This window comes from Ammospiza nelsoni, chromosome 9 (genome assembly GCF_027579445.1).
Source record: "Ammospiza nelsoni isolate bAmmNel1 chromosome 9, bAmmNel1.pri, whole genome shotgun sequence".
Taxonomy (NCBI): Eukaryota; Metazoa; Chordata; class Aves; order Passeriformes; family Passerellidae; genus Ammospiza; species Ammospiza nelsoni.
In genome coordinates this window covers 30,962,401-31,243,521 of record NC_080641.1, presented here as the reverse complement: position 1 = coordinate 31,243,521, position 281,121 = coordinate 30,962,401, and the positions used below count along the sequence as shown (strand labels likewise).

Below are 281,121 nucleotides of genomic sequence, written 5' to 3'. Positions count from 1 at the left end.
ACTTGTTTGAGTCTGTATGGTTTGGAAAGTTATCCATAATAAAGCCAGTAAAATACACAATAGCACAAGTTAATGGTTACTCGTGTGCTGTGTACCTTATTATTTCCTTTTATTACATGTAAGTAGGGAAGTATCTCATGTAAGCTTTTCCTAAAGACACAAAGAAAGCTTTCAATGGAATTTATTGCTTGGCAAGTTTCTCATTGTGGTGCTGTAAAAACCCCAACAACTAATATGTATAATAACTGGGGTAAGGCTTTATATATAATAGTAGAAAATTATTACCCTGTGGAATTAATGGAACTGCTGGTTCCAGTTGACTGTCAGACACTTTTTCAATCTAAGCAACAGAATTCAACTAATAAATTACAACAGTCCTTGAAAAATAGCTACAAATCATTTCCCCAGTGAATGCAAACCCCAGTTACCTCTGTGCATGTACTCTGTGTATGCAGGATGCTTTAGGAACAACTGAAATAAGATGACCTTCAGTGGCTGATCAAGCTGGGAGAGAGAAAATTAATTTCAAGTTGACACTGAAACAGCAAAGGCACTTCTCTGCACTCTCCACCAGCTGGGCTGGAAGCCAAGCATTCAGCAGGACTTCAAAGCTTTTAATATAATCAAGCTCAGGCTTTTCATTATATAGAAAACCAAAATGCTTGTTCTGTTCCCATCCTGCTGCAGCACCTCACAAGCTCCAGAGTGATGGTCCTGCCGTGCTCCAGAGGGGCCTTTGCAGGTGATGAGCTGATGAGATGTGCACAAGAATCCCAGGAAAACACCTCTGTGATCACTGAGCCCAACGTGTGGCATTTAATGACAAAACAACAGTGTTGCAATGCCCTCATTCTGATGTGGGGGCACAGGAATGGTCCAGCCCCAAGGCTCAGGTGTGCAGCAGGAACAGCCACAGCCTGCTCAGGGCTCGGATGTGCTCCCAGGGAAAGGACACAGGAAAGGACACTGAGGGCATCATTCTCACATCATCATCTCTGCTTACCTGCACACCCAGCAGCAGGAAAGGCTCCTCTGTTTCTGAGACTGTCCTTTCAACTGGATGCATTTTCTACATGGTAAAAGTCCAAAAAGCCAAATTCCAGAGTGCATTAAGAGCACCGGTTTGATACTGCAATAGCTCTGAGTTACGCAAGCAGCACAAAAAAACCCCAGTGCTTAAAACAACAACCAACTATGTGAAAATAAACAGTGACTGTAAATTGAATTTAAATTGCATAAGAGAAAAAGATTTCAATGGGTTTTGTTATGATCTTGTTAAGACCTACACGATTTTAGCTCAGCTCTCCAGTAATGTATTTGTATTCAATCAGGTCAGTGCAACAGAAGATGAAAAAATAGCCAGCCTATATAATTTAATTCACTGACAGCACAAAGCCATCGGAATATTCCCTCCTGAGATAAGCCCTTCTGAGATCTGCAGAGTTACACTAAAAGCTCCTCTCTGCTTCAATTTCAAAGCAAACTGCAAACTCCCTGGGGTGATTTGGGAAGTCCATGGCCCAGAGTCAGCAGAAGGAGGGCTCCAGCCATAGATTGTCACAGCCTTGCAAGGCTGCCCGTTTCAGCTCCATGGGCTGAAAACCACTCAGCCATGACAGAATTTTTCTTTAAACCATCGAAACTGTACTAAGTCCCAATCTAGCTAAAGGCCTTATAAGACTGAGCTTTCTACTGGATTCCTACTGAGATGAAATTTGCCCATTGCTTTGGCAAAATTATTTCTGTAGTGGTGGTGAAGACAGAAGAAAAGAAAATAATTCTGGGCAAATACAGATTTTCTGGCCAGTGCCAATAACTCTCATTGAAAACCAAGTGACTCAACTTTAAAAGTGCATTTCTGGCCCTGTGTTATACAGATGTTCAATTCACTGAGGACACCAAGAAAAACATGACGCTAATTTTCAAAACTCTTACAAGCTTAGGCATTCTTGATTTCAGAGTTTCTCCCTCCTTTCAGGGCATCTGCAACCCTCCGAGTGTGCCCGTGTGGCAGACACTGGACCAGAACGAGCTGCTGGGCACAAGGACACTACAGAGACCCGGCCTGTGGACGCTGGGCTGGGCCTGGGCTGGGAAGGGAGCACCCTGTGCTGCTTTATTGGAGGATTGGCCCCCTCTCCCCATGGTTTAAGGTTCCCTCCATTTCAGAAGGGCAGCAGGACACGCCCATGTAACCGAGAGAGCCCCGGGGCTGCTCCATCCCTCCCAGCACCCGGATCAGTGTGGTCAGACTGCAGATCCAGGGTTTCAGTCACTCAGGGAAGGCTCCTTTCCCCTACCCCAGCCGTCCATGGGTGGTCAGACCAGCACCCTGGCTGCCTCTCAGGCACTGAGAAGGAAAAGCTGCCTCCAAGGGGGTGTCAGTCTGTCCCAGGAAGGAGCCGCTGTCTCCACTGGTGGACATCAAAATGCAGAATTAATAAACACCTCCCAGCACAGCTCCTGTGATAAGGCAGGCTGTGCCTGTGCAGTATTCCACATCCCTTCCTGAACATCCAGTGCTCCTCTCTGAAACAGAGCATGTCCCCCACAGCAATCTGAGCAAACCTGGACACCACGGGGACCAAATGAAATCCCTGGAGTTTGCCCTGAGCAAGTGACATTGCTGAATTGCAATGGGCTGAGGAACAGATTTTTAAAGGTGTCTGAAAGCCTAAAAACAAACAAAAAAAAAGGACTAAGTGGTTTGGGTTTGTTTGTTTGCTTGTTTGTTTTTAACACAACCGCCCTAAATTGCTTTAATTTCATGTCCAGGATTTTTTTTCCTTCTGAGAAATCCTCTCAGGCCTCTATTTGCATCTTTAGGCATATTCTTCAAATCTGGGCTATACTGCATGAAGAGTTTTCTTTCCTATCTCTTTGATTCTCTTTGAGAATCACACATTTGCCTAAGGAATTCTCTGTGGAGCTGAAATCTGTTAGGATTATAAATACAGGCTGAGCTGGGAACAGGCACTGGAAACTGCCATGAAGCCCATGTACAGAAAACAGTGATTCTAGTCACACAAGATACCTGATACTGTTGGCAGGAAGGCAAAGCTAAACAAATGCAGGTTTACATTTTACTATTTAAAGAATAAAATATTCAACTTGAGTTCCATTAACACCTGTCAGGACTTTGGTACATACTCAAATCCACATTTCTAATTTTACTGCTAAATAATCCCAAACTTGGCAGTTAGAAGGTAAAGTAAAATACCCAGGCTAAACATCTGAAGCAAATTGCAGCTTTCTGGAAGAGCCCTTCTGCTGTATAAATGAAGGTCATATGTATAAATGATTAGAAGCTTAAGGAAATATGTCTTCTGCTTTTCTAAATTGATAACATACATATTGCATTAATATTCCCACATCAATTACTGGACATGTTCCCTGCCGTAAGAAAAATGATTTTTTTTTAAATAATCCTGTAGAATAATATTCTCATACTAGCACAATTAACTCTTGCCAAACAAAGGGAAAAGAGTTTGATTTAATAAACCACATCCTGGAAAAGCAGTGTGTCAGTCCCTGGAGGTGCCATCACCTGGATGCACCCTGGTTTTGGGGGACAGTCTGTAAGATGCAAGAATTTTCCTTCCCCTGATGAAAAAGGGACAGAGGTGACAGGTCCTGGTGGGGATGGGGTGGGAGGCAGCAAACCAAATATTTCAGCTGTGGTATTAAAGTCATAGCAGCTGCACCAATGGCCAACCCAGCAGCTCAGTTTATTTATCAACAGCAAATAAACCAGCAAACGTTGTAGAAGGCTCTTGAAACTCTTGTTTTCTCTCTGGAAGCAGCAGCCCCTCCTTGGCAGTGGGCATGGAGCACGGTGTGACCCCAGCAGGAAGGGGGAGGACCCCAATTCCCAGCTTTCATGAGGGATGGGCTGCCCAGGCCCTGCCTCAGCTCTCCCCAGTGAAGTCACACTGCTGTGCTGACTGTCACCCCTTTGGCTGCCACTAAATCACACCTGCCAGAAAGAACTTAATCCTAAAGCTCATAAAAATACTTCTGAAACAGTTTTTCCCCTTTGAAGTGTAGCAGATCTCACTAAATACCAAGAATTTTCCATAAATGTTCCCAAGCTAAAATACACCTAAAGAGCTCTATAGGGTCACCAATATCACTGTGCTGGATAATGTACCCCATTACACCCTGAGCAGCCACTGCATGTCTGGAAACTCCTCCTTTCCCAAGGGACAGTCTTGGCATGGACACGAGGGAGCCCAGCCCTGGTGCTCTGTGCTGAGGATGGCAGCAGAGTCACCAATTCAGCACAGCTGATGCTGAGCACAGAGAATACAAAAATGCAAACAGAATTTATAATTTCTGACAGATTCATTTCTTTTCTGCTTTTTATTAGCTGACATAAAGTTGGGCTGAGTTTTTTTTTGCCAGAGACAAAAGTCACTGGAACAGAGGAATTATTTCCACTGAAAAATACTCCAGGTAAGTACAAATTATGGTGCCACTTCCCAATTTTGCAAGTTGGTAGCTTCAAATCCCCTGTTTTCTTGTCCAGGTGGATGGAGGGATGTGCAGACTTACAGGAACTGCTTCCCTGCTGAACAGCACCTTCACTGCTCGTTTCCAGCTGACAGTCCTGGACTCTTCCTGATATTTCTTTCTCACAAGAGGGAGCTCTAGCTCTGGCATAACCATATGAAAACGTCCTACCCAGGCCCTGCTGCCTCTGAAAACACCCATCTCTTGTTCAAGGTCAGGCTTGCAGGGCTCCTTTTGCAGTTAAACACCCATCAATGAGCACTTGAAAATCAACATGAATTTCAGTGATGAAGAAAGCTGTCATTTTTAGAAATTTTCAAAGTGAATTTGATGGTTTTGAACAGTGTTAGAAAGAGTGATTGTCTAAAAACTTTTTTCCTCAAAAATCAGACGGGTGTTATGGCCGAGCAATGAAATCTGATCAGTCAGAAGTAATAAAATGGAGTTATAGAACAATAATACCAATAATCCTTATAATGTCCATTTTAGTATTTTTCTAATGCAAAGACCCCGTAGCAAATCCCAGGTAAAATAACATTTTGCACAGTTTACCTGAACCCCTCCCTCTATCCAAGTCCAATCCTGCTTCTCACCCAGACTTATGGGCAGGTCTGTACAGGTCAGCCAAACTGGTGCACCAGAGGATGTTGGCACATCTGGGATTTCTGTGCTGAACTCATTATAAATAATTTTAAGAAGTCCCTTCCCCAACGAGATTCCTGTTAGTAACAACTCTCCCTCTAAGCCCTCCTCCTTCCAGCACAACCCAGGTGGCCCCACGCAGCCGCTGCACAGTTTGGGGGCTTCAAAATAAGTTATTGCCGCACTCAGAGGCAGAGAGTTTATGTCAGGAACACTTCAGCACCCAGAAAACTGCGTTGGTCCGAAATCCGCAGCTGAGACTGCGTGTCCTTGGGCTCCCTCTGCTGCTCCCAGAATGATTTACAGATCCAAGCCCGTGAAGTGCGCTGCCACCACAATGATGTCTCTAGTATCTCCAGAACACAGAAAGGTTCCCCAGGGTGGAACCCAGGAACTCCTCTGGGGCAGGGAGTAGGGAGATGTGCTGGAGGCTCCTACTTTTTAGGGAATCCGATTATGATGGGTCCCAGGCATGACCAGGCAGCAGCGCCAGGGGAAGGTGGCGCAGCCCAAGGCACCGGATCGGGCACTGGCAACGGGACATCCCACGGGAATTGTCAGGCAAAGCACGGACGGGCTGCAAATCCTTTGGATTTATTCCGAACAACGGATCTGCCTTGAAAATATAGCTCTGCTAGGATTTTCTGTGAGCAGCAGCCCAAAGAATGCCGTATTTTCCCGAGCCTGCGGTGAAGGTAAGGGTCGGCTCGGCGATGGCGGAGCCGCGTCCCCGTCCCGCGCTCAGCACCGCACACGAGCCGAGCCGCGCTAATGAAATGCAGCACGGATCTGCGACAGAGTGTGAACAGAAATATAAAAGAGATTAAAAGGCGACTGTGGAAAGCTAGCGTGCTCCTCGCGTAATTAAAACAAGTTGTTCAAAGGCTGCTGCTCGCCTGCCAGCACAGGCTCGGGCAGGTTCGCAGGAGCATCTCTGCCCTGTCCCCAGCACAGCCCCAGGGTCTGCCTCAGTTTCCCTGCGTGTCACACACGGCAACAGGCTCACTCCCGGTTTCAGAAAATTATTTTATATCCCTGGATTAAGGATTTCATATCCATGGATTAAGGATCTAAAATTATCTCACTGCCTTCCTATTCAGCTCGGCTTTGTTTAATTAAGACTATGATTAACTGAGAGAGGGAATACGAATTTGGTGCAGGCTAAAGCATTCTTCAGACAATGACAAAGTCTGCCTTTAAAAATACCCACTTTGTTCACAGTCTGTGGTAAATACAAATGCAACAGTCTATTTAATACAAAATGGTTTTTGAAGTACTATTAGCACAACATAAAAGCTTTAGCCATGCAATACATTCCCACTAATCCTATTTTATTTTTTCTAAACATTATAAGCTATTTCTATGGAACATTCATTATACAATAAATACAGAATATTTCACTGCAGCAATATTTCCCAACTGGCATTTATATTATGCAGTATCAAACACTACAATCAATATAAATACATTTTCCTATATTATGTAAGAAAAACATTCGTTTAAAGGAACTTTTAAAATATTTTTTCTCTTTTTCCCAATAAAATTAATACCCTACTTCCTTTCTCAAATCCATTTTAAATACCCAGCACATTCCATCAGTTACAAGTTAAACATTTGAAAACGACAGAATTCACCATCTCTCTAAACTTAAGAATATAAAAACCACATGTCGACATCTAAATAAAAACTGTCAAATGTTGAACTTTTTGCCAAAGTGGTTCTAGCAGTTATAGAAAATCAAAGTTTATAGAAAAGGGTAGAGCTCGCTTTGGGGGAAAGAAAAAAACAAGGAAGTTCTGCAGCTTGTATTGAGTCACTTTATTCCCCTTCCAATTTGGAATTTTAGGGGAAGGCTCAGCTGGCTGATTGCATGTGATGGAGGAGCTACCTGAATTCCAGTCAGCTCCGAGCTGAAGCTCCGGTGTGTTTTAGCCAGAAAAATTCCCTGGCCAAGAGAGCTTTGTGTGCCTACCCTGGCAGTGTGCAGGGGTACCTGAACTGCCATCCCTGATGGGAGCTGGCTGTCCCAGCCCTGCCTGTGCTCCAAGCACACTCTGATCCACGGAAACTGCCCCAGCAGCTGCAGGCCCAGGTAGGGCTGCAACACGGCCAAGCAAATTGCACCATTGTTTACTTAATGATGCAATGAAAATCAAAGGAAAACTGGCAAATCCAGAGGTGTTATGCTGGGAAATTAATCATTTTCTAATATGCCTGAAGGCACCTCAATTTTTTATTTAGGGATTACATTGGTGAAAACAACTGCTCCCCAGGAGCAATCAGCAAGCCTGCCTGGCCACCTCTGTGGACTTTGTAAGTGGCAGAGCCTGTTGTGCTGGGTCTCCATTTTTTGCTTTTCCAGAGGTAGAAAATCATCTGCAGGGAATATCAACAGAAAAATCTGGCACAGTTCAAGTATCCTTAGAAACACAGCTACCACCTCTCTGCCATTGGAGGCACTGGCCTTTGCTTTTACAGCAAGAAGGAGAAAAGAGGCTGAAATGCCCAGGTAGGAGATGGATTCCAATGCTCTGCTTTCAGCACTAGATTTCTTCACACTAATGTGCATTTTCCCATCTTGCAAGCTGGCTTGGACTTCACTGCACAATGAGGAACAGGAGGCAGCGCCAAGCATTTCCCTTCCAACCACCATCCTGTCACAGCAACACTCAACATTTGCACGGGAATTCAGTATCACAGCAAGGATGGGAAAAAAACTCATCAGGGAACAAATTAGCCTCACTGGAGAAACGTCCCTGGCCCATTCACTGCACCAAAACAACTTTCCCTCTGATCCTCTGCAAACCTGGGCCTCCCATGAAATCCTGTTTCAAAATCAGCCCAGGTGGGACACTGAAGTTCTGATGCTCATGTTTTTCTCTTTAATTGCTTAGCAAAGTTATTGCTTTTCAGAAACTGGTGGAGCAGAGATGAAGAATCTGCCTCAATCTGAGAGAAGTAATTAAAATCATGAATGTACCTTACTGCACATGTGCACTTCTGTATTTATGTTCCTTTTGGTAGCATCTAAAAACTACACCCACCACATGTATCTTAAAATTAAATGCTGTATTATTTCTCCAAAAGAAACCATAATGGTCTTCTGTAAATAATTTTATCTACTGTTCAGCATTTTACAGTCTTGCTATGTTACACTGCAGCATTTATTGTTTTACAAGTGTTAGTGTTCTCTGGTGGGAAATGCTGTAAAAAATAGAAACTGAAATAATTTTTTTCATCTCCTGGATTTATAATAAACATGGGACTCAACAGACAGTTCCTCAAGCTAGAAGCCATTTGGTTTGTGTCAGGGGAAACACTGGGTAATCAGGACAGCCTGCTGCTCTGCACTGGCTAAACTAAAGGAAACACACACAAAGTTAAACCTTTTTGCCTCTATATATGGGATTTTACAGCTAACGCAGCTTAGCAGATTGCCCAGTGCTCCCCAAACCTCCCAGCTGAGCCTTTAGGGATCCTGTCCCAGGAGAACAAGGGCAATGGGCCTGGACAAAAGCAATTCTCATCTCTGGGCACTCGCTCCCAAAGTCTGCAAAGTGTTTGGAAGCCAGTCTGGCCCTGCCCCATCCTGCCCTGGCTGTGCCATGGGATTTGCCAGGACTCTGTGACATCCCTGCCCTTGGCCAGGACAGCCCAGGGTGAACAGCTCACAGCACTGAGCAATCTCCTGGCACAAAATCCCACTCCCAGACTGATGGCACTTGGTCTCATCTCAGCTCAGTGTCAGCTAAATGAGTTTTCACTTTTTCATGCACTTTTAGATTACTTCAGTCCTAGGCTTTTCTCTTCTCTAAAAGCAACAGATACTTAAATTTATGAACTGCGGTTCCTTTCCCTGGTATTTTTGGCATTTCTGTGTGCTGTACACAGTCAGATGGCTTCCCACTGTTATTTCATCTTTTATTTTCTCATTTCCTCTGGGGTTTGGGGGGATTTTTTTTGCCTTTTCCTTGCATTGTGAAGTGACCTACAGGGTCCTAATACTGCCTCACCTTTTAGGCATTTTCTGCCTCTAAGGTGGTGGTGGTTTAAGATGTACATCAGCAGCAAATGTTGCTCTCTGAATTGTTCAGACTCTAAAAAATACCTTTAGTAGAAGCATGAGTTTTGTTATTAGCACTTTTGATGTTCATTGTGCCATTAAACAAAAGTGAAAAACCTCACAGCCCATCTCTGCCAGAGTGAAGGATGCCTGGAGATACCTGGACATCCCACTTGGGGACAGTCATTAACAACCAGAAAAGCACATTTTAATTTTGGAAGGCTTTTTTCCCTACTGGATCTTGCACTGAATGCATTTGGTGAGCCATCTGCCTTGCCTGGGGGCAAGGAACAGCAGACCAGGGGCAGAGGAGGTCTCTGCCCAAACCCAGGGCCCAGCACACGGGGACAAGCAGTGAGGGACAGGGATTTGGGAAGGGAGCCTGAGGCACAGCCCCAAGCTAGGACTCATTTTTTATCTGGGCCTTTGAAAATCATTCCTAGTCACTCTGCTGCCACAGGGGGATACATCCCCCCTCTCCCAGCAGCACATATTTTGTAACATCTCATCAACTTCTTTCTGAAATAGAAACTGTCATTTTTATATGATTTCTCCCAGTATTGTTAATGAATTACCAACACTGATGTGGTATTTTACTAGTCATGGTGCTCATTACTAAAGATTTCAGATCTCATTTTCAACTGCCTGCTTATGTTTATTTAATTAAAAATGTGATTGATTTCAGGGCAATAATTGTTAAAAGTTATTTTCCAATTCACTTTTAGATATTTTGCTAATGAAAACCACATTACATTCATGGTGTGCTCTACAGCCTTTGCTTATCCCAAACAATATACTATATTTACTTCATGTTCATTGTATTTCATCTTCATGTGGCCCCTACCTGAAGCAGAAGTGGCATTTTGGAAAGTTAAAAACTTGTAGTGTGAATAAGTCTCCTTCTTCACAGCAGCAGATTTGTGGGGGTTTTAGTGAGAAATGGGTAACACTGCAGAGACTGCTTTTCCACATAGAATTATTATCAATATAGACAGTAACTATTAACATAATGAATTGCTTCAGATTACCTCATCATGTCTTTAAACAAGCACTTAAAAATAACAGGTAAAGTCAATAACTATTCAAAATATCAAAACTAGCAAATTTTGAATGCTCATCTGAGAAGAGACAGGATTAGCACTGGGGATAATGCAAGAGACAATTAAAGGCAATGCAAGAAAGATGGAGGAAAAAAAGGATTATGGATATGTGGAAGGAAGCCAGGAACTGGTATGTGGGTGTTTATGATGTCTAGCTAACAGCTTTCTTTAATGAATGTATTATTAGACAACATTTATATACAACTTAATAATAGCTGTATGTCAGAAATTATCCTAAAATCAATTGCTTCAGATCTAGCAAATTAATATTAATTTAAGCCCAAAACAGGGATGCAAGAAGGTTCCCAGAGAAGTTGTGGAAAAATAAACAATATTGCTGAAGATATTTTAGTGCTATGATACTGCTGTAAGTTTCTCCCTCCTGGAGAGTCTTTGAAACAGTCAGAAATACAATATGACAGCTTAGAAATGCTGCTGTCAGAACGTGCTCCTTCAAACAGAAACCAAAAGACACAAAGACACCTTAAAAAGGTGACAGATGCCTTTGATACTTGTGTCTGTTTTCACACTGCTTCTCAAACTACCTCAGCAATAATCACTAGACTAAGTAAAGCCTTACAAGTGCTGGAACTGGAAGGTATGGAAACCAAAAGGAAAGGGAAGACAGCTCATGTCCTCTAGGCAGAGCTAAATCCTGGCAGATTAAATTGGAGTGAAAACATCTTGTCAATTAATTAGTGCCTTTATTATTTTAACTGACGCTCTGCAGGCCCTGAAGGTTCGCAGCTTTTAAACACCAGAGCTGAAAAGTGAAGCTCTGCCCTGAAAACCCAGTGGGCAAACTGAGAGGAGAAAATGTGATGTGAGATAAAGCCACATGGGCTGCTGAGCTGAGTGACTGGGGAAGGAAGGGACAGGGCAGCACGGGGAGGGGCTGGAAGGAGCGGGATGTGCCAAGGAGTCCCAGAGGAGCTGCTCATCCTCATCACAGGCAGGGCAGGCTCAAAGCAGCCAGGCTGGGGCAGGAAGGGCGCTGGGAAAGTAATCGGAGCAACTGGGGGGAGCCAGAACGAGCAGAAAGGCAGGATCTGAATGTGAATTGTCCAAAGGTAACAGAATTCACACTGAGCCATACCGGGCATGGCTGGAAGTACAAGAGCCAGTGTAGCAGCAAGAAAGGCACTCCTGCCAAATGGGCACCTGAGGGACCATCGAGAATGGCCCATCCCTGCTTCCCAGCCAGCCTGCAGCAGAGGGCTCTGAGCTAAGGCTAGGGACTGGGGCTTTTAAACTTTCTGTAGACCAAAGCCAAGTTTTCTTCAGTTTATTCAGAATGTGCACAAAATGCACCCAGCTCCATACTGTCACAGATATATTTTATGAAAAATCTTTTTGCTAGGATCCTTTTCTCATGAGAAGCTGAGAGGCCTCAGGAACAAAATGTAAACATTGATTATCTGCTGCTGTGGAATGCAACAGGTGCATCTGTGATTGGTCTCATGTGGTTGTTTCTAATTAATGGCCAATCACAGTCAGCTGGCTCAGACTCTCTGGTCAGTCACAAGATTTTATTATCATTCCTTTCTATTCCTTCCTAGCCTTCTGATAAAATCATTTCTTCTATTCTTTTAGTATAGTTTTAGTATATAATTTTATTTTAATATAATATATATCATAAAATAATAAATCAGCCTTCTGAAACATGGAGTCAAGATTCTCATCTCTTCCCTCCTCCTGGGATCCTTGTGAACACCACCACACATAACCCTCCAGAAAAGAAAAGGTTCTGCAGGCAGCTTTTCAGAATATGACACTCTCCTCCTATGTTTGTGTTGAACTAATTCCCAGTTTGGTGCTGGGGCAATTGAGCTGCTGGAAAGACAATCTTTCTTATAAGAAATACAACCAAAACCATGACCATTTATTTTTCAGCAATTACATCATAAAAGAAAGTAAGAAAGACGAATTTTAATCTTAAGGTCTTGGCCAGCTTGTATTCCTCCTCACCAGAAATTTCAGCAGAAGTGATTCCTCATGGGCTGCTGGATGTGTCAGGAGGGGAGAGCAGCCAGATCCTGGCTGGCAGTGATGCTCCCCTCCCCACGGCTGACGGCAATTTGCCCCACGCTCAGCAGTTCTGGGCCTCTAAAATGAAATGAATCAGCTGCAAAACTGCTTGAATAAACTGGATGCACCAGGTTCAGGGCTGCACAGACACCAGCAGCTCCAGCAGAGTCACCAAGTGATGACAATGCTGGTAACAGGCTGACAACTGAATGGGATGCAAGAGAAAGAGAGGTATCTGAGAGCCAAAGAGAAAATGCAGGGTCTTTGCTGGCACCAGTTCTCCCTGGGATAAGTACTTTGGATGCAGCATTGGTGTTTGGAGCCACTGAAAAGCAGGAACACAACCACAAGCTGCCCCAAATGGCTGCAATGCTGTGAGAAGCTTGGGGGGAAAGGTGGGAAAAGAGACACAGAAGCCTTACTGAGGGAAAAGCCAAAGGGGTGAATCCAAAATGCAGGGAAATGCAGTATCAATTCTCTGCCCAAGGCTGGTTACTATGTGCATGCTGCCACAAGGAGCAAATGAACTTTTTTTGCATTAAAAACAAACTGATGAAGAACCCGAAGGAAGTTCCTTCTTCCCAAAGCAGAGTCCCCAGGACTACATGCAGAACAAAGCCCAGAGTGCTATCCAGGCTGGCCAAGAGCTGCTCTGGCTCTCAGCGTCCTGCTGGGATTTCTGTCTGGTTCCAGTTACCTTCTTCAGTCTTCTGCTGGCTTTGTTCATTTTGCCAATATTTTTAGAGCAAAAGGATGGTGGTGTTGTGACTGTGGCTTAATTGAGTCTTAGATTTGCTCTCAGTGCACACTTCTATAACACAAATAATCATCTATGATAATGATATGCAAATGTCTTGTGGATAATCCATTCCTGGCTCCAGATAAGGTGCAAATCTCCATTTTCAGGCTTCCAGATTTCTTCCCAGTATCTGCTAACACTGAGTGGTGCAATTGTCTCGCCTTCAATAACAGGGGGACAATCTCTAGAAAGCCCACCACTAACTCCACTTTTTATCATCTGAAATGGGCTTTGTTTTCTATTTTGTGGGGTTTTTACCATACCTAAGGGAGGGCTGGGCACATTAAGCAGGATGTACATAAAGGTTGGACTGCACAATGATACAATAAAGTCAGAAGCTCAAAGAAGCTTCAGTACATTCAATATCTGAGCCTGGGCTGGTTCAGTGTCTGGTACAGTTGTTACACAAGCAGACAGCCAAGTGTAAACATGAAGCTGTGAAGTGTCTCACTGCTTGCCAGGTCTTCCCACTATGCACGAGTTTGCATTACAGAACATTTAATGGCAGTGTTTTGACTAGAACCAGCTTTTTCCTTTCAGCCAAGCAGAAAAGTAACAGAGTAATTAAAAAAGTAATGAAAAGTCAATAAAAATTCCTTAAACCAAGGACCCACATTCAGTTGTGATTTCGAAGAGCATATGTCAAGGAAGACTCCTGCTAACTGTCATTTAGCAGGTTGTTAAAAAGTTTCAAAAATGAAATAAAAGTTGATCCAAGTTATGAGGTTTATTCTTTTGTCTGAATTTTTAACTATCTTTTCTATATGGAGCCCAAACAGAAAGCACAGAACACAGTCAAAGTGGTAACCCAGAGAATTTTATGTTATGGCTTACAAAGTTATTTTATGCAAAAAAAGCCATGTTGGCCTCAGTGGAAGAATTTGCACAGGCAGTACACGTAGGTGGCAGAATTCAGGCCCAAAATTTTGGAACATTGCTTACACTGACAGGTAGCTGCTTTGCAGGAAAATCTTCCTAGGAAGTGTGGCTGATATTTCAGTGTGCCAAACTCTGCACTGAAAAGCAGTGAAGAAAGCTCCCTTTCATGGCATCGGGAGGTGCTGAAAAGATGATGGTAATTTAAACCATCATCACAAAATGTATCCAGCCTTATGCAGATAGTCATGTGAATTTACTTCTGCTGTCAAAAGCTTGTTTTCAGAATAAGCCTTGACTTAGGATAGCATGTAAAACAACATTTTAGACTGTAACTTTTAGGCAGCAATCAACGTACTATTCGTCATTTGCAGTCAAAGTCATAGTACATCAAAACATTAATTTAGTCTGGTGTTTCTTTCTTTTATGGGAATTTATAAAATATTATATAGGAGAAACAGCAATCAGGCTTAGGCCAGAATACAAAGGGCTTTTAGGTCCTCTAATGAGTTGTGTAAGAACAGTGTACTACAAAAAGGCCTGCATGTCATACATCTCTCCCTCATTGTAAAACATTGTTCTTAGCTTTTACTACAGTCAAAACAACTTCATCTTTTTAATTTAAAAAAAAAAAAAAAAAAAGGTATCCAATTTCACTGTGTCTGTGCAGGATTAATATGTTCTGAGTTCCTGAAATCACACTGCAACACCAGAGAACTGAAAGAGTCAGGAGTGCAAGAACATGGAAAGGACAGCATGAGCAAAGCCACCCTGGTCTCACTGGTGCCAACTGATGCTTTCTCACACACCACAAAATCTCAAAATAAAATATTATGTAAAAGATACAAACTCTCATCTTTTCTGGAAAAGTCAGCATCATTCCATTTCCTTCCCCCCAGAGTTCCTGGAGAAACATGCTGTGTCCTCACCATAGAGCCCCTGCCTGCTTTCCCCTGCCAGTGCTGAGCACCTCAGAGATGTGGAGCTGACTTTGGCCTTTAGGCATGATTAGAGCACAAAAAGAACACAAAAAGTGCTTTACTCTCACAACACAGCAGAGCTGCCCAGCTCTAGGTAACAAAGACACCTCAGTGTCAAACACTTCATGCTGAAGATGTCTCAGCTATTGGGGATACAGGACAGAGAAATGGCATAAAATAAACAGGATGTGTTTTGAACTGTAAGACTCCAATTCTAGTAACCACCAAATAAAGAGTAATTTCAGGGTTTGGGTTTGCATATGTTCTTAGAAAATGTGCATTTCTGCCCATTTTTTGTTGTGGTTTAAGATTAAGTGATGCATACAGCAGGTCAGCCTGAAGATACCCCCACACCATTCCAGGAAAATGCTATTTCAGTCACTGCAGTGAGCAGCCATTCCTAGCAGGGCTGGCTTCAAACACTGCATACTTGTAACAGGCAAAATCCCACATTAAGAGGTTTAGTCCAGCTATGATTGTCAGAAGCTGTCAATCACAATGGCTGTTTCTCCACCATACAGAGAATTAACAATGAATATCCTTTTTGACATGCTCAATGAGATCTCGGGACACTTTACAAGACTTGGCTCAAAAGTGCCACCTCAAGAAATACAGAATGCCAGCAATGTTGACACTATATGACAAATTATATGTTCCTTCACATACTGTGTCACTCCATTCAGTTTTGTAATTGGCACTGACTGCAGCTGAAATCTGATCCAAAGTATACAGAGTTAACTGGCATTTGTTTTGTCCCTCAGCATTTTCTGTGCTACAGATCTTGGTAAATATTTACTTAACAGGGTGGCATACTAATTTTTCCCATAAAATACACATGTCCATATTAATGATATAATTATTCTTCTTTGTCAGGTGATGGGCTAGCTGTGTACAGCCAACACAGACTGCAAGCAATGCCTATAGAGTACAAGCAAAGACAAATCTATATAATAAAGATTTTTGTACCCTTTGACTTCTGCCCACTTCATTAAAAACACTGAAATTACAGAGGTTAATAGCCAGCCCATACCTGCCCAGCAGAAAGATTTTCAAGGAATCACTGTTCCATGGGGAAACACCATCAGCATTAAATCCAGGGTCACACCAATGAAACTCCTATTTAGTGCCCTGGATATTGGTGTGTAATGGCTCTTGTGAGCCTCTCCCTGTTATTTTATCCAATTCCTACTGAAATAATTTCATATTTTGCCACCCAACAGCATGTTCCCTGGAGTCCCCTGACTTTTTGCAACTGAATTTGTTTTGCTGGCTCCTTGGTGATTAGGGTTCTGTAAACCTTTGTTACATCCATTCCCACCTCTCTGAGTCCCAACCAGCTCAATATCCCCCCAGCATGGAAACAAGGATGGGCAACAAAGTGCTGAAAATTCCCAGGGATGCTGGGGGGAGCTGAAGTCAGGTCTCCATCTCCTCACCCACCCCCATTCCCCTCCCCCAGACAAATCCACATCTGGACACAAATGACTCACTAATCCTATTAGAAAACAGCATTTCAGACCTGTGCTACAGTCCAAGCTCCATCTGCATTCACAGCAATGTAATTCAGGACTGACCCAGATTTAGAATAGATAAAGCAGTGATGTAATGCTAATATGAGCTAAGAATTATATCCTCATATGTATATATATATATATATATATACAAATAAATAAATAAATACAGAAAATATATACATTTCTTGAAGAACATTGCAAACTCCTCCCATAGCCTCTCAGTAGCAAAATCAAAGCATGTGGTTTGCACTTTTCTGGAACATTAAAACACCATTTCCTTCTTTACAGAAGAAATTCAGACTATGGTTGGCTTTATTTTCTCCAGAGCTGCTCAGAGTCATTGTGGAAATTTTCAGAAGTCTTGGAAGCACAGAGTTCTCCCTGGCACACCAAGCAGGCTCAGTGCTCACAAGTTTGTGTTTGGACATTAATTTTAGAACCATTTCCAAGGATTTTTTAACTGGACCTGAGGATGTGCCAAACAAGTGAAACTTATTACAGCCTCAGGCTCCTAGCATGAGAATTATTTGAAAGGAAAAAAATCTGCAGTGGTTTCAATTTACAAAGAACAGAAACAGCCCTTTGGTTTCATTTTGATTGCAGATATTTTCAGGAATTATAATTTATATATATATATATATGTATGTATGAATGAGACCTCTAAATTATGTTTGTCTTGTCAATGCAAGTGTTTCTTAAACATAATTTTCTAAGCTAATGTGTATTTATTTCCTCAACTCTTTCCCATGCAGTTGTTTATTGGTTCACTTTTTGTTGGTGCCAAATGCAGTAACATTTTGGGTATCAGCACACAGAAATGCAGGGATTATCCAGGCTGGATTATGTGACACCCAGCATGTGCATCAAGCCCATTCCAGGACACTTCCAGGACATAAAAGAACAAGTGGAAGATTCCTGAGCTGTGCTGAATGCTCACCTCATTCCTACAGCCACACTACGCCATCGCTATCTTTATTTATTTTTTTTCATCATAATCACTTGGGCCTCTGGGTAATTGGAACAATTAGGGTGATTAATTGCATGTTTGTAATAAAAACAGAAGACCAGGGAGCGTTACATTACAGGCTAAATATTTTCAGAAAACTCTATCAGCTGGTAGACATAACAAATGCGATCAGTTCAATGCAACATGAGGCCGAGCACATTGTGCAAACTGGTTTGCTCTGGAACTCGAATCTCCTCAAAAGAAGCCAAAGTGTTTAAAAAAATAAACGAAGTCAGAGTGCACAGGGGGAAAAGAAATATTGACATGTGAGGCTGCTGTACTTCTAACATAAAGAAACACTGTTTTCCCTTCGGTCCTTTTATTGTCTAAACAGAAAGTGCAAAGCAGGGGGAAAGCGCACAACAAGGCAGAGAGCTCGGGGGAAGGTCAGGAGCTGTGCTTGGAATCAAGGAGTTCCACTGAAAGGAAAACTGGAAAAGCACACAGCAGGGCTCCTACAGGACCAACACATTCCTCACTGGCAGCAAGAGGGCAAACTAACCTGCCACTGCACTCAAACACCAAGGGTTTGGAGAGGGAGGTCAAACCCAACAACAGGAGATACTCCCACTGAAAGTTTCATTTGTTGAATCTTCTCTTACAAATCTGGGCTCTCACCTTCTCCTCAACATGAAAGGCAGCTTCAACCCACGCTTCTTTCTGGATTTCCTTGCAACCAGCTGGTCTCCCAAGACCACTTGAACTAAATGGGGCATGAATGGTTACTTACACACACTTCCCAAAGGAGAAACAAGAGCCAAGAACAGGCATTGCCCACCCCTGCCATGAAAGCTGTGCCAGGGCATGGCAAAATGCCAAATTCCCTGTTGGGGAGGGATCTCCCACAGCAATGCCAGACAGGGCTCAGCTATCACAGTGTTGTTATCATGGCCATCCCCTCCTGCCTGTCTCCTGAGGAAAGTGACCACTGCCACTGCTGTGCAGCTCAGGTGTGCCCTGCAGGAAGGTGCAGGGCTCACAAGCCCTGACAGCTCAGGAGCCACAGCTCTGGCCATCACCTGCAGAGAGATGTGTGTCCCACATTCCAAACCAGTGCTGCACATCAGTGACTCTGCAGGATCTGGACCATGGTGCTCATCAGTTAGGAGTCTTATCTTTGGCTGAGCCTTCACCAGGCTCCTCTGGGAGGTGCACTATCAAATTTCTACATAAATAAAAAGCCAGGTTCTTATACTGCCCACACTCCCACATACCTGCCTGGTTACATGGAGAAAGCGAATAGTGAAAGGTTTTATGTTCCACGTGTATGATTGGAGACTTTGTGCTTTAACACAAGCACAGGGTCACAGGGCAGGAACAAGGTGTTTTCTTTCCAGTCAGCATGAACCTGACATTTATTACATGAGGGTTTTGTTCTAAGAGAACTACATTTTAACTCGGTTCAACAATGCTGGAAAACCTGACAAAATATTGCAGAGTGTTTAATCAGCACGAATGGACAAATGTCCAAAAGTTAAAATAGAAGCATATTGCAGTTTGTTCTTTACACCAGTAGGTCTTTCTTGTTCCAGTCCCTGACAAGCATTTGTGTCTCTGCTTTGGGAAATTTGTCTTTAACATTTCTATTTAGTTGGGAAAAGTCTTTTCAGAGAAATGCCAATGTTTCTTGTGATTAATTATTGAAGAAATTGGCTTTTATTTTCAATTTAACTGTGGAGTTTTTGTCAGGCTCATTAAAGTGCCAAGTGCTCGCTTGTTTAAGAGAATAAGCAACACAAATCTGTAAGAGGAGTGGAGGGCAGTGGAGGAGTGCTGAGCTACACATCATCAGTATTTCTGTACATACCCTTCAGAAAGAGCCTGGATTTTCCATATGTGTTTTCAGATATCATCACATTCAAGTGAAACAAACAAACAAAAAAATGTTCAAAATTAAAGGACTGGCAATCTCAAACAGGTTAAAATCCAAACTTCTGAAGAAATTTTCTTGCATTGTCCCTGGAAGTCTCACTTACTACACAGGGGTAAGGAGAAGGACAGACTAAATACATATATACACACACATATACAGACTACATAGCAAAGCTTTGAATTTCCTTCCTTTAGCTCCAGGTTGTTACTCTTCAACAAAAATAAATTTGTTGCAGATGGGGAGAACCATCCTCCTCCAGCTTAGACCAAACTTTGCATTCAAATATCCAGTTTGTTATGGGGATATTGACTTTGGCTTGCTCACTCCAGAAAAGGCAGAGAAATGCTTAGTCCTTTAATGTTTCAGCACTTAATTCACCAGTTACAGAGAAAAGTGTTCTAAAGGCCATGGAGCTCTGGTTTCATGTAAAACCAAGGTCCAGAAAAATTAATATAATCAGTACAACCAGTTCAGTCAGAACTTCTGCATACATTAGAACTGTTCATGAATATTTGACTAAAATGGTTATCTAAAAATGCAAAGCCATTTCAATTCACTTCTCACTTATTATTATTACCCTACTCCTAACACATTTATATCTTGTAAAATGCTCCTCAGCAAGGAATAGAAAGATAGCTAAAAATTCTGCTTTTCTGACAAGACAGTTTTGTAAGCTGTAAAATATACAGTAGCTCTGTTTAATGGGTAGCATTCTAAAATAGTGAATTAAACTTGCTACTTGATGTTGCTCACACACATGAAAAATTAACCACCTATTGGAAAAGATCTTATTTTCCCAATCGGGACACTAAAACCAGCCTCTCAAACATGAGCTTAATTATGTAAATATACACAGTATCTATTCACACAGATAATATTCCCTGAGGATACATCACTTTGTGGAGAATTTAAAATTAACTTTTGGTGATCCAGAAATTATCATTAGAGAAGATACCAGTCTGGCCTCTTAGTTTTAGTTACAGCTCAGGTTGAACAATTTTATTACCAGTCACTCAAAACTCTGCACATTATCCACTCTAAACAGACTTTGATTATTTTACCTGCTCTGCAACCTGGTCTAGTGGCAGATGTCTCTGCCCATGGCAGGAGGGTTGGACTAGGTGACCTCCTGAAGGTCCCTTCCAACCCAAACCATTGTGAGATTCTGTGGCAAGTGCAGCCCACACAAAGTCAGACACTGCAGACTTCGTCAGTTTGTTGTGTGTTCTCCAAAGAGTCTCACTCCTGCTCCTGCTGAGGAGCTGCCCCTCACCATCCTCATGCACCTGTGGTTTATGCTTTTACAAGGATTCTATTGAAAATGGTAATTCTGCTTTGGAATCTTCCCTACAGAGTAACGCTGCTGGGATATTCCAGCTGAACATTTTCTCTGTCCTTGGCCAGAGATATTTCCAGTTTTGCTTTCAGGATCACACGCTGCTCTTCCCCTAGGGAACAAACATCTGTAAGGTTCTGAGCCTGAATTCTGGTCATAGCTCAATGTTCAGTCTTCCTGGTGTTTTTCTTGCCTCTCACTGCAAATCTCTCCAAAAGGAGCTAAACTCACTGGATGAAACACTGGCCCTCCAACTGCACTAATTTGCTTTGCAAGTTTCTGGTTTCTTCACCAAATTTATTTCTCTCAGCTGTAGCTCTCATTTAGTCAGATGTAAAAGATTTGTATTTGCAAGAAGAAAGTCTTGTGTCTGGTATGGATGCAGTCAGTCTTGTAGAACTGCTGTGCTTGAATGTTTCAGAAGACACAGTGTAGGAAATCACACTTGAAATACATTAAGTTGAGAAGTGAACTGTGGCCAACATTAAATACATTTGTGTGACTGCTACAAGGTCCCCATTGGGTCTTTGTAGGTTCTGAGCCCTATTTACTCTGGTTTCCCCTGCTGGAGATCCCACTACACTGTGATACATTCTAGCTCTGTTTCTGCAAAGATTCTTTCTCATTCTCTCACTCAGCTTTGAAAACAGAATGCCTTTTTCTTGGAAGGGAGGTTCATACTCGAGCAGAAAAATAAATTCAAGCTGCCTTTAATAATAACCTGCTGCTCTCGAGCACTAGCACAAGGGACACCATGCACACCAAGTCTGTACACAGGCTGTGCTTCCACAGGTTTCTATAATTTAAACAGTTCTCAGACATCATTTTTCTGCAAACATTTCAAGTCCAAAAAAGGTTAAGACCATTGGTCTGACAAAACTGGGACAAGAAGAGAATTAACTGCCTGACTTTACTCAGTAGGACTGAGGTCAGGTATTGAACAAAGCCTTCCTGACTCAGCTTCAACTACTACAGCACCCTGCCTCATGAATCACCCACTAAGAGCTAGCTTATTTAACATCTACTTAGAATCTGGATGATTTAAACTCTGTAATAATCACTAATCAATTTGACAAGCTTGAGCCTAGAGGGGGAAAGCCTGAAACTTGGTATAAAAATATCTTTGACCAATTCTTTTCCTACAGTTACACAAAGAAATTAATTTCTTTATATTGCTGTATAAATATATGTAACTCTCATGCAGAGAGGTCCTCAAAAACAGAGACCTGAACTGAGGGTAACACAATCATACTGAAACAAATGGACAGTCCTGAAGGCACAGCACTCTCCTGCTTGCAGTGCCCTTTCTTATAGCCCTGGGTCCTTTCAGCAGGCAGACTGAAAATTGCTTACCCCAGAGGGGAAGTGCCTTCTTGAGCTCCAGTCCTTTCTGTGGCTCCAAGAGCAGTTTGGATTATCTATGTGTGCATGAAACACACATTTCAATTTCACCTCAATTTCTTCAACATACCCCACCTGCATGTTTTCTAGAGAAACTTGCTTACTTGGTTTAAACTTAAGAGTACTTGGTTTAAACTTAGAATAATGGAAAATTCACACCACCCTGTTGGCAATTTGTTCCCCTGGTTAACTCTCCTCCTCTAAAATTTCACTTTTGAACTTGGAAACTGATGCCAACGAGCCAGATTTGTTTAGCCAGTATGAAGCACCGTAAAGACATAAATTGGTCTGAAAGAGTCAGATTTCATTTGACCTTGAATCTTGGACTGTAAGTTCAACATGAATCAGCACAAGTCTCATTAGGGCTCAACATCCATTATAGCTAAATTTAGGTCCAAGGAATCCAAAACCATGAATAACTGTGTTAAATTACTTAAAAAATAAAACCATTCTAGGTTAAGTCTTAAATGTTTCCCTTTCCTATTTTTATGCTACAGATTTGGTGGGTTTTATATTTAGACTTCTCAAATTGAAAGAATAGTCTGAAAGCAGGAACTTTTTGAATGGATGTCAAATATAAAGCTGTATGAAGTATGAGTAATGTGTTTTGGGCTTGTTTTATACTGTGGAAGTCAATGCCATAAATGCCATCCAAAACTTGGGTTTAACTGTAGTTATCATTCATGATCCTGCCACCATCACTGGATTGGCCTGGACACACACCTTCCCTGGAGCACTGTGTGCTCTGCCTCGGTTAACAAACACCAAGTAATGTGTTTTGGGCTTGTGAAAGTCAATGCCACAAATGCCATCCAAAACTTGGGTTTAACTGTAGTCATCATTCATGATCCTGCCATTATCACTGGCTTGGCCTGGGTGCACTGTTTGTGCACCCAGGTTAACAAACACCAAGGGACCACGGGTAAACTTCTCCATGGAAATTTTCCTCTCAGCACCGCCAAGGCTGCAGAATCACGGAATATTCCGAGTTGGAAGGGGCCCACAAGGAGCATGGAGTCCAGTGGGGACTGGCCCAGACAGGGACAGAGCCCAGCCTTGGAGCCGGCAGAGCCGCTCTGAGCAGCGCAGCTCTCACCAGGGCAGGTTGCGAGCGAGCAGCTCCGCCTGAGCACGAAGCCATCGCTGGCCTCTACCCACACTGAGGAAGTCTGCACCATGTCTGGCTACCACCACAGCAAAACTCTACGGGACTCACGAGTGAACCCCCGAGCCTGTACCTGTTTGCCCGGTGGCGTGAAAGGACAGTCCATTGCCGCGGAGCTGAGGCGGGGACACGGGCAGGAGCCGGGGAGGAGCCGTTCCCTCAGGAGGCAGGAGCGCCACGGCCGCTGCCTCGGCAGCGCCCCCTAGCGGAGGGCCGGCCCGACTCCCACTTCGTGAATCGCTGCCAAACTCCAAGGAAACGAATCGGGATTCTGATTTCCCGTCCCCCATTTCAGAGTTCCATTGCAGTACGCCAGGTGTTTTGCGTCGGAAGGTGAAAATTGTTATCCCTCTTGAACTTTTTTTGAGGTTTGGCGCTGATTCATTTGTTGCAGCGGCCATGAAAAGTTCTGATGAGGTGTTTTGAGGGAAAGCAAAGCGCGGCTGAAGGCTGGGACAGCAGGGAAGGTGGCCCGGGCGGGTGTGGGCTCTGCACGGCCCCGCAAAGCTCCGGCACTGAAGTGTCCACCCTCGGCCTTTGTGCCTTTGGAGTGAGGCAGGGGAGAGCTGTAATGCCAGCGCCTTTGTGCCTTCAGAGACAGGCAAGAGGGATCCGTAATGCCAGCGCCTTTGTGCCTTCAGAGACAGGCAGGAGGGATCTGTAATGCCAGCACCCTTGTGCCTTTGGGGACAGGCAGGAGGGATCCGTAATCCCAGTGCCTTTGGGGACAGGAGGGATCCGTAATCCCAGTGCCTTTGTGCCTTTGGGGACAGGCAGGAGGGATCTGTAATCCTGGCTTTGAGGAATATCAGGAAGCCAGGAGCCATTTCACAACGTGAGGCGCTCCATGAGGAAGGGGATGTGGAAAGTCAGCCATCTGCAGGTACACGAAGCTTTTGAATTTGTGGAATTTAAGTGTATATTTACTGTTGGAAGAGCATGAGAAACAGTGGATTTGCACCTTGATCAAAAGAACACATTTCTTAATGAGAAACAGAGCCTTTTGTAAAAAAAAAAAGGGAAGGTTCTCCCAGGGAACTACGTATATGGCTGTTATTTAAACCACATTCTCTGGAAAGAAGAATTTTGTAAAAATAAATGTCTTATATTTGCTGTAGCTTATGTGGCTTGAGCACTTTTGAGTCCCTTGTACCAGTAAGGCTATAAAACCCTGACAGTAATTATTAAATGAAACCAGAAATACCTCCACTGAAGACAGTTGTGTAAAATAAAAATAACAACAAAACAAAACAAAAAAACCTGTGTGGAATCACAGCTAGATCCACAGGGGATCACCATATGTAATCAGCAGCAAAGCAAAGTCACCACTAATGTTGCCTGTCTGAGGAGAAGATCCAAAGAACCAGCAAGAAGAAATGAGACCCATTGTAATTAAAAGTAATGCCAAAATAAATCTGGTTTTTGTGGGCGCTCTTTCAGAATTGTTGAAGCCAAACTTACTTGTGTATGGTAAGATGTACCTGTAAGGATATATGGAAAAGTCAAATGCAGAAGGTGGGTATGTGGATATGGCACTGCCTGGGCATCTGTGGTGGATCTGGAGCTCTCTCTGGGCTGCAGAAAAACAGGCAGGCAGTCCCTCTCTGATTTCAGGAACACTTTCCACAACGTCTCTCTTTACATTTGGATTTCTCCCTTACATCCTGGCAAGCTGAGCAGAGACATAACTCTGTGACTAATGCTAATGTTGTGGTAGTAAAATATTGGGCAAAAAAAAAGGGAAAAGCAGACCCACTTGCCTATGAGAATGATTTAATTAAAGTTTTCACTGTTCTAAAATAGTTATGTTTCACGTTGTAAAGAATTTTTCTGTCATGAAAACTATTTTCTTAAGGGGAAGGAAATTTTTCTTTGCTGCAAGAGGACTTTATTGGTAAGTAATTAAATATTTCTTTGGATTGCAGTTCAAAATTAATTACTCATTAATGTGGAAAAACCAGCTTTAGTCTTGCTGTGGACTGAGGTTTCCAACTGGGTGCATCTAATTCCAAGAAGAAAAAAAAAACAAACCTAGAAGGAGTATTATAATTACTGTCATATGAAAACCTGCTTCAGTCCAGATGTAGAAGCCAATAGTCCAAGAGTGTTAACACTGAGCAGTCTGCTGCAGGGAAATGACAGATGAATCCTACATATGTTTGCAGAATGGACATATTATACCATCCTTCTAAAATCTCTTGGGTTTGTTTTCATTTTTCTAAAGCTCCTACCAGAAAAAAAAAAAAAAAAAAAAAAAGAAGAAGAAAGCAGATCTACAATCTGAGAGGTTTGAGTGTCACAGACATCTCTCCATAAAATCTGGATCCTAAACTTATATACCTAACCAATGCTGTCCACTCTCTCTACCCTCACAAGGAATTCCACTGAAATAACAAAATTAGTTGTGGGAGTAAATGTTAAAGAGCTGCCTCCTAATTCCAGGTTTTCTCCTTCAAGGAACAAACAAGAGCTTGTGGCTCTGTGAGGACCCAGGGACTTGCAGCAAGGACAGAGAACTGACAGAAGTGTCAGGTGTTAGGAATCACACCTGCAGGAGTTCAGCTCAAGGGAGTGAATTCTCAGAAATCTGAAAATAGTGATGATGACAACTGCATGTATTTGCAGATTTCCTGCTGCAACCAGTAGCAGCTTGTATACAGAAAGATTTCAGAAGCAAGAAGAATCCTTTCCTTTTCCTTCACGAATTTTATTAATTCAACCAAAGTCTGTGCCAATTCAGCCTTAATAAAAAACAATAAAATTCTGGGATGATTTAGGCTGGAACAACCTCTGAGTGACTTGTCTAATCCAAATAATTCCATTTCAATCCAAACTGATTTCATTATCCCTAAGTCATTTATTTAAATAAATGGAGTCAGAAGAGATCACAGAGTTTAATTATTGGAAACACTAGTTGGCACTAAGTTTGGAATTAAAATTGCTCACTTTGAAGTCCTTAAGTGCACAGTGTGACAATGCCAGTTGTCAAGGAATGGTTTTTTCCTTGGTTAAAAAGGACAAGCTGAGCACAAAGTGGAAGAATGAAAGCTTGAATTATCCATGTAAGATAGTTCATCCTGTCAGCTGGAGAGTTACCCATTTTCAGTTCTCTTACCAAATCACTTACATCTCTGGGCAGGGATAGGTGCAAGAACTTGGGGACAAGTTTCCTGAAGTGTACAAGTCTGAAATGACACCACACAGAGTTTGGCTGATGACAGGATTAAGTATATTAAACAGGATTGGCCTCACTGTTTTCCTACAGCTGTAAGAACACAGAGACAAGCTGTGCCAAGGGAGATTTAGGTTGGATGTTAGAAAAAAGTTTTTCACTGAAAGAGAGAAGTACTGGAATCATCTGCCTGGGGAGGTGGTGGAGTCACCACCCCTGGGTGTGTTTAACAAAGCCTGGATGTGGCACTGGGTGCCAGGGTTCAGTTGAGATGTTAGGGCAAGGGTTGGACTTGATGATGTTAAAGGTCTCTTCCAACCTGGTCATTCTGTGATTCTGTGAAAATCACTTGACCCTTTACCCCAGTCACCTTCTTTTCCTTCAGGTGTATGAAGTAGCAAGGTTTGGTAATGGTTTTACAGCTGCTCTGCCACACCTGATATGTTCTAAAACTGACTTTAGACTCCCCCTATAATCAACTTTCCATCTTTTCAGTTTAGTTACCTTTCTCTGGCTCTGTCTTAAACTACTTCCCTCTGGAGATGCCCATTTATCTGCAAGGGAGACCCTTGTGGAGTGCCAGACCATCCTTCCAGCAGCCAAGTAAGGGCTTTGGTTCACTTGATGATAGTTCAGAAAGATGGAGGAAAAGGAAAATAAGGAGTTTGACTTGGCAGTCTGGAAGCAGTCACTGGCCCAGTAAAACAGAGAGCAAACAGTGCTGTATGTGCAGTGTATCTACAGTGGCAGTGCATTACAGTCACTGAAATGGGCTGGAATCCACCCTGCTTTGGGATTTAGGGAGTAATACAACACTGAATATGACTTTAGAAAAATATCTGGGAAGAAGCTGGTTCAAGTATTCATCCTGAACATTACTATTTTCTTAAATAATTATGTAATAAAAACCAAACCCTCCATCCACAGAGGAACCTGCTTTGTAGGCACTGCTGGTATTTCTGTTTGTAGATAATTTTATTTTGAAAAGAAAGAGGTATCCAGTGCTTTCCAAGCATACAGAAATTTTGGAACACTCTGGGGAGCAAAGATCCTGTTGTAAATCTAAACTATAACAAGTTGTACATCAGATTCTTTGCTCTACATAAATGAGTTATTCTCGTTTTATCTCATGGCAGTTCTAAATTTGCCACTTTCACTTTTTTGCCAGAACACTGCAGTGCAAAGCATTCCAGCAGATCACCTAGTACATTAAACAAAAGATAAATGTTCAGCTTAGCAGAACTTCTTTCCTTCTTACAAATATCAGAAGTCTGTTTATTTTACTGCTCACTTCTACAGAAGCAGAAAGATGTAAGAAAAAATACTGAGGCCTAAATCTCTCTCCAGACAAGTCTGTTACACAGAGCTGTTCAGGGCAACATGACATTTGGCTAGAAAAATTACATGCAGACACACATCAAACCATAACAACTGTTTAATGCATCTTTTTTAATTATACAAAAGTCTCACCCCAATTATTCCAACATTAACAACTGATCCACTTGATACAAAACCAATTAATGCAGGAAAAAACAGTAGAGGAATAAGCCATTCATTTTTAATTAAAGATTATCACTGACAATCATAGTATGGATGGATTTGACTAATTATTATTGTAACTGGTGTTTTGTCCTGGGCAAATCTCTCCACACCTTGGCTATGCCACAGTGCACTTCCAGTACACACGTGTAAAACTGTCTACAGGAGACTTTACAAACAAACAGCACTGCTCAGTTTCAGCTGTCCTGAGTTAAACAACACTAAATCATGTACAAATCATCAAGGACATTCAAAATGTCAGATGTGAAGCCTGTGTGACAAGAGTGATCCCAATTAACTTGTCCCCAACCTACACAGCAGGTGCCTTAGAGGAGGCAGAAGCAATGTGGAGGCACCAGGCCTTTCAAGACATTCCTGCTGTGTCCTTGCAGACAGCACCCACCTTCCCTGCCCTGCTCAGTCATTCCTAGGCACCAAGTGCATCAGCAACCCAGGCTGTCTTCTCATCCTCTCTCACACAGTCTTCAGGCTCCACATCCCTGAACTCTTCTGTAACATTGAGAACCAGATTTCCTTTGTAGCAAACTGATACAAACAACATCTTTGTGACTACTGTCATGAACATGAAAATGCTGCAGAGTGCACATGGCTCAGAGACCATGGTCTAGGAGCCAGGTAACCTCAGCAGAGGAACAAATTCAGAGTCATAATCATTTATTGCTTTCACTGAAAAACCTTTTAGGAACATGGGCTTTGTAGTGCTTGGGAGGCAGAGCTGTGAGCCTGGTAGCTCCAACATTGATCATAAAGTGAGGCAGGGATTAATCCCCTCCTAGCTGTTGTGACTGCTCAGTGATTAAGTGTCACTCTACCCTCATTAACTAACACTCAGAAATGGAAACACTGCTGCCTGCTCTCAGCTCTTCTCCAGCCCATTTGTTGTGTATAATGTACAGATTGGTCTCTTCTTGTTTATTCTGGGGAAGAAGGAGGTTGGCCACATTCATGAACCACCCCTGAATCCTCACTGTCAGCTTCAGTGGCTAAAATGAAGAATAGAAAAATGTCAGAGTTAAACACAAGCAAAGAAGCAGAAACCCCAAACCCTTTGTTTCAGTTCTTGTTACACCTGAATCAATCACATTTCCACACTTGAAGCTGCACTGGAATAGAAGTATGAGGCAGACACTTCTGCCCACTTACCCACAGTGAACCTATGCCATGCCTTTCTAACACTCCTGTGAATTCTCAAACTGATTCATAATCCATTTTCAAATCCAACTCGGGATTTTTATTTTATCAAGTATTTACTTGGCAATTTGCATTAAAAGCTCCCTCATCTCTTCACAGGCAACCTGAGTTTTAGTTTTCTGTGGCTTGCTCTTTTAGAAAGCCAACCATTTGCAACCAGAGTCTACCATCAGATGCTGCACTGGCTGTTTTACTGGATCTTGTGTTTATTTTGTCAAATCTCTGTAACATGACCAGTCAATACTGCATGAAATTGTGTAACAACATGTCTATACTTCACACCACCCCTGTAAACTGGACTGGCCTCATTAACTCAAACCTTTCTGGAAGCATCTTCTACCCTAGGCTTACTTCAGGTAAGCCTTGGATCCAGTTTTTAATTTTTTGTTTTTATCTGCAATTTCCTTCTGGGCAGAGATCACAGATACTTCTCCTCACCAGCTGTCACCCTGCTAGGGCTTTCTATATTCATCTTCCTGCAACAGTTTTGCCAGAAAGCCCATTTCACCTCAGTTCGGGAGGTTTCTGGAGAAAGGATGTTCCCAAGTTTAACTGCAGGTTTCAGTCAGTTCCATTTTGAAAAAAGAAAAGACATTATGCAATCCTAACACATTGTCATGCATTACACATTACAGCTTTTCTCTTTTTTCAAGCATCTTGAATTCCAGAAAGAATTTATTAGTTTCACTCTTCCCTTTACATCTGCATCTTCTGCTGCCAGGCTATTTTGTGTGACCTCATGCAGAATTATTCCCCCTCACTGGGTTACAATTGCAAATTCCTACATATCCTGGAGCACAAATGCTATGCAGTAGAATTAATTTCTACTTTCTCCACAGCACTAAGGAAACTGGATTGTTCTCTGAGCAACACAATCCATGATGCATTGTTTCCTATGGCACTGTGCCTGGGCTGTGATTTCCCTGGTGTGTGTTAAGGGCTGAGGTCATTAGATGGCATTTTGCTCCCTGGGGGACGCTGCTGCACTGATGTTTCTTCTCCAGTTGCTGTTTTCATCAGGTTTTGGCCAGTACAACTTCTCCCTACCAATGGATTTCCTCTGTTTCCCTCATGCACTACTGTAACTTCACGTTGTCCCCCATGTTTGTGTGCTACTCCCTGTTCCTTCCCTTCCCTCAGAGTCCAACAGAAAAGCTACAGCTCCCTACATGTTCTCTGCCACTGCAGCATCCCCCAGATTTTTGTCCCCTCCAAATCACAAAGCCCATTAATCCTCACACACACTCCCTGATCTGCAGGCTAGCCCTTGTTTTCCTCTCTTCCCCTCAAACTCAAACTTCACCTCCAGTGCACCAGTATCTCCTACACACTGCCTTTATCAGTATCCTACAATAACTGCACATTTCTACAATGTCTGTCCACCCCCATTCTGCCATAATCTCCTTGTTCCCCTTGTCCAGCACATCTCCTGCTCCCCTTCCTTTGGCTTTCCAGCCAGACAAGGAGCAGGGGGGGGTGTGCAAGGGGGGAAGTGTCCCCACTGGCAGGCACTCGGTGGCTGGCCCAGGGACACACCCCAGTCAGGACTGAGTGCAGGGGCACAGCCAGCCCTGCACCACAACGTGGCTGCAAGCAAATGCTTCAGTGGGAGGCATCTGCTTCCCTTGCACATCAGTAGTGTGCAGGCATGTGATCACAACAGATATGCTTGGCTGAAAATAGCTAATGGGTTGGAGAGTTATGAGAGGACTGACATTAACAGAAAATGAGCCTTATGTTGTTGAGAAATTAGGCCAAAAACCCCCAATTTACATTTTGTCCCACATCACCATCACCACCACCATCTTTTCAGCTGAGATCATTCTACTTCTTTCTCCTCCCTCTTGATTTTTCAGTGGGTGATGTAATCGATTTCATAAACAGCTCACTTAATGATTTTTTGTTCTCATGTTCAAGAAGAGAAAGTTGTATTTATTTATCTTCATTTTTAAAAATTTAAAATTAAAAAAAAATTAAAATAAAACTGGCTATTTACACATCCAGTATTAGTGGTTAATTCTCTGAGCAGCTCTACCCTCTTGTGGTCACAGCTTTGCTGCAGCCAAATGAAAAACTTGTTAATATAATCACAAATGTGTTCACATGTAGGCACAGTCCATGAAAGAGACTTAAAATAGAGGAGCATAAAGACTTAAACTATGACAGAAATTTAAAATCCTGTGAGAATCAGAGATTCTGAAGATTCAATCTTTTTTTTCCAGCAATTAAAATCTAGATTTTCATATGAGTAAGAAATTTTGTATTATTTAGTCTAGTGTTAGTCCGCATTATTTTTTAACAATTTGTCTAAACTGAAATACAACCAAATAATTTTTAAGATATGCCCTGCACACTAGCTATGCAGAGAAATATTTTCTTTTTGAGAACATCAAGAGCTCATTTTCTGGAATAGCTCTGAGAGCTGGGACTTTGACATCTGCCTGAGACTGAGGTGCTTGTCAGCTGGAAAGCCCAAGCATGCCAGGCTGCCTCCCCTGGGTCAGCCCTTCCCAGAGCTCTACAGTCTGCCACAGGAGTCAGGACTTCAACCACAGAGGTCAAAACTAGCTGGGATCAGGATTTCCTGGGTTTCCATCTCTGTGGTTAGATATTGAAAGCAGGTCAACAGTGACTCTCTCTTACCATGCACTTCCTTGGTTGTTTCAGCCAGGATGTTCAGTGAAACTGGAGCTGGGATGTAATGAATGCCGGTCAGAAATCCTGGCGGGATGAACGGACGCAGAGGAGTGTAGTATCCTTGAGGGAAATCTCCAGCTCCATCTGGAACCTGGGGACACACATGAAGCAGATCACCTTCCATCTAAAGACTCTCTCCAGGATACACCTGCATTATCAGACCATTTCTGGGGTTTTGTCCATGTGCTGCCATGTCAGTGCACATATTGGCATGTGGAAAGCCTGTGCACAGGATAATATGCTGCAAATGAGAAGCAAGAACTTCTCAAACCATGTCAGAGCAAAACTGAATCTTTTAAGTCACCTGTTCTAGCATCTCATTGCAGTAGTTGGTTTAAACCAGGAGCAGCCATCTTCTTTCTCAGTAACCCCTAAAACGTGACAGGGAGTTTCTATACAAGCATAATAGATTTTTCTTTATTGTCTTGAGGCAGATCACTCTACCTTAACATCAACTGATTAATTGCTCTGAAAGCAGGTCAGATTATTAACATCACTATTTCCTAATGTTTTCTTCAGTGCAATGTATCAAAATGCTATGAAGTAACTGATAAGGAAAAAGACTCTTCATGGTTACTTCACCAGAGAGAAGGCAGCTAAAATAAAGCAGAATTAGCAGAGGTAATTAAAAGCAGGCTACTCACTGATACAGTGGTTGCATTCCCTGGCACATAGCTGCTAGGAATGTGGCGGAATCCTCTCTGAAGTGATATCCCTGGAGGTGATGGGGCTTCCCCACTGCTTGACTCATTGATGGCAAATCCCAGGGAAAATGGGTGGTAGGGATATACCCCAGAACACCCCGGGTACACTTTTGGGATTTCTCTCTCCAGGTATTCTGGGTTGACAGTGTATTCTGGAGGAAAAGCAGGATGAGCTAGGGAACAATGAGAAAAGAACAAATAAAATTATCCATGTAATTTTATGGAGTTGAGCAGAAGTAGCTGCAGGAACTTTTCTGTCTTGTGCACTGTGAAGTTTATCCTTAGTAAAGCACTGGCTACAGAATCTTATTCTTTCAGTACATCAACAAGAGCAAAACAACCTACCTTAACTTTTGACTCAAGTGGTAATTAAAACAAAATTCCAGAGAAATAGCAGAGTTCTAACTTTCTAGCATTCTGATAATGCAGTCTTATCTGTCACTTCTTAGGTTAATTTACAGCACACTCAGTTTTAGGGTCATACACAAACAAATCAGAAGGAGAAATCAGTTACTTCACCTTTTATCTTGCATCTTGAATCTTATACGGCCTCTCTGAAATTTTAGGAAAAAGAGTGGCTATTTTAATGTAAATAGGGTCCTTCTTGTCTGCCCCAGCCTCCGATTGGCAGAGAAGGCAAAGAATTTCCTTTGAAAGGTTTACTTCTGGAGTGCTATAATTTGTGCCTGATCTTTTTTGAAGTTGGTCAGCAGGTTGGAAATGTTAAAGGAAGGACTGACAGACATCTGTATAGCTACTGTCATCTATAAACATACTTTTATTCCAAAACAAAGCTAAAAAGGGTAAGTTATTGAGAGTATTCTCTGGGGACTGAAGATGTCCGAAATAAGTCTTCTCAGAACAACATTTTGTCTTGCAGGCTGCCAACTCTCCAGAGGCTCAGATTCATGACTACTGCCATCAGCAAGAATTTCTGCAACATTCTTATAGTAATAGAACGGAGTTACTATAATAAATTAGACAAGTCACATTGAAGACTCTATTAAAGGAAGCCATTTAAGAGATGACAGAGCACACAACTGCTCCACCTGAGAAGTTTATGCCCTGCTCTTAAGTACCAAATTCACTTTTACATCAAGTCATCCAAACCAAATTTAGTCTTTGCTACAGGTATGAATTAACGCAAAAAGGTCTTGTGCTTTTAGTGGTAGCATGAAATGCTAGCTACAGACATCTGCAGCAGTACCTTACTTATTTACATGCTATCGCTGAACTTTTTAGCTTTTTTTTTTTTGCTGGAATTTTGTGCCTGTGAGTTTAAAAACACTGTGACAGCGCTCAGAGAAATAAGCGGAGCAGATCCAGTTTTGTTGCACTCCCAGATTAATTTTCCTCTCGGTGAAAGCCACTTTGCCTAAGCCTCGAGCTCGCAGGGGGCGGCGAGGCCGCGCACGCCGTTCCCGCGCCGCGCTGGAAGCAAAGGGATGAGGCTGCAGAGCCCACATGGCAGCCCAGCGCCCTCAGGGCAAGGAGAGCGGGACAGAATGCAGGAGCGAGCGGCTCTCCAGACAGCCGGAGCCACAAGTGACGGAGGAAAGCGAACAGAGGGAGATGCTGGGAAAGGCTCTGGACAGGTCCTTACCGTCGTCCCTGAAGGGAGGTGGCGGTGGCGCCCAGCATGCCGTGCCCTTGCCGCCGCTGTCGGGCTGGGCGCCCTTCTTCCTCTCGTGGCCGCAGTGCTCGGGGGCCCCGTCCTCCCGTGCCGCCGCCCCACGGCCCTCGCCCGCCGGAACGGGCTCCGCGCCCGCCCTGGCCGGTGGCTCCGTCTCCTGCTGCCTCAGCGCCTTCTGGGCTGCCATGATCTTCTGGCGCTCGGTGATGAGCGAGCACTTCTCGCACAGGCACAGCTTCCAGCGGCAGTGCCCGGCGTGGCCCTTGACGGGCACCACGAAGCCGTGGTTGCGGCAGCGGGAGCACTTGGGTGCCCGCAGCGCCTTCGCCGTGGCCTCGGCCGCCTCCATGGCACCGCAGCGACCGCCCGGACCCCCCGTCAGGCCCTCCCCTTCCTCTGGGCTTTTATACGGGACAGGGCGGCTGCCCGGCATGTAACAACCCGGGGCGGGGGGCAGGAGAGCCCATGGCAGCGGGTGGGGAGCGCCCTGCGCCCCGCGGCCTCCCTGCCCTGCGCCTGGCACGGCTCCCCCGGGCACCCCCTGCCCGGGCCCTTTGGTGCGGGCGGGAGCCGAGCCCGGCCGTGGGGGCCGAGCCTGCAGGAGCTGCGGGGGGCACGGGCCCCACGGGCCGGTGCCTCGCTCTGTGCCGGTGCTCGTGGGGTGCGGGGTTTGGATGGAACCGGTGTGCACGGACGGGAATGCGCTGTCCCTTACCGTAGTGCCCTAAAAGATAATTTTCCCTTTTGGCACGTTTAACATCTGCCCCCACTTTCATACACCTCATGCATTCGGTTTTAATATGCACTAGACTACGTTTTGTTTCCAATTTGCAGCATGCTTCTCTTGATGAGGAGGAGTGACTGCCTCAGCAGAAAAAGAACACTTTCATCATTCTGTTTTTCAAAAGTAGCTACTAAGATGAAGGTGGAAAGCATATGTCATTCCAAAGACCCGTTTCCTTTTTTCACAATTCCTTATTGTCTGAAAACAAAAGCAGGCTTACAGTTAGAAATACAGGAATGCTCCAGTTCTAGTATTGCTTTGAAAGCACTTGTTATTTGTTACTGCTGGTAGCTGCAAACCCATGGTTTACACAGTAGCCCACTTCAGGAGAAAACTCCCCACTTTGTAACGTAAGGCACTACGCTGCTGAATTTTCTCATCTATACAACAGCTGCTTTAAAATCTTAAGGTGGCTATAGCTTCTATGTTAAAGAGAACACGATAAAAATTAATACCAGGTAGTAGTGAAGCTTTCTACTAAGTTTCAAGAGAACCAGGTAGCATCTATCTGCTTGCTCTGAAACAATTCTAACTGCAATGGAGTTTGTTTCACGAAGCTGGCAGAAGAAACCTTCCCTTGGTGCAAAGAATCCCGGAAAGCCTCTGTGCAGCCTTCAGCACCTTGGGGGGTGAGGCCCCAGCAGAGCAGGCCCGTTAGGGATTTGGCAACGCTGTGGTTTGGCAACAAGTCTTTTTTGCAGTGAGCAGCCAGCCCCTGTGCCCGCCAAAGCTCAGCTGAGATTTCAGCCTTCTCACTTTGCAAAAGACCCAGTAGGATTTTGCGCCTAAGTCCTACAGATTTTCACTAGGATTTTGCCAAGGCCTTGATCTTCCCATACTCATTCTAAATATTGACTCTGTATTACATACAGACACATAAAATATTCCTAATTTTATGCTCTATATTTTTACTCTATGCTCGGGTTGTGCTAATTTAGCTGTAGAATGAAAGAGGATGGATGACACATTTAAAAAAACTGTAATTATATCTTTTCATAGATACCCAATCTGTGTTCCTTTGGATACTTCAGCAGAGGGGGAGAAAGGTAGGCAACATGTATTTTCCTCAGTAATTTTCTATTCTGAGTCACATACTACTATTCTTCAAGACATTTACTCAAATACCCAGAAATGTATCTCTTCTCTTTCTAAAATGGCATACCAGCCATGGGCTGTACCAGTTTCTTCACTAATTAAACCATATCTTTCAAAGTCATGTGGATTTTTCTTTTGAACAACTTTCACCTAAACATTCAAGATTTATTATACTCTCTATATAGTTTGTTTCAAACATAACTAGACTTGCTTTTTGTAGAAAAATGAACATTTTACTTTGCTTGTGAGGTAAATCCTTATTTCTGCAGGCAGTTCAGAGAATTCTGTTACTCCAATCCTGTTATGTTTTTGTCTCTATATTTGAGTTAGCCTAATCACACACTGTAAGAAGACCGTAACAGAGAGAAGATAAAACAATTTCTAAATACATTTTTGGAATGAAGTGTAGACTTGTATTTGGATGCAGCTTCATGTCTATTATAATTTTCTTCTCTGTTCATATTTGAAAGAAAATGAGGCTCAATAAAGACTCTTCAAAACTTAGTTTTCTCTAGCATTTAATATAACATGTGGTGGGAGCAGAACATAAAGTGTGTAAAGAATTGTGTATTAAAGTAGCATTTATAAGAATTATTATCTTGCCAAAATGAAAGGAAGGCAACCTGCTGACTTAATGTTATTGAAATAGATAGCAATAATATCTCTACTCCTTTCCAACTTCTGAATCATATAAAATGTGTGGTTTTGGTGTGCAGTTTTCTTTGTACATGAGACAGTGAGGAAAAGCAATGACTTAGCTTAAAGGGAACAAATCAAAAGACTGTCATAAAAGTGAATAGCAGAAAATTGGGGTTTGGGTTTTTTCCCTCCTCAGACTTTCCAGCTAATATTCATACAAGAAATGTTTTTTGGCAAGAAAATTGTTCTGTCGCAAGAAAATTGTTCTGACATTTCAGAGAGCAACAGCAACTTAATCAAGAAATTTGTTCAGTCTGGGATCTCTATTAATAAATATTTCCACATTTGGTCAAAATACATTTTCTTATACATAAAAAATCAAGAATATCTTTCAAATTTTTAAGATATCACATATGAAGTTAAAATCCTCTATTCAAAAATTACCTTTTAATCTTTGTAGTTTGGAAGTATCCATTATGGACTGTCAGAAGTTATTTTACAAAAATTGATATAGTAGTACTACTATCAGGTCTTCTCCATTATAACTGTGCAGAACTGTGTTTACAGCTCAGCCAGGGCATAATCAACATGTGGAGATATAGCTGAGGAGGCAGAACTGCCCAAGAAGAACTCTCACCTTCACCTTCCCAGAATATCATTTTAAGAAGTAGCGTATTTTTAATCATTTTAAGAAGTAGCATATTTTTAGCATCCTCATAGTTAGAAGCTCCTTGTAAAAAATCTGAAACAGTTTCAGACGTGCTCTGGCTGACCTGCAGTACCAAATCCCCACTTGCTGCTGAGCTCCCAGCAGCACACATCCCTCAGTGCTGCCACAGACCTGCAGGGCTCAGCTCTCTGCTGACAGGCTCACGAGTTTGTCTGATCTTGCCCCAAACAAGCCTACATGACAATGAATAAACTTCTGTACACTGTATTTTCCACTTTTCTAATCAGGGTGAAATTGTACTGTAGTAAACTTTTTTTTTTAATATGAGGCAGAGTGCAGCATAGAAACAGTGCAATATGATTATATTCTAACTACCTTAAAATTTGAAATGGCTGAAATGTGTTTGGGTTAAACCTTTTTTAAATCTGGTTGCAGTTAAGTTCTTTAAATTGAAATAAACAGATATAACTTTTCAATTCTATTTCAGCATCAATTCCTTTATTTTAAAATGTTGTCTTCTGTAGTGCAAGCAGGAATTCCACTGAGGTGTGTGGGGTTTTATTTTTGTTGTAGTATTTAAACCAGTTTTAACCAGAGCACCATTAGATGTTGACTTTCATCTGCTATGTCAAAAAGGTGAAACTCTATGCTGTGATCAGAGAAAATTGGATGGACTTTATACATATTTTCAAGTCTTAAAAATGTATCAAAGTTATATAAGCACTTCTGGTTTCTTTAACAAACACAACTAAAATAAATCTTGAGTAGTTAAAATTGAGTATCTTTTTAACATGTAACAGTTCTTAAATATGAACAGCAGAGACTTTATTATTAACACTGATGTTTGTTTATTGTAACAAGATCTTTATTTAAGAGAAAAGAAATAGTGATTAAACTGGAAGCTCTGTGATCTGGCTATTTCATGAGTTCCAGAAGGGTGGGGTGGACCTGGAGAGAAATGGAAGGAAACCAAGGAAACCAAACACGTAGCAGTTCTTATTCTGCATCAATACACCTCTCATATAAGCAAGAAATAAATGCATTAGGGGGAAAAGAGTGAGACAGACATAAATACACATGCATACACACATGTGGATGCTTTCCCCAAATAAATGATAGAGTATTTAAAGATCCCTATCTAGAAAAAAAATAGATCCATGGTAAAAAACTTCTGTGGGAGATATTCAGTCAGTTTCCAATAAATAAAGACCACTGTATCATCACAGCCTGACTGTTTGCTCATTTTCCATGTCTAAGAAAATAATTATCCCTTCAGAAGAAACCTTTTGTTTCTATAGAAGGTCACCTTTGTAGGCATTAATAGAAAAAAGAGTAACTGAAAACCCAAGGGATAGTCCAATAGTGCTATGGCAGCTGCAGGGGTGCCTTAGTTACAGCACCATTTTACTTCAGCAAGCTCCCAAATTGAGTTTTATACTGGATAGCACTCAGCTTGTCAATCAGTCTTCTGCCTAGAGAAATAAACACATTTCTAATCCACAGTCCTCATTCTCCTTCCCCTCAGCTATACTTCTTGTCATATTATCTTAGACAAAAAGAACAGAAAATCACATTTGAATTCTCCCAAACAGCAAAAAAAAGGATTTCATGCAGAAACAGTCACGCTCTCCACAGTAAGTAGGTGGCCCGTTTAGAGTCATCTTTGCTTAGCACCTATTTTGTGCTGAAATTGTCACATTACCTTGTCAGCAAGCCTAAAGCAATGCTAATGGATGGGTAAGGCAGGAGACAGCTGAAAGACCACTACAAACATCGAGTGTACTTGCTGTGGGCAGGATTCCATTTGTGATTGTCAAACACTGGTACATATCCCACATTTTCTAAATGCATTTCTCCACCTCACATCTGAATTAGATTTCAGAGTATCTGAAGTAACTTAAACAATGCAAAATAAATCAAACCATCTGTTTGCCATAATTTCTTCCTCTTCAGCCTGGACCCTTCACGGATACTTCAGTGAAGCCAATCAAAATGAAATTACCAAATAGTAGTTACTTACCAGTATAGAATGAGAGACTATAATCAAAATGTTTAGCTTGGAGACAGAACAGACAAAGTGGTGATGATTAATCTCTGGCATGCATGCTGAAATTGATTTCTGGTATTCACAGCAATAGAACATTGTCTGGTCTTTGGGGATGATTCTGGGAATTGATAGACTCCCAGTGAGATGATAAAGCTTCTTGCTGGCTCCTTGAACTTGTATGTCAGAGAGAAACTGGTTTGTAGTAGGGAAGAGAATGCAAGCACCAACAGTGATGAATTTGCATTGCTCATTCCAGCCAGGCATGCTGAAGGATGCTGTTTAAGAAGCATTCCTTCTCTTCGTTATTTCCACACAATTTTTCTGTGTATAATGACAGAGTAATCTTTCCAATTTAATATAATATTGTAGATTATATATACAATGAATGTACATATATTGGAGATACATTTTCATAGGAGAGGACTTTTGCAAATATCAACGTAAAAAGTTAAGTTGAAAGGATGCCTGCCTGTCTCCAAACTGAGGGAGTAAAGCTCTTCTCCCCTGACAGACTTATGTTCTTGCTGTGTTAAGACAACTTGCATTTCTCTCCAACATGAAATCTTGTGTGTACCTCAGCTGGCTCTTGGAACTTCAAAGTCCACAGTGTAGAAAGGAAAAAATGGAAAAGGAAATAAAATCAATGCACTGATAGGGCATCATCCTCTTTTCTACCTCCTTGATGCAGCAAATTAAAAAATAAGTCCACTTATTCAACCACTTATTGGTTGAATAAAGAAGTCCACTTATTGCAGTGGGCTGCAAATCACCTGTGGCAGCAGAGATTATGGACGAAGAAGACATGAAAGTAGCAGACAGCTGACCAGCAGCTTTGACAGGTATAATAAGCATGCACAGGTGTGAAGCCATACTAAAGTATTTTCACTGCAGAAACAAGAGGGAAACCAAAGAGGCATATTTCTTTGACATTTCATACTTTGCCAACATGAAATCAGACTATCTTTCATCACAACAAATGAAAATATTTGCAAGATTAGCTATTTTAAAGCATAGAAATAACAGAATCAGACAATAGGTTGTTAGCAGTATTTCCTTTGAATCTAAATCAAACTTGATTTTAAGTCAGGAAAGTCTAGTTTGATCAGCTCCAGAAAACAAATAGAAAAAGACACCAAATCATCTCTTCAATTTCCCTGGAGCTGTAGGACCCAACTGTCACAAAAGGCTTGTGCTGTTGGAAAGATTGACCTCCAGAGCAGTGGCTGCTGCAGGCAGACCCTTTTTGAGATTTTCCTGGGCAGCCTGAGCCCATTCCCCACGGCCACTGCGGCACAGGGAAGGGAAGGGAAGGGAAGGGAAGGGAAGGGAAGGGAAGGGAAGGGAAGGGAAGGGAAGGGAAGGGAAGGGAAGGGAAGGGAAGGGAAGGGAAGGGAAGGGAAGGGAAGGGAAGGGAAGGGAAGGGAAGGGAAGGGAAGGGAAGGGAAGGGAAGGGAAGGGAAGGGAAGGGAAGGGGAAGGGGAAGGGAAGGGAAGGGAAGGGAAGGGAAGGGAAGGGGAAGGGGAAGGGGAAGGGGAAGGGGAAGGGGAAGGGAAGGGAAGGGGAAGGGGAAGGGGAAGGGGAAGGGCTCTGCAGCAGAACGTGTGGCTTTCACCGATGCAGAGCACAGCTGACAGGAACCTCTCAGCCCTCTCCCGTGCATGTGAAATAACAGGAAATACAAGGCCAGCAGTGGTGGGAGGTCACAGTACCTGATGGTTGATGATGAGCAATGATCCTGCTTAATGACCCTAGCTTTGGCAGAATAGTAGCAGATGTCTCTTTCTACATGTGTATTGTCAGCTTTGAAATACCATTCCCACTGAACACACACGCTTTTATTTAAAATTAAATACTGGAGGGTGGAAGTCTTATCAAAATCACACATTTAAGCTGAGGACGGGAGGTGCATTTGTGGCAGGAGGAGTGGTATGCCTGCTTTGTCATGCCAGGGCAATAACCCTGGGTCAGGGAGTGGATTTCATGCACAGTGTCCCAGCTCTATCCTCAGCCTCCACCACCAGTAATGTCCTTATTCCCAAAGCTGAGTTTCCTTTCAAAGCAGTTTGAGCCCATAGATTTCACACTGTAATCAGTTTGCACACAACAGGACTGTTGTCTTAAGGTTTATTAGGATTCCCTTAACATATGATGCCTGCTTTCCCTGGATAATGGATCTGAAAATGTTGATCTGGAACACACAGTTTTTCAATATTATATTAAACTTCCTTTAATATAAGATTTATCTTTCAATATTTAATGGATTGAAAGCACTAACATGAATACATGTAATAAAGTGAATTAATACATTCACATAAAGATGAGTGTTCCTGAATAAAGTGTGTATCTACAAAGTTTATTGAAATTGCATCTTAACAATATTTATATTTTATTTTAGCATTCTTTACCTCATAACTCATACAAAACCAAACAAGTTTGGTATTCTTGAGCACACTGTATTCTTAAATTTGAAGTGTTAATGATAGTGATTCTTATTTGCAGTTGGCAGAAATGTTCACAGAATATTTACTGGAAGGCATCCAAAGGTTTCTTGCCCTTCAATAGAAAATCTATACATGCCTGTACTGTACAAATCTGTACTGCAGTTTAAATTATTAAACAGAGATAGGAGAGAAGATGTAATATATGCATCAATTAGTCACAATATCTATCTTCTACAAAGGTACCAGTTAAGAAAAATAATTAATTTTCTTTAATAAATAAGATGTCATAACTAAAATAAAATATTTGTGTCCCTTCTTAGTTCAGACAAGCCTCAGTCAGTAGACAGATCTTAATCTTCACTTTTCCCAAGTGTTATTTGTTAAATGTTACCCTTTTAGAAACAAATTGTTAAAAAGCAAATAAAAACATCATTATCTGTAGGAAATCTTATCTAAATGAGATTTGTTTGCTGTAAAAAGTAGAGATTACCATGAATATTTGTGTTGAGGTAGTAAATAAAGTGTAATGTGGATCTTTAAGGGAAATAATTAGGTATCCGTCCTCTTAAAATTACATATTTTAGTGTTGATTTATTGGCCACATTATCATGACATTGATCTATCCAGCAGTCTTGTGATTCAAAATGGTGAACTGGTGAATATTATAGATTTTTAAGCCTTGATAATAAGTCTGGGGAAAGAAGATGAACTATCTTCATTATCTCAGTAAGAGAAGCTTTCCCATTTTTACAGCACACTTCCACCTAGCACTCAGACATGGAGAATAAAAATAAATGTTCAGTGTGAGATTCCAGGAATGCCTTGTACAGTTGTATTAATAATTTCATATATCTACTAGCAATACAAAACCTAAAATATTTTAAGATTTTGTTCAGCTTTGCCACAGATGTCTTCAGAGCAGTGATTTACAGGTGGCCTCTGTTCAAGGAATGGATCTGTTCTGTGTTTGGTTTCCAAGTGCAGAGCTCCTGCTGTTGGTTTTTCATACATATATTATATGCTTTTAAATTTCATTCCCTTTCTGTTATTCCAGTTGTTGCAATATCTATTTCTTCCTGGTTTGAGCCTTTAATCCTCTTCTGTGGTAGTAATATCTCTCAGTGTTTGCTTTCTGCAGAATTTCATTAGCATACTTTTTGGTGGCAGTCATTACTGCAAATATTAAATAAGGCAGATTCCAGTATTGATCTTTCAAGAATTACAATGATATCCTCCCCTGAGAAAACAATTCCTCTTCTAGCACAACCAAGGGCTTTTCCTGCTTTAGCATTTTATTCACAACTTTCTTTGCAGAAGCCTCTTTGCAGATAGATCTTATCTGCATCACTTTCTGCTGATTAAACAATGGTTTTAATCAACAGAGATACATTCACTCAACCTTCTTCACCTTTGGTAAACTTAACTTACATTTTGTCCCATTTTCCATTTTTTTTTCTACTCACATGGACGTTTTTCTTAAAGGAAAAACCTTCTAAATTCTTGAATATTGTTGAGGTCACTCTTGTGTCTTCTGGTTATACATTTTTCCCCTTTCTGAAGTCCTGGCTAGAGGTTTGCTTTTCAGCAGTGCTCTGCTACCAGTCAGCAGCTTTATTAAAAATTCTTGCTGCTGGACATGCAATTTAATGTGCCAGTTCTTTCAGAACCCAGGGACAGAGATTATCCTGTCCTTCCAATTTCAGTGCTTTAAGCTCTTTTATACCTCACATATAATATTTTCCATTTCGATATCCACATTTACATTTACATGTTACTTTTTTTGGTAGATAGTTTTATCTTTAATTGCAAAGTCCCTGACAAAGAAATTCTTACTAGAATTAATTTTCATAATAAAGATCCTTTGATAAATTACAGTTCTATGTGAATTATTAGGGCTTTGCCAAAACAAATTAAAACCCCATAGTTTTAGGATTTGTGGGGTTTTTTTACAACCAATTTGATATATAAATTTTACTATGAAAAGAAACAGTTACACATACCTGTATGTTATGCATGTAATAGTTCTGCGGCAATGATGTCACTACTATCAGACCATGCACGATTTAGAATACAAATGCATCTGAAAATAACTTGATTTTTGAAATGGAAATGGCAGAACTCAACAGGTAACACTGCAATTAAATGACTTGCAGGATTAGAGAATTCATTCTGTTGTCAGAGTATTTAATTCAGGAGCCTGCACTGCATCCCTCCAAGCTCCACAGGACAGAGTAAGGTGTTTTGGGAATTACAAAACCTCACAGATGTACAAAGTTTACTTACTCTATACTTAATAACAGGGAAATAAGGAGAAATTGCAAGACTGTGTACCTGACAGAAAAGGTTTTCCAAAAGAAAAAAAGGTTCCGTGTAAACATGGAAGTTGAGCACAGCTTATGTGGAAATTTTAGTCAAAATGCTGGGAAGGGAACTACAAAAGGTGGTTGGCCCCCGCAGATTCAGTCCCTCAAACTCAGTGAGGGCAAGCAGAGCTCCTGCAGTTTGTGTTGCAGCTTTGAGGCCTGGGTGCCCTCACTACTGACTGTTCTTTGTGTCTGCACAATGGAAGCCTGGATGCAACAAATGCAGGAGTTCCATTTGAAGAATGCAGCACTGCAGCAGCAGCAAACTGTGCCTTGATTTCCTTCACAGGGCCCCTTCCTGCCCCACAGTGCGGCCGCCATTTTGATGTGCGAAGGTGCGAGGGCAGAGCGCTCTCCCCTCAAGGCCTTCAGCTGAGCCTCTCTGGCTCTAGGGCTGGTGTGCACTTCAGAGCAAGGCAAGGGACATTTCAATGGCAGTTTTATTGTTCCTGTGCATGTTGGCGTTGCTCAGGGGTCCCTGCACACCTGCCAGCCCAGGTGCCTCAGCAGGACCCTCCCTGTGCCTCAGGAAGGGCTGAGGTGGAAAAAAGAACATGGTCACCTCAGGGGAAAAATGGAGCCCAGCGCTACTGCGGCTGTGTGTGGCACCTGTAGAAGGGAAAAACACCCAGGAAGAGAGGAGGAAATAGAAAAAGAGACACAAAATACGGAGTAGCTAAAGTGGCCTTGCATTCCTTCCACAAAGGAAGCATGAAGCCATCCTTCAAGGAGGTGCTGCGCCAGGGGAAGCACAACATGGCCGCCTGGCGGGAGGAGCCCTGCAACCTGCCAGGGCAGATGGTGCAGGGCAGCAGTGCCCACGAGGAGCAGGCCCACTCTGTGAGGATCCCAGCCCTCAGCAGAAGAAGCCGCCGAGGAAAAGGTTAGTTTGTTAACTGAGGTGTTTCTTTCTGGCATTGTGAGGGTTCTTGGCTGCAGCCACCATTGTGGTGCCTTCTGTTTTTGTAGTACCTGGGCAACAGTACATGGCTGTGGTGGCTCATTTACCACAGCTCAGGGGCAAAAATGAGATGGGGGAGAGGGAACCAGGCTAAAGCTGTGTGGTTACATTCTCTCAAAAAATAAGTCTCCTGAAGCCCTCAGCTCCTCAGCCCATCCTTGAGCAAGGAGATTTCTTCAGCCTCCTTAGCCCTGGCAGAGTTGTTCTGTGCTGTGGTTATAAACTCTTTTGAGGATGAGAGGGCAGGGGCAGGAGGGCAGCAAGGGCTACCAGCCCCTGGCATCACTAGCCCTGCTCAGGAGCCTGGCACCAGCAGCTTTATCCATGGCATTGCCAAGTCTTTTTTGCTGGCCAGGGCTCTCTCTGGTAGAAGCTGATGTGCTGCTGCTCGCAGTCTCTGAAAGCTTGAGACAAAATTTCTCTGAGTGATGGGTGGATCTAGATAAAGAATCCATGGCATGGGTTGCAGGGGAGGTGGGTGCTTGTGCTTTCTCAGCAGAGTGCTGTTTCTAGAAATTCAAACTAAACTAGACAGTTCTGTCAAGAAAATGTTATCAGCTCCTGCTAGATTTTATTCCTTTATGCCAGGCTTTTATGCTTTGTTTCTGTCACAGTGGCAGGTGGAATTTTCATAGGGATAAAAGTGTTCTTGGCAAGGAATAGTTAGCCGAATATTATGGATTAGGTGAGTGTTCCCTGTGCAAGGACAGAGCCAAAGCAAAACTTGTGAGGAGAAAGAAAAAGCTGCAGTGACAACTTTGTCCTGTTGTTGGTTGTATTCTCAGTGACCTGTAAAATCAACAGAGCTTTTAGTGTTTATAATGCATCAGGCATAATAATAAAAAAATTGTACATGTACAATACATTTGGAGGGAATGGAGTTGAAAGCACTGCTTTGCAGCCAGGTCCAAAAGAAGCTGCTGCTCTGTGCATGCAAGGTCTGTGTACACAGCCCTGGACTGCAGAGCACAGCACTTCTGCCCCAGGGGCCCTTGGTTTGCTGGGTTCTTGAGACAGCTGAAAATCGTCTCATTAATGGCATTATTGATAGCAGAGGAAACGTACTCAAATTGCTCTTCAGAGAGGATAAAATACATAATTAAACACATTTCAGAATTCTTTTTAATTATATGGAGTCTATTTTCTTTATCTTTTACTTGAGCTCCTGAACATCTTTGTCTATCTAAGCAGACAATACATTTTTAATTAATAGCCAGTAAAGACCTCAGGATAGAAATAGAATCCTACAAAAAGATTTCTGTTGTGCTTTATTATATGAACAAATCTCCAAAGAAGACTTTTAATGTCCTAGTTTTTCTCTTTGAATATTCTTATTCCTCTGAGCAGAATCCAGTTTGGACAGAGGTTACTGCACGTGATGCCTGGCTGGGTCATTTTGCTGTCAGGTGTAACTGCACTTGCCTGTAGCATTCTTTCTCTTTGTTGAAAAAAATGGAGCATTTTTGACCCCGCACATCCCCTTTTCTCTCTGTTGCCAGCAGGCTGTGTGCAGTGCTAGCACAGCCAGAACATTTCCAGAGATTTTCCTGCAGTGGATTCCTCAGAGCTGATCAGGGCACCCCAGGCTATGGAGCAAAGTTTTGCTGCTGTCCATCCCTTCACTGTTACTGCAGTGATAAATATTCCTTTTGGGGCCACTCTTAATACTGGGAGCTGTGCTCAAGATGGCAGAAGACTGAGGTAATTTGGGCACTTTGCTTTATTTGGGCATTTTGCTGCAATCAAATTAATTTATAAGACCTTCTCTAATCAATGCAAGGTGCCATGTCAGGGAGGTTCAAGTTACATCTCATCCATCCTTTCTCTAGAATAAAGAGACAATAAGATAAATTTGTTTACAGATCTCAGCATGCAGCCACTGCTCTGTCTCGATACAGTTAATTTCATAGAAATTGTTCTTTCTATTTGGAATTTCAGATGTAGTCTATTTCCAAATGCTTGTTTCCAATGTTTGGATTTTCACATGTAGTCTATTTCCAAACACCTTGTTATGGTTCATACAGGTTTAATTTTCCTTAGTCTCTCTGTAATGTTCTGGTATAACTTATTTGATAAAACAATTTAGTTCTTTTTAAAGAGAGCTCACATTAAGCCTGTTTTGATTGATTCCTACTGTGCGTCCCAGCAGCTCTCAGGGAGCTTTATTCATCCCTCCTCTCAGCAGGATTTACCCAGGTTTGTACCGGAGCTCAGGTCTGAAATCTGCGGGATGGTTCCTAACAAAGTCATTCCGCCTTCGGATCAGTAGATGGAGCTCCAAGATAAATCGTTCCAGCCCTGAAGCGTTGCAATCAATTAAACATAACAGCTGTTAAGAGACCACAGTAATTACAAGGCTAAATGATATCCTTAAATAATCACTTGGGATTTATACATCTTATTCCTTAAATCTTATCATACATACATGGAGGTTTGTTAGGGAGAAAAATAAAATTAATTCTGTGCCTCTCTGCCAGATCTCTCTGGTGTCTTTCCAAGTGTTTAGAAGACTGAATGATAGCCAAAGTCATACAGTACTCTTGGCTACAGTGCTTTCTCTTCAGCTGCCTACAGAAATCCATTTTATAGAAACCTGCTTATGATAATGTGCTTTATTTTTAACCCTCTTAAATTCCCTGCATTTTTCCCATATAATATGGACAAGTAGTACTGATTTCTGTGGTTTTCCCACTTTACTGTGTTGGCCCTTAGTATCCCAAATTATAGTCTATAGTTAGTGCTATAATAATTGTTCAAAAATCTGACCCTCTACTTCAGGGTAATTTTTATTGTAATTAAATTGTCTCTGACCTCTACCATTCACATAATACACTAATTGTTCCCAAAGTTCAAATGCATCCCTTCCTGATAACAGAAGAAACATCAACAGTGAGAATTGCCATTTACACTGGGGTATCTATACAGGATGCAGTTGTCCAACAGTATTTTTTTGTGACAGCAGTAAAAGACAAACTGTCAGGGCACCAAAAAAAAAATGGTCTTAAAGTTATTAATTAAATTACTGAGCATATGAAAGGAATGACAATTTTTTAAATGAGAATTTGAGCTTTGGTAAAATAGTTGTAAGAGAGATAGAAACTAATTAGAACATAGCAAGAAGATTACCATGCAGCTTCTTTCCAGGTAAGTGAAATTAGGAAGAGTCAGGAGGCTGTGAGAATGACACAACAACAAATTAAGAATTTACTCTTGTAGAAAACCTGGATTAAGTCTGAGTTAATGTCCTGTTGTTCACGATGTGGGATGGGAAATGCTGCTGGTGCTGTCTCATATTTGGCTCTCTGATAAGCTCAGGCAGTACCAGTGAAGCCAGGGCTACTCTATATTAATTTACTGAGACTCTGTTTGCATCCTCTTAGTTAACTAAACATGTGTTTGCTTCTTCTGACGTGAGAAATCCACAGAGAAGCATTAGCCATATTATATATTAATGTAAAATGAAATGAATAGTGATGTGAGCTAATAGGCTGGGCTTTGAACTTTGGCTGCAATAGGGAAGATTTCTTGCTTTTCTTCCCACTCAGAGGGATGGTAAACTTTAGGCAGGTGATGGGAAGATGCTGGCATCCAGCATTGTAAGGCCAGCAGCAGGAATTGCTGAGATGATGGATCACACACCCTGGGGACCTGTTTCCATCTTCACTTAAATTCCTCCTGGTGATTTTGCCAAGGCTGCACCTCACACTGCAGTTTGCCTTCCTGTTCCCTTGAAGGAATGAAACCCAGCGTGAGAAGAGCAGACTGACAGTGAGAATGATGGGACACAGATTGATTATGAATATTTCTCAGAGAGGTCATCCATTAGAGAGCACAGCTGACAGTGAAAGTTGAGATAATGTTTCTTCCCATGGGAACAATGCCGAGCTGGAGAGGACAGAGCCCCTCGCTGAGCTCCCTGCTCCCCTGCTGCAGGTGCCTGTGCTGCTCTGAGTCTCTGCTGCAAAATGGCAGCGATTTAGGGGATCAGCTCCCCCCTTTCCCCGACCTTGGGCCATGCTGCACATGAGGAGCTGGGCATGAGCTGTGCTTGCTAGAGTTTGAGCTGTGTTTGCTACAGTTTGAGCTATGCTTGCTAGAGTTTTCCAGTGGAAATTTTTCTCTGCGGTTCTGCTGAGTTCACCTGCTGCAACCTCCTTGCAATATTTATGGAAATGTTTGGCTGAGCTTGTGAGGATCTGTAAATCCCCAAGACATCTTCATGCGGGATTTCCATTGATGCCACTTGCAGTTAACTTTCACCAAATCCTTGAATAGCAAAAAAAAAAAAAAAAAAAAAAAAAAAAAAAAAAAAGACCTCAAAGGGGAAGGCTTCAAAAAATTAATTGGGTGGGAAAAGCAAAACACCTTCTGCTGTTTGAAAATTCAATTCCATATAACTGTAACCCTTGGTACTCAGCAGCAACTTTAATCAGAACTGTGGCTGATTTTTTAGCAATGTTTTTTACTGCAGCCCAGCTTTGCTATTAAAACCCATTCTTCTGTTATGCCTTGGAGGAGAGCTGGCTCTGTTGGGAATAACATAAAGCATGTATATTGAATTTCTTTTTTTAAAAAAAGAGGTTAAAATAGCAATAGCAACCTTGTCAAAGAGCATTGGCTGGGGAGCAGCTTGCAGAACCCAGTAGCCTTTGGGCTTGTCTTCAATGGTCCAGTCTCACAGGTGGTCGTCAGCCCTTGGAAATTCTGTCAGTGTTGATTGTTATTTGTTATTTTTAGTTATCAAGTTAAACACTGTAAGTTAGATGAGAGCTAAGAAGCATGGCTTGTCAGTTAAACTGAGATCTGAAATGCATTAATAGTGAAATTTCCATCTTCTAAAACCCTCTGGGATTTTTTGGAAGAAAGGAAAGGACAGATATGAATATGATGAAGTTTAAGCAGAGAAATAAAAGGATTTTGGAAAGAAATTGCTAAGGAACAGAACCTGAATTCTTAAGCCAGCACAGGTGATTTCAACTGCAAACATCCTGATCAGAGCTGGTTCAGCCTCTGTGTATCTGCTGAACAGCATCTTCAGGGAGAAAAGTAGATAGTGAAATGATTTCTATTTAAAACATTTCATAGCTTCAAGTTGAGTCTGGTTGTACAAAGTGGAGAAGGAAGCTGAATAAGAAAGATACCATAAGCTTCACAGGTGAAAAGGCAATATAGAATAAATCAGGAGTGTCTGACATTTCCCTTTACACTTGGCATAAACCAGCAGAGTAGCAAGCTGTCATTATAAGCAGTGCTGTAGGAGAAATTCTCCTGGAAAGACGCTGTTCATTTTTTTCATTGCACCACCTGCCCCAAGGCCAAACCTGTCCAGAATTTTAAACATGCAGTCCCAGGCAAAAGTGTTAAAACCAAGTACAATTTATTTAGCTTTTCTTGAGTAGGAACAGGCTGGAAATAGACACTGAAGTTTCAGGGAACTTGCTGTCACATGTTTGTTAACGTGAGTAAAAAATCCAGTGTTGAGCTAAAATCTAGCAGCAACAGGAGGGAAAAACCAAGGGGAGGAGACCCCTGTGCTACTGAGAGCAGGAAAAAATGACACTATATCCCAAATATCTCCTACATCCTTTCAGCAGGACCCACAGACACTGGATGCTCTCTGGCCAGAAGGGGAGGGAGGCAAAGAGCAGAAGCACAAAACTGCATAACAGAACTGCTCCCTCCTTTGTCTTTCTGCCTGGGAATCCTGGAGCCTTCATTTATCATCTGCAGTACTGAAATCTCTCCCTGCAAAGGTTTCAAGGGAATTAAGGAAGAGCAAAGAAATAAGGAAACAAATCTAGTAACAGAATTCCAGCTCCTCTCATAAATTGCATGCTGGCCTAAGCTTTAGCTGGAATTTCAAGGCAAATGTTAATGGACTGATAAGACTTAGAGGGGTTTTTTTAAAATGGAAATAGCATTGATAATACAGTGAATGGTTCAGGAAATGATCCACTTTAGACTAAAACTTCAAAGATAGAGAGGCAAGGCTCATTTACTGGAGAAACCACCCATGTAAAATAATATGCCTGAAATCTCTCTGACCAAGGAGACAGCTTATTTCAGAGATAGTCATCCAAGACCTCAGCTAGTGCAAATCAGCATAGCTCGACTGATTGAATCCTGTGAAAACATAATTGGGTAGAGTATCCCCTGCACTCCATTTCTTAGAGAGGGGTAAGGACAGGCCCAGTTCTTGTGGTGAAGAGGGCAGAAGCTGTAACAAGGAGTAATCTACAGGAGAGACATAATGAAAGAGAAATAAATTTGTCTGTCCAAGGATTCAAAACAGTTTGGAGCAATAAAAGAATGCAATATAGCTGTTCATTTTTGAAAAAGTGTCATAAAAAGGCTGATCAAAAACTCCATCCAACTTTGCAGTAGAAAAGATTGAGTAAAATGATACCATTTTCAATAGAAAATTGTAGGGGGAAAAAAAGCAAAAGAGCTCAGCTCTCAGTCTGCAGAGTAATTACTGAGAGATACCTACTCAAGCTTTGTCTGTCAGAGATCGTGATAACACTTACAGAGATACAGCCAGACTGTCTCTTTGGCTAGACAGCATTAATATAAACCATATAATTTAGAAACTACCTCTCCAGATTCCATCTCCAGATAGAAATCTGCTAATGAACCATGATTCAGTTATGTTCCTAATCAGGAAAATGTCTTTCAAGCTGTATTCCAACTGGGCAGTGTTTTGCTTCCTACATCCCAAAGACCAATTAAATGCTTTGTATGCAGTTATGCCATAGCTAATGAATGTACTGTACAAATTAACTCAATTTTGGTGAGAAAAATAGCTTATGTTCTGCTCATTTCAGTAAAAAGCCAAAATGCTGGTTTGCAGGACCCCTGTAAAATGGAGTCCTACACTGAAGGGAGCAGGGATTGTAAGTCTGGGTGGCAGCATGACAGTTCATGGGACTGGGCACTGCAGAAATTGGTGCCTAATCTGATTCTGCAGCATGTCAGTCACAGAACAGCAATACCACAGTCTGGGCCCCCACCAGAGATAGACTTGGCCCATTTAACTCAGGTCTGGAAAGGATGAAGTCCTATCAGTAAAACCTGGAAATAGCTGGGAAGTTTAAATTCATCCATTAATAGAAGGCAGGACTTTGTAACCCTCTTCTCTCATCACATGGGTCTGCTCCACTGATTTTTTGCCAAGTCAGAATTCTGCATTAAAATCTTCCCTGCCAGAGTTTAAATTAAATCCTCTCCATCCTGGCAAGGAGAAAATACAGAGGAAATCCCAATGCAAAAATATCCATATAGTTCAGAATCAGGGCAGAATCCAACCTCTGCACCAGACTTCAGACAGTGAACTACTATTTTAATATATAGCTTTTTTTAGGAAGATCATAAAAAACTTTCACAATGCTTCTCTCCTGGTATAATCAGAGAAGCCAATTCACTACAGTCAGAGAAGAGTCATGCTAGCAGCATCTTAATGTTAGGATTTAATTGGCATCAGACCATTTATCATCCATGTTTCTCCCCAAAGATAATTGGGTTTACATATTGGTCCACCAAAGATTGAAACAAAATGTGTTCAAAACACAGAGGGGAAAAAGCTATTTATTTGTGTCCATGAAGGCCTTTTGTTGCCTATTTTGGAGCATCTTATTCTTTAGGCTGTTTCCTGATGGCTTGAATTCTGATTACTTTTCCTCAGGAACTCAGTATGATATTAGTTCCACTGACGTTGTTGACTTTGCTTTCATGTGCAGCGGGTAACGCTGGGGAAAAAGCAGAAAGGATGGAGTCATTATAGATTCTGAAAGAAGTAAAAACAAACACCCACCACAGAACACTTGGAAGAACACAGGAGACCCTGCAGCACAGCTCTGCTGTAACAGCCCACTCATTCCCACAAGCCTTATCTTTATGAGTGGAAAATGTGCTGGCACCAGAGACAAGCTTGTGTGAGAAATGCAGGCTGAGCCTCCAGGTAAAGGTAAGTAAGTCAGTGCTTTCCAACAGAAGAAAAGACAAAAGGAAATGCACAGTGCTGGACTGAAAACCATGACAGATTCCTGTTCCCTCATCTACCCAGTCATGAGGGAGGTGTCACTCTAGGAAAGCATCAGTTTCTGTCCCCATATCCTCAGCCCATATTTGAGTGTTTTCAATCAGCTGTAGAATGGACAAGATTTGCAGTGGTTCTTAGGTGCTACTAGGTAGATTTAAAATTTTTTCCCAGCTTAGGGAAAGGAGATATTTAGGTCCAAGGAAAGTCAGGAAGGATATCTTGAACAGATGGCCCAGATAGTTTGTGGAGTTTCCCTCACTGGAGATACTCCAGAACAGCATGGACACAATCCTGTGCCATGTGCTCTGGAATGACCCTGCTTGAGCAGGAAGGTTGGACCAGATGTCCCACTGTGGTCCCTTCCAACCCGACCCATTCTGTGACTCTGTGACTCTGTGACTTTCCTGTTTGGAGAAGCATGAGACTGGATGTGCTATGAAATGATTTTGAAAATCTCATCCTTGTTTTGTTTAGCTCATGCTGCCAAAACCCTTGTTCTAAACACTGCAGCTCCCAGGCTGGACTCAGAAAATCTAAGTTAATAGAAGTTGATTAGGAAAGGGGCCATCAGGAAATAGAAAGCAGGAACTCCCTCCTATTCTCACACCCCTCTTACCAGATCCATGTGGAGCCTGCCACATATGTACCTACACATCTTCCTAAATGGGAGTTTAAGGCACAAGGAGAGACCTCACCTGGAGATGTTTGGGATTTTGCTCCTTATTATCCCCTATAAGGTGTAGCAAATATGATCTTTTGCAACCATGAACTCAGTGCTGCAACTACTTATTAAAGAACTCTCCTGAGGCATCCAGTGATTTCTTGGCATGAACAGGTTCCTGTCTCTGATAAGGCTTTTTATTTATTTTTTTTTTTTTTTACAAATTGAGGCTGCTTTGTATTGCAAGGGAAAATCTGCTTTTTGTGGTCTCTTCTTCAGCTTGTTACATGGCAGAATGCTTAGACAGAAAGCAAGAGGGAGAAAGGGAGCTCTGGTGCTCAGTGAAGAGGGTGTTGGTGACCTTGATTTTGAGGATTCTCAAAGTATCAATCAGACGAAATGCAAATATTTTACAGCAAAAGTGTGGCATACAAAACAAACCTATCAGTTTGCCAAAGGTGAGCAATCCAGCAGTTATTAGGTAGTTTCCCTATGCAGTGCTAAAAAGCCAAAGCACTACCATTGAAAAAGCAGCCAGGGAAATCAGAGGGAAAACATGCACCCAAATCTGTGCATATTTCAGCTGGTGGCACTGGAATATCTTATTCACAGCACATGCCAGTAATTGCTATTTTACACCTCTCCAAACTACATTAGTGTTTGCATTGAGGCATTTGCACATTGATAGCTTTGCACTGAGGTCCTCTCAAAGCTGTTTCCCCAAAATCTCATTTTGCCAAGGAGGGACCTGCTGAGCTGTGCTGATACACAGCTCTGCACACTCAGATGCTGACATTTGAGTGACCCATTGATGATCTTATTGGCTAAGTGCCATGGGAAGAGATTGAGTGCCCATTTGATAGAACCAGGAGATGAAAACAGGTGTTCAGGCTTTGATCCTTCTGTTTGACAGCTGGACCCGTATCCTTCAAAATCTCTCTATTAAATTGGCATCTCCCAGGGAAGCAAAAAGCCCAGAAAGACAAGGGCAGAACTTCAGATGAGAGGAGAAAACTAAAGCAAAGAATAAAATATTTTGCCTGGATAACAGAGAGATGCAGAATAATTGGATTTGAATTCAGAATGGCACTCTAACTCAGGACTGAATGATCAGGTGTTTTGGGGGTTCTCCATCCCAGCCTGTCAAAAGGGCTGAAGCAGGTGGGGAGGTGCATGCTCATCTCTACCATTGCAGCTGTGAGGGAAAAAACTGAATTTGTGTTGCCTTGCATTTAGAAACCCTCCTTTACCTGGCAGGGCTCCTCTGCTGAAACTAACAGGAATATTTTTATTTCCTCTGAGACACAATTTAAGGCTCCTGCAGTATTAAGAACAGCTGTGCAAAGTAAAAAAGGGAAGGGACTGTACAAAATGAAAGGAAAAGGCAGAGTTAGTGAAAATAAAGCTGAATGGGGCAATAGTGAGGTATATAAAGAAATGCAAGCATGACTCTTGCTAAGGCTGCAATCCAGAGCTTATTAATTTGTACAGATGTTTTCCCTTTTATTTAGTGATCTTTTAAAACCCCATATTGTGGATTAAGATCAATAGAATTTTTTTTACCAGTTTTCCAATGTATAAATCCTACTGGTACATAGAATAGAAATGGAAGATGTAATAGTGTTGATCCCCTCCCAGAGAAGAGGAATGAGCTGCACCATTGTGGAGAGCCCATCAAGGCAATTTGTAATGAGATTTTGTGTGGTGTCAGCAGAGCTGCATATCAGGGAATGGAAGGACAGAGCAAATTATTGAGACAGACAGGCAAAATTTGCTTGAAATAGTAACTATGCAGTTAGAATTTGTTATATGGCAGCTACAGAGGGCTGAAAAAATCTGGTAGAGTACTGATAAATGGCTAAAATGAGGATTTTTTGATGAGCACTATGAGATCCCCCTATCCTCTGCCTTATCCCATGTACAGATCATTCCATCTTCCTGTGAAAGGTCCACAGGGAAAAAAATCCACAGATCCAGAAACTTTCCTGACAAAAGACTCATAAACTTGTGTGGAGAAGCTTTGTAATTTAAGATCATCAGCAAAAACAGGAGATGCTTTCCTACTGTTGCCCAAAACAGTTTCTGTAGAAGGAGCTGTTGAAGAGAAATATTATGCTTAGAGAGCTACTTTTATCAAAGAGGTAGACAGTTCACAGGCAATGTTATTAGTCAATTTTTAGGTTCTTGTGAAAGTAATAAATAGCTTTTAGCTGCAAATGTGCAAGTAGGGGACTTGTGGCAGTCCTCTGCAAAACAAAGCAATAAATACAAAACAAAAAATTTCAATGCTTCAATGTATAGCAGCTCCTAAAGGGTCCTGTCAGAGTGGTCACAGTCAGCCAGGCATTGCAAACACCAGAGCTCCACTCTCACATTTCACGTTTCTCTCTGTGGCACAGAGCAGTCTTGGGGCAGAGCCATCCTGGGGCATCCGTGGCTCTGGCTATGAGAGGAGACATTGAGTGACAGGGAGGCAGTGGCTGCAGAAATCCCCAGCTTGGTTTTCCTCATCCCTTGGGAAATATGCACTCTTACTGTAAGAGTGAACTTGTTGGATCGCAGTTCCTAGCACCAGCCTCTGCTCACCAGCCTTTCTTTAAAATAAAGTAAAAATGACAGGCAGTCAGCCTAGCTCTGTATTAGAAATTAGTACAGCTGAAGAAATCATGTTTTCTGTAAATAAAATTGAAGGACCTTGACTATGGTTTTTGCCACCTAAGCAGCTTGATGTCCTTTATTAAGTTCTTTGTGTAGAAAATAGAGAAAGAGAGAGAAGAATTAAAAAAGCATTCCAGTTGTGATACAATGATAAGCGGAGATATCAGTCCATGAGGAGCAGAACCACAGAGTGCAAAGCTGTGTATGCTACAGTGCAGCTGAAATTACATTATTAAAGAGTAGATTTGGCTTTGTTCTGCACAGCAGAGCCTGAAACAGTAAAAAAATGTATGCAATTATTCTCTATTTTAGGTGAGCATTAAACATTCTAATGTGAATTCTAACAAGCAGTAACCTGTGAAAGAGAGAGATCCTTCAACAGTGTGGGGTCTGGGGAAGAGAGACTAAACAGACAGTTCATAAGTCATGGCAAGGGCATAAGTGGCTTACAGTTCATCCAGCTTTAGATTCAGTGCCCCTCTGCTGATTTCTGGTGTGAGCTTCAAAAAGCTGTGACAGGTGACTCTGAGAAACCTTCTCTAGCTGTCTGTAGTAATTCCTGCTGGAGGTGCCCACAGTTACTCCTCTCTGCCTCACCTGAGAAGGACGAACTCCCAGAGGTGGGAGCGGTCACGGTGCCCTCATGCTTCACGTCCCACGGCTGGCCCCGATGTCAGCAGGAGCTCGATGTGTCACTGACAGTGACACCCCGAGCCACCGGCCCGCCTGGTGTGTGGGGGAGCGGGCTGACCTTGCTTCATCCCGAGGCAGGGGTGATAGTGCTTATCTTCAGTGTGCCCGATACAGATCAGAGACAAGTGGAACATGAACTTACTTCCATTTGGGGAGAAGCCTGGAATTTTTCCTGCTCAGGAGAATCATGTTTAACAAATACAAACTTCTCCATCATATGTGTAACCAGCTGCTGCAAAAACTGCCACGACTTCAGTTCCCAGCAAAAAGAGAAGAGCCTGCTTTTACAGATACAGGCTCGCAAGCACAGGCATTTGTAGGGACTCTGTGCCCCCTCCTGCATTTTGCATCCCATTTTTACTACTTTATTTTGGATTTGGACTGACAGTATTGATGCCTCAAACCTGAGGCATCCACATCACTGGAATGGTCTGGGGACAGCGTGCCTAAGTGCAGTATTTACCTGCAGGACCACCATGTCAGCACAGCATGAAATGTTAGTGCCACAGGAATGCCTTGGAAAGGACTCATCAGTATGCATGCAGTAGCTGCTGAGCACAAATATGTATGAAATTCTGATCATTGGTATTGAAATGGTGATCCTGAATATAAATTAGGACACTTCTAAATGCATCAAATTTAAGTTAAATGAGAGCTAAGTAAATACTGCATTTTAAAATTATAGTTGTCTTCCATTTAAAAAACAAAATCTGATGTTAGTTGGTTCTTCAGATAAGCTAAAGGCCTTTAGGAATGTAAAAACCACATTATTAACAGAGACATTTAAATTTGAAAAATAATTGCCTAGGCATAAGCAAGACTTTAATCATGCATGTGAAGCTTTTAAATCTTTAGATCTTGTTGAGATATGGCAGATAGGTTATAAAAATGCTTATCTATGCAATACGTTTTTGCTCACAGAATAAATTCTCAAGTAAATTGATTATTCTAAACAAATAAAAAACCCAAAACAGAGAGAATTCACTGTATCTTGTTCCAGCTACCACTTGTGAGGGCTTTGTCTTCACAGCTTGCTTGCTATGGCAGCTCTCTGAAAACCATTAAAGATTGGACATTTTCATCTTCCCCCAACATTAAAGAAGAGAGAATTCCCATCATCAGGGATATAGAAAAACCACCATCAATTTTTTCTCAATTCCCTTTGCAGAGGAGCTGAAATGCACTTTCCCTTTGCATTGTCAGCTGCAATCCTGGGAGCAGCTCTTCATACAGTCAACAGAAAACCCTGCATAAGGAAGACACCAGCAACTTTTTTTTTTTTTTTTTGCTTTATGAATCCTGATCTAGCAAACCTCTTTAATTACCTACCTCTGCAACAGAAGTTTTTAATTCAACCAGTGAGAAACACACAGTGTGTTAGTACTGCATATGTTCAAATCACCATGATGTAAATATTTGATAAACTTTCTATTCATCTTAAGCCAGTCTCTGCTTAACATATCAAATAACTGTGGAAAAGGAGAATGCAATGAATAGGAAAAGAAGTAATGGGAAAGGATTTCTAAAATTCAGAAGTGGCTGGGAGTAGAAATTCAGAAGGCAGTCCTTTACTTCTAGAGTATCATCTCAGTCTCTCAAATAAGACAGGTACAAAATCTATCTGTGCAATCGTGCACTATCTTTGTGTATCAGCAAAAGGGGATTTGGGATGACAGCCAAAGATACATAAAAGAGCACTGCCTTCACTCTTCTCCACAGCTCAGAAAAAACTGTCATGTCCAAATTGTGGGTAGACAGTTGCAAGGCATTGAATGCTTGTTTTTAATGATTATATCCATACAATAGATTTCTGAGCCAACCAGAAAAAGAAGCTTTCTTTTGCTGTATTTCACAGTTAAATGCTACAATGAGGGCACTGCTGGAGGTACCAGAATACAAAACACACATTGCTTAGTGTGCAGTACAGGCATGTGGCAGCACACGTGAACACCAAAGAATATCTCAGACCCCAAAGAGTTTGCAGGAAGTCAGAGGAAACACAGAGAAAGTCAGAGGTGACAACAATAATGTGCAGTATAAGAGGAAAGTGGAACCAGTGGAGCATGACAATGCATTCCCTCCCCCTTGTCCCAGGATGGAATATGGAATACAGCTGAAAGCAGAGAGGATTGTCTTCAGCAGATCCAGGGGCTGTATCTGGGATTACAGATAACTACAGCTGGTGGTTTGTTGGTGTTTGTGTTCCCATCCTGAACTTCTGTGGATGCTCACTCAACATCCTCTGTGATTATGGAATGGGGAATCACTGGAAAGCAAAGGTCATTTTTGGAGGATCCCAGCTTGTACACAACCCACAAGGTACAGCAGCAGGTCAACAAACTTTAGCAACAGTATAAAGATTTGAAGTAGCCTCACTTACAGTTCCACCACAAAGACAGTGGCTCTATTTCACAGATCATCTCGTGCCAATGCTTTTTTGGAGACTGAGCTAATACTGCTGCTTGTTAAATCCTGAGAGTCTCAGGTAAAATCTTATTTGAAGTCTGGTTCATGCCAGTAGCAAAAGTCTCTGTCATGAAACTGAATACTTTTAGAAGTTCATTTACACATTATTTGAAAAGGACTTTTATTTGGAAATATCACTATACATAGCAATCTTGATTGAAAGGCAGAGCTACACATAAATATACAGCACAACATCAGGTGAGGCAGGTGTATCAGCTTATGGAAAACTTGCTTTTTGTGCTTTGCAGTGCCCTCAGACCACCTCTAATATCGCACAACTTTTGCAATCACAAAATTTCATTCATTTCAGTGGAGTATCTCTGCTTACACTGATGAAATAAGGAGGAGAATGTAGTGCCATATTTGTCCTGGGAGTCAGGGGAGGATGTCAGGATCACATCACTTGCTGTGGTGGGCATAAAATGAAGATGATATCAAGCCAAAGAAACAGTCTCCAATATCAGTCTGAAACCCAAGGATTTAACAAGCAGAAATTAAAAACCTGTCTTTGATATAAGAATGTACAAGTCAATGACATTAAGTTCTGTTGCTGATTATCTGGTCTTTGTGATAATTAATTTCCCAATATTTCATGGCAAAATATTTCCCCTTCTAGTTGGAGTATGTGATTAGAAGTAAAACCGGGACCCTTTCAAAAGGTGAATTACTTGGAGTGGCTGAAAATCATCCCTCTAAGGGACAAGTACTTACAAGCACAAATCCTACTGAAAATTAGGAGACCTTGCAGACACTTTGTGCTAGCCCTAGGAGGGGATCCAATATGTGTTTTTATGGGCCCTTAATCATGATAATATTTGTACAATTAGTAAGCATTTTTAAGAAGAGAAGGCTTGGAACAAACGAACAACATTTCAGTGGAATGGCATTTCCACCTGCAACTGTCACAGTTAATGTTTTATTGATAAGATGCAGGTCTTGCTGACTACCATACATATCCTTCACTTCATTTCCTTTGCAGGCAGCAAGAATCCATCATTCACATTTTTCTCCTGGCCTACATCTGTCTAAGAGAGTATTCTCAGTATATAGCACTGGAACAATATAATATATTATTAAGTTGATGTTATATGCTTAATCCTGTTGTTTAGGCCCTCTCAGTGGGCAAAAGGGCTTCACAAAATTTTGGAAGTGCATGAACATCTGAGACTCTTGATTTCGGAAAGAAAAACCGCTGATCATCTGCAAAAGCAATCAATTATTTTTCACCTTTCTCTCTTCTCACCAACAGTGCAAAAGTGAAGGTGTGGACACAATGAACAATGATGAAGTTGTCAGAAATGTTCGTGTACAAAGCAAAGTCACACTTCTTTCCAAAGCTGCTAGGATGGAAACCTAAAAACCAGTGACAGAGTGTGTTCAGCATCTCCAGTGAGGCAGTGTCTGTTCACTGACAGCAAACTTCACTCTGTGCAAAGACCTGTGCACTATTTCCACATCCCTTAGGTGCAGTATCGGCCTTCTCAGTGGGAAAAATGAGTTCTTCAGTTCACTTACCTTCATTCTAATTTCTAATTCACTGACTCAACTCACTGGTCACAGTCATCTCTCGTTTCTGTCTGGGCATCAGAACTACTCCTTACTCATATGACACTCCTCTTAACTGAATTCTTTTCACATAATTGTAGAAAATAACTTGTATTTTTGGCAAGAGCATAAAGAGAAGCTTGACTTGAGGTACAACACGGAAAATTGGGAAGGGAAGCCTAAACTGCCCCTGATGGATAACTTGATAAAACTGCACAGAGAGTTTTTGTATGGGTATCTCTGTCACTGTAAAAGAAAACTGACAGTGACAAATGTACAGACTCATATTTTGTTTCTTCTTTAATTAATGTAAATTTTAAAATTAGTAACATGTACTTTAAAAACATATCCCATATCTCACACCTATTTTTGAGAATGTTAAAACAGGAATGAACTTTGTGATGCATGAATTCATCAGCAGAAACAGTTCAGTAGAACAAAGCAATGATTACTACAATGTACAGACATGAAAACTGCCCTGAGGACATCCCTTAAACACAGCATTATAAGGAATGATATTAATTGAGTTTCCCATGTCACTGAATCTCCTGCTACAAAAGTGCCTTCACTCAAAGCAAAGCTGGAAAAATGCCTTCTGGCAGAGTGGAATCCCCCAAGAGCATGGGGATAGATCACACCCAGCCACCGGAGGACAGCAGAGAAACCTGTCTGTGCCTATTCTGGTCACAACTGTTTTCTTGTTAGCCAGCAGCTCCAAAACTCTTGGATGTTTTCATTAGATCTGTTTCCACTGTACATTCTGTCTTTAGTCACATGTGTCATTTCAACTCCATGGTTGAGAAGTAGATCTGGTGTCTCTGCTCGTTGCTTTAGAGTGCAGTTCCTGAGGTCTTGCCTGCTTGTTCTGTTTTCTCCAGTGTTGGCTTCATTCCAGGATGTGTGAGCATGGATGTGTAGGAAGAAAACAAGAGAGCAGATAGGGATGATGAAGAGAATAAACTAACAAGCATTAGCCCTTTCTTTAAATTATTTTCTCAAAAATTCTTAGGTATCTTCTTTTTTTTCATCTTTCATTTTTTCCCAGAGTTTTTATCCTGCTTTACAAGTAGGGAAATCTTATTTTCCCATTCAGAGAGACCATCTGAGGGCACCTTTGCAAACGATAATTAGCTGTCCTTGCTCCTAGATTTCTGTTTGAATCTGTATATTCTGATCTTTGGAAGTTCTAAGAAAGTTTAGTTACAAGTTTTGTTTTTCTGTTGCAGCAGGAACTTACCACAAGTGATATTTTAAAGCGGGTCAGTAAAACTTTGATCTCAAATTTTCAAATCTAGCCTGACATGCAGCACCTTAAAGAGGATCTGATTTACAGACAGTGCAGGCTCAGCACTTTCGAAGGCAAAGTCCCCCTCTTGTCTTTCAAGCTGAATGTTCAAAAACAGAAGCATCCCAAAACATCAGACACATTTTGGAAGTCAAAGTGAATCTTTGCTATGGCATATTTGTTGTCACTGACTGATTTCCTTTTTTCTCTGCTTTTGCAGGGATTAAGATACAGAGATTACAAAGTCTTTCTTGTAGCCCCTGTATGAGCAATAGGAGGCCCTATAAAAAACCTCTCATGTTTATGTTCATTATTTTCAAGAGTTCCAGCTATTTATGTGCCTGTAAATAACCATTTAGCAGCAGTAGGAGTTCTCCATGGAGCAAGTCTGTTCCATTACACTGCAGCACCAGGCTGAAGGATGATGCCTGATCAAGCTGTCATCTGCATCTTTCAGACTTCACACCTGCTTGGAGTCAGGACAGTTTTCCATTCATAGGCTCTGTCCCTTCATCACGCTGGCCAAGGCGATTCTTAATAGTAGCACTGAGCTGCAACAGCAGGTAATTCAGACTTGCACAGAAAGGAGCAGCTTCCACTGATGCAGATGCAGGCAAAACAACACAGTTCTTACACTGAAACCTTTTCACTGCTAATACAGCCCCAAAGACAGAGCCTGACTTCCTGCCATAATATGCATTTATTCATTCCTTTATCACCACAGAGCAAAAGTGGTTTTCACCTGTCACAGAACTCCTGGAACTCGTCTCCCTGTGCCAGTGGCAGAAGGGTTTCTTTGAAAGTCTCACGGGAGAGCCATTTGCATGCAGCACGTCGTGGACATGCTCCAACTGCTGCTGCACCACAGGCATACCAATGCACAGGGCTTATAAAATAGGGTTTGTCGTGGCTAGTCCTTGAGAGGTGGCATATTGGGAAGAGAAAAATAAAGGTATTAAGTGAGACTGTAGCCATTCTCCCCTTAAGAGAAGCGTGTCATCTGCCCGCCATTGGCAGTGTGAGCCAGTGCCAGCTGACAGAGAATATCTGAAGAGACAAGTGGGAGTGTGCATGGACTAAGGGATTGATATGGAGTGACTCCAAAATTTGCACATATAATTTCTAAGGCCCTTTATTCAGGAGGTGCAGATGCACATATCAGGGCATTTATAGCTTGGTTTATGTCTAGTAAATAAAGAAGTGGCAACTGGGCAAAAAAAGAAAAAGGTCTTTTGCGGCAAAGAAAGAACTTGCACAACTGTGTTAGAGGGTCCATACAAATGTAGGGATTAATGGACAGAAAGGCACAGAGTTGAAGAGTGTACTGTACATTTTCAGCATCTTGCTTTTTGGCTATCACAAATCCTGTAGCTGGCAGAAATAGCCAGCAGTGCAATTCATCATTTTCCTGTATGGTAGGCCCTTTGCATTTATCTTCTTTCACTGATGTGATATATAAAACTTGGTGATTTCTGGATATTTTCTAGTCAATAAAATATGTTTACTGTAGTCTCATAGTATGTTTAACTTACAAAAAATTATTAAAAAACACCAAGACCTGACATAACAGTTTAACACAGAATTTCCCAGACAGGAAAAAGAAGAAATGCTAGTGTTCTGAGCACCTATCTAACTGGCATAAACATATTTTGAATCTTTCAAAAGTATTTTTAATATTTTGAATTTTCTATCCCCTGCCTATTTGAGCACTAATTCATGGAATTGCATTGGTGGTTCTGCTATAGAACAAAGACTCCAAGACTGAAAACAAGACACTGTTACCTCTTCATCATAAGAGAAAAGATACACACATTGGTTGAGGCTGGTGCTCTGAGTCAAGAATTTCTTGTACAATGTGCTTCAACTTGGGGGACCAAAAATGGTAGTTTAAAACCCTGTTATCAGGAAGCTTAAATTTGCCATACATGGAGCCACATCCCTACATCAAACAGAGCTACTCAGGCTGGAATTGTTGAATAGCTTCATTGGTGATTCACTGAGGTTATAGAGAACACGATTGTTAAATTTGCAGATTAGCACCAGGATTGAAGGGCTGCAAGCATTTTGGAGGGTAGGCTCAGTATTCAAAGCTATGTTTATAAATTAGAGAAATGAGCAGAAAAAATGTGAAGACAACTTGATAAGAACAAGGAGAGCACAGGCAGGAACCATGGCTGCAGCAGCAGAGCTGAGTGAGAGTTCTGCAGGCAAGAGTGCAGAGAACTTCAGCACATCCTGAACTGCTCTTCAGGCACCAGTGCTGTGCTATTGAGCAAGTAACAAACAGCACTTGAGCTGTCCAGGCTGAAGGAATGAATCAGGCAGGTGAGGTATAAATGCCCCAGGCTTCTCTCTCCTCTGCTGGAATGGTCTGACCCACCTGGCACGTTGCACTTTAGGAACACTTGGATCAATTAATTAGTCCTCAATGATGGTAGCCAGAAGGATCACAGATCTAAAAAATCATGGCTTTGAGGAAAAACTGAATAAATTGAAATGGTCCAAGGATGTCAGGGCTGATGGGGGTGGGGAGGAGAGAAAACAAATTGCCATGGAGTAAAAAGAATCTTCTTTCTCATATCTGTATTCTGTCAGTAGTATTCTGTTATCATTGGACTTCTAAGGAAATATCTCTAGACAGCAGCATTTAGCTTTCTTTGCTTGTCTACAGTATAAAAATATTTACATTAGTTTCCTTACTAAATAGATAGGAGGATGTCAAATAAGTCTCATTTTTCTAGGCCAGTTTGACAGAGAGAATTAATATATTGCTGCTTATTGTTATGCAGTATGGTTTTAAAGTTGAAATTCAGTGAAAATGACTGACTTTGTGGTGGAAATATCAAAGTTGGAATTAGACTTTGTATTTAGCTGCCTGTAGTAAAAGAAGTTTCCCATACTTACTTTCAAGTATCTAACTCAGCCCAGACAGGAAAGTTATGAATGTTGTTGGTATGTGGCCTGTTAGCATTTCACATTTATTTTAATTGTTTATTTTATGGTATTTCTTAGATCATTCTGGAATCCACACCCATTAGGGCATTAGTGATTTTCCTTTTCCTTCTCTTTATCTGATGAACACTGGATTTAGGCCCAGATATATAGAATTGTCTACACAGAGACAGTGCCCTTCATTTACAAACTAGCTGTTAATTTTCAAGGTTATTTGTTAGGGGCATAGCTAACATTTCTAGTTAGGATATTTTATTAAGAGCTGAGTCAAAGTTTTAAGCTTCAGCCAGCTGGATAATACCTTGCAGGGCACCTCCAGTAATTATAGCAATTTTCTTAGAATAACATGCTCTTCCATGAAGTGCATCTGTAATTATTTATCTCATTAATGGGATAATCTGCTTTCATCAGCATGACCATGTGAAAATGCATTTCAACATACAAATACAATGTTAATGCCATGTGTGTGTTTTTATGACTTTTTCAGCTTTTGAAGTATTATTGTGTTTAGAATGGATCTGTGCAGCAAAAATACTAAAATAATTTCCTGTCACTGTCCTAGGACTAGTATGTGTATCACCATTGCAGATGCATCCAGCTTCACTGAACTGCTTTGCCTTGGTATCTTTCATGCTGCATTTACAGAATGGTTATTTTCCCCAATATTCTTTTTAGAAAAATCATTCTTTTCTTATTTTGTTTTGGTCTGATTCTTTCCCTTTGCTAGTTGTTCATTTTATTCACTAACCTAATATTGTTCAAGTACAAAATAATCTAGATCTTGACACTGGACTCAGCCTTCCTGTAGCTCAGTGAGGTTTGGAAATTTTACAGGAGTAATTATTAATTCTTCTATTCCTCCTTGAGAACGTGATCTGGTATTTTCAGGGAATTCAGTGCTGCATAAATTTGCTATTTGTCTAAAGAGAGGCTTATAGTTTCATTGCTAATGATGGAGACATGCACAAAAAGCTGTTTTGAAATATTCAACTCTGAAGTAAATTGCAAATTTCTACTATCAGTAAGTTTGAATGAGTATTGAGTTGGATATTTAGCCAGCCAGCAGCAGAGGAATAATGTTCCCAAAGAGCATTAGAGGTGTTGCTCATCTCCAAGAGCTGCCCCTTAGGGAAGCTCTGAATTTGTATCATGGTGCTTGTCCACTCTGACACCTTTTCAATTTCCCTGTTTCCTCATAACTTTATCCCAGAAAACTGATTCTACTAGAAATACTACAAATCAGTTCCTGTGAGATGTATAAAAACCTGTCCCCAGAAACTCAGGAACAGTGATTGGTATTGGAGATGAGGAAGCTGTGAGGGTGAATTGAAAGGATGTGACATCTCTGTTCTCCACTTCTGCATTATGGCTCCTATTTTCCTTGAGGAAGGAGACAAATGGGGCTCGTTTCCAAGCTAGTGAATATAAAGTTGAAGTAATTGCATCTGCAAATATGTGGTCATGGTTTATATGGTTGAAATAAATGACATTGTGTCTCAGTGCTCAGTGATGCAGAAAACAGAGTTAGAGACAGAAGCATAATTTTTTTTTTTCTTTTTGTCTTCTCCCTGATTAACCAACATGTCACATCTTCCTTTTATCTGAACTCTACCTTACATGATGATAACCAGCTGTGTGTTCATGGGGTGGAATCTGCAGCACAACACCTGTGACACAGACATTTGCAAGGTACTTTAATGGTGCTCCTCCAACATTAAACGTGGTCTGATTTGTTATTCATTTTGTGAAATCCTGAGCATACAGCACATAGAGCAACATATCAATTTGTTGTGCTTTAGCAAACAAACAATGTTTGTAAAAGAGCCAAAACAAATCTGCTGCTTGTCATGTCTTATGGATAGGTTGTTGTCCTAAAAAGTATGGAGCTTTCCATCAGTGTGCTATGTAGAGTTCAACTTAATGCTTTAGTAGTACATTTTACTACCTTTATATCTAATAAATACTTTGTCATGGTACAATTAAGTTACATTTCAAAGAAAATTTAGAATTATAGAATCATAAAATTGCACTTCTGTTTGATTTGTTATTTCACAGGAAAATCATCTTCATTTTCAGGAGCTGTGTTGCTATATTTACTATTGATTCATGGCTGGTTTTTGTGAATACAAGCAACATTTCTCTCAAACTAAATTTGGGTTGATCATGAAATATTACCTTGCTGTCTTATGCACAGGAAGGAGCCTTTAGATGCTTGTGTACTAAGAGCAACCTGTCACAGGGCAAGAGCTGCCTGCTGTAACTCAGACTGGACGGAGCACATCTCTTTTCTCCTCTGGAATGGGGACAGAGCATCCTTGGTGCAGCTTTGTCAGATCTGTGACAGACCAGCTCTTGGTGGAGCTGGTGCCTAGGATGCATTGGAGTATCCTTCCATATTCTGTACAAAGTAAAGGGTCATGGTGTACTGGGTAAGAGAGAAACACACAGACAGCAATAGCTGCAGTGGAAATCTATTCCTCCTTTTTCCTATCCCTTTCCTAAAGACAGCTGCAGAGAATGTAGTCTGGGAGCTCTCAGCACTTCTGCATAATTGTGCACTTAGTAATTATTAAAATTTTGCTCATTTACTGATTTCTAAGGAGCTGGTTCCAGTTCAGCTGTGGATAAGTTATTTTTCCAGCTGCATCTAAATGATAGTTTTCATTTTCAGCACCATGATTAATGATTTCAGAAACAATAAGAAAAAATATAGTTTTCATCAGCATATTTCTAATCCTTGTGAATCTGAAAAGTTTCTGTAAATACCCTAATCTTATCTTTAATTATGTTGGTTATTTGTGTAGGTTTCTTTGTCCTTGTTGATGCCTCACCTGAATGCTGTAAAAAGGCTTCTGGCTGGGTGCCCTGTGTTTAAGTGGCCACTGTCCTAGATTGTCCTGCTCATATGATACTGTTCAAAGGCAACCTGCCTTCAATGCAAATCTGGAGTAATCCCACTACTGTTAATCAAAGCACTCCTGAATGATACCAGTTCAAATGGGAATAGAATATAGTGCTGTGATACAAATCCAAAGCAATCCAATTGAACTCAGCCCTCAAATATTCACCATAGATGTATTATAGAGCTATGGCCATACAAAATCACTTCTCAGTAGTTCATTTCATATGTGTTTGTTTTTATTCCCAGCAAACCTGAAGGGCCATCAAACTGTAAATAAAATTCTTTCCCTCAGAATGTGAAATCTTGAAATATTCAGCTGCAGGCTAAGTCTTACTCCTCAAGCATCATTCCTTTATTTAAAGCTGTTCTCTGCTGCAGACTGTTACTCTGTTGGCAGAAGCACTTCCTGGGGCACTCGGATGAAGGAGACGTGGCTGACAATTTGTCTTCAAAATCCCCTGTTTGCTTGAGGAAGGCTTATTATTAATAGATGCCTTTAGCAGATAGTGAATCTTTTAATTGCCAATTTCCAGTCTGCAGAAATTGCTCATAGCTCACCAGAGCAATAGTCATCATCAGCTTGTAAAGGCCTTTTGTTTGCTCCTGCCATGAACTCAGTGTCATCACACCCATTAATCTGAATAAACTGCATGTTGTTTATCTCCATCATTTCTGTGAGCTGGTGATGAGCCCTGTCAGTCTCACAAACATTAAGATGAAAGGGTTTCCTTGGAAAACCATTGCTGGGACAGGAAAAAACAAAGACAAAAGAATAAAGTGCTGAGGAAAAGAAAGGTAAAAGTTAAACCCTGGGTATTAAATTGAATTGCCTGGATTTGAAAATAAGATTAAATTCTTTTTGGCCAAACTGCTGGCAGGTTGACTTTGAATTGTCTGAAGTGAGTGGGAAAGATGCCTGTCTTCCATGGGAGCAGGATCTCTTGTGGGAATGGGTGTGCATTTTTTACCAGGTAACTTCTGAGTCAATACAGACTGAGCCCTCTCAGCTGGCTGGGTCAATTGATTAAGCTGAGTGCCATATGAGCCCCAGAGCACTCAGTTATCAGACACACGTGACAGGCAGCACAGTGGAGAGAGCCCAAGGTCTAACCCAGACCTGTGTTCATCCTGTGAGCAAACCCAGTGTGAACAATCTTCTGGGGACCCCTCTCCACTCCCACTGAGTGTAACAAGGCTGATCCTGCAGGACCTGCAGCTCCAACTGAGATCTGTTTCATCCAGGAAGGGAATAATGCTTTCATACTTTTGTAGCTAAGTTCAGTGTGCATTTGGAGAGAAATTACAAATTAATAAATTATTATGTTAGACTGCACAAATTATTTTGGCAGGTCACTTTAATAGATTTATTTTTACTGTTACACTGAAGTTTGGAGTGTTTAGTGCTGTTATGGAGCAGCTGTGGTCTCTGTGGAGCAGAGACACTGGTACCCACGTGCTCATCTGAACCTCGTTGCACTGAAGCACATTTTAATGGGTTGAAGCCCCTGGTAGGTGCTGTGGGAGAGCCACCCTGTCCCACTTGTCACCCTGTAAAGTGCAGTGCAGGAAACAGTGGATGTGCAGCACAGAAATCCTCGTCCAGGTTGCTGTGAATATGCAGAGACCCATCTCTAGAAACAGAGAGGGAGAAAAGCTTCTTTCATGTTTATTTTTAAGAACCTGGATAGTGTGGAACACTTGCTAAAGTAGCAATTCTTCGGATTCAGATAAGCTTTCCCCATATATTTCTTATCTCCAGTGGCTGCTGATAATGACTGGCCTTCTCACCTGCAGAGCTGCTCAAGAGTACATTACAATGTCAAGTGCTAAAGGAAATCGGTCACATATTCATGAATGCAAGCTTATGTCCCAATTTCCAGTGAGCAGTTTCATTTGATGTGACAGAAAGCATGCAAATTGGGATATTGGCAGGAGCAGAAAAAGTTTTTTGTGCATAGTGTTACAAAGGAAAGCATCAGTGTCTACATATATTAAAATTAATCTGTTTTTAAGGTAGCAATGCTGTAAGGAACAGCTCTTGCATTCAGTATTTTAAAAGCAGAATTAGGATTACACAACAATTTACAGAGAGGGTTTTCATCCTAATGAAGATGTAATTCCTGAGGGTGACTGTCCCCAAGTGCCATCAGTGGAAAGCCTAACACTCTAAGTCCCAAACAACAAATTAGGTACAATAATGTCTGGTTGTGTGCCTAATGGTAATTAAATGCTGAGGATTCTGAGGCTGCTGATCTCAAACTTTAATTGGTGCTTATTTAAAAAAAAAAGGAACCCAAAATCTGGAGATCAGGCAAATTCAGAAGTTTGGGGTTTTTTTCCTCTTTTCTAAAAGTTTATATAGATCCAAGTGGACATTGTCATTGTTGATGTATTTACAGTTTTGTCTTTGGGTTGTGAGGTCTCTGTATCATAACTGCAGAACATTTGTGCAAAATATTGGCAATAAGGAAATAAGAAGGAGCAGAAATACCAGCAGATTTGGTAACCCCCCTTTTTTATTTTCTCCCTTCCTGCTCTATTTGCTTGGACTCTTCACTTCTTCCTTGAGGCATATTTTCATCTCATGTTGCTGCCTGTGCACATCAATTACACTGGCAGCTCTTACAGAGTAAACCCAGTAACCTGGAGAGTTACCAGTGCAGTAAATGTTTTTTTTTTTTTTTTCCTTTGGCAATGATCAAAACACAGGATGGCTCATGGCTCAGTGTGCCTGATCTCTTGTGTTTAGGGCAGTGCTGCTGGCATGTGTGGTCAGTGTTTCTGTGGTGCTTCTGCTCCTTAGTGCTCACCCTATTCCCAGAGCTTTGCTGAGAGTTCATCTCTTTGTGCCATTGTTTGGCTGCTTTTTAAATGTCCTAATAAATGGTCACTTTAAGCAAATGCTGCTTATGGGTAGAATATCACTGTGATTTCACTGTGGCTTCTGGAGTAGGACTTGTGATGACAAATTTTTTCCTCATCTTGGACTGTCTAGTCAGTGATTCCCTCAAAGAAAGCTTGCTAATGCCACATTCAGACATACTCCATTACATATATATATGTACACACACACACACACACACACACATATATATATGTATGTATGTTGCTCTAATTCCAGACATCTGATAACTGCTTATATCCCAGAGAGACCCTCTGTGCTTATATCCAGAGAGACCCTCTGAGACTGGGACTAAGCTGTGGTCTTATTGAGGAGGAAGGGGAAAAAAGGGCTTGTTCTACTGGCTAGTTTCAAGGTGGAAAAACTGAGGTTTTGTCAGTGTTTAAAAGTGGTAGGAGCTGCAGACAGAATGGAACTTAACCTTTTGATAGCTTATGTTCTGCAGATGGGTATCTTGGAAAAGACTAATCCTGTATTGTAATGCTGGACTGTGTTCCAGATGGAGAGAATAAATTGAGTTGGCAGAAAATATGAGCTGTACTTTGTTTCCATAACTGCATTACTGGCCTGAAATGAAAGGTGGAAGGGCTGGCATGTGGAGACCCAGGCCTCCAGCAATTTGGGGACATCCACATCCCTGCAGTGACTGTTAAAGTCATATGTGCCATGCAGGCAGGGCATGCTGACCTGCAGAGGAAGAGGTTTCCACCTCAGAAGCACAGGCTGTAGTTATGGCACCTGGAACAGTTCAGACAGAAAAATGCTGGAAATGTTTTCTTTTCCCATTGCTTTTTCACTTAGGCTGCTGTCCATGAGGGCTAGATCCATGCCCAGCCTCTTCCTCTCATTCCTGGCAGCTTGAAGCTCTTCATGAAATATTTGGCCACCTTATTGCATCTCATATTTCCCCCACCCTTTACTTCTTGAATAGTTTGTTCACAATTTTGAGAATCAAATTATTTTACAGGAAGTGTCTTTTCTTCACTCAGATTAAAATTTTGCAAGAAGTTTGGTATAGCCTTGCATCCTATCGACCACCCTGGCCTGCAGGACTTGCATTCTCTTTGTGTTTTTCTCTCCTGAGCTCATGTACACCATCAAATGGTTTCTTGCTGTCGTCTTTCCTGTTTTCCTCCTGCATCTCTCCTGGTTGCTGTGCCAACATTCCTGCTGCCACCTATCGTGAGTCTGGAGATGTCACCACTGTTCCCCAAGCCATGTTTGCACTGAGCACACACATTTAAATATGGATGAGCCTGGATAGATTCCACTTTGTCTTTTGCCTGGCACCGTTATAAGCTTGTCATAAACACTTCCTAAAGGATTGCCACATTGAAATATTTAAGAAGCTGTTTAATCTAGTTACACAGATTAAAAATATTTAGTTCTTTAATTCACCTCACTCTCTTGCTTCTATTTGTTATATTTACTGTACAGCTGGCAAATTTGTTGAGAAAAAAGATCAACAAATAATGATACTAATCTAAGTAACTTGCATATTTTTGTTATGAAAGGCTCATCTTTTGCCACTTCCGCAAAGGAGGAGTCGGGAAGAAATACACAAATGAAATATAAATATTAAATATTTATAAAATATAAATATAGTTAAATAATTGCTTAGGCTGAGAAAAAGCTATAACTGAAAAGACTTTCAAATCATTTTATTCCAGGACTTCATGCCTGAATTATAGCATCAATGGCAGTTTTGCTACTTCTGTCACTAGGAAAAACTTTTTACTGCCCTTCAATGTCTGGTAAAATCAACAGTCCTCTGAGAAGTGTCAAATTATTCGTGACTTTGGCTCTGAATGCAGTAAGCTCCTGCTTGATGTGTCATTAGTTCAAAGCCAGCAAGGACGAGCAGGTTTTGCCTGTTCTTTGTCTTTCATTCCCCTGGATAGCTTGCCATATCTAATTAATATTTTGTCACCCATCACTATATAATTCCTCAATGCTGTCTTCCGTATGAAATGTTTTAATCTATTTTGCTCTTTGTACCATGTGTTGTATAACAGGCTCTAGCCAGTAGACAATAGAAGCAGCTGCCTCTGGTGTTAAAATGTGTGGCAAACATGTCCTGTTCTGTGCTGCACTTCTTTGATGCTCAAACCTTATGGTAAGTCCCAAAACTCAGAAGCATGAAATAAAAATTAGTCTAGAGAGACAAAAAAATCTCTTATTATCACCAGCAAGTAGCAAGAGTCGATGTTACCTCGTTGATCATTCTGTGCATCAGATAAATTATGTATGTGTTGGTGGTGGTGAAGAAATAAATAGTAGAAAATAATAATCAGTTCAAAGAATTTCCATGATACATATTTGTAAATAGAGCTAGCTGCAGGTTTGTGGAAGCCTTTATGAGGTTGGAGATGACCATTCTGCCAGCCATGGTTTAACCCCAGCTGGCAGCTCAGCCCCACACAGCCTCTCACTCACTGCCCACCAGCGGGAGGGGGAGAGAGCCCAGGAGCAAAGTGAGAACATCCAGGGCTGAGATAAAGACAGCTTAACAGGTAAAGCCAAGCACACAGCCAAAGCAAAGCAAGGAATCCATTCCCCACTTCCCATGGGCAGACAGGTGCTCAGGGCTCCCCCAGCAGTGGTGACTTGGCAATTCAAACCCCACCACTCTGGATGTCCCCTCCTCCTTCTCCTCCCCAGCCTGAAATGCTGTGCATGACCACCAGAGTCCAGACTGTCCCTTGGTCACTCGGGCTCAGCTGTGCCCTCTCCCAGCTCCTTGTGCACCTCCAGCCCCTGGGTGGGATGGGCTGAGGAGCAGAAAAGGCCTTTGCTCTGTGTAAGATCTACACAGCAATAACTAAAACATCCCTGTGATATCAACTCTGTTTTCAGCACAAATCCAAACTCCCATACCAGCTACCAGGAAGAAAATGAACTCTCTCCCAGGCAAAATTACCACACCATTGATGCCTTAAAGAATTTGTCCAGAAGTGTCTCAAGAAGTTGCTTGGGAAATCTTTAGTGTTTTTCCTGGTTTTTTTTCAAGGTTTATCTACTTGCTGCATATTGGCCCTTCTTTTTTTGGTGTAGTATGATGGGAAAGACACAAAACATTACTGGAAAGAAGAAAGGAGTTAACCTTGATCAAAGTTATTAGTAGTCTGTAGTATTATTTTTTCTATTTTGGTTAAATTTGTCAACTTCTGGCTCATTCAGAATGTGTCCAAAAATTCCTCCAAAAGTCTTCCAAATACACTGTGAGATTAATTTGGGTGTATGAAATGCAAGTTTACAAAGTCATATGGTTTAGGAAAGCACTGAGTGACCACCCTTTACAAATTTTTTAGGTGTCATAGTCTTCTATTTTTATTTTCTTAAATGTTTTTTCTAACATGACTACAGCTATTCTAAAATTAATGCGGTTTTTTCTGCAAAATCTTGATTGACATTACTTTGACCTAATTAATTTCTAATTCTTTAAATCTGTTACAGTATATACATGAATCTTCTTCATCTACCTTACAGGTTTTAAAAAAATCGTGTTACTCTGGTATTTATCTCAGCTGTTTCATGTAACTGATGTTTTTGGAGCCAAATGCTCTATTTCAGTTGAGAATGGGAAGGCAGAATGATTGGAAACAATTTACAGAGTATTTTTGCATTGTTGGGAAGCCTCAATATGCTGTGAAGTGTCTCAGAAGTGTCTGTGCCAGCACTTGCTCTCAGCCTGCCATGGCCTGGGGCTGGTGCACACAGAGCTGTGCTGACCTCCTGGAATAATTTCTCTTCTTGTTTAGGTTGCTGCTTTCTGCCTTCTCTTGTGGCACATTTCTGTGGAGATACAGAAACTTAGCTGACAGTGAATTGTCCTTTCCCTGTCATTTATGTGCATTTCCACAAGATATTTGTGATTTAGCAGGAACCAGATATTCCTGGATCCAGATATTCCACAGCAAGCTCAGTTCTATTTTCCTTCTCCTATCTGGTGAGTCCAAGAGCAGAGGATAATCCAGACTGGCATTTCAGCTGATGCTGCCTGCAGGCAGCTCTTAGCTCAGGAGGGCAGAGGACAGCTGAGTGCCAGTGCACCTGGAGCCGCTTTTCCTGGGACCTGCTCGTGCCTCCAGCTCCCTGACCCCAGTCCCAGGGAGATGCCGGCGTGTGCAGGCCCCTGAGCTCCTTTTCCCTGAGCTGCTCAGGAGCCAGAGGCAGCCAGAGGCAGCCCCCCTGCCTGGCTCTTGCTGCCAGGCCTTGGTGCAGCTGCAGAAGAGTTCAGGCCCCACTGCAGCTGCCCTTGGTGCTGGGCTGAGCCCATGCAGTGCTGCAGTGGTGTGGGCATGACCTAACCAGCACTGGGTGCAATTCAGCTGTCATTAACAGCTCCCTCCTCCCTCATTTTGATGGAGGGAATTTAATGTATTTTAGTTTTCCTTGGAATAAAACTCCTTGAGAATTGAAATCTCAGAATATACTGGTTTGCAATCAATGCAAAAGTGCTTATCTCTAGCCTTGGGCTTGAGAGGCACTCAGCTTGCAGCAGTACCTATCTATATGTATTTGATGACTCAAGTACCTTCCAAGAAAATAGCAGGAGCTGTTTGACCTCTAAATAATGCTGCACTTCCTTGTGTCCTATGAACTGGGCATCTCCATTCCTCTTGCTCAAAGATGTGGATTCTGGAGCATGTAAAAGCAGGGAGATAACAATGTCACCCTGCTGCTTCAACCATTGATATTTTTCCTTGTCTCTTCAGCCCCGTCTCAGCCTGATTTACATCTTCTGAGGAACTGATGAACAGAATTGGACACTGGTGAAAGTAACTGGGTTGTTACAGTAGAAAAGCTTTTCCCTTCCTACTGGAGGTGTAAGAACTGCACCCTTTGCTTGCCTGAAGACCCTTATTTGGACAAATAAATTCCAGTTTGAGCACTGGTCTAAAGGGGGCTGAAATGCCCAATCTCTGATGCAAGGTGGCCATGGGGCCAGCTGCTCTCATCACCCCAGGCTGCTTTTAGTAGCAGAACAGAAGCCAAAAAACACCGGGATTTTGGGGGGTTTTTTTGTTTTTTTTTTTTTTTTTTTTTTTTTTGGGTTTTTTTGAGGTTTCCTATGGTTCTTTGGGCTGGATTCTATTTGAAGATATGTATTTCTTAGGAATCTGTGTAGCAAACAGTGACCTATACTATTATTAAATCACAAAAGCTATCTACTGATAGTGGGACAATAATGTGAGTCCTACCTTATTTCCAGATAGTTTGAGGGTAGGATAAGCATCAATGACACTTTAAAGTAACCTTTTGCTTTTAAAAGGCTTGGATGTCCATAGGTTTGAAGAGGGATTTAAACCTTTAATGAAAACAGAAGGGAGTGGCAGAACCATTTAAGCAAAATGGATCATATCATACAGAGGAATTGAGCCAAGTGAGGATGTCAGGCCACTGAACAAGATGAAATAGTGGCATTCAATCCTTCTAGTTCTTATACTGAAAACAGAATTGACCTCTTGGTTCTGGATGTCAGAACCTGGGGTCCTGCTAGTGCTGCTGTATTAATTTCCTGGAATTAATAAGGGTCTTTTTCTGAGCATAAGAGTCTTTCTTTTGAAGCCCTTCCTTGCTTGGGGGAGAAGGGCATTTATTTATGCTTATGAAGCCAGATTTTCCCATGCACACTACATGACAAATCCCACTGAAATCAATTAAAGAATATATGTCATAAGTGACCATTCAGAATGAGGAAGGGTGACAAATCTGGTGTGTAGCTAAATCACAGGAGGAGAAAAGTCTGTCTTCATACTTTATTTTTATAAATCCTTAAGAAAACACAAGACAGATTGGTACAAGCATGTTGCAGAAATGGAGGTGAGCAAAATTTCTTCCAAATACCCTGATAGCTGAGTTGTACCCTATACAAGATTAAGTTGGTGATAAATACATAAACAAACTAATTAGCAGCATTTTCTGTGGGAGACTAATATCCTGCTGTATTAGCCCAAAGTACTGGGAACCAAAGTGAAAAGAGGCAGATGAAAAGATGGCAAATAAAGGCCATTAAAGGAAAAAAGACAAAAGGAAAAAGAAAATGAAAAATTCTGCCTCTGAACAGATTCCAAATGGAAAACTGACATAGAGGATGCTGGTATTGTCTCCTACCTTCTGTTAGGGCTGTCTTACGGCTTGAACTGAGGAAATCTAAACTTTCTAGACTGGTGCAAAAGGAAAAGCATCTTGGATTCCTTGGCCTGATGCCCTATTGAAGCATCAATTCATATGCCATATCAGAGTGGGCCTGGCTAACAAGTGCTTCTGCTGGAACCCTGAAAAGCTTCCAAGGATCTCCAAGCCCGGACACCTGGCAAACAGGAGCTGTCTGTTGAAACCCACAGCCAGTGTCCATCCCCAGAGCTGCACCAAGTGAAAATCCACCTGCGCTACCTCTGGGTGTGAGGAGATCGGCAGAGAGCTGTGCAGCACTGAGACACAATTCATGTAGTGCACTCCACTGTGGTTAGTGACAGCAAAAGACTGAGGAGGGAATGTGTCACTTCTCAGTGAATAGCTAAAGCCAGAAAAGCATAACTGATTTATTTCTGATTAAAATTTCTGAAAAATTACTGCTGTGACGATTGTACATCTTGGCGACTTTTAAACAGAAGCACAAAGCTGTAATTAAAACGATATTTAAAATAATGGCTGCTCTTTTAAGGATAGTTGAATAAAACTAGAGAATGTATGTGCCACGCTAAGAAGAGAAAAATGGAGAAAAGGAAAAGGAAGAAGAAAAAAGGAAGAAGAAGTAGTAGTAGTAGTAGTAGTAGTAGTAGAAGAAGAAGAAGAAGAAGATGAAGACAACTAATTTGTTCAAACTATAGGTGGCTAAATGCAATGAACTAGTAGTGATCAGTTTTAATGAAAATGCCTTTCATGTCCAAAGGATCTTTCTTCCAAGAATTTTGAACTATTTCAAATTAGCAAGGGCAACCTTAAATCTTTGCAGCTTTCTCTGGTGCAACTTATGCAGCCTTCTGTGCCTCCCATGCTGAAGCCACCCCTTGTTGCTCAGTGATGACTCCCTCAGGTTTTACTGCTCAGGCCATGGCAGGGAACAATTCTCTGGCCACATTCCTGTACGTGCCACCTGCAAACTTCAGGCTGCTCATGGCCCCTGTAGCTGCACTGACAGATGAGCAGCACAAGGAAGGTGGTTCTCAATGGAAAAGTGTGAGCCTGTGCTTGGGAAGTGATGGGAGGAGAAGGAGCAGGAGGTGTAAATTTCCAATTTACTGAATTGACAGATGTAGTCATTTGTAGTATGTCAGCTTTTCTGAATGTCTTTCCACAAATTCATAAAAAATAGACTGCAGCAATTTTGTGCATGATTGATGATGGTGCATACTTCATCCAGTGTTAAACTCTACAACCTCATGTGATGAGCAGTTTTTCCATATCACTTTTTGTAGGATAGATAAACATTATCTTGAAGTCTGCTTTGTGTGTTTTACCGGCATTATTAATATGTTTTGTGTCCAGTTCAGTCCCATTAAAGTCGTGTCTTCAAGTACATTCACTGCTGAGTATCTCATCAGGGAGAGATGTATATTTATAATCCCTGTTAAGAGCTTGCCAGTCATGCAGTCTCATGCTTTTCCTCATTCAGAACAACTTAATTTTTCAGTTTATCAGTAGCTGTGACAGTAGAAGCAGTGGGTGCTCTATTCTGAACTGCTTGCCTTTGTATTATTACTCCTTAATGTGTTATATGGTAGTTCCATCTTTCTATCTCATTTCCTTCGCTTATAGCATCACTGTAAATTTACAACCTCCTGTATAACCTCTATTACCTTTTGTACCTTTTGTCTAGGAAAAACATGAACAACATTTTTTGAAGCCCCATTCTGTCCCTTCAGGAGAACATGCCTGTAAACTCATTATTCATACAGAAAACTAAAGTAGATCTTAAATCTGTTTTAAATCTGTGTAGCCGGGTGAAAAGAATGGATACCTTTTTATTTCATTAGGTATTTGTGTGATAGTCACATTGCTTTATCATCCTACTCCTTTATCACTTCTATTAATAATTGTGTTTATTTTCTACCAAATTGTTCCTGGAACTTCCATCCCTGGAGCCATAAATTGTGCTGAAATATGTTGAGATTGTGTACTTGTTTATGCAATTTCACTAAAGCCAAATTGGAAAACAATGGCTGAAAGTGACAAGGCTTTAATTCCATTGAATGCTTTATCAAAACCATAAAATAATAGATAGTAATTAAATGGTGCAAGCAACTGATTAATGCCTTGTGAGGCTGCAAATGTAGTCTGCTCTCTTGCTGCTGTTTTCAGACAAAGGGCAGTGACAGTCACTCTATGCTTCAATGACTTGTGTGAAAAAAACAAAACTTGTACAGCCAGGCCACTTGCAAGTTTTCACTGCTGACATCTCGACACAAACCCCTTTTGGGGTCTAACAGAGATCAGTTCAGCAGCACAGTAATGACCTCATTTAGTGCCATGGAAATCATAAAGCATTAATGCTATAAAGCATCAGATTTTGCTCATTATTATGTTAGAAAAACATTATTATTAACACTTTATGCCTGTTTATATGAATTCTTAAGAGCAAGCTGTGACACTAAATGGTGGGTGGGTCAGCCATGCTCTTTTTAGTCAGTTTGGAAGAAAAGACAGGGAGTCCCAAATTCCACTTTCCTGAGCACAGGGGACCAGTGAGGCAGTGCACACAGCTTCCCCTCCCAGGCCTGTTCATACACAGCTGAGCATTCCTGTCTGCCCAAGTCACTGCTGACAGCTGCAGCCTTACATCATTTCAGAGAACGAGGAAGGACACCTAGAGCTCAGCAGCGTTGTCTTGTACCATGCACAGCTCAACCCTGCTGCAGGAAAGGTGACTCATCCCAGTTTCTGTGGGTGAAGTTCTCCTCCAGTTCCAGAATTGTTTTAATATCCTCTCAAGCACCGTGACAGGTGAGATGAGTCTGATGCCAGAGATCTTAGCTGCAAGTGTGAGGACAGCTGTGTACTCACATCCCCTCAGGAGATGTTAGAGCTGCTGTTGCTGCCTCTGGCTGGAGTTAACATCTGATGCACCAGGGAAATGGTGATCAGGATCAGTTTCTTCAGCTCTTTGGGAAAACCACATATTCTTTTATGCTTGGTGGCTCTTCCCTCAGTGTTTCTGGGTTGATTCCCTTTTAAAAGGCCCTAGAATATGTTGCTACTTCTGTGAAAAAACTTTCTGGAGATTACAGTGTCATTTTACTAATGAAACAAAGACATTTCCAGCTCTCCTCTGTAGTATAACACTAGGAAATTTCACAACCCTGGCTCCTGACATACTAAACTTTACCTGGCTTCCTGATACCCAGCCAGGCTTTGTGTTTTAAAGCACACACGTGCATGTGATACTCAGAGGTTTGAAGTTAGGTGCCCAGATACCCAGGAGTGAGTTGCATCATTAAAGATGCTTTTTATGACAGAATGCAAATGTGGCTTGGTGTGTAAGGAGGACAGGAGCAGACTTTTCTCACTGGTCCCCAGTCACAGGAACAGAGATGATGAACACAAATTGAAATGCTGGAAATTCCATATGAATGTCAGAACCTTTTACACCATGAATTGGTGTAACACAGGTTAACCAGGGAGGCTGTGGTGTCTCTGTCCTTTGAGATTCTCAGAACCTGACCAGACACAGCCCAGGGCAACCTGTCCTAGCTGACTCTGCCCTGAACAAAGGGTAGGAGCAGATACCTCCAGAGGTTCCTTCCTACCTCAACTATTCCGTGATTCCTCAGAGACCAAATATTTGGTGCAGACTATGTAATGCTGAGGAAATATTAAATATAGGTGTGGGAATAGGACAGAAGACAGGCTCTGCAAAAGGTATAACAAAGACAATTTGTACACTTATTATCACAGCTGGTATGTTTGCTCCTGGAGAGAATGTAGAGCTTACAATGACCTCTGAGAGAAAGGCCAAGATGTAAGCTAATACTCAAGTCAGTGCTTAATTAACCAAGGAAAAATATCAATAGAGGTGCATGTGAATGTCACAGATAATATGGAAATACAGTTTCTAATTTAATGCAGTAAAGTCTCTAGGCATGCCCACTCCATATAAATGAGATCTAGGCCAATATTAAATAGAAAGGGTGATAAAGTAGGGAAAGAAAATCTAATCTGGAACAGCTTGCTGCAGTATTATCAGAGATGTACTGATAGGGATCATCTGAGTTTCTGAACAACTGTACTTTCAGTTTCATAAAAATCGTTTTTAATGTGTTAATTTGTCATTCAGACTTCTGTTTGTAAGTCAGTGTTCCACATTGGCTCAAACCAGTCCATGAAGGTACCATTGTTTGTAACCTGAAGCCACTGGATTGGTAACAGAAGCTGTCTTGTGGGAGAGGAGCATCTCAGATCTGCAGCAAGGCTGGCCTGCCACACCCAGTGAGGGAGGGTGCCCGCACCCCACCTGGGGCCTGCATGTCCAAAACAGAACAATTCCTCCCCTTTTCCCTCCAGATCCTGTGCCCTCCATTCCCAAGAGTGGTGCTGGCACATGGATCTGGTGATGCACATCCACTTTGTTATGTGACCATCTGGAAGTGATGTTCCTGGCAGTAAAGAAAGGTGTTTGCTGTGCTCTGATATTGGGAAATGCAGCGTGGCAGAGAGCTGAGGTGGTCAATGGTGAGAGATCCTGCTCCCTGTTGAATCATTCAAACCCAGCTAAATCTTGATGTGTGCAACGAGAGCCCTGTGATCTTGGATTGAAATAACTCCAGTAAATTGGGCACTACTGTTTCTGTTACAGGCCCTTATTTGGACGTCAGATATGCCTGAGTGGCATGACTTTACACTGAATTTCTGATGTGTCAACACTGCAATCTGAAAGGAAATGGCTCTAAAGTAATACCCACTATGTTGTTTCCCTTTTCAATTGCTGTCTGAGTAATCCATCCTGCTTTAGTTGTGTCCTTATTTTCCTGCTCTTGAGCTCTGAGCTTTGCATAGCAGCCACAATGCTTTCTGCGCAGCATATCAAATGGGTTGTGTAGTCCATAGCAGCAGCATCTGTTTCAGGTCTTGATCTAAGCCTCCTTATTCACCCAACTTCATCCTTCACTGTGACTTCTGGGGACTTTTTTGACAACAAAATAGTAAATCTTCCTTGATTTGATAAATCTCTCTGTAAATGTGTTGAGTTCATGAATGCTACAGGGTAGCTCTGGAAACTGTACATCTTTTCCTTATAAATCACAGTGTGGGCAGGGATTGTGGGTATTCTTCACAACCTCATGCACAGTGATCCAATCTTCCAAAAATAATGTTAATGCCAGGTGGGAGCCAAAGAGTTTTTATAGTTTGGGTGCTTTTCTTGTATCAGTGGGAACATCTAATCTTGCCATACAAGGCCTTGTTGTTACCAAACACTTTGTAAATTAACAGTTCTACTTAAAACTAAACTGGTGGTAGTAATGACAATGGCCTAGGACAAATCTATCAGGCAGGAATTCCCAGAAGTATTGTTCCTCTGAACTCTGTGGGTTGCATGGGTTCTGCTCTTTCCCCAAATGCCTGCTGCTGACCACTGATGGAAGGAGGATATTGTGTGCAGGTTCTTGCTTGGCCCAGTGCAGGAGCCATGTCCTTAAATCAGCTGCCTACTCAGGGTAATTGGCAGTTTCAAGAGATCTAAATTAATTTGAGCCAGCAATTTAATTTTTAAATGCTCTGCATTCCATGACTGTAACACACAGTTCTCTGATTGTTTTAATGATGACTACATTCAGCCAGGCCAAAAAAGTAAAAAGAGTAGCAAAAGGAATACCCATGCAGAGTGGAGGATGTGTGGGGAAAACATCAATATTTTACAGCAAGAAATCACTAATATTATTGGGGGAAATGTGATTTTTCAGACCTGCTAGTAAGAAATACCATATGTGAAAAATGAGGAAATATAGAGATGACTGAATCCATACAATTATGAGAATGAGTAATTATCACTGAGTGCCTCTTTCACACCATGTAATTGATTTTTAACTAATTCCATACCCAGAAAAACTAATCCTTGTGTGAAAAAAAGAGAAATAATTATTGGATCTAAATGAATAGATCACCAAACACTGCCCCAGGACGCAGTGCAGTAATATGGGTACAGATGTGTTGGTCTGCAGTGAGTTTTGAGTACGGGTCTGGCTGTGCACTGCCTGCCCTGCAATCGCTGCAGTGTTGTAGTGAACCCAGGACAGATCACACATCCTGGGAGGAGCACCAGCAGCAGGTGGGGGTGCCCAGACCTGGATGTTGCTCTTGGTGCTGCAGCTCTTCAAGGCTCCTTTTCCCTGACTGCCCTTGTCTGCAGCTGTGACCAAGCTCCTCCTGGCCATGACGGGCTCTGTGCCCAGTCCCAGGTCCTGTTTGCCTTCTCTGAACACCCACTCTGCTCTCTCTGCAGAACCAACACCAACCTGTACAATCAGGTGCCCTGCTGTGAGTTCCCTTTTTGTGCTTCATGCCAGCTCCAGGCAGGAATATCACATCACTGCACAGGAACGTTTCCATTCATGGAACTGTGATTTCCTGGTGCTCCAGATGCCTTTATCTTGTGCTCATATGCACAACTGCCTGTATCTGTGCACTGCAGAAGGATGCATCCAGAATTCATTTTCTTTCTCCCATAACATGAAAGGTATTTCTGAAAGAGTAGCTAGTGAAGTGATGAGAATCCTCCAGGCTTTGAAGTCTAAGCTTTGCTGGTGTGATTACTTTAAATGGCTCATTTGCCGTTTAGGGAAGTGGTATTGATGGGTTTGGGTTCCTTCACCCCCCTCTTCTGTTCTGAAATTTGATATCACCCAACAAGGGCTATTTGGAGCAAGCTCAAAGCTGCTGTTGTGTTTCCCAATGAGAGCCCTCCAATGCATGCGCAAAGAGGAAATTATCTGGTATTTCTGAACTATTCTTCTGGTTGCCAGTGTGCTACTTTGTAATGAAAATGTTTGAAAAGACAGTGGTGGGTGTGTAATACAAACTCTCCACAAGCATAGGGCACTTCTCAAAATACTTGTTTCTGACTCACAGAGTTCAATAAGAGCGGATCCGAGTTCTCTGTGCACCCAGCTGGACCTTTTCTGCAACAGTTATTCAGCTTCTCAGATAATCTCCCACAACGAGGATTTGTCTTGGTATTTGTTGCCTAAGTTTCATCTCCCCCTCATTAAAATGAGCTCTCAGCCAGCACAACCAAGACACATCTGCCATTTATGCAGTCCAGACTTCCCTGTGGCTGGATATTACGAGGAACTGTATGATGAAAAAACTCATTTATGCTGAAGAGCAATTTGATTTACCAACATGCAAAAAATCAATCTTAGAACTCATCCTAAGAAACCTCTTACATAGCTCAAACCCTCTTTTATTCAACAATTCTGCATCTGCTGTCAGCAGAGAAATGGGTTTTATCTCTAAATGCACCAGAGATCTCTTGATTCTCAGCATCCTACTCACATCAAATGAAACTTTTCAAGGCTGTTTTCTACTTGTGGGTTTTTCTGGTTTTGTGCTACACAGCTAAGATGCCAGGGCTGTAAACTGTGTAATTGTTGAGCAATCACAGTTCCAGCTGAGGCCACTGCGATCTTAATCTTGAATATATGAAGAACTGTATAATAGTCTGAAAATGCAGGTTTTAAACAGCTTGTGTTAGGTACCCAAGTTTAGCTGATACTTCTTACTCAGTTCATGTTCCATAAAAATGGCAAAAACTGTAACTTTAACACCCCTGAAAGTTTATAAAAACGAATGCATTGATGTCTGAAGCATTCACACTGTTCTGATAAGCAGTGCAGAAAAGCCTATGAAGAAATGAATAATTCTGTTTTCAAAGCAGAATCTGAATAGCATGCAATAAATAATGCCTGGTGAGAGTGAATAATGAAGGGAAAATAAACCATTGAAAGCTACACATTAGTTGAACATTGTTCATTCTGCACACTGAATGAGGCAAGGGCCTTATGGAAACCAGCATATGTGACAGTGTCATTTACAGTGCTATCGTGGTGCCTGTGCACCAAGCACATGAATTACTGTTTCACAGGCAACCACACCATTTTGTGTGCTTGATTAGCAGCCTTTATAATGTAAGCATAGCACAGTTTTTGTGTGCAGTAAATAAGTTCCATGGTTTTTAAATCATTTGAAGTCCCTACTTCAAGATCTGAAGACTCTGAAGCCTTTTCAGTTAAATGGTTCTAGGGTTATTCTGTTCTTTTATGTGGGAGAACAATTCATTCTCCCTGCTTTAGCTCTCTGAAATATGTGGACTATTTTGTTTGAAACTCAGAAAGAAAATAAAGAGTGAGCCTGGTGCAGGTATTTCACATGATGAATTTTATTTATATTGTGAGAACAGAATTCCATCATGGAAATTGGTGGGCAGGGTTGTTAACTTCAGTGTTTCCAGTTGTCCCACTGTTATTTAGGAACATGGTGGTGGCTCATGCACCTCACTCATGCACCAGCAGTGACTGCAGATGCCAGAGTGCTCAGAGCCACCAGGCTTGTTTGAATCTGTGTCCTATGCTGCTGTTACTCACAGAAGGAAAAATGTGTAATTATCCCCCTTCAGGGCTAGAGCAGCAGTCTGGTTGGTCTCCAGGGACTGAGGAGGAATTCCCTGGTTTCCTAACTGGGATTGCTAAAGAAACACTGGACAATACCAGTAGGATTTGAAGGAGACTCTACATGTGAGACAGCAATGCTGTGTTTTGAGATCTGGGTGGGATGGGAGTGTATCATGAGAGGTGTTCAGGTTGCTCACAGTCATTGTGAGGATGGATTTACATTAAGTTTGCTGCTGCCTAGATGAATATTAGTGCTGAGGACACAGAAAGGTGCCAGAAGATGATGGCCAGTCTAATTTCCCACTTGGTAGGAGACAGAGAATTTGGGATTTGACAAAAGCCGTGAACAGCTTCAGGGTCATTAAGCAATAAGCTCCTATTGCCCACAGCAATAGCTAAAGAAAGGCTACCATTCCACTTCAATTTTGCTTTTCAGCCTTTTTTAGGGTAATCATTACTTTTTATCCACTGACAAGTTCCCATTCTACTGTGCAGGAATCAGTCAAATCAGACTGGCTTATTTCACAATAAATTCTTAAGTTCATCTTTTACATCAGATTCCTTGTGCACTTGGTTAAAAAAAAAACAGGCCAAACCACTGTGTTGTACTATGTCAATTGTTTACTCTTTCATTTAATCATAGGAACACTGTCCTGTCCTTTCAGCTTCCTTTGGAGATGGATGAATTCCCAGAGATGTCGAGGAAATCAGGAACTTTAACTTAACATGAAACAATGGCAATTTAAAAATTTTATAAGGGTGCCAACCGTGCTGGTTTAATTTTTGATAAGGGATGATACTACATTTCTGCATTTTTAATAAGGAGACTGACAAAAGACTCACTTAAGATACCTAGAAAGTCAAACTTCTACAGTAGGACTGTAACTCATTCAAATGTTAATGGTAAAGATACCAGGATAGTATGTCCTAAAAAAAAATCATTAAATACTCACGAGTGTTTCTGCATAAAAGTCAAAAGATTACTTTTGATTTGCAGACTTGATTACAGACAACTACTGTCTACTTTGATTACAGACACAATGCTTTCAGGTTCTTAAGATTGATTTGGAAATAATTTTCATATTTTGAAATGCTGATGTAGTAAAATTCAGGAAAATACCACCCCTCCCTATGGGTAAAAACAGAAAGAACTTAACTTTACTGACTTTCTGTTTGTTCAGGGAATTAGTTTTACCAGATTTTTTAATGTGTTTCAGAAAGATAAGTAACCTTAGACTACTAAACTCTTAAGAATATGTACAAGAGAAGATTGATTGATGCCATTGGTCCAAATTTCATTTGCTAGTCTAAGTTAAGAGTTAGGACCAGCAGACCATAATACAGGCATATAAGACACAGTAATATTTGATTTTTTAAAATTTGGACTATCTAGTTTTACAGATTATCCTCTTTTAGAAGACCTATGTTTATCCATAAAACATTTCTATTGTGAGGACCACTGGAAGAAATATGATGGTCACTTTCTCTCAAGGTTAGGTTTGTGCACTTTGTCTATTCTGGGGAGAGCTGAATTGTGACATGAGATCTATCACCATCCATGCATCAGATCTGCTGGGCCGAGTGGGAAGAAGCTCAGCTCAGTTGATGGGGAATAGGGTTTCTCACAGGGCTTTGTGCAGTGCCCTGTTATTTGCAAACCACTTTTGTTGCCAGGCAGTGCCAGGGCCCATGAGCCAACTCTGCCACCTCTGCAGTGGATCACAGAGCCACCCAACCCTCTGCATCCTGCATGTGGGGCTCAGAGGGGGACAGAGGGGTCACAGGGGGGACTCCCTGAGGATCCCACACCTCACTGTGGGAAGTGTGCAACAGGACATTCCTGCACTGCCCCCAGCTCGTGGGTAACAGCCACAAGGTTGATGATTGTCTTTCATGGGACTGTTCAGCCCTGCCTCATTTTTCTTCCCTCTCTCCTGCATAAATTTTCCTGGCCTGGCAAATTTTTGAGAGGCCAATAATGCTGTCAGACCCTAGATGAACATGAATAATAGCATGTTTGCACAGCTGATAACTGAGCTGTAAAACTGAATCTGCTCCCAGATGAAACTTGACATGCAAAATTTAAGCTTGGGGAACAATTCTTTGTATGTATCCTGAAAAAAAAATAATTACTTGGACTGCTTAATTTTTATTCATCCCTAAAATAAAAAACCCTACAGGAGGGTCAGCAGAGAAAGCTCCTGTGTTTTGACACAGAACTTGAAATTAGCTTTAAACATAAAATACAGCAAATGTTTAATCTGCAATAAAGTTGAATCTGCTCATTTTGCAGAAGAACAATGGCTGAGGGTCGAAGCCTTGGGTTCTGCAGTTGCCAGATGGGATCATTTCCAAAAGGGAATTTGGATGGTAATCAGTGTCCGCTGGGATCCATGCCCACCGCTCCAAGCCCGCGTGCCACAAAGGAGAGATTAGGGGCAGAATGAGAATGTGCAAGGCTGGCACGAATCAAAGGGACTCCCTGTAAAACCTATTACATCTGTGCTCTAAAAAATGTATAGAGAAACTGACAGTCAGGAAAATGCAGTTTTGATTGTGCTTTGATGGCTGGGAAGCTAAAATTGTGTGGGTGGGTGGCTAAGTGTAACTCCATGTCCATGCCAGCTCTATTTGACTGGGAGAGCCGGAGTCAGGCCAATTTTCATTGTCCTTTCGAGACTTTCAGAGCAGCAGGATAAATAAAGGAGTGAAATGGGGAAATGAATTTATAGACTTTGGGTGTCAAATGATTAATAAAAGGCCCAAACCTTGGCGTTTTGTTCTATTGATTTTGTTTTGGCAAGGCAAAGATAAGATTGTGAACCCGTACAAAGGGACGTGGTCTTTACTTCCCTCTGTGCCTTTGTGGTGGCTGGGTAATTTGCTGAATAGAAGTTTCATTTTTGGGCTGAAAGCAGGTGTTACTCTACACTGAATTATGAGATACAAAACACCATGCCACGTTTTTGGGGCCCACATGGTTTGTTAGTATTAAATAAAAACAGATCCCAAACATTCAAGTAGGAATATCTGAGCTTCTCCAGTGCTTGCTTTGTGATAGTAAGAGAAGTTACCTACTTCCCAAATCAAGTTTCAAGTAAACTACACCAACTTCTCGTGGTGTTTGGGAGCCCCTATTAGTCCTTGAGGCCTGTGCCCTTAGCAGGTGAGGGTGCCCATGATTTGTGTCCACATCTTCTAAATCAGTTTCCTCAACCCAATCTGGCCACAGGATTTATAATTTCCAGGGGAAAGGAACTTGCAGCTGTGCAGGGCTGTGACATTGGCTGAAGCCCTTCAGAGCTCTCCTCCAGGGCTTTGCGTTGCCTGGTGTTGCTCTCTCGTGCAAGTACCAAAACCAGCCTTTCATGACCAGTGGGCAACAAGTATCCAGCAATCCTACTGCTGTCACAGCTTGTATTGCAACAGAGGAGTTACTTTTAAAAAATAGGAGTCGTGAGACTAGTTTGGACATGTTGAAGCTTTTTACAGTGGAAGTTAAAGGTAGAAGAGGTTTTTTGGAGACAATAGATTAGCTCGGCTGGTCAGAGCAGGGTGCAGGTAATGGCCAAGGTCATGGGGTTGATCCCTGAATCACAGAATCACAGAAGTTCAAGGCTGGAAGAGACCTATAAGATCATCAAGTCCAACCCATGTTCTAACAATTCAACTAGATCATGGCAGCAAGTGCCACATCCAGTCTTTTTTTGAACTCTTCGAGGGATGATGACTCCACCACCTCACTGGGTAGACGATTCCAGTATCTGACCACTCTTTCTGTAAAATACTTCCTTCTTAATTCTAACTTGCATCTCCCTTGGCGCAGCTTGAGACTGTGTCCTCTTGTTCTATCTGTTGTCGCCCGGAGAAAGAGACCGACCCCCAGCTCACCACAGCCACCCTTCAGGAAGTTGTAGAGAGTGATGAGGTCGCCCCTGAGTCTCCTTTTCTCCAGGCTGAACAACCCCAGCTCACTCAGTCGTTCTTCATATGGCTTGTGCTCCAAGCCCCTCACCAGCCTCGTTGCCCTCCTCTGGACATGCTCAAGCAACTCAACGTCCCTCCTAAAGTGAGGGGCCCAGACCTGGATACAGTACTCCAAGTGAGGCCTCACCAGTGCCGAGTACAGGGGAAGAATGACCTCCCTGCTCCTGCTGGCCACACCATTCCTGATACTGGCCAGGATGGCATTGGCCCTCTTGGCCACCTGGGCACACTGCTGGCTCATATTCAATCGACTGTCAGCCAGCACCCCCAGGTCCCTTTCCACCTGAGCACTGTCCAGCCACACCGTCCCCAGCTTATATCGGTGCAGGGGGTTATTGTGGCCAAAGTGCAGGACTCGGCACTTGGACTTATTGAAGTTCATCCCGTTCGATTCTGCCCATGCATCCAACCATTCCAAATCTCTCTGCAGAGCCCTACGTCCCTCTAGCAGATCTACACACGTTCCCAATTCAGTGTCATCAGCAAATTTACTAATAAAAGACTCTAAGCCCTCATCCATGTCGTCAATAAAAATATTGAACAGAACTGGCCCCAGCACAGACCCCTGAGGGACACCACTGGTGACTGGTCGCCAGCTGGATGTGACACCATTCACCACCACTCTCTGGGCCCGGCCATCCAGCCAGTTCTGAACCCAGCAAAGGGTACTCCTATCCAGACCACGGCCAGCGAGTTTGTCTAGGAGTATGCTATGGGAGATGGTGTCAAAGGCCTTGCTGAAATCCAAGTAAACAACATCTACAGCCTTCCCTGCATCCACTAGCCGGGCTACCTGGTCATAAAAAGTGACCAGGTTAGTCAAACATGATCTACCCCTCCTAAATCCGTGCTGGCTGGGTCTGATACCCTGGCCATCCTGCAAATTTTGCATGATGGCACATAATATAAACTGTTCCATTATTTTGCCAGGTACTGAGGTCAGGCTGACTGGTCTATAATTACCAGGATCTTCCTTTGCACCTTTTTTGTGAATGGGTATCACATTGGCCAGCTTCCAGTCATCCAGAACCTCACCAGTGAGCCATGACTGTTGGTAAATGATGGAGAGTGGCTTTGCAAACTCATTTGCCAGCTCTCTCATTACCCTGGGGTGGATCCCGTCTGGTCCCATAGATTTATGAGTATCCAAGCATTTTAGTAATTCTATGACTGCCTCCTCTTGGATAATGTGGGGACCATTCTGCTCCCTGTCACCATCAACCAGCCCAGACGGGCGGGTGTCTTGAGGGCAAGTCATCTTCCCATTAAAAACTGAGGCAAAATAGGCATTAAACACTTCTGCCTTCTCCTCATCTGCAAATACTAACTTCCCACCTTTGTCCAATAAAGAACAAAGGCTGGTCTTACCTTTCTTCCTACCATTAATATATTTATAAAAACATTTTTTATTATCCTTGACAGTAGTCGCCATTCTGAGTTCAAACTGAGCTTTGGCCTCCCTAATTTTTTTTCTGCATACTCTGGGTCATTCACATCAGAGTTGGACTCAATGATCCTTGTGGGTCCCCTCCAGCTCAGGAGATTCTGTGATATGAGCAGGAGTCTCACAAGGAAAAATCACCGTGCTTTGAAGGGCTGTGGAAAGTGCCTGTGGAAGTTCAAACAGTGAGTCTGAGAGGAGCTGAGCAGGTACACCAATGCATCACTACTGGGCTTCACCACAGCCACACAAGGCAAGGCTGGAGCCCAGGATGGCAGCAAAACCAGGCCCAGCTGCATTGGTAGGTTAGTTTAGACTCCAACTATGTATATGCTTGTAGCTTTTCTATCTTGATCCATCTGGTTAGAACTTAACATCTGTGGATCTGAGAGAAGCCTTTGCCTTTGGTGAAAAAATTGGGGATGGATGGGGCAACATTTTGAAGAGTGTTCTGGAAAGGGTGAGAGGAGAGCTGTTTTATGCTTCCAGAAATTAATCTTGAGGACATGTTATTCTAAAGTGCATCTATCACTAGATGCTTTATGTGATATGACAAAATGCCACAGGGACTGATCCATCAACTGCTGTTGTTTCAACTTGGTGTAACAGGCAGGGAATCTGAAAAGACATGTTTTCTGAAACTTTGTTGAAAAGAGCTGTGGCTCTGGGAGTGCTGGAGTTAGGTCTGTAACTCACACACATGGATTCTACACATGGCCTGAGCTCTGTCCTGACATTTGTGAGAAAGGGTTTCTGAGCTTCAATGAAAGAAGTGTTTCACAACTCAGTTGCTCTGATGACTCTTCTCAAACATATGGGACTAAGGCTGCATAGCCTGATTCCAGTGTCTCTGCTGAAGCTATACATAGAGACTGCCAGAAGAATATTAGCATTGACTAAGCAAATCACCATGGAAAGTGAGGACATATTTGAAACTGGGCCCACATTTGCAAGATGATAATTGGATTATTTTTCTATCCTGAAAATAGATCTTCTGGTATTTCCCTTTTCTTTCCCTTCTCCCTTCCTCTTTTTGGGGGGATTTTAAAAGCTAATTTGATTTTTATCCACTCTGAAAAACAAATAATTTCTCTCTAACCAAGCTCATATCTTTTGGTAATGCTCAAATCTCCATTCATTCTCTCATCATTCAAGAATTGAAAGTGATGAGATGGCAATATTTAATGGGATAGCTTAAAAAGATTATTAAATACAAGCTAGTGAATTGAAAGAGAAAGCCAGAAAAAAAAAACCCATTCCAAATCCAACCTTGAAAAATTTGCTTTTAATGAGTTTTCACTTTAAAATGGAAACAAGTATTGGGTTCATATTCCTTCATAAAGAAAGACATCCCTGTCAAGCAGCTATGAGAATTCACAAATTGGATGACAGACTGTGCCTGCTGCTTTAACACGAAGGCAATAGATCCAGTAGGAGCTTGAAAGCAAGATGGGTTTTAAAGTGTTCTGCTGTCATACAGAATCCATACCAAAATAATGAGAAACATTCCACACAGACATCATCCTAAATTCCCATTTGGGTATTATTTTCTCATTGATGTTGTAATTAATGCTAAAATAATTTGTCTGTGAGCCTTCAAGATGCTTAGAGGTTTCCAGAGGGCTGCTGGGAGCTGAGGGAATTGGGCACCTCACAGAACCAGACCTTGTCTCCTCTTCTGCCATCCACACACAGAACACCACTGGAGCCTGTACATATAAGGTGTGGGAGAAAAAACAGAGCAAGCATCTAGCTAGCAATCCAGTCTTGGTGCAGCTCCTAGTTTTTCCCTATTTGTGTCTAAGTCCTTTGGGAGCCAAGAGCAAACAGCCTGTGGTACTAATCTGCTGCTATATGGTCACTGTAGAGCTACATGAGACACTGTCAACTTCAGTTTTGCTCCAATTCATGATTCCTTTGTTAGTAGTAATAGGATGAACAGTTTGAAGTGAGACCTCTTGAAAAAATCCCACTGTACTTGTTAGGAACTGCGGCCTCAAGTCTGCATTTTTGTCAGCTTTCACAGAGATTAGTCACTGTACAACAGCGAAGAGCAGAGCAGTCTATAGCAGTGCTCCTCTGGCATGCAAAAGATCTTGCCAGACACCTAATCCTCACTTGGTACCTTCATTCTTATTAAAATGAATGGGAAAGGGCCCTGTAGAGGTGGTAGGTTTGGTTGCACTCAGAGATCCATTGCCTGGGGATACTGCTGGGGCAGGGTGTGCAACCTTGGGATGGGAAAGAAGGGCAGTTCTGTGGTAGCTCCTTTCTAGCTGAACAAAATCTTTCCCAATGGACTTCAAGCATGTCTTACCTTCCCCATACCCCCTTGAAAGAATTGCTATAGAGAAGCAGGGATGAGCATGAAGTGGAAGAGGTTGGATTGGGTGCCACACTGGAAAAGTGCTGTGGTGGGGCAGGGCTCTCCAGGCAGCTGTTCCAGGGAACTCTTCCCAGCTGCTTTTCCATGGCCAGGACAGTGCTGCAGGCTGCTGGGTGATGCTGCAGGTGGCTTGCTGAGGAAAACCAGGAGCTGATACCTAAAGTGGACTAACCTGGGTTGCAGGCTTGCAGTTATATGTAAAATTCAAGGGAGTGGTTGTAACTGAGAACTGCTCTGAAGACAATAATCCATGAGTGTGAGGTAGGGACCGTTATCTGTGTGAAAATGTGGTCATTGTGTGTTTTACATTTCAGTGGAAGCTTTGATCACTAAGTGCTGCAGTCTCATACCTGGACAAGAAGAGTCCCTGAGATTTTATTTGGCAGTGTGGCATTGCTACATCCTACTGCTACATATGCTTGGATAATGGAGCAGTGGGTTTTAGGCAAAGAATAATTATGGCTGTGGAAGTGAGAGATTCTGGCTTGCAGGAAGGACAATTCTTGGATGGTAAACTGATGGGGTTTGTAGTTTGATTTAAACCTGACTGTGTCCTTCTTTCTTTACTAGGCCATGAGCTAACTAAAAATAAGGATATAATTAGGAGACCTGGAGCATGTTAAGGTGCTTAAACTGACCTTTTAGACATGAAGCAAGCAAAAGAAAAGTCATGATGGCTGTGAAAGGTTCCTAAAATGTGAAAAGGGAAGGTGCATCCAACAGGTAAAGAAGTACAGAGCATGGATTTAAGTAAGAAATATGAAAAGCAAACCAGCAAACAGCTGACTTAGGGGATTGGAGTTCTCTATAAAGAAGTTGAAGTTAAAAGAGAATAAAATTAAGCCAAGAAACAAAGGAGATTATAGAAGACATTGAACAAAGCATTTTTAAACAATGAAAGTTCCAAAAATAAAAGCATAGAAAAAGGAGATCAAAGAGACACCATTTAGTCAGATACAAATAAAAATATAAATTGGAAAAAAGGAAAAAACCCCAAACTAAAGAATTAAGAGACCTTATTTGTTTTCAGACAAGCAAAAAGGGATTTATGCAAAGGAAAAATAATATCACCTGTTATTAAAGTGCCCTTGCAAACAGACAGATGAGAATGGCCACTTGGCTGGACGGTAAAATGTTAATGACCACTGATGCTACAGTGAATGTGGTTAAATGCATGAGTTAAGGGAAATTCTTACAGACACCTGGACAGGAATGGAAGGATTTAAGGAAATTAGAATGGGAAAATTGGAAATCAGTGTAGGGAAACTATGAAAAGAGGAAAAGTTGAAGAAAATTTCTGTGCAGTTTAAAATTTCTGTGCAGATTTTGAAAAAATTTCACCAAAAGCAAAAGACTAAAGCATCTTAAACACATAAATGCAGATAAATAACATACAAACAAAAGTAGGTTTGTGAATCCCAAAAGTAGAAAGGCAGGTTGTGAAAACTGTTGGTTACTTTGAACACAGCAGGTAAAAAACAGGAGCTGTGTAAGAATCTGGAGGACAAGTCTTGATCAGAAATGAACCTGTATTTATGCTCTGCTGGGCTTGTGGTTTGTTTTGTGCCTCAGTAGAAGCAGCAGAAAATAAATTTCAGTTTTGAATGTAATATTCAACGACGTATAGCTGAAAAGTCACAGTAGTTCTGGCAAGAAAATGTTACTTTAAAATGTAAATAGTATTGTGGGCGCTAACACTCCAGTTGTCAGTTTAAGGGATGTGGTCATTGGTGCATTGGTTCAGCTAACTTGAGTTAAAAGGTTTAATTTCAACATCTTTTTGCAAAACATATTACATTAGCATATCTAAAAGCCGTGACGGGATTGAAGGATTGTCTAGTTGAAAGACAAGACTGAAAAAGTCAGCCAATGGACAGGGCATATTTTCAAAGGTTATTATACAAATAGAGGAGAACATGTTTTAAAATATCCATTTGAAAGAAGAAAGAAATATATTTTAGAAAGTCAGTAAATTGTTTTGAGGAAATTGGAGATGAGGGGGCAGTAGCACAAATATCTCAGCAACTTGGTCTCTGTGGCTTGAAGGTTTTCCCAGTTGTTCCTCTTCCCTCACAGCCTGTCATTCTACTTTTTTTTTTTTTTTTTAATTTAGCAAAGATTTTATGCTAAAATAATGAAGCACCCATCATTGTTCCATTCCTGAGAGCTGTCCTCCCTGGGGGCTGCTCTCCAGTAGTGGTCACAGGGCAGGGGAGGTGCTCAGCTTCTTGACATTCCTGACTGTGAGTGTGAGTAAAAAAGCAGGGACTGTGCTCTGACTTGGCACCATCACACCCAGGCTCCCAGAGTTAAATTAGGTGAAATCTGGTGCCTTTCTCCGAGTCAGGGTGGATGGCTTTGGGTCACCTCATCTTGCACAGCAACTCTGTGGCCTCTTGGCTACCCCTGTGGACACTGAAAAGCTCCTGGGCATCGCACACACACTGCACACCAGTGGGAATGCCTGGAGCACATTGCTCAGGATGGACTTCTGCTCTGAACCTGTGTAGTGGTGATCTAAAAAACAAGGAAAAATGTACATTCAGTGGGCAAATGCTGGGAACACCAGGGGAACTTCCACCAAAATAAGCTTGGTGCATCACTTTTCACATGCTTCTGAAAGATTCAGTTCCCACTCTGTGATTGGGAGGGTGCATATCTGCACACCTGGGGGAGTAAAAACCTGGCGTATGAATACAAGCCTGCAGAAAATCCAGGGTGCACGGGGTCAGTTATTCATCCTGACACTGAAGAGACTTCTTTGGTATATAAGCTGCAGTTAGCATGAGAAATATATGGATTCAAGGGACCAATCATTGAAATATTTAAATATGGAAACCAAGTGTGGGTTCTGCGTTAAGAAAAAAAATGAGCTATAATTTGTAAAATAGATGAAAGGAATGGTATGGATGACAAACAACAGACATCTGGCTGATGGAGCTCTTTAGAAAGGACATTTCACTGTTTTGATGTACCCCCTTGCTGTGTTAGTGGGTGTCTGATCTGTGATTTGTTGTTTAATGTGCAGTGGTGTGTGATCAACTGGAAGCAATAAACCACAAAGGTAAATTAAAAGGTAAATTAACAGTCTTAACTACTGGAACATGATGGATGAAATTATATTTCGTTTCTCTTTCATACCAAATGGCTTCCTTTGCCCAATCTACTTCTTCCATAGCACCTCCAGTTTCCTTCTTGCCTCTGCAATTCCTCAGAGACACATATGTCCACAAGATGGTACTAGGCTACCAGTAGCCCCTACAATGGCTGGTCAGTGAAGGCTCTTGAAATTGCCGCTGCTCAGATGTCACCAGAAAAGTTCACTCAAAAAAATCTCATTGGTGTTGTTTCCTATGAGAGGCATTAAGGCCAAAACACCTGTTTAATTGTTTTTTAAAATGAAACAAAATTCCATCAGGAATCAGAGCAGATCATTGCTGTGACTGATGCTCTGCACATTCACACCTGTTTAGTCTCAGATAGCTTCATTATTGCCTTTGGATCCACTGCCAATGTCAACTAATAAACTAACTTACAAAAGAGAAGAATGAGGCCATGAATTACAGTAGCTTTATAAATCTGTGTTTTGACACATTCAAAAAAGAGAAATTTGACCTAATGTATTATAAATACCTCATTTGCTTTAAGCAATTATTGTAATCTATCACATTGATGCAGCCAACACAAATATGCGCTACATTTCTCATGCTAAAAATTGTTCAAACAGGCTTGAATAAATTGTTAATACTCTATAAGCTGCTAGTGGAATAGCTCAATGATTAGCTCTTCTCTTCACATGATTCAAAGGCATTAGTGGCACTGCTGACTAATGACTTGCAAAATTTTGTTAAAGACACAGGTACATTTTTAAATGGCAGCCCAGTTCTTAAGTCAATGGCATTTCAGGCTTTGAAACTGCAAAGCTTTGTTACATTGGTTTATGTAAAATTAGTGTTTGATTAAATTTTTTTAAAATGACACTCCACATATAATCATGTTAATTCTAGATTCAAGTTATTCTTGAAAAATATCTTCTCATAATACGATTACTGGAATACTGTTAATCCTGACTGTATGAAGGAGGCTGCGATGTTAATTAAAGACGGTGAACTGCTTTCTCATCAGCACCACAAATGGAGTGATAAATAAGGCCCCTGATAGCTTGGAAACCATTTGTTATTACTGATCAGACCGCATGTGCTTAGGCAGTAGAAAGGGTAAGCAGTCCCTACGAGGTGAGGTGCCCACCTTTAGTATACTTGGTACTTGTTTCACTAATTTTAATACAATTAAGTGGAGATGACCACATCAGTATAGTCATAATGAAAGCCCTCAGTGGGAGATCTGAAGTAATGAGGAGAGCACATAATTTGTGACTCGAGGCCCTTTAAAGGAGCCCGCGTGTTTAATTGGCTTAATAAAATTAAGATCATGAATGAGGCTGCCATTGTACCAGGGCCACCGAGGGAGGCTCAGGACCTGAAGGCCTGACCCAGTCAGACCCAGCAGGGCCCAGGCCCGCCTATCCCAGCGAGAGCTCCAGGGTGACCAGCCCGGCCTGGGAGCGCACGGCCGTGCCATCTGCGGGGCTTCCTTTCTGTGGCCGCGGGAGTGTCCCGCAGGTGTCCCTCCGGGCTCCTCCGGGAGGCGGGATGCCGGCCGCGCTCTCCGGGGCCGAGCCGAGCGGGGCCCGCCCAGCGGGGCGCGTCACGGCGGCGGCGCGGCGGGGCGGGGGCGGCGCCGGCCGCAGTCGGCACGGGGCGGGCAGCGAGCGGCGCGCCGGCTGCGCGCACCCCGCACACGGCGCGCTGCCACCGAGGGAGGGAGGGAGCGAGCACCATGTGCCGGCCAGCGCTCGCCCGGCTGCTGCTCCTCCAGCTGCTGCTGCTCAAGCTGCATCTCGGCAAAGGTGAGTCCGGCGCGGTGCGGCCGCTCTCCCTCCGCGCCGGGGTCCCCCGGCCTCAGCGCTGCCGGGGAGGAGGCGAGCGTCCTGCCGGCACGGGATGTGCGGCCGCGGATGCCCGCTCGCTCCGGTGCCCTGCGCGGGGTTTGGGACCTGCGGAGGGCCGGGCACGCTCGGGGTTGCGACCTGCGAGGGCCGGGCAAGCTCTTCAGGCGGGCGAATGGAGCCCGAGAGCTGGTGACAGGAGCTGCCACCTTTAATCCTTTTCAGAGGGGATTTGTGCCTCATCAGAGCAGCGCGGCACCGAGTCTGTAAAGCAGATTTGCTCCGTTCTCCCCCCGCCCTCAACTTTAGTTGGGTCAGGTTCCTTTTCCCGGGACGGCGCCCGTGCCTTTTCCGCCCCGCGTCCCCAGGTGTCGGTGCGTTTTGCCCCGGCAACGGATGCGCAGGAGGTCCCAGCATCACTGCGCTTTATAATTTTTCTTTGTCTGTTGTGTTTCGGGTTTAACCATATTCTATACCCAGGCTCCTTTTCCCTCCGCCTTTAAAACAATGTGGGGAAGCACGGGAATGGCCCCTTTTATCCCTGCACAAAGCAGCTTCGGGATCGCCGCCGTGCTCCCGCGGAGGCGCGTCTCCCCCAGCCCCGCACCGAGCCGCTGTGCCCCGGCGAGCCCGGCCCCAGCTCCGCACCGAGCCGCTGTGCCCCGGCGAGCCCAGCCGCAGCCCCCACTCGGCCGGTGGTTTCTCCCGGCGCCTTGCCCGGGCTGTCCGCGGCCAGGCGGCCCCGGGATGCCCCCGCCGCCCGGCCGTGGGAGCGCGCCCCGCTGACCCAGGCGCGGCCCCGTGTCTCGCAGGCGCCGTCAAGGAGTGCGAGGAGAACCAGTTCCAGTGCCGGAACGAGCGGTGCATCCCCGCCATCTGGAAATGCGACGAGGACGACGACTGCTCGGATAACAGTGACGAGGCGGATTGCCGTGAGTATCCGTGCCCCGCACGGGGCGGGGGTGCCGGGCAGGGCGCGCTTCCCAGCTGCGCTGCGCCTCTTTTTTATGAATGAATGAATGAAGTCGCGCCGTCCCCGGCCGCGGCGCCGATTGGCTGCCGGCAGCAGCAGATCCGTGACGCGGCGCCGCGGGGCAGCGGCTCCTCGCTGCCGGCTCGCCCGGCCCGGCCCGGCCGGGATGCCCGGAGCGGTGTTCGGTAGCGCGGGTCCGGCGGCTGCCGTCACCGGGCAGCTCCCTGCCCTCCCTCTGCCCGTCCCCTCGCCTCCAGCAGCGCCTCTGCTCAGAGCGCCTCAAGGAGCACACAGTTTGTGTTCTCGGGGCAGTTGGGAGAGATGTCAAAGCCCGGAAGAGCCCGTGCTTAGGGCGAGTGACAGGTGCTCATGTGAAATGTTGCTTACTAATAATCATCCTACAAGATGTGCGGTGGGTGTGGATCTTGTGTTTAAATATGTTTGCAGTCAGGGTGACAAGGCAGATGAGCAAGTAGCACTGCTTGGTTTGGCAGTGTCAGCCATGCAACACTAATTCCTTCATAGTGTAAGGGAAAAGAGAGCAAGATCTATACTTCCAATCCTGAAAAAATGGCACTCGTTCCTTCTCCTGTGGTGTGGCCCTGGTGTGTATCAGTGGAAACCCATAAACTCTGGGTACTTTGTAGGGTTGTGCTGTTATAACTTGGCTGTTATTTAGGTTACAGCTTCTGATACCTGGGAGAACTTGTCTCAGCCATGGAGTGTAAGAAGCATCTGTAAAAGAAATTACAGAGCCTAAATCTTGAAGAGAAGTGTCTTTAATTTGGGATTTAAAATTGCAAATATTGTAGCAAGTACGACATCTCTTAAATTATCTCTGTAGAATAATAGGCACTGAATGTGCATTCAGTGAGCGAACTCTTCAAAGCTCATAGACCCAGTGAATGCATCACAAAAAGAAAGGTCACTGAGTATGTGATTTTCCTGCTAACATCTTCCCATGTAAGTCTGTCAGGTGATATTTGGAGTGAAGTCTGAGTAGATCAGTTTAAGGACAGCAGGGATGCCCAAACTCTTAAATTATAACAAGATGTTCCCTGTGATCACCCCATAACATTTCTTTCTGGTTGCTGTCTTTATTCAGAGGACTTGATTGACTTTATATATGATATTTTTTATGATCTGGGGAGTAGGCAGCATTAATTGAGACATAGAAATGGCTCTTACAGGAATTATAATGGCACTATTTTGAGGCAACTTAGGTGTGGAATGTTTCAAATTGGCAAAAGAGTCGGGGAAGCTGGGAGTGACTGAGAACTACCGTGGACTCCTGTGCAGCCATAACTGGGAAAGTTTTCTCAGAAGTGTCTGTTTCCCAAGACAGACAGTAATCTGTGGAAGCACTGAGAATCTCTGAGCAGGTGTATAATGGTGTTCTTGAAGCCTTCCATTTAAAACCTCTGTGCACTGTGGTACAAAGGCTTGCTGAGCTCAGGTGACCTGTGGGCAGTGCTTTTGGAGCTGCTTTTCGGAGGTTGGGATCGTGGCTAGAGGAGCATCTTGAATGGATTCTGGACCCTGCACTCAACACAGAAGAGTAGGTTTGTGTCCTGAGCTCTTGCCCTGAGTGAGTGAGGGGCTCAGTATCTGGGCTGCTTTTTTATTTTCTCCTTATAAGCAACCCTCTGAACATTGTCTCAGAAGAGAGAGTGTAGAACAACATGCTGCTGAACATCAGCTCAGCGTGGACTGTGCTATGTTATAATGCTTATTGCATCTGATTTAGGTTTATTTCAGAGGGGTTTTACAGTTGCTGGGTTTGGGGGTGGTAAAAATATGTTCTTCACTTTAATCTGAATTTGGCATTTATTATTGATTGGGAATTGGACTACAGAAATTGCTCACGGACTGTTTATTTAGTTCATAAATAGAGAGATTTTGCAGTTGCTTCTTCAAGCAGGCTGAAAGACAAAAATTACATTTGTCATGCACATTTTTCTCACTTAAATTGTTCTGAACACTGCTTTGTTTTGAAAGTGCATACTGTTTTTCAGCATATGGAATGTTTGGAGTTCTACTCACTGGGTGAAAAAATACATTCCATGTTTTCGCTTCTAGATACCGCCTCTGTTATCACTGCTGTAATAAACAGAAATTTATTTTAAAACTATTTTATGAACATATGCAATAGAAGAAACTATTTTGGAAAACTCAGCATGCCAGAGTGGTGATGGAGAGGGAAATGAATATGCAGGTAGCCTGCTGGCAGTGAGTGCTGATAAGGACCCTGATAACCTCTGTAATTACTTGATGATTCCTTCTCCCAGAGCTAATAATGTATTTGTAATAGCTCATTGCTGTTTGTGTATATTCTCCCCTTTTAAAGAGACAGGATGGTCTTTATGTTGTGCAGAATTGGTTTGTGAAACCAATTCCTTGTGGCAGACAGTGTGATACTCTTAGTTACAAAATTTTCGAGTGTATCTTCAATAGTTGGAAAGAGTTGATTTTTTTTTTTTTTGGCAGGACTCTGTGGGCTTCCTACGAGAAACCATCTTTGTGCAAGACTGAATTTTAATTTGTTTGTTGTTATCTGTGTCCCCTTTGTGTTGTGTCCTGTGTCTGTCCCTGTTTCCCCCATCCTCCGAGCCCCCATGATTTGCTGGCATCATGTTTTGGATTCTAAGGAGAATATTTCAGTAATCAAAGTGAATTGCGTCCTTGGCATTTGATTTCAACTGAGTAATCCTTTTCTGTCGGGGCTGGGAGTTCAACTTATATACCCTAGGACTGATGTGTGAGTTAATACAACAGACATGGACCTGAAGGCAGCACTGGTTTTTTGGTGTATTAAGTTTATCCAGGACTGGGTTTCTGGGTTAGCAAAAGAACGGTAGCCAAGGAGGCTGTCAGGAGGGAGGAGATGGTGCTCATTGTGTGTAGGCACATGACTTGTGAAGTGTTAACAAGAGAAAAGGAGGAGACACTAATTTGTGTGCATTGTAGAAATATATAAAAATAAATCAGTAAACAGATTGCCTAAATATGAAGATGCTGTTTTGCTGTCATGTTTTCAGAAATTTATACCATTTTGAGGAAAGGAAGATAAAAAGGGAGTAGATATGTTCCTTAAAATGTATCTTTGGAAAGGAAGCTAAACTACAGAGAGATAACCAGTGGAAGTTACATTGTTTGGATTGCTGGGGAAATAATGTTTTAAACTTTGGAATTAGAAATCTTGGGTACCTACTGCAGAGTTTAAACCTGTCCTAAAACTATTTGTTCTGCTCTACGCAAAAGGATTTGCTTGAGCTCAGTCCAGTCTGTGTAGGCCTGGAAAAACAAAATCCTGGTCACAACTTACAGCTTTCAATGCCACAATCTGCACTAAACATGGTCCATACAATGAGGACAGGGCCCCAGGGCAATTCTGAACATGATTTCTGTAGATGCATTTTCGTCCTTCCCTGTGATACATTTTCCTCTTTGGAAATACTGAAAAGACACTTACAAGCTGTTTCACACAATGCGTGCAGATGACAGTCATTGGGACATTTTTTGTAATGGTACAGCAGCAACTTTATAAAACATCAAAGCTACTTTTATAGTGGGAAAAATGTCCCTTTTCTGAGGCACAGTGTTTTAGCAAAAGCATTCTTTGCTGAGATACTCAAAATGTGGGATACTTTTTTCTGTGTCTCCCTCAGGATGGGTGGAGGCTGCAAAGCCAGGTCAGATTAGGGATGTGTGTGCTGTGTGTCCAGGGTGCTGTGATCATCACCCAGAGGGGAAAATACTAGAGCTCTGTTCTGAAGGGGGAGTGGCTCTTGGAGGCTTTTCCCCAGCTTTACAAGTTTATTCCTGCTTGCCATTGTAGCCAGCAGAAAACAAGGAAGACCTTGCAAACAGCTGCCAGACGCAATGTATTTGACGCAAAATAGGAACTCTTACTTTGATAGGTGTTTGATTTTATTTTTATGATGTATGATTTTATTTTTATGAAGTATGATTTATTTTAACCCAGACCTGAGTGTGGGTGAAAGAGACTGGAGGATCTCTGCTCAAATGTTTCACTGTTGAATAAACACTAAATGTGGCAAAGAGTATAGTTGCAAAAAGCAATGAGTAGCTTAACCAGTTTCCTAAAATGAAACACAAGCTGCAGGATCATTTCAGCTTTGTAATACCTGCCTGCAGGGGGACACAGCCAAATGCAGAATTACTATTTCTTGTTTAAAGCTCCATTTTCCACCTTTGCACTGGTATCCTTTCTGTGATGTTGCTTGCTGGTGAGGACTGCTCATGGGGATATTTTATAGGCAGGGTTGAGGCTGCCTCAGGTGTGAGATGCAGTCTGAAGGGAGTTACTGTTTCAAAAACTGTTCCCATGTGTACAGAATGCAAAGTAAACATGTGGCCTCAGCAAACCTCCCCTACCTCAGCCCTTGCCTGCCTTGTGGCTGCAGGAGGTGGCTGTGTAGCTGAGACACATTTCCTTTGCAATTGAGGAAGGAGGAGTCCTGTGCTCACACTGGCTTTGTACAGAGAATTTGACTCCTGCTGCCTGTGTGGAAGCCCAGGAGGCAGCCTCATGGTCTCTGTGCTTGTCAGTTTAGGTTTCACTAAAGCTGGAATTTGGGAGTAAAAACATATCAAAAAGCCCATTTGAAAACTAAATTCTGGATCCGGTGCAGAGTTAAGTGTGGTCTGGGTGGCTTTGAAGTGCAGGAGTGTAATGGTGTGCCAGGCTTGCAGCTTTTGGGGCGTGACCAAGTGACACAGTAGGCACTCACAATGCCACATGTATTCTATAACTTTTTTTCCTCTGTTATGCATTGCTCCAATTTCTCTTTCTGTTTCATATTGAGCCAGTGTCCTGTATGCTGAGTGATTGCTGCCTGCCACCCTGGAGATCCTGTGCATGTCACCACGTGGAGTTTTAGGGTTCCCTGGCTTACGCATGGTCATATGCACTTGATTGTGTCAGTGACATTTTACCTGTGTTGTGTGGCCAGCTTGCATACTTATCCCAAAACTGGAAGCACTTGGAGGACTGGTGTTGAGAGGCAGGACTTGTTTGCTTTTCTGTGTGGCTGCTGCCTGCTTGTCCTGGTCTGTACTGGATTCATGTCCAGCTTAGGCCCAAAACCAGTTTACTGACTTCTTGTGCTCCACAGTGAATGCCTTTATTCATTTATCTTCATTTTTCATTATATTCTTGTTATCTGCTCTGAAAAAACTAACTTGTATGTTTTTGGTGTCTGGATTATCTTCCCTGTTAGTGCAACCTGCTCAGCAACGTTTATGTAGAAAATGAAGTTTTAAGCACATGCCATCCTCCTTTTCCCTATATCCTGGGACATTTTCTTGAGCAAGTTATTTATGCAGTTTTATTTATTAAGCAGTCTAAATGCAGACTGCTTTCCAGAAGGTGATGATTTTCTATCACTCCTGCTCATGGTCTGGGAAAGAAAGAGAGGACTGAGATGGGACCACTGAAAAGGCAGAAGAGAGAGCTGGGAGAGCCACTGGGGACATGATGGTTACTGGGGGAAGTGAACTTGGTTTTATGCAGTGCTGCTGTTTTATGCAGTGTATCTAGTTGCTCTAGATACAGTTACAGGAATGAGCTGTGGGCTGAAAAGCTTTCCTGAGGTCAAGGAGAAAGGGAAGAGTGAATGTAATGATTAAGTTCAACAAGGAAATTATGAAAGTGCCGTTGAAACCAACATGACTTGGTTTGTTTATCAGAGAGCTCAGAGCTGGCATTTCAGAGGATAGAAGCATATTCTACATTTTGAGCCAAGGTAGGTTAATTTAATCCAAAGCATTTTAAAGTATAAAGAAGCTGTGGCTGCCCCATCCCTGGCAGTGTTCAAGGCCAGGCTGGCTGGGGCTCTGAGCAACCTGGGTTTGGAACTAATGGTCTTCAGAGTCCCTTCCAACCCAAACCATTCTGTGATTCTATGAAAAGTCAATGCAGACCAGTTCTCTTATGTCTGCAGTGTTCTAGACCCAGCCTTAGCACAGGTTAGAGATGTAATTTCTGACTGATTGATGTTAAGAGTGGAAGATACTTAGGATAATTTAATATTAATCAGAAAATGTTCCAAAGTTTATTCAAACTGCAATTATGAGACCAGAGAAACCAAGTGTAATGTGTTGGTGAACACATTTATTTGATACACCTACACTAAGAGATTGCCAGTGCTAGAAATAATAAGTTTTTGTGACTCCGTTGTCCACCTAAAGGACATTAAACACTCTGTTACACCTGAAAATGTCTAACCATTATTGATTCCCTCAGCAGACTCCCAGCTTTTGTTTCTGCTGGCCTTTTCAATACCATCAGCTTTTTGAATTCACTGACAAATCTACCATGTCTTTGGTGTGCCTCAGAGACTGATGTTGTGTTAGGGATGCATTTGTGGTAGGATTGATTTGGTGTGAAGTTCTCCTGATCCTTTTACTGGTGTCCTTTTCTTTTGTACAGCTTTTCCATTTTCCTGCAGCTTTTCCCTGGTAATTTCAATGTTCCCAAAGCATGCTGTTGCTCACATCTGCTTTTCTGTGCCTGCCTTATAAAATGCTGTAACATGTCAGTTGTTCTTTCATTTTTTCCTTTGCCCAGGAAAAGAAATCAGTAAGTTGAGTTTGGTGATGGAGATGAAGATGTGGGTTGCTGTTTGTTGTCTTGTGCAGTAGCTGGTCCTTGGCAGAAAGGACCCTGCCTGCTCTGCTCCCAGGCTGACAGCTGCTTCCATCCAAAGGGGAATCCTCACTATTTCATGGTGCATGTGAGGGAAGTGTTGGAAAAGCTGAGTGTAGTTTTTCTTACTCTCTATTTTCCATTAAAATTATCAATATGTAGATACCCAGGGAGGGGAGGGTAAAAGGCCCTGTGATAAAATTAATGCAGATTTTGTACTCTGTGAGAAATTCTGTCTGAAATGCAAGTGATAAAATCCTGATTAGACTTTAGAAGTTACAATACTGTAAGCTAGTTGAAAAATAAAACTAAACCCTTGCACGCTGAAATATTTTCAAAAGCCAGATTTTAACGTGCAAGAAGCCAAAAAATTTTTAAAGGAGAGTTGTGAGCTCTGTCACTGATGGTCCCTCAGGTCGAGACATCCTGTTTCTTGCCATAGTAATGATGCCCTGGTAGACAGTGCTTCTGTTCCTGGCAAGGCCCATGACTTTCCTTCCCCGAGCTGTGGCAGATCTGGCAGCCCTGTGCCTTTCTCCTCATGAAGAGGTGAATAAATGGTGATAGAGCTCCTCTGCTCCAGAGTGACTCTGCTGTACAAGAGTCAGCAGCCAAGCCAAGAACAGAAATGAGGCCTCCTGCCTGCCAGTCCAGTGCTCAACACACACAGCTGCTCCTTGCAGAGGTACCTGTTGGACAGGTGGAAGGGTTTCAGTTTTTCCTCCAGGTTTCCTGCTTTTATTCAGCCTAAGCTAAGGCCTGGCAGTCACTCACTCACACTTAATGCCAAGAGCAAGTGTTAGGACCTGGGAGAGAACAGGATTTATAGCTGGCTTGGAGCAAGGCTTACAAGCCTTTGGGCTGCAGCCATGCAAAGTGAGTTTTATTGCCAGATTTTTTTCTTAGATGTTCTGTTTCTGATACTTCAATATTATTTAATGCATTATTAATATTTATTAAATGCTTGAGAGCATGTGTGGCACTGTACCAGGACCAGAGCAGTGAGGGACTCAGTTTCCATGGCAGCAGGAGCACAGTCCTGTACTTGCAGAACCAGAAGGGCTCTTTTTGGCAACTGCTCTGTGCTGTTGTGATTACTTTTTAAAGATAGATATATTATTTAACATTGAATTTGTTAATGCTGCAGAATCTTGTCCATCCTGAGTGAGAATTTTGCCTGCTGTAAGTTTCTTTATCTTTTTCTTGAGTTCTAGCTTTGTTTCTGTATCTTCTGTGGGTGTCATTTCTTTTACTTGCAAAATAGTGAAAGGAGTGAAAGTTTGCATTGAAAATTCATAGTAATAGGTGGAAGTTTTATCTTGATTTTGGTTAAATTTGAAATGTTACATTGTTGAAGACTTCTTTTCCTTTACATGTAGCATATAGCATAGATTTATCAATTAAAATAATTGTTGAAGAAACTGGTGTGTACAGCTGACAGTAAACTGTTTACTATGTCCCTCATTTAGATAACTGCTCCAGTTCCAGGTTTTAACTTTGTATTTAATTTAACTGGCCTTGTTTTATACTTTTTTTCATGCTGCCTTCCTTGATATGTAATGTGTAGTGTAATGTACACTGAGGTGATACTTTGCTTCAAGGGGTGAATTAAACTTTTTCTTTGATCCCAAGTCTTTGTCATGCTGTGCATTACCCAGTTGAGGTTTTCTGTCTTTCTTTCCATGTATGAAGTTAATGGGATTAATTCCTTTGATGACTTTTTTTCTGTTTTTGTTGATCTAGGTGAGTGAGGTTGTAGGCATCCTTCCAAATGTGTTGCATGAGTCTGCTATGATAGATACCAGCTGCTTGGCTTGCTGGTTGAGCAGTGATTGTATATCAGTAAACATGCTGGATTTACTGGATGTGCTCCATCCATATATGATGCACTCTGTGAGATCCAGGGAGTAAAAATCAGCTACAGCAGGAGTAGTGAATATACTTGCACTGAGAAGAAGAATTTTGATGTAAACTTACAACTGTTCCTGTAGACTTCTCATCCTGAATCACAGCTGATCTATAGAGCTACTTATAAACAGAGATGGCCCAGTTTCTTTGATAGCAAATGTCAGTGCTGACTGATATAGGCCAAGAAATACACCTCCTGCCTCTGTAACTCAGAGCTTCTATTCCTGTTTGTGTGCTTGTGTTACGCTCATTGCACATTTGTCATCCCGTGGCTGCTTAGCAGTTCAGCTTTCTATGAATCTTCCCATAAAAAGTGGGCTAAATATTATCTCAGGGACATGAAAATTGATGCTTGGGAAAGTTCCCCTCTGCCCAAGGCTGTAGAGTGATTCAGCAAATCATTGTGGACATGAGTGACTCATGAAGAAAGTCCCCAGTTTCTTTTTTTCAGGTCTATTATCATGTTGTTTTACACAGATAATTGTGTTCCTTGGATTAAATGACTGCTCAAGGATTTAGCCTTTGCTTTTGTCATATACAGTTTGTAAAATATTCAGGAAAACCCTGGTGTTGAGACAACTCACGGTTTGAAAATTTTAGTGTTGGTCAAGTGCAAGAAATGCTTCAGATGTCTCACTTCTTGTATATAGTATTGGACACAGAAAATACAGGTGCTAGAGGAGGAGCATGATACTTTTGTGTTCCAAAATGAACTTTGTTTTTTTTACATTCCAACAGATCCTGAAACATAGCCTGTGTACAGACAGACATCACTGCAGCCACTTCTTCAGCTGGCCGAAAGTGCCTGTTGTGAGACTGTACCACAGACCTTTGGTTTGCTAAAGAGGCTCTTTCCATTCTAAATTCCATTCAAGACTCCTTCACCTCCTGCCCACACCTTGCTGTTATCTGAGCATGCACTGCTGAACTAATCACCTGTGCACCCGTCCCTCCATAAATTATAAGTAACCTATCATTTTCTGGAAGGAACAAAGATAACTGAGGAGCTTAATTTTCTATTGTGTATTTTATTGCTCTTTTCCTTCTTCCTTTCTCGTGTAAAACAGCAAAGGTACAGTTTAGATTGCACAACTCTGAAGTTTACACAAGGTGGGCTCTGTAGGTGATTTAGGATGTGTAACCTATATGGGAACTGCTCTTTGGCACCTCGTAAATAAGGAGTTTCAAAAGGAACCTCTGGACCAATCTCTGCCAGGATCACATTGATGTGTTGAAATTGCTTTACTTCAAGCTCTTTGCTGGATGATTTCTGTTCCACCTTTTCACAAGAGCTCTTTTAACACAGAAATCTGTCCTATTTTTTATAAAATAATGTGTTATGTGTATTTGCCCAAGGTGCCAGTGCATGTTGATCCCTGAAGTTAAATTAGGATTAAGGAGCTGCATTAACAGGTGTTGAAAAGAATCATATCTGTCCAGTTCTTGACTGCAGGCTCTCTGATTGTGGCATGGCACTTCAAAGAGAGTGAGTGTGGAGTAGGGCAGAAATCCTGGGGCACCCTTTTCTAGAGGGAAATGATTAATAAGGTACTTAATTTTTCTCCATGGTTGTGGACAAGCCCATGCCTGAGCAATATGGAGCCTTTCCCAGGGTCTTATTGCCTTGCTCTTCTTCCAGTCTTTCCCCATGAGTTTGGCCATTAAATCTCATGGCCGTGTGTCACAGAGTGCCCATCCTCAGCAGCAATGCACAAAGCCTTTGTTAACACCTTCCCTTGCTCAGGCATCACAGGGGACTCTGCAAAGCTTGGCTGAGAGCAGCAGCATTTCTGCACGTTCGATTATGCATGCAGCCATGTGAATATTGCAAGCCTTTATTTGTGCTAATGTTCATAGAAAGGATAAATAATTCCTGCACAAATGCTGTACTTCAGCTGGCAAGAAGCAGCTGAGTTCACTTTGCCCAGATCTAATTACTTAATTTACAGTATTTTTTATATTTTGAGACTGAAATGCAGGTTGAGGCTGCCAGGGTGACAAGTGTTGGAGGATTTTCCAGAGCTGATGTGGAGCTCCACACCTGCCTCCTGTTGATTCCAGTTCAGGCTGTTGGGCACTGTGAGGTGCACTGGCAAGCAGCGCCCTGAGGGATGTGTGATCACAGAACAAAAGCCATTGCTGGCACTGAACAGTTTTGATCCTCCAGTTTCAAGGTCAGGACTAAGATATTCAGCACCATGGGAGATGCTGCATTCCTGCAGCAAGAGTCAGGGCTGTGCTGGTGATTATGGAGTCCTTGGTTTATGGGGCTCTTGCCCTGGCAGCTTCATCCCTGCCTGCTTGGTGTACTGGAGGAGTGTTTCAAGAAAACCTGAAACTAAAATATCCTTTTAGAAGACTGCTTTCTTTCCTTTTCCAAGCAGGCTGGATAGCTGTCAGTGAGTTGTCCATAATAATAAGGATTGAGCAGTGATCTTTGTTGCTTACTGGTTCCTTTTCTGAGCCACATTGTGCAGGCTTCATCATCATATCACAGGGTTAATTTTGGAATGCAAAAAAGATGCTTCTCTGACAGTGAAAACCACCGAGGGGGAGGAAGGCAGCCAAGTACAGGACCTAATTTCCCCCCTTCCTACAAAAGTGTTTTTTTCTTCCTGTGGGGGAGTGTGAGTTTGAATGTAGCATTAGAAACATATTCAGCGAGGGGTTTAGGGCAGAATCTTGCTGTGTTGTTTTTGAAAAGGGTTCTCTCCTTGCTACTTGTTTCTACTGAAGCCATGTGGGATTAGGTTTCCTGAGAGGAATAACAAACCTGGTGAGATCCAGAACAACAAATTGGAATTCCCTTAATTTAATTTATGGCCGTTTTTTGTGACTGTGGTTCACCTGAGAGCTGTATCACCTTTTCTGGGGGTGGCTGGGGATGAATTTTCCTGTGAAGCGTTTTGGTGCATCAGCTTGACCTTTTACATAGAAAAAGGGCATGTGTAAATGTCACTTTTCTACAGTAATCAGTTGGGATTATCTGCCATTGTGTTGGGTTTTTTCCTCTGCTTTTATAATAGCAGAGATTTTTACAGCACTTTGACATGTAAGAATGATGGCGGTTTCACTCTCTTATGCTGGAGAAATTCTTGTCAGTAGATGGGAAGGAGATGATTCATACCAATTAGGACTCAATGTGTGAGAGAGTGATATTTCTTATTGGATATGAAGTGGAAGATGGAGGACCTCATTTCACTCATACTGTTAGAATCCAAAATGTTAAATGATGAGTCTCTTGGGATTTGGGGAAGATATTTGCTGTGTGTTCTGCTCTAATTAATTGCGATGTTTGTGGGGGTTTCTCATTACTTTAATCTGCGGACAGCGCCGTTCTCTGATGGTGAAAGTTGAAGAGAGAAAACATCTTGTCTGTGTGAGGGCTCAGCCTGATCTTGCTGCTGCAGAAGTCTCTGAGGAAATGCTGACTGGTTATTTTAGATTGCTGACAAAGCTTGGTCCTGTAGCTTCAGAGCACAGAGCTGACCCTCTCCCTGCTGGTGTAGTTCTGTTGAGATTGACGTTTCTTAGCTGGAAAAGCTGCTGCTGTGGGCCCAGAAGGGCTGAAAGGAGATGGATCGGGGTGATCCACGAGGCCCTGCCGAGAGAAGAGCCCTGGCTGGCTTTGCTGAGCACGGGGCTGTGCCCACCTAGCTGAGCTGGCCAGGCTCCTCCACAGGGCCACCCTCCCCAGGCAGGCAGAGCTTCACCTCGGGTACATTTTATCTCCTGAGGTGAGCCTGTGAAATAATGGTGAAGGGAACAGTGTTGGCAGGGGAATATGTTGGATAAAACATGAGTTTGAAGTGATATTTCAAGAGATCTTTGTTCCTTCATAGTTACAAACGGTCACAACTGACCGTAAGAAACCTTTGCAAACTCAAAAATCAATGGCTTCAGGCCTGTGGTGTTCACAAAATGTTTTCTGCAGTGGTTTTCACCAGGGTATTACCCTGTCTTTATTTTAGCTTCCAGAAGTGCATAGAGAATAATTGTGGAGCTACAATACAAGTTCTGGCCTTGGACCACTGTTTTGTTCCAAGTGAGGATTAACTGCTCTCTAATTCTGTTTTAGGGGTGAAAGTACAGCTTCATTCCATTCCTGATCTCATGCATCCCCCAGCTACAATGTTGTGTGAGAACTTGCCATTGGCAAGCCATGAAAATAGAAACCATCCATATTTTATTGACCATTCAGTCTGTCTCCATCCAGTCCTTCTTTTGCTTGTGTTTCCCAGTGTCCTGCTGAAGGAATGATCAGTTGCAGGCATATTTTAGTCTGTGATAGCCCTAGTTTTGTAGTGATCTTGCTTTTAATTTGGATGGTGTAAAATTGCTCTCTTAGGCTGCTTAGTCTGCATTTGCATCTCTGCTCTTTGGTGGAAGAGGCCAAGCTTGCTCCAGTGGATGCTGTGTTATTCTATGGCTAAAGCAAGTTCTTCCTGTGCTAAACTTCAGGTGTCTCTTCCTTCTGGAGCAAAACCACCCAGAGCTCTCAGTGTGGTACAGGTGCAGTGTGTAGGCCTGAACTTTCACACAGGAAGTCTAGAAGTGCAGGAGATCACAAGGTTAACGTGACATTTAAATTTTATTGAGAATCTGCTTATGGCAGGAGAATCCTCACTGTGGCTTTGACTTTGCACCTGTGGTGCTCACCTTGCCCTGAACAGCACAGCAACTAAAATTTCTCCAGGCTTGGCTCACAGTTTGCAGTGTTATCTGTCATAGCAGGAATAGACCCAAGGAATATGAGCAATGTTCTCAATCCCACAAAATTGACCTATTGCCTGGGTTGAGTATTCCCAATTAAAGCTCCTTGCCCTGCCTGACAATATTGTATCCATGGCTGAATATGGCTTGGAAAGTCTCAATATTATTGCTTTAATCCATTTGCTTATGAAAGAACTTTAAGTTCATGTTCTGGTTTAGCTACTGTGCAATATATTCAACTGTCAAAAAAACCCAAAAACAAACAAAGCAAGAAAACTCCAACCCTGAGCCATTTGGAGAGGTGGTTTTTCCTGCTAAGCTGCAGGCTATTAGATTGCACAGCAGAACTCTTGGAGAGTTCAAAGTGAGTTTATTGTTGCTGTGTGGGTATTTAGTGAGTCAGTGTAAACCTCTTTAATTCTGTTATGTCACTAATGCAACTTTCATCCTGCTTTTTCACTACCCTTTCTCAGGTAACATTAACAGGATTTGCCTGTAATATATAGGTACTAAAACACTTCCAGGATATTTGTAATATAATAGGTACTTCCTGTAATATATAGGTACTAAAACACTTCAAGATTCTTTTGTTTGACTGTAAAAAATGGGCAGGAAGAATTGCCAAACGTGAGTAGGCACTCTCCATCTCTATCACTGCTGTGCGCTTGTTTAGAAGTGAATGAACTTGATGGAGATTTGCTTTGATGAGCTTTTGCCAGGTTGGCCTTTTGTTCCAACAGCATTATGTCTGACTAATTACAGTCAAATAAACTGCCTTGGAGTTTTCCAGCATGCTGCCTCTCCTCTAGATGAAGAGCAGGTAATCATGACTCAGTCCTGCCAGATCTATTCTATTACAAAGAATTTCTAGGCAGGTGCCTGTGGAGTAAATCTGTACTGCTCTTGCAAGGATCTTTGCTCATGAAGGCCATTTCAGGGAAGGTTTTCAGGGGGAACAGGCAGGTGGAGCCAGGCCTGCTGGAGGGTCATTTGGGTGCTTTGGACAGTTCTGCCCTCAGGTCTCCACTGGAAAAGTGCCTCCCTGCAGAGAGCTTGCAGTGCCAGCCTGTGTGATTGGGCTCCTCACCTTTGCATTTACTTACTGTTGCCATTTGCCATGGCTGCATGCAGGAAACTCCTGCTGTCAATGCAGAGACATGGGAGGCTGCAGCTGCATGTCAGGAAGGTGCTTCTCTGCTGCAATAAGTAGAAATAGGAAAGTAAAAATGCCTCTCTACCTGTCTGATTGTTAAGGGGGCAGATTGGCCCCAAAAGTAATACTAAGGTATTATATTCTATAAATGCCCTATTTTTAAAAATGAAAACAAGAAGTCTCATTATAGTCATTGAGGGTATGCATTGGGAGCAGGGTACCTAGCTGTATTAAAATGTGCCTGATCAGGCAGGGGCAGGGACTTGGTATAAAATCCCTTTGTAAGCTTTCATTGACAGCCTCCTTCAGCTCTCATTTTCCCAATTTGCCCTCTTGTGAGACGGGGAAGTGGTTTGTCTTTATTTTTGTAGAATAGTGCAGTCAATAAATGGTCAAAAGAGTGGAACAGGAGCTTGGTATTGCTGTTTAGTTAAATGTGTGTGCTTGCAAACAAAATCAGCAAGCTGGCATTTGGTCAAGAGAAGCAGCTTTCAAGTTTAGAGGGACGGACTTCTGAATCCAGTAAGAATATTGAATGCAACCCAGATGGCATCCTGGAGGGAAGCTCTGTGGCATCAATTAGCTTGTAGGTGACCATGCTTCCAGCCAACTGTGAGTTACTTGGCAGCTTGCCACTTGACTGCTAGTGAAAATTCAAGAGCAATGAGATGAATAAAAGTTTCTCAGAGACAAAGAGAGAAAGATGTCTTCACTTGAGAAAAGATTTGTGGATGCTATTTCTTAAATTATTGAAGCTGTCTGCTTTTGTACAGCCACATAGCTCAGTCTCACTTATATACATTCTTTGTGTATGTAAACCCATTTAAAACTTCTCCCAAATTTCACATGTAATTTGTTCTGAAGAAGGAATCTGCAAATAAAAGGGCCACCAGTAGCTGAACCAGTGCCCACCAGTGCCCTTGTAGCTACTAGAGGGTTAGCTTAATTTAACATTTCCCTCTGGAAATTATGTTCTTATCTAGATTTTAGGGCTCCTGTATTTCTGCTAAGACTAAATGAGGTTGTTGCACTCTGGACTCAAAAAGAGCTGCTAAATCATGAGGAACTGGCTGCATTGTAATAGATTGTATTAGCACAGTTTCAGATCATCCCACTGAGGACAGAGTCTAAGAAGCAGTAAGACTAAACACTCATATGGGACAGATGTGATTTATCTGATATTAGAATGAGCTGGGGCCAGATTTTGTTGACTTTGAGTTTATTCATCACTAACAGAAATACTTCAGCATGGCTTTTCTTTTTGGAAAAAAAGTTAATTTTAAAGGGACTTGAAATTATCTGTGTGTCTCAAGTGCCAACATTTCAGATGTCTTTTGCATCTGTGCAGGGAGGGATAATTCGGTTTGTAGAGCAGATGTTGTGGAAGGCTGCACTGCAGCATGCCTGCCTGTTTCTGGCCACAAAGATTTACTCCTGGGTGCACTTGCTTTCTATTTATGTAGAAGAATGGCAAATTCCCAGTCTTCTGTATGCAGTAAGAACTTGAAGATCTCATAACAGATTTAAGCAGTAAATGCTTCACTAAGAGCTTTAGAAATGAGTGGTTTTACTCTCAAGAATTTATTTCAGCTGCTTAGTACTGAATTTTTACTCTGTACTGAAATGTGTTGTGAGTTTTTCAAAAAGAACAGAAGTGTTTGCAAGGAAGTACTGATGGTGAGATTCTTCACTCTGTTCTGCTGAGACAAAACAATTTGAAAAAGTCTCCATGGAAAACAGAATGATACCATTATCCCAGAACTGCATTCTGTTGTGTGCAACCTTGTGCTGTGCTGCTTGCTAAAGGGAGAAAAAGGATTTTCTAAATAGCCAGATAGGAACAAGGCTATGAATGTAAGTATGGACATGTGCTAAGAGTGACCTAGGACTGGCTTTGTACAGTACAAACTGTTCTCCATGGCACTTTCTGGTCTGGAGATGTGGTTTTGCTTAGTTTTATCACACCACACAAGGTTGTGTGCTTCTCCCAGTGTAGCTGTCAAGGAAAAAACCTATGTTTTGATTTTGAAAGCATTACATGTAAAAAGCTATTAAGTGGAGGTTGCCTTTTTAATCAAAAAGTTACATCTGAGTTTTTAATGAACTGACAATATAATATGCAGAGGTGCTTTCCCTGCTCATGCCATCAGGTGTTCCTGTTTGCCACAGACAAGGGCTTAGGGAGCTGATCTGCCTTTCCAAGGCCACCCATTTGCTTTCCTTTGGGGGATGTGGAGGCTCTTTCAAAAATGCCTTTGCTGGGTCACTCCTCCTGGCTTTACTCCTGTATGGCACATGGGTTTGTTTTTACAGCTTCAGAAAGATGTGGTACCAGAAGCAACAACAGCTTCAAGGAAGGACCTGGAAACACAGCACTAAAAATTTTAAGCTTTCAAAGCTTCCCAGGAGTGCATGGATGTGGAAGAATATTCCATGCTCAAAGCAATACAGCGAGTTGTATTGGGGTGTGCTTTCAACTGAGCATCAGAAATGGGCACGAGTTTCATATTTGTCTTACTCAGTTGGGTCAGTTGTGTTCCAATTCAGAGCAAACTCATCTTCAGTTTGAAGTTACTGGAAGTGTCAGGGATTTCCTCAATCTGGTTCTTGCTTTCTTAGTGCCTACAGAAGGAAGAAGCTTGAGCAAGCACTCCCAGGCATTTTACAAGGAAAGCCAAAGCATAAAGTTATTTTTAGATCTGATTTTTTAAAATGCCTGCTGAAAAACCTTTCTCTGCTTTGCATAAGAATGAACCTGGCAATCAGATCCTTATATAAATAAATCCTGAAGCTCACTCAATCAATATTTTGTTCCTCTCTTGGCTCATGTAGAATAAAATCACAGAAGAGCTAGTTAGTTTTCACAATTAATGCTGATCTTGGAACAACAGTCACTATTTTAAGAGTCACCTGATGTCTCTACAAAGTCCTGGCCAAAGAATTTTCTTTTTCTCCAGAGGTTGCATTGTCATGGCACTTTTCTGCTCTGAGGATTTTATTTTTGATATCACTTTTGTCAGAATCACGTTTGAGAGCTGCCCGTTTCTCCTCTTTAAATGTTGCAATAATTTGGAAATCATCTTGACAGCTGAGTCATCTGAGTGACTTTGCTCTCATCTCCCATCCAGGGTGAATCCTCCTTGTGCTTGTTGCACAGAAACGTTCAATTCCTTCCTCTCATTTACTTCCAGTGGTTTCTGCAGTTCTCTCTCAGGGGCTGTGAGAGAGGAGAGAAGCAGATAAATATGGCAGAGCGTTGCTATGAATATATGGTTTCTGTTTCTGTCACAGCTCAAAGTCTGTTTCAGTTTTCACTTGATCTTTCCAAAGAATCCCCCCAAAAGGTTTTATTATCTGGTCAGAGCTGTGCTCCAAGGGTACTGGATGAGCCCAAAGCACTCCAGACCTTCCCACATGCAGCAGCAGCTCTGCAAGGAGTGAGAGCAGTGCCCTGTTCCTCCTATGGGCAACAGCCCCTGCTGCAAGGGACACTGTAATATTTTAGTACCTGCTGGGACAGTTTATTTTCTTTCATCTCTGAGGCAGAAAACTCTCACAAGACTGTAAAGGACTTAAAATTTGGAAACTCAGCTGCTGATCATCAGCACCAATAGTTGAACTTTGAATCTGATGCAGCCAAATGTGTCTGAGGCTAACACACATTTTATACTGGGACATTTCCAGATAAAGATCATTAATCTTCAGAGTAGAATAGATCTTGATTTAACCTCTGGGCCCTCTAGAGTGTCTCCTGTGGTGCTGTGTTATTGGTCAGTATAAAAAGTCCAATTTAATCCTCAGTAAGAATTTGAACTTCTGTGACTTTCACATTTCAAATTTCAAGCTCTGCTCTCCTCTGGGATTATCTGTGTGAGTTTATGCAGGAGCTGGGAGGACATTAGTTTTTCCATTAACATGTGGCAATTGCTCACACTCCTCTCTCTCTTCCCCCCCAAGGTTTCTGGCATGGTGCTGCATTCCTATCAAGTCATTGCTCTTGGGCTCATGACTTTCCTAATCTCTTGGGACATTTTAAATTTGATTTTTCATCATGGTGGGTACTGCTTGGTAGTTTGGTTGAACATCTGATCTGAGTTTCTTTAAAATGCTTTTCATATTTTGTAGGAATGCCATAAGGAGGACTCTCCTCTTACCCTCTGGTCTAGTGGTGACTCAGTAGCTGCCTGGAATTCAGGTCAAGAGGCCCAGGGTGATGGGTGCTGTCCCAGTTCCAGGTACAGAGACCAGAAAAGATAATGGGTGTCCTGAGAAGGACATTCTCTGCTCAGTTCCTATTTTTAGGGTCATCTGGCCATATTTGCCTCTCTGTCTGCAAACAGAGCAGTGACAGAATCTCCCCTGCAGACCTGTTTTGGCAGCACCAAAATCAGAGGGGAAATGTGGTTTGTTTTTGTTTGCCTTTGAAATCCTCCTGCAGAAAGGAGCAGGAATGGGGCAGAGCTTACGAAAGACGTTGGGTGAGTTCAGCCTCTGACCACTTCCCTCCCAAGCAGGAGTGACACTTCTTGGTGACTGCTGCCACTGGCTAGAGATAAAGCAGTATTTTAAGTGCCAAGTATTTCATAGACAATTATCAAACCAGAGCTATCCAGCTATACCTTTTGGGTGTTTGATAAAGTCTCCAATTGGATCTCTATCTTTCCAAGTCATCACAGTAAGGTTTCAGGACTTGCAACTTTTCTCTTCCCATTTGACTTTAGTATTATACAAACTTTTGGTCTGGTGCCTCATCTGATTACCTCCCATTTAGTACTCTTCTGAGATGAGTACCTGAAAAGCACAACCAATCCATGACACTAATGCCACTAATTGCAACTAATGAGTGTGTTTAGAAGCATTCTCACAAGCAATTCCAGACCCAGCCTAATAGGGATTCTGATTTGTGTTTGAAGCTATATAGGTATTCTGATTGGGCTGTCAGTGCATCTCTGGCCACCACCAAACAGGATCAGTGCATGGAATTTGCTTTCCTTCAGTGAGGATGCTAATTCAGAGCTCTCTCACACAAGCTGTCATCTAATCTATTAATAAAGTCCCCATAAAGATGATAATCTTTGAGACCTACGCTTCATTTTCCAACTTGATTGAAATTAATCAGCTGGTTTGATTAGTAGATATTAACAAGAGGTCTAACAGAAAAGCAATGTGATCATGTAATCATCATGACTTTAATATACCAGTCTACAGACAGACTTAACTGGAGTTCCTCCTCTGTCTCTGCCAGGAGCAGGGGTAAGTTACAAATACATGACAGTGCTGAGTTCTGCTGTGAACAGAGATCACTGATGGATCCTGGCTCCATGTGAATGCATACAGGAAAGATATGTCCAAAATACAAGACCTATCAATGCTCACAGCTCCAGAATAATGAAAAGTTGAACCCTTAATGATGGTGTTTTGGCTGTACTCTTTCAGTGTAAAATCATTACTCCTTGTCCTACCACTACAGGTCCTGATGAAAAATCTCTCTACATCTTTCTTGTAAGCCCCCTTATACATTGAAAGGCTGCAATGAGGTCCTGCAGGAGCCTTCTCTTCTCCAGGAATCTCAAGGATGTGTTTGTGTCTCCTGCAGTAAAAACCCCTTGGATTCTGTAATACAGGATGAGTTAGGAGTAGCTATTGAGCAAGAAAAAAGGGAGAAAAATGCAAATTCCAGTGGGCAAATTCCAGAGGACACAAAGCAGTAAGAATGTACAAATCCAGTCTGCTCATGGCACAGAAATTCCAGCTGTGTTTGAATCTGAGAGAAGCCCTGGCAGATAAAGGCTGTGGGCCCTGATTTGGTCTGGAGCAAAGGCTGCCTGGGGAGCAGTGTCTGGAGGCTTGGGGCTGTGCCTGCCTGCTGCCAGGCTCTGTCTCAGGGGCTGCTCACTCAGTGCTGGGGGATTCTCTGGTGTCTGTCAGTGCTGAGAAGGGCTCATTACAGGAGATGGTGCTGGTGTCAGACGTCCACGTGCAGGGTTGTCACAGTCTGGTTATTCTGCAAAGATTAGTTCTTTTATTGACTTCTTGCTGAAGATTGGCATGCGTTTCCTGAGGAAAATCTGGACATCCTGCCCTAAAAATAGCTGAAGACAACTGGCTTCTGAGGAGTTTGCAGTCAGTCTGTGGCCTTAGAGGAAACAAATCTGTTCGTGAGCTTCTGGTGAGCCTATCCAATATGTGACTCTGTCCAGTCTTTTACGTGTTCTCCTAGCCCAGAGCTTTGACTCCTTCACCAAATGACCCCAAGTGCAACCTCTCTCAAATGCAGGTAGGATTTAGGAGGCCAGTGAGTGACTGTACCCTTGTGCTGGCTATGGCTGCTCCAGGTACAGTGCCATAGTGGGATTTAGGATCTGCAACCCGTAGTAGCCCATGGCTTGGTCTGAGCTGTCAGGCAGTCAAAGCTCTGCTGGACTGGGCTGTGTTCACAAAATTGTGATGTGTCCATGTAATCAATGAGAAAAATCAACAGGAGCCAGCATGTGTACACAAGTGGACAGGATTGATGGCTGTGTAACTCACTGGCCTGGGACAGTCTGCATTCCAGGGAAGGGAATAAACACAGTATGGACAGTGAGATGTGGAGGTGTAAATCATTTGCTATGTCTTTATCTACTGATTTTTAGGAAAAGTGTGACTCCAATCAAATAGGAATGGTTGTGATGTGATGGCAGAGCTGTCAGTGAATTGAGGTGAGGTGTCTGTGCTTCACTGCTTCTCAGAAATTGGTCTGTCCTTGGCTTCAGCTGCATTTTTATGTGACATTGGACAAATGGCTTAACCTCTCTGGGCATTGTTGCTTAAAATGAAAATGTAAATATTTTTGCCAACCTTTGAGCTATCACTGGATTAATGGGTAAAAATTGCTGCATAAAGGGTGAGCATCATGTATGATGCATTTAATCTTGTTTACTTGCAGCTGGGTTACCTTGAAGTGTCACAACTGCCAGAAGTGTGCAGGGTGACCTACCATATTTGCCTGAGCCAAGATACCTCCATAACTAACTTCACCTATAAATTCTTCAGGTTGGTTTAAAGACATATTTAGATACAGTTTATTTAGTGCTTGTAGTGCAGAACTTCGCTTTCTCTAATGGACTCTGTGAGCTCCACGCTTTCAAAAATTGCTTAGGAAGATGACAGCACAGACACTGACAGCCATGGTCTTCAGGAGCCAACCTGGGCAGGCAGAGGAAAAGAAAATATATTGTGGTACCTCCAGGTAACACATCTGCTTTATTTGTTTCATTCCTTGGATCTTTAGCTTCCCATTTTTAAGCAAACCATTTGCATGCCTTTTCATTTTAATTACAATATTTAAAATTACAATAAATGCAGTATCTTAACTGTTTTTACTGAGAGAAAGAGTCTGGTTACAAAAAATGTCATCTCTCTCAATGCCTAGAATTAGCAGTCCACACTGAACCTTGTCCACTGGCCTGACTTGTCTCTGAGGCTGCCCCAAACTCTGTATTTCTGGCATGTAACTCTTGCTTTTGTGTTGGGGAAACATCATCCAATCCTCCAGTTCACAGCTGTGCTGCTTCAGTCCCTGAGCTGGTTCAGCCCTTGGATAGCTGTGGAATGGTGAGTTTTGCTGCCAGGTTGTTGCATGTCTGTGGATTTTGTACTGCTGTGGTTGTTTGCTGTGCTGCTCAGACACATCCTCCTGCATCAGACAGTCACTGTTCCAGAGGGATTTGGAAATCCTGCAGCTTTGTTCTCAGGGACAGTTACACTGGAGAGACAAAGCTGTTCCCAGCCAAAACAGCCCATGGAAATAAAGGGCCAGTGGGAGAGCACAAACTGGGGCAGCACATGTGGAAAATCTGGCTTGTCCAATGCCACTGAGTGGTTCTGTGTTGGACCAGGGCATCCTGGTGTTTGGCACTCTACAAACACAGCAGAGACCTGGCTCTGTGATTTTAATTCTCTGCTAGATGCTGACAGCTGGGAAGAAGCACAAGGCAGGAGTAGGGTACAGTAAGGGCACAACAAATGTCTGTGAGTATCAGTCCATCTCCTTGTCTGTGTGACCTTTGCTATTTCTTCTTCAGGTCTCTTGGATGCATTGGTAGAATCCTGTTTTCTTTCTCTCTGCTGGAAAAACTTCATGTGGCAAATGTGGTGTGACTCAAGCTGTGATTGGCAACGACTGAGATTGTCCCTCAAAACCTTGTTTTGGTTTGTTTAGGACTCAGAGAAGAACAACAGGGAAGGGTTGGGGCAGGAAAGCATCAGTAGCCAGCAGTGTCATCACAGGCCAAGCACTGTCATCACAAACCCCTGGCACCGAGCTGGGGGGAGGATGTTGGGGTGTTCATTTTGATTCCCTAAGCCACAAGGGCTGTCTGCTTTTGTTAGTAGCTTCCCTGTTATCCCACAATCCCTTCAGACACTTGAATTTGTCTGCATTTCTGCCTACATGGTAGGGGGTGTTGGGAGGCTTCTTGTTTCAGAGGCACTTGTGGTCTTTGAATGCAACTTTTTACCCTAGTGACAAAAAGGAGGCACAAGGCCAGAGATGGCATGCTGTGCTGTTTATTGCTTGATTTATTTGTGCCCATGTCTGTCACACAGATGCCAATAGGTTTTATCTTCATTTACAATAGCCCAAAATGTTTCACCTGGACTGACACAGGTCCTAGACCAGACAGGGAGGTTCCACAGGGAGGTTTTTCTTAGCATGTAGCTTGTTGCTGTGATTTTTTTTTTTTAACCCCTGCTTCTCTCCCCGACCCTAAGTTCACTTGTAAAGCTGTGCATGTTTTCTGTGCACAGTTTGGATAATTAAAAATAGCTGCTCACGGCGCTTGGCTTCTGTGCAGTCTTTTATCAATAGTGCCTCTGAGAATACCTTGTGTTTGGATGAGTGGTTTTAAATAGAGTGCTGAGAACTGCAGGGAACACAAACCAAACAGGCCTCTTTCACAGCATTTTTTTTTACTTTGTAATGCCTAGAAATAATTTTTAGACTGAAAACAAAACATACTGATATTTTCAATTTAATGAGTTCTTGTTGATCTTGTTGTCTAATCCTTATTGATTTTTCTTAGTGAGAAGAGTTCACAGGTCTGACACGGGGGCCCATCCTCATTATTCTGTGCTGTTATTGTTCTCAAAAATCAGATTTGTTACTTGGTGTGCAACAGGCCAATAATTACACACTCAAGAGACATTATTTATTTCAGAGCTGCATAAACCCCTGTGCTCAGTGGTATTCCACAAATCAAGCACACCAACTATCAAAACTTTTACTATTTATACCCTTCAGCAAACAAAGGAATTAGTGTTCATTGGCTACAAGTGACATAGTTCTTATTAATTAATATTCTGTTTTCTATTGGTTAATAATTCTCTCGCCTCTCATGCTAATTAGGCTGCATGCTCAGTCCCTCTCTTTTGAGTCTGTGGGTTTCTTGGGTCAGTGGTCACGCTCTGCCCCTGCCAGAATTATTTTTTACCCAGTTAGAGCTGATTTCAGCACAACTGCTGAGTTGCCTTTATTAGTGTCCCCTTATCTCAGGAGTTCTGCAAAATGCCCTTGTGGCCCATAAATTCTTGGTTCTTTGTGTCCACTCTCAGTGGTACCTCCTTCTCCCCAGCCTTTGTTAACCTCTGTGTTTGTCTGAGATAACTGAAACATGTCCTGCCCTAAACCTCATCAAGGCAATTCTACCAACAAGTAATTTGTGTTTCTAACACCTTGACATCACTTAGAGCTTGTTAGCTGCTCTAGGTTTCACAGATAAATCTCCCTTCTTGATAAGGCTTGAAAGTATACAAAGATCAACATTAAAGAAAAAGCCTTTTTAAAGAAAATTTTACATATTCCACATTTTCAACATTGTGAAGAACCCAGGATGGTGGGCTAAAGAAGATTCTGCCAGAAGCTACCTAGGAAATCATCAGTGAAAGTTGCTACATAACCTCCTTCAGTGCTTATCTTGGGCTCTGAAATGGAAGACATTTTTTATTATAACCCATTATAGCCATTAAAACTACAATTCCCATTTAATAAAAACCTCTGAATGTATTTATAGTCAAAAAGGTTGCCTAATTTCTTTTCTCTCTTTCTGCAGAAACCTCCTTTCTCCCACACCAAATCTTGGAGAGGTTTTCTACTGGAGGTTGATTTGATGTGTACAATCTTTCACTGATTTATTTGTGACTTTTCAGCTTCCTAGTCTGCCAGGATCTATCTACTGTAAGACATGCAGAATTCCTAATTTCCTTTTTTCCTGTGCCCTTTACTACATCAAAATACTTTCTCTCTACCTCCTCTGTTAAACAGTTCAGGCTTGCTGGAGGCAGTAGGAATATAAAGGAATTTCTGTTGTCTGTGGCTTACTCAGACTGTGAACTTCAATTTTCAAAGCCTTTGTTTCAAAATGTTTCATGAGGAGTGCACTCACTTAAAGAAGGGTGGGTAGATGTACAGGAAAAAGTTCTCTCCTCTTTACATACAAATTTTGAGTCTTGCATGCTGTTTCTCAGAAAAATCTCACCAAAATATCTCAGTATTCTATTTCTTTCTGAAAAAAAGAGGGGCATGCTCATCTGAACGTGCAAAATATTGCATGAACACAGGAATTTTTAATTTTTATTTTTTTATAGACAGGAAAGCTCTCCTAACAGAAATGGAATAAACCTACACCCCTGTAGTGTTGTGTTGTAATCATTGCAAATCTGCATGTGTAACCTTGTCTTGTGCAAAGCTTTCTGACTTTCTAGGAAGCTTCTGGCCTGAAGATCTGGAAATGAAAGGTGGTACTTTTTCTTTAAGCATGTCCATATATTCAGAAGTGAAGAAGAGTGTGTGTGCCTTTTATGACAGGTAATTAATGTTTATGTTACTCCAATAATGATTTTTTTTTTCATCATTGACAGACTTGATGCTGTCTGAGCCACTGACTCCTGGAATTATAGGTGGGCAACGTGATAGGTTTGTTACTGTCCGAAGTAATTTTAGTACTGGTTTAATTTTACCTTTGGTGAATTTCTAATGCTGGCTTTGTTGATTTATGCATTGGGAGAGAAAAATAATGTATGTGGTCTGAAGACTGTAGAAAAACTGTGAAAACATTGCTAGGAAAGCATGAAAGTGGAAAAAAATAATAAAGCCATAAAGGCTTGGTGATGTTTTTTCACTCAATTTTTCTTCCCTGTCCCCATTTTTCGTTCATACTGCAGAGAAGTGCAACGAGTTGGGGCTGACCAACTGCAGAAGTAAATCCCCAAGGAAGGAAAAGTCTTGTGTGTGTACAAATACACGGGAGGATGTGAATGCTTTCTCCAAGAGTTTCTTCCTAGAGGAAAGCTCATTTGCACCCTCACTGATGGCAGGGCTTCCTTCCAAGGTATCAGCTTCCCATCACTGCTGGCACCAGGGCAGACAGCAGAGCCCCAGGATGCCTCTGTGCTGACCCCATGAGCAGGCAGCTGTCAGTCCGGGCTGTGGATGGTTTGCAGTGTCAGTCTTTCTGTCTTCTCTCACTACTCTTGAATTTCAATGGAAATTCCATGGATAATCAGGGCCTAAACCCTGCTAAGTGCTGACCCAGCAGCAATGCCCAGCTCTACTGCTGCTCTGGCTGGCAGTGTATGAGAAGCTAAATGAATATTAATGCTTTCCTGTCGACCAGCAGCTCGGTTTACTTGGCTCTTTCATCTTCTGCAATGAAGGATGTGCTTTCTGGCTGGGGCATTAATAAAACAGCTACTGGGTGATTTATTTCACCCAAGGTGCTAGTTGGCCATTGTGTCTCCAGTGTCAGCACTGAATGGCTTTTTTGCTGTTGTCATGGTCTCCCCCTTGGTAATCACAAGGATTCAGGAGAATGCAAAGGACCAGTATTGTGGGGAACTTGCTTACCACAAGCCTTGCCCCTATTGTGCTCTTGTGCAGTTTCCAACTGAACATGAATCCTCTGTTCCTGGGAGACACCAAGACCCCCTAGGCCACTTGGTGAGAATGCAGGGACCTTGTCACATCCCTCGTGGTGCAGGGCAGATGACTGCTCTAGCCAGCACAAAAGAAGATATAAATATATAATATATATATATATATATATATATATATATATTCCAGGCTGCTGAAGGTAGATGCTGTCTGTCCTCCTTCCTGGTCTACCAACCATCTCTCTGTCTCTGGTGTTTTCGTGGTTCCAAGTCTTGGCTTAGTTTGGGCTGCCATGGAAAAAAGCATTGATTACCTGTCAGTCCTAGAAAAATGTATAATTTAGAGTAGCTAAGTTACTCTGTAGTCTAAGTCAAGTGTGAACTAAATAACTTTAGTGCAGTAGAACATAAGGAAAAGATCTGCTCTGAACAGAAGATGTGTCAGAGACTCTATAGGATCTCTAGATCATTATATTTAAGGTTCTTCCCCTAGAGAGTGTCAGAAATGGGCTCAATTACTTGTTCTGGATCTGGACCACTGTTCAGGTCAGCTGCCAAAATAATCTGGTTCAAAAATAGTTCAGTACTGAACTGTGATGTAGCAAAGAGAGTCCTGGCACATTGAGACACAATAAAGCTCTGAAATAGATCTAACATAGGTGGCTTAGACCATCAGATTTTATTAATAAAATGAATGTGTTCCCTTCTCCTGCTAATTTGGGGATAAAATAATCTTTACCACTTGTTTGCATTCATTAAAAAATCTGGAACAAGTCCTGGTTCCAGGGCATTTGTTCCCTCTGCCGTGGTTTTAGTGGAAGCTGCACATGCAGGTGCTGGGTACTGCTGAAGGAGCTAAAACAGCTCTGCAAATTATTGCTTGTGGATATGCTCTTACAAAAAAGTGATTACAGGTCTAAAGGAGTAAGTGTATAGTCTCAAAGGCTTCTATACAATGTACATTTTCTTGCATGTGGATGAATTTTTCTGCTTTCTCCTTGTTCTTTCTCCTCTCCTGATTTTTTTTTCTGTTCCATTTTTGCCATTTGCTGTCAGAAAATTTGCCCCTTCATTAAGATGGGAACTTTAAAAGACACCGAAAACCTGAGATAACCATTTCAGCTGGTGTAAGTAATTGCAGATATTTCCAGACAGCAAAATGACAACCTCAGTGAAGCTTGGACAATTGCTACAGAGATGTTAATCAAGAGGGACATGGATAGATTCCTGAATTATTAAAAATGCAATAATTTTTCTGAAGCCTTGATATGCCCTAGTGAACCATGCTTAGGGAACAGATTTTGCCTGTCCCAAGCCCTCTTATCTGCTGCAGCAGAGTAAGAACTGAGCAACCTTCTCTCGTTGCCTTTCATCATTTGGAACATCTTTTCAGCTTTGAATTTGCAAGGCTGTTTCATTGTGCTGCCATTCCCCCTCCCACCCTTCGGCTTTGTTTGCTTGACAAGGAGAAAAGGCAGAAAGTGAAGCACAGAGCCACATTTCCATAAGCTTACACAAACTATTTCTTTCCTTTTCTTTCTACTCCAGACAGGGTGCTTATAATTAATCATCCCTGCTGTGGTTGAAGCAGAGTTTTTAGAAGAAAGCTTTGGTGCTTTCTTACCAGCAAAAGCAAGAGTTAAAAATAAAACTCATGCAGTTCATAATTAATTTGGGGAATACTTGTTAGCCTCATAATCCAGGCAAATCATTTCCTTCAGCCATGTTTGTTAGAAATACTGGAGCAGAGACCTAGTGCTACTTTTCCCTATCATGCTGAGATCAGACAGTGCTGGCAGCATTTGGTGTCTTGAAGCTGAATGCAGAATTAAAAGCTTCTTAAAAAAGCAGGCTATTAAAGTGGCACTGAGAAAACTTGTTTCACTGCTTAGTGGTTGGGTGGGATAATCTGAGATTCTGCTTTTAATTAAAAGTGGGCCTGCTTTGCAGAATGCAGGCTTGGGTTGAGATGGTGTTGTGTGTGTATTTTCAAGACTCCTGAAACTGGCAGTATTGAGCTCTTGGGTTTTGGCCAATGAGCAGTTCTAGGGTTGGGAGAGAGAAGAAAGAGAAGTGATGGAATAGAACTTGAAAGAAATTTTTTCATTTCTACATGGGAAGTATTGAGTGTAAATGGTATTGAAGACTCTTCCTGATAAGAATTTTAGATGAACTGTTTGGTAAGATGTGAAATACATGATTATGAACCTTTTGGTCTGAGGGTTAAAAGAAGTTATTTCTGTCACTGCTCTTAATACTTGCTGGGTCATTATCCTGTCTTGTAAGGAGCTAAAATGTTATCTAGCCTTCTCTGCCCTGCAAAGCTTATTCCCTTGTCCTTTTTTTAGTAGAATAGGAATGAAAAGAATACACTGGAAAGTATGTACATAGACCCTGGCTATGGAAGTCATGTTGTGTTGGAGCAGCTGAAGGGACGAGTCCTTGTAAGTAATGACAAATTTCCCTTTGATTTCACTCAGGCAGTTGAGTTAAATGTCCAGTGCTGGTTCATGGCTTAGTGTACAAAGCTGAGCTCCAAGTGCAGCTCAGATGTAGTGTGACTTCAGGACTTGGCTGCATCTTCTAATGCAAATTGCTTGTGCAAAAATCAGACCCTCCCTGCTATTTTTGCCATGCAATAGATTCCTAGACTGTTGATTCCTAATAAATAAATGTAATATAAACACCAGTTCTTCAAATCTGCCTTGTTTCTTCTATTTTGGTAATCAGAGACAAGTTAGGTTATTTCCTGCTGTGAACATGAAATTGCATTTTTAAGTTCTGTTTAATTTTTCTGCAAAATCAGTTCTTTCTGGAAACTTATACCACTTCTTGACTGAGAAATGGTTCAGAATATCTTGATTGTTCTGAGGGGAGGGAACAAAATTAATAAAAAAGGATTTGACTTTCCTGGGCAGTAAAGATTTGGAATTTGACAGGTAACCAGTGCCCAGTATTACTTAGTTTTTCTTGCAGGAACTGAAATTCTCTTTTAAAGTCCACTGCACAATAGATTTACACTTAACTGAGTTTTAATTGACACTTTTATTATTATAATGATGGGAATAATGCTTTGGTAAATGTATTTTCCAGTTGCTGACTTTGGTAATAAAACCCAGCCCTAGATTGCAAAAGAGAGAGAAACTCAGTTTTGTGGAAATAGGCTGTCCTTCCATTGTAAAGATAACAGGGTCTTCTTTTAACCTTGTATGTCACTCCCCAACTTGTTTCCTGTCTTTCCTTCATTATGTTGGTGCCTGGCCTTGAAGAGGAGATGGCTTTTTAATACAGCCACTAAATTCCACCAACTCAGAATCTTTCAATCCAATTACTATGGTACATTAGCTCTTGACTCTCTCCCTCTGCAGCTATAGCACTTGTGAATCGAGTGTTTGTTTTTCATTGCAAGTTTTTCTTCTAGAATCAAAGGATTTTCTCTTTTTTTTTTTTTCCTTATGCCTTAGCTGGCATTGTCAGTAGGACTCTCAAATGTTAATGACACCAGGTTTGCATAAAGCATCAGCTCTGCTGCTGTGCTTTGCAAAATAAAGCTCCTTGTAAAGTTGAGCTTGGAGATAAAGCAAATGTTTATATCCCAGAGCTGTGAGTATGACTGGAAGAAGGTTTATCCTATCTTTGTCCAAAAGAGCAACCTGTCCACCTTCCCCCTCAGGAACAGTAGTATTAACTTAGCACAAGAGTTTGTATCATAGACAGCAGTTTGAAGACAAAGCATAGAATGATAAACATAATTGTTAAATCTAAGGAATGTACCACAAATTCCAAGGGAGACAGTATTACTGTCTGGAAAGGATAACAATCCTTTCTTGTAGAAATGCCAGTTTTGAAGTAGCTGTGCTTGGGGTGGTACAGCTCATGGATAAGCGCAAGATATTTATTAGAAATTATCATGGGATTTGTTTTTGAGTTCTAACCTTGCAGGGGGTTCCACTGAATGCCCTCAGCATGGGGTGTGGTTTGGCTTTGAGCACTTTTGGTCAGGCTCTGGGAAGGCAAGGCTTGGTCTCTGTGTTCCACTGTTCCCCCAGTGTCTCCAGAGGCTGGCTGACTCTGGGATCCCTTCAGGTGAGGGCTGCCCTGCTCTGTACCATGCAGGAATGTCACTGTGCTGGCCAGGAGCCACCACAAGGATCTGGTGTGGTCCTTGCACATCCAGGATGTCCTTGGTCGTCTTCTTTCCTTCTCCAGCTCATTCCCCCCTCCTGAGGGACTCCACAGCCATTGCCATAGTACACATCAGCCCCAAAATTATTATTATACTTGGACAGGAACAGTTTTGATGTAACACTTGTGTTCTGTGACTCGTTCTAGTTTAGTCTCTGAAGTTGGGCAGAGCAAACTGTCACTATGGGAATGCCAAATCACTGTGTGATGCCTACCTGGATATTCTAGTACAGAGCTTGGTTTGTGTTTAACTGGACAGATTTTTGCTTCCAAATGGGAACTTGATTTCTAAGCCAGTTTCTGCTGCAATTTATACTGAAAAGCCTTGGAAGTAGCTGGGGCTGGATGCACTGTGAATACATTAAAGCAGATCCTGTATTTGTGCTCCATTCCCTGGTATAGGATTTGAGCATCTGTTTTGACTGGCAAGTGTCCCTCAGCTGTATTCACACATACAACATCACATGGGAGTTTGTGGACAAATGAGATGCATCCATACAAAATCTCTTGTACATTCAAAAATGTGCAAATGCCTTTACTGCTGGTAATAGGAGCTGAACAAAATATGCCAAATGATATGGAATAAATTCCAAGTATGATAGCATTTTTATTACAAATAATATATCAAAGTTATATATATAGCCTGCTGAGGATAGATTGGAAGTTTTGAAAGCCTCTTTAGTTATATAAATCTAAAAAGGGGATTAAGTACTAAATGAAAGGTAACTTGAAATATGGAGGTGGGGTGGTTACCTGGGGTGTTACATGCAGTTAATGTGACTTAGGTAAGGATGTTGAGACACATTGTACATGTTCATTTTGAACTTCTCCACCCCTGGAGGTTGTGTCATCATTTACTGATTCCTCCTGGGTGTGCAGGTATCTGTTACTGTGTGACTGACTGCAGGTACCTTGTCACCATGGGAGGAGCTGCTAGGGAGGACTGGGCAGCCAGGAGCCACTCCATGTCTCTCAGGCCTCATACCTTTGAAATCCTTTGTGGATTCTGCAGTGGATTATACCATTAAAAATGTAATGGAAATAATCACTCTTAATACTTCAAACCAGCAATATGTATTCAAATCACTAAGCATCAAATAAATACTAAAAGCATCTTTGGAAAATTGTATAAAACTTATGTTGTAAATGCACTGCAGTAGTTTCAGGAAATTATTTTAAAGGAGTTTTAAAAAAGATTATATATAACAAATCTCAAATTCAATATAGCAAGATACAAATTTAAGGGAACTCAACAATATAGAATTTAATTTCCAGTCTTTATACCCAGCTCTTGGATGTAGTATAGCCAGAGCTTTATACACTTCCAGCATTCCCTGTTTTTAGCAGCATCCTGCTGCTTTGTTGGATGAATTAAAGCCTGCTGTTAACTCACTCCTTATAAGCAGCCTCCCTGAGCTTCCTCTGAGGCAGTTTACAACTCTGTTCTGTCTTTTACTCCATAGCTGCATCACAGATGGATTTGGGTTTTTTTCAATGCAACGCAGCATGATTCATTTTTATAGGGAGGCAGGCTTTATGTATGCACTGGATGAATCTAGCTCATGGGAAAACCAAGCCCTCCCAAATTTTACAATGAGGCATGGCACTTATTAACCATCTTGCCTTGCAAGGAAAAAAATATTTCAACTATCTCACCTTTACTTCAGGTTCTTTATTGATTCTTTATTGTATTTAAGGTGTGGATTAAATTCCCATTTGAGCTTAGCTTTGGGTTCTACTCCAATAAAATGAAAAGGTTGTGTCACTTCAAATACTGAAATCAGTTTGGACTTTCCTCCCTTAAACAGGGACAAGACTTTTCAATATATGTATACATGCACACATGCACTTATAGTAATTATCTAATCAGTGTATTTTCAGAGTGATTCTGAACGTGTGCTTTTTCTTATTCAATCTTTATTTAGTTTCTGATTTTTCTAGATATGTCTTTACTGTCATCACTATCTTGATGTTCCTAAGAATGGTTATAAAGAAAATGGCACAAGTACCTTGACCATTTAATTATCTTTTAAAAAAGAACTGTGCAAAGAAAGACAAACAAACAAACATTTCCTCATTAAGTAGGTTTTGCAGATTTTTTCCTAGTTTTTAAAACCATGTCAGCTCCATCAGTTTGTCAGCAGAATTGGGAATTTGATGCACACTGTTGTTTGTATTATACCACTTAATCTTGTTCTGTGCTTAAAATATTAAGAGGGAGCTGTTACACTCAGGCTGTCCACATTACCAGTGTGGAATTTTGAACAGTTGTTGACAGCACAGAGAACATTGCACAGTTTTCCCAGTTTTAGATAAGACTGTGAAGGGGAGTGTGTTTAAAATAACAGGACATAAAAGACAAATACGTGTTGGAGAGAAATCATCTCTTTCAGATAAGATTTTCTTATACACTTTGCAGTAAAGAGAAGATTGGGGGGTCTGCAAAATCTCTGAACAAGTGACTCGCTGGATTCTGTGTCGGGCTCGCATTTCTTTACCTTAGGGCACAAGCTGCCAATGCATCCTGCAGGATTCTCACTTGAAAACACACAGAAAACAAAAACTTCTGTGCATGCATCACTCTGCTGTTGCTTTTATAATTTATGCCTCTTTCTTGCTTCACTTCAAGCTCCAGCTCTGGTAATGGTGAGGAGATGAAGCCCATTTTGCTCCTCCTGTCTCATGTGAGGCTGTGCTTTCAGCAGGTGGTGACAGGGTGACCCAGATTCCCAGGGGTGCCACACTGATGCTCTGCTCCACAGTCCTTGCTTGGCACATCTTAGCCCAGCCAGACAATGTCATTTTCTTGCCCTGCTCATCAGTGCACACCTGCCAGCAGTGGTTTCCTGCAGTTAGCATTATCTAGCAGCATGTGTGCTGGGTATGGGGCGAATACAAATGGAATAGCAGTTGGATGAGGGGCAGACAGGTGTGTTTAATAACACTGATCAGCAGGAGGGGTGGAGAGAGGAGAAAAAGCCCACAGGCACAGGAGGCTCATAGTGGAGCCTGGGAAGCCATGAAGTCAGGTGAACTGGAGAGGGATGGGAAAGCCACATGGATCTAAGGTGAGGGGGGTGCCTTCTCCCTGGTTGTGAGCAAAAGGAAAAGAGGGAATGGGAACAGATGGCTCTAAATTGTATTCCCCCTGAAAGTCTGTGCCTCTGTGGGATCAAAATGGGATTGACTTTTTATTTGAAGGTGGAACTGTGGCTTTTACAATAGATATATAGAAAATCAGTTCACCAAGAAATAAACCCACAATTCTGGTAATTCCTGGAAAGAAGGGTTGTGGGTGTGTGTCTTTTAACAAAGACAGTGAGGTGTGAACAGTCAGGAGCCTCTTCTGATGGGTTATTATGTTTAAAATACCAGTCTGTTCATCTTGGATGGGTTTAGTTTGTTATGCCTTTATTTTTTTCCCTAATCTCTTAAGTAATAATAAAGGCAGGATAGGTTGAAAGATTATTCTCAAAAACTTTGAGGCAAAACACTGTAACTTGGGGTTGTTCTACCAGGAATCCTTACTACTGCCTGTAGGCTCACTGTGTTTAAAGCTGGTGTTGTTGTTTTCAGTTGAGTTTTTTGTTTGATTTTTTTTTTGTTTTTGCCTGTAAAAACAGTTGAATCTTACCTCACAGACATCTAAAGATGTTGCTCCTTGGCACAGGCTGAGTTTGTAGCTTACCAGAGGAATGCTTCATGGCTGGAGCACTACAGTGATCCCAAAACAGGTTTTATTTTTTCTTTTCTGTGCAATAAATCATGGATGTTTCTAGGAAAGCCTACACTGAATCAGGAGAGAGTAAAGGTGCCCCCCAGACTTATTTGTAACTTGTGTGGAATCTCCAGTGAGTGAGATCCTGGGAGGAGAGTCCCTTGTTGGACCCCAAAGCACAGTGGATCTATGGCCTGCCTTTTCTGGGGGCTGCTCCTGTCTCCTAACCAGAATGACTTTTACCAGCTTGGTGGTTTCCTGAGAGTCCATCAGGCAGAGGAACTTTTTTCTGAAGTAACAGGAATCTGTTGCATGATGCATTGCTGTGGCCATTGCAAAACTCCTGCTCTGAACAGCTTTTAATATGGGAAACCACTAGAAAAAATGAATAACTTTTAGTATGATTCCAGAATGCTACTAGATTTTATACAGCTTCTCAAATATTTTTGGATGTTCAGCAGAGTGGCTTTTCAATTTCAGGCTTCCCACCAGCCCCCAGTCTCAGACCTATTTCTACTAATTTTATGTGTGAATTTGGAGGCAATATAGCTCTTGGAAGCAGTCCTTTGCTTTGGGATCTCACTGTCTTTTATAAGAAAGCTTCAAAATATGCCTGTAACTAAGGAATTTAGCTCCAAAATAATTATTTTAATGTGCTGGATTTTCTTTTATTTAATTATTTTATTTCATTTCATTTTCTATCATACCTCCTTTGGCCAGCTCTTTTTACCTACATTATATCTCCTGAACTCCTTTGAAACATGTTTAATTCAGTTGAGCCCTTTTTGGTGTGTATTGCCAAGAGTTTAGTCAAACCAAGAGGTTTTGTTTGTTGAGGAAAAACAAGCCATAGAGTTTCAAACGTGGTTTAAATGTAGTTGGCTTAAGGGCATGAAAGCCTTGCTGCTGTGCAAGCAGCTGTGGGTGTTTGCAGCTGCACAGAAACATGGGGGTGCAAGTTAGGAACCCTCAGACTGGGAGAAAATCCTGTTATCTTCAGCCAGTGCTGGGCTGAATTGGCACAACTCAGCTGGGATGTTGCTTTAGGGTGGGCAGAGTTTGACAGCCTGTGTTTATGACCAGGACTGCTGGTCTCCATTACATATTCTTCCCTTGGCTGTCTTACTCTGTTGACCCTTCAGGGAGAGCAAACTCTTCTCTGCCATGGTAATCAGAGCCATGGGGAATGCTGAGGGAGTGACATGTCCTTGTTCATCAGCTCCTGCTCTGGAAATACCAGCAGCTTTCTGGGCATCCCTAGGATGCAGCCTGGGGTTTGACTGTTCTGGCTGAGCTGAGTGGAAGGGGATGAGGATGGTTTTAGATGAGTAGCATGAGAAGACAGAAAGTACAGCTCAGTGGAAAGTTAGAGAACACCCTTGGTTTCAGTTCATGGTGTGAATCACATTGCACTGGGGACAGATGGAGGGAATGGAAGTTGTCTGTGTCAGGACACTGCAACCAAAATGAAATCTGAGGAGGCAGAGACAGCAAGATGGGGGCTGGGGAAAGGGCAGAGGGTGTTCCATGTTGGAAAGGAGGGACAGGGTGTCTGCAGCTTCAGTTATGTGCTGTGATGTTCCATTTTCTTAAGTTCCTTGAGTATTAGAAAAATTGCATTTGTGGTATGGTGTGTTTGGTACAACTCTTGAGCAGAGCCTTGGAAATCCCCTTTGCTATTAAAGGCCTAAGGAACCTGCTTGCTGCTGCATTTCTGGGACTGAGTTACTGCTCACTGGTGCGTTGCAGTCCAGCCAAAGCATTTTCTGGAAGTTTATTCCAGGACAGTGCAGGCAGGTGTGAAGGCAAGCAGCAGTGACAGCATCAAGCACCTGATGATTTTGGATTGCCTGGTGTCACCTGTCTCCAGCAGTGGCCTAGAGAGAGCTGTCTGGTACTGAACTGAGCAGAGGAGGAAGATCTCTCATGGCAGCTGGATGAAAAGGCTGCAGAACGTGGCAAGTCTGCTGTGGGCAAACCCAGCAGTAGTTGCTGCTCTGAATGCCTAATGCTTTTCAACCCAATTTAAAGGATGTCCATGGTTTAGAAGGATGCAAATGACCTTTCCTTCTTCCTCTGTTTGTGGCAAGTATTTGAAATCCAACAAGAAGAAAAGCTGGAGACCAAGAAAGTCTGACTCTAAAATTCTTTTCAGGTTTTGCTTAGATAAAAATTATATTTTCCTTTTGTCAGGTTGTTTCATAAGACTAGCAGGATGTTTCTAAAATTCTGGCCTGTATTACTGCCAAAGGAACAAAAACATATGCAAGAAGCTCTGTGTGCTTGTGAATACTGCTTAAAATTATATATTCTTCTATTCTGGGATTGTGTTCATCAATTATTTTGTGTCTTACCTCCCTCATAAAATTCCTGTGTTTGCTGGAGAATGTGGACACCTACGAAGGCAGAACTAAGGTTGTACAACTCTTGGTGTGCTTGACACTGCACCATACTTTTAAAAACATATATTGTCTAGATAATGCAGTGTGTACTATTCATGGCAACGCAAATAATTCAAGATTATGCCTGGAGCAATGACAGCAGGGAGAGTTACAAGAATTTGGAGATTGTAATATGCAAAGGTGGAACATACAGAACATAGACATTTATTACACTGAGGGAAAGGCGCATTGCTGACACTACAGGGAGAGACAAGGTCAGAGTGCACCCTGCTATCTCTTGAAATTGGCACTGGGGAGCATCATGTGCCAAAAGGAAAGGTCACTGGAACAGCAAAATGGGCAAAAATCTCCACTGACAGAAGATGCTGGTGGGTTATGAGGAAGCCTGTGATTAGAGCAGAGTAACAGGTACAGGCACTTTATCCAGTTCAGCTGAACTTTACATGAATTAATTATTTAATATCAAGCAGCTGCTTCTGTCAGTGATGAAGATCTATCATGTAATATCATTGCTCCAAGAGAAAGATCTAGGTGGTTAATTTTTTTGAGAGCAGTTTTTCTTTCATTACTGTTGTGTAAATTGCATAAAGAAGGCTGAGGATGTGAAGCTATGAGTAGGTGCCTCTTCCTCCATTCTCCTGTGGCATGGTAAGTTACAGCTGGGTAGAAGAAAATGCTGTTGGTTTCCATACTACAGAGTCTTTGGTATGTGGTGTTGAATGCTATAAAAATAAACTTGAACAAATATATGCTTTTCTAACTGTCAAAAATCACACAAACATGCATAGGATTTGATGAGCAGTTGTCTAGGAATTGTAAATATATTCCTAAGAAACTGGGTTTGACAGACAGGGAAGGACATGCAAGCTGTAGGATTTCAGCATTTTTGAAATCTCATTTTCATTTCTGGACCCTCCATCTTCTTTTATGTGCACGTGCACAAATACCCATGAAGGCAGTGTTCTCATTGCAAACTAGTTCCTGACTTTGATGGGTTAGAAGTCTAAAATGGTGCTGTTTGCACTTCAGACAATGTTGGATTTGCTGCAGCATAGGGGTGCCCTAAGCAGCAGCTTTCCCAGAGGGATGGCTTTTGACTGCTGGATCTACAAGAGGCACTTTTTGTGGTAACTCAGAGTTTTTGTATTTGGGGAGAGCTATTTTGGTAAACTTTCAAGTGCTTCAAGTACTTCCCAGTGCCTTCTTTTCCTCCTGTGCTAATTGCCTTAGGCTTGTGCCAACAGCTGTCCACCCCTTGCATATGGAAGGGCAGTTTTGGGCAGGGGGGCCAGACCTGGTGGGGATCTCAGGCAGCCCCCACAGCCTCCCCACTGTGCAGCCCCACAGAAGGATGGCAGGGGACCCCACTGGGAAACTCCATGGTGCTTTGGTCTCCAGTTCAGGGGATTAATACCATTTGCTGTTTCTTGGACACTGCAGCCAGTTGGCCTTGTGTTCATATTCAGTTTGCCCACTTCTCAAGTGCACTTACTTGTGTAAATCTGCTCGAGCGTTTCAGGCTGAAAGAGGGAACAAACAGGGAATGAACAGCAGCTCGGGGGGGGTCGCTTGCCTCCCTCTCCTTGTTGCCATGAATGTGGCCCGTGCAGCACACACACAGTGCTGTCTGCCAGCCCTCCCTGCCCACGGGGCCTTTCCTCAGCTCTGAAACTCCCTCTGTGCTCCGTGGCTCTGCTCCTTGGATGCTGCACACACACTCCTTCCTCTTCCTCCACACTCGCTTCCTCTCTGTGTGCCCCAGGGCAGGAGGGATGGCTGAGCCCCAGGGCCTGCCAGGAGCAGCCACCCCAGGCATGGGGACAGCCTTGTGCTCCTACAAATGGCTTGAGGGGTTATACCAAGGGAGGACAGAGCCCTTTGGATGTTCAAACACCGTGGCTTGTCCCATAACTGATGGACCCCTGCTTTCTAGAGCAGGGTGCTGAGCACTGACCTGTTTCACATGCTGGCCATACAGAGCCATTTATGTGTTTCTCAGACTCTTATAATCTAATAGGTTTTATCTCAGAAGATTGCCTCTACTGTTTTATTGTAGTTTGTGGCTGGGTTTGATACCTACATACACTAACTACTGAAGAAATTTGGTTATATTTCAGATTTGCAGGTTGTTATTCCCTCTTTATTACTTCTGTAAAATTGCAATGGTTTTGTTAATCCCTTGCTGGTCACTGAATCTCTGGTTTTTTGAATGGTTTGGTCCCCCAGGATATTGAAGGGGTTCTTCGGAACACCCTTCTCTTGCTTCTAGATCTCAGCATACGCAGTATTTCCCCTTCTGCATTTTGGCACAGAGCTTTCTGTGTATTACCCTCCATTCCTCATAGTTTGTATCATCCCAACCTTCCTACCTTTCTGTCTTGCACTCCTGATTTGAGTGAGTTAGACAAAGCAAACTTTCTGACCAAATTCAGGTCAGAGATTCAGGCTGTATTTCTCATGGGTAATTTAATTTTGCCTATTTTAAATTTCCACTTAACCACCTTAGACATGACATTTATTCCAGTCTTTAAATAATCTATGGCACTGTCTGTACTTTTTTAAAGGCTGCCACAGTCAGTCCTGGAGTATCTGGTGTTATAAAGGTTTAAGGAGTGACTTAGTGCAGAATCAATCCTGACAGGATATTCTGGACTGAAAGAAAACTGCAATGGCTGTTGTTCTGTCATGGAAATTGTGTTCTTGTTAAACAAAGGAATGCCATTGGGCTAAAAGGAAAAATATCTTAAGATCTGCCACATATTTTAATAGTAATTTTGAATTAAGCTTGTTTTAGTCACTTCAGTGCTGTTATATGTATTTTGTGTATTTGGTGATGTCTCTTGGGATGAAGGTGGTTCTTGCTCTTTGAGGCCAGCCAGATGTATTAGGGACCATCAGAGAGACGTCTGAGGGAGGGAATGGGGCAGGTTCTGGACACTTCTGTATCCAGGCTCTGTTTGCTCTGTCTGTGCAGGACCTCCAGGTATCTGATATTTGTGTGCCATCCATCTCAACTTGTCCTTCCCAAAGCTGACTGGTTCATTTAAAAGCTAGTGCTTTGTTGGGAAGCCAGTTCTTCAGGCTTTTTGTAGTGAATTATGTTCCAAGAGCTGATGGATTTTCCTGCTTAAGTTGAGCTGTGATGTTAGTTTTTTTCAGTGGAAGTTTTGTACAAAAGTGGGTCTCAAACTTCTCTGCCTGTATCCCCATTCTGTGGTGCAAGCTCTTCTACTGAATTTCATCTGACTTGTGATCCCACCTGGGATTCCTGCCCCTGTTTGCCACTTGCCCAGACAGTGCACTGCTCTCTGCAGGCTCCAGCAGGAGCAGCTGCTGCTCAGATCCCAAAGGGAATTCTTTTGGTGATTCTTTCACATGCTTTTGGTGCAGAATGCTGGGCCAAAGTAATTCCTGACATACTTGCATCAAAAAAGTGACCTACTTAGCAAACTGGTGTTGATTTTATTGTTATTACAGAGTGTTTGTCTTTAGATTAAAGTATCAGCCCTGATCAAACATACAGGTGTTCCCTGTTGATTACATCTAAGGTTTCCTTCAAGAAGAGTTTGTATATAAATAATTGCAATTTCTGTTTGAGTTCCACATGATCTCCAGTGAAGACACAACACCACTGATTCTTTTTCCTTCTCCTTTCAGCAAGGTAAGATGTTTTCTCTGGTGTTTAAAAGGTGCTGTCAGACTCAGCCCTATTGCTTTGCATTCATCCAGGTTTCCATTCCTTGCTGTCTAACAGGTGTTTAAAATGTCACAGAACTCACCAGCCTGCCTTTTGCACTGTTCATTTATGGTTATTTATTTGCCTCCTGGTGATGACCTGCTCCAAGTCAGGAGAGGAGGGAAGGTGGTTGAATTGCCTGAGACCTAAGGTCACCTCCCAGCTGGAAGGTCACTGTCACAGTAGGAGCTCTGAGGGAGTGTCACTGATGGGAGCAGGGAGAGAACCCTGTGGAGGGAAGGCTTGGCTTGTCTGCACTTCTGTCTGTGAGGGGGAAGGCTGTCCCTGGAGGCAGACTGACCCTGTCCTGTCTTGGGTAAGACACCCAGGTGGAGGTGAACATTGTGAGACACCAGGAAACCTTGGCACAGCAGCTTTATGGGACATGATAAGAGGAGAAAAAAAGTGAAAGATCTTGGGAATTACTAGGATATGATGATTGTGCTACAAGAAATATTCTTCATAAACCCTTGTAGCTCTCTGGGGGATAACCAGGGTGCAGAGTCCTGGGACACAGAGATTGATGGGTCATTCCACTCTGACCCTTCTTCTCTTCTTAGTTGTCATTGCTGTGTGAAGTCTATTTGCATTAGCTCCTGTTCCAGAGCAGGGAATTCCCTTGTGCTAGTGCACTGCCTGACTCACCAGTCATGTTCTCTTTTTCTTTGTTTCAGAGTAAAATTTTACACCCCTATTAAAGAGGTTGCCAAATCCAAACTTGCAGTAGATAGAGGCAGCTTTCTGGCTTAATTCTGCCATCTCTCTTGGGTCTGTGTGCAGTATCCTGATCCTGGACTGGGCACTGGGTTCAGTGTGCTGAGAAGTGACCTGGATTGTCTCTCATGCTCATCTTTGAGACATCCGGAACCGCATCATTGTGAAACTGGCCCCGAACTGTGTCTTGAGGACATTTGCCAGGGCACTGTGTACCCCTGCTTTGACATTTGAGCAGCCCTCTTGACCATGTGCATAAATCTTGAATCTTGCTAGGGTTGAAAAATCCAGATCCTTCTGAGTTGGGACACTTTGGGCAAAAGTAAAAAGAGGCCAGCATTAGGGCAGCTCAATTCATTTGCATTTCACCTGCTTCAAGGTTGGGCTGCTTTCCACCAAAGGAAGACTGGCTCATTACCCTGGTGCTACTCTGCACCTCTGCCCCCCTCTTAGGGATTTCTTTTGGGGCTGCTCTGAAGCAGTAATCAAATGTGTGATCCCCCAGCATGCCAGCACTGTTGGATCCTTTTTAGCTTTAGTTGATGTGGAGGGAAGTGAGAGGCAGAGATGATTCTTGGGAGCCCTTAGGAAAAAAATAGCGTGCCTTGTAAAAACAAGTGATTTTAGTTATTGCAATCGAGGAGTCAATTAACTGGCTAATTAAAGCAATTTCTCATTACATAATTGAATTCTGGTTCATCACCATTTCTACTCTGCAAGGCTGCCCCAGAGAGCAGAGCCATTTCTGAGCACTCTTTATCACAAACAGAAGAACCATTTGCTCTCTCAGCACTCAGATGTGTCTGGAAAAGGGAGAGGTGGTTTGGTGGGGCTTCCCTCCATTACTTGTGGAAGTAAACAATGGAATGTCATCCAGGTGATAAAGAAAAAGGCAGTTTTCTCAGACACGTCTCTAGTGCCAAAGATAAATGAAGAGAGGAGGTGATGAATACTGGAGCAAAAACCCATGAGGTTTAGGATGCCCAGGGCTGTGGGACTCAAGGTTACACTCTGGAACATTACAAAGTCTCAAGCTCAAAGCATTACACTGGGTTTGAACATGCTAGTGCTCATCAAATATGCTCTTAAATTTGGATGAGAAGACTGAGAGCTTTTAAACTGTCAGCTTCCTCCTGCACAGAAAGGTAGACTGAAGATGGAGTTATTTTTTAATGAAGGATGAATTAGAAAAGTGCCAGTGTGCTGAAATGTTGGATAGCTATGGAAGGTGTTTGTGGGGAAAAACCTCATGAATTAAAAGAATCTGAAAGAATTTAAAATGTACAATGTGAGAGTTTATTTGGCATAGTTAAAACCATGGTGTCAAACCAGGCCACCTGCAGTAGCAGAGGAGGGAGGGCTGGTTCAGTGACATTTGTTGCTGGTGAGCCATGACTTGACAAGGAGGGACTGTGGCAGAGAAATTTTTGAAGTTAGGATATAAGTACTTCAAAGCCCAGAAGAAATTGCATTTGGCAGCTGATGTGGACTTTGAAGTCTGAATGAGACCATTAAAAGAGCTGTAAGTAACATGTTCAGCTTCCCTGGTACCCACAGTGCTGAGAGCCAGGGACTCTGAATACCCTGGTCAGGCTGTACCTTGGAAACAGGGCTCAGGTGGAGCAGGAACCATCTTCTCCTTTGTAGAAGAAACTGGTTAAAATTAGTAAGTGTTGTGGATTTAGTCAGAGTTCAGGTATTTTAACTGATGTCTCATTAGTGAGCTCAAAGTGCTTGAGGAAAAATTACTATGTGGGGGTTTTTTTATTTGTTTGCATATTCTTTGTTTGGTTTTTTTGTGTGCTTTTTGTTTTATATGTTGTCTTTAAATGTTCAGACTACAGACTTGGGCTTCTTCCTGTGTGTGAGGCACTAATCAGGTACCTTGTTCCCTGAGCCCCAGTTTCTCATGCAGAAATTAAATGTTCTGGGCTTTGACATCACAGAAGCACTGTGGGTCGCTGGTGTTAGTGAATCACTCCTACCTTGTTGATAATTATCTCTAATAAACATAAATAGGCTATTAAGACTCAGGAGATACTATGCTTTGAGGAGTGCAAAGTTTGCTGGAAATGGAAAAGTGAGAGAGTATTTAAAAAAATAAATAAAAAAATAAATTAGAGCCTCTTGGTAATAGCATCTCCAGAGAATGATGAGAGAGAAAGGAGAAGCAGGTAATGATGCCTTTGCACAGTGAAATATTTGTTTTCTGTACCTGGATGTTTGGTGCAATGGAAGAATGGGAAGCAGTGGTGGCAGATTGCAGCACAAAAACTGGGGGGAGGAAGACTAGGAGGAATAGAAATGCCCATGTTTACCTGTGCTGTGAGGTGAGGGGGAGTGGGTGTAGTGCTGTGAAGGACTCCCTAAGTGGGAAGGAACATTAAATTGTCAACCATAACACAGTCATTAACAATGTATTGCCAAGAACAAAGCTAACAGAAGTTGGGAAAGAAAATCTATGACTGCAGCATACTTCAAAAACGTTCAGCCAGAAGCTGGAATGTAAAAAGCCCTAGGATGTGTTGTAGGGAGCTGCCTGGCACTGTTCTGGAGACAGATCACCCATAGAAAATATTTTGTGGATTCAGTTCAGCTGGGTTTTGCTGAGCATGGAGTGTGAGGGAGTTTTTGTTCTATGGGCTGGATGGCTGGACTGTGGGAAGGGAAAAATCATGGCAATTAAAAAAAAAAAGATTAATATTTCACTTTTGACTGCCACTGCTTAGTATCATGATTGTGGTGGAGCTGAGTTCCAGCCCTGACCAGCAGCCTCAGCTCCATCTGTCCCTGCTCCCACGGGTGACATGGGCATTCCTGGTGTGGCACAGCTGGCAGATGCTGGTTTGTCCTGTGGCAGCTCTCCATCGAGTTATTAGTGTCATTGTCATGGAGCACTCAGCATCTTTGAGCCCTTAGGGAAGAGCAGCCAGTTTGGAACAGAAACCAGTGCAGCCTGACAGCACACACTGAAGCAGCATGGAGCTAAGACAGCATCATGTTTGCTGTCCCTTAGGAAGCAGTCTAATTCCCAGGCTGGCACTTCTGACATAACTCAATTATGGAATCATAAATAAACAGTTGACATAGGCCAGGGAACTTCAAAGCAATCAGTACAGTTGTAATAGGTTCTAGCTTGAAAAATAAGCCATGCTGATATAGTCTAAAGGATGCTTAATTTTTTTTTCCCTTCTGTCTTAGATCAAAGCTTTTTCCTTGAACAGCAGCCTGGCAACTCTCCCTCACCCCTTTCCTTCCCCCACGTCCCCTGCTGATCTCTCAGTGCAGGCATCATTACCATGGGACTGGTGTCTGCAAAGTGTACTCCATCTCCTAAATTAACTAGCTACTGATACACAGTTGCATGCAAAGTAGCTTTTGAGAATGATTCTTGGCCAGCATTTTGTTTCTGTTTACTGAATTGACTTGCACAGCCTGGCTCCTTGGGTAATAAGGGTCACTTTAACATTGCTCCATGTTTGTGCTTTTAGTTGCCTCTGTGGGGGCTTTGTACCCACAAAGTGGGGTCCCAAGATCAAGACACAGTGAGGTTCTGGCTGAGATGGAGTTGCTTGTCCAGCTCAGTGATTGCTGAGGCCTCTTCCCCCGGACTGCTTCTCACACTTGGAATTTGCTGTGAGGCAACTGACCTTCATTGAGCCCCAGGCTCTCTTTAAGATATCCCATCCTCCTTCACCAGCCTGAAAACATCATGGACTGTCTGAATGTCTCGTGCATCAGTGGCAAGCCTTGGGATAGCCTTGCTCTGTGTTCAACAGAGTCTAAAACACTGTCAGAGTTCTAAACAGTCTAAAACACTGTCAGAGTTCTAAACAGTCTAAAACACTGTCAGAGTTCTAAACAGTCTAAAACACTGTCAGAGTTCATAGTTCCGACTCAGTTTGGGGACTGTGAATCCTCTCGGAATATATTGCTGGCAGCAGTGGCATGGCCCTGGCTCCAAGGCAAAGGTGCCTTTTGCTTCTGTGTCCCAGTGCCCATCACTGTCTGGGGGACAGCAAGGCAGGCAGAGGGGAGAGGGGGAAGCAGCAGGTGCAAGCAGCCTCCTGCTGGGAGCATTTAAATACTGACATGTCAGGAGCTGGGAAGTGTGTGACAAGCAGTTTTCCTGTGACCTGGATCCTGAGAGCTTAAGGAAGTCTGAAACTTCTTTTTTTAAAACAAGCTGACATATTAATGAGAAGTCTATTGTTTGTGTATGTGGGAGAGGGGCAGATTTTCACATGGGATCTGTTTGAGAATCCCATGTGATACCCAACACCACGTATTACTGTGCTGCCTGCTGCCCAGAGGAGGAAGTTGCCAGAATTTTCTGAGAAGAAACCAAGCAGAAACCTCCTCCTAACTCCAAATAAACAGTGAAGGAGAAGGCACTGGTGGTGTTAGCCTCCTACCAGCTGAGTTTGCAATGAATGCTGTCACTGAGAAAGAGTCCAATCTGAGGAGCTGATACTTCCCAATGTACCAAGAGCTCCCTGGTTTGCCCACATCAAAATAGTCCAGAGCCTATGCATGGGTCTTTGGACCCAAGCTGTTTGATAAATATTTTAGTGCTTTGCACATTTTGGTGCCAGAAAATCAGAGTCTAAAGCATTCTTCCAGGGAAGGACATCTTTATGCATGCTCATGTTTGATTCAAGCACTTGTTCTTTACTGTATGTGCTGCAAAAAAAGGCAAGCTTTATAATTTAATTCTCTCCATTAGCATCCTCAAAGGATGTCTCTGGTCACATCAGAGGCAATCTTCCCTCTGTCTCTTATTCTTTTGTTTAAAACTTTCTTGTCTATGAAATCATCTGTCACCCTCTGCAGAGGCCTGTCAGGGCACTGTCTCTGTATTTGCCTCTCCTTGGGAATAACGAAGAAGTCTCTCCATTGCAGGCTGCCTGTCTGCCTCCCTTCAGCTGAGAGAGAAATGGTTTGCTGAATTTTTGTGGCCCATTTGGTCTTTGGCCTCTTTGCTTGTGCTGCCCTAAGGATGCCAATTAATGTTAATATGAAGGTATAAACTTTTCTATTAGGTCCTGGAGTAATGCCATCAGCTGGTCCCACATGGGCCACCAGGCAGCTGTCAAGCAATAATGTTTATTGCATTTTTACTTCATATCTTTTACTTTATGATTGATTGCTGGGGCTTATATAAAACAAATAAAATTGACAAAATTTTAAACTGTTGCAAAAGCCAATAAGTGAAAGGTGGGCATGAGAGCAGGGAGTTTGTAGCCTGTATCTTTCTTACACTTTGAGAAAATAGAGAGAGACAGTAAAATCAAGAGCAAATAAAGGTGTGTTTAGATTTCAAACAGGAACCTTGGAAATTTTCCTTGTCATGTGAGGATGATGTTCAGTAGCCCACTTTAATGTATTTATCTTACCCTTAGTGATGCTGTATCTCCTGTCTGCCCTTGCACACTCACCTCTGCACAGCTAAGCTCTCAGGGTGATACTTGCCTGCCTAGGGAACAGTAAAGAGGCTGTGTCACATTTCTGCTGCTCCTCAAGGGGTTTGTATTTGTCTAACCAGTGAAGGAGACAGCTTGGACTCAGTACTGGTTAATTGCTTCCACATTATAAATAAAGGTACTTTATTCATCCTGAGGTACTTCTGCTGAGCACCTGGATGAAGTGAAAGCAGGATTGGCCCGGTGCATCCAAGAGCTCCCCTCTCCCAGCACACCGAGGCTCTCTGGCAAGTCCCCCAGCCCTGATGGAGCCTGCAGTGCTGAAAATGAATTGCTGTGTTGGACTCGAGCCACAGGCCTCATTTTGATTGTTTACAATTGAGTAAATCAGGCCTGTCCCCATGGAAGTTAATGGGATCAATCCTGGTGTGACAGCAGAGCAAAACCTTGTGTGCTTGAATCCTGCATGCTTAATGCAGTCCGTGTTTTCCTGTCTCAGGTCCTTTACTCTTTATCATGTGTCTTGCTTCATGAATGTATTCCTTTAAATGTGCCATGGATCAAAACTGCAAAATGCCATCTGTCAGCATGGGTGAAATCTGTAATCCCTGTGCTGTTCAGGCCTGTTCAGGTAACCAGCAAATTGACATTTGTTGGAAATGGGGCACTTAGCCAGCCTACTAAGGCTATGGATTTGTTCCTTTTTTTCTTCCCCCTCCCCCTCCTGCTCTCCAGATTATTGCTTACATAATGTATGGACTAACAGTTGCTGTATGGTTTACATGTGAGATGCTTTCTGGAAGCTGTGTGTAGGCAGGGAGCTCAGGATGACATAAGGTAGGATTAAATAATTGCAATATTAAGTTGCAGTGCAGGAAGGAGAGAGACTGCTGTTTGTGAATGATGCTGCCCAGGTAAAACTGCATCCAGGCAGAACAGGCAGGAGGGACACAAGGTACAGGTGGATGGCTCCTCCCTGACCTGTGCTCTCTGCACCTAAAATTCTTCCTGCTGGCAGTTGGATAGGCTTGGAAGGACAGAGCTGTCCTAGTCATGCTACTGTAAATTTAGACAGGATTTATCCCAGTGTCACTGAGCTTGGAGCCTGCCTCATCGTGGTATTTATCAGCACCTTAACTGTGCCTAGGTTAGTCTGGTATTCCCCATTGGTAAATTTTGCTAACATTTCACAAATAAAAAATGTTCTGACTCCATCTTCTCCCTAGTCAGCACCAATTTTTTAGATCAACAGTTTGTAGCTTTAAATAAGCATCCCAGATTTTTTGTTGGTTTTGTTTGTTTGTTTTTAGTTTTGCTTTGGAACTGTTTGTACCTAAACTGGCTGTGACTCAGTGTGAGGCCTTGCTGCCTTCACTCACATATGCAGGTTTGCTGAACTCAGCTGGAAAAGATTTTTTTGTCAGTGGAGAGTGGAAAGGTGAAGAGAAGTGCTGGAAAAATTCAGTTAACACTTCACTGCAGTGCTATAGCTCAGCTATTAGTATGTCTTAGGAATATGAAAATGAGTGCTGGTTATAAACAACCCACTTTTGTAATATCCAACATGAACCAAAAAGAAGAAAAACCCATAAGACGTAGTCAGGTAAGTTACAACCTAAAATCATTTCCCTTACAGATACTCAGCAGTTTCTATAAAACACAACAATTTTTTCCATTATCAATTTATTTATTTAGCCAGAGAAACCTTTAAAGAAGGGTTCTGTGTCTTTGTTTCCACGAGACTTGCAAGTTTCTGCTGTGAGAACTGGGAAGACGCAAGCCCAAGCCTCAGTTCAAACCTGCAGGCAGAGACACAGGTGTGCCTTGTCCCTCCCAGTGTCTGCAGGGCGTCCCTGTGCTCCAGGGCAGGCTCCTGTCCCTGTGTGCCATGCAGGAATATGTTCCCCATCACACTGCAGTGCTGTGAGCAGCAGAGCCTTGGGGCTCATTATCCCGTGTGGACAATGCAGTGTGACAGTGAAATGGCTGATGAAAGCTAATGCTGTCTGTTCAGCTAAAAGGCAGAGTGGTGATCACAGCCCGGGCTTTCCTGAAGGCAGCTCAGTGACAGGGATTAGGAGAGCCAGGGAGCTGTGCTACATCCACTGACCAAAGGTTGAGCTGTGTGTTTGGAGCTCCCCAGCTCTGGCCTGAGCCCCTGGGTTGTGCTCACCAGTGTTACTGTGATCAGTTGAGGTCTGAGATGTGCTGCTTTTCCTTTGAAAGCAATTAGGTTAAGGCCCAGGCTGATGTGTAAATGACTGTTTGTGGTCAGTATAACTGTTTATTGATGCTTTGTGAGCTTCTGTGTCTGCAAGAGTGGTGAAGTTTCCCTGAGCCTTTGATGCCTGTGTTGTTCTGAACCCACAGGACTCTGTTCTTGAATGGTTAGTGGCTGCCTTTCTTATGTGGAAATGTATTCTGTCTTTTCTTGGGAGCTGGGAAGGCTGTGGATAAGCATGAGTGGCCATGAGATGTCTGAAGACCAGCTGAGGGTCTGCAGGAATCTGCACTTGGTGCTGAGGCTGTGCTGTGGAGATAAGGCGCATGTTTAATAAGGTGCACCTGCAGCCAGGACTGAATTTTTTTTGGTGGTTGCAGTCATGCACCTGGGATGTTCTGGGTCATTGGTAGAGGGGGAATAAATTAGATCAGTGTAAGTCATGTTCTTCCTCAGTGTGGATTTTCCTGTGCAATGATAATCTGCTTTAGAATGTTCTGCCAAAATGCAAATGGCAGCAACTGCAGCCATGATCAGAACTGGACCCTGGACTGACCCTGAAAAGAGCCTGTGAAGCTTTAATTAACTAAAATTCTGCATTACAGCTTCTCAAACTTACTGTGGAGCATCCTCTGCTGAGGCCCCAGTGGATGTTCCTGGGACCTGGCTTTCCCCAAGGTGGTTACAGGCAGTGTCTGTCATGCTTGGAGCAGTCCAGCCTTTGGTGATTTTAATGAAACTTAGGCAGTGGACGGTTGTTGGGGAAGATGAAACAGGAAAGCTTTATAAATATGATTGTCTGGCAAAAGATTTTGAGAATATAGAAACTATAAGTGAGATTGAAATGAAAGCAAGCTTTGAGATACCTCAGTTACTGAACAACTGGAAACCAATGGTGTGGCTGGACTGAAGGAAATCTCTTTAGATTCCTGTTAACCCCCACCCAGCCCTCCCAGGGCATCCCCTGGGGAGCCAGCACTGACATCTCTGAGCAGTGAAGCCTTTGCTGGCTGCTGCAGGCACCTGGTGCTGCCATGCTGTCAGTCAGGAGGGTGCTGACTCCTGAAATGAAATGCTGTCCATCTAATTAGTATGTGTAGCAGCAGCAGGTTTTAATTATATGGTTAAATACACAGAAATATAGGATTGTCATGTGGGATCAGTCTATTGGCCCTTTGTGGCTGACATTCTGCCTCCAGCAGTAGCCAGTGCTGGAGATATTTGTGCATTAACATATTTCTGTTTGCCCTTGCAGTAATGTGCACAGGCTGCTACAGAAAAATTTTCCATCTTGCTTTTTTGAAGCCAGTTTGTGTCCAGAGGAGAATTCCTCCTCTGTGAACTGTTCCATTCTGCTGTGGTTCACGTTAGCCCAGGGATTTATATTTTCCAGGCAAAATATGTAAGATGAATGAGCTCTTTTATTTTTTCACTGGCTCTGACAGGAAATTTATTTTTTGCAGAATTTTCTGAAGTTTGTGGTTTCTCCAGATTTTCCAGTGCTTTCCTGTATCTAGTGGAAATTCTTCTAGGTGACCAAGTAATGAGTATCTAAAGTATTTGCTTCTGGTATTCTTTTGCTTTCACCTTTTGTTGTGAATATTTCTCATGCAAATCAATCTATCCATTTGTGTTAATAATTTAGGGTTGGTTTGTGTTGTTGGTTTTTTTCTTTATTACTTTCACTCTCTTTTTTGATTATGCATTGACTGCTGGCAGCTAATTATGCAGTTCTGATCTAGAAATGCATAAAATAGTAATAAAATAGTAAATGAAAGTTGTGTTTTGGCTCACATGGGATGTGCTGTGTGGTCTCTCTGCTGATTTGGTTAAGTATGAAAAGGATGAAGAGAGCCAAGCATTGCTCCTGGTGGTCATATCCACACAGGGGATGCTCCACCCTTTGGATGGGGTGTAGTGGGGAAAGTTGTTGATCCTTCAGCATTGTGACCATTCTGCCTTCCTGTTGTAGAGGGGAAAAAAAAGATGGGAAGCAGCTCTTGATGTTGGAGGATCCCAGCCCAGTGAATTTTGGTTTTCTCCAAGTCTGTCTCGTGCTGTGTGGAGGGCTTTGCACACTCAGCCGTGTTGGTGGCAGCAGTATTGGTAAAGTCACTCACTGAGAGTCAGGAGGCCACAAAATTTCATCTGCTGAGGTCACTGAGTGTGGGAATTCCAGGCTGCAGAGCAAATTTTAATCCATGGCCACCTGGGAGCCCCAGAGCAAGGCTTTGCAGAGTGGGGATGACTCAGCTGAGCCTTTGGTACAGAGGCAGCTGTGTCAGCAGGGGAGTATCCTTGCTGCAGTGCCTCCAATATCCCTCCCAGAGAAATCGGTGATGCCTGCAAAAGCTACAGAATTGCTGGGCTTTAAGTGGCACAAGGTTTTTTCCAGAATACAAATATGTGATTATAAAGTCCCCACAGATCTGGCAGTTTGTTTCTCAAGCTATAGACCAATAACACATTTACCTTGGGGAGAGTGGGGATCATACACCAGTGGTTGAAATGCACTTTATAAAAAGGGTCACTGAAGGGCTCTGGAAGCTATGAGATGCTGATGCTTCCACACAGATTTGGGCACAGTGAGGGTGCAGGAAGATCCTGGAAACTGGATTGCTGCCCGATGTAAATTCCAGTCACTCCACAAATGTGTATCAGACTGTGTCTAGTCTGGGCTAAACAAGTGTGGGTGTTACCTTATTTTTCATTGTGAATGCTGATAAAGGATTTAGAGATCCCACTGGACTGAGAGATAAGCCTAACAGGAATTTTCCTGATTACTCATTACTCTTTTGACACTAACTAAATTGGAAGGGGGAGGGTGGAAGGACATGGTTCTAATGGTTTTTAGTTTTGATTGCTTTAGAGTGGGTTGTGCGGGTGCATTTCTCCTAATTCAGAAATTGTTGTTTAGGACTCAAGGTAATGGATTTTCTCTATGTATGAAATACATTGGAGGCAATTTGATTTATGGACAAATTAAATGTTGTATTTTCACAGGTGGAAAAGTTGCTTTCAGAAGTTCCAGTCCTGGCAAATTCCCAGCCATGGTGGTAACCCCACACTTCAGCCCCCAGCACCCTCCCTGGGGCTGCTGAGGTCTCCTGGGGATGATGATCCCAAGGGGATCATCACAGTGACAGTGTGTTTTGGGGATTTGTGTGTATTTGTTCTCCTTAAAGAAACAGCACTGGAGAAAATATAATTGTATAATGCCAGGCTGTAGCCTTCGCTGCATGAGCTCACATGGGGTCTCTGATAACAGTATTTGGTGGAGTGTGGGTTGTGAAGATGAGGCAATCATCCAGCACTGAGCAGAACGTGCTGATTGAGAGGTTCAGGTGAGAGGAGGTGTTCAGGAGTGATGCTTTGGAGCCTGAGAAGGAAGGAGTGCAAGCATTTGCAGCAGTGATACCCCTGCCTTCCCAGGAGCAGCTTTCCCCCACAGGTGTGTGCCCTGTGTCCAGGTGCTGTCTGTGGAATTTTCCTGCTGCATATTTCCAGAAGCTCCTGAAGTACAAAGGACACAGCTGCCTGTGGATGTTGGAGTTTTTCCAACCTGTTTTTCCAACCTGTAGTCTGCATCCAGCCCTCTTGGAAGGGAACGATGGATGTTAGTGGGCAGTGAGGATAGCTGGCCATTTTATTCTTATTCCCAGCATTTTGCTGCTGCAATTCACAAAAGGCATAGCAACAGTTTACCTTGCAATTTATTATTTCTTTTGTTGTAGATTGTTTTATAAAGACATGTGTTCTCCTTTCCTTTTGGGTTGTGTATCCCTGGCAGTAAAATGGAGGTAGCAAAGCTACATGTGGTGAGCCCTGTTCAAAACTTCCATTTTTAAGACCCTGCTTTCTGTTGGCCTAGGTTAGCTATCTGAGCCCAAATATACTCTACATTTGCTTCAGGCAGGTTTTGTTGATAAAGCAAAAGATAAGCTATTTATCAGAGAGACAGAAGGAAAATAGTCTCACTTATGTGTGTGTATTTGGTCTTCACTGAAGAACTTGAGTCATTAAAGGCTTGAAATCTGTCATGGCTTTGCCTTTGTGTTGAGGATGTGCTTTTAAAAGCCCCATTAAAATTCAGCTGGGCATGAAGCTTTGTGCAAATCTCTGTAGATTCATGTTTAGCTTCCATCCTGGCACTGTAATTTTTCTCTCCAATTTTTTCTTTTTTTTTTCCAAAACCTGAGAATAATCTTCAAGGATTTCTATTAAAAGAACATTGAAGGCATAGTCAAGCACTCAAAAATTTGATATTGTCAGAATTGACAATAGGAGCTGTTTTTTGTAACCTCTAATACTATTTTAATCTAACTCTTTATCTACACATTAAATATGATAAATGTAATTTGAACTTGGAGACAGAGTCCCAGTTTCTGGTTCCTTAAAAGGAATTGTACTTTGGTAGAATAGATAAATTATGACAGATGATTTAGGGGAGAAAAAATAGACAGGCAGTTAGAAATTTTGGGTGACATTTACTTAAAAGACTACACTTTAAAAGGAAGCATCTCTAGCTTGTGGTAGCGCATGGTGGGAATAAGCAACGACCTCATGCTTCTAACCTGGTGATGGAATAAATTCAGAGTTCAAAATTTTGTCAGTGGGTCCAGGTTGTAAAGAAATGTGAGCGATTCAGTAAATATCTTTGCCTTTTTAATAATGGATGATGTTATTTAAAACCTCAAATAGAGAAAACAAGGAGCATCACCTTCATATAATTTGGATTGGTAACTGTCAATGTCAAAATAAGGCTGCTGTTAATGTTGAGATGTCTAAACAAGACTACTTTGTGGGTTTTTTATTTTTCTTCTTTTTAAAGTGCAATATCTGTTTTCTGTTTGAGCAGCCTTGAGCTATTCATAAGATTTTCTGCAGCACCTGCTCGAGGGTATCATTTACTACCAGTGGAAGTGACTGTTTGCTGTACCTTCCATTGTAAGTGGAGGGGCTGCCACAAATCCTGAAGCAAAATAAGTCAGAGCACAGCAGATGCTGTTCCCATTGATTCACAGGTAGTACAAATTTGATTTTGTTATTAACACGTTTTTCTTGCAGTGGGATTACTCTCACTCCACTGTAACTTTTTATATCACAGTAGTTGAGAACAAAATTAGGCCCCCTGTGTTTACTGATGAAATAATGGTTCTAGAATACAGCTTTCTAGCTCTGCTGGAATTCCCACAGTTATCCATATTCCAGTTGTGTAGGGATCCCCATGGATTGTGTTTCTGTGCTTCCCTTGTTGTAGCTGTGCTGTGGCACTGAACTGCACCAAAATCCACTTTGCAGCTGCATCTGCCCTGGCTGCACACCTCTGTCACATGATGAGCATTTCTCACCTCATGTTCATTTCTTAAGCGATTCCAGCTGTTTTTGATGCACGCTTCAATGCCAGATGTGGCTGCCAACAGCTATTGGCTCTGACCTTTTCAGTTCTTATGTCAGCACCAAGTTTTGTATTCTATACCGACTATTGTTGTTATTGATTTATTCCACACTATATTTAATTTTCACCTGGGATACTAGAAGAGATTAATGTTGCTAAAATAAGCATTTCTGCAACACTTGAGCTGAGGCAGTAGGACCAACTCAGACTGCAGAGGCAATTTTAGCCCTGAGACTGTCCAGAAATTCTGAGGTAGCAGGGGAGATATTTCCTTCAGTGAATGATGGCTGGTCACACAGCTTGGTTTCTGAGGTGGATTGTGTTTGTGCTCTGCAGCGTGCTGGGTCAGATGATTTGGATTTGGGTTTGGGAAAGCAGCTTAAGTGCTGACTTGCACTGTGAGTCAGGGATCACACGGCTGGGGCTGGGTTTGGGCTGCTGGAAGCGCGTGGTATGGGAGGGACTCAGATCCACTCCTGGAATGGAGAATGCACTGGAGGCAGGTGGAAGGGAGAACCCTGCCAGTGCAGGAACAGCCAAGGAAACCTTGCCAGGGACAGACAGAGTGACTACAGATCACATAACCCAAGTGGTATCAAAGATAGTGCTCTGGGAGGTCAGGAGGAGAGAAAGGGTTGAGATTTCTGCCTCCCCATTGAGCAGGACTGTGGAGGCCTTAGAGAGCAGGAGGGGAGCAATAGCAATGATGGGGACATGGGGTCAGAGTGGATCACTGTGATATGCAGAAGAGAGAGGCACAGATTTTGGAGGTTGAGGTGCTTTGTGAAAGAACAGGAAGTAAAAAACAACTTTGTTCAAAAAATTACCGTTTCTTTTAGTGAACATTTGATTTTTTTTGCATGGCTGTTCAGATAATCCTGTTCTTTTTGTCCTGATATATGGAGAATAGGTGAATTTTACTTTCCTTTCCTCACCTCTCAGAGCAGGGGACAGATGGACATTCCCCTGTAGCTGGAATTTGAAATGTGCACCTTTCATTTACGTGAAATGACTTAATAACAGCAAACCCCAAACACCGTAAGAAGGATATGAGCATCCCTTCTCTAAGCAGAGACTTGTGGGACTGAGGGGCAATTCTGTTGCTGCTTTAGGTATCATCCAGACTTCATGAAATCGTGTCACGGAATGTTCATAAGACAGAAATTGTCAGCTTGCTGTGAAGTTTCACTGAAACTAGAAATAATAGGGTAAAAATGTATTATTAATACTGAGATTTCTGGATACAAATGGAAACCATTTGACAGATTTCAAGTGTGATGTGGTTTTTCAGGTAGAGATAAAGAGAAGAAAACGGCCAGGGAGGGAAATGGGGGAGAGATATATGAATCAAGGAGACATCACAGGTTGTGGTGTTTGCTGTGAGATAGAATTAAAGATGTGCTCTTTGCTTTGGGCAACAAAATGGGAGATTTGGGCTGATGTATTACAGGCTCTTGTGACACAGGCAGGGACCTCTACCTCCTCCTGCCTGGGAAGGGACAACAACAGCACCCAGCAGGCTGATCCCAGGGAAGGGGATGCAGGTGAGAGGCAAGGGCAGACACAACGTGCTGGGAGAAGGGGACATGAGCCTAATAAAGATAATTAAAGGTGTCCATATGAAGAACAAATCTACACCATGCCATAAAGTTTTGTTGCCTCCCCAGCACCTTCTGTTTGGAGTTCATGCTCATGGAATACATAAATGACTGACAGTTACCAATGCTGTGTGCAGAGAGGAGGTGGAGGTTTGATACTGGCATTGTCCCACAGAACCTGCAGCAAATGCTCTCCTTGCCATGGCACCTCTACCTGTTTTAAAAGTCTTTAAGACCCCACTGAAAGTGCCAAGTTCCCAGTGAAAGTTCATTGCTGTGATGTGGAATGCCAGCAGCTCTCCTGAGTCCCCTTTACCTGGTTCACATGTTCCACTTTGGCTTCTGCTTTTGCTTCTTGCTCTAAGTGTTGATCTGATAAAATCCCGTATGAAGGGAAGACCAAGCTCCTGGATGACTGAGTTGAGCTTTCATTGTAACATTTGAGCTGGCACCAGTGAGTGCTGAGTACCCCTAGAAACTGATTGCTCTGGGCTGTTGCAATCCTCTGCACTGGAGCTCATTCCTGATTTGCCCTGCAGGGAGAGAGGGCAGCCCACAGCCAGGAGAGACAGCAGAGTGAGCACACAGCAAGAGAGAAGCCCTGAGAGAAAAATGCTAATTACATATTTTGACCTTGTTGCGTTAGAGATGGCATCACCCACATTAGCCACTACACAAGATTGTTCCCCAGGGCCTGAATTGCTTCTGGACAAGGAGAGATGTCTGGGGCTTTTATTGTGGCTGCCTGGTTAAGTTTCAGAATGAAATATATACCATGTAATGCTTTTGGACAAATTCAGTGGTTCTAAGCTGTTTTTTTTTTCCTGTCATTTGTCTTGTGTAGCTGTAAGTAGCTTCTGTAGTAGAAAACAATTACAAGACCAAAATGAAATGCTGGGCAAAGGGTGGGATTGAGCTGCCCAAAGAGGGGAGGGGTGGAGCACAGTGTTCCCTTTGTGGAGGAGGAGGGAAATTGGTCAGTAAGTTAACAAAGAAATTTGTTCTATGTGTTTGCTTTAAATATTGGCAGGTGGCTCAGTTGTTTGTGTGCATAACTGGGGGCCAGAATTTCTGTTACAATGTTGTCCTGCTCAGTCATGCTTTTAAAATATTCTTACTCCTGGTACCTTGTACAAAACCAGATTTCTCCCAGAAGAGAATTGGTAAGGGAGCGAGTTAAGTGTGCTCGTGATCCAAGGGTAGGATGGGAGTGGGCAGAGCAAGTGGGAAAGAGACACTCTGTGAAGAAAGGAGAGAACAAGTTATTTTCTGTAAACCTTCTTAGCTGAAATCAGTGCTGTGTTGGAGAGAGGTAGAGGGACTTGGTGCCTAGAGGGGGAGCATGACTGGCATCCCCTGACTGAGTCAATATGCACTGCAGCTTCCCTTTGTGGGAGAAGTGGCCTGCTGCCTACTCTGAATCTGGATAGAATTAGGTCCAGTTTGTCACAAGGTGTGTTCAGCTGCCTACCCTCGTGTTCCTGTAAAAACAAGACTTGCATACACTTGGTCTTGGCACTTAGGTGTCTGGCTTCTTTTACTTGTGAACTGATTTTAATGGCATTTGAATGAAGGATGGGGGTCTTAAAGCTATATGGAAGGAGGTCTCCTGCCTCCATCTTTTGCATTTCTTGCTTTTTCTGGGACTGGAGAAGTTGGTCTTTGTGTAAGTATATAAGACACTGCAGAACTTGCACAGAGGAGTCATGTTCTGGTCCCAAAAGCACTTAATTAATCTCTTTTAACATCTTTTACAATAAATCCATTGAAAATTGAGCTTTAGAATGGTGCAAAATTAATTTGCTTCCCCTGAATGAACACTGATCCATGTCCTAGTGGTGGGCAATTGGCAGACGCCTGCTCATTTTGCAGTAAGGAATGACAGGATTCACCATGGTGGTCAGTCCTTCAGCTCTGCCTCCACAAACTGAATAATCAGAACAGGTACTAATGCACACTGTGGGATGCTGGCCTTCCTTTGGGATTGCCTGAGCTTCCAAAACTGTGGGAAAAAACCCATACGTACAATAAAAATTTTAAATCAAAGTAAAACTATGGCTATATAGACTAGAGCTGCCTTCATCTTTTTGTGTTACTCTTCCCTGTAAGAAACCTGTTCAATTGTCATGCAGTAAGTGCATTATCCATCTCTGCCTCCTGTCGTGGTGTAGCCTTCAGTAAAGTTACTGACACCTTCCTTCCTGGACACAGAACAAGTTGCTTCACATGGTTCACCCTTATCTGATTTGTCATCTGTTCATCTCATTTTATAAGACTCTATATTGTATTGGCTGCAAACCTGGACAAAGCACAGACATAGTCTAAGCTATTGCCTCGTTTTTATTTATTTAAGTCCCATGCCGCCAAGTTGACCCATTTTTTTCATGCTACCGACTGTTCAAATCTTGCAGATTAATTAGTCAAGGAAGGCACAGCTGATCCTGGAGCGAAATCCATCCCCACTCAGTTGTGGCTTTTTCCCCATTCTGGGATGTAAAGTGTCAGTATTACACTGCTCTGTAATAGACCTCAGTAGCCATTATCACTAGCAGTGGGTACCAGCTTACAAACCCAGTCATCAAAGAACAAAAATGCTGGCAGCTAAATGGAGAAATCCAGCCAGGAGGAAAACAACCCAGAGCATCAGCCAGACAGCTGCTATTCCCTGGACAGAAGAGGAGGACTGTGCAGGACAAGTTGGAAAAATGCTGTCTGACATTTAAAAACAACTGTTCTGTTGTATTTGGGAATGTTGTTAAGAAACCTCAGCCCAATGCAAATTGCCCTCAGCACACCTCAAATTGACCACAAACAGGCTGAACCCCCTTTCCTGTGTGTGTTTATTATATAGACCGGCAATTATCTCATGCATTCTGAGGGGCCATGTCCCTCATTTATTAGAGCCCTTTAAGCTTGCTTGCTCAAACCTGGCAAATGCTGTTACACCTGAGAGCCTCATTTGTGTTCACATCCTACTGAATTTAGTTCTCTCCTCCCCCCCCCCTTTTTTTTTTCTTCGAAAATGTTATTAACTAGAGCATTAAATGCTGGCCTCCAGCAGGGCCTTCTCCATATGTTTACAACAAATGTTCCCTCCATAGACTGAGGATGTATGTGTGTGAAGGAGCATGCAGATATAATGGGGCAGCTCCCAGATCCAGTCTCCCTGGGAGGCGAAACTCAGGCACTTGAAAATGCTTATCAGCTCCAGGAATTGAGATGGAAACAGATTGTAACATCTCCCCTGCACCTTTCACCCAGGGTGAGGAGAGGCTGCAGGCGCCACGGGCAGATCTCCCTCCCCTGCCATGCCCGAAGGTTGGCCCAGCTCCTGGGGGAGCCCGGGCTGGTTTCAGCGTGGCAGGTTGGACTTCAAAGCTGGTCAGGCTGGCTTCTCCCTCTCCACTCTTCTTTCAAGCCAAGCTCTGTGCACAAAACATGCTTCTTTCCAAGCCAGGATTGGATCCCCATGAGCAGCTGGGAGGATGTAGAACTGCTGCCTTCAGCATTGCTGAGCATCTCTATGTGGAGGCTCTGAGGTTTGTGGTGCCATGAGCTGCAGCATTCCCAGAGCACAGCCCTGTGCAGGGAGAGCCAGGGTTAGAGTTATCAGCTGGAGCTGGGCATCGCTGCGTTGTTCCCTCGTGTCAGCACTGCCTCGTTTGACTGTTGAGCTAACAGCAAAGGCAGAGTTAATTGCAGCTGTTTTGAACTGGAAATACCCAGTAATATTCATCAGTCACATCCCTCTTTCAGTTTGTAATTAATTCATGTGCTGACCCTTATTTTATACAAAAGTGTGGTCCTCACAGTGATGTACTTTGAGGGACTTAACTTTTGTCTATGCTCATCAGCTGCTCCACCTTCATAATTTGTTTTACTGTGGCTGTTGCCCAACAGTGAAGGTTTTGTTTCTGCTTCCTGCTCAGCAATTGAAATTTAAATGGGGAGAAGCAAATAGAGTTACAAATAATATGCTTTGGTACACATTTTCATGAGGAATAATTGTTTGAACTAAAAGCTTTCAAGATTCATTAAGCACTGGGTGTTTGTGGAAAAGCTATCAGAGCATTTATGAATAATGGAACACGAGTAACTATTGCACAGTGAACTCTGCCCTTTTAGATTATGCATATATTTGTGACCCCAATTGTGTACTAGCATAACATCTCCTGAATCAGCTCCTTACTACTGGGAGGAGAGGAGTGAAAGCAAGAAAATCTGACTTCCTTAATTGTGTTGGTTCCTAAGTTAGTTGTGAAAACTCATAAAACATTTGTTAAAATTGAATGCTAAATGTTAACATTAAAAACATCTTTTTAAATTGGGAGAACCACACTTCCTCTGACTTGAGACTGATATATTTATGTTGTTTAACTTCAGGGTGATGGAACAAAATGTACAGCCTGTGCTATAGACCATATGTAGGACACTGCATTTGAAATTATTTGTTTGGCAAAAGTTGTTAAGGATGGAAAGCCCAACCCATGATACCTGCACTGCACCTGATGTAACATCAAGGGTGTATCAACATACCTTTGGGAAAGCTATAATTTGGGAAGGCTACATTAACCATAAGCTATGTAGGCCATCTCCATCAAGTTCAAGTAAAAATAACCCCACGCTGTAAGATACCCACTTGTGTTCACAGGTTTTATATACATTACAAACTGCCTTAATGTTCCAAACACATTGAAGAATGAGGCAAAATGTAGCACAAAGCTTCAAACATGGCTTTGGCTGTATCTGAGCACTAGTGATACCTATAGATAGTTTTATTTAAGCTTTCTCCAGAAATTCGTCAGTTTTGCCTGGCTGTAGTTTACAAAGGCTGTCTGGTCTCTATTCTGGAGCTGTGTGGTCTGGTTCTTCCAAACTCCCTGAATTCTGCTGGGATTAGTGCTTGAGGATGATGTGCAGCAGACCTGGTGCATTCAGGAGGGATTTGAGTTGTTTGAAGCTGGAAGGGGGTGGTGGAGCAGCTGAGGGGTTTTATAAAGGTGATACTTTTATAAAAGGGTACACACCTTTGCTTGTGTCCAACCCAAAGGCATGCTTGCTACTGTGTCTGTATGTAGGCAGAACCGCTGCTGGTAATTGGGAGCCTTTCCCCATGAGATCAACAGCAAATGTTCTGGTGACTGCTGTGGAAGCAAAAATGAGCCAGTCCTCCGGAAACTTGTGTTCTTTAAGAGTAATTCTTCAAGCATAAGCAAACTAATTGCAGCATCTCTTGAATTGCTGTCAGATGTTAGCATTTGAATATTTTCTTTATATTAACAGTATCTTCCACTTGTTTTCCCAAAGCAGTCCCTGCCTGTCCCCCTCAGTGTGCGGCTGCCCTCACGCTGGCCTGCAGGCTCCTGAGGGGATTTCACTGCATCGGTGCCTTTGGACCCTGACTCACGCCTGGGTTTCAGCTCGGGCTCTGTGTCCTGCCCTGCCCGGCACAGCAGGAGGTGCTGCCCTGGAGGGACATTGTCACCTCGTCATTTCCCACCTCACGGTTCCTTTTGATGTGACAGACGGTGACTTTTGTGTGACAGAACCGGCCGGTCCCTGCTCCGTGTAACCAAGGCCCAGGCTCAGCTGTTGGTTAGTTTATTTTGCAGTGATCCTTTCCTGACTGTTTTAAGCGATACCTCATTACATCCCAGTATTTAATGGTTTGTGAAGCACATGAAATTACGGAACAACCTCAAGTCTCATTTTCATAATATCAATTTGCAGTACCTAGATAAGTGTTCGTTTTCATTTTATTGCTTTAATAGCTGTTTTGGAAGGGTGATCTCAGTGGTGCATTAGCATCTGTTTCTCTGTGAACACGTCCCCCTCTGTCTGTGAGAGCCTGCCCTGAGTCCATCCCTGAGGGGCCCATGGAGGAGCCCTCATGGAAGGATAAATCTTTCTTGAACATTCTCATGTTTTGAAATGGGCACGATGAGAGCTGAGCTGTTATCTGTGTGATTGTCCAGGATTTGCTCTTTGCTTTGCAGACAGGTAATTCCCTTTTTTCTTCTTCCTTTCATTCTTTCAAAGACCCAATTTTAATTTAGCAGCTTATTGCTGCAGAACCAGCACTGGGCTCTGCAATGCTGTCCTGAGATTTCCTGACTCCTGGAAATGATGTAACACTTCCAGTCTGAGCTTCCCTTCAACCTGAAGTCACTGGAGCACAGTAGAGTTGCCAACTCCACTAAATGAACCTTCTAATGCCCCCTTTTTGTTTGCCAGGTAGGTGCTCTCAGCCACTAATGAAATTACTCTTCCCATCTGCTTTGCTAAGCTACAAACCCTGTTATTTCTGCAAGGCTTGAAGCCCACCAAGAAAAACAACTGGTTAGCCTGACAGGATCTCATTTTATAAACTGCTGTTGGTTGTCCTAAAATTAAAGGCAAATGTAATTCCCTGCCTTAGCTTAGCTAGAACTGGTATTAGGTTGACAGGTCAATAAACACTTATTCATTGTATTTAAATTCTGACATAACATTAGCTTTCTTTGAGTCTGCTGGAATGACATAGGTATTTTAAGATTTAATGAAAATAACCAGTATTTTTTGTTACCTCCCATCAGCCAGCTCTTTTAAACTCTTGCATGCAGGTTACTTGCCTTAAAATGTCTAAATTTAATAAGTGCTGTGAAACAGCCTTGTGTTACTCAGTAAAATTGAAGCATTTTGTTATCTTCTGTTGTGGAATGGAAGCTATTTTTGAGCACTTTCTACATTATTTCTGTCACTTTTAGTGTTTTAAAAATGTCTTTAGTCTTTAATTTTGCTGCCTGAAAAATGTCTTCTTGTATCACCTTGCTTGAGTGCTGCTTTCAAGTACTCCTGCCCTGCATTTTTTGCATTAATTTGCTTTTTGACTTTCCTCTCTTATTTATGGGGGTTTTTTGTTAAAAACATCAGTCTGCGTTTTCACTGGCTGTGGAATGAAATTCAGGTGGAGTATTTGATCCTGTAAGTATGAGGCCAAGATTTCAGTCCATCCTTGGTTTGTAAATTCTTTTCAAGCAGATTGTCCTGTGTATTCTGAAGCAAGTCAATTTACTGACTTGGCTGGCACAGGCAGAAGAGGCACTTGAATATCAAAAACATGCTAAGGAGAAATGCATATATGTCCAAGAGATGCTAGTAACTGTTCCATTATTATTCATTTTCCAGTGAAGTGATTTAGTATTGGACCTTCACCACAAAGATAATTTAGCTGCTAAATTATATCTGAATTCCATGGGCACTTCCACTCTGTACACAGCCTGTTGGCATTTCTGTTGAAAACAGATAAAGTTTGAATACATTTGGTAAAGGAAAGCACATTAGAGAACAGAAATTAGTTTAGTTCTGCTACATCCACCAACCTTTTAAGTATTTTCATATATTTTTTCTTTTTCTTTCCTTTTTCTTTTTAAATTGTTTTTTGGCTGTCTGCTTTCATGCAGCTTTCCCCCCTCACGTCACCTGAACCAGCAGGGCTGTTGCTGGTTCATCTGTTCTTTGTGGGAGAGTTTTTTTGTGCCATCCATGGCTATGGATTAAGAGCTTGCAGTGCATTACTGACAGTGCAATGTTGCTGAACTTAGCAACAAGCTTTTTCTCTCAAGTGTTTTTAATGAAACAGAAGTTTCTTGTTGCCATCTAATAGGTTTAAATGCTACTAAAAAGAAATCCCCTCTATTGCAGTTAATCAGATTTTGTTTGCTCCCCGTGATAACATAAGCTTGCTAGTTCTGACACGTTGAGGGAGATGAGACCTGAATGTTTAATTCTAACAAAAAAGGCAGGGAAAAAAATGGGATTTGTGTGGGAAAACTTCCCTTGCAGTTCATAAAATCAAGAAGGAGGGAAAAAAGGGTGCAGTAATAAATTTCCTTCCTTTTACAGCTCGTCTTAGAGCAGAATGCATGAAAAATACTTGCAAATTTGTGCACAGTAATGTGATTATATTTTCACAACAGTATAATTTTGCTTCAAAATTAATATCAGAAATTTCCTTTCTTTTTTTCTAAGACCTATAGCAAGAATAATGTTTGGCAAACACTCCTGTTTCTAACTACTTCCCTAAAGAGCAGCTTGGGAACTCTCCAAGGATTACCATACTGCTGACTTCAGAAAAAATTAGAGAGCACAGAAAGAAATTTATTTGCAACCCAGGCAGCAAGGGAAGAACAAATCCCAAGTGCTCGTAGGAACTGCTGACACCAAATTGCCTGGAAAGGACGTGTTTGGTGCATTTTGGGATGGCTGTTGTGTGACACAGAGTTAGAAATGACGTGTTTGGTGCATTTTGGGATGGCTGTTGTGTGACACAGAATTGGAAAGGACGTGTTTGGTGCATTTTGGGATGGCTGTTGTGTGACACAGAATTGGAAAGGACGTGTTTGGTGCATTTTGGGATGGCTGTTGTGTGACACAGAATTGGAAAGGACGTGTTTGGTGCATTTTGGGATGGCTGTTGTGTGACACAGAGTTGGAAACAATGTGTTTGGTGCAGTTTGGGTTGCTGTTGGGTGACACAGAGCTGGAAAGGTTGTGTTTGGTGCATTTTGGGTTGCAGTGAGCCAGGGGGCACCTGCAGCAGAAGCTGAAATTGTCTCTGCCTGGAATGATTAAGAGCTTGATTCTCACAGTTTATCATTTCTAAAAATTACACATAGCTGGTAGTAATTGTATAGCAAGGGCTCATCTGACACTTCAGATTTATCTGACAAGCTTTTCCACGTTTTAACATTTGCCAGTCTGTGACCTTTTCATCTGGCCTCTTCTGAGTGCAGTTGATGGGGCTTATTTTATTGCTTATTTACTACATTTGCATTTTTGGTGAAAATGAGTTAGGGACTGTTGGGAGAGCAATATAAAATGTCAAAAGGGAATTGCCAGCTTTGCATTAGGTGGAAAGACTGGATAATGTTTGCTGAAGATCTAATAACCAGGTGTAGTATTAAGATGAAGAGCAATATTCCCTCCCTCCCTGCAACTCTCTGCTCTACAAATGAGGCTCAGATGGTAGGGAAAGAAAATAGCCCAGGAATATATAAGTCTATTATGCTGTAAATACACAAGGGAGCTCAATTAAGGTTGTTCAGGAAATCTTGCTTGACAGTTTGCTTTGAATATGTGATTTTATAAACTTAATGCTCTTTTAGAGCAGTAGTTTCTAAACTACTGTGTGTTTTCCAAAGAAGTGTAATATACTTGCTTCAGGGGGAACCTGCAAGCAAGAACTGAGATGCATTCAGCTCACACAAGAACTGTGAGATGCACTCAGCTCACACAAGAGCTGCTCTCACAAGATGCTCATCTTGCTACCAGTGGTGCTGAGGCTGCTGTGTGATGCCAGCTGGGTATGTTTGGGTCTCTGGCTCTTGGGAGAGGACCCATCCTGTGCTCCTTGATCATAGCTGATCCCTGCTGAGCAGAGAAATCCCAGCACTGAAGTTATGGATGGTCCTTGTTCTTCCAAGCCTGTGTTTTGCAGGCAGTGTTGGGAGGGGAAGGTGGGTGTGAAGGGACTTGCTGGGCAGTGATGGAAGCTGTGAAGTGTTGAGCTTTGTCCAGCCACTGCTGCTCCATCTGGGAGAAGTTTAAAACCTTGTGTGGGTGAAAGATGGAGGTCTGGACCATCCCTCCTCACATGGAGGCAGCAGTTTAAGGCACTGGTAATGTCACAGACTCCAGCTCCCCACAGGAGCATCCCTAGGCCATGAGCAAGGGCTGCTTTGGTTCCCAAGGCTCTGCAGGGACAGGTTTGTTGGGCTGTGCCTGTGGTACCCGTGACTCTGGGCTTGTTTAAACATCACCCTGTTGTCCCTTTGAAGCTTTCCTTCCTCTGCTGCCTGGAAGGGAGTGAGGGGTGGTGTCCTTCAAATCATTAAATTGAGCACAGAGTTCTGTCATCATAGAGTGATATTGAATAACAAAGGAGTATGGCACCAGCACATACTGTGCTCTTGTGCCTTTTGAACACAGGACTAGTGAATTGTCCAGGTTTCTGACTTTTGTACTCAGTCCCTGAGGTCTCACAGGTTGTGCCCACAAAAGGGAAGTACAAACATGAGTGGATACTTACATGTTTACACACATATGTTTGAAAAAGTAGGTGGCTGATTCTCTTAAATCCAGTAGTGTCTTTCTCTTCTCCTATTTCTGCAAAGAAAGTAATTTGCTTGTGATGCAGTAATGTGCAAGGTAGTCCTTTAAATGGTTGATTTCTTTATTCTTATTTTGGTTTGTGTTTTTACACTGGCATTTTCAAAGTGAGTGCCAGTTGGCATTCTGCATAGGGGAACAGAATCACTGCTTTGTCAATATTTTACCCTGATGTATCTTGTTCAATGCAAGTTGAAATTAATTGCCTTTTTTCTTTCTTCCACAAAACCAATTACAATTCTGTCATCTATTTAGGATTAATACCGCTAAATTCATCCCTTTTTCAAGATAAATATTCCACTTAGTACACAGGTATTCTACCTACCAGAGGCTTGTGTGTAGGCTTACATCAATTTCAATTAAATCCCTCTTGCCTGTTGTTAGAGAATTTTGTGTTTATGTCCTTCACTTGAGTTAAATGTGACTTACATTGATGGAGCTTAAATAATTTCATCACTTAACATAATTACTGTTGCAAAATGAAGATTACAAATGTCCAGTTGAGTGGTTGGGGTCCCCTGCCCATGAGTTCTACACTGTGATACTGATACTAGATATATTTAAACATTTAAATGTGTTAGAACAGTGAAAGAGTGAGAAGCTTTGGTGAAACTCAAGATGATGGGAGAAAGGATCAGGATTTTACTTATGCAAAGAAAGACCTTTCCATTTTGGTTCTGAATACCAGATCCTATTTGAGTATTTTGGGTGTTGTGAGTGGACTGACTTTACTGAGGGTGGGAAGGACAGGTTGCCTATCTGATTTTACTTTTTTTCCTCTCTCCCTAACTTTGGAGTTGACTTTATTTTAGGAGGAATGGACTGATGAGAAAGTCAAGTTAAGCAATGGCAATTGAAATCAGGATTTCAAATGTCCTCAAATCTGAAGATGCTTGGCTGTTCTTAATAATACAGGATATGTATAGAAGTCCCAGGATTTATCACTTTCAGAGGTATCACAGCTTGTCAGAAGTGCCACTAATTTGTGTCCCTTTGTGCCCCTGCCAGCTGTACTGTCTCACCCTAGGACCTCTGCAGGCCCTGAGGGACACATGGAGCACTAAGCAGGAATTGCTCCTGATTGTGTGGTATTGATCCATAAAGCAGGTGAAAAGGAAAATGTTGAAGGCTTTTGCAAGGACCCACATCTGTCAGACTCTGCAGGTTCCTGGGATTCCTTCTGTACTCATTTTGTCTGAGTTTGCTTTTTTATTTTGAGTTCACTAAGTACAAGACTTGGCCCTCAGCCCTGAGTACTGTCCATGCAGGGGATTTTTACAGGACTGTGATGTGAATTCCCAGTAGTTGGTCTCACCAGTATGGAACTTTATTCCCCACACACCCCCCATGCTTAGAATATGAACTCTGGAGAGTTTATTTTATTTTTTTAGTGAGGTTAAACAAGATGCAAGTATAGTTTGCATGGAAATAGCTATATATAAATTAGTCATCTGCTTCTAAAGTGATAAAAAGTGATGTAAATACTGCTGGGAGAGGAAAAAAAAAGTGTTCTCTAATCTCTGTACACATTGAAAAATACTTTTGTTTGGCTCAGGAAAGCACTCAGCATGAATTCCCTCCTACCCAAGTACTCCAAGAGCTGATGTTACAGTGAACCAGTCATGTGGCAAATTAAAAAGTCTGGTGGACGGATGATATGGTTCCAAGAACTCAATAAAACTTATTACTTACAAGACTGATCTTTCTATTCCAGTGACATGTGTGCTGGTGCTTCTGCAACAACAGGAATAATTAAGGAAAAAAAAATACTGGTTTAGTATTTTGAAGCTTCATTTTAATGGAACAAAAGAACTAATTTTTACCACGGTATATACAGGATTAAGTGGAAATCTCCCCTCCGTTGCTTTCCCAAAAAGATGTAAATTTCCTAGCTGAAGTCATGCTTGTTAAGCTCAAGTGATGATGGAGGCGTGAATATATTAAGGAAAACCTGAGAGGCTGAAGTAGACAGGAATGATTTCCTCATCAGGGATGTGAATGTATCAGTTTAATGTGGAAAAAAGTCTCGTTGCATTTAGGCCTAGTGGCAGCTGAGAAACACACAGTTGCTCTTCCCTGTGAATCAGCTGATCTTAGAAAACTTCCACATGAGTTAGTTCAGAAACAGAGCAAGCTCTGTCATGCATCTCTGGCCCATGAACTGATTGCTGTTGGTGTGTGATTATCCAGGACAGGAAACAATAAGGAAAACATTCCAATCCCATCACCCCAAGTCAGGCAGACCCCTGATGAAGAGTTGTTGTGAGCACTGAGGTAAATGAGATGAGCAGCAGTGCAGGCTCCCCTGCCAGCCTGTGTGCTGCTGTGCCCAGGGGTGCCAGTGGGAGCTGCAGAAGTGATGCCCACTCTGCCATTTTGAGGTGTGCTTGGAAGTTCAGCCTGGAGCAGGGGCACTGACTTGAGCACTGCAAACAGGCTCTGGGGCCTGCTTGGTCAGCCCTGAGTGAGTGTAAGGAGGGTGTGGAGGGAGGAGCTGAAACCTGTCTTGCTTTCTGCAGGCTTTCCACAGGAGAATGCCAGAGAGCTCCTTGAAGTTGAACTTGCAGGCTGTGTGCAGAGGGCACCTGCATGGCCAGCTGGCAGCCTTACAAGTGTTAGAGGCACCCTCGTGTTCCTGGGATAGTGGAAATCATTTCAGCTCCATCTTTTTTTAATTTGTCAGGAGGAGCTACATCCTGAGTGCTGTGAATATAAATGCTACTGGACGATCATTAAGGTTGGAAAAGATCTGAGATCACCAGGTCCAGCTGTTAACCCACCACCACTGCTAAACCACATCCCCAAGTGCCACATTCACACACCTTTGAACACTTCCTGGGAAGAGGATTCCAGCACTTCCCTAAACAACTTATTTCAGTGCCTGAATCCAATGATTGTGTATGGGAATTGCAGTATACTTTTAGATCTTAGGAAAAACATCTGCGTTTTGTCCATATTGATAGGTGTTTAGGCTTATGCTGGAGCATCTATTTCTGCATAAGTCATTCAAAACAATTGTCATTATTTGATATAGGCCTTAAAATTGTTAGTTAATTCTGACTCTAGGCACAATTATTTTATTTTCATTTCTACTTGCAGTAGTGTTGTGTACACCAAGAGAAATTCTCATTATACACTGCTTTTATTTCAGTGTTTTGATGCCAGTAGCCCAACTTGGTGTCCTTGATGTTCTCTTTCTTTCTCTGAGCCAAATAACTTCAAGAAACATTCTCAGCTAATGATGACCATGCAGCAACAGTGACTCTGCAGTTCTGGGAGCTCAATTATCCCCATAAAATCAGGAGCTTGACTATAAGAAGTATTCTGGGATGTTCCTTTTGTTCTGTTCCCTTGACTTTCTCCCCTCATTTGCTTATATTGTCTTTGGAAGGATGTATTCCCTTCATTTGACTAGCAGGGAGGGCTTGCATTGCATGATTCTTTTTATAGTCAGTTCTGCTCTTCAGCAGAGTTTGCAGATGGAGTAATTGCTGTGCCCGCAGCAGCAGCTCCCTTTGTTCCTGCCCTGACAGGTTGCTTTTCGCTTGACTTGACTTTGAAGTTCTGAGCTCCCATTTCTTAGAAATTTGTTGTGGTTTTTTGACATTATTTCTTGTGTGTTTACGAAGCTTTCCATTCACATTCCCTTCTTGTCAGTGCCTTTGCACTGGCTGCTTAGGAGAGAGATTTGGGTGTTATAAATAATGAAGCAGAACGAGGCAGTGCAGCTCAGGAAGGCTCTGGGGAAGCAGCTCTGTGATTACCACTGCTCCCCTTGCTGTGACACCATGGACACGCATGGCTGAGGGGATGGATGCCATTGTGTCTCTGCATGGGCTTGGTCTCAGGCTGTGTTTGTGTTGGACAGGGGCTGCCTTGGGTTGGTGAGCTCTTACACAGGATCATTGTGGAAGCAGTTCATGTCTGGTAGCTGTGAACAGATGGTAATGCGTTATTTTTGGCATGGGGAAGGAAAAGGAGACCTCACGTTGCATATGAATAGACATCTCTGGGGCTTGTCCTACCAAAGTGAGGATGCAGAAGTAAAAGGAGAGCAAAGCTTTGCTGGCCCTTTGTGCCCTGCTGTGCCCTTCAGTTACTCCTGCCTTCATCTGTTGCTTCTGGAAATTCTTTATGTGGATACAAACACAGTAGGATTGATGAGCATATTTATTCTGGCTTGTCAGAAATATACTGTTTGCAGTTTTTGGGATAGAAATGGAGATGGGCCAGCAAGTTGGGTGAGAAATGTAAGGACTAGCCTGACTATAGTAACATAATGTCATTTGGGCTTTTATTATCAGTGTGATTGGGACTGTGTTGTGTACTGGCCATTGTGTTACCACAGGCAAAAAGACCATTTCTCACAGAGAGATGTTGTGCTCCATGTGTGGGGAAACAGGGGGTGCTGCTGTGCAATAACTGCCAGAAAAAGCCCATGACAAGCTCACCTGTATTTAGTGACTGACTGATTGAGAACAGAGGTTGTGGGGAGTTGGGAGGAAAGGTGATATTTTGGTTTAGACATACAGACTCTGTGATGAGAGCCTGAACATTTGCAAGGAGCCATGAAACAGGCTGGTCCTTCACCTTAGGAAGCTTCTCAATTCCTCCCTCCCCACACACCTCCCTTGCTCTATTTCCTGCTGTATTCAATCACTATTCAGCTTTCAGTCCAGCTCTTGGGATGTGTGGGCTGTGACACAGGTGCCTTGTGACCTCCAGAATAAACCCCACAAAGCTCCCTGGTGGGGAGCAAACCCAGGCAGATGCAGAACAAAACCAGGGAATTTGGAATTGGGGTTGTTTAAAGATGAATCTTAGAAGGTGAGTGCAGTCAACAGATGGAGGAAGATCTGAGAAGCTGAGAAACTTCAGGAGTTATTTCATGCTGGGTGAGATGTGGCACTAGAGGTTCATCATTTAAGTTCCCAACAGCATTTTCCAGATTGAGGAATTAACAATTCAGCGTGGGGAAGTGGAAAACTCTTTATATTCTGTGCAGAGTCCAGCCTGGGCTTTCAGGGCTGAGGGATTGCTCTCCAGCACAAAGCCTGGGAGATTCTGAGATGCCTGTGCTGCCTGGTTCTCTGTAGTTTCTTAGTTGTCTGTCTTTTAGTTTGTTTAAATAAAACCTGACTTGTAGCATGAGAGAATTTTTTCTTGGATGCATTTTTAATGAGCTCTTCTACAGTTGGTAGGACCCAGAGGTAGTTCAACATCTTCTGCTCAGTGCTGCTGATGCTCGTCAGAAATTAGTATTTGACAACACTTCATGATTTCAAAAGCCACTGAAACACTGATTATATATTTTATTTTTAATTCTGATTGCTTTACAGTGGTAGGTTGGTTTGCTTTGAATTGCTGCCACTTGTAGATGTGAGTTCTGTGGTCACAAATGTTTTCAGGTCAGCTCAGAATAAGGAAATGCTAAGACACAATAGTGCATGAGTGTTTGTGAAGGCCAGCTCTGAGCTTTGCCTTCAGCCTTCTCCTGAGGGAGTCATGGTCTCATATCTCACACTTTGAGCCAAAGGGTGCTGCTGTTACCAAGCCTGGTCAAATTAATCACATTGTACTGTGCAGAACTGCAAAAATGCAGATTTGTGTACTAGCTTTTGACACTAGTATGCTATTGTGTTTGAATTAATTCTCTTAGCCTTAATGTGACATGACCATTGTAAGGCTTTAATATGCTAAGATGGTAAAAAAGATGCTTCTATGTTTTTACTACAGTGTGAATAAGAAAGCAAAATTTATCAGTTCATAGCATTTTAATTGTTTTTATAAATGACAAAAACTGCACACTCAAAAAAAATCAAAATTATGGCACTAAATATACAGGGACAAGACTCAGGCATGTGTTTTAACCCTTTGATGAAGGTACCTTGTAGTTTAGTTTGGATCCAAGTGATTTAAAAGCTGAAATATAGATTTGAATTTTGTTGATTTCTTTGTAGCAGGTATAAATTGATCTTAAAGATAAAGGGACAGGGCCTGTTCAGTCATGGGCAAAATGGTTTTTGGACCAGAAAGAACCACCTTTGGTTTCAGAATGTCTTATGAGGACTTTCTGGCAGTCAGTGTGGCTGAAAACCACCAACCTCTCTAAGCAGCAGTTGAAATACTTCTGCAGATCAGATTGAGTATATCTTTAATACCTGCTATTGCTTCTGGCAGGCTTGTTTCTCCCCTCCCTTCTAAATAACACATGATCAAGAGGGAAAGACTCCATGGTGATGGTTTCTAATGGTTCTAGTTCTCTGAGAGAAGACTGTAAATCTCTGGGGTGCTCTAGTATAAATAAACACTGTCCCTTCCTAGCTGTGATAAATTTCTGAACCTGGTGTCTTTGTGAGTTCTGTCTGGAAAATGATGATTATTTGCCTAAATGAGCTCTATAAATAAGCATTCTGTATTTTAACAGGTGTGGTTGCCACTGCAGTACAGCTGCTGTACTTGGGGAGAAAAAGGTATTCTATTTTAATGGAGTAGCAGAAAGGCTTTGCATGTCTTTGCTCGAATTCAGTGCATAATTTAAAACACATAGGAAGTTTTTTTGTAGTGTATATACGCCCTGATATTTAACAGTAAGTAGCTATCACACATTATCTTTGTTGAGTAAGTATGAGGAAAACAGAGCATGCTCCCAGCAGCAATGGATCTGGCAAAGCTTGTGGGTTTGGTGATAAAATTTCCAATTTCACACTTATTCTCAAGTCAAAAGAGACAGCAGATAACTGAAATGTTTCTGAGGGGGACAATCCCAGGCATCTCAAAGTTTAAGAGGGCTCTGTGACTGATTGCTAAGTGCAGGGTGGATTTACACTGACACATGCTGCTTTCAGAAAACATTTGAAGTTGCAAAGCAGTATCAGTTCCATGCAGGTTTTGTCCACCTACTTTGGGTCTGCATATGGCCAAGGTGTGAATTTTGTACAAAATGTTGCTGATGTTTTATGTATTGAGTTAAACACGTGGTTCTACAGCTGTCACTGGTGCTCTCTGAGCAGAGGTGTGTGGTTGTATCTCGTCCCTTCCCTTTGTGATAAATGTGACACGTTGCTTTTCAGGGGAAATTTGGTTGTTTTTAAGAACAAATTCAGCTCATTGAGTCCACTGGCAATGTCAGGAGAGCCAAGGTGCATAAATCTCTGTCTCACACACAGGCTCAGGAGCAGGAGCTCTGCACTTTGTTTTACCATTAGGCAGAGTCAAATTCTCACCTGGCGTGTGTTGACTCAGGCTCTGAAGTCAGTGAACGTCTCCAGTGATCTCTGGACACAGATGGTGGTCATTACTTCCAGAGGCCACCATACCTAAGCTGATCAAAGAGTGGAGTGATAAAGCTGGTTCTTGATCTCTGCCTCCTAAAGATTGACAGGAGTAATGACTGGACCCCCCACGACAACGGAGAGCTCTCTGGCCTAGAAAAATTCCCTTTTGGCCTTGTGCTTGCACCAGTAAAATTGGGTGCAATTATTTCTTTATGTAGCAAAAAAGACATTGAGATCTTTCCTCTCCAAGTGTGGAAACAGCAGCTTTGAGTTCCTGCCCTGCCTGCAGACCAGCCATGACTTGCTGTGCCTTGCAGGGTGCTTTGTTTACCCTGTAGGAGACCTTATGGAAGAGGACTGGAAGGAATTGTTGTGCATGGGATTTTCAGGAGATGTTTTCATTGATCAAAAGTGTCCAGCTGTGTTGCAGAGGTGACTTTCTGAAGGCAGCTGGAGAAGCACATCCATGAGTAGTGACTGCCATGGAATTGATGCAAGTCAGCTCCTGTCAGTGCTCTCAGCTGTAGGTGCAAGGCAGTGCTTGCAGAAATCTCTGCAGCATCACTTGGCAGGTTCATGTGCTGCCTCTGAGTACCTCGGTTCTCACTGAGCCTGGACAGGTTGTTCCAGCTATTATTTTAATGCTGTGCAAATAGTCTTTGTATTTCAAAGTGGGGGTTAGATTTTAACAACAGTTCTTTCTGCAAGAGCTGATATTTCTGTGTTCTTACAGCATTCAAAATGTCAGGGCCCTTGGGAAATAGCAGGCCTAATGTACAGTGGTCACTGCTAATGAAACTTCTAAATATTTCCTCCTGTGTCAGGATGTTGAAAATTCTTTGCTTTTGTTTAACTTGCTTTGTGATTTCCATGCTCTGATTATTTTTTTTTTCCCACCCAGGTTGCTTAATGCATGCCATAACCAGAACACTTGTTTCTCTGTGTGGAAAACATACTGTTTCTGGGGGGAGAAATGCAGAACTTATATCCAAAATGCTCATTTCTTCCTAATTATACTTGGTTTTTATTTTAACTGTCGCTGTCTCTGCTGATAATTGTCAGGTGGTCTCAAAACTCGCTTCTTGAAGAGTGAACTTTTGAGTGTTGTTACAGAAAAGTAATTCTTTGTAACCCACTGTCAGCTCTGAGTCAGTTTGTGCTTGTGGAACTGCCAGATTGACTTAAAGCTTTCTATTGCTTCTTTTGGCAAGGAACACATCTGGCACGCTGGGCACCCTGTCCTTCCTGTACAGGAGGCTGATCTTCCTGAGAAATAGACCTTGTTCTGTTCTTCTCTACAGCTGCTCTCAGCCTGGCTGCTCTTGAACTTGCAGAGACTTTCCCAGACCTGCTCACGTTGCCCAGAGCCAGCAGCAAGGGGGTAAAGTCACCCTGGGTAGCCACTCCATGTCCCTCTGTTTGGGAGTGCTGCTGCTTTCCATGCCTGGGATCCCTGGGAGGGCTTTGAGGATGGACTGGTTTCCTTGTTATTCCAGAAAGGTGCAAAGAGCAGAGACTGGCCACATTTGTGTCTTTTTGGAGAATTCCAGGATTCAAGGGTGCAAGTGTGTCCCTGGTGTTGCCAAGGCAGGTGTCAGTGCTGTGGGATGACCCCTGGCATGGAAACACTTGCTCTGCAACAAATATGAAATAAAAGATGGACTGAAGTGTCAGTGAAGAGCTCTGAGCACTCACACTCAATGTTGGTACCTTTGGGCAGCTGCTGTGTCTGCTAGCTGGAGCAACGTGAGGTGTTATTTTCATGTGGATCATGGAATGGTTTCCTTTATTTCAAACAAGACTCATTTGGTGATGAGGGGGAAAAGCAATCCTGAGTTTTGAAGTTGTGAAGTTCAGGCTCACAAAGGATGTCTGAGGTGGGTCAGTCATGACACAAACAGCATCATGGCTTCTTTAGTGCTTCTGAAATTGGTCCTCAAAACTCTTGAAGCTATGATTGCTAAAGGAAGTTTTTCTGGGCCCTTTTATGCACATCACTTAAATCACTTTATGTATCAGTTTCAATGTGTGGAAAACAAATACACAAATGGTATGGAACCCTACAGAATCTTTTTAGAGAGAGGGATATATTTGAGTATAGAAGCTTAACTGTTCTTTTAAGTTCCTGAACAGCTCCTAGAATATTTGTCACTGCCACCTCTTTGAATTGGAAGAGAACAATCTGTGTTTTCTGAGACAGAGTGAATCTAGACTGGCACTCCTCTTTCTCTGTATCAGGAAAATATTCCAACATTATTCCAAGCAAGATGAGCACTACAGGTAAAGCCTCATCAGGATCCCAGTGAAAGGCAGTCATTAACAACCTTTTGCATCTCAGGTTTGTGCTTGCACACTGCTCAATTCTCTATGCTGAAGAACAGCAAGTAGGAAAACCCCTTTGGTTTGAGACTGAGTCTGCAGGCAGCATTGCTCTGGCTAGGAGGTGTTTCTGTCCCCATTCCCTTCCATTTCACTGTTCTGTGTGTGACCCTTTGACATTTGCACAAGGAAGGAATCAGAACAAGATGGTGAAGGATTTGCCTGAAGGAAAGTAGACTCTGCTAAGAAAGGGAGACTCTGAACCTGGGTTGTGTGCACACAGTCTCAGGGGTGAGGCTGACTGGCTCTAGATATTATTAGTGTGACACAGAAATGATGGTCTCTGGCTCATGGCAGAGACAATGGTCCCTGAAAAAACTGGGAGATCTCTGGCACAAGGAAAAGTTTGTGCAGAAGCAGCAAAATCTTCTGTGTGAAAATGAGGTGTTTGAGACAGTAAACAGCATCACTCCCATGGCAGTTTCTAGCTGTCACTCCTAGAAATACACATGTTCCTAGGATAATTTTTTCATCTTGCTTCTTTCATGGGATATGATGATACCTCAGATGTTAGACTTGCTCAGGTAGAGGCTCAGTGACTCTGTAATTGTTTTCCTTCAATTATCTCAGAAAGCATCCCTGAAATGTTACCCTGTTGATGTCTCCCTGGACTTGCTGAAGTCTCAGGAACCATTTTCTCAGCTCTGAGTCAGAAGTGCCATTCACTAACTTTTGATCTTTGGCCCTTCTTTCTTAAAATAAACTCTAAGCCATAGAATTTAACATTTCCTGCAAGAAAGACTTCATGACATTGCTAGGGTTCACTTAGGTGCAAAGTGACACTATATATTATTAGGACAAAAAATGGCAAAAAGAATATCTGGCATGTTTGCCTTGCCTGATCTTTTGTCTTAGTGCTGCCCAGAGAAATAGAAATGTCTCTGCAAACAACAAAATCAGAAATGTTTTTCTTAGTCCTTCTTTCTGATGTGTGTATGCCAATACTCCTGGGATCTAAGATCCTAATAGATTTATTGGTGATCAATATTTGTTGTGAGTTTACCAGATTAATTTTTATGTTGGTATTGCTGAGGGCTTTAAAGATAATGCAGACTTTGCTAATTTTCAGCCTTCTGTGTAAGGGGGGCAGCTGGGAAGATGCACCCAGTGGGCATTATCCTTGTTTGGGATCCCTGGCTGGGTGGTTCCTTCATGGAACCTGTCCTGGCTGCTGTTCCCAAGGCCAGCTCTTCCCTTCATCCCCAGCTGCAGCTGCTTTTGGGACCCCTTAGGCACTGCTGCATTCTCCATAGTATCCATATTATATAATCTCACCATGAATCAAAGTGGTGGTGGAAGGAAGCAGAATTCTCTCAGGTTTGCTGCAGAAACATAGTTTAACATGGATTTAGACCATCTATTTTTTCTTTAAATTGTATATTGCTAACCAATGCTGTAACTTCTACAATAATCATTAAAGCAAAACCACGGGTTAAACTATTCCAAGCATTTAATGAATTAATCTGTTCAAGGAGTATTTTCCAGAACCTTGTAGAATATTAGGAAGGGCTTTGAAGTGATGATGGAGTGCTGCATGTTTGAGACAATGTACTTGCCTTGCATCAGGGCTACATGCCTGATGGGATTTCTTGACATGGGTATGAGCACAGGACTGCTACAGGAGAGCACAGCTCATCTTACATTTGTAGAAGTGCACCTGCCAGAGGGGATTTGATCCATTACATCTCCTCAAATGTGCTTTTCTTTGTTTCTCACCCAAATTCTTCTTGAGTGGCATTCAGGGCTGCACCAGGTACCTTGTTATTGTCCTAGAAGCATAGCTGCTTCTCAAAAGTGGGGGGTTTTTTAGTGTTGGAAGAGACTCTAACATCTAAACTGAAGTTCACTTATTTTCTTCCTCTTTTCTTCTGGAGAGTAGTGAATTTTGCTTGGAATTTTCCTTTTTTCAACCAGCCCAAGCAGGACTTCCTGGATCATGGGAGACTCCACAGCAGCAGAGGAGTAGGAAGCCACTCTTTGAGAGAAGAGCTGTGATTTATGTTCTCTTTCCTTCTGAACAGTTTTAGGGATAAAAGAGCTGGATCCTAAAATGACATTCTCTGCTGGGAGTTATTCCACAGCTCCATGGAATTTTGAGAGTGAGTTAAGTCCTTGTACTGACACTTGGTATCTTCTTGTAGCCTTGGATGTGGCACTGCCTTGATAGTATAGGAAATGTCAAACCAGAGATCTGTGAAAACGGGAAGAATTCAAGGCTTTGTTTTACTGTCTCATTTCTCACATATTTGATTTAAGCATGAAAAATATATTCCTTTTTGCTTTTGAAGTCCTCCTACAAAGCTGCAAGTCCATGAACAAGCTTGAGCTCTTTGACTGATAAATTAGTGAACCTCTGTGGGACTTGAGATGGAGCACAAAGCCTGAGAACTGTCAGGGAGAGGTGCCCAGGCTGTGTCCATGAGATGTGCAGGTACCTGCCTGTGCCTCAGGTGCCCAGGAAATGGTGCCTTAAAAGGAAAAGTTACCTAGCTGAAGCCAGAGGCTGAAATGGCTGCTAAGGTAGAGGAAAAAGGAAGGGGTGTTAGGGGCAAGACCACTGAAGGAGACTTAACTCCCCAAGGTATGTGAAAACAAGTCAGGTACCAGATATGAAATTGGCTTCTCTGGTAAACTCACCCTGCTGTGACTTCTTCCATTGCTGAGCTGTGGGGTTTTTACAAATACACCTGGTAACAGCACATATAATGCATATGTTCATTGTTTATAACCTGGCAAAGCTTTTGCATGAATGGTGTTGGTTGATGATTGTGTTGGAAGCTTCTGTGATGATGATTTTAAAGCTTGTACAGCAATAAACACAAATCCTGCAGTGCTGTGTGTTTAAAGTCCCTATTCTCAAACTGATCTGCCATTAAAAGACTGAATGTAAACAGCTGTGCAGATTTCTGTAAGGCTGCACTGGTTTACATCAACGAGGGTTGTGGCCTAAAATACTTGGGTATGTTTAACATAGTGCATTTGTCCAAAGATATGATGAAAAGTCTCTTTGCAGTGCCAAGAAAATTGTCCCACAAGCAGCAGAGCACACTCAGTCCATCATTGCCAGTTCGGTCAAGGCTGAATAGCAGCCCACAAGCCCCAGCACTGGGTAAATGCCTCTGTAATTTGTCTTCTGACACTGCACTGCCTGCAGCTCTGCCAAGGAAATGGAAAAATGTGGAGCGAGCCCTGAGCAACCCGTCACAACACAATGAATCCAGCTTCCAGAACTATTGTGGCTGGGATGCTGCTCTCCTCACACACGCCAGCAGCTACAACAAACTGAACAAAACAAAACAAAAGCAACAACCCTCCTCTTTGAGAGAAACAAGGGAGGGGGAAATCACATGATTTGCTGTTTTGTGAAAGTAGCATAAACATGGCAGTTTGTGCAGCAGGATTGGGAAACAAGAGGCAAGTCTAGATCCATGTAGGCTCCTTGCTTCAGGTCCCAGTTTTCCTACCCCTCTGACCAGCAAGAACTCAGGGAAGCACAGATTTTCCTTTTGGTCATGCTCTGCAACATGAGCTTTGTTGTGGCAGTACATCCTGACACAGCTTGGGTGAGGTGGAGCAGGAGCTGCTCATGCAGACAGAAAATCTCCATTGGCACCAGTAGGTGAGGTGCTGACTTACAGGGAATGGTCTATTCTGTGTTATGGTCAGAAGTGAAGTGAGGAGAGCTCAGCAAGAGGCTGTTCTTGAAGCTGGGGACCCTCAGTTTGGATGCAGTACAATTGCTTGCTTTGCTTTGTGGCATGGACACGTAGGGTCACACCAGGGATCTCCTGAATCTCCAGGGTGCTTTGAGAGACAATGCAGCTTTCTGATCATGCCAATATATAATGTCCAAAATATTTTCCTGTTTGTGCCATGCTTCCTCTTTATTTTTTCCTTTTTTTCAGGCATGTTATTAAATACAGTACTTTTTATTCATATAAAGTAGATTTCTTCTTCCGATAAATACATTCTTCAAACAGAACTTAATGGCAGAAATTTCCTGAGCAAAAATAAACCACATCTCTGGGCTGAAGCTGTGCTAGTGAGAAAACATAGCTCTTTTCATCTTCAAAGCACTGTGCAAACTTGAAATAATGGATTTTTATTTTTTTTAAATCGGGCCTGTGAAGTATGTATTAATGTTCCAGATGAAAGATGGGAACCAAAAAGAGAGGTTAAGTTAAAGTTGTTGGGATCAGAGCCAGCTTTGCCTACTCTCTGAGCTGCTTGGACCTATAGAATATGAGATTCATGCTTATTGACACTTCTGCCAGTCCATAGAATACCCTGGGTTAGGAGGGACTCACAAGGATCATCAGTCCAGCTCTGCACAGACACCCCAACAATCGCACCCGCACAAACATTGTCCAGCTGCTCCTGGAGCTCTGGCAGCCTTGGGGCTGTGCCCGTCCCCTGGGGGCCTGGTCAGTGCCCCACCACCCTCTGGGGGAAGAACCTTTTCCTGATACCAACCTGAACCTCTCCTGACACAGCTTTGTGTCATTCCCCCAGGTCCTGTCCCTGGGCACCTGAGAGGAGAGATCGGTGTCTGCCCCTCCACTTCTCCCCATGAGGAAGCTGTAGAAATTATTTGGATGTTAATAAAGTTAATAAAGCTTACAGGATGGAGATTGACTGGCAATAAATTTGTTTAGCCTTTTTCAGGTGCCAATGAGCAGCACCACTGAGCAAAGTCCTCATTTATTACCTACTTTTGAATAATTAAGATGAAAATCTTTCTACCTATTGGAAAGAAAGTAAACCACAGAATTTCAGTGTGCTTCATGCTGCAGCCCAATCTGCACACTCACCCAGAATTTCATTGTAGGATTTTTCTTTTTTTGTTGTTGTTTCACTGGGGAATGTTTTTATTGCTTTGGTGTGGGATGCTGTGCTGTCCTCCTCTACAGCAGAGATCTGAATGTGGCCTTGGTGCTGCACTAATGACCAATTTGCTGGTTTACAGGCACAGACCAGTGAACACGAGCTGTTGTAAGGGTACAAGAACTTGTAGTTGATATTAGTACTTGGCAGAACATGGAAGCACAAACATCCTCATTTCAGTCCCACAGCCACTGCTGGCAGTGTCCCTCCATTGCTCCCAGTGCCCTGTGAGTTAGCAGGAGCAGTTCAGAAAATGTTTTCAATGAATGTGCTGAACAGCTGAGAATGTTCTTAGAAGGGGATTAAACCTGCTTGGCTTTGCCATTGGTATTAACTGGTCACAGGAAGTGTTTCCAGGACAAGGACCTCTTCTGGGTGTTAAAAAATAAAGTGTATGTGGAGTTTTCAGGCTCTGGAGAAATCTCAGCAATACCTTTAGGAATGGATGTGTGATACTGCAGTGTGGTGAGTTTATGACATCCTGGCAGCTGTTAGAGTGGCTCAGCATGTTGTGATGATAAAGTCTGTTTATTCTAAGTGTGGTAACACAAGCAGCATTGTAACTTAATGATTTAATTTGTTTCCTAACTCATTCTTGCAAATGTTGCAAGGCAAATAAGAGGGAAATAGAAAATTAGGATAAGGTCTGGGATCTCTGAAGTGAAAGATTTTGAGTCTGAAGTGTGATGCAAATGCCAGGCAAGTACATTTGAACCAAATGAAAAAAAAAAAAGTTGATTTATAGAAGCAACTGTTGTTTATACACAGGTCACCAAAGGAGCACGTTATGGAAATTGGCAATAAATTAAGATGAACTGAAGGCAGGAGATGGGATGAAAGAATGAGCCTACCAGAGTAATTCAAGCACAGCCCAGTTGAAAGGTCAGGTTATTGAGTGGTAGCTACTGTTCCCATGAGATCAGGGTAGGGGAAGGCAGCCAGATGCTTCCCAGATCCTGTTTTATTGTCAGGAAGACTTTACTTACTAAGAAGCAAGATCTCCATCTGCAATTTCAAATGGATGTCAGGGGGTTCAAAATGCAGCCCGTGGTCTGAAACTGCCTTCAGACATTCCCTGTTTCACACAGCAGTGCCCACAGCTGCAGCTGGGCTTGGCAGTCCTTGCCCTCAGAGCTGGGCCAGGAGCATCCACTGACAGGAGCAGGCAAGAGGAAGCACTGCCCTCCCTTCCCTGGGCTCCCAGCTTTCCAGTGCAGTCTGGTTTCCTTGGCTCTGCAAGAGCTGCTGCCATTTGCAGTGGGCTGAGGCTCAGGGCAGCTCTTTGGGGCAGTGAGCTCTGGAGTTTTGTGTCCCTTGGGTTCAAACCAGGCTGCTCTCTGCCTGTGAGACCCCAGCAAAGCTTCTCATGGCATGTAAGGAACACTGGGGTTCCTGCCTGCTCAGTCCTGCCTTGTGTTGTGTGCAGCTGCTGGAGGGAGTTTGGAGAGCTCCAGGAGGAGCCCAGGTTTCCATTCTTCAGAGCATGGCACTGTAGAAGTGTGGGAGGGTGTTGCAAGGTGTGGGAGCTGTGGGGTAGCAGGGAGGCTCCCACAGAGTGTTTCTTGTGCATCCTTTGGTAAGATTGCACTTGTGTCCACTCAGTCTTTGAATTAATAAGGAGTAACAGGTTCTTGAGCATTATAAATAGTGACCACATTTGGATAAGACATCGTCTGGAAAGAGTAATCTTTTCTGTTTGTTTTGCCTAAACTCAGCATCTGATTTGCCATGCTGCTTTCTGCTGTGTTTTGAATTATATCTTTCAGACTTACCAGGAATGAACTAGTAGCTAATCTTCAAAGAAAGTCTTAAAAAAAAAATAAATTGCTTTAGGAAATGCTGTTAAGCATTGTTTATGTGCCTCTGTTTTTCTCATCTTTTCCCCTGGACAAAAATCAATATTCCTTCCTACTGGTAAGAGGATCTAAAGCTACAGCAGGTGTTGGCTCTCCAGCACATACAGATGAAGAAGGAAAAAGGAATGACTATTTGGGATTGATCTTTTCTCAGATTTTCAGAGGAATGTGGTGTTGTTCTATATTCATAGGTTGTTTGGTGCTTTGTCCTCTCATAAATAGACTAGAAGCAGCTGAATTTCTTGTGCAGGTAGATTAGCTTGGTTTCTTTTTTTTGCTTGCTCCTTAGATTTCATGTGGGAGGGTTTTTAGAGCATCTTACTACTTTGGGATGAAGGGCTGTGTGTGTTCAAATGAGAGAGTCCAGTGTTGTGTAATGCACACATATTCAAGCAACACCAGTTATTTTAGAAATAAATTAGAAATATTGAGACATTGCCTTATTTAGCATCTTTCTCCTCTGTGTCTGACTTTGACCTCTTGTCCTTGACATGGAATATGTAACAATTCCCTGGCTTTCATGCCCTGGCTGCCCAGCACTGTGGGAGGGCCTGGAGCAAGAGGGTGATCCCTGAAAGGTTTTAATAATGTATGAATAGAATTAAAGTAAATGTAGGTAAAATTCTGACTTTTTAAATCTGCAAAATTACAGACAGAGGCATCCTGGGAGAGGGGTTTGATATATGGGTGCCCTGGGGGCAGGGAGAGAGCACTGTCACTGTGTGACTGTGATGTTACAATGCTCTTGACTTATTCCTAGTCACAGAAGAGCCCCACGGTGTGGGAATGGCAGCTCTGCTGCTCCTCTCTGGCAATGGCAGCTCTCCTGTTCCTGAGTGGGAATGGCAGCTCTGCTGCCCCTCTGTGGGAATGGCAGCTCTCCTGCCCTGAATGGGAATGGCAGCTCTGCTGCCCCTCTCTGGCAATGGCAGCTCTGCTGTTCCTGAGTGGCAATGGCAGCTCTGCTGCTCCTGTGCAGCACCACAGAGCCCTTGGCTGGCATGTGGGGGCTGCCCAGAGCGGCTGTGGCTGCTGGCAGAGGGAGCAGCTTGGGGACCTCTGGGATGTGGCTGCTCCAGAGGAGGATTTTCTGTCCTGCAGGTTACACATGAGCCCTGGCAAGGGATGGTGTGGGGGGAACAAGGAGACTGGTGTCACTGCCTTTCTTCTCCTCCTCTCCCAGCTGCCTTTGGAGCTGGCAGCACTGCTGCAGAGGAGCAGGGCTTGTGGGCTGCTGTGTGTGAGTTCACAAGTGATTTATTCCTGGGGACACCTGGGATCCAGCAAATGAGGAAGAAAACCATGGGGCAAGGCAGCCACAGAGTGGGGGTTTGGATGAAGGGATGCAGCCCAGATGTCACTGATTTACAGAATCACAAGGTTGGAAGAGACCTTCAAGGTCATCGAGTCCAACCCATTCCCGTCACCTCAGCTAAACCCTGGCACCCAGTGCCACATCCAGGCTTTGTTAAACACACCCAGGGATGGTGACTCCACCATTTAGGGCTCTGCTGTGCCCTTGGAAGGTTAGAGGGTGGTTTTCATTTATTGGTTTTTTTTTTTTCCCCTTCTCTTTCATGGTTATAAAATACTTTATTGACTTTATAAAAGATGATCACAAAAATTTAGGCTAATAAAAGAACCAAGCTATAATCTAAAGCTTCATCCTGGCAGACTTTTTGCTGCATGAATAAAGACTCTGCAGTGTGGCAAGTTGTACAGTAAAATCACACTAAGAAATAGCAATGAAAACAACTAATAAAAACTGATATAAACCTCTTGTTTTAAGAATTAATTCAAATAGAGCGGAAACAATACGTAATTTTCAAGGTGGTGATTGGGAAAGGGTGGAAGTATCACTGCAGGCTTATAATTTTGTGCTCGCATAAATCAAATTTTAGTAGTCTCCTATTGCTGACTATGGAAAAACGATTCCAAATTGTAATTTTGTTACATGTGTTTCTTGTGAATGGTTTTATTAGTTTTTAGATAATATCAAACCTCTAAGGACAGGCCTGAAGCTGGAATAATTGTAGATTTTCTCTTGCCTTGCTATTTAAAACTTGTTAACCATTGTGATCTCAAAAGCAGAAATGCTGGTCCAGATAAAAATGGTCTTTGACTACAAGGCTCACAGCAGGGGGCTTCTGGCTGTCTGCTTTGCTTCTTGTTTCACTGCAGCTGAAGCACAGAAGAGACCAGATTTGTTCTCCATTTGAGTGTACATAAATTCAGATTAACCCCTTAGGAAAGCTCTTCAGGCTGTGTTTGGAGGCACAGCAGGACTTGGAGAAGCAGGAGGTTTTTGGCTTCTGGCTTGGCTTTTGATCAGGGAGGATTTCCTGAAAGGAAATAATATTGAACAGTGGTCTCCAAGCAGCCAGTAGCCATTATAAGTTATGTTTTAAATATTGGTGACTGGACTTCATGTGGCCTTGGAGGGCTTATGGAGAGGACAGTGAGGGCTTGATCTCAGTCATGAGCCTGTGGTTGAATTGAGTTAGCAAAGGACTTGATGTTTTCACAGAAAACTTGCATAAGCCTGAAAGCTTCTTAGCAACTATTTATAAATTCATCTGTCTCCAAAGTAACTTTGTACCCTTGTACACAGTGTATCTGGCTTTAGGGGAGAGTCACATTTAGTCTTCAGGAAACTGCCAGCAAACCAGTTCATCTGTGCTGTAGGGACAGGTCACTGTGGGCAGTCCTTCCTTTGGGTTTGGGCACTTGGAGTGTTGCAGCCTTAGCCCTGTGCCCTGGCCCTGCTTTCTGTGCCTCCTGCTGGGCACTGAGGAGCCCCTGTGCCAGGAGAACAACCCTGGGAGGGTCTGACTTGGCTGCAGGACCCAGAGCTGTGACTCTCTGCAGTGCTCCCAGGCTTCGTGGCATTTGCCACGTTTCTCCTTGACAAACAGCTCTTCCAGTGTCAGCAGGCCTTGACAGAGTTACTTCCATGGCAGGGAGGAAAAAATATCAGTGTAAGGCAGCTCCATTACATAACAAAGGTTATCTGGAGACACAGATACTCTGAAAGTCCCCTCTGTTCTTTTCTATTTCCAGGGACAATCAGCTTATTCTCATTTTAAGAGCTTACTATCAGTTCTGACCCATTTAAAATTCACCTGCCAATTGCATTGTATGACAGGACCTGGCTGACCCAGGAACAAAGGGAAATGTTCATATCTTTTAATGAACTGCCACAGACCAGGAGCTGAGAAGAAAAAAGGGAAAGAATAGAGTCAGCTCTATGAGAAACAAAACTTTTTTTCACAAGGCAGGGAATAGCAGCTTTCTTATTTAAATATTGTAAGTGGCTTTGCTCTATTATCTGTTAGCAGCTTCACATCCTTGAATCATTTATTCTTTCACAAGAAAGGAAGTTTGCAAGTGGGTGTTTCTCTGTGCCAAGGCCCCATCCCTTTTCTAATGATTATTCTGCCAGCCTGCTCCTCCCTTCCAGCCCTCTCCCAACAGAGAGCAGAGGATGGTCAGTCTGTCCTGGCTGCTTGTGCAGGACTCAGGAATGACTCTGCCATCAGCAGGGAAGTGCTGCCAGTGCCTGTAGTTCCAAGGATCAGGACTGTTACATGTATGGCTCTTTGGAGAAACAGCTGCTGTCTAAAATCCATGCCTGCATTTTTCTCATGTTTAATGTTGGTGAGGTTTTGGTTTTTGTTTGCTTTTTGGGGTGATGGTGGTTGGTTTTAGACATCTGTATTATTAATAATTAATTTCATTATAATTGTCACATGCATGTCCAGGATACCTGTTAAGTGAATATCTGACCTGGGACTGAGCTGCTGGGGACTTGGCAATGAGTTTAACTTCATTATTTTGCTTATTCTTTTGCCTATAACAGCTAAGGAAAAGTGAACTCCATCAAAGCTGGTGTGCACTTATTCCCCTATCTCTCCCTGGTGCAGGTGGACTGTTCCCTCTGTGTTCCTTTACCAATTCCCTTTCCTTTCCCAGAGACAACTAATGGAAAAAATGTGCACAGAGACAGCAAATGGAGAAGTGATACCACTGAGAAAAGATACTGAGATTGAAGTTCCCAATGCCAAGTACTGTAGGACAGAGTCATTAGAACAACATCATTTCTGACAGTAGTGAGAGTAATTTGAGGTTCTTTGCTTTTTTAGGCTTCCTAAGGGATTGGGGTCTTTTAATTCCCATTTTCTGCTTTTGGAGAGGCAAGCAATTGGTGATGGATGGATGAGATGAACCAGATCACACAACTTTCCTTAAGGGCTGTTGATTGCAGCTGTCACATGGTGGGGGATGGTGAAGAACTTTCTATGCCCTTTTTTATATTTCTTTTTCAGAATGAAGATTTTAATTGATTCTGTTAAATGTCACCATTACTTACCAGTTTGATGGGTTTTTACATCAATTCTATTCAGTACTGAAGTTGATCATGTTCTTGCCACTGGCTTACAAGCAGGGCCAATCACAGCTCTCCCCACTGCCAGGGTGCTTAAAATGCCTTTGGTTTGTGCATGTGCAGCATCTTCCTCCCAAGGTGTGAAACAGCATGTCCTGGGAAAATCCTGCTTTCTCCCATCTCAAAACAATCAGAGCAGCCTTTAGGGAATGGCTGGAGAGCAGGGAGAATTTTTAATGCACAGGCATGAAGAGGGTTCTCTTGAGTTTTTAAAATAAGCTCTTGGATTTCATCAGTTGCTCCTGGCTGGGTGAGGAAAGGTCTGATAATGGGAGGTTTTATCCCACATCATCTTCTGTGGAATGATCAGTGTCTGAAGTGATTGGGGCTGCACTCTCATACTCTAACAGAGGCTCCTGCCTGGTCATACAGATTTTCCAACGAGAATATTTATTTATTAGCTGCACTCTATGAATTTGGCAGGAAGGACTTCACTTTAGCACAAAGGAAGATGGAATAAAGTGGTCAGGCTCATGTTGCCTTGCTTTTGGCTCTGTGCAGTTGATACCTTAATCAGCAAATCTTCTTGTAGCCAAGCACTTGATAATAAAGTGTCACTGTGAGAGGGAATATAAGGGGTGTGAACACTTCAGCAATTTCCAGTCATGTGAGTTATGGACAGCAGGACTTCCCTGCTGGCTTTCGTTTGTGTGGGAGATCTGCAAAACTGCCTGAGGGTCCAGACCTCCTGTCAGGGATCTTTCAAGAGTCTTGCTGGAGAAATATGGAGCCTAATAATACATTTTGAATTTTTCATATATCTAACATAACAAATAAGAATTTAAGTGGCTGTTAATGCTCTGGTAGCTGAGTGGTTTATTTCACTTTCTGTCTTTCTCATTGTCCCACTGCTTCTCTCGAGTGATCCAGTTTAAGGGGCTGCCCCCAAAATGCAGGGCTGTGGGGGTTTTGTTATCGGGTTTTTTTGGTTTGTTTGTTTGGTTTTTTTTTTTGTGTTAAAGTCTGCATGAAGATAGGACAGGGAGCTGGGGAGAAAGGAATTTGGCTGGAACGCTCCTGGCTCTTACCAGGTGAAGTTACCTCCTGATGGAAGCATAAAACCAAGGGCACCACTGGTTTCCTCTGAAGAACTGGCTCTGACTGTCCTGGCTGTAAAGTGTTTAGGACTTTCCAGTGAAAAATGTTCTGAAATTATAAAATACCATTGTATGTTACACAGCTTTAATGGTGGCTGCAGCTTTTGGTGTGTCCCACCCCTCCCTTGTTCTCAGGTTTCGGTCTCAGCTTGTCACACACCTAAAATTCTCAGTTCTGTTGCCTGTGTCCTTACAGTTACTCTTGCTGAAGCTATTTGCTGATGTAATTTTTCAGGGCAGTAACATAAGTATTGCTGTACTCAGTTTATCAGCATTTTTTCAAAACAATTTGTACATCCAGAGCATTTCTTTAACACTGAGTTTTAGAGATGCCTCACACATCAGTGCCAAAGGCAAAAGAAGGTATATTTCTTTTTTTTCTTATTTTCCTTTTTTTTTTTTTAATGCAGCTGTTGGCAATAAAGAAATTGCAATGCAGAGCTCCAGGGTTGTTTATAACCAGCTTTGTCTCTTGGCACCCAAAGCTGCCTGGCTTCCTTACATGTAAAGTTTGCCCCAACATCAGGCCTAATTTATAGTTGATATCCAGGACAAGGAGAAGTCAAAGAAGAAGTGATGTTTCCTAGGGAATGAGAAGCCCTTGCCTGGCACTCATGAATTACAAGGCTGAACTTTTTAATGTGTCTCTCCTCCTCCTTTTGCTGGGTTTTGTTGCTGCCTCCAGTAACATTTTGCCTGACTATAGCACCATTGACTCCTGTGATAGTTTAATAGTTTCTGCTGTTTACACAGTTGTCAGTGAAATTGTTGTGATTTAAATTTGCATGCAGAGTTGGTAAGTGCTCAGAGTGGATGGTGCTACCCCAAAGGTAATTTGTATTCCGGGTGCTGGAGTTGTCCTGGTAACACTTAGGTGACTGGAAACCATTTGCAGAGGGGAAATTTAATTCTGATATTGCTCACCAATCCCAGTCTTGGGGATCCAATCCAGGTTGGATGATGTTTGATAGTGACAAAACTCTGACTTCACCTTGTGGCCAGGGCCTTCATAGGGTCTTACCTGTGCTGCTGTTTAGAGAAGGCTTTTTAGGAACACATGTAAATTATTCCTCTACTTGTACCTTCATTTCTGATATACTGAGCTGGAGGATGCTGTTCCTTCTGCTGGAGGCTTTATTCTTATCTCTAAAACTCAGTTTTCAGTTCTGATGCTACTTTTGGATTTCTGTAGGGTACTGATTAGCAGGGGCTACAGGTCACTTGCTGCACTGCCAGTATCTGTGATGTAACAGACTTAAAAGATAAAAAAGGTAATTAAAAAACCCAGCCTATTGCTTTAAAATTGTACACACAGATTAATGTTTTTAGTGTATGTTAATGCTGGGGACCCAGATAATTACTGGAGTATTGCAAGTTTAGCAGTCCATACTCTAGTAGCCAGGCATTTACAGACTTCTGTTTTGAATGGTCTGAAGTCATATTGCTAATTTTTTTGTTGCTGAAAGGTGTCTGGTATTTCATTCTGGCTGCCCTGGAGAGAAAGAAGTGGTGTTTTTATCACCTGCAGGGACCCAGTAGAGAAAAGCAAGAAAGCATAATAAAACATTCATCTGAGAGACATTTTCATGGTCACTATCTCCTGTAAATCCATTCATAGCTCTTCTTATGAAAATGACAGTGACAAAAGACTTAATCAGGAGACAAATGTTGATACAATGTCTTCAGTTTCTGGGTTTTCTTGCAGCAAAAAATATATCTTCTGTACTACATTTAAATCTGGACTTAAATAATACCAGTGCATTACTGCAATACATCTTGGTGAAAGAGGCTTTTAGAGCTAATCTGAATTGGAGTAGCTGCAGTGACTTCAGAGCAGACAAGCAATTTCTCACACCAGCTGAGGGCATGGTGCACTTTGGGTATTTGGAATTACAGACTGAAATCTGCAGAGCTGTTTCTACATTGTGCAAGGAATGCTTTCTCCACTTCTTGCTTTCCTTCCTTTTGTGAATGAACCACAGGAGAATAAAGCCAAAATCCACTTTTGTACTGCTGGAAGAAAGATTAAGGCTTTGGTCATGACTTATTTTAATAGAGTCTTCTCCTTTTTGTATTTCTGGATGGTTTCCATAGGTTTTACATAGATTAATCATTGGCCTTATGGAAAAAAAGTAAGAAACCAAATGGGATGGGGGGGAAGTAATAATCATTGGGATAATTATGTCTATGGATGTCTTTGGCTTATGGTACTTGATCTTTCAGCAGTGTTCATGTGGGACTCCATAAGCAGTAAAAAGTTCACAGTTCCATAAAAATTTATGTTCCCTTTACTCTCGTAAAACACAAATAATCACAGAATAGTTTGGGTTGAAAGAGACCTTTAAAGGTCATCTAGTCCAACCCCCTGCCATGGGCAAGGGTGTTTTCTACTAGATTAGGTTGCTCAAATTCCTGTCCAACCTGACTGTGAATGTGTGCAGGGATGGGGCATTCACCACCTCTCTGGGCAACCTGTGCCAGTGTTTTGCAATGATGTAAAAATATATCTTCTTTATGTCCTTCTCTATTCCTTATATCTTACATACTATACCGAAATTTGTTATTTTTTAGACTGGTATCTAAGTGCACACTCCTTTGGATGCAGCCCAGGGCAGGTTTGGTTTCTGGGCTGTGAGTGCACATCTCCAGGTCCTGTCTGGCCTCACACCCACCAGCACCCCCAAATCCTTGACAGGGCTGCTCTCAGCCCTTCTCAAATACCTTTGGGAATCAGTTCAAAGACACACTTCATTATGCTTGTCAGTCATAATTGGTAAGGTTATGTTTTAAGATGCTTATTTCTTGCAGAGTCACGGGAATTGCTGATGAGTGTGATTGCTTAATAATGGAGAAAAAGGAAAAACTCCTGCAAGCAGAGAAATTTGTCTGCAGCTGGTGCTGTGGTACAGTGACACAGGGATTGCTTATTAAACTACACCTTCTGTGGGTTTGCTTTGGGATCATTTCCCCACAGAGCACTAACGGATGGAATGCTGCATGGGGCCGATGGCAGGATGCTCCATCCACATGGCTTTGTTGCATTTGGCTGGAAGGGGCTTGGTTTCTTAAATCAGGGCAAAACTCAATTCATCAACATCTCCTTGCACAAAGAGGGAGGGCTGTTTGTGTTTAAACTCAGCAGGCAAATTGGTTTCTCTTTGTCTTGGCCTTCCTGTGCTATTGCCTTGCTACTCCTCCATCTCCAGCGAGACTCCCAGGTCCTTTGTTGCCTCCTGCCCATTTCCATGGCAGCCGATCCCGGCGTGGCAGCCCAGGCCAAACAGCCCCGCGTGGATGAGCCCAGTGTGGGAGCAGGGGAGGGCAGGAGCAAGAATGGAGCCTGTCACTGGGACTGCCTGTACGTAATTGCATAAATTCCAGCAAGTGCATCCCATGGTTTCAAGCCCCTGGAAGCTGTAAATAATGTGTTTTAATTAATGGGTTGCCAGGAGCTTTAAAGGAAATCAGATTGGACCGAGGGCTGCAGAATTCAGCAGCTGTGGTGGCTGGAGCATACGAGCACTTTGACTAACTGCTGGTTGTTCATTTCATTTTAATTAAATGGCTTGCAGAGCTGAGAGCTCCTGCCATCCTCACCTGGGTGCTGTTGAAATCCATGATGTGTGGAGCTGGGGAACTGGGCAAAACTGGTTGACAAGAGCAGGGGAGAGACTTTGTCTGAAGACAGTGGAGGGTTGTTAACTTCAAAGCCATGCAAACCACAGCGCTTCCTGTATTGCATTTCTTTGTGTGATCCTTGTGGTTTGGATTTTAGGTTTTCTGTGTGTGCAGTGTGATTGGTGGTGACCAGGAAGCCTCTCATTTCCATCCTGTGTCAGCCAAGCTTTTGGGCTGGCAGTGAGAAAGGAGCAGTTGCTCTTTGCAGACATGTCAAGTCCTGCGGAATGACGTGTGCTGTACGTGTGATTCATGTAGCATTTGGTAACACACTGAGCTGCAGAAATGAGCAGAATGAGCAGTGTAAGGGCCACTGAAGGGGAGTTCTTAATGCCTTTTCCTGTCAGTATCTCCCAGCACAACCAGGGTTAGGGACTGACTGTCTCTGCCTCCTTTTCTCTCAGTGTGCTCTGAGGTTGTTAATGGTGCTGTCCTGTGACGTGGGGATGTGGTGCAGAGGAGGTGTCAAAGATGGAGCTGTGCTGGTAGAAGTGGGAGCACAGGGTACCTCAGATGGATAGATAAAAGAGGATTGTCAGTCCCTGGTGGGGTCCAGCTTTCCCAGCAATCTGCCTGCTGCTCCCCCGACCTCGGATCACAGCAACTGGAGAGTAAGGGGAAATGTGCCCACTAAAAATGTTGACATGGTTCCACCATCTGCTTCTACTGTATTAACTTTCCTGACTAATTGCATGTGTGATGCTGTGCCACATGGTAGCTTTGTTCTTTACATCAAAAGACAAAGCTGCTTTGTGTTTCCTGTGGACCTTTGAACCACATTTGCCATTGAAGGCCTTGTCAGTGTGACATAGTAGCTGTTGATGTCTTCTTGCCTTGATGATTAGAGGGCTCCAAATAAGTGATCTTGGTCATACTTGTTAATAGGTTAAAGGCTATGGTTTGCATGCATCATAATTTCCATGTTGTGCCTATTCAATTCCCATCCCCAGGGTACAAGTATTTCATATTGCAATGCACAAAAGCATTTGACATCACGTGGTGATGGGTGAAGAGGTTTGTGCTTGAATGGGGAGCTGCGTGCCCGATGCCCAACTCTTAACCTGAGCCCTTCCTCGGTGCCGTGCAGGAGCCCCTGTGCTCCGCGTGCTGGCAGGATATTAACAGACATTTGTTTGGCGCTGTTCCGCCGCAACAGACTTGGATCAGAGGATGAACCTGCTGTTCAGTCTGAAACGATGCTGCCTTTGGAGACAGGCTTGAAAATGCTTTTGTGTGTGATCCCTCCCAATTCCCAGGGCTCTGATTCAGTGGTCTTAAAAAGCAAGATTCTGGCCAATTAGTCATTGAATACAATGAATGTCTTCTTTACAGAGCTGTAGAAAAGGTGTCTTCACAGGTGCATGCACAGGGACATCTGTGGCATTGGTTTGTCTAAAGATCATTAACAGCCAGGCTCTATTTTTTTTTTAATTATCTTGAACATTCCTAATTGTTTCTGCCTAGTTAATTCACTTTAAGTCCTTTTACTATAGCTATTGGTATGATATAAGAAAGCTTTCAGTAGTGTTTGTTATGGCATAAGGAGTTTCTGTGTGTATTTTTTGGTTTTGTGGCATTCCAATTGTTAATTTCCATTTTCCATTTCTATTTTTGGTGTTTGAAGGATTTTTACTTCATGACTAGGGGAACTTTCTAAAATAACTCTAGTAAAATGTTTTACTTCAAAAGTGCTATCATTTTGTTAGTAACTAAGTAAATGGGAAAAGGGAACGAAGCTGAAAACACTGGATTTAAATATTTAGAAAAATCTCACTTCCTTTTTTTGTTATTGACCCTTCTTCAAAGACACTACAGTGGGTATTTTAATTGTAATATTTTAGCCTCCCAGAAGGTAAACCATGGTACATGGGTTTTTTTCTTAAATGTAGAGAGCATTTCTTGCATGTTTTACCCTGTAACTTATTGATTAAAGTAGAACCAGAAGAAAATGATCAAACATTGATCCAATGTTAAGCAACTGGACCATGTATAAATTGACATAAAATGCTGTGCTGCTTCTAATAAAAAAATGCATAAATACAGCAGAGCCAAGCAAAATAACAGCTTCATTCCCTGCAGTTGGCTGCCAAACAGAATGCTCAGGTGTGTTGTTGCCCATGTAATTCCCTAATTGAGAGCACAAACCCTCATTGCCTTTCCCTACTGTCCCCCCACATGGATTTGTGCATCGAACCAGCAATACCTCCTCAGGCATCCCAGGTCTGTTACACTTCTTGTATCCCCTCTCTCTATTTCCTACCCAAACAAGGCATCATTTTGCCACTGCATGGATTGAGTCTTCAAATCTCTGATTTAGGCCATTGATCCTGACTCTTGAGAAGGCCTTGCTTTTTTGCTTTTTTTCCCTTTCTTTGTTTTCCTGGAAAGTGGGAGCTTTGCATTTCTGTTGGGTTTCCACCACGTCCTTAGATTTGGATCATTTCTTTGACAGGTCAGAGATACTTTTGCTGTTAGTCATTGCCACATTTTTGGAAACACACAAGGGTCATGCATAGGAATGTCCTGCACGTGTGTTTTACTGTGCTTACAAACACAGAGCTCACAGGTGTAAATATCAGGTTACTGTTTTCCCACACACTTGTAAGGAGCAGTATGCAGCCTGGACCCAGGCCAAGTTCTGCAAAACAGGGTTTAAATGGTGTTTGTTTCTCTTGCTGCTTTTAAGGCTGATTTGCAGAGGAAGTGACTTTGCCTGCAGTTCTGGGACCCCCAGTGTGTGATGGTGCTGCTCTGCTCTCAGTGGCAAAGGTGGCTGCTGAAATTGCTGCTGCTTCCCCGCAGATGTTTTGTGCTCTCACAGCCCGTGTCAGCCAAGCAAGCTGAGCCACAGAGCTCACCCAGCTGTGGCAGGGCAGACCCTACAGAGCAGTGATAAATGTGCAGCCAGGGGCTGGGACTTGCCAGAAGTGCCTGAGGCTGATTTGCACCCCAGATCACACAGCTGCAGTGAAAGTGTGACAGGGAGTTCATGGTACCTGGCTCTGTGCAGGGTTAGGGCCCCTGGGTTTATCTCCTGCGTGCAAACTTGGTGTGAAATTCTGCTGGAGGTGCCGTGTCTTTAGTGCACTTTAACCTCACAGTGTGTGCACTAAATTCAGGCAACAAGAACTTAAATGCTGTGTATCCAAGCTGTGAAAGGCAAATTCTGTGCCTGTGAACTCCAGCGTTGTAATGTAGCAATGTGACAGCATGAGCCAGGTAAGAAAAGGTGGCACATCAGGCTTCAGGGGTATTCTTTGCTATCCTCCCCAGTGGTCTTGGAGATTTTCCTACCACCATCTATGAAAAAGGAATCATATTTAAAAACGTCAAAGAGAGCAGAGAGCAGTGACTGTATAGGGAGGCCTGCATTTTCCTTACACCTCACTCAGTGAAAGATCTGCATTCACATGTCTTTGTCTCTTTTCTTTGTCTGTGCTCACATGCCTTAGCCTCATTTCTCTAATTTTCTGAATTTTATCCATAAAGTATGGCTGTTCTCTTTCCCTGGTACCTGTCTGATAAGCTATGGGCATATTTGTAGGTGGGAACCAAAATTGCTCCATCAATTCAACCACTTCTGCTTTTCTATCTTACTGTATTTGCTCTCAGAAATAGCTTTCAATCTGTTTCTTCATTAGGGGTTTGACTCAGAGCACCAGGGACTTTAGTCATTGGGAGCTTTGACTTAGGCTGAGGGTTATAAAACCTGTACTGAAAACAGACATCATAGGGTGTCATAAAAACATCTGAGACCAATTTTGCACAGAGACCACTGAGACCAGTGATTATTCATGGACCCTGGGGATGTTTCATCAGTGTAGAATGTGGCCCCTAGGGTTCAGTTCCCAGAAATAGAAGGACAGAATAATATTAAATGCCTCTTGAGGAATTTGTGGACATCCTTCATTGTGAAATAACATACATGTAGTTGCCACCCCAAGAGCTTCTGTCTTGCACCAGTGTCTTGGTTGTTAAAAGAAGGCAAAACAAAACCCAAAGAGACAGACAAAGCTGGCAATTCCGTCAGCAAAAGTCAGTGTGGATGAGCTTCAGTCAAAGAAATATTTAGAAACAAACTGGAAAGTCAGAGCATACCAAATCCTTTGAAAAGGTCATGACTGCAGCAATATGGAGTTCTGGAAGCACGTTCAGCTTCCACAGCAGAGCAATGGCTGCTCTTTTCTGCACAGGGGAAATCTCAACTTGTGTGTGAGAGACGGTGACCACACCATCACACGTGGAGGAGAGACCTGGGCAGGCCCTTGGCTGTGCCACAGCTCTGCTGCACCAGCTCTGCTGTGTCCTTTAATGCCTCTGTGTACCTGCAAGAGAGAGCATGACTTGTGCACTTTCCAGTTAACAGATCTCTTAAGGGGAGCAAGTTTTCTGATAGCCCTTCCATTCAGTGCTACCTGGTATAAGCTTTGTTGTAAGAAAATATCAAAATATCCATTTACTGCAGGCAAACCTCATCTGTGCCCTTGGCAGCCTTCTTGCCACTGTTGCTGCTGGATGTGGAAGAGCCTCGGTGAGATTTTGTCGGTGGCATGTTTTGACACGGAGTGATGGCTGGTTTCTCACTCCTGCTGCGCAGTGTCACACAACAGTGAGGTTGATTGCAGTCACCTCTGGATGCTGCCAGGCTGGACAGGGCTGTCAGCCTGTTTCTGAGCAAAGTTGCAGTCTTATTTCAGATGCTGGTAGGAAAATCTGTCCCTTCTTCCCCTTCTTCTGCTGAAGGACATGATTTTCCAATTTACAAATATAGTGTGGTGGAAGATAGTTGGTTTTCTTTGTGGGGGTGTTTGTTGTTTTTGAAATTACAGACTTGAACATTGAGGTGATGGAGGTTCCTGGAGAATAAAAATGAGGAAATTGTCAGAAAACCTGGGCTTGTACAGCTTAAAAAATGACTTATGATTTATGAGTGGATTTTAAAAAAATGGAGGGAGCAGATGTTGGAGGGAGCCTTGCCTGAAGGAGTGTGGGGCTTGTTCCTCTGAAGGGAGTGAGGCAGCACTTGAGCTTTCTGCCTGGGCTGTTCCCAGCTGCGAAGCTCCCCAGGACAAAGCCCCAGAGCCCCAACTAAGCCTTCAAACTTGCAAGGAGAAGTTGTCCTGAATACCAAACAAGTATGTTTGACAGACCTCTGATGCCCTCCAAGGAGTACACCAGTCCAAATGGAATTTTGTCTTTGTTTTCTCTTCTGGGAAGAAGAGAAATCCTGCTTTTCCTATTGGTGAAACGTGGTTTGTAGGGACAAGTCAATAGACCAATGTATATATTTGGTAAAAAACAGAGCAACCTCTGAGCAGACAGCCCCTTCTTAAAGACTGAAATGACAACAGCAACCTGAGGACAGGTTGGGGAAAAAATATTGTTCAGTTTTACCTGATTTATGTGAGTAAATTTAGGAAGAAGGGCCTGTATTTGTAAGTTAAAGTCACTTTAATTTCATACGTGAGAACAGTATGTTGTTTCAGCATTCTGCTTTCCATAGGTTTCAATTAGGTTCTGCCATTTCCCTTACAATAAATTCAATATTAAATGTGAAAACTGATTTAAATAATTCTAAATAGGAGGCTTATACTTATTACCACTTTAAATACTCAAAAGTGGTTACCTTTGATACTAATGAAAAATCACAGGTGACATCTTTTTTTCTTCTTTTAAAGTCATTGGTTTGATTTGATTGATCTGAGCTGCATGTTTTGGTTACTTGAGCAGCAGCTTCAGGCAGCCCCAGAGCCTCTGACTGGGCTTCTGTCAATGGGGCATTGTTTTCTGGGGCTGTTTCAGGGGGTCTTGGGGAGAAGTTTCTTTAGAATGTGTTTCATGTGGAGTATCAAAGGGACCATGGTCTGTGCCCGAGCGCTGCTCTTTGAGGGGATCTGATTAAATCTTGCTTTATAAAAGTAATTGCCTGCTGAGATGGCAGAGTCAAAAGAAGTGGCCCAATTCAGAGAATGGTTAAATATTCCCTTTCATTACTTCAAGGTGTCCTTAGTTGTATGAAAATTAAAGGACTTGATGATCCACATCCACTAGGATTTCCTGATATTTCGACTCTGGAATCTTCTGTGTTGCCATTTTATAGCTGCAGACCAGCACATTCCTGGGATTCCCATGCCAGGATTTGGCAGAGGTGCTGTGAGGGGTCAGGCTCCCAGCACAAGGTGTTTGGATGCCTGAAGCAGGGAATGCAGCACCTGCTGGGAGCAGGAAACCACTCCAGGGTGGGTTGTCCACACTCCCTGGGACATTTCCTCCTTTGCAAAATCAACAACAGCAGCAGTTGGGAGAACTCGGGCTGCAGATGTAAGTTGGGATTTTCAGATCACCTTAAGGACAGCTAAGACTTCCTTGGGGTATAAAACCTGATCAAAGGATTGGGGATCAATAGCACAGATTCTGTTTGAAGGGGCAGGGATGCTGTCAAAGTCTGTGGTTAAGGCTCAGTCTCCTGCTCCAAGTGTTTTCTCAGTTTGGGAGTATGTATCAAGTTTGTGGTGAGCATAACTTTGAATTAAATTTTTGTTAACTGTTTTCTTCTGTTTCTGGGAATGTCTGTTTGGGAGTGGCATTTGCAATGTCGCGGTGGCTGTTTGGGATTCAGGAGCTGACTGAGATTCTAAACTGAAAACAACTGTTTGATGTTCTGTGTAGCCCAGAAGCTTTCTTGAGCTGAATCTTGAGCACAGCCCTCACCTTTATCAGGGGAGCAGAAAACCTCATGGGCCAAGCCAGTGATTGAGCTGGGGTATGTTTGGCTCACTGTGAGGCTGGGTTGGTGGAGGTCCTTAGGAGGCGCAGAGTGACCCACAATAATGATGTATTTTGTTCTGGCAGGAGCTGCCCCATGTTCCATTACCCACCGAGGGGCTTGGCTCCTCTCAGGGCAGAGTGCTGCTGATGGGCTGTGTTTAAACTCCTCAACTCCTGCAATGCTGCTCCTCTTCTTCTCATATGGAGCCTGGTCAGGGGCTCTGATAAAGCACTGATCAAAGCTGCCACTGAAGTTCCCCAGCAGGAAATGAAACCCTGTTTTCTGAATTTCAGTGTCTCTGGCCTACCATCATCTCCCATTTTCACATCCTATTTTATTGCTGCAGAAGGATCACAGCAAAACTTTCATTGTATGGTTTTTTACTATATTTTGTTACATTTTTACAGCAGCTTGGGTGAAACTGTTTTCTGCTAGAAGACTGAATATTGGCTGCAAATGAGAACAGATACACAGTTTGGTGGGAAGTCTGGTGTTGATGGAGAAATTAAAATAGTAGCAGGATCTACGTAAAGGAATGAGGGTAGTGGAACAAATTAAACCAGTTTGCAATGAGTTTGGTGTCTGGGGTTTTTAATCCCTAATTGCCACCTTCCCTCTGCCATAAACCCACCTTGGGATGAGATGCAGGGTCTGACTGGCAGGAGCAGATCAGCCCTGTGGCCACTTTCTGCCCTTATCTCCTTCTGTGGAGCTGTGACTTTGACTGTTCTCTATTCGGCTCCCAATTTTATGAAACTTGGGATCAAACTTATTTTCCACATCTTTCCTCTCTTTTAGAACCTGGTGCAAGTTGGCCAAGAGTTACTGAGGGGAGAAAATGGGGAGAGGGCAGGGTGTGCAGAGCCTTTGTAGGTTAACTCCACGATGCTCTCACTGGCCTGGTTTTCTGTCTGGATACACAACCCAGAGTTTGAACAAAACCCTTTTGTCTAAAAATCCTGTGTTCAGATGTTAGAACTATGTAGGGTTCATTGTCTCACGTGGAAACAAACAAACCCTCATTTTCAAGTGTCCGTTACAGGCACATTGTAGTAAGAAAATATGCTTTTTTCTGTGCTTTTACATTACTGCTTATGGAACTGTTGATAAAAGAGGAATGTGTTCATTCTGCTTTTCAGCTGTTGGTTTGAGGTAATCAGGAGTAGCAAGAAATGAAACTATTTTAGAGTTGAGTATTGCTTAATATTAAAGATGTGCAAAATAGGAATAAACAAGGTGTGAATTGGAAATTGAATCATGGAGGGCCTGGTGTCTTATAAGCAGTAACTGGAAAGATGTACCTGCCTTGTAAAGCCTCTAAAACTGAGGCAGAAGTTAAGTGAGGTTAAATGACGTGACTGAGGGCAGTGGGGGGATGTTGGCTTTTATTAGAAAGAGGAAAAAGAAATAAGTGCTGGACTTTTCCATTAGATTCAGATACCTTGTTCAGGTAAGGGTCAGGGACTTGATCTTTCAGATGTATTTTTGAAAATTGGAAGCCACATTTATGTCATCCAGTCCCTGCTCCTAGCCAGTACAAGGCTTGTTCCTTTCAGTGTATATTTATTCCCTCCAGTCTAATTAAACATTTCTCAGTCACTGCTTTTTTATGAAATCACTCAGTAGATGTTCATGTTCTACACCACTCTCTATGGGTTCTCTGCTTTTAATCTGCTGCAGGGATGACCCCTGAATCCTTGCTTGCAGGTCAGGATGAGAGATGTGAGTAATGGAACGGAAAAGGACATTTTGGAAAATGAGGGGCCATGTTGGGTTTGATGCAGTTTTATTTAAAATTCAGCATGTTAGGGTATTTTTCTGTCACTGCTGGGTAAAATTGAAGCCACCTTTCCCTCTTCCCTTGCCTTTCTTGCTGGGAGGAGAGAAGCAGGAATGGCTGACTTTAACTAAGGGCTCCTTTGGAGAGCTGCCCAAGGCAGGGCCCATTCCCTGTGGGAGCTGAGCCATGGTCACACAGGAGCCCGTGGAGCTGTGCCAGATGTGTCCAGCTGCACACGTGGGAAAGGAAGAGCAGGAACTGAAGCAAATGGAGCAGGAGTCCAAAGAGGAGCAGGCAGCCTCTTTGGTGTCCCTGTGCACCGAGCAGGGCAGGGGATGAAAGGCTTTGGAGCCTCTCTCTTCTCCTTCCAGGCATCGTTTGCCCCCCGAGGAGCAGAGGCTCAGGGATGCTGGGGCTGCTCGCTCCTGTTTGTTTATGTTCATCTGGAGGAGACGTGAGCAGAGCTGCCTGGGCTGCTTACGGCAAAGGAAATGCATCTCAGGGGGACAATTAATTTTGCTTGACTATTTCTGAGCCAGGTGAAGCTGTAAAATGAACCCCTGTCCTCCCCATTGTCTAAAAGGGATGTATTTATTTATTTTACATTTTAACGCACCACTGGCATTTTATGGTCTGAGTCTGAATGAATTATTGATAGAATGAAGGTGTATAACATGGGAGATTAATAAAAAGGGTTATCAAACTTCAAAAAGAAAAAGGAAGGAAAAGCAGAGAGCTGATATTTTAATTAACTGCTCCCTGCCTGCATTGTGATCCAAGAGACATGAGGATTGAGCGCCAGAAGGTAAATCTGGTTGGAAATAAAGTCATTCCAGTCTTGTATTAGAGGTGAGAAATGAGACAGTGCTTCAGTATCCTTGCAGTTTGAATAATCTGGGTTGCTGTTTGCAACAGAAAATGGAGTTATTTGAATTGAGACAGTCTGCAGAGCTCTCACCCCATGCTGGAGATTAATAGCAGTAAAAAATAATTGCAAATAAAAGATAATATTTAAAATCTAAATAATAAAAAGAAAAAAATTAAACAGCAGAAGTAAAAATAAGATTCGTAGAAAAGGTTTGAGCTCCCCCTCTCTTAATCCCGTTCCTTGAAGAGATTAGACAATTTAGATTCAAACACAAACCAAACACTTTTCTATCCTATTGAATTTTGTCATGGGACTGTTGGACCTTCAGGAGGACATGGGGACACGGTCACACTTCTGCACTCGGCCACTGCTGCTGGGTGGTTGTGCCCAGCTTCATTCTGCTGAAGGGAGGGAGCACATTGTAAAAACTGAGTTTCTAATGTCTCCAGTATTACACTGGTCTCTCCTTCCTGGATGGAGCTGTGATGATTTCATTTCTAGATGCCACAGCCTTCTCCTAAGAGCAGATAGTAACATTTTACCCAGTGAGCTTCCCAGCCAGCAGGAGAGTGCTCTCACTTCAGCTATGCATGGGTATCCTATCAGCATTTCTGGCCATTAAATACACCAGACTCATTACAACTTGCCTTAAATACCCCAGCAGTGATGTGCAATAGCCAGTTTCACAAGCTTTGGATTTCTGAAAGGAGTTATTCAGGAGAAAGTCTTTTCTCTCTGATAACAGATGTACAATGTCTTTAGATGATCCTATCCTTAGTATGACTGGTGTCTTGTAAAACCCTTGGTTTTTATGGAAATGGTTTTTCTGTCCTATATTAGTCCATAATATGTTTCTGAATGGCTGAAGAGAAAATTGAAAATTGTCCATTTTTCCTCTCCCTCATTCTTCAGAAGCTGGTTCATTTAGCAGCAGAAGGGGAATAAATGTATGTTCTCTTTAAAAAGTGCATCCTGAGAGATTGTACAGCTGCTTAGTGGTGCTTTGCAGTGTTTTCCTGCGGGGTGTCTGCTCAGGGAAGCTGCATGTTTTGTGTGCTAGAAAATGAGTGCTTTATTTCAGCCATGGAGGTCTCTCCAGCACCTCACACAGAATGTTCCATGTTTTCTGTCTGGGCACAAGAGTGATATTTAACATGACTCCCTTCCTGACAGCAGCTCATGTAGGAAAACAAGAAAGGAAAGTAAAAGATCAAACCCCAGAGGCTTATTTGTTATGCTTAATGCTTTGAAAATGTTTGCTGGAGGAAGTATTGATGTAGCAATGTGTGTGCACATGACTTGTAAGAGAGAATGGCTTGGCAAGCCCAGGTCTCACTGTGATGTGAGGGCAGCTAAGATATGGAATAGGTTGCCCAGGGAGGTTGTGCTGTCTCCATCTTGGGGTTTTTGGATAAAACACAGAACAGCCTGGTCTGACCTCAGAGCTGAGCCTGTCTTGAGCAGGAGGTTGGACGTGATGACCTCCTGAGGTCCTTCATTACCTGAATTTTCCTGTGATCCTATTAGGTTGTGAGCAGCTTTGCAGGGGGAAGAGACAAATCTCCCTGGCAGCACTTCTTGTGTCAGTTTATGGCTACCAAAGGTAGATCCCAGTTAGCCAGAGGGCATTTCACTTCAGTGTGCTGACACTGAGCCCCAGCCCTGGCTCAGGACTCAGCAGAAAAGGCACTGAAGTCACCGCTGCCAAAGCAGTGAGTGAGTGGTGTCACACCAACACCGAGGCCTCAGCCTGAAGGGACCCGATTGAAGTGGAATTTTCTCTTTCTGCTGCAGTGGGAAGATGCTGACTGGAACTGCAGAGCTCATGGTGCTGCACCACTGGCACAGAGGAATAGACCAATTAATTGCTTGAGTTCATGTCTTGCATCTTTTTCAAGCCCTAGATTAATGCAAGCAAAGCAAAGAGCGTGGAGTGGTTGACATTTAATGAAATGAATGTTAGTGTTTGAAGGAGTGCTTTATGATCATCTGCTGTGGTGACAGATGTACTAACAAGCCATGAATAGATGGCACAGATAGAAACATTATTATTTAGATTATAGTACTCGAAAGGTGATACTTGTTTGTCTTGCCTGTCTGTAAATCATGCAGCATGCTTTCAGTTCCATGAAGGCAGAAGCTTTTTATAGTAAAAGCCTTAGAAAATTTTCTTGAAAAGGAACATCCCTGATTTTTGAATGGCTGGAAAAAGACATGAAGGGGGAATCCTTGTCAAATAATGGAGGGGTAAGAGTTCTAGTGAGAAGAAACACCCATCTATGAGATATGTGGGACTCTGTCAAGAAGAAGCAATGTTGAATGTGAAATAAATCCTTTTAGCACAGGGCAATCCTTATCATCCTTGGTGGGGTTGGGTGCAGTGGAGATCTTCTGCACTGTTTGTATTCATGCCAAGTACTTTCTTCTTTTCTTGCAGCAAAGAAAACTTGTGCTGAGTCAGATTTCACTTGTGACAATGGGCACTGCATCCCAGCCAGGTGGAAATGTGACGGGGAGGAAGAGTGTCCCGACGGGTCGGATGAATCAGAAGCAGCATGCAGTGAGTAGCTCAAAGTGGTGTTTCCAGACATGTTCTGCCATCACAGCACAGAGAAACTGAAGCTGTTATTCCCAGCACTTGCAGGATGATCTGTCAGTTTATGCTTGTGCTAGAACAGATTTTACAGACACAAAAGATTCAGGTCATTCAAATCACACAGTTTACGAACTTTCAAATGTACCTGTTTTCCAGACTATGATACAGGCAGTGCTGTCTGGTCTGGATTTCTGTCTGCAAGGGAATTGTAAACATCTTGAGCTGCTTGTCAGGCTCATGATCAGCAGCAGTGGAGAAGTGTCACACTCACCTGGGATCAGGCTTTTTGGAAACTCAGATTTGGTGCTTTGCATGGTAACATATTGGGATTTATCATCACTGCAGACAGCACTTCTGTTATTTCAGAGGAGTTTTGCAATGTAACTGCATTGCTCAATCTTCATTTTTTATTTTTCCTCTGAGAATAAATGAAAAATGCAGCAGATGAAAGATGAGGAATGTAAAATAACTAAAGCTGAGAGTAAGTGTGACAGATGTTACTGCAGGTAACACCCTTTAAAAACCCAGTAAGTAAAAAGAATATTCTTGATTTTCATGTAGTGCATTTTAGAATGGCCTTTTGAGGAGGCCCATTTGTGCTCCATTGTTCTAGAGCTGTGAAGAGTTGTCTGATGTTGAGTTGAAGGGAATCCCAGGGATATTTTAATGAAAATACTAATATGTAGACTTACATTTGTGTTCTTACTTATATCTGCATATCTGTTCTTGCCAGAGCAAGAAACTAGTACAGACCATTCTATTGAATTTCCAGTCATGTACTTCACAAATATTCCCATGAGTCAGAAGCAGTGTTGGAGGAAGTATTTTATCAGATCTTGCCAGAATGGGGTACATAGAGGACTTCAAAATCAACTATACTTTTATTTTTAATCCTAATACCAGTCCTACTTTCTCCCTAATTAAGGGAGATGAATGCACTTCTCTTGCATAAAATGAATTGAATCATTTTTGCAGCTGCATACAGGCTACAGAAAAAATTACCTCAATAAGTACATTAACATATTTATGTACTGTATTGCTTGGTCTTTCACCCTGCATCCTCTTTAGTTAAAAGCTGCCTCATTAATGCTACTTCCACTACCTGATTGTCTGGAGGGGGGCTGAATAACTAAGCAGCTTCATTTGCTTCAGTCTCTGCCTGCAAATCTCATGTCAGAGGCCACAGCACAAGCTGTGGATAGGCCAGGCAGCACTGAGATCCCTGATGGTTTCTGTTAATCATCTTCCATCCCTTTTCTACCCATTTCACCTTTCATTTTCCCCCCACTTATTTCATCCTCTGGGGAAATCAGCCTTAAATCTTAAGTATCACAAAAGAAACTTGACCTGAGCCTCAGATTGTTACCATACGGGACTGCTGTCCTCAGAGAAAAGTAATTTGTTCAGATTTTTGTGATTTTTTAAAATATTTTTTTCCTCCTACTTGAAACTTTCTAAGAGACCCAAGTCTGTGTTTCTCTGATGGTTCTTCAGTTCAGAAAAATAGATAACCCATGAAACATCTTCCTGCGACAAAGGAAGAAGTTTGTTCTTGTTCTATTAAGGAATGTTGGGCTTTCCTTGTCTTTTGGCCCATTACTGTAAAAAGCCTGACTCTTCATCTCTGTAAATGTTATTTAAGATGAGGCTGTAATGACAGAAAATGTAGTGACAGGTAGAATGTATAGATGGGCATTCCTGTATGATACTTCTCTGCAGTCCCATTTTCTTTCTCCCTGATGAAATCAAGGCTGGACTTTCTTCCTGTGTCAAGGGGTGACTGCAGGGCCTGTGATTGTCTCATTTTCCTGCTTAGAAATGCAGCACAGCCCTGTGGAGGGGCCTGCCCTGCAGAGCTTCCCTAGGGAAGGGGCAGGTTGGGAAAGAAGAGATTTCTCACCTCTGTTGAGATCAAACTGCTTTATAAAATCAATGGCTCTCAGACAGGCCCATAATTGCCAGCACCTCTGCCAGGATCTGGGGTTATTCCTCAGTTAATGCAGCACTGGGACATTGTCCACAGTCCAGTCAATCCAGGGAGTTTAAGAGAATTAATAATGCTGACTGTTGCATTTTAGGAGTACTTCCAGCTTAGAATGTGGTGAAAACAAGGCTGTTGCTCTCAGCACCTAGCCACCTGCTAAATGGCTTTTTATTTTCTGAATGCTTTTGTGGTGTGTTTTTAATACAGTTTGTGCTCTCTTGTTGGTAGTTAGGGATGTCGTGTCCCCATCTCCTATGCTTGGTTGAAGGTAACAGTTTCTGGGAATTGGTTTGGTTTTTGGGGACTTTTTTTTTCGGTTTGTTTTTTTTTTTACAGAACCAAAATTGTACTTTGTTTTTTCTGTTTCCCTAATCCATTAAGTTTGAAGCTTTGTACCTAACAAATCCTCTCCAGGGACATTAGCCATTCCCAGGTGCTCAGGACAGCATGACCTGTGTCCTGTTGGATAGGTGAGATGGCATCACAGCTGGTCTGATTTCTGCTGCACCTGTGATGTCTGCACTTTTTCTGCTATTCATGCAATTATTATTTTTTAACTGTGTTCTTCAAGCCACTGAATGTGTCTGGGAGTGGTGGCTGTAAGGATATCTCATGAGTCCCTCTGAATCCTCAGCTGATGATATCTCTAGGACTTCTCCCTGTTGTGGGTTCTGGTTCTAGGTGAAGGTTGATTAGTTTGATTGATTTTGAGGAGATGGTTACCCTGGCTATTGTTTTGAAATGGCTCATTGTAAATAAGAAGCTGCTTATATTTCTTCATTTTTCTGCAAGACAGGTCACTGGCAGAAGATTTTTGGTAGCTCACATGTACTCTACATTAGAGAGCCCACCTTATGCAGAGTCCTGGCCCTGTTTTTCATTACTGCCACTAAAGGCAGCCCAGCATGGCTTGGTGATGCCCTGGGGCTGTGGTGCAGCCACTGCTGATATTCACAGGCTCTGCTTATGAGGATGGAAAGATTCCTCACCTTTTCCTTACCCAGTTTCTTGGAGCTGAGAGAGGGGGAAGGGAAGTCATTTTTCTGACTGAGCTACCAGAGACCTCCAGCAAAATGAATGTTATCCACCTAATGATGTTCCAGCAAAGGTACTGAATCATTCTGGTTTTTATACAAGCAGGAAATTTTAAATTTCCCTCTGAAGAATTTAGGTTATTTAATCAGTGAGTTAGGCAAAAGAAAATTAAAATCTCAAGAGAAAAATAAAAACAAATGCTAACAATCACTAACACAGTGATGGGAACACAAAGGGATAGAGCAAGTGAAAATCTGAGCTGGCAAACTCTTGCCTTAGGACATTGTATATATAATGAGATCGAGGAATGCAGAGAGCATAAACTCACCACTTATTTCTTTTTCAGATACGTGACATTCTCCTGGTTAAGAGCAGAAATTATTGTACAGAAAGGTACAGGGTGTTAGAGTGTAGGATAGTAAAAGGAAGAAAAAGAGACTGGGAAACCTAATTCATACTGCATTTAATAGGGGAGTGATTTAATAGGGCAGGTTTAATAAGCAGCAGTTCTGGAAATAGATTTTAAAATGGAAATGGAATATAAAATCAAACCCTGAATGCTGGTTTGAAATACAGCACGAGTTCAGGCACTTCTTTCTTATTTTGAACTACATGTCATGAGTGCTTCAGGAAGATGTATCCAAACTTGACAGTTATATTTTTAATGGGTATTTTCCATGGTCCCAGGCACTCTGTGTGCTGCTGCTGTGTGTGCTGATCTCTCTTAGTGCTGGTCAGTTCTGCCCTCATTTCCTATTAAGTTGCCCAAATGTAAAATGCTGTTGTTGGTAGCATTGATGGTATCGTTCACCCCCAAATGCACAATCCTCTCCCAGCTCTCTGTTCAGCCCAAAGGATATTATGTCTCTATTATTCTTCTTTGATGCAGATCTCCTGCATGACTGAGTGGGCTTGGTGACATTACTGTGCTTTTGTGGAAAAGGACTTAATAAACTGTTCCCTGCCCTTGGAGAATTTTTCCTGGAGAAGGGTGGAGTGTTCCTTTCAGGGCATCACATACACTGGGCCATTGAATTCAAGCAGCAAAAGAAAAAACTAGGCCAAATCAGCCAGGCACAGCCAGATACCCAGTTTTGGGACCTGGGGCAGTAAAGAAACCTTTTTTTTTTCCTTTTCTTTGTTTTTAATTTTTTTTCTTTTTTCCCCAAGGTTAAGAGCAGATCTGTTGGTATAAATGTGATAAGATGCTGGGGCATTGCAAATGCACTGGAACATGTAAATTAAAGACTGTTCTGATGGAATAATCTGTTAGAGATCACTTAGGGAATTGAATACAGTGATGTTAATGCCAGATGTACAGGTGTGCATTTTAACAACACTCCAACTGCACCAACTGGCCACAGCCAGCATGAAATACAGCCCTGTCCCCCTGGCACTGCCCCTGCTGGGCCTTTGGGAGCACTGCTGAATGGCAGCTGCTGAGGACCCCATCTGTAAAGCAAAGATAGGACAAGGTACTGGATGTGGAAACACTTCTAGAGCCACAGGATCCTCCCAGAGACAAGGCACAAAAGTGGCAGTCTCATTTTCCAGGTGCCCAGACTGCTTTGTAGAGCTAGTGATGAAAGCTTTGATTTGTCAATGTGATCAAATTTATTGAGACAAAGTAAAATGAAAACTGCCATGATCATCTCTCCATGAAGTCATGGAATAATCTGGACCTTTGGCAGTCATCTAGTCCAATTCCTTGCTCAAACTGGACCCCTGTCCTCATGTCTGACCACCTCTATTAATGGAAAAAAATCCCTTTGCCAGACTTTCCTTTGCTGCAGCATGTGTCTGTCACCTCCCATCCTGTCACTGTGCACCTCCAAGAACAGTCTGGCTCCCTCTTCACTGTTCCCTCCCATTCTGGAGTTGAAGGCAGCAATGACATCTTCCTTTAACCTTCTCTTCTCTTGGCCAAACAAGTGCTGGTCCCCCAACCTCTCCATGTTTGTAGTCTCTCATTTCAGATTACTTTGTCAGATAATTGGCAATGATGCAATTCTGCAATCAAGGATACAGGTTTTGCCTTGTTCATTCACCCCTGTCAGAGCTTTATCACATCCAAAATATAACTTGGACATTATTTCATTTCTCTGGTTTTAAGATGCCACTTAGCTCACAGGTCTACTTTGCAGAGGGTTCCAGACTCCTGAGAACTCCTTTTCCATGGGAGTGTTAAACAGTGGAGATGGACAAGACTTTGAGCTCTGTCAGCAGACCTGCAGTTCTCTGGGCATGGTGGCTTACATTCCCTTTTATTCTAAATGTAGATGATTCTTCAAATTCTCACAAAAGGACCTTGCTTGAACCCTCCCATGTCAGCCCAGTGCTTCCCAAGTGCCCCTGGATCCACTGCCCCTGCCTGGGGTGCCTCCAGGTGTGTCCTGCTGAGCAGCCCTGAGCCGACCTCAATATCCCAGAGGATCCTCAGGGACCAACACGAGAAGTCTGTGACAGAATGAGGAACCAAATCCAGTTCTTCTGGCATCCTGTTCCTTTTCTTGGAGCGTGAAATTATTCTTTTTACATCAAAGGAAATTCAGCAAACTCAAAGCTGAGCAGTTTATCTCCAGTAGTGGGATAACTTTGTCTGTGGCTTGTGGGCAGTGAATTACATCTCCTTTTTGATGATGATTACATGGCTTTGGTGATCTCAGCATTTTACTTACCTAAAGATGTAAATGAATTTAGGATTTGTAATGATTGTGCTGCAATTCTACCAGTGCTGAAAAGTTTTAAGTAATACCTACACAAAATGTGTTTTTCCTTTATGGGAATGCATTTTGAGCTTGTCTCAGCAGTGACCTTTGCAGAAGGCTGAGCAAGTTCTGTAGGAAAACCAACTGAAAAACCTACTGGGTCTGGTCTGGTGTTTGTCATGTTCTGTTCTTTAGCAGTGTTATCTTATGAGGGAGTCACTTTTTCATGTAGCATTGCCTGCTTGGACATTTGCAGTGCTTCCATCCCCCAGATCGATCTTGAGCTTTCTCTTGTTGTTGACTGCTACAAAGTTTAAATACCAGCATTTAAACATTCTCCCTATTGGTCTAATGGGTCCATGCAGTTTATAGACAGGAGTGGTCATAAAAGAGTTGGATGCTGCCTTTTTATGGCTACAATTAATCTTGCAGTTATTTCAATAGGAGAGAATAGCAGGGAAATTAAAGTTGAGTGTATGAAGCTCTTGTACATGTAATTATTTAACAGGCTATAAATATTGAGCTACTAAAAACATAAAAGTTTTTCAGAAATCTCAAGTAGCTTTTCATTGCTTGGTGCTTTTGTCTTTTCCATTCTCTTGCTACCTGATTTCTGAAATTCAGATTATCTGATTTTTATATTTATCCTTTTGTTTGTTTATTGAGGGAAGGATGCAGGAATCACAGTTGTTTAACTGTTATGGCTGATGTGAAAAGGAAATAATTTCTGGGAAAAAGGCAAAACATAATTTGCAAACTGAAATGTTTTAACTGAATTAAGTAGTATTGCAGTACAAGAGCACAGACAGCCCTTTTCACATCAGCCCTTTTTTAAATGGGTGAATGATGGTGTAAGGAAAATAAGCAAATATGAAATGACTTTATCTTAACGTTACTGACATTAAAATAGCTTCTGCATTTTAGTGTCATAATGAACTTTATATTGAAGCTGTGTTTCCTTGTTCTATCACCTTTTCTTTGATGGGTATTTTTCCTCTCTCCATTCCTGCAGTTGTAGGATCCTGTTTTCATTCCCTCCCACTGAAACCTTTTGCAGTTTTAATAAGGGTCTCATGACACTCCATCCTGCTTCCTTTAGGATTAGGATCACGATTTAGACTGGTTTAATATGCAGTCTCTGCATGCTTTGGTAGGTAATTCCTGTAATTTAAGCCTTGCACTGGGGATTTTTAATGCCTGCAATGCTTCCAGTGAGATTCTGCTCTGGGGTGAGGGTCACAGCCAGCGCTGCCTGCACGTGTGAGAGTGGTGTGGATCCTCCCTGTGCCTTTGTGGGATGCACTGAGAGCCAGAATCAGGGCTTGGCTTTAGCATTAGCTCCAGCCTCCTTTCTAGGGACACTGTGTTCATGACTATTTGAAGTGACACATTTCAGCTGACCCTTTTTGTCTTGTATTTTAACCTACTACAACACATTACAAATCCCTTGCATTAAAATGCAGAGAACTGAGTGCTTTGTTAGAGCACACATTAGGCTCATGCCAGTTCTTGCACCCTTTTTCTGGCCTGCTCTCATCATCTTCCCCTGTCACTGGAGCTCTCTAAGTTGTATGACACTGTGATTCTCTGTTCTGGCAGTGGTTGCAAACATAACCACACTTCTCTTTTTCCTGTACAGGGATTAACAGGTGTGACATGTTGGACAATCAGTTTCATTTTAGCCATTGTGTGTGCAATGATACATGTGTGTTGAGAAATGCACACAGACACACAGAGAAAAGAACTATTGGTCATTCTAGTATTTCACCAGGTATCTCAGCCCCATGGGGAGTGGGACTGAGAAATAGCAATTAACATACTGAATTCCACTGGAATTTGCATTGCTGCTTCACAGTTCCTGCCTCTAGACATGTTGCAAGTATCAACCTTGGAGCTAAGTTGTGAGAACCAGCAGGGATGTTTGTAATGAAGTCAAGGTGTGGGTGGTTAGGAAAAGTCTTTTCTTCCCAGCCACAGGTCTACACATCAGTGTTCTTGTGCAACAGCTCAAACACATTCAATTAAAATTGCCATCTAAGCTGCCTGTTCCATCCTCTAAAAAAGAAAACAGGTGGGGGTTTCTTTGTATGTATATAAAAGATGAAATGTTCACTCTGAGATAAGAAACACAATTATTTAATAGCACCAGAGCCTTTTCAGACTTACTTTCTTTCACACATAAAAGGATGAGGACATACTAGAATTTATTAAATCTATGCTTATCTACTGAATCCTTTTTTTTTCCCCTGAGTTCTTCATGTCCTCTTGGTTCCTTTGCCTTTTTAGCAGCATTTCACTTGTCAATACCTTTAAAACCTCAGAAGAGTTGTCACTTTAGCGTGGAAAAAAACAGCATCTCCCCTTGGTATGAGCCTGGGCCATGGTGCAGCAATGTCATCACTGTGGCCATGCAGGTGCTGCCAGGAAGGGTCTCCCTGCAGCTGCTGGAGCTGGGCTGGGACACTGCACTCAGATTTTCCTTTGTGGCATGAAGTTCTGGGAAGCCCTGAATGCTGTTTGTTTTATTCAGTCCTTTGACAGAACAGAGAGGAGATGCTGTCCTGGAAGATATGAGATGAAATACCAATGCTGCACCATCCTCAGGCAAGCTTTTCATTTTAATTTTAAAAGTACAAACTTCAGGAAGCAGGAAAAAGTGTTTTACAATGAATTCTGCCAGTGTCCTGGAGACCTGTATAATTTTTCTTTCTATGATTTTATCACTCATCTTGGCAGGTTTCATTATGTTTGCTCATCGAGGGACCTTTTGTGCCTTTATTTTCCCTCGTGACAAAAGGAGCACTTTTGCATCCATAATCTCTTTTACAAATAGGTCTCCTCTCAATGCTGCTCAACTCCTTTATCCTTTGTACAGTTTTGTCCCCCTAGCGTTCTGTGGGGCTTTTTCCTCCCTGTTTTGATTGGAGTTGGAATAATCTCAGTGAACAAGAGAAAGTGAGCCTGGGAGGAAGGAGAGAAGGAGCAGCTGCTGACACCTTGTTTTAATGATACTGAAAAGTTTTTCTATTTATCAGTTACTTGTAAGTGTAACTTCCACTGTTACACAAGTTAGAAACAGCATCTTCAGCAAGTTGCTTCAGCTGAAAATGACTGGTAAGAAATCAAGATAAAAAGCTATTGGTAAGATTTTCTAATCTCTTAGATTTCCCAGAGTACACCAAGCTTTTGTATAGTGTATGTAAAATGAAAAAACCCACCCTGTAATAGTAGATTTAATTAAATGAATCTGTGAGGAAAAATTAAAGTGGGCTTTGGAAGAGGTAATTCAAATACTCCAACTATTTTATCTCTAGTCAGATACAATGTTTTGGTTTTTACAAAGAAAAGCACATCCACGCTTCTTCTAGTCGGGCTTTTGATTATTTTAATCAATGGTTTCTTTCCAGCTTGCACAATATGTTTACTTCTGAGAAACAGCAATGCTGTGGAAGATCACAATAGAACTAGCTATGTTTTTTTCTCATAATTAAAGTTCTATTCTGTTTCCATAATTACCTGATGTGAAACCTGGAAAAATGGTTCCTGATTCATTATATTCAAGCCAGACAGTGAACCAAACAGCTCTTAAGGGATTAAAGAAACATTGTCACCCTTAAAATCACATTTTGAAGTTCTTTTTTGCACATAACTACTCTACTACCAGCCCATTCTAAATTGTTCTTCTGTCCAATAACCAACAAGCACTTAAACCACCAACTTAAATCAAAATTTGTAATTTCAGCACCAAGAGGTGCTTCAGAAAAGGGGTCCTGTAATAGTGGTGCCAGTTTCCTTTGTAATTAAGTAATTGTGTTTGCAGTGTAATTAAGCAATTGAGTTTGCAGCAGGGCATTGCTGATGGCAGTGGGGTTCTGCCCAGGCTGTGCAGCTGCCTTCTGGCACAGAGCTCATGGCTGTGCTGGGGTTACAGGGGGCTGGCAGAGGGATTTGGTGTCAGAACAGACTGGAGAGAAGCAAGAAGAGCAAGGAAACTGAGGAATAGCAGGAGGAGTGGAACAGATTAGAGTAGGGTCAGAGGGTCCCTCATCTGACACCAGGCGTGCCTTGAGTGTTACCCTTCATATACAGAGATAATTGTATTAACTATAATTAATTAATGATAGTTACTGCACATTGGGCCAAAGCAGCCTCTGAATGTGGGTTTGAAGAAGAAGAGCATGCCCAGGAAATGTGGGAGGATGCCCTGTGCAGAGGGCAGGGTGAGCGGCAGTGCAGGTAGGAGGGTGAAGGGAAGGGCTGGGAGAGCAGGAGTCTGTGCCAGTGGTGGAGCACACCTGCTTCTGTGCTGTCCCTGTGCTGAGCAGTGATAGGAAATGAAGATTTTGGTGTGTGGTTCTCAGGGGACTTGCAGGACATCCTGCCATAAAGTCCTGGAGCTGCAGGCCTGGCAGTCAAGAGCCAGGTCTGGCTTTGTTCTGGCTCTGCTGCTGCCTTGTGGCAGGGCCGTGGGGGACTGAAGTTAAAAGCATCACCATCTGCAAAAGAACTGGTGTCATTTTGTCAAGGCTGCTGCTGTGTCATCAGAACTGGGTGATTGAAGTGTATTCCTGATTATATTCCTCTCTGATAGACACCAGCTAGTAATAAGGCTACAAATTGTGATTAGAATTTACATTGAGTTAAAAGCTTTTAACTGTGACTCTGGTTGGTCTAATTTCTTGCCAGATTTTTTTAACTGAGTAAAAGTTAAGCACATGGGACATTTTAAGTCGACTGTCACTCTTCCACAATCCCTTACTGAATTTTTTCATCCACAACTCTTTAGTAAGATACTTTCTTAAGTCTGTTTTCCAATAAGTGTAGGTAAGGAGTAAAGCCTAGGTGTTCACAAGTACACCAGGAAATATCTATAGGATCCAGCTGAGACTTCTGAAAGAGATTGTCAGTGTTTAAATGCACCTTTGGGATGCTTCAGTGTAGGCAGCAGCTTCTGAGGTGAATGCTCTAAATTAATGGGTTCTGGGAAGCAATTCCTTTTGCAGACTCTGCTGCTGTAGGGTGGTTGGAAGGAGGCATCTGGCCATGCCTGTGCTTTGCTAACATGTGCACATGCATCAGTAGCTCACTGAAGGCACTGAGGTGCACAGGCTCTGACAAAAACTGAGCTTAAGCAACTTCTTCAAAGCCATTCATGGCAATGTTTAAAAAAGAAGTGGGAGTTATGAATTTGTGTAGCCTTTAGGCACAGATCATCTCTCCCATATGTGCTCTCAGATTTTGCCTTTGCCGTTCTACTGCCTGCTGTAGCTGGATTTTATTGTCCTGAAATTTAAAGGTCACTGTTGTTACTTCCAGCTGCTGTTGGACTGGGAACATGGATTTTTGGGATGTGGAGAAGTCAGCCCATCATTGCAGAATGACCTTATCTGAGTACCAGTTGTGCTCCATTGCTTAGTGTGTCATGAGCTATTCCTTGTTATGTTTTGTGACCTGGCAATCTTGAGAAGGTTTAAAGCGAAGTTTTTAGGCAGAAGTGTGTGCCAGGATTATGGAGAAAATTGAGAATTTCCATTGTTCTTTTTTTCCCTTCCTTTCATTGTTACATGTGTGGGTGTAAACATTATACCTTGTTTTACTTGAAATGCAGAATTGTCCTTTGAAATGGTACTTGGAATGCAAACCAGAAGAATTAATAGATCTAAACTGCTGGTGGCCTCAGATTGGTGGTGGCCTGAATTCTGAGCACAGTTTGAGTACTAATGCACAAGATTTCTGTTTATTTAACAGTGGCCTTTGCATTGTGCTTGTACATAACAAATCCTATCCACCCCTCTGAGTTCTGCTTTACAGTTTCTTTCCACAGAGTACTGAGCAAGGAATTTCCATGTGTTTCTGTTTTCTTCATGAGATTAGAGCCCATGATATTCTCAGCATATGGTATGAAATATTTATTATTGTTTTTAAAGGCTGGTTTTAGGAGACAGTCTGTGATGTGACTGCATTTAGTAACATAAATGAAAGTCCTTTTCTTTTTGCATATATTTAAGAAGCTGTGAGGAGTTAGTCATGGTGAGTTCTAAATACCAGGGAGACGACCACTGTGAAAACATATCAAAAGGAAGTAGCTTGAAGCTATAGTGTGATGTTTAGAAAAGGCCAATTTAAACTAAATAAAAATGTAATCCCTGTTATACATAATAAATGAAGAAGAAATCTCTAAAATTGTGTAAAAGAATTAAAATAAAAACATGTCTGGAATTCAAGTTCCTGCAAAAAGTGTATTCAATGACTATGCAGAATCAGGGAGGAACTTCAGAACTGTGGGGTCACTTCTTTACTTTACATAGCCTAACAGCAATTTTGCATATTCTTCTCCTTCACTTGGATTTTTTTCATTCATCTCCTATGGTTTTGGTTTGAAAAAGCAGTGTTTTTTTCCAGAGTGTAAAGCAGCTGCCACTGGAAGCTGTCGTGTAACTTATGTTCCAGAAGGAGTGAATGTGTCCCTATCTGCTCATCAAATATTTTGAGAACAAGGGCTGATGTTTCTGGCTTTCAAGACACATTTTCTCTCCTGCTGAGCCAAATGAAAAATTTCCGTAGCTCAACACATGTGCTCACTTACTCCTCTGTGCTGTAATCACTTAAGCACTTTCCCAAACTCCAGAGACCCTGAGAGATCAGAACTGGCTGGATGGAGAGAGTGGAGAGGTTTGAGAGGGGAAGGAGGAACAGCAGCCTCGAGAGTGATGGTTCAGTGCATGGTTAATGCAGCCAAGGATGACACAAGGCAGTGCACACAGCAGTGGATGCAGAAATCTGTCTTTAAAAGCACAATTACTACACCTGGAGCTCCAGCACATTGTGTAGTGGTTGTCAGCTAAAACCAAATTAAGAACTGGACCTACACTGCAGAGAGACTGGGCTGACCAAGTCATGTGGTTCTGTTGACTGAAAATCAGCAAGGGCACCACGTGTCCTCTTCTGTAACAGAATCTGTTTGCTTTTCTCTATAACCTGGGTCACTGAGACTGGGTCTGTGCTGGAATCTGGATCCTGGGGTGACTTGTAGGCCCACGTCTACAATATTTTGTATTGTATTTGGTATTTTGTGTGGCCCCTCAATGTTACCTGTATAGAAAATGTAATCAAGCAATACATTTGAACATTGTTACCAGCACATTTCTCCAGGCAATAGTCAAACAGGAATCAGTTTCAAACAGGAGGAAAGGAGTATTTTATTTTGATGCTTTCACATGCCTACTCTTGTTTTAGATTGTGGTTTTTGTTGTTTTTGATTTTTTAACTTAACAGAATGAAGCACTCTTTAGGTATCCAGACATTTTTCATATTAGTTGCTTTTTAGGGGTGAAGCAAGAGAATATTTCCTTATCATTCTGAAGGTTATATATTGGTTCAGCTCAGCCTTTGTATTAATTCCAGCTGGGGATCATGAGAAATGTGTGTTGCTGCAGGACTGAACTGTAATTGTGACACGGATCAAAATCTCTGCCAGGCTGTTCTTTCCCTCTCCTAAAGCAGATTAGCAGCCTGGCATCTGTTTGCTTTGGGGAAGATGGCAGAGATGCCCAGAGAGCAGAGGAGCTGCCTCACAGCTGCCCTTTGTGCCTGTGCCCGCCATCGTGCCATGTCCCTGATGCTGGCAGGCAGGGCTGGTGGCTTTGGTGGCTCCTGGCTGCTCCTGCCTTTGGGGTGCAGCAGGGCTGGGCTGGAGCTTTGGGTCTTGGGGCAAAGCTCTTCAGTCTGCCAGAGCCTTTCCCCTTGAGCTCCGTGTGCCTTCACTCCTGCTTGCCAGGTGGGAAAGACCTACATAAAGACAGCTCTGCCTCATTGTCAGAGGAGGTTCTGGAAAGGTTGGGCTCTCTGAGTGCAATTATTTAAAGTTCTGATATCAGAGTCCCTCAAGTCTTAGGTGGCTGTGTAGGAAATTACAGCTGACCTGCATAGGAAATGAGGTGTGCTTTCAACCTGAATGTCATAAAACTTACTTTACCTAGACCAAGTGCCATCTTACCTACTATACAGGTAACAGAACCTGGTCTCAGAGATTATTCTGCTTCTTTTAGTTATGGTAGGTTGGAAAGAAAGTCTTTCTGCTGAAAGCGTTAAAAAAATCATGCAGCAGCCCTTAAGAACTACGTTACACTGTACTTCTGTGAGCTTTTCTCCTGCTTGCTCTGTGGATGGGATTCCTGCAAAGTTCAGACATTGAGTTAGCAAATACTTCAGGTGAATTTGATTTCTCTTCCATCCCTGACTCCTGTTCCTTTATGTCCTGGGCTTGATTGACTCTTTGGTGCATAAGAGAGTAAGAATTCCAATTAAAAGTTTCCCCAGTTTCTTTATGCATGGATTGTCATCCAGTACAGGCTGGGCTTTTGATGCAGCCTTTTCTTCTGTCAGAGCATTCTGCCCTGCCATCTATTTTCACTGAAGATATAACATTTCCCCTCAGGATATCATATATTTTTGTTATTTTATTCAGTTTGGCCGCCACATTTGGTTATGAGGATAGAGAAGCAGATTACTGGGGGGAGGCATTAACTGTATATGGAAACTTTGTTTCTGTGGGAAATTAGTGTAAGAATCCATAATATTGAGAGTTGAAATTATTACAGTCTAGGTACAAGGGGGAGTTAGGTAATAAGTTCATTGAAGAAGGAAAGCCAGAAGCAAGCAGGAGAATTTTTTGGCCAGGTACAGGAAGGATTGTAAGGAATGCTTTAGCTGTAAGAAAAACAAATCCATATAGTGTGATACTGATCAATGAGAGTGCAAGTATAGGCTGCAGTGGCAGAAACTGAGTAAATACTGAAAGTATTTCTAATTTCTGTTCAGAAGGAAGAGGAAGAAGTTGCATTTGCACATTTAATGACATTCTTGCTACTCAACAGCAGCTATTAAAGCAGAAGCACTGACAAACTCTCATTGAGGGACACAGCCAGTCAGTTTTCTGATCTGTATTTCTTTATTTCTTTTTTTTTTTTTTTTTTTTTTTTTTTTAGAACTTGCATTACTGTTTTTAGTAGATATTGGAACACTGGTGGAAGTTTCAGTAAATTAGTAAAAGCTGTATTTTTAGGGTGGTTTAAAAGGTTAAACAGAGCACAGTACAGAACCTGCTGTAGGAGGTCTGCAGCCCTAACCTGGAGTTCCTGACTGCTACAACAATAATAATTCAGCTCCAAAGCTGTGTAGCTGTGTGTGCTTAACTGGCTGTTGTTAGTTTTGGACAAAACCACAGAGAGCCTGATAATGGAACATAATGCATCAAGATTAAAAAAAAAAGAAAAAAAATCCGTGTCAACATGTTAGGGAAAACAAGAGTTGTGTCACTTCTCAGTAGTTCTTGATTGAATCATGACCTTGTTAATAAGATACTGTGAATTTTAATAAGCTACTGTGTGTATTTTGTGATATGTGATTTGACTTAAACATAAAGGTTAGGAAAATGTAGTTTACAGCATAATTATAGGTTGTACTAAGCAAGTTGAAGAGCAGGTGGTTGAGAGGTGGTAAAAGACATGGGCAGCTACTGTAAAGTGTAAAGGTTATTAGACAGGGGGCTGTGAACAACCTTGCAAGGCTCACATGATTAGAGTTGAAAAATAAACCTTATTAGAAGGGTATTTGGTATTTGATTTATTGAAGAGAGGGTTGAGGGTTGCCTTTTATCAATTTACACCTGTCTCTTTGGTTTCATCACACACTTGTTTCTTTAGCTTAGCAAGAATCAGCCTGATCCAGGAAACCAGATAAGAGAGACACAGATAAGATACAGCTCTTAACAGTAGTGGCAAATAAAGTGGACTCACTTATATAGAAATTCTTTCTGGCTTTAAACCAAAATTGGTACCTGTCTTAAAGATATGCTGTTGTTTAAATGAAGTGTCAATGTAAAGTCAGCCTTTGCTGTGCAAGCATTCCATGGTCCTGAGGCTTTCAAACATGGGAGGTGCTCTCAGCTGCTGCACACAGACAGCAGGGATGCTCACAGACTATAGGTGAGGGCACTTGGCCCAGCTGCTGCAAGGCACAGCAAGCTCTGACACTGGAAGAAACTCCACCTTGGATTCATGGAATACTCCATCCAAATCACTGGGAAGGAATTCTCAGGGCAAAAACTGTATTGTTCAGTTAAGGGAGCTCCACAGGTGGGGGAGAACCACTCTCCTTTCTTCTCTCCAAGCACGGGTCATTATTTAAATCACAGATTGGTCAGGGTTGGAGATCATCCAGTTCAGTGCCCCTGCTGAGGCAGGGTCACCTGGAGCAGGTGACACAGAAATGTGTCCAGGTGGGTTGGGAATGTTTCCAGAGAGGGAAACTCCACAACCTCCCTGGGCAGCTGTTCCAGTGCTCTGCTACCCTCAGTATAAAGAAGTTCTGCAAAATGTCTCAGGAGAAAGTCACAGGTACCAAGAAACTTTTTTTTTCTGTTCTGTTATCCTTTGAGATGTGTTTTTCTCAACACATGGAAACCAGGAGAAATCTCTGGGAGGTGCCAGGTCACATGGATGGCAAACATAACTGGGGAGATTTTGCACACTGTAGTAGCTCATCACCTGATTGGTGATTGATGGCAGAGTTTCCATGGAGTTAATGAGCAGAATGTTAACGAGTAGAAGTTACCAATATCCATCTATGCAGACTATATTATATGTACTACCTATATCTAATGTATCTACTTCTTTTCATCTCTGATGTGCACAGAATATGCCCAGAGATAACGAGACAGTGTGCTGTAGGTGCAGGAAGCTGTTTTGGCATGTTTTGCTGCTGAGCCCTTTGAAGTCGTTTGCAGCCTTTCAGCATCGGGAAGCGACAGTCGCCGTTCCAGCAGCCTCTGTTGTCTGAGCAAGCTCTGGCTCCTTCCCTTCTGATCAAAAGCACTTGGTGAAAGGTGCAGCTTGGATCCTTTAAAGCATCTCATTATGGGTTATATTTAGAAGTGTGAAGAATATATTATTAATTACAAGGATGCTCCAAAGCAAAGAAGCTGTTTTATCCATGCCCTTGATGAACAGAAAAGTTCCTGTGCTGAAGGAAGGTTATGCAATTAACAGTAGATTCATTAGGAGTTCATCAGATAGCAAACTATGCTTATCTTCAGGATGGTACTGGAATATCTGACAATTTCCTAGTTACTGCCTAAGTGATAAGGAAGAGCAAGAGACAGAAACTGCCAGTTCCTATTTTATATAAAAATATAAATTTTTATAAATTTTGTGATTATATAAATTTTACTGCCAGTAAAATTTATATAATACAGTTTACATATCTGTTATATGCTAGTTTTTTATATGTATAATATTTTGCATCTCAATTTACAGACCAAGTTCTGTCTTGCTGCCTTACTGGAAAGAACTGGAGGTGTAAATTGGCCCCACATATTTCTTGGTTGCTAAGTGAGCACAATGTATGGACACTGTGAGGATCATTACAGGTTTTTTGCTCTCTTTTGTTCCCACAAAACTCCTCTTACCAGGGTGGGTGTCCACTGGGTTCATCCAGGATCATTCTGGATGTTTGCTTTGACCTGCTCAGCACTCCCAAATCCAGTCTGTGCACTGGGCCTGTGAAACAGAGTCACCTTTGCAGAGACATTTCTCCAATTTAAGGGATTTTTGTCATTATTTGCAGCACTTACAAAATACAATAATTTTTCTGTCTTTAAATTCAGACTGGCATCTGGTAATTGATTTTTGCTAATTGAGTGGTATAGCCAGGTGAATTTTTTTTTAACTGTGCTTTAAAGCCTAATTTTGAGTTGAGCATTAATTTGCTCTCAAAGAAAGGAGAAGTCAAGTGTCCAAATATACCAGAATATGTATGAAATAAGCTGCCATCTGGAATTTGTTTCTGGATTTGCTGTAATAGAAATTGAGCACTCTGGGATGCTGGGATGCATATTTTGGGGCTTTCTAGAAATTAATATATAGAAAGAAAAATAGATAAATCTGTCCTGGTGCTGTGCTTAGCTGCTTGTATAAGAATTTGACAAGTGACCAAGGTGATAATGTCTGGTAGGCTTGGGCTAAGATACTGCCTAAGTGGAGGGAATGGAGTGAGATACTGCCAGTGGAGAGAATTAATTATTTTTAGAAACTAATTTTTTAAACAGTTCAGGGTCACAGTGCCAACAATTTGAAGAGAACCTAGAAAACTCTGTCACTTTTATCTATAAACCAAAGGCAGTCAATAACATTTGATTCAATAAAAAGTAAATTTATCCCTTATCTAAAAGTATGTGTGCAGAAATTGTTCCAAGATGCTTTCAAAGTGCTGAGTTACAAACCCATACAGGGAGGGATGATTGATTTATTGTGTGCTGCAATCTGGAGTATTTTATCACTGAATCTTTAGTGAAGAAAGTTGATGTTGTTAAAGCTGCAATGTATTGAGACCCAAAGGCTAGGAATAAAGCAGGAAGCATTATTGGATCAGGGCAGATCAGGAGATTGTGGTTATTACCTGTGTTTCTGTGGAGATCAGCTCTTTCCACGGTCTCTGCCAACCCAGACCAGGAGGGATGGGCTTTGGGCTTTGTGTCAGGGGTGGGCTCTGGTGTGTGCCCGTGGGATGCCCAGGTTGTGGGAATTGGCTAGTGGGAATTAGGCTGACACCTGAACAGGTGACAAAAGACTTGTAATGAGTCCCAGCTGGGGGAAGGCTGAGGCTGTTCCCCACCTCTGGCACATCACTCCCAAGGGCTCTGTTCAGCAGCTCAGCACATCCATTTGTCACCTCAGCTCAGCACATCCATTTGTCACCTCAGTGGCTGCGTGAGAAAGTTTCAGTGCTCACAAATCTGTTTGCCCACAAGGCTCTGGAATCCCTGCTCTCGGGCAGGGAACGAGTTTTCCTTTCAGGAGCTGCATTTCTGGGGTTAATGAGCTGCCTTCCATTCCTCCCAGTTTGTGCCCTGTCCCCTCCCGCTCTCAGTCCTGCCCGGGCCCTGCCCTCCCTTCCCAGGCGTGGCTGGGGTGGAGCTCTGCTCATCCCCAGCTCCCTGGCTGCCCCTCTGGGCTGGCTCAGCTCTTACCCCTGCTCTTGTATTCCCCTAAGGCCTGCCTCAGTCACAACTGCCTACAAAGCATGACACATCACTCATCAAGGGGGAGCACAGTGGATCATTATAGAGTTTTAAAGGGTGTTTGTAGCCAGATTTAGTTTTTCGCAGTAGGCATCCCTGGAAAAAAGCAGAGGTAGAGGAGCTGTGTTGAGAAACAGAGCTCAGCTCTCAACCATGTCAAAGATTGGAGTTTCATTTGATTTCTGGGCTATGGGAAGGGCAAAATACTTTTTTTTTTCTTTTTTTTCCTTTTTTCTTTTCTCCTCTGACCTCCCCCAACACTGTTACTACAGAAGGAAAGGCTGAACTGCATTGCAACTGGCAGTGTGTACATAGATTGACAGGGTAATTATTGATGTAGACAGTGGTGGGATGGGAGGTTTGACAGGACAATGTTGTTCATCACTCTCTTTCAAACCAGCTCTAGAAACAATAGAGTTTAAAGACGATGTTATGTTGAGGGTAAAAAAAGGCAGAGTATTTTTTTTTCTGACCTTCTTAAAGTCATGTCATTGTTGGATTTTTTTTAAGCTTTACTTTTGATTGAGCATGAAAAATGCCTCTCACAAAAGGGAATATTTAATAGCTTTTCTATTAGAAAACTATCTCTAAAGAAAATGTTGAGTCCTGGGTTTTGCTGGCAGGCCTGGATGTTTGCTAACTACCAAAGTCAACTGTCAGTTTATTATGGAACTGTTTGAGATCAGCAGTGCACATTGCTGCTTTACTCCTGCCAGGAGCAGGTTCTTCTTTAGCTGTTCTGGTTTCTTACTATGATGTCTGGAATTTTCCCTGAGGTTTTTATTGGTATCTTCTTGCCTCTGTGCCAAGCTAAGGGCATGACCAACTGATCCTTGAGATGAGAGAAAACCACCAGTGAAGAGAAAATACAATTTTAAGTAGTACAAAGTTACCTGAAGAAATCTGATGTAGAAACTCAGGTTTTCAGTAGCCAGAATAATGTCTTAGAGACACAACTCCTCTAGAAGGCAAGTTCTGCTCTGGTTTAGAGGAGCAGCAGAGAGAAAGGCAAGAGGGTCTGGTGGTTTCACAAGGAGGGACCATGTTATGGTTTTAAACAGCTCTCCATTTCAAGTCCAGGGTAAATTATGGATTTTCCTCTTCCATCAAGAAGACATGCAAAGGGCCAAAGATGGTAGAAATAGAGGGGAAGGTTAGCAGATGGTCTCTGATTTGAGTTTATCAAAATCCCCTTTTTGTTCCTCTAAACAATGAGGGCTGTGCTTCACTGTCATTAAGCAGGGCTGTCACTACAGGGCTGTATTCATTTCTTCTCTGGATTAATCTGAGTGAATGTTTCTTGTGACCATATGGCTGTGGTGTCAGGAGAGATGAGAAACTGGCATTCAGAGGTGGCACGTGGCTCCTGGGCTCTCCCATGGCTGCACACTGTGCAATAATTGCAATCATGCTTTGCTCAGCTGGAGCTGGACTGCACCAGCCTCGTTCTGCTGCTCACATTTCTGCCTTGCCCCGTGGAGTGGAGCTCAGCCCTGCAGCAGGTCACACACAGCTGTGGTCCGTGGCTCTTGTGTGTGTTGTGTTGTCCAGAACCTGTGGAAAGTGGTAGCAGGGAATGGAGTTGGAGTGCCAGGGTTATCCTGTGTCTCATTCAGGTTTATTAAAGGGTTTGTGCATCCCTGAGCAAAGCCGTGCTCGAGGCATTGACATCAGAGCCAGCAGGGCCCTGCTGATCATGCAGAGAGGGCTGGGTGGAGAGCAGGGCCAAGGACTGGCCTTGAGGGATTGGGACAGTATCTGTGCAACTGTTCCACTTCCCCTGCAATGACAGCTTTTGTCTCAAGGTGCTTGGGCATAAAAGCTGCTTTAGGGAATGAACTTCTGCAATGAACTCTCCTGTGTGCAGTGGCAGGTAAGGAAATGCAGCTTGTTCAGGGGCAGAAAGCCCTCACTGTATCATGTGCATCTCTCTCATGCCTAATAACCTGTCATGGTCTCTTAGAAACTGGATTCTCTGTGCACAACCAGACTTGACAGTGGGGGAATGTCACAGTGTATTCTACAGACACCAGTTAAAAACCACTGTTGTTTTACAAGCACTAGATAGTTAAAAAATGGACTTTAACGAGGATCAGCAGCCTATATCCTCACTGCTGTTAAACATCTGAACTTTGTAAATTCTGAAATTTCAGAAGCATGACTATGAGGAACAGTTTAAAGGCAATTAAAAAGCTTTCTGATTCCTACTGAAAGTATCACAATTTTCCTGCAGGTTGAGACCAAGGAGGATCATGTAATCACCCAGTTTGACCTCCTATTTGCCATAGGCCATTGACTTAGACTTGGATTTACCCAGAACAAGCCAAATGACTTGAATTTAAGACTTCATTTCTCAGCAGCAGGGCCTGTTGGGCATATCAAGTAGAGAACAGAAGTGCCATCAGAACAGTATGTGGAGAAGCTCTGAGATGAATTAGGTGAGATGTGCTCAGATGACTGCAACAAAAGAGCATTTGCTGTGTTTACAGGAATACAAAATCAGCTGAAGTCCTGCCAGTCAGACTGAGGGAAGGAAATGCTTTTTGTAGCCAAGTTTGATGTTAGATTTGATGTTTGAAGTGGATGAGTAAGACATAGCAATCAGGAATCGAAGATAAGGTGGTGCACTGGGAGCCCAAGAGCAGCAGTCCTTTCTGTGCACCTGCCTGTCCTGGGCTGGGACAGAATTCAGGATTCCAAGGGTGTCAGGATAGCTCTGAACCTGGGCTCTTCCTGAGCCGTGCAGGTGGCTCACACTGTGAGACATGGAGTTTAGCTAAAGCCTGGTGCCATTTGTCTGCACGCTGCTACAGAGATCTCTTATGTCCTTGTACTGTGCTCAAATACAGTTTATATCACCTGTTACAACTATTGGCATGATACCAGAGAATCATTTTCTTACTTGAGGTTGTTTGTAGTGTCTGTGCTTTTGGAACACACTTCTCCTATAAAAGTTACCTCACTGCTATTGTGACAGTGAATCTCTATTTCAGTAATTAGAATTAGTCCTGGGATTTTGAATTCCTGATTATTTCACTCTGATGTCAGAGGTGGTAATCACCAATGTGCTAATCTGCACAAAGTGAGGTACCTGCTACCTATCTCTTTTAGACAGGCTGAACCCTTTGTGTGCTAAGCTTATTTTCTCCCTCCAGTTTCAAGGTAGAGGAGTTGGAGACTCATCACAGACTTCTAATACAAGGAGGCGCCCTTCTTATAAGCACACAAGAATGGAATTAATAAGAGCTATACTGTGCAGTGCAATAGAGGGAAATCTGTGCAAATCCTCTGCTGTTCCCCTGGGAACTTCTGAACATAAGTCATCATCAAACAAATCACACCACTGAATCTATTTATCAGATGTATCAATTGTTAATACTGTTCCTGACATTTTACAGCATAGTTCTTAGTCACCTTTCCTAATCTGTCTTTTGAGCTGCGTAATTTATGTTGAAAGTTGAAAGGCAGTGCCCGTAAGTTAATTATCTTTTTGTGCAGGACAAACAGATTTTTCACTGTTCCTGTGCCTTTGCATGCTGCCACAAAGGCTATGGCACATCAGCCTGTACTTACCCACTCACAAATGTAGTCAGGCAGCATCAGGAAGCTCCCAGCCCTGGGAACTGGTGCTGTCAGCCTGCCCCAGTTTGACCAGAACTGAGTTTCCTGTGGGAGCAGATGGATGGGGCTGCTTCTGTCAACAGAGGCGTCATTGCTGGGGGGTTGGTCTCATTCCAACTCTCACTGCTGTAATCTTAATTCACTTAAGCCACTAATCATGACATTTGTTTTGGCCTGGGCTGCTTTCAGCTGAAATTGCAGAGTTGCCTGTATTTTCTCGGAGATCTCAAGTGCATGTGTAATACAGATATGGTGAGCAGCCCAAGTACTGCTGCTGGATTGGCTTTTGCAGAAGTCACAAGTTCATGTGAGCCTTGCTGTCCCAGCAGGCTGATGCTTGTACTTTGCTGCTTTGCATGACAGAAGGTTCAGTGCAGCTCCTGACCTTGGTGGGAGCAATTCTTTGGTCAGCATTCCCCAGTGTGTTCTGTCTCTGTGTATTGCTGATGCCCAGATCCAAACTCAGGCACCCAGCAAAGGCTGAGGGCTGGGGCATCCCTCTGTGCTCACAGGGCTCTGTGCACCAGGGCCAGAGAAACTCCCAGGACGTGGGAATCACCCACCATGGATGTTGCTGTCCCCACACAAACACTGCTGATCACAGCGTGTCACAAGGAGGGCATCAGGGAGATCAGGTATATCAAATGTGATATAACACACCTTAGAAAATCACACCCAGAATCTGATGAGTCTTGAAGGGTTGAGACACATTAAAGTAAAGTAAAGTAAACAACAGTGACCTGTCCTGAGCTGCAGAGTGAGCTGTGGTCAATGGGGCAGAGGTTCCTCACAGCCACCCACAGCTGGGAGAAGGGCCAAGAGCAGGAAAGTACCAGTCAGATACAGCTTCAGCTGTGACAATATTTTAAGTCAGAAGATGGATTTTAACTGTGTTTCTTATGCACCGTAAATACTTCAATGGGAAACTTTGGGTTTTAAGTCAGTAGTAAGTGTAGATAGGGATATAAATTCATACACACACACACACACAAATATATATATATATAAAGAACAATATATGCAAACTGAGACAGTCACAATATATGTGACTGAGATTTTTTCTGAGTCACAAATCGTCAGTGATTGAGAACTCTGAGTTCTGAATTTCCCTAAGCAATCTCTGCCTGTCAGCTCCCCTCCTCTCTGCAGAACAGTTGCTCATTTACCAGTTTGGCTTGTTTTCTCTGGAAACAAACCGGATTCTAGTCCTGTGCTTGGGCAGGTATGAACACTTATTTTGTTCTTGGTACATCTCTGAGGCAGTTCTGCCACTTGTGACAAAAGAAGATTTAAGGACAGTGTTTGAGGAGGGGAGGTCCCTGTTAAAAAACATTCCTTTAAAAAAAAAAAGCTGACAACTAAACCATTGCTGGGGGAAAGAGGGAGGTAAGAATTTTTAATTCCGTAATAAAAGTAGTGGAAATACTCGTGGGAATGGTTCATTGGCATGACAGAAAATAGTTAAACTATTTTAGTATTGAGTTTTCTCTGTTGTAGAAAAAAATGTCTTGGGTAGAAGCTTCTGAAGAACGTGGGAAAACCACAAGGGGCAGTCTGGAGAGGATGGGGAGTTATTTCAGCAGAGATAGAGATGCTGTTCAGACCTGTAAGATGATGTATTTCCACAAAGGGCATTCTTTTCAGTCTGCTGATGAAAAGTCTTGTGGGTTTCCCACCAGCAGAAGCTGCTTAATTGCATTTTGTGTATGCTCTTAGAGTACCTGTTTGGTGAGAACCTGACAAATGGTCTTCTGAAAGTAAATCAATTTTGTTTTCTTGGGCTTTCTTGAATATACATGATGTCCGGAGCCTGAAAAGCACAGCAGTGGCACAAGAGGAAGCAAACAGTGGGGCGCCAGTTAGGCTCTGTGGGGCTCTGAAAGACTTTGTAGCCTCCTGTAAAGAGAAAGAAGAATGTGCCATTGGCGGTAGTGAGTAAATGGAACCTTCTTGTCTTCTTTGCTCTTGTCTCCTTATAAATAAACCATTGTTGTCCATCCTTGGCATTTGCAGTTCATTGTGATAAATTGGTCTTGATGTGTCTGACATTTCAACCAAGTTGTTTAATGGTGCTTTTCTGAAAAGGCAGATCTTGCTATAAGTTGTGTTGGTCCAGAATGCATCCAGGGTAAGAGCACTCACCATCACACACATCCTAACTCTTTCCTTTCTGCCTGCACAAAGAGGGAAGGAGGGAGTAAAACATTTTGGTCACGTCAGCCCAAGGGGCCTGGGTTTGTGTAAGCCGTGCACAGAAACAGAAATGTTCAGTCTGGGCTGCAGTTGCTGAAAGCCTCTTTAATAGTGTGGACAACAACATGGACCCCACTTGCATCTGCAGCCTCTGGGGGGAGAGGGGGAAAACACCCAACTTGCTGGAAATGCAGGTGTGTTTCCACCAAAGGTTTGCTTTGACTGTTGTGCAAGATCCCCTGTCAGTGCTTACAAGTCATTGGCTTCCATGAAACAATTGCTTGGGTGCAGAAACCACTGGAACACAGAGATTTGATGAACTGTGACCAACAGCACCTTCTATTGTTGCATCCCTGAAAGTTCAAGCTTTGATTTACATATTTTAAATGTCTGTAATTATTCTGTCAGGGAGATGACTAACACAGAGGTTGCTTTCCATAAATAGGAGCCTTCTGCTCATACCTTTCCAAACCTTTCAGCTTCCCAAAACTATTAAGCATCTGCCCACAGCAGCCAAGCAAAAGTAATTCCCATAATTTAAACTGTGACCAGTAAATAACCTTTTTGCTGGTTAATGATCCCACTGTGTGCTGATACCATTTTATGATTATATTTTACCTTCTTCAAAATCAGGTGTGTGGAACATGTTCTTACCTGTCTGGACCCACTTGGTTCTCAGTGGAGATTTACAGTGAGGATGGAAAACCTGGTCCTACTTGGCATCAAAACAAATTCTCCTTCCCATCACCATTGCCAGAGCAAGAAGAACTAGAACAATTTTTGGGGGATGTGGACCAATAACCCAATTAACAAATGTCTCTGTGACATTTTGTTATCCCAGTTTTCCCAGAATGCCAGTGCAATCCAAACCTCAGTGTAGTTGGGCAGGACAAAACCTGCAGCTTAGAGGGAACACAGGACCTGGCCTGAGTTGGCAAATACACTGATCATGGTGAGGTCTTGTTGGAGAGCCTTTCCAATGGTTTTTATTACTAATTTGCTGGAAAAATAATCCCAAAGCCTAAGTAAGGATCCTTTTTTCCTCCCCCCTGTAACCATGCAACATTGATAAATGTTATTTAGGTATGCAGCAAGCAAATTTCAACAGAAATGCTGTCATGCCTCAGGGTTATAAAACTCCATTACATCTGTTATTAACTGTCTGTCTGTGGCAGGACCTAATTTTTCTTGATGTATTGGTTGCCCACAGCTTCTCAAAACTGCTTCTTCTAACACTTGAAGGCGCTAAGGCAGAAATGCAGGGATTAAATGGCTCTGCTCTCCAAGTGGCTGATTGATGCTTTGGGGCTGTAGGATGCCCTTTCACTGCCTCCTTGTGTAGATGCAAAGGGAGGTATAATTTTCATCCTCTCAGCACTTGGGAAGCTGATTGACTTTGTGTAAATACCTTTACCAGGGCAGGGTAATGTGAAGGTTTGAATTTAGAATCTAGGTTCCCACCTGCTCAGTAGACCTGCAGCCATACACAGCATTATTATCATTAATACCAATGGAAGAAATATTTGAATATACGTAATTTTTTGATGAAAGAAATCAATCTGTTTAATAAGCAAATCCTGCCAAACTGGATGATGATTCCAGAATGCTAAACAATTGTTTAAATTGTGGAACATTTTGCATTTCAGCAGCCTTGTCACAATAAATGTAGATCTGTTGCTCTTTACAGTAGTATGAAGGAAAAAAATACAGGAATTTTAGCAATGCAAACTAGTTATGAGAGAATGAGCTTCACAGCTTACTTGGTTCCAGATAAATCTGGCAGATTCTTTTTCATAGTTGTCTTCTTGCCTGTACTGGGGTTTTTGCTTCTGCAGGTCCTCCTGTGTCTCCATGTCTGACATCACAATTGCCTCAATTTATGCAGTTACAGCTCAATTTGTTAAATACCTGCAAATTCCTGCTTGTCCTTGCTGCTTTTTCCTCAGCTTTGCTGACCACAATCTGCCCAGATCATCATGTTTAGAAATTGCCTTGCCAAACCTAGCCATACACCATTGTACTAAAATGAGGGAATTGCTTTTTCTGGCTTGGCTGGAGGGGTTTGTGCAGGGCTGCTGTGCTGTGTGCAGGGCAGTGACTGAGCAGCTCCAGCTCAGTGTGTTGGGCAGGGAGGCAGAGCCTGGTGCTGCCCTGAGCATCCCTGCCCCAAGTTCCCAGCTGGAATCCCTGTTGCTCTGTGGGAACAACTCTCAGTTTGTTTTGGCTGAGAGGGGCAGGAGGGGCCTCGTTCCCAGGGCAGCCTGGTTGAGAAGGCAGCAGGTTCACTTGGGATTTCATTCCAGTATGGCTCAGGATTCAGCCATTCAAAGTAACTTTAACAGCATAAACAATGTTGGAAATGTTTATAAATATGTTTAACTTCTGTTTATTTCTTTGGTTTTTTTCTTCCAGCCAAACAAGTGTGTCCTCCTGAAAAAATTAGCTGTGGAGACTTAAGCAACAAGTGCATCCCGCTGTCCTGGAGGTGTGATGGGCAGAAGGACTGTGAAAGTGGAATTGATGAGGCTGGTTGCACTCCTGGTGAGTTCATACAGATGCAACATCTCCATGTAGGACATAAAAGTCCTGGAGTGACTGTTACAAATGGCATGGAAAGGGATGGCTTTTCCTGCCAGCAAACTCACTCTGCTTTGCAGTGCTGAGTGGTGACTTCTAGAACCAGGGAGGAAAGAAGGATTCTCCAGTTGGAGCTGGCTGGAGAATGCATTAATTCTGTGAAGAATTAAGTATTATTATTAGGGTTAACACCCAGGTGATATGGAAAGGACTTAAATAAGGTTCAAATCTTTCTCTGTGATAGCTCAGCAGGTTCCTGCTGTCCTGTGCAGAGTGGGGACAGACTCAGGCTGGCTTCTGCTGGGGTAGAACAGATAGGGCTGGACATTGATGGCTTGTTGGTTTCACTGGACAGAGAGAGAATGATGTACTCTGTACCCATAACTGTTTTGAATTCAGTCCCTAAATGGCCATTGCCTTTTATTAGGCCTTTCTGTGCTGAATGAAAGAGCCCTTTAACAGTGTTTTCAGTCTGTGAAAACTCCTGCACTGTGTGGTCAAACTATTTCTCAGGCTGCCTTTTTGGTAGACCAAATATATTGGTTCTTTATGCTTCTTGGTGTCAAATATTCCCTTTTGAATGAATGCTTGACTCATTCTTGTGGCTCCCTTTGGTATTCCAGTTGGTTTTCCAACTTTCTTCTTACACAGACCACCAGAATTTAGTGAGTATCAGTCTTCCCAGTCTGTGCAGAAGTAAAATCACCTTTCTGATTTCTAATAGTGTTTTTATTAAATTATTTGTGTGCAAATGATCCCAGGCTTTTAAGAAGCTTTCTAAGTTCTGTGTATTCACCCATCCCTCAATATTTCTAGTGTTGAATATGTTACTTTTATTTCCAGGTTACTGGTGAAAGAGTTGAATGGTTACATTCAAGCACAAATTGAAGTTTCTTCCTTCGAAAACTGAATTTTGGGCTCTAATTCCTGCCCAGTTCATAATCCACATTATGTCTTTCCTTTGAAGCTGTATAAGGAAATGTGTTTTACATTAACAATTTGTCGCTCTGAGTGGAGTGCTGTGGACAAATTTATTTCTTTGCAGTCAGCTTTATCAAACAAAATATTGTCAAAACTTTTACTTTATGAGCAACTTGTTCCACTATTTAGCTCTCTTTGTAGAAGTATTTGTTCTCAATCCTTTTTTTTCTTTGTCCTTTTATTGGTTTCCATGTGAAACTCTTAAGTGTTTTCTCTTTAGCGTGTACAATTTTTTTGCTTTCAATGAAAGGCTTGATTTAGAGACAAATTCAGAAGATAATTCGAACTGCTATTTTCCTGATATGAGTTTGTGAATTTAGAACAATTTTTCACTGGTGGCTGCCTCCCCTGATTTAATGCTGCTGCTCACACCAGTGGGAATGGTCTCACAGAGTCCTTTAGTTATATAAAAATCTACTTGAAATTGCTTTGAACTTTTTTCCAAAGCCTTAGGTAACCCCCAAAATGCATGTAAATATGTTCTGAATGCCACATAATTTCAGCATAATGATGCTATTGATGGATTTGGAAATAGCTGAGTGTTTCTGTTCTGGATGTTTCAGCACCTTTCCTCATAGTTAGCTTCCAGTTTTAGTGCATGTGCAGGTTCTTAAAAACCTTAAAAAAATGTAATCCAAGGACAACTTACCACATTTTGGTGCTTGCTGGGTAACTGGTGAGAAATGAATTAGTTGGCTTTCAACCAATTTTTAATGACTGAGCATTGTCCCCACACTGGAAATCTGTGCTGAGTCTGGCTGTAGGGTGGGCATGAGGACAGGGAAAAGGCATTGACAGGTAAACCTGGAGCATCCTGGGGGGGTGCAGACATCAAAACCTTTCAGTCCTAAGATCCCAACTCAGCATCTTTCAGAGGTCAAAACTCCCTTTTGAGAGGGAAGCAGGAGGCACTGCTGAATGGCTGTGGTGGGAGCACTTTCAGGGAGGTTCCCTGTCAAATGAAGGTCTTTTCCTCGTGGATGAGAACAATTGTGTGAGCTGTTTCACCAGGGAGCTTGTGGAGGATTGATAGCTATCCTCTCCTTATCCAAATCTGATAAACCTCACTAAGCCTATCCACTGATACTCTGTTAACATTCCCATTTCTTCTCTGGTTAGAATCCTCCTTTCTCTGTTTCCTCTTATCTCAGCAGCACACAGTATCCTGACCACTTCAGACTCCTTCTTCTCTTTGTTTTGTTAATTTAATCTCTGCACTGAGGTTTTTATTCTGATTTTATAAGAAGCTTCAGCACTGCCTGTCACCAGCAGGCCCTTGGAGCACAGCACCCTGTCACAGAGGCTGCACTCCTCACAGGGCTGGCCAGCCTGTCTATAAATAACACATCTTGCTGGATGAATGTTTGCAAGGGGATTTATTTGTGCTCAGAATAATTTCTGTGGTGAGAGCCTGCATGTCCAATAAACAAGTGGATGATGACTTGAAGATGCTGTGAGTGAGGGCATCCAGAAGAAAAACCCCCTAAGCTCTTTCTAAATCCATGTTAATAAAGCTACTACTGCAACCTCATGTGACACTTCAAAAAATGTTTTAACTGTATATTCTTGCTTTTTGATAGGAATAACTGGCTCTTGGATTTATAATTCTTCAAGAGGATTTAGTATGGAGTTTATGAACCTTATTTGTGCCTGCATTTCTGCATTGGTAGTTTGTACCAGTTAGAAGATTATGCTGGCATCCAGGAGCAGAGCTTGGTTGTGCTGAGACTGTGAAGAACCTGTCCCTGTGTCAGAATGTTCACAGCCCAGGCTAAGGGAGGATCTCCTGCAGGAGAGGACAGTAAAGATTATGGTGTACAATCATCCAAAACTGTAGGAGCAGTGTAGGTGTGTTATGGTTCTTCCTCCTCCAGCACTTTCCTTCCCAGCTACTGCTCTGAACCTTCTAATTTTTCCCCTCAGAATGGTATCACTGCTTTTTGAGTCCATGGGAAATGTATCCAGTGCAGACACTGAGGGGACAGAGCCCTGTTCAGAGACCCGGGGACAAAAGTAGAGAAGCTGAACAAGGAGACAATGGTGTGATTTTCACCCTGTGGAAGAACTTGTCAAGGAAGCAATGGAAACTGAAATTCTTTCACCTGCAATGGATAAAGCACCAGTGATCGGGGATCCAGATTTGTGTCTGCACAGGCTGTAGTTGCACCAGGGGTTAATTGCAGGTATTAATCCTTGCACATAGGTACTTAAGTGCCTGTCTGCTTAAATAATTGACTCCCAACAGGCTGTAAGAACACTACTGACTTCCAGTGCACAACCAATTTTTGAAAATGCAAATATTCACCTTTTTAAAATAAGACTATATAAAAAGAAAAACCTTATTTTTTCAGTTTTTGGAGCAGAAGTAATTTGAGTCTTCACAATACCAGGTGTGTTGTAGCCACAGGTCAGGGTTAGTAGCCTTGAATTTGCTGGCTTGGAGGTGCTGGCAGCCTCCTTATTTCCCTGGTGAAGGTTTTCTGCTCCCAGTGCACCCAACCTTTGGCACAATGGATTGGAGAAGCTTAGGACTGAGTTTAGGGAGACTGAAAGAGAAATTAAATAGGAGAGGCTGTAATTAAAGCAACACAACTCAGGGTCCATCTGGACTTGGCTAACTACTGCAGAACTTGTTAAATCTCTGCTGAGGGAGACAGTAAGCAGTGTTTTGTCAGCTGCTCAGGAATGCAGAGAGCACTTGAGAGAGGCTTTGGAAGAGAGGAGCTGCCATCCTGTACCAGCTGAAACAGCACTGAACCCCTTTAGAGCACACAGGGCCCTCTGAGAGGGCTCTGGGATTCTCACAGAGAACAAGGCTCTGACCCCATCTCCTCTGGCTGTGGCACTGCTTCTCACCTGAACCACTGCTTGCACTCCATATGGAAATTGTGTCTTGCAGATGAGCAGTTGGAAGAACACCAGTTTCCCCTTTCCCAACAGCCAGATGCAGGGAAATGATGAATTCATTATTATATTGATAGCAGAATAAGCTATTTATCCGTGGTTTATTCTGCTGACTATAGCACAGAGACAGTGATCATGGGGAGCTTTTACAGGCAATGGACATACACTAACCTTGTGCAGGTGGCTGAGGTGAGAGCCAGGAATTCCTGCAGGAGCCTCATGCAGTGACAACCTTGTCACCCAGAGCATCTTCTTTTGGACCCTGATCTTCAGGCTTTTCATTGCTGACCATGTATCTCAGAATTAGTTCTAGATTTTCAGCCTTATGATATGATGATGTGCCAGATTAAAAGTGAACAGACTGGATAAAGGTTTTTTTAATTCACAGCAAGCACAGGTGTGTCAGCTGGAAGACTGTGTCCTTGCCATGGCAGCTCACAGGCTTTCCCATGTAAATAGATCATTTACAGGATCCTCAGGTGGTGAACTTTCCACTTCTCCTGGCACAGCTCCAGGCTCTTGTGTTACTCTCTAAAAAAGCAGCAGCCCCTCCCAAGTGAGGAGTCCTTTTCTTGGAAGGGCCAAGTGCAGAACACTTAGGTCAGCTCTTGCCAGTGCCCTGGTTAACAGCCCTCAGGTCAGCTGAGAACCCTGGCTGAAGGCAGGATTTAAAGCAGGCTAAAGCTCCTCATCCCTCCAGCAGATCCACCTGGTGATGAACCAGCTGAAGGAGGGAAACTGCAAAGCTGATTTAAAGTCACCTTCCCCCACTCTGCTCCTGCACCTGTGCTCACATGAAGTGACCTTTCTATTGACAGTTAAATTGCTTTATCATTGTCCTGTAACTATAAAGAGCATCATGTTGTCCCAGCACTCTTTTGTGCAGTAGAAGGTACCTGTATTTTGCGTGAGCCACACTTCCAGTGCTCCCTGCTGGGATTTGAGCACACTGATCCAGTCCATTCCAGATCTCCACTGATCCTACTGAGACCCTCTAACTTGGTGATAATGTAGCACTGATTTTATCTTTCATTGCAGTTTGATTAATGTGTGCTTTTGTCAAAGTTAGTTCTGTTCACTGCCTGTTAATGAATTAACATTCATTATGTGCTGTCCCTCAGTCAGCTCAGAGGGACATCAAAGCCAAAGGATCAGATTTTGCCATGCATTCTCCCTGAGAAACCCACCAATTTTAAAACCCATAGCATGACAGTAATTCCTGTAAAAGAAATATTTATGCACTATCATTATTCATTATTTTAGTATGTGATGAAAAGAAACATGACTGGTCTGAAATTCCTGACATTTTATAGAGGGTAGCTGTAGCTTCAGTGTACTTGGTGGTGGAAGAATTTACAATTCTTTCCAAGAAGGAAAAAAAGAATTGCTAGATTTAACAAATGCAAGTCCTTCATAAATAAGCTAAGGTGGCACAGCAATGATATCCTCTGGGCTTTACATGATGTTTAATTACTGGACAGCTGGAGGGATTAATGCTTGTGCATTATGCCATGGCTCTCAGAAATTAAACATGTACAGCTGCCACCTTATCACTGCTTAAAGTATTAGAGCTCCTTCAAAAGCAGTAGTAATTTGCAGAAAAATCCTCATTGTTATTTAGGAAAAATCTCAGCCCATAATCATATTTGTCCTGAGTTCCTTCAGAACAAAATGGCAAGGGGGAAAAGGGATTGGGAGTTACTTTTAATTGCATGCTGACAGGAAAAGTGAAGGTAGCTGCATTTTTAATACATTGGATTTTCGTTGTAATTGAACATAATTAAACAGTGTGTGAACTTAGGTTAGAGGTAAGACAGTCATGGTGTAAATCCAGAATTAAACCCCAAAGCCATGGCCCAAGCTGTGCCAGGGCTCTACCTGCAGAGGATGAGGGCACAGTGCTTTGCCTTCCCTGCTGCTGGCTCTTGAGCTGAGCTTTATAAAGGAACCCGTGTGGCACATCTGCAGATGGAGCTTCCAGCACTGAGAGGGGCTTTGGGGGTGGCCCTGTGCTGATCCTCCTCACAGAGAAATTGTCCCTATCAGTGTTCCATGAATAATTTATTCTCTAAAGCAGAGTGGATGGAAACACAATCTGAAAACAAGACAATGCAGCAGTGGAATTTCTGCTTGCTCTGAAGGAGAGAGAGGGATGAGCACACTCACAGCCCCACACAGACACATCCTTCACACCCCAAAGGATCACAGGGGGCTGGGAGAGGGCTGTGAAACAGCTGCTTTTGTACAAAGATTTGTGGGCAATTAAAACTAAAGCTTGATAGTGCTGGACTGCAGATACCTGTGCACACCCACACAAGCTTTGTCCTGCTGCTCTTTCTGCATTTTAGCTGGAGATGTTGGCTCTGATTCTTCTTTCCAATCTCACATCATACTGGCAGAGGAGCAAGAATTGATCTGTAATTATGTTTATCTTTTGGGTAGTCTGTCTTTCAACAGTTAGAGCTTCTAAAGTTGAAATAGTCAAGGAATTACATCTCTTATTGCCAGATACAATTGTATTTCATGTCCCTGAAGTGCTTTCTTCATAAGAATGCAGCTATAATTCTGAGCCTATTCATCCAAAAAACAAGAATCTGTTTGGTTTTATTCAGGGAAATCTTGCCAATGATGATGCTATGATGGCAGATATGTGGGTAGGAGTTGCATCCTGCAGTGGCCACCAGTACATATGTGTTACACTAATTAACAGTTCTGCTTCCTGAGCATATGATCTGAAGGCTAAATCAAAATCAGTAGCCTGAACTCAGCACAGTCCTACACAGGAGAGGACCATGTCATGTTTGATGCAAGAGGGAAAAAAAAAAAAAAGTTGGTTTATGAGTCATATTAACAGATAAAACTAATCTGGAAGTCTAATCTTAGTAGCTGGAATACTCTTTTCGTAGAGGATGATATAAGGGTTGGATTAACTTTGCTTTTACATTGCAAAGAAATTTGTTCATTAGATAAAATGTAATGAGAAAGGTTTAGTTCACAATAAACATTCATGGTTCATTACCCTTTTTTGTTCCAATAACTTTAAAATAATTGCTCATGTTAAGCACCTGAGTCCTCATCTCAGCCCAAATCCAGGAAAGTGCTGATTTCTACTCCCAAATCATAGAAACTGCAAGGCAAATCCTACTGCCATGGAAATCTCATTGCTGTTAATGTGAGCTCAGTCAGCACACGACCCTTACAGGTTTAATTGCAGTGAGTGTCACTCAGCGATTAAATTTCCCATTTGAGTAGAAAATCTAATCCTGTTTTTTGAGAAATGATTGTCATTCTTTGCTGGAATTGTGGGTACATAGGTACATTGCCTGCATCACATAATAGCTGTGCCCCCTAATTATCACATAACTGCAAACAGTCAGGGGCTGGTTGTTTCCTGAGCAGTCTGTCAGTCTCTCCCCCTCCCAAAATCACCACAGGGGTCTTGTGTTTATGGCCTTGGTCATTATAGGATGTGCTTATATTCATAACCCTGAATGGGCTTCACCAAATTCTGCCAATTCCCTTGTTGCATCCTCAGTGCTTCTGTGTTCAGGTACTTCTCCCTTCAGATCAGTCTTGCAAACCATTTTATTTCAAAAGCATCTTTTAATTGTTATTGAACCTACATTCAAGCTGACTTTGGATCACTGTGTGACATGGCTGGGTAAACTGGGGAGCTGAGAAGCAAAGCTCTGAGCCTTGCCTGCTTTGTCTGTGCTCCAGAAGAGTTAATAGTGCATGTTCCAAATGCAGTGGATGTTTAACAGTGAAGCAGACTGCAATAAGCAATATCTGCTCTTACAGACAGTTCCCATCAAACAAAATAAATTAGTGGAAATGGAAATGTTATGGGGCACTGGCCTCACTGCTTGCAATGTGAGCTCTGCTTTGTCCCTCACTGCTCAGGTGAGTTCAAACCTGTGGCTCAGCAACCTCCAGCACTCCCTGCTTAGTTATGGCAGCAACTTATAAATGACTTGACTGATTCTGGGGAAATGGCTCAGCTTTCCCACTGGTTAAACTGGAACTATCCCTGTGCTTGGAATGGGTAAGGGTAAAGAGAAAGTTTACAGTGACATGGCTGTGGAGCCATGGGCTGGGGTTCCTGCCTTTCCCCCATTTCCTAAGAATAAATCCAATTGTGCTGTCATTTGCCAATGTGATTGGAGTGTGCTTTTAGGATTCTGATGAAGTCTCTCCTGAGCTGAACATAAAGAAAACAGTGTGGAAAACAGGCAGGTCGTGTCTCTGTGTCAGCAGAATGGCAGGGAGTGGGAATCTGCCCAGTGGGTGGAAGGTGACATCCATGGATTGGCTCTTCCTGGCAAAGTGTCTGTGATTTAAACTGCACAATAGCAAAATTAAATTTCATGGCTGTGCAGAAAGGCCGTGCACAGAAATCCTGTGCAGAAAATTCATAACCACAGGGAGTCCTGCTGAATCCAAGAGCTCTGTGTGTGCAGTAATGTGGGATTGGTGTGCGCTGTCCCAGGACAAAGCCCTGCTCAGGAATGCCCTGTTCTGCTTGCTGAACCTCCATATATTCCTCAGAAATACAGAATTTTGTGTGATAATATTAGAGCAGATGTTAGTTTAATGGCTGTTATCAGATGTTTCTGAGGGATTTGCCAAATTGGTATAATTTGTAAAATTGCCATTTTAATAAGCAAGTCATGTCTAAGGGAATAGGCGTGAGCTTGTCCTGTACAGACTCCAATTTTCAAAGTCAGGAAAGAAATTCACCAGACACTTCACAGCACATTTGTTTTCCTGTTAAATTTTGGCTAGTACTGAACATCTCCAGTCTGATTCAGCTGATTACATTCCAGTCAGAATATAAAAGAGTAATAATAATGTCTTTATCCTCATGAATCCCCGTGGGGTTTCTTGGATGGTCACAAAAGCAGGACAGTATTAACCTTTGGTATTCTGACCATCCATTTTTGTCTTTCATGCTGCTTTATTTTACCCTTCAACCCTCTACACTGGATTCACTTGTTCTTATTTTGAGGTAATTTTCAGTCATTTAGCCAGAACATCTGATAAATTTCCTAACCCTTTCCTGGTTTGAAGGAAAATTGAGGAGACCGCAGGTAGGAGTTGTAATCTTATTGCACATACATAAAATTAATGACAGAGTGTGTATAACTTTGTATATAAACTGCTTCTCTCTGTAAATTGGGGGTCATAATTAATTCTATTTCCAGATAATTAAACCACTTGGAATGAATATATGTATCTCAGGAAATACATTCTAAATCACCAAATACATTTTTGAACCAACTATTATTTGTCAGCAGGGGCTTTGGCATCTGGTTGCTGGGTTATAATTAACTAATACTATGCAAATAGTGCTGCAGAGAATGGGAAAATGACTGATTTGTGTTTGAGGGCAGCGTGTGACAAAGGCAGCCAGCACATGCAAATATTAATTTGCAGGAGCGCGTGAGATGGCTCCTTAGCTCCATTAGTGCCTTGAACAATATCAGGAATTACAATTCCTGCTGCAGCCTCCATCTAGATGGGCTTTTCGGTATCAATCACCATGGCAACAACCACTGGTGAGAGTGAGGCTGCAATTCCGCTGCATTATTCCCTCCATGGGAGGCCTGTCATTTTTTCAGAGCAATGAGCTTCAAGGTCATCTTCATTTACCTCCATCTCTTTTGCTGTCCTTCCTGGAGGGCAGCTTTCCATGGGAAACTTGTCCTTCCAGGCACGAATCCGTGCTTTAAAGACTGGCATTTGACAGAAGATCTCCATGAAATATTCAGGTATTTGGTAAGCAATTGACTGCAGGCAAAATAAATAATTTAGACAGAATTAAACCTGAAAATAAATACTAGTTAAGCAAAACTAACATGCTGACAGTGCTGGTAACTGGGAGTTCCAACATAATCTACCCTGTCTGCACTCTGTGACCTCCTTATCCATGGCCCAGCTCAGAGATTGGTTCCTGTGGGCTGGGGGAGCTGGGCTTGCACTTGGGACACAAAACCTGGGCAGACGGAGCTCAGGAATTCCACCCTCAGCCCTGCAGAACTCAAGTCCTAAATCTCAGAGTTGGGAGAGTTTCTCAAGCCCCGCAGCCTCCCCTGCCAGTGTTGAAGCAGCCATGAATCAGCAGCAGATCTCTCCCCCTGATGCAAATGTTGGTGTGCACAAATCATCCTTTGCCTGCTTTAGGAGATCCATTATCAGATTTAAACAAACATACATTTTCAGACACATTTTTAAAGTTGCTTTGGGGACAGTGTCAGAAAAATACAGTGTAATAATTCATCTTATCTTGTCTTCAGCATCAGTGGATAATTGCTGCTATCCACTTTGCCACAGATTTTACCAAATAATTATCATTATTTAAGCCATTCATGTAATTTCAAGGGGAAATGGCTCTTTTGAAGGAGAGATGAATTAAATACCTGAGTCTTACTGAAAAGCTATAAAATCTTTAATTAGAGATTAGCAATGACAGCAGTTACAGTCCATTGTACATAATCCCCAGCTCCTGGTAATGGTGGACATACCATTTATTTCATTTTTTCAATTTTATCTAGATTTGAGGATCCATGCTTGGTAGAGTTGTCCATTATAGAAATGATATGTACAAATATATATATATTTGAAATGACAAATTTTTATTGAGCACTCTGTATTTTTAGAGAATTCTACATCTTGAGAGCATTCTGCTTTTTTCTAAAAGCACTTAAAAAGCATGTGGCAGAATTATCTGAATTTTTTGGTGCCATGCCTGAGCTAAGAGTGTCCCTGCTGCACCAGACTCTCACTAAAGCCTCTGGCTGAATCCTGGCTCTGGGCAATAGAGAACCAGCCAGCACTGAAACACTAACTCCACAACTGCAATCTCTCTGATCTTCTGTTATTTTATTATTTTTAACTTCCTCTATCCCAAGGCTGCTTCTGCTCTGCTCTCCTCAAGAGAAGTGACAAGAGTGCAGCTGCAGGCTGTGAGGCAAAGTCTGTGACAGTTGTGCTCTACAGACTGGCACACAGCACAGGGCAAAAATTATTGCACAATACCTCTGGTATATTTTGTCTATAGGCAAAATCACCTCTACATAATCATTTGTGTGTGATATTTTACTTCCTGAAACTGTGAAGAACCTTTTAACATTACAGTGCTCTACAGTAAACTGCTGTTATAGTTATGCTTTGAAGACTGATGGTTAAACACATCTTTACAAACATTTCCAAGATTTCTACTGGGATCACTCATGTTTGAAGTAGGTTTTGCACCTTGGATACAACATTTATTAATTTCTTCTGTGCTAAAGAAAGCAAATTATTATTTGATTCCTTGGTCTTAAGTGAATCAGCCTACAACAGGATAGGCAGCAAATTTGGAGAATGCAAACAAATTGCTCAAGTCAAAAAATACCCCAGTGATCATTTAATTACTGCTGGCACATTTTCTACTGAAATGCTCTGGAGGCAATGAAATGCTGTAGTGATGGGACTGACAGACTGATGGAAGGGGATGTGAAGTGAGCTGTCCCTGGGGCTGTGCTGCCCCGTGCCCATCTCTGCAGGTGCTGGCTAAGAGAATTGTGGGGGTGTTTGTGGGGCTCTGGGTGCCAGCAGAGCCACAGGACCTGGCACAGCTCAGCTGCAGCCCCAGCCTGACCCTGCCAGGCCCTGAGGATCTCAGCTGGCACCCAGGGAGGGTGAGGGAGGGGTCAGGGGTCTGGGGACACTCCCTGCCCTGCCATGGCAGCAGCAGGGCTGGATGGAGCTCTCTGCTGGGGCAGCTGTGACCCACAAGGAACTGCTTGATCCCAAAGGGGAGTTACCAACCCAACAGCCAACCTGCTCTGCTTGCTCGTGGGGAGAGAGCTGGTAGTCTCTGGTGCTGGCATACACTGAACTTAATTTTTAAAAAGAAATAAAATAATCATGACCATGCAATTTTCTAGCTAGCAATTCTTAGGCTTCACTGAGGAAGTCCTCATGAGAGGTTACAAAAGCTGCTTCCTGGCTGTGATTATCAGTAATTTTATATCTGTGCTGGGATTTCTGGGTGCAAAGGAGGAGCTTTTGTGCAAACTTCCATTGTCTGTATCCCACTCCTGTGTTTATCAGTTGCTGATTTGCCAATGCAGCAGATTTCTGAAGGGAAACGTACAAACAGGAGGAGGGGTGGAGGTGGGACCAGGAAAACAACGAGGGGAAAAAGAGGGGCTCATTACAGTTGGTGGAAAAGACATTTATGCACATTTGGAATGTGAAAATCATTACAGTCTTGCCCAAACATTAAGGATCAAAGAACTATGCAAGATTTTGCTCTCTGATCTGTTTCTGAGATTCATCAAAATGATGCCAGAAAAGCAATTTCTTCTTCTCAGCCTTTATCTGTTACAGAAGCTGTACATAGCCATAGAAATATTCCTGTTTTCCCACTACCATTTTAAAATGGATTGGCAAGATGCTGTTACCTTGAATTTCCACTTTATGGAGGAGTGTTCCATGTGCAGTTCTGTGTAAGGGCTCCTCTGAAGACTGTGTGAAGTTATTTAGTTGTGTACTTATCAGCAGGGCTAATAGATGACTTCTAGTCATCGGGTAAGGATAGAGAAATCTGCTGAATGGAGATAAAGAGCAGAATTTGGGTGATATTTAGAGCATTTTAATGGGCTCAAGTTTGCCATGAAAAAGAGGAAGGTTTTTAGATGCTTCTCCACCAGACTGTGCTTGTATTTCAGGTCCTTATGAGAAGGATTCACCTCCTAGTATTAGTTCCTTCTGTTTGGAGAGGAGAAACTGTGGCTGTTCCAAGGGACAGGTGCCTGTTGAGGGCATCTCAGTATCTAAAATCCTCTCCCAAGTGCAGAAGGAGCTGAGCAGCTCCTTTGGTGCTCTCTCTGTGGCATTCCATGATTGGTGTCAAGTGGGGCAGCTGAGATTCTCTTTAACATTTCTCCCTGCTGGAGAGAGCCTGGGTCCTGGCAAGTGCATGGCAGCATTGCAGCAAGGAAGGCAATCCTCTTTCTCTTCTAATTAGGTGGATTGCTGTGCTCTAACATCTGGAAAACCTGGGGCTAAATGGCACAGAGCACAGGGCAGGAGGGGAGAGGTGTGTATATATATAATATGTGTGTGTATATTCACATTCTGATGTAAAATGAGACACTGCTTAGGTTATCAGGCAGAGCCCAGCGAGTTTGCCAGACAGAATGCAATTGGGCATCTGTGCAAGTGGACATTTCTTAAATGCTGGATAAATACAGCTTTATTCCCAGGTATAAATCAGACATAATATTGCAGTAGAATCCCAGTGGGTTCCTGTCACTGGCTGAAATCTGGGATATGACAGGTCTTTTAGAGGGATTCTGCTGCTTTCCAGGTACAATTGCCATTGCAGAGATTGGTACTATCTAAACTGTGTGGTGTTGTGTAGGGGCTCTGCAGATATGGCAGTAAGTACTTCTGCTTCTGAAGACAAGAAAAATTCCCAAGTACAGTATTTTAAAAAAATTATTGCAATTTATATGCATTTATATTTATTGTAATTTATCAAAGCCATACTTCCCCATAGAGGGCTGAAACTGCAGAAGAATTCTTTTGCAAGTAACTACCTCAAAGTACTTCTGGAGAATTTCTTCCATGGTTTTGGTTCCCCTAAGCCTTGACAGAATAAAGTGACTTGGAACTGCACTTTGTTGGAGTACCTGAAAGTTTAATTTGAGCAGGCATCTCTGGTTCAGCTGTCCATTAGGCTTGCAGAGGAGAGTGCTCCACTCAGCTTCTATCTGACAAGAGCCTCATTTGTATGTTAATGTTGAGTTGTGATTTCCAGGGAAGGCATTCAGCGTGTTGTAAAGGGCCTTACTGGCAGATTGCAGCTAAATTGATGCTCGACTCACTAAATATTTACCCTACACATCCCACTTAATATGTCCAAAACCAGGCATACTGTGAAATCCTGAAACCTGATTCTGTGCTTATGAAAGTCAGGAAGCTGGTAATGTCAGCACGGAGCCAGGCAGAGCCCTGGTGCTGCCAGCACAGCCCCAGCCTCTCCCTGCAACCTTCCCATTCCCAGTCCCATTCCCATTCCCAATCCCATTCCCATTCTGTGCTGCTGCTCCTGCCTGGGGCTCACCTGGCTCTGGCTCCCCTGGCTGTTCCTCAGTGCCAGGACAGCGCTGCTCTGTCTCTCCCACCTGCAGTTCCCACAGCCCTGCTGCCCCTCCTTCTGCAGAGCTGCTGGGGTCCCTAGAAAACACGTCCTGACACAGCTGAGGAGCGCTGCGGCCCCACCAGCTCCTTGCCATGTGGTAACCACTGGGAGAAATGTTTGGGGTAGGACAGCCCTGGCAATGCCTTTGAGACACCCTGAACGTGCTAAAGCTGGGCCAGTGCTGAGGGCAGGGTTGGAGACGTCCCAGCTCACCTGTTTGTTTTTATTCCCAAGCCTGTTCTCCCAACGAGTTCCAGTGCAGTAACAAGTCGTGCATCTCCATCATCTTCGTGTGCGACGGCGACAACGACTGCGGGGACGGCAGCGACGAAAGGAAGTGCTCCCCCCTGACCTGCAACCCCAACGAGTTCCAGTGCAACAACAGCGTGTGCATCCCGGAGCTGTGGGTGTGTGACAACCAGCCCGACTGCGAGGACCAGTCCGACGAGTCCATGGAGAAGTGCGGCTACGACGCCAAGGCCCTGAACACGTGCGCGGCACACGAGTTCCAGTGCGGCAACGGAGAGTGCATCCACCTCAACTGGAAGTGTGACGGCGACGAGGACTGCAAGGACAAGTCTGACGAGCAGGACTGCCGTGAGTGTCTGCGGGGCAGGGCTCTCTGGGCTGGGGCAGGGGCCAGGAGGCTGCCTGGGCTCTGTTTGAAGGCAAGGCTTCGATGTCTGAGCAGCAGCAGTGCCACACAAGGAGCCCTTGCATCCTACATGGCTGGGTGCCCAGCCCAGCAGGGTCAGGTGTATTCCACACTCCTTTTGTGCTTTTTCCTTGAGAATCCAGAGAGGAGGTGTAAGAGCTGTTGGATGGTACCGTGCCTCAGAAGGGTTCTGTTTCACTAGAAAGACAAGGAGTGAAAAGTGGAAAAAATGTTCAAAGCCCTCAGGCTGCATGGTGGGGTCAGAGCCTGGAGGTTAGAAGCTGCTATGCTAAAGGGAATATATGATCAGCAGAAAAAATAATTCATTTTCTGCCTCTGAAGTTGGAGTATACTGAACAAGGCAGTCAAGAGAAGTACCTCTGAAGAATCCAGTTTGAAATGCTTTTTGAGCTTAGCTTGATAAAGGCAGAGAGCTAATAAATAATGGATTTCTTTTCAGCTGGCTTTATGCATGTAACAAGCTGGTGTTGGTATGTGTGGTATTTTGAATGTTTCATCCATTTTTAGCCACTAAACTGTTCAAGCTGGTCACTTACCTGAGGAGGGAGAGAGAAGAAAACAAGAGCAAAATGTTTTGCTAGAATATTCATATGACAAGTTTGAAATTAAATATTTACATAGCTGTTTATATTTAGCAGCTCTGACATTGGGCCACCTCTGGGGAGGAAGGCAGCAACCAGCTGCAAACCCAGGGATTTTTGCAAGGTGTCTAAGAAAATGTATCACTTCTGCCAGCACCATCTTTTCATACCCATGACAACACCAAGGCCAGGGTGATGAGCAGCAGTGTGGGAGAGCCCTTCAAGGAGCTGGGGATCAGATTTCCCTCCAGGCAGAGGAGCAGGTGTAAATCCAGTGGCTTCTTTAACAAGAGAAAGATGTGGTGAATCCCAGACACCACTGTTTGCACTGCAGGAGAGCAGAGTCATGAGCCACAGGTTACCTTGGAGCTGCTGTGCCTTTAAAATTGCCAAGGACTGTTTTAAGAGAGGCAAGAGCTGAATAGGAGAAGCCAAAAATGTTTTGTTAGGAAGAAAGCAGTACCTGTTGGGTACAAGGCTGTCAGCTCCACCCAGGGAGGGGTGGATTAAGGTAGGCTGTCTTTTCCTTCATCCCCAAGGTGCTGAAGTTGCTGACAGAGCTCTTGGGCAGCAGGTACCCAGGCAGTACTGCCGGGCTCTGAAGGACCATGGGGACTGTGGAGTCAGGAGACAGAGTTGGTTCCTGGCTCTGTTTCAGGAAGGCCAGCAGAAGCACAGCTGCTGGAGATGGGCACTGCTGCCTGGCTGGTTTGGTGCCTTTCCATCCTGAGCCCTCCCACAGGCAGTCCTGTACCTGTGTCCCCTCCAAATCAGGAGACAGTGGCAAGGGCTGTGCTACAAACAAGGGTGCAGAACTGGTGTCTGGTACAGGGGACTCCAGCAGAACTGATCTCTGTCCCATGGGGTGCATTCCCTGCAGTGACAGCAACCTGAGAGGATGGCTGAGATGGGACAGCTCAGGAGAGGGCAAGGTGAGCTCCCCTCTGTTGCCAAGTGCAGAAAGAAAGGAGCAGCTCACTGATGGGGCTTTCTGATGAAATGCCTCTTAAATTTCAATCCCTCTTCAACATGAAATGTTTTAAGTCTTTTACAGGCCCCGTTTATTTTGACACTCTGCTGGGTGAGAGGAGTGGGACTGTGCCCATGTACCTTCCTGAGTAGAGGGCCCACTGCTCCCCAGCTTCTTTCCTTGGTGTGACAGGCACCAGGCATGTCCAGCCTTGTCAGACTGCTGAGCAGTGAGAGCACAGCTCCAACCAGCAGCACCTGCAGAGGCAGCTCCCAGCACACAGCTGGACACTGCTGCAGCACAGCACGGTGCTGACAACCAGTGGAGAGAGGGGGAAATGTGGCAGAAGTGACTTGGGAGAATTCTGAGCAGTGGAGATTTAGCACAATGAGGGTCTCTTTCTAGGAAGTCTCAGTCCCACACAATGTGCAGTTTGTCTAGCTGGGAGAAACAAGGATGTGAGCTGATTCTGCTGCCTTCAGTCCTGTGGACTGGGAGACAGAGGGATTCCAAGCCCCATTGTTTTAGCTACCTCTGCACACAGTGCCTGGTTCTGGTGGCAGCCCAGTGCCACAGCAGTGTGTGAGCCCACACCCTGCATGCGTGGGGTTCTCTCAGGCAGCAACCAAGAGAGGCCTTGCAGCACTGAGTGCACATCTGTGCAGCTGATGTGTTGGCTGGGTCAGAGCCAAAATTCGTGTTGCTTCCCCCTCCTAAATGCAGCTGTTGCTGGGGTGCACCTACTTGCAGGAAGGGACATTTGGGAGCTCTTGAAACTCAGCCTCACTGCTCATCTGTTGGACTGGAGAGTTTAGGGACCTTTCTGATTATTTTCCTCTGCAGAAATTCTCTGTTTGAGATCAGAATCATGGGACATGCAGAGAGTTACAGGTGTGTGACACAGCTCTGTCCCCTTAGCAACAGGGATGGCACATGGGCCCCTTGGCTGGGCTTCATTAAAACTGCAGATCCCACCACTACATCTTCCATCTTCTCTTGCAAATGGGGATCATATGGGGTTTGTGCAGTATAAACAGAGGGATGGGAACTAATGCTTTAAAAAAAAGTCATGAGGCCATCAACCATCATTTGTTATAAACATTTTGGATTGGTAAATGAGTAGAGTAGAAATGAAGGGTGACAATTGGTGAACAGGTTTTGGCAGCGAGACAGCAAATAAATGGGAAGGAATGAGTCATTTCAGGAAAGCTGTGTGAGAACATTGGGTGGCTGGGGTTTTTTTCCATAGCATATATATTCAAATATGTATATATGTATATTTATAAAATGAACATTAGGTTAGATTTATTAGTCTCCAAATCTGGAATGGTTATATTTTTAAATGTCCTTTGCAACTTGCATTAAGGCATCCAGGAGGGAGAATAAATAATGCTTACAACTGACAGCAAGAAAAGAGACCCCTTGAGACCTGACCTCACACTTTCCTGCCTCTGTCTCCCCATCTATAACATGGCATTGATGAATTTTGCAAATGTTGGGATTTTCTTTTTTGGGAAGGAAGGAAAAAAAACCAGAAACCAGAAGAAACTGAGGCTCAGGTTTGGAGTCTGGAATAGACCTGCTGAATTTGAATGATGCAGCTTTGTGCCTAGGATTTGTAAATGGGAAGTGTGTCTCTTTGAGGAGGCCTGTTAATTTAGCAGGGCTTTGGTAATTAGTTTTGTATTTGATTTGCTGAGGAGATGGCTGTAAAACTACTGAGATTTCACTGATTTAAACCTTCCAAATTAGGCACAGCAATTTTCTGAATATCTTGTGCAAATAAACAGCCCAGCTTTCCCTCTTCTTGAGTTACTTTTTCTCTTTTCCTTGGGAATGGCCTTAATGGGAACCTGCTGTCAGCTCTGCCAGTGGGGCTGAGATGAGTTAGTGCCTCCACTTCAGGATAATTTGGAATTCTCCTGAAAAATGCAGCAAAAATTAGCAATGCCATACATGCATTTTAGTGGCTTTGTAATCAGTAAGAGCTGTTACTGTATCTGCCTTTTTAGATGCCTGTTAAGAGGCCCAGGGGCTGCTCCTTAAAGGTCTGAACTTCCACAGCTCTGGTGGAGTGAGAACTGAGCCAGGAAACCCAGCCTGGTCTCCAAACTTCTGTCTCTTCTGGAAGCAAAGTTTGGGCAGTGGAGTACAGCCCCACATCTGTGTTTTGCAGTCTCTGTAGCAACTGAGCTAAGAATTGTGCTGTCATTTTTCACTCAGTCTTGTGGTGCTTTTGCAACATTGTCTTTGCAATTCCTACAAAATTCTCCTTAATTTTAATTCATTTTAGAAATAGAAACCTTTTTGTTCTAAGCATTTAGCTATAACTGCTTTTTAGAAGAGCTTTGAAGATTACAATTGAAGACAATTATAGGTTTTATAGCAGCTGTCTTCCAAATCTGTAGCTGTTGTCACACAGATTTACTTGATGAACTGGAGACCTTTTTTTGCTCCAGAAAAGACAAAATCCCATTGGCTTTAATTACGTTACACTTTTGTGAGGGGCATTTTGTGTATATATACACTAATATTTTTAGTCAGAAATGGAGGACCACCCTATCCTACCTCCACACATAGAAGTTGCTAGAGAAAAGGTGAAGCAAACTGGTTTACAAGTTAGGGTGAAGACAAGAAATAATTGTGGCAAAGGAATTTGCAGTGAGACAACTGAAAAGCCCTGCAGGGGCCAAGGTTCAGCTTGGCAGCAGTCAGGGTTTGCTGTGGAGCAGGGAGGCTGCTTTCCCCATGCTCAGGGTTTCCCCAGGCAGGTGGCTGCACATGCCAGCAACAGTTTAGGCAGAAGTGACTCTGCCTCCCTGCAGGAGTTCTTGGTGCCACTTCCAGACCTGTGCCCTGTGCCTCTCCCAGACCACAGCTTTGTTTCTTTCCCTCCTTCAGTTTCTGCACTTGGTAGAGCAGCAGATCCCACGTGCTTAGTTTGGAGCTGCTGTCCCAGATGTCCCACTGAGGTTTCCCATTCCTGTGCCTGGGTTTATTAGCTGAAACATGGCAGCACAGCTGGTCCTATAAGTGTGCTTATTTTGCTGTGGATTTTTTTCTCACTTTGCAGCTTTTTATGAATACAGTGCATATGGCTTTCCTCTCCAAGGAGCAGTGCTATTTCCAAACTTTCCTCATGTGAATATTGTGTATTTCTAATGACAGGCTTTCTCCCTTCCCCCTCCAGCCCTGCAGTTGTGGCTTTTCCTGTCTCTGGTGCCTGTTGCTGGCTGAAGATGGACTAGAACTAGTCCAGTGAAGCAGTCATGAACCTGGATCCTGCATCCTGCGGGATGTAATCACCAATAATGTGGAGTCTTTGTGCAACTGATACTTTATGATATTGATGCTGGCTCACTTCATGTCTGCAGCTCTTCCTGGGTTATCTGAAATTACTCATTTTTTATTAGAAGCAGTTTGTCAAATTGTCCAGGGCAGTCTGCAGACATCTCTCACCTCCCATGTAGTACCAGCAGTGCTGGCCTCCCCTCAGAGCTCAGAAGCAGTGATTTTCTGTCAGCCCACACCAGGACACAATCATGTGATGGAAAGCCTGGAATCAGGAACTCTCCAGGGTGTGCTGCCTTAATAGGATTTTAAGAACACATCTGATGGGCCCCTCAGAAGGAAGCTGCAAAACGTGTCCAGGAATGAGGAGCCTGTTTTGCCAGGCTGCCTGATCCCTGTGTCAGCACAGGGCTGGTCCCAGCGAGGGGGATCTCTCATTCATGGTCATTTAGGAAGGGATATATGACTGCTTTTAGCATGGTCTGTGCAGGAGTCTGGTTTATATTTTCCCCCAGCTTTGCAGTTTATCAGATCTGGTTTGAGTCTGTTATAATCTGACCTGGACAAATGAATTTCAGGCATGGAAACTGGCTGGTATTGTGGAGGTGTTTAGGGCTGGAAAGCCCAAGAAACATCCAGTGCAGTGGAGCTCTTCTGCCTTCCAGTGGGCTGATGGCTCATGGGCATTTGGTAACCTGATGATTGTGTCTCATTGCTGCCTTCGTCCCTGCTGTGACCACACTGCTTTGGTAGAGTCACTGCAGGTCTCTTGCCCAGGCCTTAGCCCAAACATGTTTTGAAATGTATCTGAAATGTAATTGTTCTGAGGAAGGAGAGCTGAGGAGTAGTTGCCTTTGCCTTCCCAGTGTCACTGTACACTCCCAGCTGGGAAGCAGCCTGGCCTCACACAGACTGCAGCCCCAGAGCTGCCCCACTGCTGGGAGTTTTGCTGCTTGCTTTGTTCTGTGTCACCTGAGAAACTTCACTGCCAGCACTGGGTCTGTTTTGCCTGGGTGTCCTCACATGGGCTTCGATGCTGATTTCCCAAAGATGTAGAAGTGGTCTAGGACAGCAGAGGGGCACAGGAGAACAGTGGCTGAGGCAGCTGCTGCCTCTGTTGCTTTGGTGGGAACAGCCGATACTCTGACATTTGCTGATGGAGGATGCAACCCCAGCAGTGTCAGAGGGACATGGCTGATGGGTACCACACAAGTGACTGAGTTCTGTGTGCCTGATGCTTGAATGGGTTGTCTTAAAGCTCTGGTGACCTGCCGGCCAGATGAATTTCAGTGTGGTGACGGGACCTGCATCCATGGAGCAAAGCAGTGTGACAAGGTGCACGACTGTCCTGACAACAGCGACGAGGCCGGCTGTGTCCAAGGTGGGTACAGGTGCTCCTCGTGCTCCATGGGGTAAATCTGCCAGGGCTGGTGGCCTCTGGGCTGCTCCTCTGGGCCATGCCAAGCTGCTTCCTGTACAGTTTGAAGCCATTTTTGCAGTGGGATTGCTTGGGAGAGATGATTGTGCTGACCAGGCAGACTGCATGACTTGAAAAGTTCTTTGCATGATGCTTTAGGCTCAATGTTCATTTGCTTAATCCCATCCCATTTCTGCTAATGATGCCCTCCTGAGCTTTATGTCAGCCTGTTTGTTGTCACGAGCCTCATCTAACTTAGATGCTTTCCTCTCTTGCCCAACATGACAGAGTCAGCATGTGAAAGTCCCAGCAAGTTTCAGTGTAAGAGTGGAGAGTGCATTGACGGAGGCAAAGTGTGCGATTCACATAGAGACTGCAGGGACTGGTCTGACGAGCCTCTGAAAGAATGTGGTACAGTACTTGCCTTCTACGTGTTGCTCCTGTTGTAACTGCTTCCCCTCTTCTCCATCTGCTGCTCACAGCTTTGAGTGTAACCACATGTAGCTGCTAATGCTATTTCTCACTCTGCTCCTCTTTCCTTGCCTTTATTCTCTCATCACCCTTCATATGAATATAATTAGTAGCTTAGTCTGATCATCTGTAACTTTGAACTGTGCCCTTCTCCACTCAATTTTTATTCTTGGAGGGATGTATGAACTGAGCACGGGACTAGGAATGAGGAATTCCCCCTCTCCCCAAATACTGGTGTCCTCCACAACACACACCAGTTTATTTAGCCTCATTGCCTAAATTATCTTTGAATTCTAAGATGATGATAACACCATAAAAATATAGCGTTGGGAACATGCTTTGAAGGTGAAAACATGTAGAGTGGCAGCAACCCCTGAGAAAGGACTTCAGCCTTTTCTGGGTTGCACATGTTGCTGCTTTTCCCTCAGCAAAGACAGCAGGCTGCTCTCTGCAGCTCCTGCCAGCTCTGGGCTGTGGGAATGCCAGGGCAGTCGGGGCTGTTGGAGCCAGGGAACAGAGCTGAGGGCACAGAGCTGTGCCCTTCTCCATAGGACAGCCCTCTCTTGCCCTTCCCACCAGACATTGTGGGCACCAGCCCCAGTCTGCAGCATCACTCAAACACGTTTGTTGTTTTTCCCAGTGCAGAGATGTCTCCAACAGGCATCTCCTTCCATGCCATCATGGAGCTCAGGGGCTGCCCCTTACATAACTCCTGTTCAGAACTGTCAGTCTCTCCCTGTTTTAGACAAGGAAGACTGTGTGCTTGCCTAGTGAAGGTGCTCCTACCTCATGCTTCCAGTGTGCCCTTGCTTTCTTCCACTAATCCTCATCTCCCTGTTTCTCTGAGTGGGTGTTGCAGTGTCTGTCTGTGGAGGTCTCCCAGCAAAGCTGGCAGCCCAGTTTGTCAGAGGAGACTGGGCAGTGGCACAGCTGGGCTGGTGCTCAACCCATGGTCATGGTGCCATGATTGTGCCGCCCTGGGCTGGCAGTGAGGTGTTGTCTGAGCTGGGAAGCAGAGAAGAGCCCCCAGGGGAAGGTGTTTCTCTAAGGGCACAGTGCTGTGGGTTGCTGGGACACTAATGCCCACACAGGTGATCCCCACAGGAGGCAGAGGTGCAGGACACACTCCCCAGCTCAGTGTGTGTCTGGCCATGCTAAACTCTGCAGTGCCCTCTGAGAGTCCCCCAGAAAAGCACTGCAGAAGGCATGACAACACTTGGCTATTTTAGCCAGGCAACTTGCTCCATTAATTATGTGTTGATATCTCTGTATGTCCCTGCTAGGAAGGTGAAAGCATCCCAGAGCTGAGTTGGATTCCTTCTGGCATGGTATTTTCCCTGTCTTACTGACTTAATTGGGTTGTGGTTGTTTCCATTTTCTTCCAAGAGCAGTGGTTTATTGGTTCTGCTGTGCTGCTCACCTGCAGTGTGCAAGGAAGCAAGAAATAAAAGATAAATGAAAAATTTGCCTTTAAATTGCATTATAGACTGAAGCAAATCAGTTTTCCTTGTTCTGGTGAGTCCACTATCCCTGAAATCCCACAGCTCCTGCTCAGCAGTCTTCCTTAAGGAGAGAACTTTCTCTTCACCTTTTGTAGGTCAATTATAAGAAGAAGAAATGTTGTCTCTGACAGAAAACCAGCTTTTCCCAACCTCTCATTCAGTTCTACTTTTAATAATCCATTTATTCTGTTTTTCATTTCAGCACTTGAGAGCAGGATCAGACAGGTGGCCTTGGATTAGAAAAGGCCCCAGGAGAGTTTGGGGGCTGTTGCTTTGTAAATTGCACACTGGGGGTGCCAGCAAAGACTGTTGTGGGGAACGTGTTTGTGGGAGGATGTATCAGTGCTAATGGAGTATCTCTGACAGACTGCACTTCGGTGTTTTCTGGAATTTTTCACATAGATCATTCCTTGGAGCTAGATGGGAAAATAGTAGAGTATTTCAAAACAGCTGGCCCCTGGGAGATGAGAGTCCCCCAGCATGAATTATTAAAGCTCAGAGAGACTGTTCAGAAAAATCAACATGAACCAGCGCATGGGGAAGGAGGAGCATGCTGGTGAGAGCCCTTAGGTCCCTTGGAAGTTTCTCACATGTGGCAGAACAGCTCAAAGCAGCAGCTCTCTGAAGGGATGAGATGCAGAGACTCACATACGCTGTATCCCCAGGGCTCCCCATTCATTCAGCCACTAGCTTTGAGTCCAAATGATCCCCCAGCATTGGTTTGGAATAATAAAGAGCAAGAAAGTGATACAGTGGAGGCTTCCTGTCTCTGAAGGCACTCATGCTCTATAGGGCCTGCACCAAAACTGATAGAAATGGGAAAATTTCTGAGGAGATCTCTTAATTTTATTCAATCTCACAAGTAAAAGCCCCGTTTGTCATAGGTGATCTGTGTATCCCCTGCAGGTGTTAATGAATGCTCGATGAACAACGGTGGCTGCTCACACATATGCAAAGACTTGAGGATTGGTTACGAGTGCGAATGCCCGCCTGGATACAAGCTTCTGGATAAAAAAACGTGTGGAGGTAATTGACATGCAAACAGCAGTCCCTTGTGTTTCACCATAGAGAGACGTGATTATATTCACTTGAGCATTGCTCCATCACAGATGGTTTGATTTCAAGTTATTGATGGGTTTCAAACACTCCTTTCAGACATAGATGAATGTGAGAATCCAGACGCTTGTAGCCAGATCTGCATTAATTACAAGGGAGACTACAAATGTGAGTGCTACGAAGGATACGAGATGGACACCCTGTCCAAGAACTGCAAAGCTGTAGGTAAGGCAGCGCCACAGGCACTCTGCTTGAACACAGGAAACTCTGCTTGCTCAACAGCACAGCTCTGCTAAGAAAACACGCTCCCAGCTGAGGCAGGGGAGTGGAAACAAAAGGAAACAGGCAAATCAAGCAAAGACATTTCACTGTGAGCAGCACAGAGCTGCTGCAGCAATAGCAGATGCGTCTCTAGGCAAGAACTACTGATCATGCAGATCAGAATATTTTAACAGTGTACAGAGCAAGATTGCAGTCACTACTTGGCTGTTTGAAGCTGAAACTAGAAAAGAAAGTCTCTTGACAGGTGTTATTGAAAACAGTGCAGCAAAAACATTTTATGGTAGTAGTATTGAAAGAAAGAAAACATCCTGATTAAAACAGGGTATCTGAGCCAGCCCTCCACCCTCCCAGCTGTAAGTCACCAAAATCTGGCCCAGGATTTTGTGCTGAATGAATTGAAGATGAGGCCATTCCCCAGAGGCTGTCCAAGTGCCAGTGTGTGTCCAAGGGCTGCAGGGGTGCCTGCATGTGACAGCCCTGCCTCTGGACCAAGTTTCCTCTTGCTTCCAGTGTGGTGTAAAGCTTCAGTACAAACACAGCTATCGGTGACTGATAATTCCATTCTTGTTTGAGAAATGAAAGCTGAATCCAGCCCCTGGGACAGCTGCTGAAGTGACAAATGTGCTGATTTTGTGTGGTAGGCAAGAGCCCGTACCTGATCTTCACCAATCGCCACGAGGTCCGTAAAATAGACCTGGTGAAAAGGGACTATTCCCGCATCATTCCCATGCTGAAGAACGTGGTGGCACTGGATGTGGAGGTGTCAACAAACAGAATATACTGGTGTGACTTGTTCTACCGAAAAATCTACAGGTAAGGGGCAAGAGAGGATGTGTGTGCTGGTCCCCTGCCAAAGCTGCATTCCCTGTATCCCCTAAAGCAGTCCAGAGAACAGTGCAGGGTAAGGGCACCTGAGGGCTTTTCTGCCCTGACAGGATAACCTGTTGTGGCCCAGACTTGGTAATCTTTTTGGGGAATTGATAAAGACATCAGAGGCTTGTGCAGTTATCTCTTTGATAATACAGGGTGACTTTTCACCAATGCCAGTTCCTGCTGCACTCAAGCAGTTAAATGTAGGGCTCTTGTTTCCTGAGCCATGGATACTGCAAAGCAGGGCCAAGGCTGCTGCTGCGCTGTGAGTGCTGTATGGGAGGCCACAAAGGACCTGGCATCTGGAAGCACAAAGCAGGCAAATGGTGGAGCAAGGAGGCAGCCACACAGTCACAAGCTGCTGCCCACTGTAGTCTCTGGTAGATTGGATTGAATTCACAGCACCTGACCACAGTACACATTCTGTAACTCTCATTCTCACTCCTCCTTCAGCTGTTTTTATGGCATCCATCACAATTATTATGTGCTGGGGCTTAGCCAAAAAAGCATTTAATTTATGTGCTGAAAATCCCCCGTGTATATTCTGATTTGCACAGCTATTGCAGCTTCTGCAGTGGTTTGCTCTGGATTTCAGCTAATGCTCAGGCACAGGCTGACTGGTGTCAGCACGTGGGAGCCAGGCCAGGGTTTCTACAGGCACTGGTAGCTCCCATGCCCTGCAGGGATATCTGCCCAGGCTGTGCTGGGCATTGACCACCAGCAGCTGGGCAGGTACCCTGAGGGGCCTGTGGGGCTCTGAAAGAGGAGGGATAGCTCAGGAAAAAGCTGTCAGCACTCACTGGGTCTGTCTGGGCAAAGGCTGAGTTCGTACACAGAGGATTATCCAAGACACTGCTCCTGCAGCTTTCCAACAGCAAATATGCTGGAGTACCTGGGAACAAGCAGTCTGTGGTTGAGAGGCTATTGCAAGGTGAAAACTGTGGGACAGGAGGTAATCACTGGCAAGAGATCCTGTCTCATTATGGTCACCTCATTTGCCTTTCCAGATCCTGTCCTGTTGAGGTGATGTCTCCTTTGGGGTGTCACATCTTTTACAATATTTAGTTACTGGGAGAATTGAAAAGTCACCTGTACTTGAGCCCTTCCACTGTGGAAGCTGCAGGAGCCTCTTGCCTTTCCCTCCTGTGCAGGCACAGGTGGGAAGCAGGGAACACAAGTGTTCCACTGGCAAGGGATCACTGGCCTGGAGCTGGGCACTGAGAGCACAGGGTCACTCTGGAATACTGGAATCTTGGGAGCACTGTCAGATACCCATAGAGCCCTGAGGTACCATCCCTGTGGTGCTGGGTCAGAGACAAACCAAAACCATTCTTGTAGGAAGATGCAGCAATGTGCTGGCCATCCAGGCTGACTCTGCATGGCCATTCCAGCCCTGACTGCAGACTGTAGAAGTGTCAGGAATTCCTGGGTTTAGATGTTTCGGTTCCAGGGTCTAATCTGATATTGGAGAACTCAGCTCCCATGCAATTCACCTTCTCATTCCATCAGCAAAGGCAGGATGGGCAGTGAAGAGGAAGCCTCTTACGATTCCAAATATGTGGGGTAAGGGGCAGAAACTTCTGCTTTATAACTGTTCTAAGATGTACTGAGTTATTCTAAGAGCCAGACTAAGCTTCTGCAAACACTGATGCAAACTCAGAATAACTCATTTCAGTGCACTCAGCAGAATTGATATTGAGAGCAGAATCAGCCTGTGTGGTTGTAGGAGCAACATTCCAGTTATTTATGAAACATCCATGTGGAGTCTGCTGCCTTTCATTATCGTTTTGAAAGATTTTGAAGCTGCCACTAATATTTAGTGAACATTTTGTTTGTATCTAGTGAAATCACTTGCCAAATTAATGCAGCTTCATGAATTCCTTTGATGAGTCATAATTAGCTACACAGCTCCTAATTCTGCAGTACATTTAAGCACATTTATTGCATGCTCAGTTCAACTCTGCTCAGCAGAGCTCTGGAGATTATATTTTTCATGTCCATAAATCCCACAAATCAGTGCTGTTGAAGTTAACATGCCAGAAGTCAAATGTTTTCCTGAATTGTGCAGTTACAGTAGGAAGCAGGTAGAATGATGAAATGCACAGTTCCCCACTGTGGAAATGCTGCCATATGGGCATGGGGAAATAAGAGGCTGTAGGAGCAAGCAGAAGGTTGCAGGAGCACCGTAAGGGTTCCTGTGTCAGCCATTCCGCCCCTGGGCCCAGCTCTGGGAGCCGTGTGGGAGCCCTGTGACCTCCTGTCCCCGCAGTGCCTACATCGACAAAGCGAGTGACACGGCCGAGCAGGTGATCCTCATCGACAGCCAGCTCAACTCCCCCGAGGGACTGGCCATCGACTGGGTGCACAAGAACATCTACTGGACAGACTCTGGAAACAAAACCATCTCAGTAGCCACTGCAGATGGAAGCAAGAGGAGGACACTTTTCAACAGTGACCTCAGCGAGCCCAGAGCCATCGCTGTGGATCCCACACAGAGGTAGGGGTGCACACCCCAAACTCCCCTTTGCCAACAGACACATTCCAGTCACCAACCTGGGGGTGGTTCTCATCTCACCAGGACTCAGATGCCCTTTGAGATGCACCCTGCAGTGGGACTGTGGAGAGGCTTTAACTAGCCCTTGGCAAGGTCCTGCTGTTAAAATCAATTCAGGGCCAGTTCATGTGTTCAATGCACCTGAGCTGGTCCTGGCACAGAGGCTGTGCTGGGAAATGAAGTCAGCCTGACTTGTGTTTGGGCTGTTTGGAATGAGTGAATGCCAGGTACCTAACAGGCACAGCAGGAGAGTTTTCAGGGGTTAGTTACTGGGGTGAGATGCTGCATTCTGGTGCAAGTTTTGTGGCAGATTACTCAGTGGGAGAACTGCATGTGGTTCCACCAGAGGAATTAACTGCTGTAATAAGGAGAGAATCTTTGGCACATCTTACTGCAACCAGCAGTGCAAGTTTCTTAGCTGGAGTCCAGCTTATTGCTTTCTTACCTGTGCCTCTGCCAGGTTCATGTACTGGTCTGACTGGGGAGACAAAGCCAAGATCGAGAAGGCCGGTCTGAACGGCGCGGGGCGGCGGGTGCTGGTCACCGACAACATCGAGTGGCCAAACGGCATCACCCTGGGTAAGTGCCCAGCTCAGAGCTGCAGCACCCACTGGGCCTGAGGGAAATCTGCTTTTGGTATTAAACAAGTGGGAAAACAAAATTGTAAATGCTCAAAGGCACCTGCACACACAAGTCCTAAACTGGTCAGTCAGTCACTGCTGCTCACACACATGAGTTCCCTTACCTCAGTAGCACAGACAGAAAGTCTTGCTGTAGTCAGACCCTCATACTGCAGGAGCCTTGAGGTGCCTGTCATTGTGCCTTCAGGCAAAAGGAAAGTTTGGGGAAGGATGCAGAGCTGTGACAACACTTTAGGAGTCTGCAAAGCATTTGAATCCTTGTTTTTAAATGTCTCTGTAGCTGGGCCTGTCTCAGGAGCAGTGTCAGGCTCCTGCACTGGACTGATGAATGGTGCAGAGGGAGAGGGACAGGGCCTGCAGAGCCCATTCCCTGTCACCATTCCCTGCCTGCCCAGCTGCTCAGGGTGAATGGAGCCACTGAGGGCCGTGGTGGTGCTCACTGCCACACCAAGCAGCAGAGTGGGAAGGAGGTTTCATGGAGCAGCAGGGAACATCCTGCTCTGCACTGGGAGCTGTGTGTGTTTAACACCATGCAGATGTGAGGTTCTCTGCTTGGCTTTAAAAATGCTGGCTGTGGCAAGGATGGAGGAGGAAATGCTGCTGCCATTACATACTGCTGAAGTGCTACTGCTGGGAACAAATAACGTTATCATTTAGTAATTAAGAAATTAATTAATGACTTGTTTAATTATTATAACTGGTTTTGTTGGCTCTTATCCACTTGCATTCTGTTCAGTCAATCCCATCCAAAATAAGTGAATTTGCTCCAGAAAGAGGAATGCAGTTCTTAGCATTCCAAATAACATTGAATCCTTTCCTCCCACTCTTACCTGCACCCTCCCCAAACCTGGCTGGTTGTGGTAGGACTGTCCCCAGCAGCAGATTCTCCCAGCCTGCAGCATAAGAAGGGTTTCCTGCCCCAGGACTCTGCTTCACTGAAAATGTGTGAGTCTCACAGCTCCTTCAGAGAGGTGTTTCATTGGAATCTCAGTAGTTGTTCTCCAGCAAGAGCCAAGGCCTGAACAACCTTGGGAGGGATGAAGCTTCTCACCCAGGCACTGATGGGGAGAATCTGGGAAGCCCAAACTGCTGCTTCCCCGCTGCTCCTGATAACAAAAGAACCTCATTGTACAAGACTGTCAGTCAGGCATTCCCCACACACACAGAGCAGAATGTTCCTCCTTTTTAATCTTATTTATAGGGTCTTATCCCAGCATATCTGGGCACTGATTCAAAATCAGAACTAGTGTTAAAAAAAAAAAGAGTCCCAATAATAAAGAGATTAGTCATGCTGCCAGCAGGAAAAACATGCTGGGCAAGAGAAAAAGAGTTGCAAGAGCTGTGTGTAATTTTGCTTCATTGTATTTTACTTTCCAGATTTGCTGAATCAGCGTCTCTACTGGGTAGATTCCAAATTGCATTCACTGTCCTGCATTGATTTCAATGGCAGCAACAGAAAAGTTCTGATCTCCTCTGTGGATGATCTGAGCCATCCTTTTGGCTTGGCAGTGTTTGAGGTAAGAGTGGAAAAGGGATGCAGAACAGGCTGGAGCTTGCAAGAGGTCTCAGAGCTCTTCTTGATTGAAAGTTCTGCCTTTTGCCCAGCACAGAGCTCAGTGAGGGCAGCTGCTGCTATAGAAACCGATTAACCTCGTGTGGGCTCAGCAGGGAAATTGGTTTTTAAAGCCTTAATCAAGAGCAAAGTGTTATCTCATGCTTTTACCTAATGCAGCACCAGTGCATTAAATGATCAGGGGAACAAAGGCTTCAACTTTGGCACTCACTGTAGGTAAGTCATAGCAGAGAAAGGTCCATTGGTGTCTGGCTCAGGAAATCCCTCATCCTTAAATCCCTTATTCCTCCTGTGTGAAGTGTGTGATATCTGGGCATCTAACTTTGGGCATAGGTTTCTCCAGGTCAGTGTTGCTCTTCAGTGCTATCCCCATCAGCAGCATTTGGAAGGATCTCTTGGGTTATTCCACCTCTCTCCATCCTTCCTGGTAGGAATGGCTGTGTAGGACAAGAGACAAGTTCTGCTGTTGCTAAGCTGCCCTGTTGTCCAGCAGTGTGGCTTTCCTTCAGGAAATACACATGGGTTTGGGAGGCAGCAGCACACACACATGACCAAGCAATTAAACTGCTTGGTAATAATGTGATTCCTGGGTACCTCTTCCACCAGTAGTTCTGTATCTTCAGGCATAGTATGCCATGTAAAATATAGTAATATAAAAGAGAAATAGGTGCTCTAGGCACTGGCCTCTTCAGAGAGACCTGTTTAATGCAGATCTTACCTAAGGAAAAAATCAGCAAGGTAACAAATGTTTCTAGTACAGAGTGTGGCCCTTTGCTCATGATTTACCCCAGCTTACAAAGAAAAAGCAGTTCAGAAACAACACACATGCAACTTGTCTGTACCTTACCAAATTTCTCCCTCACCTCAGTCTCAGAGCTACTCAAAATTTCACAGCACTTTGTAAACTTGTAGGAGTGCTGGGCTTTTGAACATTGTCCAAAACAGAAAAAAGCTGCAGACAGAAGTAGCGTGAACAGAAGGTGCCCCAAGGTAGGAACATGGTGCACTGACTCTGGGACTGCTGGAGTTTAATCCAATTTGAGCAAGCCAGGTCAGGAATGTGTGCATTCCCTGCAGGACAGAGTGTTCTGGACTGACCTGGAGAACGAGGCCATCTTCAGTGCAAACAGGCTCAATGGCTTGGACATCTCCATTCTGGCAGAGAATCTCAATAACCCTCATGACATCGTGGTGTTCCATGAATTAAAGCAGCCCAAAGGTAAGAGGTGTCCTCAGGATGTCATGGCCCTGAATCAGGTTTGTTAGATCTGGCAAATGAAATGCTCCCTGATGGTTCTTGATGAGAGAGAATGCACAGGTAATAATGGGAAATCAATGCCTAATGCTTGAAGTTCCTGCATAATTAATTCAGCAGCAGCATTTATTGAAGAATCTGCAATTTGCTAATAGCTGTTTAATTAGCATCTTTGATAACAGTGAGTTACTCTTGTCACTGTGATGCTTCCCATTCATTATGCACTTGGGAAGTTTTTATAGTACTTTGTAAGGTTCCACCCTACCATACAAACTGTAAAGATGCTTAAGCTGCCTGATAAATTGAGGTAGGGAGTGAGAGAAGGTCTTTTCAGAAGATCTGATACCTCTTTGCCAAGGGCAGGAAATAAATTATTAGAAAAATAACTTGTCTTTTCTTCCATCCTTGAACAGCTCCAGATTCCTGTGAGCTCAGCCCCCAGCCAAACGGAGGCTGTGACTATTTGTGTCTTCCTGCACCTCAGATCTCACCCCACTCCCCCAAGTACACCTGTGCCTGTCCTGACAATATGTGGCTGGGTCCTGACATGAAAAAATGCTACAAAGGTAACCACCATCACATCTCCATTTCACTGTCCCAACAAAATCATAGTCACAGTGAATATATTTCTGATGGTGAAAACACAAACACCAACTTCTGTATTCCACTCCTTGCTGCCCACAGCAGCACTGTGGTGTCCTTGCTGAAAGCTTGCTTATTTTGGAAAGCTTCACCAGAAAAAAGATACAGCAGGAAGAGGGGAAAAAAGGGCTAGGCACCAGCACTAGAACATTGATATATTGATTATGTTATACATATATATGCAATGTGTACTTATATATCTATTTAGGTATCTATATATCTATCCATAGATAAGAAACCAGGTCTGAAGAGGACACAGTTTTTGTTGATATAGCCTGAAGAGACGAGTGGCTTCACTGTAGTTTCTCCTAACATGCAATGAGTTCCTGGTACAAATTCAGAATCTTGGGAGGTTCTCAAAAACCCCCAAGTCTGTGAACTTCTTAGCTACCTTCAATACAGACTGATTTTTAATTAGTATTAATTAATCAAGCTTGACTTCAGGAAATAATTTCTGTAGCTTTAGGCAGAGCACTGTCAATAGTTTGACTATCTGGGAAATGGAATTGGAATTTAGTTTCTGCTTGTCTTCATTAAACATAACAATCCTTTTTAGATTTCTATCACCATTTGTGATTTGTTTGGTGTACTTGCTTTAACCAAATGTCATTGTTGCTCTTGGTTTTCAGAGCTTCCAACCACTGCAGCTCCTGTAGTGGTTTCCACAAGCACAGCGTCCCGTGCTGGCGGCACCACGACCATCACTGCTGTACCTGGCAGTGCCAATGACACCACTGGAGTTGTCCCCAAAGCTGTACCAGAAGCTACAATCACCACCCCAAGCCTTCATTTACCTTCCACCACATCCATCCTGATAGACTCTGAGATGACCACTGGGAACAGCAATTTGTCACAGCACTGTAAGAGAATGAGATTCCTTTCCTTCTCCTGTGTCACAGCTCCTCCTGCACTGCAGGAGACCTGACCCAATGTCAGAATTGCAGAGGGGTCAGTGCAGGCACACCCTGGTGCACAGCAGGAGACTCAGCTCCTCTCTCTGCAGGCACCTGGGCTGTGATGGCTGCTGTCATTCCAGTCACTTGCATGTCAAGGAACTTATATCAGCTTTTATCCAAGGCACATGAACAGCCCTGAGAGTTCACATCAGCCCTTGCCAGTACTGGCTCATCCCAGCTTCAGTGCTGCTGACAGTAGAATGGATGGTTCTGCTGATGCTTCCCCTGTTTTAATTGTTTAATTATTAATCTGATCCGGCACAAGTTCTGGGTGAAAAATTCCCCCTGTGCATCTTTAGTGCTGCTGGACATGTGGAATCACAAGGCAAGCTGCCTCTGGTTTGTGTGGCCGTGCTTGGCATGTTAATGTGGCCTCATCATGACACAGGTTTGAAGTTTTGCATTATTTATCAGAAGAGCATCCCAGTGGAGAGCACTAATAGGCTCTCCTCGATGCAACACCAGTCTCAGAGCTAACAGGCAATCCCTCCAGGTCCTGCTGCCAAGGCAAAGCAGAAAGGCTGAACTGCTATTAAAAAAAAAAATTCTAGTCCAGAGAGATTTTGCTCTGCAAGACCTCAAATAGACATGTATGTTTGAAACCAGTGAAATGCTGTTTCCCCTGACTGTTTCACTGTTTCCATTACATCTGGAAAGCAGCAATACACCACCCTGTCTGTAGAACTGTGCTGCATGGGGAAAGCACAGCCAATGGCTAAAATGTGTTCAGTTCTCTCTGTGCAAGTTTCTTTCAAATGAATTGATTAACTTTTTAATAAGCCATGGAAGAAAAATTCTTTTATTGTCCACTTTGGAAATAGTATAGTTTTTTTATTAAGTAAATAAACAACTATGTAATGGAACAGCTTGCCACAGGGAAGTATTTAAAAGTTGCATGAATTGGTGTATCAAAAGAAAAAGTATAGTTAGTTCCTCCTCTTGCAACTCCTGATATTTTAGCAAAAGTAGATTTTCTCTACTGATATGAGAGCTCAGAGCAAACATTTTAAAGTATAGAACTTGAAGGGTTATATTGAATTTTTTAAAACTATATTTTCCTGCAATTGCCTTTTTTTAAGTACAGTATTGAGTTTTGGGACCACTCTTGCATGCTGGGGCGGGCTGCAGCAATGAGGGATAGATGTGTTCACTAACTCCTTAGCTATAAATAATAAAAAAGGAAAAAATTAAACAGAGAAGCTGTGTAGATGGCTTTGAACTACATTCATTTTCTGACAGCTCAATAAGTCATTCATTGTGTCAGTACTAGAAAGTGTTCTGTTGTGGATTTTCGGGAATGCTCTTCACCATCCCCTGGTGTGTGCATGGCATTTCCATTAAATGTCAGGTTTTTAAAACTGGACTCCTTTTTGTGCATGAAAAATTGGAGGCCCAAGCACAGTCACCATTTCTGGTCAGAGCTTCTCTTGACATCCTTGGAGCCTGGAGTGTGTGAATGTCCCTGCAGGGGCCTGGAGCTCTGGGTGTCCCTGTCCCCCGGTGAGGCAGCAGCACTGCAGGGACCTCGTTCAGCTCAGCCCTGATCCCTGTGCGCTGCTCAGTGTCACCTGAATCATTTTATTATTAAACTTTTTGTAAATTCTTTAATTGCAAAAGCTTTCTGATGGGCAGAACAGCACAGGTACTACCAGAAAACATTCTTTAAAAGCAGCAAACGAGTTAAATGATCAGAACACTTCTGTAATTACAGATGCAAATGATGATGAAGGCTTTGGTTCAACTGTGACAGCAGCTGTGATTGGAATTGTCATTCCTGTGGGTAAGCAGATTGGATTTAACCTTTGAGGGAGTTCACCAAAGTGCAATACCAAAATATTGTATTTACCACAGTAAATACACTTTTCCAGTTTTCATTGATGGGGTGGGAAAGAGCACAGGAACTGCTGAACTGGGGAACAGTGGCCCAACTGTGAGAAAATGTTCTGAGCATGGTGCCAACATGGGAACATCCAGCAGATCCTGCCTCCCTAACAGCCCCTTCTGTCCCCTCTCCTCAGTGGTCATTGGCTTGCTGTGCATGGGGGGATACCTCATCTGGAGGAACTGGAAACGGAAGAACACCAAAAGCATGAACTTTGACAATCCAGTTTATAGGAAGACAACAGAAGAGGAAGATGAAGACGAAATCCACATTGGGCGAACTGCCCAAATCGGACACGTGTACCCAGCAGTAAGTACCTGAGGAGATGGCTGCTGGAGAATATTAATGCTGTTGAGAGTTCCAATAGAGAATTTGGATTAGTGTTATTTATTTGCCACATAATGACAAAAACCAGAACCTCTTTAGTATCATTGATTAGGCAGAAGCTTAAACTTCTGGCAGCCCCTGCAGTTGTCTTAGAATGCAGTGCTCTGCCTCAGATACTCGGTTCAAATGAAGAATGATTGTCCTAACCAAGGTACCAACCTGACAAAGGTAAAGCTCCCTCAAGAGCTACCCCAGGATGGGACAGGTGATTCCTCATCCCCTACTGGATTCCATTTTATCTGTGTTTAGGCTGCTACCATGTGTCCAAACTATCCTAAGGATAAATTCAGTTTCTCTACATACCAGGGAGAATATTTTCTCTATAGCAACAGTATAAAGAAAAGTCACATTCCTCATAAGGAGACGTGACTGAAATTCTGTAAGAAGTTAAGGAAAAGGATCCTCCCTCACAGCAGCATCCCTGGGGAGAGGAGCACTGGCAGGTGTAAGTGCATTGTGTTTTCAGAAGAGAGCAGGAAGATCCAGAGTAATGAGTGAAGGCAGTACAGCTCCTGCAGGCAGGCAGGTGGGTGGATAATGTCTCTGTGATCTAAAGATCCCACACAAGATCACACTGGAGGAAGTGCCATCCCTTACAAGGAATTTTATCCAATATACATGGACAGGAAACTTCCCAGCACCTCTTAGTAACACTTGAGCAAATGACCTCATTTGAGGAGGGAAAAAAATCCCTATCTAGAATAGACTTGTGACCAGTACAGGAGGGCCAGCCATGGGAGCTCTAACTAGAAATACAAGTTAGCACCAGTATCACAGTTCACAAGAGTGTTTTTCCCTCCCCAGCGTGTAGCACTAAGCTTAGAAGATGATGGGTTGCCATGAGGATGAAGATGCTGCTCCAATCACCTGAACACTGAACAAATCTGCTTTGGATCACAGAACCTGCTTCTTCTTTTTGGTCATTATTTATGTTGCAGAAGGGTAACCACAAAGTTATAATGAACTGCAAACATCCAAAGGATGTGAGAGTTTTGTATGTATAATCTTTTATACACATTTTAACTTGTTGCACTACCCATTTGTGATAGTGAATAAGCAACAGCTGAGCTACTAACTCAATGTACATAACCAGCCAGGCTGAAGGTTCAGTAGCTATTGCTTTATTTTAAGACTATATTTATAGATATTTTGTAAATATGTTGAATATGCTTTGTGGCTATCCATCAACATAAGTAAAATAAATTCTGTACAGGCAGTTTAGAAATATTTATTAACAAAATCTGGATTATAAGATCTGTTCTGTAAATATAGTAGAGGGGTGAGAGTATTTATTTTTTGTATGTTTGGCTTGCTGTGCATAGATTATCTGTGTATATATCTATCTGGATAAGATAGATATATAGGCATATAAATATATACATATATATAAATATATATACATATATTTTAAAACTACTAGCCTACATTTATGAAAATTAGGAATAATTGAATTTTTACAGGATGTTTGAGAAGTTTGCTTTGAAATCTAAAGACACTATGTTAGATAGAGCTGTAGTGTAAGTTAGCTGACCAGTGAAGCACTCCTTACAAACATCTCCTGATTTCCATCCTGGTTCTTAAGGGCTGCTTGTACATTTTCCAGTCTATCCATGAAGAATCCATAAGAATCCATGCAGTGCATTAAACTGGAGAGCTATTGCCTACAGCATTTCAGTCAGGAGAAACTCCTACAGCACCCAGGGGTTTTGTGCTGTATCGTGGCTTTTTTACAGCTTGGTACAAATCTGATTTGGTTTTTGTTTGTTTCTAAATGTAAATTTAAATGCTTTTCCACACTGGGAATCTTGCATCTCTTAAATCAGCTCAGAATTAACAGAAACAAAGATTTAGCCATATATTTCCACACTCCCAAGTGAGCACTCTCCCTGGTTCATCAGGAAAATAGCACAGGAACAAAAGTCACTTCCTTCCCTCCTTGCCCCTGTCCCTGCTCATACTGATAAAAGCCCCAATTTTAGGAGCTGCTGTGGCACACACAGAACTCTTCCCAAGTCCTGCCCTTTGGCTGGGTCATCCTGCACCTGGCAGGAAAAACACTTGATTTTTCTCATCTCATTCTATAGGATTTCCTGGGAATTCTGTGGGAAGTGAAGACACTTACCTCCCACTGCATAATGGACTAGTACCTCCCTGAACTGTACCAAATCCTAGAGAAATCTTCCTCATGGTTTTATGTCAGTCCAAGCTTTTGGATTTGAGTGAATAGAAGAAACTCAGGCTGAGTAGGTTTGGAGTTTTTTTCCTCTTTTTTTTTCCTTTCTTTTAGAGTACATTTACAGAGTAATGTGAGCTGGAAGCTGATTCTTGACTAAGAGAAGAAAGAAAGTGTTTAAAGCCCTGGTATGCATTCCAGACATAATCCATACTCTCAAATGCCTCATGGCCTGCATAGACAATACAGAAGTAATCAAGCATCCCTCTATTCCAAATTTTAGATTTTAAGGTAGTGACAACATGAGTGAGCTATCCCATTGTTGTTTTAAGGTATGAAGCTCTCTTTCTATAAATCCATGCACTGTGTGCATGAAGAAAAAAGCTGAGCAAGGCTGTATGTGATAACACTGTAACTAACAGACGAATGTAAATATATATGAAAGTTCTACAGTTTTGATACTTTTTTAAGAACACACAAACAAACCTGTACAAACCATGTGTAAAAGGCTGCAGGTTTTTTCAAACCATTGTAAATGAACTCAATGTGCAGTGCTGATTTCAACCTTTACAGATTTATAACTACTGAGAAGTAAACACCAAATTTGTTTTTTAAGAAGTTAATTATTTTAAATAATGGTTCAGATTGGTAGGGTGATATTTAACATTGTAATCATTTCTGCTCTGTCTTGTCATTCTGAAGTTCTGTTAGAGTAAGTTCTTGCTTGGTGCCTTTTGTGTTTCAGTTCTTACCTTGCAGACAAAAGGCCCAGGGAGGGGCGGGGGGGCTCTGTGTAACACTTGCTGTACTGGAAACCAAATGACCACGTTTGTAAAACAGTGCACTGTTTCTATAGAAAGATTAAATTTTTTTATCTGGGATTACTGAACTAATTACTTCATGGTGTCTGAAATGGGACTGTATCATATTTTGTTCTGAGTTTTCCCTAACTCTTAACTGCCCAAATCCAGAGTGGGATTTGGGAGCAGTGCTGTGTAAGCAGCTGTCCAGCTGCAGTGTCACAGCAGCAGCACTGGGGACAGTTCATGTTCCACAACAGAGCACTTTGTTCTCCAGTCTCTTTTCCTGCCACGTGGGTTTTGGTCATCTGCAAATCACATGGCAAACAGCACCAGCTTCATTTCCTGACTCACTGATGTAACTGAGTAAAAGCTCCCATGGTACAATTACACCAGGCCTTACCCAGAGTGAGAAAATGTCCCAGAACTGAACAGTGCCCACAACATTGTGCAGTTTTCTACCTGAACTATTACATGCTGGACTATTCAACAACTAATTGCAAATGACTCAGTTTCTTCTTGGAGCTTTTGGTTAAAACACCTACACAAGCTGCAGAACTCCTTAGAGCCACACTTCTGCCAGCTTGGAAAAAAAGACAGAAATACTGCTGTTCTTGGAATCTCAAGAGGCAGGCTCACTTCTTTTCTTTTAAACATACAAACAGCCCCTCCCATAAAGCTGGAAAAATGTTCATGTACTGGAGGTATGACAGTAATTTTGGCTGGACAGATAAGTGACTCAGAACTAAACACACTGTTAGCTTGCTGTCTCTCCCCTGTCTCCTGAAAAATGAAATCCTGGATAATACAATACAACACAACACTCCACAGCCTTTCCCCACTGCATGTTGTTCAAAGCCCTTGGAAGCAATGCCTTTATTGAAATTCTCTTTCAGCCAATTCTTAGCCCCAGAGGAAGCAGCCAACCAGGTAAAACTTTTCAAGCACAGAGTTATTACCAAACTAATATGGACTGAGATACTGGTAAATATCAGTGGTTTAGTTTTCTATCTAACTGAAAATGGGCTTTTTCTTACTTCAAAACATTCTTCCCTTTCAGTTAAGTATTTTAGCAAAGTAATATGGCAACAAATAGAAAAAGTGAAACAACAATAAAATTCTCCAGGCCTAAATAGCAAGGACAGCACAGAAGGAAATTGAAAGAGCCTCATAACAGTCTCAAACCTACCTGGGCATTAAACCTCCCAAAACAACTCCCTTTTTAAATTATTTCTGCTGTATTAGCAATAAAATTACATTTTTTGTTTCAGTTCTTACGCACAGTTACTGTACAGTCTGAGCTAATCTGCACCAACACTGTTCTGCCTGCTCCCATTAAGATGCTCTCTGGACTACAGGGACTCATCTCTGTCCCTCAGTGTTTATGTAACACATGGAACTCAGTCACCTTTCTGCAGGAATATGTGTGCTCATTTCCTTACACTGTTTGTTCTCCATCAAACCAGCCCTTTAACTTTGGGAAACACTTTTAAGTCTGTCTTACCATCCTTTCCTTGAAGCAGGGGCCTGCAGCCACAGGCTGTTGTGAGCTCTGTCACTGCTCCAGTGCAGGCATTTACAGAGTGGTGCCAGTTCCAGCTGTCTCCTAAATGCACATTTCCTCTGCTGTCCCCTCCTGAGAATGGGAGTGACAGAAGGCCTTGGCTGGGCAAATGGCATCCAGGCAGGTCAAACCCCACAAGAGAAAAATGGGGGGGCTCACTTTCTACAGAGACCAGACTGGCTCTTCTCAGACAGGTGAAATGAGCCTGGCCAAGTTTGCCAGGGAGCTGGCATTACACCCCAGGGAATGGACTGAGCCCTCTTGTTTCACTTGCATGGCTTTGAGCACTGACTCCCCAGCCAAGACACAAATCTCAGGGTACAATTTTACACAGAGAAAGATGAACTCATGGCTTTTGCTATCACAGCAGCAGAGACACAAAGGATCAGCTTCACAATAGCTCACCTCCCAGAGTGTCCCCAGAAGATGGCCTGTGTGCCTCAGGGTGCTGAATGTGCATTTCTCATCCCAGCTTCCAGAAGAAGCCAACAAGCACCAGTCCAGGCTGAGTTCTTGGCTTTTACAGGAGGGCAGTAATGCCAACCTGTATCTGCATCTATGCATCAGCTAGCAAAATGAGAATAAACATGCTTTAAAAAATGATAACTCCTTTTGCAAATTATTTGCAGCATTCAAATCTCTCCATGTAGCTCAGTGGGAGAACATTTCCTTACAGGATTAGCCACAGCTGCCTGCTGAGTTCCCCACACTATCAAGGAAATCACTGTAATCTTGTCAGTGGTGATAAGGCAGTGCCTGAGCTGAAGTTATGGCAGTGAAAGAAGCAAATCTCCCTGATAGTTTGATAGGCCCTGCCTGGCTCCAAGGATGATGTACACAGGATTGCAGAAGGCTGGACTGATAATTTTGTCTTCAGTTCAGTTCTTCAGCCCTTGCCTCAAGGCTACAAAGTCAGGTAGAAGAGGAGAGGTTTCACCTGAAGTTCTTGGCCAGGTACAACTGAGGCCAAAAGCAAAGACATTCCACATTACCCTATTCAGGACTTTATCTGCTGACTCTGCCAATCAAGAATTAATTAGTTCCCCCTGCAGTAATTTATTTTCATGCATACATTTCCCCACTGGGGCTCAGCTAAAAGCACATGCATTACTTTAATTCAAGCCATTACACATAAAAGATTATGGAAAGCCTTACTACCAAACATTCAAGAAAAATCCCTGAATCTACACATTTTACTAATAAGGCACAGACCTAAATAAGTTCTAAGCAAAGAGAGCACCTTGAAATGATGCTTAGAAGATAAACAATACTTGGAAGGTAATATTTAGGTCTAAGCTTCATTGACAGAAATTTTCTTACAAAGGCTAAAGCTGACTTCTAGACTTCCTGCAATGAAAAGCTGACTCAAAAATCAATGGAAATTGGCATTATTTTTAGCAATATCTGAAATGGGTGTCACATTCAAAAGCCTTATCTCATGAACTGACTTCATATTTCTTTGATACTAAAGGCATCAGTGGCAATAAAAGTCATGAATAATAAAAACATTCTCAGTCACATCAGTGGCTGGCAGCCTGTAGAGGAGCAGGTGAGGTTAAGAGAATCTCTGGCTATAGAGGTCTTTGCAGGAAAAGCCAAATTAAAACCTTTTTTTCCCTTACGGAGTTCAGTTGACACAAGCTCCATCCCAGCATGGTGAGGGCATGAACTCTCCAAATTACATCTCTCCTTGTGTCTTCCTTTTTTCTTTTTTTAAAGGTGATTTAAGAACTATCCATACAGACTCTAATCATAAAAACCTAGTTTCTCTTCTATAGACTAAGAGACAAAACCAAGGGCTTGGCTCACAATCCCCAAGGATTATTTACAGTTGTTCCCTTGCCTTGGCTATGGCTCTGCTCAGGATATAAATAAGCATTTAATCATTACAAGTGACATGCACAACCACCAAATACAGAACATTTTGGTGTTTTCTTCATTCATGTTTTCAGTTTACAGAAGATCACAGGGCTACAATATTTGCTGCATAGAGAGGTTGCAGCTTCTCCATCCCTGGAAGTGTTCAAGGCCAAGCTGGAATATCCTGCTCTAGTGAAAGGCATCCCTGCCCATGGCAGGAGGTTGGAACTGGATGATCTTAAAGGTCCAACCCAAACCATGCTATGATTCCATGAATATGGCACCAAAATGATTAAACTAGGAACATGTGATATTCAAAGTATGATCACTGGCCTAGAATAGACTCTAAGGAATACAAATATACCAGCTAGGGATGCACCCCAAGCCTGATTTATACACAAGCAAAGACATGGGCCATCTGCAGACCTAGATAAATTAATTGAGAAGCTGTGACAGGACCATATGATGATGATGTGTTGTTTGTAACACATTACTCTGGACTTTCAGCTACACCATGCCAGGAATTAGCTACAGTTATGGTTTCCCATAGCAACAGGATATATGGGACAAACTGCTCAGGAAAACCCAGCAGAACAGGAGCTGCACCTCCCCTGCTGAGCCAAGCCAGGTGTTGTGTTGCCTTGCTTTTCAGGAAAGTGAAACCCAGCTCCTCCATGTGCACCTGAAATACTTCTCAAATTTAGTCAAAATGTACCCCTTTCAAAGCAGCTGATGTTTTACCACTCCCACACTGCTTCAGACCCTGCAGATGAGCCTGGTCATCCCAAAGAACAATGGACAAACCCACTAAACTTGCCTCTAGCTGTCATTAATTTAGTGAGTCTTGTGCACAGGACTGTGCTTACACAGTCCCTGTCACTCAGCCACTGTCCCTGCAGTGACCACACAGAGCAGCTCTGCACTGACCAGGCTTCAAATGTGACTGCCCAGCAGAGCACTGCAGGTAGCACCAATGGCTGTGTGCAGATCTCTGACCCAATAATCCAGTTTCTATGGAGACATAGAAACAGCTTCCTCTTGGGAGTTGTCACCTTCCAGAGCAGGTGGGTGTTTGGCAAATCCACTCCCCAGAACTGCACGGGGCAGGGATGGGCCAGGGAAGCAAAGTGGAGCTTTCTGGGGGAGCACAAACAGCACAACTTCAAACACCTGCTCACACCTTGGCCAAAAAACAAAACACAAATCAGCATTTGTACTTATATATTATTGTGATGCAGAATTCTCTCTCTCTTCCCTCAGGGACCTGTGTGCCATCTGTGTGACCTACCCAGGCAGGCTGCAAAGGGTTCAAGTTAATCCTAAATACTGAGCAGCATCTCCTAATGAGCAGGTATACAGCAGCCTTTAACATAAATGAGTCACTTCAAGGCAAAAATCCTAATGAAGAGAACATAATGGGTAGTGTCAGTAGCTATTAGTGCTACAAGGGCTCCAGAACACAGTGAGTTTGATTTCATGTCTCCCTTTCAGAGCACACTCCACCTTCATCACAAGAACAAGGCCAAAGAGGAATAACCTTCAGGGGCTCTGCAGATCAGGAGTCCACAGCTATACATTATTTTGATTACCATTCCCTCATTTGAGAAAAATCAACACAGTGCTATCAGAATATTTATGTCATCAGACTCAATGAATCTCCAACAAGATGTGAAATTATATTCATGAAGCGTTAACTACTGCATTTTTGAGACTCTAGAGAGTACTTCTTGTTTTCTGGGGCTACAGGGAATCCATATTTTCCAAATCAAGGAGTAACTTTGCTGGGTGACACTGGTCTTACAATACCAGTTTTGCTTCCTTACCTCACCTCTGCAGCAGCAGCCCTCCAGAATCTCCTCTTCTCCACCGGCATTTTTAAAAAGTAAATGCTGATCCAAGTGTGAAGTTTACTTCCAGAGAAGGTGAAATGAACTGATAAGGAAGGAACATGAAATGGGAATGATCTGAGAGCAAGGGCAATGAGAGAGAAACAAAGGACAGTTGGGATGGAACTGTGGGAGGGTGATGGCCCCAGCTGAGACTTATTCAGAAGATTTGATAATCCTCTAAGGAGGAATTTTAACCTCCAAGTGCATGCACACAGGTGCTGCTGACAAGAAACAGAACAACTAGAAAGAAAAACCACAGAGGATAACTTTTCAGGCATTAATTCATGTCAGCCTTTGGCACCTGATCATTAGTACCAGCACTGAGTATAAAGCAAAAATATTTGGCAGTTTGAAAATTGTGTTCACAGGTAATTACTGTGCTGGCATTCACACATTCAACAAGAGGAGCAAAGAACTGCATGGTAATTTCTGATAAAAAGGCAATTCCACCACCCCTTCTTTACAGTGCTGTGACAACACAGGAAGACAAAGGTGATTACTTTCTTTTCTAGCACTACCCTAAAATTAAGCCTTTCCCCACTGACACTCATTTGGCTTAACACCTCTGATTTGATGGCACATTGAAGTAATTTTTTTTTTAGCTCTTCTCTGGCCATCTCAAAGACTGCTGGAGTAGAACTGAAGTGAGGCAAACAAGTCAGTGATGAGCTGGCTGTACAGAAAATACAATTTCCTTAGCAATTTCTCACCAGACTTCCATATTTTTTAAATATTTTCATTTTTCTTTCTTCCTCTATGCAAAAAACTCAGTCACTGCCTTCTACTGACACTTCATTTTGAGACAGAATGCAATTTACTCCCCTACAAAAATACTTGAGGGGGTATCTCTTCAAGCTCTTGAATAGTGAACAAAACCTAAAAAAAATCTATATGAACCTAAATTGCTTATCAGGCTAGCACAGCCAAGTCATTAATTGTCATTCTATAACCCAAATAAGACAGATACAATCCTATTCAGATACCTTTGACACACAGACTGCAGGACAAACTACCCAACTGCAGCTGAGTTCACCTGGGACAGGGAAGTTGTGGGGGAAATAAAGAGAGAAAAAAATGCAAGAAATTCAGCTTCAGTAGAAATAATGCAGTTTTAATGGACCAAGGAATACCAGACACCAGCAAGAAGATGACCTTTTCTCCAGTACTGAAATAACAAAGCAATAGAACACAAATGCTGATAAACCAACTTCAACTTTACAAAATCAATTTATGTGAGAATAAAAGAACAAAATCAATGACCTTTTCTTTACTATTAAATAAACCCCATCCATCTCCTGAAGTCTTCTTTTTGAACAAAAGTTATTGCCTGACCTTTCTTATTCCACTGCAGGATGCAAAGTGACTGGATGATTTGTGATTTCAGCTCTTTTTTTCTTCCAAAATCAGAGGTTTGTGCCACCACAGAGAGGAAACTGTGCACATCCTGCCCAGCCCCAACAGAGGAGCAGATTCTGTGGGCACCATCAGAGATCTGTGACAACGAGGGGCACAGACCCCACAGGCAGGGGCTGGAACAGGAGTGGATATTTGGGCTGGAATTTGGAATCCATCCAAGGCAGCCCTGTGTCTCCACAGCATCCTGCAGCACACAAGGACCTGCACAATGCAGACTATTAAAAGGGATACATGTTCATGGAATATTTTATCTTGTATATCAACACCAAGGTTTTATACAGAACACTCACATAATTTTGTATGCTGTTCTCAAAGAATCAGAAGCACAAAATACATTATCTGAAATTAACCTTTTCTGTGATAAGCTCTTGATAATTTACTGGATTCTCTACACAAACTGTTTTAGAAACACCATAAAAAAAAACCATAATGTAAATGAATGGTAATTACATAATTAATGTAATGACAGTCTAAACATAATTTTACCTGTAATATTTCTCTTGTGGAAGCAATGCCCAAGTAATGTTGAACAGATGGATGCTGTTGCCTGGGATAATGGCAAAATAGGTTTATTAATTGAAAATAGAAATGTGTTATTATTTCCAATCCTTTTAATCCCAAGAGCCATCTGTGGGCAAGGCCTTTTATTTGACACAGGAAAAAACATATGCAGGTGCATTTTCCTATGTAGAAATATATAAAAATATATACATTAATTCCTGAAGCTGGCATCCAGCACTCTGTGTTAAAGTGCTGTCAATAAGGAACTGCTTGTGCACCATCCCTGTGGTTTGACAGGATGGACTCAGACTAATCCTGACTGACTGAAAATCAGGAATAATTCCTTGAGAGAGACAAATCACTTTATTTTGAGAAATAACTCCCTGGCTTCTGGAAGGAGATTAGTGTATTACAGCCAGTATCATCCTTTTCATCTTGGTTGGCTCCATTCCCTTATTTTTTTTCCTTTTAAATCACTAAAAAACTGCCAGTGATTTGAACATGGAACAGAACCAACCTGATGGCCCCTAGGACAGGAGAGCCATTATGCACAGCAAAACAGAATCTTGAAAAAGATGACCAAGAACTCTCTGAGATCAGGGAAAAGGACAGGAGAACATCAAGACTGAGAATTGTGTCTCCTGGCTGTAAAACAATAATGCTGGAAGCCCAGAATCTGAGATGATATGGCCTCATGCAGTATGGAAGGGACAGATTTCTGCCAAAATCCCCAGAGAAGAGGTGGAGAGACTAAATGCTGCTACACTCAGAGCTGAAGAATAAAGAGCATCAGTGAGCAATGAGGATCAGTGGTGATGTTGATTTCAGGGCCTGCCCATCTCTTGCTTCTAAGAGCTGTGAGACCCCTGAACAAAAGCCATGGGGTTCTGTGGAAGATACATTTACTGATAAGACAATCTTTCCCTGGATAAAGAAAAAAAAAGGGGGGGTTGCCATGGCAACCCTGAATGAATTCAGCACATCACCTGTGCATCAAGTCTGTCTGCAAGGGCTCCCTTGAAACCGAGGGTTTGCCTCTCATTTGGGATCCCTCACAATTTACAAGGTTTTAACAACAAGGATTGCACAGGAAATGGATGGGACTCCTGCATCCACCAGATCAAAGCCTGCTCAAAGGCACAATTATCTATGTAAAAGGAAAGCAATGTTTTTTTCTTAACAAAGTTTTCAAATCACTAAAGATTGGAGAGTCTGATGCATGCAGGGGACAAGCAAGGCTGGAAGTCTTCTGTGGGAAGGCAGATGTGCCTCAGGCATTTCCCTTTTTTGCCAATGAAGCCTGATGTTTGGATTTCCTCACTTATTACAAAAGTTTCTTTCTTCATAGAATAAGGGAAAATAAAAAACTCAAATATTGGAATTAAATACATTGGAAAAACTTGTGTGTTAGAGATGACAACAAGCCTGAAAAAAAAATGCAAAACCAATTAAAAAGTACACAGGTAAAAATGTTAGAAATAAATAAGAGTCTATTTACCTTTTTGTCAAACTGTAGCAGAGAACATGAGGCCCACTTAGAGTAGCATACACAGGCCTAAAGGTAAAATCTAAAAGTTTCTGTTAAAAAAGCACTGCCCCAGGTCTCTCACCTCTGTAAAGCTGTGAAATTCTGCTGTGTCAGAAGGTTCTGTAACAGCTTGGATTTAAAAAAAAAAAAAAAATAAACAAGCAAACTTAGTAAAGCATTTCAAAAAAAAGAAAAAAAAACATAGAACAATGTTTATTGAAGGTAAAGCAAGGCCACATGGAAGCAAAGAGAAGTTTCTTTGTAGCCCTTGTCTGAAGTATCATCTCAAGCAGCTCAGCACAACCAGGATTTCATTCCAATCAAGGAGGTAAAATGTCCATCATCCTTTGTTTATTTCCACATTTATAGAGACATAACCCACCTCTGCAGGAAGGTCATGGGCTGAAGGCTGAATAAATACCTGTGCTCACTCCCTGCCACCAGGGAAACCTTTAAAGAGTTTGGCAGAATTGTTTAAATAAAATCAGTTTACACAGAAATACATGACTGGAATACAGCTCCTGGCTAATGTTGAAATGAAGAGCTTGAAACTTGCAGTGACATCAAATAATCAAATCCCTCTTTCTTATGTAGCTTTTGGACAATTCATTCAGTCTAAATGTGCAGATTCCACTGGAGACAAGCTCCCTCATGTCAGCCCTCATAACTATCTTGGTAAAATCTTGAAGTGAGAATTAACACACATCTATTTTAAAATAAGAGCAGATCCTACTTTGTCTAAGTTCAAGACACAGTCCTACCCTGAAAAACAAATAAACCATTTAAATAAGTCATATTTGTTTTCCTAAGTTATTTGTGGCAATAAACTCTGAAGAGCTGGATTCAGCAGAACTGGAGCCCAGATACCCTCTCAGCTCTCACACACCACTGCACCCCAACTTCCAGCCCTGCCAAACCCAGCAGGCTCAGATGGGGGCTGACTTTTTAAATGAGAAAGTCAATCACATTATAAACTTGCATTTGACACAAAAACGATCGGCAGAGAAAGCAGAAAATCCAAATCAATCAAAACCAAAAAGCTTCCTTAAAACTCACACAAATATTCCCATGGGAGAGCTGATCCCGTCTGAGGGCAGGGGGCTGAACACAGCAACACTGACAGACCCTTCCAGTCCTGCTTTCAATTAATTCCCACAAATCCTTCTCCTTTTCAGACACTCATTTACACCCAGGAGTCCATGCCAGGCTTAGGATTTGGTTCCTCTAACACAGAAGTCAATGGAGCCCGTTTCTGTTTACGAAGTGTGCCCAGCGAGAGCTGCCGTGTGAGCAAACAGAGCCCTGCAGTCAACGAGCAGCCACAGCGGCACAGCCTCACCTCACAGCAATTTTGGTTTTACTGGGCACCAAAACAACAAATGCTCCTTCTCACAGACGTGTATCTGTAACTGAGTCCATGGAACTTCTCCATATTGCAATTTCAAAGTGCAAACTCTGGTAAATAGTGCATTACAGTGCAGAGCAGGGTTAACACAGCACCCCCGGTTTGTGTCAGCAGCCACACCACCACACTGCTGACTCAGCTGGATTTTCATATTCATTATCTCCACACAATGCAGAGGCAAAGGAATTCACATCCTTCAAAACCAGGACAAAATTCTCTTCACAGCAAGTAAAGTAACACAGGCATAACAAGGATCTGTGTGCAAAGTCAAGCTCCACGCCATGGAGCACATTAAATGCTATGGAACACATATTTTAGGGATTTTTTAACTTTCAGAGATTATATTGTCATAACTTTCCTCAGCCAAACCAGTTTCTTTGAAAATCAGTAAGAATTAAAGCCTCTGCAGACACAAGGAAAAAAAGATGCATAAAATTCTCTGTGCTTGGAACACGGTTGCACAAGTTACACACATGGAAAGTATCAGAAAACAACCTGATTTATTTGCAATCTGTGAAAAAATTCTGTCACCCAAAGTGTTCAACATTTCTAGTGAAGAGAATAAAATAGCAGAAATACAACTATTTCAAGCAACAATCACAAACCTTGCAATCTTAAAACCAAGTTAAATTATGGATCCAAAGTAGATTGATTCATTCAAGCCATCTGCTCTTTTATTGACATGAGAAAAAACACCAAATAAATAGAAATTTTCAAAGCATGTTTATCTGATTTCTCCCATTTTTCCAAGTCCCACAAATACCTGCTCCCCATAGGTCAGAGGAGAAAATCATGTAAATTTTGCTCTTCTTCAAAAACAAACAAAAATACCCCCTAACCCAAACCCATTATAAACCAGTACCAGTATTAAGATTCCATATGCACATTGTTACATTACAGCCCTTCTATCATATGTAAAGCAATGCTAAAAATGGGTGTTTATAGAGATATTTTCTTCAGAGGCAGAACAACCACTGTTTACACATGCTTTTAAGCAGAATGAAAAGAACTACAGCACACACATTTTGCCTTTCACAAACACACACTTAAGGCAATGCATTCAAGCAGAGCATGTTTGGGATTGTGAATGTGTCAAGATAACCCAAACAACACTGGCTGCAATTCTTTACCCATTTGTATCTCCATCAAATATGATAGTTATTTCAGACAAAAAGCATAATATACACACAGCAAAAAAAAAAAAATTTCTCATCTATATATAGTATGCACTTATCATAAAATGATAGAATTAATATAGAGAACTCAAAGACAGTTGACACCTCCAGAAGGAATTAAAATGCAGGTTATTGGGATAACTCCTATGCCAGTTTGCTCTTCCTTCCAACACAGTGATTTAAATAAATTTACATTAAGCACTGATATTCCTGAAAAGGCTTATAAATAATTTAGACAATAACAGTGGAGTAATTCTCTCACAAAAAATCCCCAAACCAAACAAAACCAAACCTCTGAACTTGGGGACAAACCAGACAGTACATGGTATTACCTTTAGATTGGACAACAAAGTTCAGAAAATAAGGGTAATAATTCTGCCAAAAATCCTTCAGTCTGGTATAAATACAAATGTTACATTTTTTTAAGGTTATGTTTTAATTTCTTTGTAGTACCTGCAGATGTTATAAAGCAACAGGTTGGCTATTTCTGTATCAGTAGGACTCTTATACTGAAGAGACAACTTTTAGACATTTCATAGAATGGACGTTCCTAAAGAATGCAACTGAAAGTATTCAAGCATAAAGCTGTGAAAACAATGAATAAGAGTAAATATTGCCTGATTTAAACCTGCTGTAACTCTAAGAAAAGCAGAGAGAACTCCATGAGCCCTGCAAAGGGATGTGAGGCAGCACCATCTAAATGAAATCATGTTCATCAGTGCAAACCCACTTCCAACACCCCACAGTGCAAACCACCCTCCCCCATTCTGTGTCCTCAATAAAAAACATCCCATCTAGTGACGAGCACAAGAGATACCGTGTTTCTGAATTTTCCTTGCAGAAGGGAATATTTTACAAAAGGATGTGTCTCTGGCTATCTTCTTTCAGCAGTTCCCAAAGCAGAAGAGGGCAGGATTTCCCCCAGTGCATTTACTCTCAAGCCTCAGGCCACCTGTGGTGAGGGATCTCAACACACCAGCCCCACTGAGGCTGCTTCAGCAGACAGAAACTTGGCCCCTTGTAGTTCATTGTCCTTAAAATCATAAATGCACAGTGTTTGTTCCCTCTGTGCAGAAAAGACAACAGGAAATGCCTCTGGGATTAACTCATCACCAGCTCTGGGATCAGCACAAATGGCGAACTTCCATTGTCTCCTCTAGGAATAGCTCAGTGGGTAGTGAATAGCACCAAAAATACCAACCCCAAGGGTTCAATTCTTAGTTTAGCCACTTAATCAAAATATAAACTGGATGGTTTTGGTTGGGCCCCTTCTAACTTGGAAGGAGTACACATAACCAAGTGTG

At 42.8% G+C, this 281,121-nt stretch overlaps 2 protein-coding genes across 4 annotated transcripts; one reads left to right on the top strand and one right to left on the bottom strand.

Moving 5' to 3' along the window:
* Positions 1–27,887: 27,887 nt before the first annotated feature.
* Positions 27,888–34,601, bottom strand: DMRTB1 (DMRT like family B with proline rich C-terminal 1). The gene is made up of 4 exons (XM_059478593.1): positions 34,223–34,601; positions 32,560–32,792; positions 31,862–32,006; positions 27,888–29,010 (listed from the first exon to the last, which is right to left on the bottom strand). Exons 1-4 carry the CDS (start codon positions 34,599–34,601, stop codon positions 28,940–28,942), a joined length of 828 nt encoding a protein of 275 aa, XP_059334576.1. The 3' UTR covers positions 27,888–28,939.
* A 64,000-nt stretch (positions 34,602–98,601) lies between these two features.
* On the top strand, positions 98,602–268,493 carry LRP8 (LDL receptor related protein 8). Of its 3 annotated transcripts, none has more exons than XM_059477980.1 (19): positions 98,602–98,686; positions 99,538–99,657; positions 203,066–203,188; positions 230,256–230,384; positions 244,735–245,097; positions 251,277–251,399; positions 251,724–251,846; positions 254,315–254,434; positions 254,564–254,689; positions 255,388–255,559; positions 257,886–258,113; positions 258,631–258,749; positions 260,189–260,328; positions 261,462–261,603; positions 262,053–262,205; positions 262,929–263,141; positions 264,949–265,017; positions 265,256–265,428; positions 266,311–268,493. In XM_059477980.1, the coding sequence occupies exons 1-19, from the start codon at positions 98,617–98,619 to the stop codon at positions 266,347–266,349; spliced, it is 2,745 nt and encodes a 914-aa protein (XP_059333963.1). In that variant the 5' UTR covers positions 98,602–98,616; the 3' UTR covers positions 266,350–268,493. The 3 variants fall into 3 exon arrangements, with proteins under 3 accessions (XP_059333963.1, XP_059333962.1, XP_059333965.1); XM_059477979.1 differs by having other exon boundaries at positions 262,911–263,141; XM_059477982.1 differs by lacking the exon at positions 251,724–251,846 and having other exon boundaries at positions 262,911–263,141.
* Positions 268,494–281,121: the final 12,628 nt, after the last annotated feature.

Excerpts from the sequence above, each read along its gene's own strand:
- DMRTB1 (XM_059478593.1), bottom strand. The coding sequence starts at position 34,601 with ATGGAGGCGGCCGAGGCCACGGCGAAGGCGCTGCGGGCACCCAAGTGC. Across the intron at positions 32,007-32,559 it reads GGAATGCAACCACTGTATCA|GTTCCAGATGGAGCTGGAGA; the intron begins GTGAGTAGCCTG and ends GTGTGTCCCCAG. Across the intron at positions 29,011-31,861 it reads AACAACCAAGGAAGTGCATG|CCACTGAAGCTGACAGTGAG; the intron begins GTAAGAGAGAGT and ends TCTTCATTTTAG.
- LRP8 (XM_059477979.1), top strand. The coding sequence starts at position 98,617 with ATGTGCCGGCCAGCGCTCGCCCGGCTGCTGCTCCTCCAGCTGCTGCTG. Across the intron at positions 98,687-99,537 it reads CAAGCTGCATCTCGGCAAAG|GCGCCGTCAAGGAGTGCGAG; the intron begins GTGAGTCCGGCG and ends CGTGTCTCGCAG. Across the intron at positions 245,098-251,276 it reads GTCTGACGAGCAGGACTGCC|CTCTGGTGACCTGCCGGCCA; the intron begins GTGAGTGTCTGC and ends GTTGTCTTAAAG.